The 244,816-nt window shown below is 40.6% G+C and overlaps 1 non-coding gene and 1 pseudogene across 1 annotated transcript; one reads left to right on the top strand and one right to left on the bottom strand.

The window, feature by feature from the left end:
• Nucleotides 1–45,736: 45,736 nt before the first annotated feature.
• On the bottom strand, nucleotides 45,737–243,002 carry LOC111526548 (annotated as a pseudogene).
• LOC111526549 lies at nucleotides 238,529–238,713 on the top strand. Its single transcript, XR_002726418.1, has one exon. It is a non-coding gene; the product is annotated as a U2 spliceosomal RNA (small nuclear RNA).
• Nucleotides 243,003–244,816: the final 1,814 nt, after the last annotated feature.

Consider the following 244,816-nt stretch of genomic DNA (forward strand, 5'->3'; position numbering starts at 1 on the left):
AAAAAAAAAAAAAGAATTTATTGGCTAATATAACTAGGAAGATTAGGCATGTGGTTAGGTAGGATGAGAAGCAGGAATAAAACCCACCCAGAAATGAGAAATTATTGTCTTTTTTTTTTTTTTTTTTTTGAGACAGTTTTGCTCTTGTTGCCCAGGCTGGCGCGATCTCGGCTCACTGAAACCTCCGCCTTCCAGGTTCAAGTGATTCTCCTGCCTCAGCCTCCCGAGCAGCTGGGATTACAGGCATGTGCCACCACCCCGGCTAATTTTGTATTTTTAGTAGAGATGGGGTTTCTCCATGTTGGTCAGGCTGGTCTTGAACTCCCACCTCAGGTGATCCACCTGCCTTGGCCTCTCAAAGTGCTGGGATTACAGGTGTGAGCCACTGCACCCGGCAGAAATTACTGTCTTTGTCCTATACCTATGTTTCCCCCATGTTTGCTTCATTCTCCCTTATTGTCAACAGGTATTGTGCATGAAGAGAGAGGGGGCATGGTTCCCTGCAGCTCCAACACTAAGAAAATCCTACGGTGGGCTCTAATTGGTCCTGCTTAGATCACCTAACCAACACTGGACTAATCAGTGTGTTCACTATGTACTGTGGTTGTCAGTCTTCAGTAGAACTACGTGGTTTGCAAGGGAGACAAATTTCCAAGAGAAAGAGAGTACACTTCCCCCAAAGAAGGGAGAGAAATTCTGGATAAGAGAATACTATTGATACCCACTCCAGTCATAATGGCAGAATGTTAAAGAAGGAATCAGTGAACACATACTTCGGAGCACATAAGCACTTAAGATTTGGTTGCATCATTAGAGCGGCTGCTGATCTCCTAGTGCTACAGTTTTTCATAGGTATTAGCCAGTTATTACTGTAATAAGCTCTATAACAACAACCCAAAGTCTCAGCTTATAATAACAAACATTTATTTCTTATTCATGGGCTGGGGGTCAGGAGGAATGATTCTGCTTTGCGTTATGTGTTGAATTCTGGTCCGCTTTGTGCATTTCCTCGGTCATGGACAAGTGGTATCTGGGGCATGGTCTTTTCATTATGAAGATCAAAAGCATAAGAGATCAAGCCAAAATGGGCAACAAAACTTTTAAATGCCTCTGCCTCTATTTGTATCATGTCCTCCAACATCCCAATATTCCATTATTCATGCCCCACATCAATGAGGCAGGAGAGGTATACAAGCCCCAAAAGAGGTGGGCAAGAAAAAGGGAATACTTGCTGAAAAATTTTAAAAACCTCTCATAATACCAAATGGCATTGAATGATCTTCTAGAGGGTCTGCTGAAATTGTTTCTTGTGTTTTCCTACATATTTACTTAGTGGATGCATATCTCAGTGCAGAAATTCAAGTGTTTGAAATTTAACTTTATTTTTCTAAAATGCAACTTAATTCTATTTTGAGCCTCCAATCAGCTGAGTGCCTGAAACTTCACCTCATTTAATTCAGAATTATCTGTCTCTGTTTCTTTCACGATTGTATCTAAATCCTAGGGGCTTATGTATTATCAAAACACATCTGGGTAGCATCTGATCTTTGAGTCATCTATCTGCACAGATATCCAATGAAGTGTTTTTGGTACTTTTGTCTCAGGAGTCAATCCATGCAAATAACCTCTGAGATGTTACTTCCATGGCTTGCTTTAGGAACTGTATTTTGGAGCATGAGAATCATTCAACTGCTTCTCCACTATAGTGAGCTCACTAAGGCCAGGGATGACCAAAGTTCTTCTTGCCTAGCTGCTTATGACTCTCCCTGGGTCTCTGCCTGGGTCATGGTCACCACAGATTATTGTGTATTCTGCGCCACATCCCTAGACAGTTCCATCCACATGAGAAGCAGAGATCAGGGAGCCATCCCTTGGCCCGACAAATCTATCTGAGGTTTTGCTGTCTCCTGGGGGCTCTAACCAGGAAAAAACCTACAAGGCCACACTCTACAGGACTGTTTTATAAATACTTAATTTGTATTCTAGATTTCTCCCTCTTATCCAGCCAAGATGAATCTTCTAACTGTGAGGGAAACCCCAGTCTACTTAATGGCCTTTCCCGACTCCTCCCTTATTCTCAGCCCTGGAATTTCTCTACCATATTTCTGCCTGTGCTGAAGATGGTCTCCAACTGTCATCTCTTCATCCCACAGTGTGGCTGAGGATTTTGGAAACCCAAGCCACAAAACATTGTTTCAGATGTCCATCAAGGCTAGTCCCTTTTCTGAAGCAGTAAGCTTAGAACTGCCATACTTCTTGGAGAGAAAAAGGTATAGGAAAAAAGTGATCTACTGGGGAAAAGAATCTCAAAAATGCTATCTTTATTACTTTTACAAATTGAGGTACACTGACCAGCCTTCAGTTCTTTGAAATTTGAAGGAAACAAAAATCTAACAACACACTTTCATAAGTCATGTCTATTAGGCTTTAAATGAATGTTGAGACTTATATTAAATTACGGGTTTGTTTTACACTGTGGAAAACTACAGTATTTCGAATCAAATAACAAATCTATTTACATTATGAAAATAAGGTCCAAGAAGAAATAGAAAACTGTCCCAAGTCCTCATTATTTCTCAATGACAAGCTGAAAATGGTGGTCATTCAGCTTTCAGAATGATGGGGAAAACTTGCTTAAAGCATTCCTTATTTTTCTCCCAAGTTACCAAGCTTGCTACTTTTCACCTTCAATGGGATTACAGAATGTTTGCATATTTTGGTGGTTTTTTTTTTTTAACATTTGAAGATGATGGATATGTTTACTATCTTGATTATGATGATGGTATCACCGATGTGCATGTCCAAACTCTAAATGTATTAATTAAACGTGTGCACAGGGTTTTTTTGTGTGTGTGTGTGTATATCAGTTACAGCCCTAATAAAGCTGTTAAAAATGGACAACATATTTTTAGTATTTGTTCCATTGTATGATACGACAAACTGCATTGGTAGTATTTTCTTTTCTTTTTTTTGTTTGAGACAGCATCCCACTGTGTCATCCAAGCTGGAGTGCAGTGGCGCAATTTCGTCTCACTGCAAATTTGCCTCCCAGGTTCAAACAATTCTTATGCCTCAGTCCCCCAAGTAGCTGGAATTACAGGCATGCACCACCACGCCCAGCTAATTTTCATATTTCAGTGGATATAGAGTTTCACCATGCTGGCCAGGCTGGTCTTGAACTCCTGGCTTCAAGTGACCTGTCCACCACAGGCATGAGCCCCCACACCTGGCTGGTAGTCTTTTCTTTTTAATTTTTTGTTTTTAATTATTTTGGATACAGAACAGTTATGCATATGTATGGAGTACCTGTGATATTTTGATACAACTCGCTTTTTTTTGTAGTGTTCTTTGTGGGACTCTTGGAGGTGTCTGATCAGCTAGTGAGACCATGACTCCGTATTTTCCCAGGAACGGCTTCCACCGTAAAACTTGGTCCTCTAGCCACCATGGTTATTTTGTGTGATACCGTCTCTGGCTCTGGCCAGCAGGACGCAAAGCTGGATATCAGACTCAAACTAGCCAATCTCCTGGGCATTTGAGATTGAAACGGAGAGTCTGTCTCTTGGCTGAGCCTGCAGGTTCTGAGAAACAGACAAGGCTGGTTTGTGGAGAGAGAAGGTAGAAGATGCCTTGCTGAATGTTTCCTTTTAGTTTTGTAATTCTCAGGCTCTTTCACTTCCTAAGGTCATGTGTCTTTCTACCTTCAGGTCCTCCAGGCCTTTGAGACTCTGCACAGGTCACACTAAAGTCCCCTCTCTTGTGAGCTTGAGTTGTTCTAGTTGTATTTTTGTTGTTTGCAACTGAAGAACTTTAACACACTTTTCCTTTTGCTGAGCTCAGTTAAACCAATACCTTACTTATATCAACAAATGATTTAATTAAGCTGAGTGGGTAACAACATCAAGAAGAACTTGGATAATCATGAGTAGCTGATAGTATTTACTTTAAAGAAAAAGAGAACAGTGGTGACTTCACATGGAGTTGTAAGTCCCAATCTATAATCTGTGCACATCAGACTGCCAGTGTGAAGTGCCGGTGGCTTATATGAGAGCAGAATCAGAAGCAGTTATGCCCTCAGTTAATGAACAGTGTGAACAAAGGAAGGGGGACTTCTACAGCTTGCATGGAGCAGCTGAGCATTTAGAGGCGAAGGGAGTACACGAGAGAAAAAGTTTTCACTTCAAACACGGGAGGTTTTTGTAGTGCTTATTATTTTAGGCTGACAGGCTGCCTGCTTTCATGTATTGATATATTGGCTTTGTAAAAAAAAATCATTAAAAAAAAAAATAAGTTTGATCACATGTTCACAGCCATCTGCTTCTGGTGACTAAGTTGGGGGTGCCAAGAAAGGATGTACTATCTTTTATCAACCAAGGCAAAAATAAAAATTGCAGATCAAAAATCAGAACTTGGGGGAAGAAGCATCCGGATTTCTCAAATAAATCAAGAAACATGCAAACTGCAGACCTCTTTTGAACTTGGGAAAAATAACTTTTTGGGGTGGGTTTTGTCTGCTTGGTAGATGTGTTCAGATCCATGGATATGAGTGCTACAGGAAGTGACTATGGTTTCAGGGCCTGGATCCAAGCTCTTGCTCATGTCACTTGAAGATAAATTCCCCTCCTCTGCATCCACTCTGCTAGCTAAAATAAAACTTAAAAATGAGCCTATTTGAGTACCCCTGAAATCTTGCCTAATTTAATTTCTAAGTACTCCATTTACAGGCCCCAGTTCCCTATGCAAGCCTCATGAAAACACTTGCCCAGAAAAGAACTGTGATCGCATCACACATTATTGGCCAACAAGAATATCTAGCAATTAGCTCTTATAGAATGGGGAGGCAATATCTCTTTTGAACTATGTTTCTGGTTCTTTAGATTAATGGAACATTTTTCTTGGGGATGTTCTTAGAGTGTACCGGTAGAGCATTTATTCTTCATCCTTCAAGATGAGAATTTATTTAATTTCTAATTCAACCAAGTCTGCCCCTGGCCCTTGACCTCACTTCTAGCTATTAAATTTAGCTTTGTGTGATTGCTGTGGACAAGATGAGCTTTAGACAAAATTGGAAGAAGGTAACATTTGCTGTTGGCTTCTTTTCATCTCCCCCATTAGCACAATCCCTTTCTTCCCTCAGCCCTCCCAAGCCACTTATGTTGCCTGGGTGACACATCTTAAACAGACTCAGCATTCTCTACAGTGCCCAGAAATCCCACTTCTGTACTTACCTATGAGCAAAAGAGCAAAATCATATTTATTTATTTTTGCTAACTTAAAACATGAAACTATTGAACATATATCGTGTGCCAGCCTATGTGTTAGGCATATTGATACAAAAGCAAATGCAGTGGATCTCTGTTTTCAAAGAATTCAGTCTAGGCCTGGAGACAGATGCATATAAATGTATATATCTACAAACGAAAAACCTAGCCACTGTAATTGCTGTAATAATAATGCTTAGGTAAATAATAGAAATGTGACATAAGGAAATTGATCAGGGCCCTTGGGAATGAGAGGGAGGCAGGCAGAATTGGGAGCAAGGGAAGATTTGGGAAGGGTTCAAGTTGTCCAAATCAAATCTATTCCAGGAAAAGTGTGAGATAGGTGATTTTCAGATTAAAGGAGTCTATATGTCATTATTTTAAATGGGAAAAACAAGAATGCAGTCTTGGACACAAGGCTGAATCATAGACCAGACCTAATGATGACAATTAAAAAGCATTTGAAATTGGGTTGGCCCTCGAAGATCTGGTGTATGTTGTCATTGCATCCATGTTTCTTAAGAGATTAGGGGATTAGATCATAAGCTAAAATGTAAAACGTTGACTGTTTCTTCTTATAAAAACAGGATACAATGAGATAGAATTGGAGAAAACTGGAGTTGAGATGAACCACACTGGCACATTTATTTATCTCCCTTGGCTTGGTAGCTCATCTTTTGCAATATAAGTTTTCATAAAGAAGGATAGTAATATGATATGTTTCTTCAAAAGTCTATTAGAAAAATCGAAATGACATTTTCTTCTCGGATGGATTTAGCCTGATCCCGCCAAATCTGTCAGGACATTTCTCTGTACATTGTATTTCCGAAAGAGCTTGACAGATGCCATTATTGGTGTTCGCGGGTAATGGAGGAATGCAGAGAAGCACCACGGTCCCAGCAGTGCTCACTCACATTTGTATTCACATGCAACACCATCAAAGAAAGCACTTGGAAAAATGGCATGAAACCTCCTAATGATGGTATGTAAATGCTGTATTTATCCCGGTAATTTTGGATATAGAATCTGGTTATATTAGTTAGGTTACAGATTTCAGTTACTGTCATAGAGAGACCCAAAATAATAGCAGCTTAAATGAGATAGATGTTTCAGTGGAAGCAGCACGGGGCTGATAGGGTAGCTCCCTGGGATCAGAAACCCAGACTCATTTTCTCTTGAATTTAAATTTTTTGAACTCCATGCCTTCATCACTAAAACGAGAGTGATGACACCTCATTATCTGTGTGAAAGTGATAGGAGGTAATACATGCAGGGTGCCAGTTACATAGTAGAATCTCAGTATTTCTTCCTTACATTCACTCCTAGTCATGCTGACTTCTATTGAAAACCCTGGGGGTTTCTTTTAAGTGAATGTATCATAAAACTACTCTACTCTCTGTCTCTCGAAACTTGGAGTTTCTCCCTTTCTATCTCTTCTGCTGGAACTATTATGTTTTTCATTTGATGTCTTACACCTGTTTTGAGGAAGTTACTGATGGGAAAGTATGACTCCTGTGAGGAATTGAGTGTCGAGAGGGAATTTCTGTTGAACACCAGGGAGGGAGGCCTCTGTGGATATTAACCTAGGAAGGTTCTCTCCAAACTTTCTTCCTCGGCATAAATCCTCCTCAAAAAGTGTATTCTACCTCGAAACTCCAAAACATCAGAAGTAGTTCCAGGTGGTAGATCTCCTGTGTCTGAGGAAATTTCTCATCTAAAAGAGAGCCCAGGGACAGAGTTCAGGCCTAAGTTCCACAGGGTGAAGAATTTTCTAACTCTGTGTTTCCAGAAAGATGTATGTGCTTTCTATGTGGGTTGACAATTGCTTTTTATTTAAAAGGCTCTCCCTGTACTCCAGCCTGGAGGGAGACCCAAACTTTCTTCTCTTCCAGTCTGCTAGGGGCCCAGCAGGCATCTGTCTTCGGTTAGTTACTGGGGGCTTGGGCTTATTTGGGCCTACCTAATGAACTAGGGGTGTCACCAGACAGCTGTTTATTTGCATGAGGTGATTTGCTGCGGGGAGGGAGCTTGTAATCAGGAAGACTACATACCTGTGGAATTGGCTTTATAGCTCCATGGATTAGGCCCAGCCCTAGTGAATAATTTCTCAATCTTACAAAGATAACGGCTATAGCAATGCAGTGTTAATTAAAATGTGGACTCTGAATACCTGGAAACTTGTTGTAAACATAGATGACTGGATCTCACTGAGACCCTCTGAATCAGCCTCTCTGGTGGAAGGGGCCTAGAAAGCTACACTCCAAGTGATTCTAATGTCTACTAAGACTTCGTTGCTTAAAGTGCAGCACAGAGCTAGCCTCACCTGGGAGCCTGTAAGAAATACTGAATCTCAGGCCCCACTTCAGAGCTATTGAATGAGAATCTGCCTTTTCGTAGGATCTCCCAGGTGACTCTGCTGCATGTTACATTTGAGAAGCACTTGGCCTACCTAAGGGATTGAGAACCATTGAGCCCAAATTATTCTCTTCTTGACACACTCTGTGAGCTGTGGGATGTGAGGGATGGCAGGGTACAAATAGTATTCTTTGGATGCCCAAGTGATACAGCATGGTGCACAGAGGCCCTCTTCAGGGGCCCAGAATGACTCCAGTGCAGTGAGGACCCCAAGGAAGGTGGCATCAGTCTGTAATCTCCAGGGATGGTGTCCTTGAATACTTTCGGAGGCAGCACAGATAACCTGAACTTCGAAGTTCAAGATACCTCCGGCAGCACTGACGTGGGGGGTATCCTCACATGGCTTCCTAGGTGGCAGACATCATGGAGGGAGCTTGGAGCAGGGGGAAGGAATGGCGTCTCATGTTAACAGTAGCTGAGATTTCAGGAATGTATGTGTAACAACCCCTGCTGATTCCCGGGGGAAGAGGGTGAAACTTTGGGGCTTCGACATTCACCCTGACGGTCTGTGTAATATCTGTGGAGTAAAGGACTGGTGAATACGTACTCATGGGCAAGTTACATTACAGTTAGGCATACTAAATAAATATAATTAGAGGAAGGGTTTATGTGGCCCAGTGGTTCTCAGTCAGGGCATTTGGCAATGTCTGGAGACATTGGCATCTAGTGAGTAGAGGCCAGAGCATACTGCTAAGCCTCCTATAATGCATAGCACAGCTCCTGTAACAAAGGATTATCTGGGCCAAAATGCCAATAGTGCCCAGATTGAGAAACTGAATCATATCCCAAAGTGAGATTTATATAAAAAAGCAGTATTCCCTATCGATCTTAACAACCACCACTGGGTGATATTTAAAGATCTACCATGGAGGGATAAGCCTGCAAACTGCACATACTTTTGGCTGGCCATCGAGTTAACTAGAGCATTACCTCAAATTGACTATCTGTCCCCATACCTTGGCAGACACTGAAGTTAAGCTGATAAATCTCTATATCCAGGAGAGTCTTCTGGGATTTTAAAAACAATGGGCACCATGTTTGTTGTTTTCTTTCAGGTATTTCTCTTCAGTGCTATCGGTTCTAAAAAGTAATGACAAGTAACTCAGCATTAATGTCAGCAGTTTCTGTTGTGCTCCAGGAACTGTGTTATCAGGACCCACCACTCAGAATACTCCAGTTTTATCATCCACTCCACCTCTGGACTGTAGTAGAGGCAGAAGTAATTATCCATCACATGCTTGCACCCAGCATTTGCTCTTCCTATCTGACCAACTTAGAGTTTAAGAAAAAAATTACATACATATATATATTTGTGTATATATATATATATATATATATATATATATATATAAATTTGGAATAACCAGTTATTAGTTTTTTTAATCCTATCACAAGTGGGTAATATTGAGAACTCACAGAATAAAGTAAAGACATGATTCCAGGAAGTCAAACTTCTTGGCAGGGTAAACAATACACTTTCTTGGGAGGACTATTGACCTCAGCAAAAACCAACCAAGAGACACACGAAAGTAAAAATCATATTTATTTTGTTTGTTTCATGGAAAGAGGAATATAAAGATTAAAGAGGAAACATACTGTAGATAAGACAGCACTGGAGTTTTGATCAGACAGACTTTGGTGTAGATCCTGTCTTTACGGCATTCTAGCTGTGTATCCGTGGGCTTCTTACTCTCAGTTTCCATTTTGGTTAAAAAAGGGGTAATACTACTACTTATCTTACAGGATTGTGCATTGGTTAGCTATTGCTATATAATGAAAGCCACAGAATCTCAGTGGCAAAGAACAACAAGCCTTTATTTAGGTTTTGCATTCGGAGAGCTGGGGTCAGCTAGGGGTTGGCTAATCTGGGTTGCAGTGGCTTTGTTCCCTGAGAGACTCATCCTTCTCCCCGAACCAGAGGCCTAGCCTGAGAGTTTTTCACATGGCATGGCAGAAGTGCAAGAGAGAAAGCTCAATCGTGAAAGCGTAATTCAAGTTTCTGCTTGTAACATGTCTATACTACCATCCCATTGGCCAAAGCTTGTCACATGATTGGACCAACGTCAAGGGCCAGGGAGGTACATCCTGCCCAGTATTGAAGCCACAGCAAATCATTTAGGCAAACCCAACATCACTGGAGCAAGAAGTATCCTCTCCCATGAAAGTGAAGGGGAGGGAGTGAATATTTCTGAACAATATCTAATTGACCACAGGCTATTAAGATGATTAAATGAATTTATGTCTGCAAAGCACCTTGCCTAATGTCTGGCACTAAAACATTTAATAAATGTTAGTTCCTTTCTCCTCCTCTAAACCCTGACTTCACGATAAAGAATGGGAAATATGAACTTCAGAGATACAGTAACTATTCTAAAATACACTTGAATTCTATATCCTGATCAGTTGTGAAAGAAGGAATAATAAGAGAGAGGAGATATTCAGGAAAATAATAAGACAGAAGAATGATGGGAGAAAGAAACAATACCTCCTTAAATTTTGAAGAGGTAAGGAAGTGGATAAATAAGTAATTCACCTATAAAGGAAAACAGAATACAAATAGAAATATACCCACAGAACAGTAGAACAGTAAAAAGAAAGTGGAAGGGAAAATGACTTATCAAGAGAAACACCAGGATATCAGGGGAGCTTTTTCAAAATACATGCACCTTTTTTCTCTCCTCTATCTCCCAAATTCTGAATTATACATGAAATTCTGTTATTCACATGGAGTAGGCTGGGAAAGAGAGAAGTGTTCATAGTTTTATCACTTCTTGCTAAAGTTCTATAAAAGACTAATTAGAGTTTTAACCACTGTCTATCAAATCATGGAGTGAACTTTATCCTTGGTGCTTCCAAAGGCTCTAATCTGTATGGGGTTATTATTGCAACCTACCAGATGAGCCATCATTTTCTGGGAATGTAGTATGAAGGACAGAGGAATAATACCAGAGGGATCAAGTGAAATTGAGTTGGGTTTTTTCATTGTTATGACTTGGTCTATACAGAGAAAGAATATTGTCAGCATAACACATTTGATCATACAGTATTTTGTATTATCTGACTTCTTGGTATTCTATGGTAGGAAAAAAATAGTGTAGAAATTACTTTCTAAAGGACAAGAAAGCCTTCGATATAAAAAGATGCCTGCAAATGTCTTCTAGAAAAAGAGAAGAAAAGCTTTGGTCAAATTTGGCTTGGTTAACAACTAATGAAAGGTCCCTTATTAAGATGAAAACCTTCATATTTAACCATGCTCTCCTTACGAAAAGGAATGGAAGTTGTCTTTGTGTCACCATTTGCCTAGAGAAGCAAAAATATCAAAAGTCCATCCTCTTAATTTTTCATATTGTTTGTTTCTTGCCAGAGCTCTTCTTGCTTTTTGGTCACATTGCCAATAATCAACACATAATAGTTGCTCAGAGATTGGAGCAAGGTCAGGAAAAGACCATTTCTGAAATTATAATGAGCAAAACTGTGACTTGCCTCAGATAGGCGTAGGCATATGGAAAAACAATCCTCTTCATACTCACATTCTTTTTTTTTTCTAAAAAAAGAAAGTTTGTATTTGTTGTTGAAAAGAGAATGTTTTCTAAATATCCAGAATTGCATACCAAAAAGATAGGCTTGCATTGTAAAGATGTTAAAAAAAAAAAAAGAAAGAAAGAAAATCTCTTGAATTGTGCTGTAAACTGGTAGCCTGAGGTAAGGAGTGACTTAAAAAGGAACAAAAAAGATTATTAACTGAATGTCTTTGTGTTATCTATGGAATCTAGAAAGAGGAGGCTGGAATGCAAAATTTTTTGGCATTTTTCTTCTCCCACTCCTCTTTGGCTTCCTCAGGCACACTAAGCTCATTCTTACCTTCTGGCCTTTCCACTTGCTCTGCTGGTGGCCTTGTAAGTTCTTCCCTGACCTAGGGCATTTCTCACTTCCTCACTTCATCGACTTAGGGCTGCTTAATCATGGCCTCCTCACAGAAGCGTGCTCTAACCACTCGTCTTAGTCTGTTCAGGCTGCTATAACAAAATTACCTTAGACCGGTTAATTTGTAAACAACAGAATTTATGGCTCTAAGTTCTGGAGATAAGGAAGTCCAATATCAGGGCACCAGCAGTGTTTGGTGAGGGCTCACTTCTCATAACCTCACTGCCTTCTCTCTTCTGTGGCAGAAGGGGTACACAGGCTACCTCAGGCCTCTTTTATGGGGCCGCACCCTTATGACCTGACCACCTCCGAAAGGCCTCATCTCTGATTACTCTCTTATTGGGAATTAAGTTTCAACATATGACTTGGGGAAAACATCATCTTATCTAAAAAGTATTCCCCCTGATTCCCTCTATTCCCCAAATCAGTACTAATTTTCTTCATATCACTTCCTACTATGTGTCTTCAGCATTCTATTACATACTTCTTTGGCTTATTTGTTTCCAGTGTTTTCTGCACTAGAGTATAAGTTCAATGAGGAGGCTTTGTTTTGCCCACTGCTCTATCTCAGTGTCCAGGACAGTGTCTATACCCGACACGTGAGTGAATATTTCAGTAATCTTTGTTGAATGGATGAATGCTTGATGGGAGGAAAATATTTTGACTATTTATTATAGTTCAAAGAATAAAAATATCCCTAATATGAAGAGGGCAATACTTTGGCTGCCACAACTTCACAAAAAAATTCACTTAAGTATATCCATTCATTTGTCTAATAGCCCGCTGAACCTACAGGGCATGAAGCACTGTGTGGGTGCTGTATGTGGACCTCAAAGGATTAAGACAGGGTGCATGCCCTCAAAGAACGACAACTGAGACATGGACTAGAATTCCCCTGGTGATCTCTGGGGGTGCCATTCACAGAGACATGACATAAATCACATTTCTCTAAAGCTAGGAAGTGTACAACCTGTCCCACGGTACACAGTAGCCCTAAGAGATAGGTATTTTTCTTCCTTTCATGTAACCGGTATTTCCTATCAATCCAGATGCCACTCAGACTTTCATTTATTCATTCAACAAACATTTATTAAACATCTACTATGTGTAAATAAGTGGCTAGAAGCTGGGATGCAAAAATGATCCCCAAAGATTCCCTGACTGTGGGCTGTTTCCAGTGGTGAGACAGACAAGTAAACAGGCAAATATAGCACCCATGGTAAACATGGAGTTGGGCCTTTATAAGAGGACATAGCAGGGCCTTTCAACACTGTCCCAGGAGATAGGGGAGAGTCAAGCAAGTTTTCTTGAAGGAGATAATCTCTAAGCAGAATTTCTGCAAAGAAGCATGTATACTTCTATAATTGTAGTGGTAACTGGATTTATTGTCAGGTAGTCTTTGGTTCAAGACTTTGCTTCTCACCTGTGGGATGAGTAGGAGTTCTCCAGATGTGGAAAAGAAAGGGTCTGATGGGCAAGGGGAGAGCAAGAGCAAAGGGCCAGCGTTTGGGAGTGCAGAGGACTGAGTTTAGATCTGGGCACAGACAGGGCCCAGCTCACACAGGCCTCTCTGAGGAGTTTGGGCTTTATCTTCTGAACTGTTCTGGGGATCCCACTGGAGTTGATATGAGCTTCCTGGAGGAGTGTGGAGATTGAGGACAGGGGTGGCGGGAAGCCTAGAAAGCGGCACCATGGAAAGGAAAGGAGAGAAAGAGGATAACAGGGCAGAGGGAGAGAAAGCAGGCCAAGACCATTCCCTCATCTCCGGCTTGGTCTCTGTTTGAACGGTTGCATCATTTACTGAGCCAGGACAAACAGGGGAAGAGCCAGGTTGGGGTCAGGGTGAGATAAGCAGTGAGTGGCCCCATATTACTAACTGGGAGGCTCATTTAGGCGCTCCTTCTGCGTGTCCTGTTGGCTTGTCGTTTGCTTCCCTGCTTACTCTTGCCCCTGCACAAATACCCCTTCACACAGTGCTGTGCTAAGCCACGTTGGAGCCTGAGGCAAAAGGAAAAGGACCCTGCCTTTGTTTGACATTTTAATATCTTGATCATCATGGATTTTTAGCATTAATTCTGATTTTAAAAATATTACATTAAAATATTATTTATCTTAATTACCGAGTTCTTGGGCACCCCCTTAAAATTTGCACCTGGGGTGAGTGCCTCCCTTGCCTCACCCTAGTCCAGCCCTGGACCCCTCCCCATCCTCTATCTGCAAGCTTCTTGACCACAGAGACTAGGCCTAATTATTTTGTAGAATCCATAGCACTTACTCTAGCATCTGACACATTTTAAAGGCACAGTAACTTCATCGAATTAACATAAATAACGAGTTATAGAACAAGGCACTTATTTGTTCTATGAATGAGCTAGGCATTGTTCCAGGAACAGGAGTGTGTAGTTTAACAGAGTTTATCTTCTGAGAAACTCAGACAGGTAGAGGGGACATGGGCAGGCAGCATGAGGGGAGCATAACAATAGAGACCTGGGCAGAGGCTGACGAAGTACAAGACCTGGGGCTCATTCATTCCCTCAGGGCCTTGGAGGAAGCTGGACTTATCCAAGGAAGTGGCGTTTTCTAGAGTCTGGAAAGAGAGGTAGGGCTTCCATGGTCAGTGACAGAGAAGAACAGTTCAGGAAGAGGAAACAGCTCGAAAGGCACGAAGGGATGATGATGAATGACTTTCTGGGGAAATGGAGCATGTTTGGGATGTTCAGTGGGTGATACGGCCACAGGGATGGGGATGCTGTGGTCTTTTTGGCTGTGTTGGGAGCAGAAGGGAAGCATGCTTGTGGAGACCCTGTGGGGTCAGGAAGCAGCTGCTCTGACTGGTGGTGGGAGGAGAACAGCTGTGGCTGTGAAGGGAGGCGAGGAAACAAGTATGGAGAGAAAAATCGCAGATAATGAGAGTGAGGGTGGAAGGGTCCTGGAATAGGGATGAATAGAAGGAAGTTTGTATAACACTTTGTGCATTAGGATGCACAGAAACAAAACAAGAATGCCATTTTTCTATTTTGATATGCCAACATATAAATAAATTTCTCTATTTACATAGTTATGCAAACAATTTATAGTGACATTAATATAAATCAAATACAGTAGAATTCAAAATGTAGGTGAAAAGAAGTTCACCTACGTTTTTACCACCCCAACAAATGAGTACTTTCATTTTTGTATCTTTCCAGGCCTTTTGGGAACACCTACGAAATGCTTCTCTCTCTGTACTCAGAGTGTTGATATGATTTTATGGTTGGGGAATCATGGACTCAAGCCTTTACTTAGATCCTAGGATTCAAGGCTTTACTTGTTACACCTGAGTCCAGTGGATGTTATGCAATGAACACCTGTACTTCTCTTTGCAATGCCTTTAGCAAATGCATGCTAGCTTTTACAACAGGACCTTGGTGAGGCAGCTTAAAGGGAAGTGGGGAAGTGAGTACAGCCAGCAATGTTAAAGCAAGCATAAGCAAGCATCGGTGTGTGTAATCACCTTGCCAGCTCTAAGACACTAGGCCAAAAACATGTACGGGGTACAAATAAAGGAGAAGCAAAGTAAGCAGGTTATATTGAAGTGATTTCTATTTTCCTCCTTCACTAAGGAGGCAGGATTCTTGCTTATGTAGTCCGTCCAGACTCTTCCTTTCTTATACAGAGTTTGGGTATTGGGAAAAATGAACAAATAAAAAAGAAAAACAAACAAAAACAACAACAAAAAACTCTCAGCCAAAGAGATACGTCGTAAATATCTGAGGTGAAAAAAGGGCAGGGGACACTAAGAAACGGAGTGGTTATCTGGCAAACAAACTTGATATAATAGTGATGTAGTGCTAGTAAATGTTTAATAACTGGCTTTCTGAAAACAAAACTGTGTATGTGTATACATATATATGTGTTTATTATACATTTTTCTGTGAAGCACATACTTTATAAATTAAATATGTAATATTCCTTTTTTTTGTTTTTGAGGCAGAGTTTCACTCTGTCGCCCAGGCTGGAGTGCAGTGGCACGAACCTCTGCCTCCCGGGTTCACGCAATTCTTGTGCCTCAGCCTCCTGAGTAGCAGGAAGTACAGGCACGCACCACCACGGCTATTTTTTTTTTTTTTTTTGTATTTTTAGTAGAGACAGGCTGGTCTCGAACTCCTAGTATCAAGTGATCTGCCCATCTTGGCTTCCCAAAGTGCAGGGATTACAAGCATGAGCCACCACACTTGGTCATAAAATGTAGTATTCTTTATTATAAATTCTATACAACCCATTGATCCTTCCAGAATGTTTTCATTGTTTTTTCCTGAATTCTTGTATTCATAGCCAACCTATGGCTGCAATTGACAAATGAATATAGTTCTAACATAAGCCTCAGTTAATATTTTTGTTAATGAGTTAGACATAAGGAAATAAAACAACAAAGAATATGCTGGAACTTTACACATTGGCCAATGATGTGAATGAGTGACTTCTATGCTGAATCAGATAATAGTTTTTAAATGCTGAAAAAAGTTTTTTTTTTTTTTTTTTTTTTTTTTTTTTCAGAGATAGGGTCTTACTATGTTGCCCAGGCTGGTCTCAAACTCCTGGGCTCAAATGGCTCTCCTGCCTCAGCGTCACTGGTAGCTGGGACTACAGGCATGTGCCACCATGCCTGACACTTTTTAAAAAGTGGATTTTCTTAATATGTTGTGCTGTTGACAGTGTAATGGTTATAGGCATGACATGCTTTAAAGTTTAATCTGCATTATTAGCATTTTCCCATGACTTTTTAAAGTCAGAAAATCAACAGAACAATAAATCAAGTTCTAATTTGTAGTGTTTGTTGATTTCCATAGTGTAAATCCTCCCACTGTGGCCAATTTCAAGGTACCAAAGCGACATTACTGGGCGTGGAGTTGGGAAGAGATGCCAAGCAGCACATTATATAATGTTTCTACCCTACAGATGTAATAGATGTAAAGAAACTTCAGGTGTATAGATAAAATGTACAGTAAAATATAATAAAATAGTAAAATACCTGGAAAGTGATGGATTTTGAGTTTTAAAATGTTGGCTGGGTGCAGTGGCCCACGCCTGTAATCCCAGCACTTTGGGAGGCTGAGGCGGACGGATCACTTGAGGTCAGGAGTTTGAGACCAACCTGGCCAACATGGCAAAACCCCGTCTCTCCTAAAAATACAAGAATTAGCTGGGTGTGGTGGCGCATGTCTGTAGTCCCAGCTACTTGGGAGGCTGAGGCAGGAGAATCACTTGAACCTGCAAGCTGGAGGTTGCAGTGAGCTGAGATAGTGCCGTTTTACTCCGATCTGGGTGACAGAGCAAGACTCCATCTCAAAAAAAAAGGGTTATTGAGGTATACTTGATATACAATAAGTTGCACATATTTGAAGTGTTCAGTTTGATAAGTTTTAACAAATGTACACACCTGTGATGTGTACATTTCAATCAAGATGATAAATATATTCATTACTCCCCTAAATTTTTTATGCCCTTTTGTAATCTCTTACTTTTACCACTTCTTACCCTTGCCCACTCAGACAACCACTCATCTACTTTTTATCACTATAGATTAGTTTTCTATAGTTTTACGTAAGTAGAATCATGTAGCATATACTCTTCTTTTGTCTGGCTTCAGCATAATTATTTTGCGATTCACCCATGTTGTTACATGTTTATTCATCTTCTCCCCCGAGTATTGTATATTTATTATCTCTGTTTGTAATTTATTTCATTGCAAGTTTATATAATTTAATCTTAAATAATGGCTATGTTTAACGACCTGATGGCAAAATTCCTAAAAATTTAACAATTGGCTTTTTCAAGCTGGTGCAAGCCTACTCTGGTATACCTCTAGTGGGCTGTGTGCATGTGTCTAGTTTTAGACAAAGAGCTCAGAGACTTTGGGGTAGCTGCAGGGTTTGGGAGTAATTGAAAATGAATGAAAAGGAAAAGAGAATTTCTAAGTTCTTCTGTGCTCCCTATTTGGCTTTTTTTCCCCCCAAGAAACTGCAGTAAAAATGCTAATTAAAAAAATTACTTCTGGGTTGCTGGCTTTTTGTTTTAATTAATGCATGACTGGACAACAATGCAGTTAGGCTTTGGGTACTTTACATGAAGGACTTTTATTACTGAAGTCTCGAAGAGAGAACTAGGAAGCCAGGGACAACTTGCTTATGATTCAAAGGGGTGAACTGTTAGAGAGGGATTTAGGAGTAATGGTTGGGCACAAGGATGCTGGAGTTTGGCTGCTCATATACTAGAAAGTCATGACCACCTATTAATTCTCTCCCAAACTCTACTGGACAGGCAGGAGTGTAGGAGAGGGCTTGGGCTGAGTCAGGGGTAGATTGAACTAGAGAGACATAATTTGAGATATAAAGCTCACTGTGGCCAGGCATGGTGGCTCACACCTGTAATCCCAGTGCTGTGAGAGGCCGAATGGGGAGCATTGCTTGAGGTCAGGGGCTTGAGACCAGCCTGGACAACATAGGTAGACCTCGTCTCTACCAAAAAAAAAAAAAAAAAAAAAAAAATTTAAAAAATTAGTTGGGCAGGGTGGTGCATGCATATAGTCCCGGTTACTCAGGAGGATGAGGTGAGAAGGTGGCTTGAGCTCAGGAGTTTGAGGTTACTGTGAGCTGTGATCACACCACTGCACTCTGGCCCAGGAGATAGAATGAGACTCTGTCTAAAAAAAAAAAAAAACAAAACAAAAAACCCAAAACCAAAAACACTCACTGTGCACTATCCTTGACATATCCTCAGGTAGAGGACAGGGTGTGTCTGTGTCGGGGAGGGGGTGGTGGCGGGGGGGTTATTCTATGCTTCTATGCTGTAACAAACTAAAAAAGCCAGGAGCGCTGCAATAATAATATTTTTTGAGTGTTTACTACATGGGTGGCACTCAGCCAAACACTTTATGTTATCTGATTTAACACTCAAAGCAATCCTGAGGTGAGCAATTGTACTTGTTTTACAGGAAAGTTAAGTCTTTTTTCAGAGGTCACACCAGGGAACGGTGGAGACCATATGTGAACTCAGGTCTGTCTGATTCATCTGGTCTTATTCCTCTACACTGTACCACCTTCTGGTTTGCAGAGCTCTAGGAAACTGAGTGTAAGACCCTAAAATAGGAATTACAACCCTAGTTGGAAATTACGGCCTTTCTCTAACTCAATGACAGTATCCCTGGCTGCCTAGAGAGTATGTCTGGGGGTAATGCTGAAGCCCAATCATTTGGAGTCTTTTAAACCTTTTTTTTTTAGAGAAGCGTGGATCCTCTCCTAAGGACAATTGGGGTGCCATTGACAGATTTTAGTGTGGAGGAATTGGCTCAAGTATGCATTTGAAAAATAGGTTGGAGAGTGACTGTATAAGTTGGGACAAAGACACCCCAAAATGCAAGACAGAGGTTATTTCTCTTTTGTGTAGCAGTCCAGTTGGAGGTGGAAGTCAACCTGAGATGCAATCCCAGTAAAGACCTTGGCTAATCCTGCTGAGAGTACTGAAATACAATGACTCTTCAGATTTTGAGTTGGGACAAAGGAGCTGAGCCTTAAATCCCTACTTCCACCAGTAATTTGATGTGGGAAGGGGATGTTGCCTTAGGGTGAGATGGCTATCTTCCTGGAGGAAGGCTGACTGCTAAGTGTTTCTGCCAGCAGTGCTCCCAGCAGCCAAAGTAAGAAGTCCTTTGTTTTTGCAGGGGATCTGGAAAGTGCATCACTGAATTCACCTCAAGTATACTGGTTGGTTGCAGCTCTCAAAATACAACCTGAAGAATACCAGCAATTAAGAAGTGGGAAGAAGTAAAGGACCACAGCAGAGACTGAGAAGGAATTCCTAAGAGGTCAAGTCCAGAGATGATCAAATCATGGAAGTAGGTGAGAAACGAATGTTCAGAAGGAGCTTGTGTCAGCAGTGTTTAACGCTTCAGAGTGGCTGACAAAGAGAATAATTTTGCAATCAGAAAGACACTAGCAACTTTACTGAGCCATGCCAGTGGAGTGGTGGGTGCTAAAGCCAGACTGAAGGAAGGGGGAGGTTGAGGAATGAGTGGGAAGTGAGAAAGTGGGCAACCCGTTATGGATTTTGGGTTGTGAAGAGGAGAAAGGGTGGTTGTTGATTTGACAGAATTCTTATTCTTAATTTTTAGGGTGGGAGAAATTTTAATCTGTTTATATGCCAATAGAAAGAACAAAAGAGATGGAAAGGTTACAGATATGGGAGAAGTCTGGGTAATTGGTGGCAACAGGGAGCTTTCAGAACACTGGCGGGATGATTAGATTTAAACCAGGAAAGAGAAAGACTGACGCTGACATTTATTTAATGCGTTCAAAATGCCAGGAACTGCAGGGTAGTTTGGCTTTATTTAATCCTTTTGACAAATTATTCCAACAATTATTTTGCAGATTAGGTTTAGAGAAGGCACAAAGGTTGCCCAAGTCTCACTTCTCCCAAGAAGCTGTGTCAGAATTTAAGGCTGTGCTTTACACAGTGAAGGAAGCATACCTCTCATCCTCTGAAATTCAAGGAATGACAAAAGATGACTGAAAATGGACAGAATGGGATTGGATAAGGGGAAGAAGGCTGCTATAACAAAGATATATAAAACTCTAGTGGCTTAAGTATGTTAAAATTGATTTATCCCCAAAGGAACCAGAATGAGCTGTCTTGGCTCTCCTCTATGAGGACAGTCAGAGACCCCAATTCCTTCCATCTTATTGCTCTGTAATCACCTTTTAACATCCATATGGCAGATGTTGGCTTATGTCTGTATTGGTGGTCTGGGGTAAGATGAAAAGAGTATTTGGATAGATCTTTTGGAAGACCCAGAAGTTGCACACATCATGTTTGTCCACATCACATTCATCCGAAGTAAGTCACATGGCCACACTTAGCTGCAAGGGAGACTGAGAAATAAAGTTTTTTTCCTCTGGCGGCCATATGCCCACCTAAAACTCAGGGTTCTAAGAAAGGGGAAAAGGAACACTGTGTGATCTTTCTAAGTCTTTTTATCAGAATTACTCCTGGGGAAGTCATGTGACAAAACCACAAAGGCTGTCCACATACTAGCTTCTTATAGAAAACAACTAATGAAAACAATATTCTGTAACAATTTTTGAAATGGGTCTTGTGGCAAGAAGTGTTTCCAGCAGACTGAGAGGATGCGTTCATTGTCCTTGCTCCTGCATCATTCCTCTGTGACTCTTGGGACTTCAGCATCTTTTGACAATGGTGACAGTGTCAGAGTGGACACATGGCCTTTTAAGGACCGGTCAGTCCATAAGTGACCATAATAGTCTGCCTGTTCTCATGAGTGAAGGGAGCCAACAGAGACTCATTTTAGAATGGAATGAGGATGCTGTCTGATGGAGACAGTAATAGCCATTGAGGATGGGCCTTGGGCAACTAGTCCTCATCTTTAGCTGGTGATTGCCATGAGGGAATGTGGCCAGTGTTTTCAGAAATTTGAAATTTTCTATAGAATCTGGTATCTGGAATTTTAGCATGTAATCTGGGTTTTCAAGCATGTAATCTTCTTATTTTTAAATGCTAGCTCAAATGTTTTAATGTAGACCAAAAAGAATATCCATATGATCTAGAAGCAGCTCTGGTCTCTCGGACTTAAACTCTCAGAACCGTATTTCCTCATTTGTAGCATGGTGTCAATATCCATCACTGTATCTGATTTTTTTTTTTCATGATAAATCTGCATTAGAATGAGGTAATTCTCAGATCTCCTCCTAGTGGATAGGAAGTTCAGGATAGAAGTTCCAAAGAAGGCCAAGAGGACGGAGTCTACAAGATTTACTGAAATTGATTCATTTGAAGACATTCTGATTCATGTCTTCAAAACTACCCTGATTTACATTCCCCAGCATTTTCTTTTGGAAGTGTCATGGTCAAAGGTTTGAGTCTAGCTAGTGTCTTCAGCTTGGATTACAGTGACAGATAATCCATCCTCTCTTTACCCCTTGTTAGTTGTGTGACTTTGGCTCAATTATTTAAAGCCTTAAATTTCTTATTTGAAAAGTGAGAATAATAACAACTTAGCTCATAAAATAATTGTCAGGACTTAGTAAGATGACACATATAAACCCTAGTGTATATTGCCAAGCATATAGTAAGTATTCAATAAATATTAATTGCCATAAACTGTTATTTCTTACCCAGGTGGATGATACATAAAATAGGTTTTTTATTGTTTTGATTTTTGATAATACTTATATTTTCAAGCAAACCATCTCACTTAGTCACTGGACTAAGTAATGGATAAAATCTTAGGAAATATTGCTTAAAATATTTTTTTTGCAACTTCTAAGAGTAAGAGGATAGTGTCAGGTGTAAAGAGCTCTAAAAGAACACAGTGACCTTAAAAGAAAAGCAATTTATTCATAAAATAAATCACCAAAGAAAAGAGGAGAAAGGTCTTCTTTTATATTGCTAGCAATGAATCTCTGGGCTAATGCATTGTTTTGCATGGCTTGTGCTGGTTACAGGCTGTGTATAACAGTTTCTTATATCAGAGCTGATGGATTTCTATGAAAAGGAATGTTGAAATTTACTACAGTAAGAGATACACAATCTGTTCTACAGAAAGCCCCACAGGCAAAAAACAGTGGATGCAAAATACAAGTTGTGAATGAATACTTCCCCTAAATTGTCAATTAAGTTTCTCTTCAAAAATAGACATTACCTAGGATGGTTAAAGCTATTGATCTTTCTTATCTTTGTTGCTATTAGTAGTAGTAGTAGCAATAATAATAATTACTGATGTTAATTGGGCTCTCCCTATGGGTCATATATTGAGTAAACTACATTGCATGCTTTATCTCACTGAATTCTCTCAACAATTGTGTGAGTTAGGGCTATTATTATTCCCAATTTTCAGATGAGGAAACTGATGCATTTAAATGTCATCTAACATGCCCAATTTCATTAGCTTGTAAGTGGCATGGCTTGGTTTGCAACTTAGCACTGCATGGCTTCAATGCTCATGATTCTATGAGGAAATGGAAATTTTGTTGGGTGAAATGGAAAGAGAGAAAGAAGACGTAATTTTGGAGCTTTAAGCTGTTCCCCAGAGGGTTAGGTCTAAATTGGGTGCCTCCTTGTCGGGCTTTCACAGACAAGGAATGGGGCTGCTAGGAGCTGAAGGGTGAGGGAGAAGGGAAGCCAGAAGGTGCCAGAAAAGCAGCAAACAAGCAGAGAAGACGTTGCAATTTTAGCAACAGTGTTGACATGTCATGCTCATCCTTTGACACCTTGACTTACTTGCTCTGACTACAAATGGCTTCTATTATTGATGTTGGTGATCACCCTTCTGGAATTTCTGGGAAGTCCTGCTTTCACATAGCCTGTCCAGTTGTCCTCATATGCACATTCACACTTGTCAGACTGTGTTTGGAATTATGATTTTGCAATTACAGGCACGGTTTCCGGAGCCCCTTGGTTACAGTTCATTGACTCCAGCTGGTGAGGTGGGTACTCTGAGTGCCATTGCCTCTGTCAGGAGACAGGAACATCTTGGTGACAGCTCTGACAATCTCCCAGTCTCTTATGGGGAGGGAATGTTGTTTAGGACTTTGTACTGTTGATTATGTTATTTATTTGCAGTGTCACCATTCTTTATTTATGTTGTTTAATCAAATAGTCTAAATCGCTTTAATGATAACAGTTTAACATATATCCTTAACTTGATCACCTTGAAACACAATTGGTAGTTTGAATACATTTATCTGTAACTACAGAATGTTGTCCTTGACCATCTGAAGGGGAATTTTTGACAAAGAAAATACTCGAGTATGAAGTTGTTGACCTTGAATTGGGTAAGATATAAACTAGACACACAGCCATAAAAATAAGAGACAGAAATATTTTTCTGTATAACAGGCTTAAAAAATCCCCCAAAGATTCTTGTCACAGTAAAACAAAAATATTATTTTCATTTTTTTCATGTTGTTTTTGGAGTCTACCAATCGCATCTTGTGTGTAAAGAAAAGTGGACACTGGAATATCTGGATTCTAGTTTTGTCTTGGTCATTGTATCATTCAGAATTCCTTGGGTTGTAAGTTGAAGAAAAGGCAACTCAAAATCACTTAAGCAAAAAGAGAGTTTATTGCTTAAGTAATCTAGATGTTTTGGCATAGATTGGACCTAGGTACCTTAGAGCTATAAGTTACATCATCAAGACTTAATTTCTTTCCATTTTCAACTCTACCTTCTGCTTTGGCCTCTTTATTCTCAGACTCCATTTGGCAGCTTACAGAATTCTGGTCTCATTTCCTTCCAGGCTCTAGACCAGCATGAAAGAGCAAGAATCTTTTCCAGTAGTCCTGTGGTTTGCTTGATCGGACAGGCCTAAGTATCATGGTATCCCGAAACCATTAACAGTGGTGTTTTGATTGACCATGTCTGGATGGAGCCTCACCCACAGCCTGTAAGAGTGGAGAGGACAGATCCCCAGACAAAAGTTGGGGCTGTTACCAGGAGAAAGGGGAATTAACCCTGGGGGGTATCAACACCACTCACCAATTATGTGATCATAGGAAGGTGACCTCTGTGAGAAGTAAAGTTATTAATGCCTACTGAAAAAATGGATTGAAACAACAATTTGTACACTACTTGTACCTATAATAGTGCTTAATAGACTAGAGTGCTGTATAATTTTGTGTTATCATTTTTAGAGGTTTTTCTAGAATTGATATGTGGGAGTGAAACGGATAAGTTTTACATAAAATATGTACATTTTCAACCAGGTAATGCCAAATCGTTTTCTACTATCAACATACTCTTCTAGCACTTGGTGCTAGACTTTTTAGTTATTTTCCAATCCAGTGGGGCTGCAGTTCTTGTTATTGCATTTTCCTGATAACTAATAAGGAACATTTAAAAAATATTTACTATATCAATGAATATTTTGATTATGTCATACTTGCTGGTTATATTCTGAGATGTACTTGTTCATATATTTTTGCCTATCTAACTATTGCATTGTCTGTTTGCTTTTGTAACCATTTACGGTTCCTGTATTTTTAGGACACTAATATTTTGTTGTTTATCTTATTGCAAATATACACTCTCAGTTAGTGCCTTGCCTTTTCACTTTCTTATGGTGTAATTTTATGAGTTTAAGATAACAATTTTAACGCCTAATTTAGCAATAAATCTCACCCTGTAAGATTTATGCTTCTTATGCTTTAAGAAATCGTTCTCCCCTAAAACCTTCAGGCCATAAATACATTGCCTCTATTTTGTTCTAAACGTTTGAATGTTTTGCCTTTTGCATTTGAATTCTTAAATTCTCAATAAGTTGGGAATGAATTTATTGTGCATGATGTAAGGTAGGTATTCAATTTCAAATTTCCCATGTAGATAACCAATTTTTCGAACACCATTTATTCAATGACTGTCTTTCTCTATTTCTGTGAAATGCCACGTCTACTGCACATCAAATGTCCACGCATCTGTTTCTTGGCTATCTGTTCTGTTCTATTTTTTTTTGGCCTAATTGTCCACCTCTAAGTCAGTAAATTTTTGTGCAAACCTAGGACTTGCACTTTGCTTGTGCTGGGATATGACAGGCCATGACATAGAGAATCAGTATGGGACGTGTGCAACTCTTCCATGTCCCATCATATACCCCAACAGTGCTGTGCTGACCTGGGTTCAATAAGTTTTATTAACTTCTACCTAATAGATACTATTGCTAGTCCCTGTTCTTGTCCACCTATTTAGGAACAAAGGCATTATTATTATTATTATTTTTTTAATCTTATGCTGTTTGAATTAAATAGATAGAGTTTTAAAACGTGAGAGATTTGAAAAGGTTATATATAATCTTTTTACCTGTAGAAAACCTGGAGAGTGAAACATTCTTTTGGAGGGGGGTTAAAAAAAATAACAGTCTCTCTAGGATCTATACCTAGAGGAAAGAGGGTTTGGTGATTCGCAAAGCTGGGTGAGAAGAAGTGAGAAACGGGTTGCTCATAACCTGGAGTTTCAGGGCATAAACAGATGCTCTGAATAAGCAAAGCCCAGAAGTCAAAGGAGCCTTATGGCTGTCTCAGCCTATGGCATACTATTTGTACTCAATGAAATATAATGAGAATAAAACAACGGAAGATAAAGTTAGCTAGATAGGATGTAGATTTTAAAAACATACAGCTTTTGTGAATAAGTCTTTTAGCCTCCACAGTTTTTTTTCTCTCTGTGAATAGGTTTAACTATCATTGTATGCACTATCTTAATGGGATTTTATATGAACAATATACAATAACATGATTCTTATCTCCATATTTTAATTTTCTGGCCCTTCTCCAGGGGAAATGACCACCTCTGTTGTTCTTCAAAGAAATTTCTCCATCTGCAGCACTCTTAAAGAACAGCCTTGAGCAAAACTTAGTGGAGAAGCAAATTTGAATGTCTACCCACTTTAAATAAGCTAACCCAATTAGAAAAAGGTGGGAGAGTAAGATTTTAGGACTGAATGATTCAAATAGTCAGAAATGAAATAGTTTCTCTTAGAGATCCCATCTAGGCTGTCCTGTCTGGCACACTGTGTATGGATGTGGCAGCCACTGATAATAATTACAAGTATGAATTGAAGACTGTGTAGGAAAGCAGCTGCCCTAAGATGAATTGGCTCAGAGCCACAGTGAATGGTGCCCGATTAATTAAAATCCCTGGTCCTTGTTAAAATCACCATTCTACTCAACAGCAGCCAGTCAAGGAAATATACAGCAAGGTTAAAGCCGGCATGTACAATTCAGATATCAGCTGTGCTCTTGGCCTTTGACTTCTGCATCTGAACATGTTGACTCTCTGCCAGCTTGGATGTAGAAGTTAATCAATCCTCTTCTACTTTCCCGACCAGAACCCCCCTCACAAGCATTAACAAGCAAGGAAAAATTAGAATAAACCTTTTGTAGAGAAGATGGAGGATTGAGATTTATATTGTACACACCACAGCAAACTAGTTTGAAAGTCACCTAAAATATTTCTGATTTCCCCAATCTTTTGGGCCACTTCCAAGGGAATAACTTTCTCTGGATCCTCCCATGCAGACTCCAGACATGCTGGGCCCTTCTCTTTACATCTTGCCTTCATTTTTCTTTTCTTCATTTTTTAGAGCATCTCAAGTTCTTCTCATTATCTTATGCACAGCAAGTTATCCACCATCTTTCATCATGGTGGGGGTATTGAAAGGGTTAGGATTAGGGTTATGCTGGAGGCTCTTACATCCACTCTATGGGGCTAATTAATTTATTTGGCAAGTGTTTATTGGGCGCATACCATGTGCCAAACACTGTTCTAAGACCTGAGGAGACGATGTGGGCAAAACAAATAAAAAATGCTTACCAACATGGAGTTTATATTCTAGTGGAAGGAGACTGTATTAGTCTGTTTTCACACTGCTGATAAAGACATATCCAAGACTGGGCGATTTACAAAGAAAAAGAGGTTTAATGGACTCAAAGTTCCATGTGGCTGGGGAGGCCTCACAATCATGGCGGAAGGTGAAAGGCACTTTTACATGGCAGCAGGCAAGACAGACTTGAGAGCCAAGTGAAAGGGGTTCCCCTTATAAAACCATCAGAGCTTATGACGCTTAGTCACTACCACAAGAACAATATGGAGGAAACCACTCCCATGATTCATTTATCTCCCACTGAGTCCCTCCCACAACACGTGGGAAGTATGGGAGCTATAATTCAAGATGAGATTTGAGTAAGGACACAGTCAGACCATATCAGAGAGAGATAAAATAAATAAATACAACAAATAAATAATTCAAATGTGTAATATATCAGATAATGATAACAGCTATGTACGAGAATAAGACAAACAAGGGCTAAGGGATTCTGGAGAGGGCGCTGCAATTTTTACAGGGTGGTCAGGGAAGATTTTGCTGACAAGGTAATATTTGAACAAATGACTAAAGGAGGTAAGGGAGTGAATCTTGGGTATATCTGAGGAAAGAGAATTCCAGACAAAAGGAACAGTAGGCACACAGTTTCTGAGGCAGAAGTGTGCCTGGCTTGTTTCTAGGACAGCAAGGAGGCCATGGTGGCTGAAACTGAGTGAGCAAGGGCCAGAATCAAGGGAGATGAGTTTGGAAAGATAATTAGGCAAGATCCTGAGGGGACTTATCCTATGAAGATTTTGGTATTTACACTGAGCAACATGTGGACACATTGGGGGATTTGGGGCAGGGAAATAACATGCTCTGATTTGTATGTTCAAATCTCTTTATGGCTACTGAGCTGGCAGTAGATTGTAGCAGGAAAAGCGTGGTTGTAAGGACTGGTTAGAGGCTTATACCATAATCCAGACTAGAAATAGCAGTGACTAGGAGAAGGGTGATTGAGATAGAGGTGGTAAGAAGTGTTGGGTTGTGGATACATTTTTCAAAGTGTGTTAATAGACTTTGCTGCTTTTTTTCGATGGGCATATAGAGGAAAAAAAGAGGAGGGTAAAGAAAGACTTAAAGGTTTTTGGCTTGAGTACTTGAAATAATGGATTTTTTTTACTTTCAGAGGTTGAGGGTGAGGTGAAGAAAGTCCAGAAATTTGATTTTAGACACAATAAGTTTGAGACGCCCATTAGACATTCTAGATGAGATGTTTTCTAGGCCCTTGGGTATGAGACACTGAAGTTCATGGAGAAGTCTAGACAGGAGATATGAATTTGGGAGTTGTAAACATACAAACAAGAGTTATTTGTCTGTTAATGAGAATTGTTGATATCATCAAGGTGGCCGATATGATCCAATGACATGAAAGTTAAAGCTTATCAGAATATTTCATCTAAACAAATAAGATGCTGTTCCCGAGTGAATGTTTCTTTATACATCATTGTGGTTGGGTTGCAGACGCCTGAGACTCTGTGTGCTCTGACCTTTTACCTCCCCTTTGACCAGTCTCCTGAGTTTCTTGTACTGGCTTATTCTGTGTCTGGCTCACTGTGTTCTTTGCTGTTCTTTGAATCTGCCACACATGCTCTAATTGTGTGGCTTTAATACTTTCTTTCTACTTGAAAGTCTTCCTTCCCAGATACATGCAGAGTTTACTAGCTTATTTCCTTTGGGTCTCTCAATGTGACTTTATGCATTACTTCTCTCTTGCTGCATAACAAATTGCTCCAAAACTTAGTGGCTTAAAATAACAACAAATATTTATTATCTCACCTTTTCTGTGGCCAAGAATTTGGAAGCAGTTCAGCAGAGTGGTTCTGGTTAAGGGCTTCCAGTGAGGTTGGAGTTCCAACTTCTACTGGAGCTGCAGTCATCTGAAGGTTTTACTGGGGCTGGAGGTTCCACTTGCAAGCTTGCTCATTCACACGTTTGACAAATTAGTACTCTTGTGAGAGGTCTGATTTCCTTCCCGCGTGGTCTTCTCCCAAGGGTGTTTGAGTATCCTTATGCCATCGAGACTGGCTTGCCCCAGAGAGAGTGGTCCAAAAAAACAGAGTGGAAGCTTTGGTGCCTTTTACGACCCAGCCTCAGAGGTGAAATACCTTAATCTCTGCTCTTCTCTATTGCACTGATACCAGCCCTCGACTCTATCGCACTGAGACCAGTCCTAATTTATTTGGGAAGAGACTATCCAAGGGTGTGAACACCAGAAGATGAGGCCCATTGAGGGTCATCCTGAAAGTGAACTACCACATCTTATCAGGGACGTCTTCTCTGAGTAACCTGTATGTTATGGACTGAATGCATGTACCCCTCCAAAATTCAAATGTTGAAATCCTAACACCCAGTGTGACTGTCTTTGAAATAGGGAAGTAATTAAGGTTAAATGAGGTCAGAAGGGTGGGGCCTTGATCTGACGGCTTAGTGTTCTTATAAGAAGAGAATCCAGAGAGCTCACTCTCTCCTCCTCCTCCAGCAAATACTGAAAAAAGGCCATGTGAAGATGTAGCAAGATCTTGGCCATCAGCCAGTCAGAGAGACCCCTCACCAGAAACGGAATCAGCTGGAACCCTGATCTTGGACTTCTAGCTTCCAGAGTGGGGAGAAAATAAATGTCTGTTGTTTATGCTAACCAGTTTGTGATATTTTGTTATGGCATTCTGAGCTAATACATAGCATAAAAGAGCAACTTCCTTCCTCAGCACTTTCCATCCCTTTATCATGATTTATTTTTTCTCCACAGTACTTATCACAACCTGATATTTTCTCAATTTATTTATTGTCAGTTTCTCCTTAGTGGAGTGTAAGCTCTCTGAAGGCAGGGAATTTGTCTATTTGTTTACTGTTTTATCCTTGGGTCCCAAAACAAAGTCTGGCCCATGACAGGTACTCAAAATTACTTGTTGAATGATAAATGAATGGATGAATATTGGATATTGGACTCTATTTTATTTCTATTGATTGTCTCTTTGGTGGCTGGGATTGTTTGTTCTTTAGGCAGACTTTGCATTCATTATACTCTAGCACCATTTCTGAAATCAGGTACAAAACAGAAATATTTTTAAATTTCAATTAATCTTGTGCACGTATTACCAAATTATAATGGGCTATCTGAAACTTAACACAGTGAAATATGAGCTCACCTGAGAAAATTTTGAGTTTGTTTTCACTTGATTAATAAACTGTTGGCAACCTGGAATTCTTGGGGCTGTTCTTCCTGCCTGAGGGTGAGAATTCTGTACCTTTGTAGAGAAGTGGAAAGAACAAGATATGACCGATCCTGATGAAATACTACATGTGTTTTTGTGTGTTCTGAAAGAAAGAGAGACTGAAAAGAAATATAAAATACATTTCTGCATATTCCAATTTTTCCATTATGCTTACGTACTTACTTTTGTAGTTAGAAATAAAAAAGTAATAAATGTGAAAATTTAAAAAGAATAATAATTTTGAAATAGGATAAACTCATTCATGTCTGTGCTCTGCTTTTTACTTATTTAATTGTTCAGAATTGTTATTTAATCTCTCTGAGTCTTAGCTTCCTGCTCTGTAGACAGGAGACAATAACATGGAAGTTCAGCCTTGACTCACGTAGAAAAATGTCACAGTCTTGGAGTGTGTTAGCTCATTCTTGTAGCCTTTGGCAAAGTTCTGAAAGAAAGGGAAGTGTTTAGTCCAAGCTGGCTCTTGTAAGAGGAAACAAGACATAACCTTCCTATATGAAGTCCTTTTCGTTAGCAGAACCAGGGGAAGCCAGATTGGCTGACCAAGAACATCCCTTCATTGCCAAGGATGGGAATTACTGCCAGCCTTCTCTGACTGGATATAGCATATGTTAAGGACCAATTGTTCTGAATTGTTCTCCCTATTTGCTTTTGTCCAAAAAGGAGTCTACTGTAGCTAGCTTATCTTCTTTCTACTATCATTCTGTTGAGTATGGTGTATTGGAAATATTTAAATTTATGTAGCCATATGTTGGTAGACTCTGAGAAGTTTATGCATGGGCCTGACTCAGAGAAATATACATTCCCCAGAGATGCTGGGCTTGGATCTAGATGTAGTAATGAGGTGAGACTTCTGATTGTCTCCCTCATAAAGCACCTTTGCCCATAATAAATGCTCAGGAGGGTAGCTACCACCAACCCTGTCCTTGTTATTAATGCCACTTCCTTCTCCCCCTCTACAGTAACACAGACACCACCATTAATTTCGCCTCTATCTGGGCTTGCTTAACTCTTACGGGCGTAAACTTCCATAGAAGCATGGACATGCTTGCAGCCAAGATTCTATAAAAGCTAGAGCAGCAAGAAATCAGCACACTTTCAGCCAACAGTTGCTGGGAGAATCTAAGTCAGTAGAGACAAATTAGTCACAATACTGATATTGATGGACTTGGACAATTCTAATCAAATTAGAATGGAAACATGGGGGATTCAGAAAGGCAGGTCAATAAACAAGAAAACCCATTGAAAAAAAATCACCAGTATAATGATTGGACTTCATGTCTTTGGCTTCGTTCCCACCCTCCTAGGGCGAATCAGTACTGTAATCCTCTCTTTTCCTTGCCCCTGCCAGGCTCCCTTCTCTGGATCCCTTCCTGTTGCCTTGCTACCGCTTTGTAGCTCTTTTCTGCACACACCCGCCCCTCACTTTTACATAGGCTTGACAGGCTTTTCATAGCTTTTAAGGAACAGGTTTCAGACTTAACTGACCTTATAAATATCATCATTTTATTTCATTGTCTTGGACTGGGGGAAAAATTATAAAATCCCTTTCCTTAGAACACTAAATCCAAATGCTTAACTCATCTAAACTCAGCTTAAAGCAAGGTCTTGTATTTCATGGATGGAAATGTGATGTCCTCTTTAAAAATATAAAGCTATAATGGGTTTTCTTTGGGTCCACATTATTTCATTGAAAGATTTGTATTAGTTGCTTACTTCAAAAAGGTGAAGAGATTTCACATACTATTTTGGATTTCTGAATTTTTTTGAAAAATCAAAAGATCTGGCAACACTGAGCCTACATTTCTGCAGAACAAGGGCTGCTGTAGCTGAGTCATGGCTCCTCTCAATTTGTGGCAGGAGCGCTTCAGTTCAGCACAGTCCCCACATGGACAACTTCATGCATTCATGGTGCCTCCTTGGCTCTTATGGGCCTTTCAGCATTTGACTTCACTGTTAGAGAAAGTGCGTTGTAGTTTTTCTTTGAACTCTGTCATCCTTTCCTTCAAGCAGATGTAAGAACAGAGTTGTGTACAGAGGTTGATGGAAGATGCATTAACTATGGTGAAAGAGCTATGGCCATTTTGTTTAGAGGGCTTACTCAGTCATTTGTGTATTCAGTCATTCATTTCCATTATCCTACTTTCTCTCCATTATTGCCTATCACTTTATTTAAATAGACATCACAGAAATTCAAACAGCACAAAAAGGCATGTAATGCCTTTTTTGTAAAACACAGTGTTCCTCTCACTCAAATCTCCTCATCCACCTTTCCAGAAACTACCTCTGTTACTTTTTGTGTCTTCCTTCCCCAAGATAGACTGTATTTGTAATATATGTTCCACTTCATGTTATACCAAATGGTGACAGAATACAGATTATTCTGCATTTTCCCTTTTTTTTTTGCTTGATGATATATCTTGTAAATTATTCCATATTGGTGTAGATTTGCCTCATTCTTTCTAAAGCCTGCATAGCACTTCATTTTATTGATGCACTATGATTTGCTTAAGCTTATTGACGGGTCTGTAGCTGGTTTTTAATCTTTTATGAATACAAACAATGCTGCAATGAACATCCTTGTACACATTTACAAAGGCAAATTGTGCCAGCATATTTGTTAGATGAATTTTGTGAAGTGGTGTTGCTTGGTCAAAAGGTATAAGCAATGGTGTGAGTATGCTACAGTTAACTCACACAGGCTTACAAGCAGCTGATTTCTCTGCATCTCTTCCCAACTCCATGATCAAAGACATCATATTGGTAACTTGCTATTGGCCACAGTGGGAGCATTTATATCATGAAAATATGCAAACACCACAAACTAGGGCTTAGGGCTTCCCCCCCTCCCTCCTGGAGAGCTGGTTGTCAAACACTGCAATATTTTAATTCAATTCTGATGCTAACTACCCAGAGTTAGCCCACTCCAAAGGTTAAGGGAACAGTCCCTAACAAGACTTACCTCACTTCAGATGTCAGCCACAAGTTCAGGAATCAATAGGTAACCCGCATTTTTGACAAATTGCTACAAATTTGGGAGTTCCCACAGTCCCCTCAGGTTTGATAATTCATTTGTTAGAATGATTCTTAGAACTCAGGAAAGCTGCATCTATAATTATAGCTTTATTATAAAGGATATGAATTAGGACCAACCAATGAAGATACCATAGGTGAGACCTGAGAGGGTCCCAAATGTGAAGCTTCTGTGTCCTCACCCTGTGGCTTCAAGATGCATCACCCTTTTGGCACATCATTGTGTTTAATCAATCAGGAAACTCACTGGAGCTTCAGGTGTCCAGAGGTACAATTTGGGTTTCATTATGTAGGCAGGATTGATTGAGTCATTTGCCATGTGATTGTACTTTATCTCTATCTCCCCCCCCAACCCCCCCCCCATCCCTCCCTTGGAAGTCAGGAGATTATAAACGAATCTCAGGTGTCCCAACATTCGACCCTTTAATCATATGATTGGTTTTTCTGGCATGGCCAACCCCTATTCTGAAACTATGTAGGAGCCCACCTTGAGTCACTTTATTGGCATAAACTCAGGTGTGGTCCCAGGAGCTCAGCAGGGATAAAAAAAGACACGCCTATTTGTCATTCAGAAAATTCCAAGGGCTTAGAGGCTTTGTCCCGGGAACCTGGGCCAAAGACCAATCAAATTATTTGTTATACAACAAACACAACAGCACATCACTGGATGTAAGTATTTAAAAGTGTTGACACATTTGTCCAAATTGTCCTCCAAAGAGGTTGTACCAAATATGTGTTCCCACCAGCAATGCATAAAGGTGTTTTTGGAGCAACAATTCTGACCACAGTGATTTGTCGGACCGGATCACTAGAGTGTGCCAGTTATTTCCTTGAGACTGAGCATGAGGGAACTCTGGGTTATTTATATGTCACTGGGAAGATAGATTTATATTCTTGCTGAGATCCTCAAATGCAACCCAATGCTTGTAAACTTTTCTTATGGCTCTCTGCTTCCATTACTTGAGCAAATAGTTGTTGGTAAAATTCACCAGCTAGTAATAGAAATGAACGGAATTCAGCTATCTCACTGTTGGTTTTAGCTTTTCTATAATCACTCTTCTTCATTAGGAAATGTCTCTAAAGACTGCTGCCTTACAAGAGTAAAGTCCATGCATGATAAAATCTCACAAACTTTGGGAAGGCCATTCTGAAATTGTGATAATAATAAGAACGTTTTGAAAATATCATTGTGCATTTTCATTGTTTCTTTCACTTGAGTAGTGGGAATTTGTTTCGAAGTATCATCAAATCCCATTGGGTAATGCCTTAGTAGAATAGATAAGAAAAATATATAATCGTTACATAAAGACTATTTCTAATTATTGAAGTTTAATTAATATGTTATTCATATACATTAATTCAAGTCTTCAAAAACAGCTTGGATAGTCAGTAGGTTAAACAGTCCTCTTGAAAATCTAGACCAACATTGTATAATAAAGTTTTCTGTGTGATATTGGAAATCTACATCTGAGCTGTCCAATATGGTAGCCACTAGCCACATGTGGCTAAGTGATTGAGTAACCAAATATTTAATTTTATTTAATTCTAGCTAATCTAAATTTAGATATGTAAATAGGTACATGTATCTACTGGTTACCTTATTAGACCAGTTCTAGGTTATAAAGACAGATTTAACCTTTGTTCTTTTCTTTTCTCTGATTTCTGATCCCTTCCCCTATCTAGTCATGGAAAATAAGGAAAATGAAAGTACCTAAACAGGCTCATTTCTAAGTGCTTGACACATATCAATTCCTTTAATCTTCTCAACAACTGTATAAGATAGGTACTAACACTATCCCTGTTTTATTAATGCAAATGAGAAAATTGATGGTTGAGGTCCCACAGCTGATAAGTAATGACCTAAGACTTGAATACAGAAAATGTGACTTTAGGAGACCATGGTCTTAACTGCAATACCACACTGCCTCTAAATCTATATGCAAAGAAAATAAAAATCACCAGTGAGAAGTAATTTTGTTTTCCAAATAAGCACTTGAGAATTGACATCAAAGGATCAAGGAAGCTGGGGATAAGGGTGCTAAGATGAGAGGACAGGAACAGGGTAGTGATGTGGAGAGGTGTGGAGTCAGCCTAGCACCTTCCAGGGCCAGAGCCAGTCTGTGCATGGATATTTATCCTCCACCTACAGACTGTCTGCTGACATTTGATTAAACACATCTTGGAGGCCCACACAGAGGAGCTGTGTCAACAGTTTTTCCTGGTGCTTGTGGGCCTTTCATCATCAGTGGCTGTGGATTTTCTGGCAAAAGGAGGCCCACTTCTAACCATGGACTTTGCGGAGATTGATTTAAAAGCCAGAACAAAATGTCCCGGATTGCTGTATTATCAAATTGTTTAAGCTGGGAATTAGTTTCCCAGAGTCCCCTTCCCTCTATGGTTCTAGGATAGAGTTGGCCAAAAGAAGAACTTGTATAAAACTTGGGAGGCAGAAATGAAGCATTGACCATAGCTCATCTTCCCACCTGCTGGTTCTTCTGACCAACAGATTCATTTTTGGCTCCAGGTCCACTTCCAGATGGCTGGCAGTGGGCCCACAAGGTGGTAGCTCCACAGGGGAAGAGCTGCTCATAGGCTTCTCTATGAGCTCCCCTACCAAGATCTGCCTCAGAGGCTGGAGACCCCTCTGCAAACTCTAACTTGGCTATTGGTATCAGTGCTTCAAGAAGACTGGTTGAAAACTTTTTTTCTGACCCTCCAACTCTTTCTGGAACTTTCTCTTCCAGCAACTTCCACAGTTGTGAGGTCTAATTCCTCTAGCACATTTCTGTCTTAGCCTGTTTTCTACTCCCCTAACAGAGTACCAAAGACTGGGTAATTTATAAAGAAAAGATATTTATTTTGGCTCACAGTTCTGGGGCTGAGAAGTCCAAGAGCATGGTGTTGGCTTCTGGTGAAGGCCTTCTTGCTGTATTATCCCTTGGCTGAAAGGTTGAAAGTGGAAGGGAGCCCATGAGACAGAGAGGAAAGGAGGGGGCTAAACTTCTGTGATAACTAACCCAATCCCACAGTAACAGCATTAATCCATCCATAAGAGTGGAGCCCTTATGACCTAATCACCTCTTAAAGGTCCCACCTCCCAACACCACTACATTGGCAATTAAGTTTCAACATGACTTTGTGGGGACGTTCAAACCATAGCACTTCCTTGTAACACCCCAGTGGCTCTGCTTCCCTGACTAAAACTGTAATTGTTATACTATACTCTTAATAAGATGCTCAAAACAGAAGCTGGACTCCATGATACTTAGAGGAACCATTTAGGAAAGTAAGTCTCAGCCCTAGCACTTGGGCAAGTCTAGAGTTGTGAGATCCTCCCTACTAAAACAGTTTATATAATTTGTCTTCTTGAAAGTTTCCTTCTGCCTGTACAAACTGCCAGGACAAACTCCAGCTGATTAAGATGCTTCAGCTAGATGTTCCCAAGGCACTGTGGACTGCCCTGCACCCCCCACTGCAGAGCTTGTCCCGTAATAGTATAATACTCTATGCAGTGATCTGCATTCTCTGCCTTGCTGCCAGATATGAGAGTCTGGCAACCATGCACTGGGCTCACCACTTAACCCCCAGGGCACTATGCCTGAGAGTGGTGGCTCATCTTGAATGAATGAAGTAGGAGAGACTGAACTTTGAATTAATGTGACTTCACTGTGGTGAGAAACAGGGATATAGAAGACCTTGTCAGTGCCCTGGCCAGAAGCCCTTGGGTTCCTTTCTTCTTTTCCGTGCAGTCTCTCCCAGCTTCAGTGTATTTTTGTTTCCAAAGACCTGTACCTGGGACTCTTCTTCAGAGGCCTGTTCTCAGGCTACTGGAACTAGTCAGAATTGCCTGGGAGTTTATGTGTCCTTCAGGCAGCTTGTAAACAATGACTGACCATGTGGTCAGGAAAGTTCTAAGGCATAGCTTATACTCCAAAGCTCCCCTGGGGATCAGCCTGGAGCAACCCTCTTTGAGACCTTACCTGCATCTCTCCCCTGCTTGGCTTCATCCTGCCTGGCTTACCTCATTCTTTTATAGGCGTCTGTTTGTTGCAGGAAGTCAGGGACCTCGAACGGAGGGACCGGCTGGAGCCATGGCAGAGGAACATAATTTGTGAAGAATTCATTTTAATATGGACACATATCAGTTCCCAAAATTAATATTTTATAATTTCTTATGCCTGTCTTTACTGCAATCTCTGAACATAAATTGTGAAGATTTCATGGACATTTATCAGTTCACAAATAATACTAATAATATCCTTACAATTTCTTATGCTTGTCTTACTTTAATCTCTTAATCCTGTTATCTTCATAAGTTGAGGATGTATGTCACCTCAGGACCACTATAGTTGTGTTAGCTATACAAATTGATTGTAAAACAAGTGTGTTTGAAGAATATGAAATCAGTGCACCTTGAAAAAGAACAGAATAACAGCAATTTTCAGGGAACAAGGGAAGACAACCATAAGGTCTGACTGCCTGTGGGGTCAGGCAGAATAGAGCCATATTTATCTTGAAGAGAGCCTATAAAAGGACGTGCAAGTAGGGAAGATATCGCTGAATTCTTTTCCTACCAAGGGATATTAATAATTAAGACCCTGGGAAAGGAATGCCTTCCTGGGGGGAGGTCTATAAACAGCTGCTCTGGGAGTGTCTGTCTTATGTGGCTGAGATAAGGACTGAAACACACCCAGGTCTCCTGCAGTACCCTTGGGCTTATTAGGGTGGGGAAGAAATCCCACCCTGGTACATTTGAGGTCAGACTGGTTCTCTGCTCTCGAACCCTGTTTTCTGTTGTTTAAGATGTTCATCAAGACAATACGTGCACAGCTGAACATAGACCCTTATCAGGAGTTTTTGATTTTTGCCCTTTGCCTTGTGATCTTTGCTTTTCCCTTTGCCTTGTGATCTTTACTGGCCTCAGAAGCATTTGATCTTTGTTTTCCTTTTTGCCCTTTGAAGCATGTGATCTTTGTGACCTACTCCCTGTTTGTACAACCCCTTCCCTTTTGAAGTCCTTAATAAAAACCTGCTGGTTTTGCAACTCAGGTGGGCATCATGGTCTAACTGATATGTAAGGTCACCCCCAGAGGCTCAGCTGTAAAATTCCTCTCTTTGTATTCTTTCTCTTTATTTCTCAGCCGGCTGACACTTAGGGAGAATAGAAAGAACCTACATTGAAATATTGGGGGTGGGTTCTCCTGATATCTCTTAATAGCACTCTTGTAATAAGTCACTAACTCCTGAATCCTCATCTCAGGGAGTATGTCCAGAGAAACTAACCTACGACCATGAGTATCTAAGGAAGAACACTGGCTTCCAATCTGGTTTGCCATGGGTCTGCCAAACTCAAGCCACCTCCCCTTTCTGGGAAAGCCCTGCTCTGATTCTGTTGATCCTAACGAAATGGCAGTTACCAAAACACAGATAATAAAGATAGGAAAAGCGTTTCACTTGCCCTTTGTCCCTTGCTAAAGTAGGTGAAAGATGCAATCTTATCAGTCTGCATCTGATCAGGAAACAGAATCTACTCTAGGTTTTTAAATAGGCAGTTGATTGTAAAGGTGTTAGAAGAGCCAGGGGAGAAAAAGGGGAAGGAAAGATTTTTCAAAGATCAGTAGCTGCAGGAAACAGATATTACCTCTAGGTCTAAAAGAGCAAAGAGAAAAAGGTGTTGCTCAGAGTACAGAATGTGGTGGTGTTAGAACAAAGTTGGCAGAAGCCCAGAAGTCACATTTGTCCATGGCTACCACCCTTTGCTGCTGGGACTCCTTCCTCATTTGTTGCTGCATCCTCTGCGAGAAGCACAAGAAGAAAAAATATTTCTTCCTTACTCTCACCTTCCAAACTCCTGCCAGAGACTCCCATTGGTAGCATCTGACAGGAAGCTAGGTGGAAAGTAGGTCTGACAAATGTAATTTGCAGGCTTTCTGCCCTGCTGGTGAGAAAAGGCCATAAAAGGGGAAGTGTAGGGCTGAAAGACAACAGACGCAATGTGGTACTTTGCCTCAAAGTTTCCATCCTTTTCCTGATGGTAAAGATCATCTAAAGTCTTCCAAAGCTTCAGAACTGGTGCAGGAAAACCTTATTGGGGTACATGAGTAGGAGAGAAGGAAAGGGCAAGAGACAGAACAGTGAATGCGACAGCAAAAGGCATTGCCTACAGTCTAAAAAGCATCCCTTTATGAACACTCAGGAATTCTTTTTTTTTTTTTTTGAGATGGAGTCTCACTCTGTTGCCCAGGCTGGAGTGCAGTGGTGTGATCTTGGCTCACTGCAAGCTCCACCTCCCGGGTTCACACCATTCTCCTGCCTCAGCCTCCTGAGTATCTGGGACTACAGGCACCCACCATCATGCCCGGCTAATTTTTTCTATTTTTTTTTAAGTAGAGAAGGGGTTACACCATGTTAGCCAGGATGGTCTTGATCTCCTGACCTCGTGATACGCCTGCCTCGGCCTCCCAAAGTGCTGGGAGCCACCGTGCCCGGCCAACACCCAGGAATTCTTACGGGTTATTTAGCACTTTCATTGTCTCATGTAGGAGAGAAACTAAGGGGCCGTGCTTCATTGTATCTTCTTTTGAATGCAGATGGGTACGCTTTCCACTAAATAGAAATCTATACATATCCCAGAAGCAAGCAAGCATGCTTTTTAAACACAAGTGAGTTTTACAGGAGACTTGTAGATTCTCCTGCTTGATTGCAAAATACAGCTCATCTCCTGGAATGGGCCCAGAGACTTTGGCATTTGTTAAGAATCAAAGTCATAGTTGGTTAATCCCATCTGCTTTCAAGAAATAAGAAAAATCAGTGTCAATGTGTCTCAGACTCCATGTAAATTATTCTCCCTTGGGTCTCCCAAAGGTTCCTGTTTGCTCAGAGAATTTTAAGCTATGTCATGAGAAACCTAATTTAAAACACCACTCTATTAATTTTCAATTGCTGCTATAACAAACTATTATGAATTTGGCTTAAAAACAACATAAATTTATAATCTTACTGTTCTGGGTGGGTATCATTGGTCTAAATACAAGATGTCAGCAGGCTTGCGTTCCTTCTGGAGGCCGTAAGGCAGAATTCCTTTCTTTTCCTTTTCTAATTTCTAGCAGCACTTCATATTCCTCAATTAAAGGCTCCTTCTTCTAGACTCAAAGCCAGTAGCATAGCGTTTCTCTCCTCTCTGATCTCTGCTTCCATCCTTAGATCTTCTCTCTCTCTGACTCTGATCCTCCTGCCTCCCTTTTGAAAGGATCCCTGTGACTACACTGGGCCAACCTGGATAATCCAGGCAAAATTCTCCTTCTCAAGACTCTTAACTTAGTCACATCTACAGTCTTTTTGATAATGTAAGGTAACATATTCACAAGTTCCAAAGATTAGAACATGGATATATGCTACAGAGAGAATGTTTGTGTTGAAACCTGATCTCCAATGTGATGGTATTAGGGAGTGGGGCTTTTGGAAGATGATTGGGTCATGAGGGTGGATCCCTCATACATGGGGTTAGTGCCCTTATAAAAGTGGTCCCAGAGAGCACCTTTGCCTTTCTGCCATGTGAGGACACAGTAAAAAGACAGGCATCTAAGAACCAGGAAGCAAGCCCTCACCAGTCACTGAATCTGCAGGCACCTTGACTTGAAACTTGCCAGTCTCCAGCACTGTAAGAAATAAATTTCTGTTGTCTATAAGGTACCCATTCCATGGTATTTTGTTGTGGCAGCCTGAACAGACTAGGGCAACATCTTTGCTGGGGGTGATTATTCAGTCTACCACACCCACGGTTTATAATATATATTAAATGGAGTGAAGGCAGAGGGTGTTAGGATTGATTATAATCCCACATCTAGCGAAAAAGGCAGCTTCTGTGTGGCTGTTTAAAATGAAAATTATTTGGCAAATAAATAAGTATTAATCCAAATTTTCTTGACCCCTTACTCTTTTTAACTAAAACACTTTAGGCTTTAGTTCCTTTTCATTGAATAGGTATTTTTTTTTTAGAGCATTTGACACACGTGTCCCAGGTTTTGGGATATCAGTAGTTCACACAGAGGGCAGAAAACAGACAGATCACCAGAAAAACAGAGTTGGCGTGAGAAGCTATGAGCTCAAGAGATGCCTACTGAGCAGTGTGAGCAGGCAGTCAGGTGAATCTGGACACGTGGGGATCAGCTCTCAACACATACTGGAGTAAGGATATCTCACCACCAATGAGCCAGTGTGCATGCCATACTGTGCCTAGAACTCTCAAACCACCACTGCCATGCAGTTCAGCATTGGTATGCATCTGAATCACCTGTAAAGCTTATTCATCACCCACCACTCTCAGAGCTTCTGAATCAAAAGATCTGGGGTGAGGACCTGGGATTAATATGTGTAACAAATGCTAAAGATTATTCTCAGTAAAGTTTAAAAATTTTCATACTCCTCTCTTGGATCCCTTATTGACATTTAAGTCCCAAAGGCAGTTCTTGTGAAACAGGGGAGTGCGTCATAGGAATCTAACCAAATGTCAGCTTGGTAATTGCCACATTTATGACCTTGAATCTATACTTTCTTTTTAAATTATTTGTATAATATGGGGTACAAGTGCAGTTTTTTTACGTGCATAGATTATACGTAGTGGTCAAGTCAGAGAATGTATCCATCACCTGAATACTATATATTGTACCCATTAAATAATTTCTCATCATCCTCCCCCTCTCATCCTCCCACCCTTTTGGGTCTCCATTATCTATCATTCCACTCTCTATATTCATGTGTATATATTTTTTTAGCACTCACTTATGCATGAGAGTATATCATATTTGACTTTCTGTGTTTGGCATGTTTCACTTAAGATAATGACCTGCAGTTCCATTCATGTTGCTGTAAAAGACGTAATTTCTTTTTTTTGGCTTAATAGTATTCCATTGTATAGATGTACCACATTTTTCTTTATTCATCCATCCATTCATGGACATTTAGGTTGATTCCATATGTTTGCTATTGTCAATAGTGCTGCAATAAACATACAAGTGCAGGTATCTCCTTGATAAAATGATTTCCTTTCCTTTGGCTAGATTCCTTTAACAGATTGAGAAATCTCCCTACTGTTCTCCATGTAGGTTGTACTAATTTAAATTCCCACCAAGAGTATATAAGAATTCCCTTTTCTTCAAATACTTCCCAACATCTGTTATTTGCTGTCTTTTTAATAATAGCTATTCTGACTGGGTAAGGTGATTACCTCATTGTGGTTTTAATTTGCAACTATTTGCAAACTATTCATCTGATGGGGGATGATGATTTGTGAAGTTGAGCATTTAAAAATACATGTTTTGGCCATTTGTATGTCTTCTTTTGAAAAAATATTTATTCATGCCCTTGGCCACTTTTTAAAAATTTTAATTATTTTTATTTAATTTAATTTTATAGTTATTATTTTCTGGAGATGGAGTCTTGCTCTTGTCCCCCAGGCTGGAGTGCAGTGGCGTGATCTTCCTCAGTCTGGAGTGCAGTGGCGTGATCTCGGCTCACTGTAGCCTCTGCCTCCCAGATTCAATAGATTCTCCTGCCTCAGCCTTTCAAGTCACTGGGATTACAGGCACTCACCACCACGCCCAGCTAAGTTTTGTATTTTTAGTAGAGACGTGGTGTCACCATGTTGGCCAGGTTGGTCTTGAACTCCTGACCTTAGGTGACCCGCCCTTCTCTGCCTCCCAAAGTGCTGGGATTACAGGCGTGAGCTGCCATGACCAGCCATTTTAAAAATTGTTTTAAATTATTATTACTACGGTTTTGAGACGGAGTCTCACTCTTTTGCCCAGGCTGGAGTGCAGTATTGTGATCTCAGCTCACTGCAACCTTTGCCCCCTGGTTCAAGTGATTCTGGTGCCTCGGCTTCCTCAGTATCTGGGATTACAGGTGTGCACCACCATGTCTGGCTAACCCTGTAGAGATAGGGTTTCACCATATTGGCCAGGCTGGTCTCGAACTCCTGACCTCAAGTGATCAGCCCACCTCGGCCTCCCAAAGTACACAAACATGAGCTATCTATCACGCCTGGCCTTATTTTTAATTTTTGCAGGTGCATAGTAGGTGTATATATTTATGGGGCACAGGCTTTGCCACTTTTTAACGGGAATATCTGTTGTTTTTGTTGTTGATGTTGAGTTGTTTGAATACCTTGTATATTCTGGCTACTGGTCCCTCATCAGATGAATAGTTGGCAAATATTTTCTCCTATTCCGTGGGTTGTCTTTTCGCTTTGTTGATTATTTCTTTTCCCATGAAGAAACTTGTTAGTTTAATTAAATTCCATTTTTCTACTTTTGTTTTTGTTTCCTGTGTTCTTGAGGCTTTAGTCATAAATTATTTGCCTAGACCAACGTATGAAAGAGTTTTCTCTAGGTTTTATTCTAGTATTTTTGTAGTTTTACGTCTTACATTTAAGTCTTTAATTCATTTTTTGATTAATTTTTGTATATAGTAAGAGAAAGGGATCCAGTTTCATTCTTCTACATATGGCAATCCAATTATCCTAGTACTATTTATTGAAAAGGGTGTCCTTTCCCCCAGTGTATGTTTTTGTCAGTTTTGTCAAAGATTAATTGGCTATAAATGTGTGGCTTTATTTCTGGGTACTCTTTCTGTTCCATCCATCTGTGTGTCTATTTTTTTTTTACCAGTACCATGTTTTTTTGGTTACCATATCCTGGTAATATAATTTGAAGTCAGGTAATGTGATGCCATCAGCTTTGTTCTTTTTGCTTAGGATTGCTTTGGCTATTCAGGTTCTTTTTTAGTTCCATATGAATTTTAGGATTATTTCTCTAATTATGTGAAAAATGGTGTTTGCATTTTGATAGAAATTGCGTTGAATCTATAGATTGCTTTGGGAAGTATGGTCATTTTAACAATATTAATTCTTTTACTCCATGAGCATGGGATGTATTTCATTTGTTTGTGTCATCCACAGTTTCTTTCATCAGTGTTTTATGGTTTTCCTCATAGAGATGTTTTGCCACCTCGGTTAAATTTATCTATTAAGGTATTTTATATATATATACACACACGCGCGCACACACGCGCACACACACACACACACACAAAACATCTGCTACTTCATTTATTTTATTTGCAGGAGGAGTTGAAACAAATTTTAAGGGAGATTTTCATTTCCCCCCTAAACATGAATCATTCAAGTAAAACTAACTTAACTATAGAAATGTAGCAAAATAAGGGGAAAGCAGCACAACAACCCAAGAGGCAAAGTCTCAGGAGAAGAGGTGGGTGCAGTCCGCATATAACATATGCATAAATGCACTGTGATTCACTGCCCAGGACCATCTCCCTTGAAGGCAAAAGCACAAGGACCCATTTTAAGAGGATGTTTTCCCTGCAAATATCTGAGAATGCTTCAACTTAAACACCTTAAAGTTAAAAAGACAAAAAAGAAAAAAAAAAAACTAACTAAAGACCCCAAAAAACCCCATGAACCACCCAGCCATAACCACTTTCCTTAATTGATCATGAGTTTCTTTTCATTTTATAAAAGGATTAATAAAAATATTGAAAAAATTATTTTTTCATCTTACATTTGTAAAGATAATAGAATTCAGAAGTTTCTTAGAAAACAGACCAGATACTGCCCTCCAGTTTCCACCCCGTTGCTGGAAGGATCAGCAGGACTAGAAAGTTTGGGATACTGGAGCTGCTGGTGGAGAATGGGAAGTCCAGCCCAGAAGAAATCGGGAAATAGGGCTCAGGGGCACGTGGGGTGTGGTTAGGAGCAACTCCACGTGATACATGGCTGTGCAGAAAAGGGGAATACAAGGCGGTCAGAAAGGCCTTAAACTCCTCCTTGACATACAAAACCGGTTTTTACAAAGATCCAAGCAATTTGATCTCAAACTGAGGTGAACACTTCAAAGTTTATTCACATGCTTTGTTTTCTCTTTTAAGAATCAAAGTTTCCCAAATTAAATGCTTCTAATATTACTACATATGCCTAAAAAAAAAAAAAAAAAAAAGAAAAGAAAGAAAAGAAAAGAAAGAAGGGCTTTTAAAATCAGGATGGGGAGAAGAGATTGAAAATCATCAAATTAGTCTTCTTAGCTCCAAATGAAATGAACTTCAGAACAAAACTGTTGGTTTCTAATAGGAAACAAAAATTCAAGCATTGCTCTCCTGCCCTAACCCCTACCCCCACCCTCACACACCAACGACAAATGAGAAAAACAGTTAAAGCCCAGTGAGTTGCGTTCTGCTCAAAAGCTGGGCCTGACCCTTGGGTTCCGCAGCCAGCCTCCTTTGTCCCGTGGGAGGCAGTGCCAGCGATGCCTTCCATGGTAATACAGTCTGCACAGCTGGTGAGGGGTGGGGTAGGATTTTCAGAATCTTCTTGAGGTTCCTCTGCTTAGCTCCTCACCAGCCATCTTCCCAGCGCCTCTCTCCCCTGGGCAAGGAATCCCGTCAAGAGTGGCCCCTACTCGGTTGTGGGCTGTAAATTGTCCTTCTCTTCTCAGTTCTATGTCTCACTCTCATCGTCTTCAATCTCCCCTTCCTCCCCAATGAACTTGTCACGGGCCAACTTGGGGCTGGTACTTGATTTCTGGAACATGAACAGGACCCGATCCCGAAGAAAGGCTCCTCCACCTGGCCCCGGCTCACCCACTTGTCACTGCCTTCACCTTCATGGTCATCATGCAACTAATACTTCTTGCTTTTGGGGGTATACTCTGGGTACCACTCCTCTTCTCGGTTTCTTTTTTGAAAATCGTTGCTGTTGTTATTGTTCCCAGAGTAGTTGCCTCTGCCCCGGCCTCTTCCTTTGGCTCGAAATGGAAAGGTTCCTCCAGTTCTGCCACCTCCTTTCACTTGGACCCACCAAGCCTTTGGTCCCCAGTCTTGATTTCTCAAAGCCTGCGGTGCTCTCCTCTCTTTCCTCTGTCTCTTCAGTGTAGTCTTCTGCTTTGTAGGAGTGAGATGACTGGGAAGAAGAGGATCTGGACCTGTCTCTCGCTCTCCGGTGCTTCTTCTGCTTCTTTGATCCTTTATGAGTTTTCTCTGTTTTCTCAGTTGAGCTTTCCCTTGAGGGGCTGGAGTCTTAGGAATCCACTGATTCTCTTGATTTACCTCATTTAAGGTCTCTCTCCTGGCTGAGCGCGGTGGGTCACGCCTGTAATCCCAGCAATTTGGGAGGCAGAGGTGGGTGGATCATGAGGTCAGGAGATCGAGACCATCCTGGCCAACATGGTGAAACCCCATCTCTACTAAAAATACAAAAATTAGCTGGGGGTGGTGGCACATGCCTGTAATCCCAGCTACTTGGGAGGCTGAGGCACAAGAATCACTTGAATCTGTGAGGCAGAGTTTGCAGTGAGCCAAGATCATGCCACAGCATTCCAGCCTGGATGACAGAGCGTGACTCCGTCTAAAAAAAAAAGAAAACAAAAATCTCTTATGACATTCAATGTCAAGGCTGAGATCAACAGGATCATCTTTGTATTTTCCCTCAGCCTTGTAGACAGGTACTGGGGGAAATATCTATTCTTCTGTGTATCTCTGGCCTATTCTTGCTTTTGGCTGCCTCCTGCTCAGTTCCTCTCCTTAGGTATTTAGTAAAGCGTTCATGTAATGTCATTCCTGAGGACCCAAAGTGATGCTCTTTAACATGGTGAACAATGGTCACTATATGTTGGGCAAACAGTTCTGAGGGGCTATGCTGAGACTGAGCTGACTGTATGTGCTGGAAAGTGGAACTCCTGTTCCTTTTTGTTGCTATAGAGTAGATCTCGGCAAAGCTTGCATTCCTGAGCCAATAAGCCACTGGGTTCTGCAAGGTCCTCATCAAAAGAGTCCATCTGGACACTGACCTGTGCCTCTCGAGTAATGGAAAAGGAAGACTTCCCTGTGGAAAAGTCTTTCACTTCCAGCTTGTCTTGGCTCTCAGAAGTCTTTCTTGGGGGAGGCAATGAGCTTTTCTCCTGCACAGCTTTGTAAGCAGTCACTCAGAAATTCTTCTCAGGTACAAGGACCCTGTGCCCACCTTCAGTTCTCTTGCCCCAATCCTCCTTTTTGGATCTTTCTGGGAAAGACTCATCATCCATCTCCTCTGTTTTCCTCTGCTTTTCCTTCCCTGGAGGTGCATATTCCAGGCCCTCCCATTTGCCTGACTTCTCCTCCTCCTGGTTTTTGTTTGCATCTATGACTTTAAACACATTTTGGGTTCATCATCAAACTCAGACTCCTTCCTTCCCTTAGCTTTGTCCTTACCTTCATCGTCCATCTCTTCCTTGTGGAAGTCAGCCATCTGCTTCTCAAAGTCATCTTGGTGCTTATACCTTTTGGGAGACTGGCTGCCCCCAAAAGGCTTCTCAGAATCAGTTTTGGGAGCAAAAGAATCAGATTTCATTTTTCCATCAACCAAGCCTGTATCAGAGAAACTCCCTTTCTCTTTAATTTTTTCTTTGTCTGTATTTGTTTGTTTCTGTTCCTTATCTTTTCTATTCTGTCTTCTGCTTTTCTAGATACCCTTTGTATAGGCTGCTCCTCCTGGAGCAGCACTCTCCTGCTTCTGAGATGAGACATATGTGGAGCCAATGGATGGTGAATTCTTACCCACAGGGCTCTTTCTGGATGGACTCAGGGACCCGAGAACTGTGGTCGAACTGACCTTGCTGTATCCCAGGCCGATACTCAGCACCGCTCAGCAGAGTTGAGCTCATCTGGGATGTGCTGGAAAGTGGAGGACTAGGTTTTGGCATGGGGTAGGAAGGAGTGACCGCTGCCTCACCACCACAGACTGGAGGGGGCTTTTGAAAGCTGGGCCTCACTCCCAAGGACTCAGCTCACAAACTGCTGAGGCCCCTGATGCAGAACCAGTGCCATAGGTGGCATCTGGCCATGGCTTCGAGCTCTCAGATGCTTTTGTATCTTGAGAGGTGCCTTCAGAGAATGTCTGCTCCTTGGTCTCATCTCCCTGGTTATCCCCGGCAGCCTGACATGGCCAGCTATCCTTGGAAGAGGACCTTTTCTCCCTTGCAGACTTGCACTTAGAAGATTCAACTTGGCTATGGTTGGAGGAAAGAACGGGAGGATGAGGAGCGCCTTGACTGGTCAGAAGATGACTTATCAGAGTTTCTAGAATGACTCCTGGACCTTGGTGAAGGGGACTATCTCACTGGGGTCTGGAATCTTCAATGGCCTGTATGCTTGCTGGTAATTCTGCCAATTTGAGTGGTAGTTTCCATAGCCTCTTTGGTTATACTGGCCCCATGGATAAAAGCCTTTGTTGCACCCACGGAAATAATAGGGCCTTCTATAGCTTCTGTTGTGACCTCAGAAATCCCGATTCCAATATACTCTTGAGTGGTTTCTTTCTCTGTTATTAGCTGGAGAATATGGTCTGGAACCAGACCTAGCACTCAGCCTGCACTTCCTTGAACCAGAGACAGATCGGCTTGGGGACTGAGACTTCGAACATGAATGAGAACGAGATCTTGATACAGATCCTGAATGAGAAGAGCGAGATCCAGACTCGGATTTACTTGTTTTTGACGGCTCTGTAGAGAGGATCACTTTTCAATTACACCTTATTTGAACAATGATTCAACTTGTACTGGATCCCAGACACTACCCCAAAAGAACACTTGCAGCACCACTGGCTTCTTCAATTTATGAGTCAAGATACACTTCTGGGCCTACTGCAGCGATCACAGCTGCAGCTCACAAGGGCACAACCAACCAGAACCTCGCCCCCCGTATTTTATATTCTTATAGCTATTTTTATACTATTTTTATAGTAAATGTGATTGCCTCTTGATTCTCAGCTAGATTGTTATTGGTGTATAGGAATGCTACTGGTTTTTGGGCATTGTTTTTGTATCTGGCAACTTTACTAAATTCGTTTATCAAACTAAGGGTTTTTGGTGGTGTTTTTAGGTTTTCCAAATTACACGGAGACAATTTGACTTCCTTTCTTCCCATATGGATGTCTTGCATTTCTTTCTCTTGCCTAATTACTCTGGCTAGTACTTCCAGTACTATGTTGAATAGGGTGGCATCCTTGACTTGTTCCAATTTTTATGGGAAAGGCTTTCAACTTTTCTTCATTCAGTATGATGTTGGCTGTGGGTTTGTTGTATATGGCCTTTGTTATTTTGAAGTTTCTTCTATGACTAATTTGTTGAGGGTTTTTTGTATCATAAAGGGATACTGAATTTTGTGAAATGGTTTTCCTGCATCTATTGAGATGATTATATGGATTTTGCCCTTAATTCTGTTTATGTAATGTATCACATTTATTGATTTGTGTATGTTGAGCCATCTTTGTATCCCTGGTATAAAACCTAGTTGATTGTGGTATACTATCTTTCTGATATGTCATTGGATTTAATTTGCTAGTATTTTGTTGATTTTTGTGTCTATGTAATTCTTGGATATTGGCCTGTAGTTTTCTTTCTTCTGTTGTGTGCTTGTCTGGTTTTCGTATCAGGGTTATACTGGCCTTGTGGAATGAGTTAGAAAGAATTCCCACCTCCTCAGATTTTTGGAACAGTTTCAGAAGGATTGAGATTAATTCTTTGTATGTTTGATAGAATTTGGCTATGAATATAGATCTGGTCCTGGGCTTTTCTTAGTTGAGAGATTTTTTTTTTGTTATGGATTTAATGTTTTTATGCATTATTGGACTGTTCAGGTCTTCTGTTGCTTCCTGGTTCAATCTTGGGAGGTTGCATGTTTCCAGGAATGTATCTGTTTCCTCTGTGTTTTCTAGTTGGTGAGTGTATAGTTGTTCATAATAGTCTCTGATGATCTTTTGTATTTCTGTGGTATCATTTATCATGTCTCCTTTCTCATTTCTGATTTTATTGGGTTTTCTCTCATTTTTTTCCTGGTTAGTATATCAAGTGGTTTATTGATTTTGTTTATCTTTTCAAAAAACCAACTTTTTGTTTCACTGATCCTTTGTGTGTGTGTGTGTGTGTATATATATTATATATATGTCTCTATTTAGTTTAGTTCTGCTCTGATTTTTCTTTTTGTCCTTCCACTAATATAGGATTTGGTTTGTTCTTATTTTCCAATTCCTTGAGATGCATCAATAGGTTGTTTATTTGGAGTCTTTTTTTTTTTTTTTTTTTGGTGTAGGCATTTATTGCTACAAATTTCCCTCTTAGCACTGCTTTTCCTGTAGGTTTTGGCATATTGGGTTTTCATTTTTGTTTGTTTCAAGAATTCTTTTATTTACTCCTTAATTTCTTTCATTCAGTCATTCAGGAGCATGTTGTTTAATTTTCATGTATTTGTATCATTTCCAGAGTTCTCCTTGCTATTGATATCTAGCTTTATTTCATTGTGGTCTGAGAAGATACTTGATATGATTTCAATTTTTTTGAAATTTGTTGAGACTTGTTTTGTGTTCTGACATATGGTCCAACCTGGAGAATGTTTCATGTGCTGATGAGAAAAATATGTATTATAAAGCCACTGGATGAAATGTTCTGTAAATGATTTTTAGGTCCTTCTGGTCTAATGTGCAGTTTAAATTCAATATTTCTCTGTTAATTTTCTGTCTAGATGAACTGTCTTATGCTGAGAACGGGGTGTTGAAATCCCTATCTATTGTTGTATTGGAGTCTGTCTTTTCTTTTAATTCTAATAATATTTGCTTTATAAATCTGGGTGCTTCAGTTTTGGGTACATATGTTTAGAATTTTTATATCCTCTTACTGAATGGATCCTTTTATGGATCCATAATGAGATATTGGATCCTATGAGATTCTTTGTCTCTTTTTACTGTTTTTGACTTAAAGTGTGTTTTATCTGCTATAACTACTCTGCTTAAGTTTGGTTTCTGTTTGCATATAGTTTCTTTTTCCATGCCTTTACTTTCAGTCTGTATGTGTTTTTACAGATGAGATGAATTTCTTGTAGGCAGCCTATACTTGAGTCATTAAAAAAATTCCACTGAGCAAGTCTATATTTTTTTAAATGGAAAGTTTAATTTGTTTACATTTAGGGTTATTACTGATATATCAGGGCTTATTCCTGTTATTTTGTTACTTGATTTCTGGTAATTTTATATGTTATTTTTTCCCTTTATTTCTCTCTTATTATTTACTATTTTAGTTTGTTGGTATTCTACAGTGGTAACATTTGAGTATTTCCTCTTCCTTGTTTGCTTGCTCTATCTATGGCTTTTATATTTTTGAGTGTTTTCCTGATAGCTATTAATAATCTTTTGCTTCTGAGTATAGAACTTTCTTAAGCATTTATTGGAGGACTGGTCTAGAGGTGATGAACTTCCTCACTTTTGCTTGTCTGGGAAATACTATTTTTCCCTTATTCATGAAAGATAATTTTTCTGGACATAGTATCCTTGGCTAAGAGTGTTTTTCTTTTAGCACTTTGAATATATCATCCCATTTTCTCCTGGTCTGTAAAGTTTCTGCTGGGAAGTTAGCTGTTAGTCTGATAGGGTTTCCTTTATAGGTGATAAAATGTTTTTCTCTTGCTGATTTTAGAATTTGTATTGTCACTTTGACTTTAGACAGCTTGAATTGCAATAGGCCATGGTGAAGTACTTTTTGCATTGTATTTTCTGAGGATCATTGAGCCTCCTATATCTGGATATCCAAATCTCTTACTAGAATTATGAAGTTTTCATTTACTACTTTGTTAAGTAGGTTTTCTAAGCCTTTCAATTTCTCTTTACCCTCAGGGATACTAACAATTAATACATTCAGTTGCTTTATGTAGTCCCGAGTATCTCAAAGGCTTTGTTCATTTTTTGAAAAATATTTTTTCTTTATTTTTTGTCTGACCAGATTATTTCAAAATATTTGCCTTCAAGTTCTGAAATTCTCTATTCTGCTTGGCCAAGTCTATTTTTGCAGCTTTCGATTGTATTTTGTTCTTGCTTTGATGACTTTTTCAGTTCCAGAATGTCTGTTTTTTTAAAAAGATATTTATCTCTTTGATACATTTTTCACTTATTTCCTGTACTGATTTTTGAGCTGTTTGTATTGCTTTTCATATTTCTCTTGCATCACTGAACTTTTAAAAATAAATATTTTGAATTCTTTATCTGGCATTTTGAGCACTGCTTTTTGGTTAGGATCTATTTCTGGAGAATTGTGATGTTCCTATGAGGGTGTCATATTGCTTTTTCATGTTTCTTATGTCTTTACAGCATTTGCTTCTCTTCATTTTTTGAATTTTCCTTCATTGAGGGGGCTTTTTCCTGAATATGTGACTATGATGTTGCTTGGGTAGGACCCTTTGGCTTTGCTTTTGGGTGCATGGAGTAGGGAAGACTACTGCAATTTCATTGGCTATAAATAGCGTCAGTGGTATCTGTGGTTTCCTTGGCGTGTTAGGGTGCGGTTATTGGTGGAGGCTGTGGTGAGCTTGTGCTAGGGTCTGAAACGCCAGATTGGTCTGTCTTTAGGTTTCAGTGGGGCTAAGCATGTCTATCCTTGTGCTCTGTGGCAGTGTATTCTGACACTTGTGTTGGTGGTTCCAAGCAGGCTGATTCTTGGGCCTCTGGGTGCCTTTCTCAATGCTGGTTGTGGTAGTGGTGGACTGGGTGGGTGAGCAGGCTCTTGAGTTCCTGAGCAGTTGTGTGATGTGGGCAATGGTGGCAGCAGTAGTGGCGAGATGCTCTTCTGATTCCCAAGTGCTGTGCTTTTGTGTTGGCAATTGTTGCAATGGGCCATGCGGGCTGGCTTCCAGGCTACTAGGTGGTGCTTGTAGGTAGAAGCAAGTACCTGCAGGTGCTTGAGGTGGTAGTGATATGTTCTTTGTCCCCAGCCTCTGTCCCCTAGGATAAGTGCTTAGGAGCCCCAGGTGATGGACTGGGTTATGGAACCCCCAGGACCATGGATCCTGCACTCTGTCTCAGATGGTGGAGTGGAGCCAAGCAGAGCCAGACCAGGCAAACTTGTCCATAGGTTCCCCAATGATGAGTGCATGGACTAGCTGTGTTGAGGAGTTGGGGGTGGGGTGGGGTGGGGTGGGGTGGGGTGATCCTTAGGCCCTGGAGAAATGCTTGGGTGAGGGGCAACCACCACTACAGTGAGGTCTTACCATGTTGTGGGGGTGGCCAGTTCTAGCAGTCTCAGCAGCCCCACCCTTGGCCAGCAGCTGGGGGACTTTCGTCCTTTACATGCCCCAGTGTTTGTGGGGCTCCCTCCCCCATCCTGGCTGTTGCAGCTGGGGGCTCCCTCCCCCATCCTGGCTGTTCAGTCAGACCTGGTAGTTCACGCCTAGCCCGGAACTCAGCCCTGGGCCATGGGGGCCCCCTGCCCAGTTCCATGTCCAAGCTTCTGCAGCAACTCTTGTCTGGCTCAGGGCAAGTGGAAGAGTTGCCCACATCTAACACCAGCAGCTGCAGCCCACAGCACACTTGCTTCTCAGTCCTGTTTGCAAAAGCCGGCCCCACCCTCCTACTTTGGCCCCATGCCCCGGCTCTGGAAGCAGCAGCCTGAGTTTCCCCAATGCCCGGGACTGGTGCCACTGGTTCCCAGGACTGAGCATAGTCTGCTAAAAGCAAGGATCAAGAATGGTGTTTTATTGTAGCTCCTCAGGTCCCAGGTGTGTTCCCTCCTTGGAGTTCCTTCCCACAGTCTCCTGGCTGCTCCCAAGTCAGAATCAGGGCTTGGGAGAGTCAAAGTGTTTCTCCTATGGCCTGGATAGTACAATTCCCAAGTGAGAAGGTAAATTGCAGGAGGACACTCACTCACCTTCCGCTGTACTAAGTAATTCACTACCAGTTCGGGGCCAATCATAGCCACACAAGCTGCACATTTTCCTTCTCCTTCCTAGACTTTAGTGTTTCCTATCATTTTTTTTTTTCTGTCAAACTCCCATGTTCCACCTAGGATAATATATTTAAAATGGGAATGTTGGCCGGGCATGGTGGCTCCTGCCTGTAATCCCAGCACTTTAGGAAGCAGAGGTGGGTGGATCACCAGGTCTGGAGATCAAGACCATCCTGGCCAACATGGTGAAACCCCATTTCTACTAAAAAACCAAAAATTAGCTGGGCATGGTGGCAGGTGCCTGTAACCCCAGCTACTCAGGAGGCTGAGGAAGGAGAATCGCTTGAGCCCGGGAAGTGGAGGTCGCAGTGAGCTGAGGTCGCGCCACTGCATTCCAACTTGGTGACAGAGGAAGACTCCATCTCAAAAAAAAAAAAAAAAAAAAAAAAAAGAAGAAAAGAAGAAAAGACTGTCTACACACTTTTTTGGTGCTTCTAAGTGGATGAGGCATGCTTACAATGCCTCTAATCAGCCATCTTAAAAAACAAAACCAAACAAAAAAACACATGTTGTTGAGATAGCTTCTTATAGATTATCCTAAATGTAGGCAATCTGCTCAAAATTGCAATAGATGAGAAAGAGGGTATATGTAGTGACCTGCATATAGCATTCCAAGCTTTGGTTATTGCTGTTTACTCCTGATAGGGTTCAAAAGGGGCTACATTAGACAGGAAAATCAATTTTTCTCTTTCACATATCTGCATTTTAATTTGAAATTTATACCATGCTTTCTTTAGCTGGGTGAATGCGGATTGCCATATTTCATCCAAACTAAGACATTGTCAGTTTTAAGGTACACTATTATTTTATTTACCACTATGAAGGAAAAAAACCTGCCAATTAAACGTTGACAATTATAAGACATATCACCATTTCGGAGACGTTACAAGGTTATAATTCCTGCAAGATGTGGAAGTACAGTGTTGAAATGCAACATTTTAAGATTGCTGCCTCCCATGAAAGAGAAGGCTGTTATTTCTGGGATGAGATCAAGTTTCCGTTGAACTGTTTTTGCAGGTTATCTTCTCTACACTTGGCATTCATGCATGGAAGAGCAAAACCTGGTTCTGTGTTAGCACATATTTTGTGTTACATTGATCTCTATCTTGCTAATTACAAAACAAAGTTTTATAGAACAAAAGCCAGTGATTATAGAAACCAAATTGAGAATTAGGACTAAGGATAAAGTTTAACAAGAAAATGTAATTACAGGAAGTTAGAATACGCTCTTCTCTGTATCATTTAAAGATTAAGAGACTCAGCAAGAAGAAAAGGGAAAATATTGTCCTATTGATTGTGGAATTAGCCAGGAAAAGTGTTTGCGCATTCTTTATACTCTGAAATGTTCTTCTACACTGTGGAACTTTAATAATCAGATTTCACTCTTGAAGTTTAATAAATGGCACCAAAAGTTGCTTTTTCCAACTCAGGTGCTAATATAACCAAGATTGTTCTTTGTCCCTGTAAAGAGAAGGCTAGATATTACTATTTCTATAAAACTCTAGTAGGATTTAGAAATAACATTTTATATACTGTAGGCCATAAGGCAAAGGGGACACAATGGCTAGAATTTATTTTTCCAAACTGAACTAGTAGAGTATATGTATGTGACTTTTATTCAGACAAGACATGTAAAAGAAGCCACTCTGCTCCTAGACCTACAGCAACTGGATTTGAAAACCAGATTTGCAACCCATGTTATGTGATGGCAGCTATAAGACTTTGGCCCCAGGGCAAGGGGTGATTTGGTTAAGGATTATTTATTTTTTGCCTTCACAGGATACCTTGTGGTATTTTCATCCTCCTTTTCCCACACACAGTCTTCATAGCTTGAACCACTTACAACAGTGGTTTGTTTCTGTTTTTGTTTTTGTTTTTGTTTTTTTTGAGATGGCATCTAGCTCTACCGCCAGGCTGGAGGGCAATCTTGGCTCACTGAAACCTCTGCCTCCTGGGTTCAAGTGATTCTCCTGCCTCCTGAGTAGGTGGGACTACAGGCATGTGCCGCCACGCCCAGCTAATTTTGGTATTTTTAGTATAGACGAGGTTTCACCATGTTGACCAGGATGGTCTCAATCTCTTGACCTCGTGATCCACCCAACTGGGCCTCCCAAAGTGCTGGGATTACTGGCGTGAGCCACTGTACCCAGCCAGAACAGTGGTTCCTAACCTGAACTGCACATTAGAATTACCAGAGGAACTTTAAAAAAATACCAAAAATATCCATGCATACATCTTATTCCAGCCCAATGGATTCAGAATCCCTGGAGTAGGTCCCAAACATTAAGGGTTTTTTTTTTTTTTTTTCCCCTCTTGAGCTCCCAAGTGTTTGTAATGAGCATCCCAAATTGGGGATCCCCTGATTTAGAGCTATAATGCTTGCTCCTGGGATTTTGCAGATGTCAGGATGGAGACTTGGATTTAGTTCATGTTAGTAACAAACCTTCCCAGAATAGGAGACTGAAATCTTTGGATTGAAATAACCTTTATCTTAGGGTCAGGTTTCCCAGAGGCAAGATTCTGAGACGAGAGTTTATGTATAGGTGATTTCATTTAGAAAGTGCTCCCAGGAGAAACCTGCTAAAGAGCAAGCAGGACAGGGAGCAGAGTGTAGTAGCTGGTTTTTAAAGGTGGCTGCCTCCCATTCCTTTCCTCCATGTTTGTACAAACCACTCCACCTACCAGGGAGGGGTCTATTTCCCAGGAGAGAAACCCAGGAGGCAGAGGTTTCAGTGAGCCAAGATCGTACCATTGCACTCCAGCCTGGGGACAGAGCGAGACGCCATCTCAAAAAAAAAAAAAAAAAACAAAAACGAAAACAGAAACAAACCACTGTTGTAAGTGGTTCAAGCTATGAAGACTGTGTGTGGGAAAAGGAGGATGAAAATACCAGTTGCCACATAAGTAACCCGACCACCTGAGACCACCAACGTGTGAAGTTTGAGCTGGCACCATGGGAAGGTGACATGGCGTAGAAAATTGAGGAATCCAGCTGGCAGTGAAAACCAAAGCCCCAGATGTATGACACCAGTCCAGCCAGTTCAGCCCCTACAGTCATTTCAGCCATCCCAACTGAGGTCCCAAACACCACAGACAGAGACGAGCAATCCCTACCATGCCTTGTTTGAATTCCCAACCAACAGAATTGAGCAAATACAATAATTGCAGTTTCAAACTTTGGAATAGTTTGTTATGAAGCAATGGAAAACTGAAACTTGGGGTAGTTTCACAGTGATAGAAGACTTAATGTTTGGGTGGCTTATTGTGTAACAATAGATACTGGAAATAGGAAGAACCCCCCCCCCCCCCGCAGGGATAAAATTTCAAGCAAAATCCTATGGAGGTTATCTCCAGCCTGATCCCATTGGGAAAATCTGAATTATGTCTCAGGATTATCCTGATATTAGGCTTTCATATTCCTAGCTATTGGATCAGGCCTACTGTGTGGTCAGAAACAGTGGCATAAACTCCCAGCCTCTTCTTGCTTTCTGAGGAGCAGCGGCAGAGTCAAGCATCCCTCAAAGGACACCTGGCCTGTGGCAGGTGCCACATCATCATATCGGAGCATGTGGTAGTAACTCTCTGCTGATATTATTTCTCATTGCTTTACAGAATATGCAACCCAAGCAAGAAAAAAAAAAAAAAAAAAAAAAACACCAGAAAAGTGGAAAAAAAAAAAAAAGTTCCAGTATCTTAGGCATAAAGTTCAAATTTGATCAATAAAAGGGAATAAAGACTTTATTTAACAATAAAAAATTATGGGAGGAATCTTTGTAGATAGGGAAACAGATAGGTGTGGTTCGTTTTTGCAAGATAGGAAAAATAAACCATGAAAAATACTGCAGGTAGAAGATGCTTGCGTAGCAAAGCAGAGGAAAGCAGCTTTGTGACAACGTTGAACATTTCCTGCTGTTCAGAGAAGCATGAAGTGGGAAGATGCGAAATTGTTGGCAGGTGTGTCTGATAGCAGTGTTGGCACACCTAACTTCATAATTTCTGACCTAGTTGAAGAAATGCCTATGGTCTTTTTGCTGGGTTTAATTATAGCATAAATATAATCTATTTCTTTAAAGAGAAAAAATTGGTTAGAATTCCATGATTGTTTCTGTGGAGAGAATTAATTTTCAACAAAGTGTTTTAGAGCATCTGTGTTGGCAGTTCTGGGAGGAAGGTCTCATTTTCTAAATGCAAATTTTGGCTCCTCCTGTATTCTTCCTTCTACCTCAATGCTTAGAAAACTACCAGAAACAGGTTTTTTTTTTTTTTTTTTTTTTTTTAAACTCATAACATAAAGTAGTAAGTTTTGTGATATTCTTTCCTAGGTAGATCTTACATTAGAAAGGAAAAAAAATTCTTCACTAGGCATGTGGTTTTACACTTGCAGATGTTTAGAATGGATCATCTTTATGTGCTCATTCATTAAGAGCTGATCTATTCCACTTGCTGACATAAATATATATTTTATATAATATATATATATACACACAGACACAATTTGGATTTCTGCTGCACACTACAAGCACTGCCTTTGGGGGTTATGCAGGGTAAGGTGACAGCTTTTGGCAGTGCCAAAAATGCTTAACTGCTGAGGTTAAGCTAGGAGCTCTGGGTAAATGTTGCCTCAAAACGGCTGCTGGCACCCAGGCCAAATTAGCCAAGGAATCAATTACCCTCAGATGGCCGCCACAGAGATATCACCACCGAAGCTGCTGGGAGAAAAACCTCTGGTCAAGCCAGCCTTCTGATGATGCAAAGGAACAGAATACACATTTATCTCCTGGGTCATTGTTTCTCTTCCTCAATTTTCAGCCTGCAGGACACAGGCAGTTTCAGCTGGCCCCAAGTTAGCAGCCCTTCCAGCAGCTGGGCATCATTTCCTCTATTCAGACAGCTCATCTGGAAATAGTGAAAGTTTAATAGGAGGCAATCAGACCCCAGGGATTTCCAAATGATACCTGATGGAGAGAGGTCTTCTGGGGTCACGGACACAATCACTACTTCCTTCAGACCTGTGATTGCTCACTGCTGGGGATGATTGGGATTTGCAAGTTGATTAAAGCTGGAGATTTAGTGTGTGAAACAGAATTTCTCAGATAATTGCTGGAAATTGTCTGATGCCTTTGTTGCACTGAGCTCCACATAGCAGATTATATGCTCTCGGACTTAAACCAGATCCATGCAAGGGATCTCAAGGAGGAAACTTCAGAACTGGCACTCTGTCTTCTGACATACAGAACAAGAAGGGAGAGGATGGGATGCTTCCTTGGGATGGGGTGCTGAAGAAAATGAAATCAAAGCAAAGATTTCCTTCGGAAACAATTTCAATGAGTATTCTATTTCTTTCTCCAGCTGAATTTTTCTTTGGTAATTTCATAGTTTTCTTCATGTAAATATTCATGTCTTTCCTGATTTTTCCTGCACAAAAACATGTCTGCCTCTTACAGTAGGCCAGGACCTGATTAAAACAGTATCCCAGAAAAGCTGTTTAGAGCTTATGCTTCTAAACCAAGACCCAAAACATCTTTGTGTAGTACCAAAGTTGAAAACATTGTTAAGTGATATGCTTGAAAGACTTTTAACAAATTTATACCACCCAAGATTGGTGACAGGACCTGGAAAAATGTACTCCCATGCTCTATAAAGTCTCTAAGAAAACATTTAGCCAACATTGACCAATGGCCTTAAAAATGTTCATGTCTTTTGACCCAACACTTCATCTAGGACAATCAAGGACTTAGTCTTTAGGAAATGATCAAGGGTGTGAACAAAGGTTTAGCTTGTTCCATCTTTGGTGGTGCCTGTCTAGCAAGAGCATGTCTAGCAAAAGGCTTGGCAATAGTGTTCAACTTTGGAGGACTAGAGTAGTGTATATCCAATAACAACAAAGGTGGAAATGTAAACAGTGGTTGTCTTCACATGGTGCAATTACAATTTTATTTTGCTTATCTGTATTTTCTAATTTTTCTTCAATGAATATGTTACTCATTTAAAAGTATTTTCAAAACCTCCCTTTGAAATGTAATAGTTTTGTTGCAGAAATTTGTCTACCGACATGAAAAAATGTTCGCAAAAATAATTAATGTAAATAAAATGGAGTTAAACTATATGTAGTATGATTCCACTTTTGAAAAAGAGAAATCAATGTATTCTCTCTCTTTGTCTTTCTCTCTGTTTGTCACACACACACCTGGAAGTGCACACACCAGTATATGTCAGTGGCTTTCTGTTGATGGAGAGAGGATGGTAACTTAATTTTTTCTCTTTGTTGTTTATATAATTTATAACTTCTCTTCGGTGAACATGTAATATTTGTATAATTGAGAAAAATAGAGTATAATTTTACATGCAATAGACAGGAGGCCTTATGTGTGTACAGATGCTCTCAACTAAGATATTTTAAGATTTTTTAACTTTACAATGGTGAGAAAGTACTACACATTCAGTAAAACCCTTACCACTCTGTTTTTTACTTCCAGTAAAGTATTCAATAAATTACATGAGATATTCAACACTTTATTATAAAACAGGCTTTGTGTTAGATAATTTTACACAGCTGTAGGCAAATGTAAGTGTTCTGAACATGTTAAGGTAGGCTTGGCTAAGCAGTAATGTTCAGTAGGTTAGGTGTACAGTATTAAATGCATCTTTGACTTAACAATGTTTTCAACTTAGTATGGGTGCGGATGTAACCCCACTGTAAGTCAAGAAACATCTGTACTGAAAGAGAAAAATAGAATGGTTGTACGGTTACTTGAAGTACATTCTATTGAATGTGCATCACTTTCTTCCCATGGTAATATCAAAAAAATCATAGGTTGAACCATCCTAAGCTGGAGACCACCTGTATATGAAGGGAAGTGTCAGCTGGCTCTGTTCTCTACCCCGGACCTTCTTCTGCTTACTGTATGCTTATGTAGGCTTGGGTCTTCCTTCTTGGCTTAGGGAAAATGGAACATCCTGTTAACTGAGAGGTGGTCTGGGGCAGAGGCCTCAGAGAGCATACGAGGTAGTTGGCTACTCAGTTGCTTTTGGGGTAATACGTGCATCTGATACTTGGAAACAGGTATAGGGAGGGAGGGGGCTTTGTCACCTGCCATTTCTAAAAATTTTTTTTTTTTTATTTCTTTTTTATTTTATTTTATTTTTTTATTATACTTTAAGTTCTAGGGTACATGTGCATAACGTGCAGGTTACATATGTATACATGTGCCATGTTGGTGTGCTGCACCCATCAACTCGTCAGCACCCATCAATTCATCATTTATATCAGGTATAACTCCCCAATGCAATCCCTCCCCCCTCCCCCCTCCCCATGATAGGCCCCAGTGTGTGATGTTCCCCTTCCCGAGTCCAAGTGAGCTCATTGTTCAGTTCCCACCTATGAGTGAGAACATGCGGTGTTTGGTTTTCTCTTCTTGTGATAGTTTGCTAAGAATGATGGTTTCCAGCTGCATCCATGTCCCTACAAAGGACGCAAACTCATCCTTTTTTATGGCTGCATAGTATTCCATGGTGTATATGTGCCACATTTTCTTAATCCAGTCTGTCACTGATGGACATTTGGGTTGATTCCAAGTCTTTGCTATTGTGAACAGTGCCGCAATAAACATACGTGTGCATGTGTCTTTGTAGTAGCATAATTTATAATCCTTTGGGTATATACCCAGTAGTGGGATGGCTGGGTCATATGGTACATCTAGTTCTAGATCCTTGAGGAATCGCCATACTGTTTTCCATAATGGTTGAACTAGTTTACAATCCCACCAACAGTGTAAAAGTGTTCCTATTTCTCCACATCCTCTCCAACACCTATTGTTTCCTGATTTTTTAATGATTGCCATTCTAACTGGTGTGAGATGGTATCTCATTGTGGTTTTGATTTGCATTTCTCTGATGGCCAGTGATGATGAGCATTTTTTCATGTGTCTGTTGGCTGTATGAATGTCTTCTTTTGAGAAATGTCTGTTCATATCCTTTCCCCACTTTTGGATGGGGTTGTTTGTTTTTTTCTTGTATATTTGTTTGAGTTCTTTGTAGATTCTGGAAATGAGCCCTTTGTCAGATGAGTAGATTGCAAAAATTTTCTCCCATTCTGTAGGTTGCCTGTTCACTCTGATGGTAGTTTCTTTTGCTGTGCAGAAGCTCTTTAGTTTAATGAGATCCCATTTGTCAATTTTGGCTTTTGCTGCCGTTGCTTTTGGTGTTTTAGACATGAAGTCCTTGCCCATGCCTATGTCCTGAATGGTACTACCTAGATTTTCTTCTAGGGTTTTGATGGTATTAGGTCTAACATTTAAGTCTCTAATCCATCTTGAATTAATCTTCGTATAAGGAGTAAGGAAAGGATCCAGTTTCAGCTTTCTACTTATGGCTAGCCAATTTTCCCAGCACCATTTATTAAATAGGGAATCCTTTCCCCATTTCTTGTTTTTCTCAGGTTTGTCAAATATCAGATGGTTGTAGATGTGTGGCATTATTTCTGAAGGCTCCGTTCTGTTCCATTGGTCTATATCTCTGTTTTGGTACCAGTACCATGCTGTTTTGGTTACTGTAGCCTTGTAGTATAGTTTGAAGTCAGGTAGCATGACGCCTCCGGCTTTGTCCTTTTGACTTAGGATTGTCTTGGCAATACGGGCTCTTTTTTGGTTCCATATGAACTTTAAAGCAGTTTTTTCCAATTCGGTGAAGAAACTCATTGGTAGCTTGATGGGGATGGCATTGAATCTATAAATAACCTTGGGCAGTATGGCCATTTTCACAATATTGATTCTGCCTATCCATGAGCATGGTATGTTCTTCCATTTGTTTGTGTCCTCTTTGATTTCACTGAGCAGTGGTTTGTAGTTCTCCTTGAAGAGGTCCTTGACATCCCTTGTAAGTTGGATTCCTAGGTATTTTATTCTCTTTGAAGCAATTGTGAATGGAAGTTCATTCCTGATTTGGCTCTCTGCTTGTCTGTTACTGGTGTATAAGAATGCTTGTGATTTTTGCACATTAATTTTGTATCCTGAGACTTTGCTGAAGTTGCTTATCAGCTTAAGAAGATTTTGGGCTGAGACGATGGGGTTTTCTAAATACACAATCATGTCATCTGCAAACAGGGACAATTTGACTTCCTCTTTTCCTAACTGAATACCCTTGATTTCTTTCTCTTGCCTGATTGCCCTAGCCAGAACTTCCAACACTATGTTGAATAGGAGTGGTGAGAGAGGGCATCCCTGTCTTGTGCCAGTTTTCAAAGGGAACTTTTCCAGTTTTTGCCCATTCAGTATGATATTAGCTGTGGGTTTGTCATAAATAGCTCTTATTATTTTGAGGTACGTTCCATCAATACCGAATTTGTTGAGCGTTTTTAGCATGAAGGGCTGTTGAATTTTGTCAAAAGCCTTTTCTGCATCTATTGAGATAATCATGTGGTTCTTGTCTTTGGTTCTGTTGATATGCTGGATTACGTTGATTGATTTGCGAATGTTGAACCAGCCTTGCATCCCAGGGATGAAGCCCACTTGATCATGGTGGATAAGCTTTTTGATGTGCTGCTGAATCCGGTTTGCCAGTATTTTATTGAGGATTTTTGCATCGATGTTCATCAGGGAGATTGGTCTAAAATTCTCTTTTTTTGTTGTGTCTCTGCCAGGCTTTGGTATCAGGATGATACCATTTCTAAAAATTACACCCAGTGCCTCATTCTCACTAGCCTGTACCTAACCCAAGCTACTGTACCTGGGGGTGGCCTCTGGCTTTCTCCCACCTGGGTTGGGCAGAGGGGAAATGGCATGAACAGGGAGCTAATCTGTTAGAACCAGAAAGCTTTCCCCAGGCTCTCTAAAGCGTGCTGCACTGAACGTTGCTTCCCTCAGCCATTGATTCCCCTAGAGAAATCTGTGCAAGAGGGAAAGAGGAAGAAGGAATTACGGCAGAGGTTTCCCTAAGCTGGGATTTGCCAAGCAGTGCTGCAGAGTGCTTAGAAGCAGGCCCTGGTGGTATAAGATACCTCTGGACATGCAAGACTCTACCACACACCAGCTGTGTGACTTTGGGCAAACACAACCCTTCTGGGCCTTGGCTTCCTCAGACCATAATGTGGTGATGAAAAAATTGGGTAATATGTACATACAGCACTTTGAACAGCACCTGGCACTTGGTTAGTGCTCAGCAAATGAACTACAATTTATGTAAATGTTACCCTATTGTTGTTCCATATGTCCTTTTTTATTATTTTAATACATTTTTGAATAGGTAATACTTACATAGGGTATAAATTCAAAATACAATGAAAAATATACGGTGATGTGGAAGGTAAAATTATGCCTCCCTCCCAAAGATGTCCACAGTCTAATCCCTGGATCCTGTGAATATGTTACATGGAAAAACAAACAAACAAAACAAAACAAAAAAAACCTTTCATATGTAATTAAGGTTATGGACTTTAAGATAGGGAGAATATCTGTGATTATGTAGGTGGACCCAACCTAATCAAATGACCCCTTTGAAACAGGAATTACTCAGGCTGGAGTCCAAGAGATGTAGCAGCAGAGGAAGGCAGAGAGATTCCAAATATGAGTGAGATTTGACCAGCTGTTGCTGGAGACACCATGTGAAATGCAGATGGCCTCAAAGACCAGTGACTGACTGACAGCCAGCAAGGAAACAGGGACTTCAGCCCTACAACCACAAGGCATTGAATTCTGCCAACAGCCCAAATGAGTTTAAAGCAGATCCTTCCCCAGAGCCTCTGGTAAGGAATACAGCACTGCTGATACCTTGATATCAGCCTTATGAAACCCAGGCCAGAGATATCAGTTAAGCCACCTGAGAGTTTTGATCATGAGCTGATACATTTGTTGATGTAGGTTGGGGAAGTTTTCATAACCAATAGAAAATGAAACACATGAAAAGTAAGTTTCACTCCCATCCTTGTACCCCAGCCCCACGTTTCTCTTTCCTGGAGACAAATTCGCTATGTTTAGAAGGAAAAAACAGAAAAAGGAAGGAAGCAAATAGGTCTATTTTTTTGGGGTGTTTGAAGCAGAGATTTTATTAGGGAAGAGAGTAGGAAGAATATTCTTCGGATTTTTTATTTTTTCAGGGAAAACAGGAATGCTGCATTGTGCCAAGTGTAATACTGTCCATGTGAAAATGATTAATAAAACTGTAAGAACATTTATGATCTTCTTAATTAACATTTAAAAACAGAAAACAAAACCACAGCTACTGAGGAAGTGTGTATAATTAAGAACATAATGTGGAACTTAAAAGATTTGTCTATAGCACAAAGGAAAGCTCCCTATGTGAAAATGTCAAAGGTTTTTTCCTTTAGAGCCATGAAAAAGCTTCTGAATAGTTCAGTCATGTCACTCTTAGAAGCCAAAACCTTTCACAGCGTGGGAGGAGAGAGAGAAGGGAGAAAAGGAAGAGACCATTAGTCAATTTAAAGAAGGGAATTATATGAACAGAAAGGGCTTGTGAATATTCCAAATAGAATCTGAGTTTGTATAATTTCCAACAGGTCTGGACCAGGTAGACAAAAGGCAGTCATTTAGACAGATTGAGGTCACTTTTTATGTCCTTGAGTCTACTGACAGTTAAACCAATAATCAGTGTGTGGCCTTTTATTTCTCTTATTGATATTTGGAACGTTGACAGTCTATCAGCTAATATTTATATCTTAAACCTTTTGTTTTGTTTGGATTTTTTTGGTGTTGGGGGCAGAGAGGAGAAGGAAGTTCAGGAAGGGAATGCAATAAATCATCCAATGGTTGTGCTGGCATATTGTTTTGAAGAAGGAATGAATCTACTACAAATCACAGAATACTGAAAACTGACCTGTGTGTTGAAAACTCCCTGCATTTTACTTCATCCAACTGATTCACAACTGAGAAATCAATTTTTTAAATGCTTCATGAATATTTGGAGGAAATCAAGTATATTGACTAGTTTGACGAATATTAGCCCTAGTGGGAAGATTGTAACCATCCTTATAACATATGAATGGTAAAATCATCATTGTTCAAGTCACATTGCAAATAAGGCAAAAGGCAACTTTTTCATGACAAAAATATCAAAATAGAAAATGATACTGTCAGTCGTTTTTATTTTTAAACAGAAAACAAAACATTCTATTGCTTTGCTATAATTTTCTCAAGAGATTCTTCCTGAGAAGAATAAGATGTTACTCACAGACTTTTATTTCCAAGTAGTGAATGTATCACAATGTATGAGATTACCCAGGAGTTCACTTAGGGACTTGTACGTCCCCAATCTCAAAGTTACAGTTACATTTATTTCAAAGAAAGGCCAGAAACAATTTCCTCTGAAGTCTTCCTGCCTGTTGACATACACCACAGAGTACCAGGACTGATGCACCCATGTGCCCTCTTTGCCCTAACAAAAGAATTTCTGGTAGGTGAGTGAGTGCTTTTGATAGTCAGGGCTCCTTGAGTCTCTGCTCTTGGCTGAAAAGAAAGCTGTCTTAGCTAACATAGTTTTTGATCCACCTTAGAATGCCTTCAAGGTTAGCAAAGGGAGCTTGGTTTAATTTGCTTTGGCAAAGGAATGAGGACAAGTAGGACCTATCATAGGTAAAAGGAGAAGGCAGCTGGAGGGTGTTTTGTAATGCCAATGTTGAGGGCAACACACCTTGGGCTTTCTGTTAAAGTTTCTCACAACCTTCTTTGGTTCATCTCAGGTTCTCTTTGTGTAGCTAATGAACAAGACGTCACATGTGGTTAGAATAACCCCAGAAGAAACTGGGATCCTAATTATGGGAATTAAATCAAAGAACATGTTTATTTGTTATGATCACACACTTTCAAAAGACAAAACATTAATACTCACGTAGTTGTCCTAATCAATTTGCTAAGAGGTCTCCACATCCAGCCCTGTTAGTTGGATCAAGCTGCACGCATCTTTTTGCCAACTAGATTATTGCTGGTTAAGGGGAATAGTTGCTTATTGTTGTTATGAGAAATATAGGATCAAATGCTACAGTTCTGACTGAAACATGGCATTTTAGAAAATCAATGTACATTTATCTTTACATTCCAGAGTCATATTGGCTGTTGATAACACTCGATGTTATTTTTCTTTTTCTACCAATCTAGAAGGAAAGTGTTGAAATACTTTTGTCAAAAGATTGACAAGAAGTTCCTCCTTCTTGTGTCATTTATAAAGGTGAGGTTTTGTATCTCATTATCTTTTAAAGACTGTATCAAAAAATGTGGAGCACTCTTCTTGACTGTGGGAAGTAGTGATCGTGATTTTGGCAGGAGTTTGTGATTATCTATTTTACAGAATTCAAATCAGCTCACTTCTGTGATGACCCATCTAATCAACTTTGGGTTTTTCCATTTAAGCTTTCTTAGACTGATAATAGTTTTCAACATATTTCTCCACTTATCTGTCTTGTTGTCTTCCTAATGGAATAAGGTGGGTGGCTTGCTGCTGAGCTTTGATGACTGTGATGCACTGTGCCTGGTGGGAGCTTCTCAGATGCAAAGGTGGGGAGCTGACAACAGTGAGAATTGCTGTGGGCAGCAGTATGAGCTGCCATGTGTTCTAATTAATAGACCACACAACATTTAGGTCTCAGCTTCCAAGCCACTTCCTCAAGGAAGCCTTTTCTTTCCTAAATTTTATTTTTAAAATGTTTAACAGTTAATATATAATAGTCATACATATTTTGGGGGTGCATATGTTATTTTGATACTTGCATACAATGTGTTATGATCAAACCAGGGTAATTGGGATATTTATCACCTCCAATATTGATCTTTTTTCTAAATTTTGGGAATAATACAGTTCTTCTCTTCCAGTTATTCAACCAATTTCTCCTCATTTCTCTCCCTTCTCTTCTCAGCCTCTCATAACCACCATTCTACTCTCTACCTCCAAGAGGTTCACTTTTTAGCCCCCACATATGAGTAAGAACATGCAATATTTGTCTTCCTCTGCCTGGCTTATTTCACTTCATTTAATGACCTCCAGTTCTATTCATATTGCTGCAAATGGCAGAATTTCATTCTTTTTAAGGCTGCATAATAGTCCATTGTTTATATATATCACATTGTCTATATTCATTCATTTGTTGGACACCTAGGTTGATTCTATATCTTGGCTATTGTGAATAATGCTGCACTAACATGGGAATGCAGACATCTCTTTGATATACTGATTAAGAAAGCCTTTTCTAACTGCCACAAATTAAATGCTCGTTCTATAATCCACAACTCCCTCCACCTCCTCTTTCACAATGCTTATCAAATTTCCAAGTATTTATCCACCTTTCCTCATAAACTATATGCTCCATGAGGGGCAGAAATTGTGTCTATCTTATTAATGTCTATATCTCTAGTACAAACCCAATACCTTACCACTCAATCACAACTATATGCACATCATTCTTTCTTCTTTGATTATATCTCTTGCATCTTAGAAGGCACCCACTTTTGCAGTGTATAATGCCATCTTTGCGGCTTGGCTTTGAGAAAATTTCCCACTATACTCCTCAGCTTCTCTATGGAAACTTTTCCAGGTTCCCTTATTAATAAACTGAAGCTAATGAAAATGCAAATCTGATGTTTTATGGGAAAGATTTCTCTAAGACTACATGGGTGCTTGTTTATTTGACCATTCTGTCTTGTATGTACACCTGCTGTACAAATGCTTGCTCAATACTTGCTGAGGTTAGAAATCAGTGGTAGAGGAAGTGGTAATATGGGCTCAGGAGCTTAAATTTGAAAGAGCACATTTGGCCTCCCATATTTAGATCTTTACAGAATGTAATGCCAGACAGTTTCTTCTTTCCCATTGCACAGATAAAGCTAATTACCTGAGACAACAGGGTTGCAGTAGAGAAAGAGTTTGATAATCACATGGCCAGCCAAGCTGAAGGATGGGAGTTATTAATCAAATCAACCTCCCTGAGGATTCAAAGGCTAGAGTTTTTCAAGGATAATTTAGTAGGCAGGAGAGTAGAGAATGTGTAATGCTGATTGGTTGGGTTGGGAATGAAATCACAGGAAGTTGAAGCTGTCTTCTTGAGTCACTTCCTGGGTAGGAGTCACAAGACCAGCTGAACCTGTTTCTTGGTATGGGTTACTGGTCTAGATGGTTCCAGCTAGTCTACAAAAATGCAAGCTGTGAAACACCAGTTAAGGTTTTACAATAGTGATGTCATATATAGTAGCAATTGGGGAGGTTACAAATCTTGTGACCTCTGGCCACATGGCTTCTGAACCATAATTCTAACCTTGAAGCCAATTTATTAGTTTTACAAAGGTAGTTTCAGTCCCTGAATAAAGAGGGGGTTCATTTTGAGAAGGGGCTGTTATCATCTTCATTTTAAAGTTCAACTATAAACTAAATTCCTCTCACAGTTAGCTTGGCCTATGCCCGGGAATGAGAAAAGACAGTTAGCTTTGTTTTTTTGCAAGGGCAGTTTCAAAAAGAGTTTTGGATTCATGATAAGAATATTTCTATTTTTTAATTATGTTTTATCCTGGAATCAACACTTGTAGCCTGTAGTAGAATAACTTGGGGAACTTCAATATATGCCTGTTTGAGGCTGAAAGTAACCTCAACAAATAAACTGCAACTCAGATGGTTTGCAGATATGGATAATTGTTTTAAAAGCCTCAGGATTCCTCTCCATCTTCTCCCTATTGAGGTTAAGGGCCTTCTTTTCTGGGGACAAGGAGGATTTCTTTCCTGTCTACTAGGCATTTGTGTATTACAGTCCTCTGATTCCTGTGCTAGATCTTTATGAATAACACAGCTGCCTTCTGCATCTGTATTTTATAATTTCTACTGGTAAATTTTGGGGGAGTAAAGGTAAGAGTTAGCTTGAGTGGGAAGTAATTACAGTTATCAATCTTTATGCCCAATTTTTGTCTTCTTCTAAAGGGGTGAAGAGAGAATAAAGGCCTTTGAATGGTTATAATTATAAACCTGTGGGTGCTCTTGGAGAGAGAAGCTATACAAATAGATGTGAGTTGCCCTCCCCTCTGTATGTAAGGACTGGAAGAAAACTGGAGAATAACAATTTTAGGAGCTTAAAGGGAGTTTGTTCAGTATTTGCATTTCCTAAGATTTCAGGTAAGCTGAGCAGATTTCACTCAGACATTATGTAATGAAATGCAGAGCTAATTTTAGAAGTTATTATTCATCCATCAATTAAATCAGGAAGTTATTTAATATCCCCCCCCCCAAAACAATTTTCTAGGCTTCCTATTTCAGGCTATGATGAGAAGGCAGGAGGAAACTTCACCTTAAATGGGGTCATGATACATAGCGAGCATTCATCTGCCTTGTGAGGAAAACATGTGGCTGGGGCTGTTTCAGTGAGGAACGAGGGAACACAAGTGACTCTGAGATTTTCTTCCTCGGCTATGTTATTTGGCTTTTTCATTAGAGACTATCAATTTGTTGCAGATATGATTTCTATGCCAACACTGTTTTTATTTTGATTTCTAGGAACCAGATGACCCTCATCATCTAGTGGCTGCTTGTATTGCTATTTGCGATAGATTGTGTTACTGTTGAAAATATTGTCTTTCACTGAAATGCCCTTCCTGTGGTATCTGTTCTGCTGGAGGGTTATATATCCCTGACCTGCTGAACTCAGGTATGGCCATGCGACTTGCTTTGCCCAAAGGAATGTAAGCGAAAGTGATGTATGAGACTTGCAAACAGAAGATCTAAGGGCTCTTGTGTGGTTTTACCATAGCTCTTTCTTTCTGCTACAAACCAGCCAGGTCACAAACAGCTCTATCAGTCTGAGCCCCAGGGTGAAGCTGACCTGGAGAAGCACTATAAGCTGATCTGTGATAGACCAAACTTGGGGTCATTTGTTACTGCAGCACAGCAGCTTAACCTGACTGATATAGTAGTGAAAATATTTGGGCCCCAGTTAGTGAAAATGATTTTTGTCCTTCTACCTCTTTGTCCAATTTCTTCTAATAGAAATAAAATCACCATATTCAAGAACACTTTTCCAGGCCAGTGTGCTGGCTTAGAAATAAGCTGTGAAGTCACTCACTGAAAAATGAGGCTCGTCCGTCATAATAAACTCCAGTTCATTTCTAGAAAAGCAGAGACTGGTTGCTCCACAAGGGATAGGATCTGTATCTCTGGTGCTTAGCAAAGTGCTTTGCCCATAATGCTCAGTAATTATTTGTTGAATGAATACTGAATAACTGAATAAAGAAGAAATCAGGTGTCTCCATTACCATGGGTCAGATAAGACCATAGGTCACATTTTGTATTTAAACAGAAGTTTAGAATTATATACGCAAGTTAAGTCAAATAAGGAACTAAGAGGCAAAAGTGGGTCTAAAGAAGTTGATGAGGGTCACACCAGGTATCACAGCCCCAAATGTGACTCAGACTTATGCAGAAAGCATAAATGAGTGAGACAGGCTGGATCACTTCAGCACAAAAATATACATCCTCTCCTTTCTCTTGAAACATGGTTCTCTTAGTCTAAATTTCATTGTATTTTGATAGAGATGTGTGTGAAAAATACTCATCTCTCTAACATAACTCTAAGAAAAACAATAGCAGGAATAAAATGATAATCAGTTACTCATGGTCAGCCTTGGCTTCTGGGGCACAAAAGTGGCGACCTGAACAGCACATATCCTATCAAAAGAAGTCAGGGATTTCTCAGCTCTTGTTGAGTGCTGCTGTGTTATGCTGTTGGATACGAGCCCAGTTTTCCTAGAGCATTCTAATTTTCAGGAGAATCTTGTACTTTGGATGTTGGTTTTGAATTTCCCAATGTTTAAATGCTGGCAATGAAAAAAAATGATGTTAAAGTTGATGTAGGTTAACAGAATGCAGCCCAATGAAATACTTTGCAGAGCAGATTTGATCCACGGGCTACCAGTTGCAACTTCTGACCTTGGTCAAGTTTTACAGGGCTGGTTTATGCGGTAAAAGCTCTAGACTTTAATATTAAATTTGCATGGTGTGTATGTGGTTTTTAGAAGACACCTGGAGGAGAAGCTGTTTTGAAAGTCTGCAGCTAAATTGGGGTTCCAGTACCAGAGTGGCTAGTGACTCTGCGCAGGGGCAGCTGCCTGTGGGTGTTTATGGTTTGCCTCTTTCAGTATACTATACTTCTTTACATGGCAGATGGCCTTAAGCCTAGTGGTTCAACCTGTGACTGGGGGGTCTCACACATGGGAACCTTGTTCATACTGGCAGACATCCTTACGGCTCTTGTCTGTCCCATGTCCACTGTATGCCTGCCTGACCATCACTCTGGCCCTGGAAGCCTGACCTCACATTCTTTCCAGTGTCCCAGGGAAATCCTGACTTGGGGAAGCCCCTAATTCTTCAGGTGGAATGTGCAAATTCAATACATCAACAAAGAGGAAACAAGTTCAAAGATTTTTACTTACAGATCCCGAGCAAGGAAGACATAATGAGTCAGGAGGGCAGTCTTCTGTTCCTGGATCACCTAAGGCAGTAAAGAAGGCTCAGGCAGATAGAGAGAGAGAGAGAGAGAGAGAAAGAGAGAGGAAGAGAGGGAGACAGTGAGAGAGCGAGAGCACGAGAGCGAGCATGTGGCACCTAGAGCATATATAAGAGAACAATGTGGATCACTTTAAGTTTGCAGGCAAATGACTGAATGGTCTGTTTGAAAGAAGTGGCAGGAAAACGGGGAGCCCAGTCTGCCAGGTGGGAGAGATACCTCTAAGTTCTTATCTCTGGCCACTGACTTGAGCCATTTCGGTGTGGTGTAGAACTGGAAACTGTGTCCAGGATGACTGGGCCCTGCTTGTGGTATGAGAAAGTTAAACTTGTATTCAAAATGAATGCCAAGGCAAGATAAAACCCTGAGAATTCACCGCATGGGCCGATGCCAGTTTCCATTGCCCCAAACCGCAGATGGGTGATTCATCACCTGAGCTGCCACAGGGACAGCAGGAGGCTGCTGTGTGTCCTTTCTGAATCTCTCCTTGATTCAGGCCAAGGTCCTTTGACTTTGAGTATTTCTAAGATTAAGTAGAAGATTTGGGCACTAAATTATATATTCAGAGTGTCCTTGCTGGAATGAAAACTTTTAATTTTGTGCAAGCATGTTCATTTGTTTCTTGTTTTTCTCTCAGATAATATTAGGAAATGTACAATCTCCTCCAAGAGAAAAGATACTGGCCTGGATGAAAATGCAAAGAGTTTGTGGTCCTAGGGGAAAGAAAATTCTAGAAGAGAAGAGAAAGGCCTGCGTGTGAGGAGGTGTCCTTGTTGTTTTCAGCTTTCTGAGACTGGAAAGGTGTGTACCACAGCAGTGGCTACTGCTTGAAGATGTCCATGATTTTGGGAGCAGTAACTGATAGAGTTTAAAGAAGACAGTTGTCCTGTTTGTAGCCACTGAGCATCACTGGAACGCCTTCCTTTTTTCTACTTTGGAATTTTCCATCATTTAAAATCCACCTCCTGAAGGTAGAAGGCAGAGCTCACCTTCCTGGACTCTCCAACAGCAGGTGCTTAGGCCTCTGTACTGGGCTTTGGGTGATATGGTTTCTTCTATTTGTCCCTCCAGATCCACTCTCCACCATTCTCGACCTATCCCATCCTCCAGGAGGCTGACTTGGATGGACTATATCACCAAGGTTTCCTTGTCTCTTGCTTCTGGTTGGGTTTGGCCAATGGCAGCAATAGCAGGCAGTTGGAGAGCGGGAGGAGAACACAGAGGGGACACGAATCCCCAGCTCCATCCATGCCGAGAAGTGTTCCTGCTGTTGTTACATTTCTATACCTAAGAGCCCAGCTTGGGAAGGGAAGCTCTCACCAGGTTCCAGAATAGCTCCTTTCCCTTGGCCCTTCAGATCTAGGTGCAGTAACAGTTTCCCCCTGTTGCTAGTTTTTGGGTGCTTTACCACCCTTTCCCACACCATTGCAAACAGCCCCCCTAATAAACTTTTGAAATTATCTTTCTGAGTGTGCCATCTTTTTCCTGCTTGAACGCTCACTGATTTACTTTGTTCATCAGATCTTTGCCAAACCTTTACCCAAAAGCTTGTGACAGAATAGAGCTGGAATAACGTGATGGTTAAGTGTACGTGTTGACTTGGCTGGGCCATGGCATCTAGACATTTGGTCCAACATTATTCTGGATGTTTTTGTGAAGGTGTTTTTGAATGTGATTAATATTTAAATTGGGACTTTGAGCAAATCAGATCGCCCTTCATCGTGTGGGTGGGCCTCATCCAATCAGTTGAAGGCCTGAATAGAACAAAAGTCTAGCCTCACCCCAAGCAAGAGGGAATTTTGCCAGCAGATGGTCTTTGGACTCCAGCCGTAACACTGGCTGTTCTCTGGGTTTCAAGCGACTGCCTTTGGACTTACTGCAATTTTTCCCCGCTGGTCTACCCTACCAGATTTTGTACTTGCCAAGCCTTTGCAGTCATGTGAGCCAAGTCCTTAAAATAAATCTCTCTCCTTTTGGGAGGTTAAGGCTGTGAGGTAGAATTTCTGGCATGGATGTGGTAGTGGTATGAACTCATAAATACTGCTTGGTGGCAGTGGTAGTGAAAACATTTTCGTCATCAGACTAGTTCTGCAGTGTGGGTTTAGAAATTGTTCCTGGGAGCTCATCTCAAGCCTGTTTCTCCAGGCTTCCAGAGGATTTTGTGAATTACCATTCTTTGAAAAATCTCTTTTGCTATTCAATCAAAGTCTAGCTTTAACTAACCATCACAGAAGCATGGATGAACTATAGTTTGAGTAAGGTCCTATTATAAACAAAGTTTTGTTTATGCTTATTGTCTTAAACAATATTTATCAAATATAGTTTTATGACCTTGAAATACTTCATTTTTTTCTTACAATAAGCAATAAATATGCTGTCATTCAGTTGTACTCTTATTTCTTTCTTTGGGGTGTCATATACTTTTCCAGACTGGCACAAATAAAACTACTCAAGCATACTGTTATCATTCCCTCATTTAATTTCACTTCTGAATGTCCCTGCAATCTTTATTTAGCATGAAGAAGCAAATGTGATTGTGTTTGCGAGACACTGCATTCTAAAATGGTATGTGTATATTGGTCTGTGTTCCTTTCTCTCCTTCTCTTTATATAAATATGAAGTTAAGCTTGCAGTTTCTGTGATGTTTGTGGAAGGATTAATTTCTACAAAACAGAAGGTTCAAAAACCTGCCTTAGGAACAGTCCTACTTATGGGGCAATTCAACCTATGGTTTTTATTTCTGATATAATAATGTCTTAACTTTTTGGCTCCCATGGGAATGTATGAAAGGATGAAATTTGTGAGAAAATATGATTCTCCTCTTGTTATATGGATTAACTAACGGCTCCATCTCTAAATTGAGCATCTTTTGTACAATATTCTTTTAAGTGTAACAATAGTTTTATTTTCAAATATAGAATTTTATTTATTTATTTTTTTGAGACAGAGTTTCGTTCTTTTCACATAGGCTGGGGTACAATGGCATCTTGGCTCACTGCAACCTCTGCCTCCCGGGTTCAAGCGATTCTCCTGCCTCAGCCTCCCGAGTAGCTGGGATTACAGGTTCCCACCACCATGCCCAGCTAATTTTTGTATTTTTAGTAGAGGCGGGTTTCACCATGTTGGCCAGGCTGGTCTCGAACTCCTGGCCTCAGGTGATCCACCTACCTGGATCTCCCAAAGTGCTGGGATTGCAGGTGTGAGCCATGATGCCTGGCCTCATCTCTACCTTTTTGTGGCTTGATAGTTTTTTTTTTTTTATGCTGAATAATATTTCATTGTACAGATGGACTACAGTTATTATTTATCTATTCACCTATTGAAGGACATCAATCATAGTTTTTCCCTTTAATTTTTAATAATTTTTTAAAATTAAAAAAGTTTAAGGCCGTGAGTTAGAATTTCTGGCATGGATGTGGCAGTGCCACAAACTGTATGATTATGGCCTGATGCCAGTGGTGGTGGTCACAGTTTCCTCATCACACTAGATGTCACAGGGTTCATATTTAATTTTAATAGCTGTGTATATCATGTTCAGGCTAAATAGCATACTTAAGAGCAGGACAAGAACACAAGCAAATTTATGAATTTAAGCTTCTGTTTTCTTTTATCATTTGTACTGCAGTGATAAACTTGATCTCTTTGCTGTTCCACAAGGCACAACTTAAAAATTTTATTTTTCTCCATTTGTATTAATAAGAACTCTTTTAGCTGCTTATGCATGGCACCCCCAGAGACCACATGTGAGGACCCTACTTCACCTATTGTCCTGTCATCATTGAATAGGAAAATTGAAACCTTTCCAGGTAGTTTAAACAGGGAGGGATTTAACATAGGTAACTGGTTGCAAAAGTCTTAGATCGACTGGAAAAGCAAGAGAAGGAAGATAATGTTGCCTAGAAGTCAAGAAGCTGCTTGTAGCAAAAAACACATTCCGAAAAGACAAAGGAAATGTCAGAACCAGATTCAGATGTGGCACAAATTTTGGAATTATCACATGAGGAATTTAAAGTAACTATGATTAATATGCTAAGGGTGCTAGAAGAAAAAAATGTATAACATGCAGGAATAGATGAATAATGTAAGAAGAAAGATGTAAACTCTAAAAAAGCATCAAAAGGAAATACTAGAAATAAAAAACATAGTAACAGAAATGAGGAATGCCTTTAAGGGACTCATCAGTAAATTGCACATGGCCGAGGAAAGAGTCAGTGGGCTTAAAGATGTGTTCATAGAAATGGGATGAACTGAAAGGCAAAGATAAATAAGAATGAAAAACTGGAACAGAATATCCAAGAACTCTAGGACAATTACAAAAGGTATAACATACATGTAGTGGGAATATCAGAGGCAAAAATGTGAAAGTGAAAGGAACAGAAGAAATACTTGGAGTAATAATGTCTGAGAATTTTCCAAAATTAATGACAGCCAACAAAACACAGATCCAGGAAGGTTAGAGAACATCAAGTAGGATACATAGTAAAACAAAAACAAAACAAAAATCCTGACACCAAAGCACATCATATTCAAACTACAGAAAACCAAAGACAGAAAATCTTCAAAGAAGCCAGGGGAAGAAAGCCACCTTACCTGTAAATAATGAGGATAAGAATTATACTAGACTTCTCTTCAGAAATGAAGCAAGCAAGAAGAATGTAAAGTACAACATTTAAAGTGTCAAAAGAAAAAAGCTATCCACTTAGAATTCTGTGTCTAGAAAAATTATCCTTTAAAAATGAAAAAGAAATAAGATATTTTACATAAAAGTGAGGGAACTTGTCCCAAGACATGCCTTGGAAGAAATGGTAAAATAATTTCTTTAGAATGAAGGAAATAATATAGGTCAGAAACTCAGATCTACATAAAGAAAGGAAGAGTGTTAGAGAAGAAATTATGAGGGTAAAATAAAATATTTTCTTATCCTTAATTGCTCTAACAATAGTTAACAGTTTGTTCAAAATAATAGCATATTGGATGATATACTTTATGGATAGTGACACAAAGGGCAGCAATTTTATAAGGGATGGAAGGGAGCAATTGGGCTTACTCTATTATAAGATAATTGTGCCTGGTGTGGTGGCTCACGCCTGTAATCCCAGCACTTTGGGAGGCTGAGGTGGGTGGATCATGAGGTCAGGAGATCAAGACCATCCTGGCTAACACAGTGAAACCCCATCTCTATAAAAAATACAAAAAATTAGTCAGTCTTGGTGGCAGGCGCCTGTAGTCCCAGCTACCAGGAGGCTGAGGCAGGAGAATGGTGTGAACCCAGGAGGTGGAGTTTGCTGGAGGTCCACTCCAGCCCTTGTTTGCCTGGGTATCAGCATCAGAGGCTGCAGAAGAGTGAATATTGCTGAACAGCAAATGTTGCTGCCTGATCATTCCTCTGGAAGCTTCATGTCAGAGGGGTACCCGGCCATGTGAGGTGTCAGTCAGTCTGCCCCTACAGTTGGAGCTGACAGTGAGCCAAGATTGTGCCACTGCACTCCAGCCTGGGTGACAGAACGAGACTCCATCTCAAAAAAAAAAAAAAAAAAAAAAAAATTGTGCTACCAATGACTTTCTTCACAAAATTGAAAAAACTACTTTAAAATTTATATGGAAACAAAAAAGAGCCTGCATTGCCAAGACAATCCTAAGCAGAAAGAACAAAGCTGGAGGCATCATGCTACCTGACTTCAAACTATGCTACAAGGCTACAGTAACCAAAACAGCATGTTACTGGTACCAAAACAGAGATACAGACCAATGGAACAGAACAGAGGCTTCAGAAATAACACCACACATCTACAACCATCTGATCTTTGATAAACCTGACAGAAACAAGAAATGGGGAAAGGATTCCCTATTTAATAAATGGTGCCAGGAAAACTGGCTAGCCATATGTAGAAAGCTGGAACTGATCCTTTCCTTACACCTTATACAAAAATTAATTCAAGATGGATTAAAGACTTAAATGTTAGTCCTAAAACCATGAAAACCCTAGAAGAAAACCTAGGCAATACCATTCAGGACATAGGCATGGGCAAGGACTTCATGACTAAAACACCAAAAGCAATGGCAACAAAAGCCAAAATTGACAAATGGGATCTCATTAAACTAAAGAGCTTCTGCACAGCAAAAGAAACTACCATCAGAGTGAACAGGCTACCTACAGAATGGGAGAAAATTTTTGCAATCTACTCATCTGACAAAGGGCTAATATCCAGAATGCACAAAGAACTTAAACAAATTTACAAGAAAAAAAAAAACAACCCCATAAAAAAGTGGGCAAAGGATATGAACAGATACTTGTCAAAAGAAGACATTTATGCAGCCAACAGACACATGAAAAAATGCTCATCATCACTGGCCATCAGAGAAATGCAAATCAAAACCACAATGAGATACCATCTCACACCAGTTAGAATGGCAATCATTAAAAAGTCAGGAAACAACAGGTGCTGGAGAGGATGTGGAGAAATAGGAACACTTTTACACTGTTGGTGGGACTGTAAACTAGTTCAACCATTGTGGAAGACAGTGTGGTGATTCCTCAAGGATCTAGAACTAGAAATACCATTTGACCCAGCCATCCCATTAGTGGGTATATACCCAAAGGATCATAAACCATGCTGCTATAAAGACACATGCACATGTATGTTTATTGTGGCACTATTCACAATAGCAAAGACTTGGAACCAACCCAAATGTCCATCAATGACAGACTGGATTAAGAAAATGTGGCACATATACACCATGGAATACTATGCAGCCATAAGAAAGGATGAGTTCATATCCTCTGTAGGGACATGGATGCAGCTAGAAACCGTAATTCTCAGCAAACTATTGCAAGAACAGAAAACCAAAAACACTGCATGTTCTCACTCATAGGTGGCAACTGAGCAATGAGAACACTTGGACACAGGAAGGAGAACATCACACACTGGGGCCTGTTGTGTGGTGGGGGGAGTGGGGAGGGATAGCATTAGGAGATATACCTAATGTGAATGACAAGTTAATGGGTGCAGCCCACCAACATGGCACATGTATACATATGTAACAAACCTGCACCTTGTGCACATGTACCCTAGAACTTAAAGTATAATAAAAAATTAAAAAGCAAACACCATTTCTACAAAATCTCTTATATAAAATAGACAAGGAGGGAATACTTCCAAACTGATAATATGACTCTCACATTACTTTGATACAAAAACCAAAGATAGTACAATAAAAGAAGATAGACCAGTGACATTGATACAAAAATCTTCAACAAAATATTAGTAAATTGAATCTAACAATATATAAAAAGAATAATGCAATACAACAAAGGATGGCTCAGTATTTGAAAATGAACCCATATAATCTACCATATTAACACACCAAAGAAGAAAAATCCTATGTATTGGCTAGGAAGTTCTTCTGACCTGGGATGAGCTGCTTCAAATGTTTGTAATCAGCTGTAGGTTAGGTAGGCAGGTCTGCTGATCTTCAGTGGGCTCTCTTATGTGCTTGAGGGTCAGCTGTTGTTGAAGGGGCTTGGATGACTTGGATGACTGGAATGACTGTGCTCTTTCACATGGTTTCTCTCATTCTTCAACGTTTGTTTTTGTGGCACTGGCAAGGATTCCAAAAAGAGGACAAAATCATGCACGTGTTAAGAACCAGACTTGGAACTGGTTCACTATCACTTCTATTGTATTTTATTGTCAAAAGAAGTGACAAGACCAGCCCAAATTCAAAGGGTGTGAAAATAGATATTTGATTAGAGGACCTACAAAATCACATTGCAAAGGGGTATTGATCAGGGAGATACAGGGGGAGATAAAGAATTTGGCCCATTTTTGGTAGTCAGTATACACAGAGATTCACTTAGGTGTTTTCAAGAAAAGGGCATTCATTACAAAATGCACATGGCTGTATCTTACAGCTTGTACCTAGACCTATTCCTAGAAGCTCTATTTTTCTCTGTGTGTCCTGCTAATTAGTGTCTCTCTTCCTTCCCTTCCCCTTCCTCCCTCCCTTTCTCTTTCTGTCTTTGTCTCCCTCCCTTCCCTTCCCTTCCTTTCCCTTCCTTTTCTTTTCTTTTCTTTTCTTTCTTCTTTTTTCTTCAGGGTCTTACTCTGTCACTCAAGCTGGAGTAGAGTGGCATGATCATGGCTCATTGCAGCCTCGACCTCCCAGGCTCAAGTGATCATCTCACCTCAGCCTCCCTCGTAGCTGGGACCACAGGAGCATGCCACCATGCCTGACTAATAATTAATTTCTTTTATAGAGACAGAGTCTCACTATATTGCCCAAGCTGGTCTCAAACTCCTGGGCTCAAATATTCCTCCTGCCTCCATCCCCCAATATACTGGGATTACAGGCATAAGCCACCATGCCTGGCTGTGTCTCTTTTTTTCTATCACAACTGTCTAGATCTTGGTACTAATTCCTGAATGAGAATCTGATGGGTCAGTTCTATCATGGACTATCCACCAAACTGTAGGTTGACTGCTAACTGCCCCCCATATCCCCTTGGCATCACCATTTCAGTAATTATCAGTATTGTGCTACTCTACGTATCTGCAACTCTCTGCTTGAGGGCTTTCTCTTGGCCCAAGCTTGTAGGCCGGTCTGGCAGTGCTGGGGATCTGATCTACATCAACGGCAGATGAGATTGGTGGATACGGCAGGTTATTTGCGTTGAAAAGACCAACTCTTAAACCCTCTCTGAATCCATGCCCCTCACCTTAAGACTGCAGTTTCTCTCACTAAAGAGAGGGCGTCTATTTTCCCATCACTTAAATAAGGGCTTCATGTGATTTTCATTGGTCTATAGGATATTATATTAGCAGACTTGCTGTAAGCAGAGGCTTGTGAAAGTCCTGTGCATTTCTGGTTTCTCAGCTATTCCTCTGTGACGGCCCTGAGAACATGGCCAGGCTAGCCTGCGCAGGAATGAGACATATGGAGCAGCCAAGGCCTTTGTAGAACAATTGATAGTCATATGACCCCTGGGCATGTGAGAGAGAGCCAAGCTAAGATCAGCAGACCCAACTAGCCAATCCACAGCTGGACTGCAGATGCATGAGTGAGCTTAGCTGAGATCAAAAGAAACTGCCCAGCTGACCTGCAGACTCATGAGCAGAATAAATGGTTGTTATTTTAAGCTACTAGATTCTCCTTGAACTCTAAGCCTGGAGGCTTTAGTGATTCAGGGAGGAGAGGTTAGGTTCCTGATTTCTTTAGCAAGAGATAGGTTTGAGCATTAGACATTGTTGAGAAGGGAGATTTTTCTAAATTTCTTTAGTTTTTTTTTTTTTTTTTTTTTTTTTTCCATAGCAAAAGCCAGTTTCCCTAGACTTTCTCTTATCTAGTAAAAAAAAGAAATACTTATCCCCATCTAGGCTTAGCCTCAAAGCTGGAATTGAGAAGGAGAATATGACACAGAGAAAGCCTGTCCCTTCTGGTGAGATGTTTGAGGGGATAAGAGAAGTCAGAGTGAGAGACTGAGGCAGAAAAAGAAGCCCTTTAGACATGTAGGTCCTAGATATTCCCTCTCATGAAGATGAGGAGCAGCATTAGAGGAGACTGTACAGATCTGAGGTAATCACTATGTCATTCACATGAAGACGCTTGGACCCCCTCCTTCGTATACCCAACTGCCATTTTGGAAAGAAATGTCTGTGCGCATGTGCATTAGATATGTATGTATGCGTGACTGGGGAGTGCTGAAAATAATAGAGACTGAGAAGGATAGTGGTTACTCCTGGGGGAAGATATCTTTCGCTCTCAGGCTCTCATGGTTGCAAAATGGCTGTGATATCTCCATGTAGCATGTCTGTGCTCCACACACGGTAAAACTGAATCTTTTAAAGAGCTTTCCTGGAGGTCACAGCCAGCAAATTCCATTTACATCTCATTGATCAGGACTGAGTCACATAACCAAATCCCACTGCAAGATAATCTAAGGAGATCAATATTTTTAAGTGGACACATTGTCAACCTAAACAAAAACAGGAGTCTGTTAGTCAAGAAGGAGTGAACAGATTTTAGGTAGGTATATATGTTAGGGTAATGCCAGCTGCCTTAACAACACAACTCTAAAATTTCAATGACTTAACACAACAGAATTTTATTTCTAGGCCATTAAAAGTTCAGTGTGGGTGTGGTCCGTGGTCAGCCTGGTAACATGTTGTGCTGCCATCCTCTAGGGCAAGGGAGCGTTCTTCATTTATCGGACAGATGGGAAGGGAGGGTAGAGAAAGTACACAGTGCTGTAGCCACCATGACCTAGAAATGGCACATATCACTTCTGCTCACATGTCATGGGTGAGAACTAGTCACAGGGCTCTATCTTGAAGCAAGCAATCCTGGGAAAGTTTCCTACCTAGATATCTGCTTCCAGTCACAACTGTATACCTAGAATGGAGCATAATATATTTTTCTCAGTTTATTCTTTTCATTTGGCTATATTGTATATATTGGATAACTGGTTTAAAAAAATTTTTTAATTAAAGCATAGACTATAATCAGAAAGATGCTTAGATAATAAATGTATAGTCCAATGCATTTTCATAAACTTAGCACACCTATGTGACCAGTATGTAGATCTAGAAACAGAAAATAATTAGTACTGCAGAATCTCTTCTGGGGAGGATAAGTTTCTTGATGCATAGTTAGCTATTGCCACAGAGATAATCAGCAGTGTCTGCCATAGTCACTAACAACAGGAAATTTATATTTCCAATTTATCTATGTTGCTTATTAAGTGCCACATCAATCACTGGTGCAATTTGGTGGCTGAGTTTGATGGGAGTTTAAGCAAACAACTCTGTGCATGACCAGTCATAGGCCAGGGTACTGCTGCATCCTGAGTTGGTTGAATTTCTTGTGGTCTGTTGCATATTCAAAGGGTGCAGGTAATGGAAACCCCCCTTGCTGATAAACACTGCTGAGAATGTTTTCAGTTTTGCCTGGTACATGAGAGTGCTTTTTTGGTTCTAAGTAACTAGTGGTGACGTTCAGTTTAATGGATCCTCCAAATGAAATGCCCAAAGCAAAACATTTCTCCTTAAAATAGAGCTGAAATTGTGAATACATTTGTATTGTGGAGTTTACATAAATGTGAACGAGGCACACAAGTACACAGGAGCTAGTTACGTGTTTCACATGCTTGTGTTTGTCTGGTAGGGCGTTTATTATGGCTTAGTTTGATAAGGCCTCATTTTAATAAGACCTTGAATATGCAAATATGCAAAGGGCTGGGTGGGCACCATTTTTGGGTTTGTTTGTGTGGCCTTCGGGCACTAAGTGCTGTTATAGCTGCTGTGGGGTAGAAACAGAGCATAGTAGTTGTGAGCATTGGCTTTGGCATCAGAAATATCTGCATTGAGTCACTGATTTTGATGCTTTTTGGCCACGTTTACTGGGCAAATGACCTAACCTATCTTAGCTTTCTCTTCTCTTCTAGAATTGTTCTAGACTTTTTTTATTTTTATTATTTTTTTTTGAGATGGAGTTTCACTCTTGTCACCCAGGCTGGAGTGTAGTGATACGATCTCAGCTCACTGCAACCTCCACCTCCTGGGTTCAAGTGATTCTCCTGCCTCAGCCTCCCGAGTAGCTGGGATTACAGGCGCCCGCCACCACGCCTGGCGACTTTGTACTTTTGTATTTTTAGTAGGGAAGGGGTTTTGCCATGTTGGCCAGGCTGGTCTTCAACTCCTGACCTCAGGTGATCCGCCCACCTTGGCCTCCCAAAGTGCTGGGATTACAGGCATGAGCCACTGTACCTGGCCTGAAGCTTGTTATTGTAGTTCAGACATTGGTTGGGGTCACTCTAGACACTGTTCCTTAATAATTGGATGAAATTAGCTTGAACTCTATTTCACAGTTGGTAGAAAGTCCAATGCCCCATCTTATGAACTCTGGTTCTCCCGTGCTTGCCATCTTTACCCCTACTATCCTATGCATGCTATCCCACGCACGTGCCCCAAGTGGATAATCCTATTTGTTTCATCCCAAAGCTTTTGTGTATGCTCTGTGTTAAAGGTTTGGGAGGCAGAGACATTTCCATTTCATTAACCGAAACAATTAAAAATTGAATATTAGACATCCCTGTACTTAAAACTTTGCTCATTTCCGCACCTCAGATTCCAGCTGCTATAAAAGTTGCTTTGTAAGGCCATCTGTATGGTTGTGTAGTTTGTGCAGTGCACAGAAGAATCTGGCCAAGGGAGGTGAGTGAGGGTAAAATCCAGCCTGTGATCTGCTTATCAAGCTGTGAGCCCTAGTGAAGGGCTGTGTTTACTCAGAGGTGGCCCTTTTCGCTAATTAATCCACCCAGATGGGCACTTTCAGCTAAGTCACACAAGGGCTATGTTGATTCATCATTTTTCTCTCTCCTATCCCCTTCTTTTCTCTGGTCTTTATATCCAAGGAGCAATTAAACAAATTCTTTCTATAAATCCATATTCTTTTAGCCTAAACTCGTCAGCCACACATTTGTTTTCTGAATTCAGAATTTTCAGAATATAGAAAGGTACACATACCTTGTGTTATGTAACAACTCCAGCGGGATCTGGAAAAGCACTTTGTAATTAAACACATTAATATTTACCTGGAAAAATGGATGAATATTCACACTGCGTTTGATGAATAAAAACTATAAATAGTCGGGTCTTAACACCAAGTGATTCAAGTCAGGTCAGGGTTTACTGCCTTTGAGGTTTGAAAAAACTTTCAGTTTTCAGAGCCTTTTGGGTTTCAGACTGAGGGATTTGGGCCTGTAGTTTCTTATGCAGAACTCTTGGGGTCCCTTCAGTTCCTACATACAAAGTCATCTTGGGGTCTCCTTTTGCCTATCCAAAACTGTGTTGTAAATGTGAAATGAACTCTTGTCAAAGTCTGATTGGCTGGATTAGATTTTTAGAAAAGTGGGTCCCAAACTGCACCCCTTATTAGAATTTCCCAAGGATCTCTTAAACATTCTGGTACCCAGATCTACCACAGATCAGTTAATCAGAATGCCTGCAGTGTGGGCATTCTGACTTCATTATCTCTAGGTGTTTCCAATGTGAAGCAAAATTTGGGAACTTCGGCTTCGGGGAAAGGGGAAATCATTTGGAAGGATGCTGAGGTCTGTCTCCTAATCATGGAGAGGGCTAAGCTGATGCTGAAACAAGGGACGTAAAAATTATCTTTTGCATCTGCTCTCTAGTGTGGAGGTGAGTGAAGGGATTCGGTAGGGCTACATGAGCTTGCTGTCCTGAGGCAGGATACCTGGACCTTGTGGTAGGGAAGTAGGTTGCTCTACCAAATGGCCTGGAACAGTATAATGTAAGACCTTGATGACCAGATGGAAACTAGCCAGGAAAACATTGACTCTCCCTGCCTGTCTGACCTTCATCCTGTTTCTGGGTCAATTCAGCTTCTTACCATTGAGGTTCATCTCTTACTATTGTCTCTGTTGGGTGCCTTTGGCCTGGAAGATGAAGTTGGGCTTCCTCATATTACTCTTGCCACTCCCTGACATTACGTCTTTTATCCACATTCTTTGGGTAAAAGACATGAGGTTAGGATTCTTTATGGTACTCATCTCACTTGATTAGATGTTGAGTCTTGGGTCTCCACTCCCGCATTGTCCTTCTGGCTGACATCCCAAATGACCCTATGAAAGTTAGAAAGCAGGCAGTGTCCAAGAGATCAAAACCATCCAGGTGCCTGTAAAGCCAGACCAGCAGTTAGGGGTAGGGGACCCCAAAATACATAGTGCAAGGAGAAGCAAGGGAGGAGATGAGTGATGTCGTTTGAATTATTGTTCAGCAAATATTCAGTCCCCTCTCCCTCAATTTCCCACCCTATTGATTTGGGGCTTGGCTGTACGATGTTTCTTGGCTGGTAGAATGTTAGCTGATATGACAGAAACAGCTATCTTACCTTTGCTTGGGTTACAGGGCAAGGTGTCTTATGCTCCAGTGATCCACTAAAAGGAAAGCATGCCTACGGATTTACTGTCTTTTCCGCCTGGGACTCAAAATTAAGAGACACATGGAGCACACATGAACACAACCTACAGCCTGGAGCCCAGCCAGCCAACCAGCAGTTGAAAGTGAACCATTCCAGCAGACCCAGGGGACTGTGAGTGAGAAAAATACACATTTGTTGTTGTAGCCACTGAGTTTTAAGGTACTTTGTTATGTGGCATTATTGTGGCAATAGCTGACTAACACAAATAAATTAAGGGAGGATCAAAGGCCATTCCTGTTTCAGCAGGGAAATCTTTTTGCATTTCAGCCTCGACTTAGGGCTGATCCTAGAGTATAAGTAGCTTAGAGCTGGTGGGTAGGCAAGTGAGCCACACTGAGCTGCTAATAAGAGAGCTGGCTCAAGATGAGGGTAGGAGGTGGAGAGGAGGTACTACAGTCTCTCTTGGTATCTGTGAGGGATTGGTTTCTGGACTCCCTCAGATACCAAACTCCACACATTCAAATCTCGAAGTTGGCCCTTGGGAACTCACATATTAAAAAAAGCCAGCCCTTTATATCCATGGATTTTGTATCTCGCAAATACTGTATTTTCCATCTGTGCTTGGTTTGGGATGCCAAACCCGCAGATACGGAGGACCGACTGTATTTATTGAAAACAAAATTTGTGTATAAGTGGACCCATGAAGTTCAAACTTGCGTTGCTCAAGGGTTAACTCTAATTCTGTTTCACATTGAGAATTTGCTTTTTTTACATTTTATTTTTACAAATTGACATACAATAATTATACATATTTATAGGGTACCCAATGATGTCATATGCATATAATGTAGGGTGATCATAGCACGGTAATTAGCATATCCATCATCTTCAACATTTATCATTTCTTTGTGCAGGGAACATTCAGTATCCTCCTCCTAGCTGTTTGAAACTGTATAATATATTATTGTTAACCAATCTTTCCCCATCACCACTTCTCCAGAATTTGTTTTAAATGGAAATGGATCCAGGTAAGTAACTCAGGAGCTCTACTTTATAAAAGAGTTAGATCTTGTCCTAAACTGTAACAAGCAGATAAGCTAGACCAGCAATCAATCAAAATCAGACACTTCTCAGAAATACTCCTAAGTCCCTGCCCACCTTAGACCCGTCGCATTTCTCCATTGTTGCTTTACAGGGTCAGAGAATGACTTGTAGTGTAGTCATGCCTTTTATGTTTGTTTTCATAGAAAAACAAGTGTGACCTTGGCCTCTGGGTACCAGAACAATAAATTAAAAAAAGATTTAAATCAAGCAGAACCTCATAGGCACTCTGATTCAGTTCTTCTTCTTTTTTTCTTTCTTAAAGGAAATTGTTTTATTGCCACACAGGAAAAGAAATGCACTGTTGTTTAATTCAACATTAAAATATGGAATAAGCAAATACAGCTTTTCCTAATTAAATTCCACTATGTTGGGTAGTGTGAAGGATAATTTGTACTATGTGAGATGTATGTACTGGCGAATAAAAGGATTCTTATGGCCAAAGAAGTCAGAGAGATGGGTCAAACAACATTTAGCAGCTTTCTTTACTATAGGACTTTTCAGAGCCTTTGTCTAGCCAGTGGACTTCCCCTGCCACCTGTGTACCCAGGATCATCTCTTGGGAATAGAGTGGAAAATGCTTTTGGAGACCTTGTATTAGATAAATGTCTGGACTTGTAATAATCTCTTCTATGATTGTCAAAGGGTGTCGTTGAAGCAGTAAAAATGATGGGTACTCTCCGGGAGTGGAGATTTGGTTTACTCTGCCTGATTTCCTAGATCTGTGTCCATCTCTTGATCAAGGGCCATGTCTTCCTCTTTCTTTCCTGGAACCACTCTTTAGAATGCACGGAATGAGTTTGGCAAGCTTGTTAATGCCTGGATATTTATAAATATGTAACTATTTCATTACTGCTGCTTTCCTCTGTGCAACACACGCTCCCTTGCGAAGGTATTTGCACTAACAGAGCTCAAATCCACTGGCACCCCCACATCTATCTGTCACTGTCTTTCTCCTTGAATTTAATTGGCAACAGTGACTCGAGGGACCTTATTTGGTAGCACTCTGGGAGGGACTCTTTCCCTAAGCGTTCACATTCCCAATGACAGATTTTTCCTTGTGGTTGACAAGAGGGGCTTGTAAGCTGAAGCCCCTCCCGCAGAGATTGCCATGCCTCACGTCTTACCCCAGTGGGGTAGCAGGGTTCTGCTTGCTCCTTGAGATAGCACATGAGAGCCTGGGTGCTTTTAATTTAGGTTCCCCACACCAGTGTTTCACCACTAGGACTGTGTTCTTCCTTCTATTCTAAAGATGGGAGAGCTTGCTGGGGCTTATTGGTGGGGGAGATAAAGAGCAAAATTGCAGTAAAAAAACTTTCTTATCAAAATTGGATTATTTTCTAAGGTAAAAGAAACACCATTTTTTTTTGTCTCCACATCTTTCTTCCATAGTCATGTGGAATCAGACTTGATGCTTCCAGGTACTTAGCACTTTTTTTTTTTTCCTTCCCGAGACGGAGTCTTGCTCTCTCACCCAGGTTGGAGTGCAGTGGTGCGATCTTGGTTCACTGCAACCTCTGCCTCCCGGGTTCAAGCAATTCTCCTGCCTCAGCCTCCCAAGTAGCTAGGACTACAGGCACCTGACACTACACCCAGCTAATTTTTGTATTTTTAGTAGAGACGGGGTTTCACCATGTTGGCCAGGCTGGTCTTGAACTCCTGACCTCATGATCCGCCCACCTCGACCTCCCAAAGTGTTGGGATTACAGGCGTGAGCCACCACACCTGGCCTACTTAGTACTTTTTAATACACATCAAGACTCAGGAGCTTAGAAATGAGAATTACTGGTAGCTTTGTGAGAAAATGATCAGGGGGAAAAAAAAATCACTTACCTGGAAAAGAGAGCTCTGAAGAATACACAAATGTTAAACTGTGATTTTTTACTGTAGGCTAGAGTTTTTCATGATTTTGGTTCCATCATCTGAAATAAGTTTGTACTGATGCAAATCCAACTTCCAGACCACATTTTGCATTTAGTTTTCTTTGCTAAAAACTGAAGGTAATTGTGTGGAATTTGACATTTTGAGCTTTGGTTTTATTAAGAACCCTCACTGAATCCCTATGACAATGGATTATTCGAAAAGGAATTGCCTGATGGCTTGGAATCATATGAGATCGCCTCACCTATTCACAAGCAACGGTCTTTTCCATGTTAATATTCTTTGTATTCTTTGAGATGTATGATATATATTAAATGGGTCTCCTGAGAGAAGCTTTGGCTTTTTTTTTTTTTTTTTTTTTAAAGATAGGGTCTCACTCTGTTACCCAGGCTGAAATGCAGTGGCACAATCATAGCTTGCTGCAGCCTTGAACTCCTGGGCTCAAGCAGTCCTCCTGCCTCAGCCTCCCTAGTTGCTGGGACTACAGGTGGCACTGCAGTGCCTGGAATTTTTTTTTTTTTTTGAGTTTTTGTAGAGACAGAGTCTTGTTATGTTGCCCAGGGTGGTCTTGAGCTCTGGGTTCAAATGATCTTCCCTCCTCAACTTCCCAAATTGCTGGGATTGCAGGCACCAGCCACAGTACCCAGCCAGATCTGGCTGTTGAAATCTATGCAAGAGACCCATTTTCTGCCTTTTACCATATTTAATTGTAGTAGGTGGTTTCCCTACCACAATTCTGAAAATGGTTGAACTTAACTTTGATTTGCATTATTCTCATTTTTCCATTTATTAGCAAGCATATTGGCTCTGCCAGAGTCATGTAATTATCTTTGTGTCTGCTAGATTAGGGCATATGGTGTATTATTTTGGGAAGGCAGATAATGCTGCCATTTAGAGTAGTATCCAGGCAGTCTGAACATGCCTTAGAAAAGGTTTCTCTATAGATTAATTTTCCCTCTCAACTGTGTAACGGCAGTATATTAATTTTTTGCTCTTTGAGGCATGCAGATTTAACTAGGAGAGGATTTTATAATGGTCTCCCATGATACTATTGGTCTGGCAATTTGAATATCTTAGCCTGGAGTTTTTTTATTTTTATTTTATTTTTTTTTAGTTTAAGAAAGCAAGCTGACGATCTGGTGTGCCTCTTAGAAAAAGGCCACTGAATGAACAGCATTGGGTCTGAAGAGAAATAAGAGGGCTGTCAGATGCTTTCCACCACTGTCAGAATATCAGATGCTGTATCTGAGAAGGGGAGACTGTCCACCAGAGGTAAGGACTTCAAAGCACCCGTCAGTGGCTCCAGCTCTCTCCTGTGGAGTCTAATTGGAGTCATGCAGCTAAATCCCTGCCTAGTGCTTTGGAAACTCAGGGATACATCCTGAAGACACTTCAACCTGAAAAAAAAGGTCATGGGTAACAGTTTTAAAGGAAAAAACAGTTTTCTTTTTTCCTTATTCTTTGTTCACTGAAGCGCTATGGTTAAAAGAAAAAAAAAAATGCTATATCTAAGGGTAACTGAAGCCAGGCATGATGGTGTGCACCAGTAGTCCCAGCTACTTGGGAGGCTGAGGTGGGAGGATCACTTGAGCCCAAGAGTTTGAGACTAGCCTGAGCAACCTAACGAGACCCCCATCTCTTAAAAAGAAAAGGGCCAGCTTGCAAAGTTGACCTACTTCTGCATGTTTCCTTTTTATGGCTTTTGTCTCTCTGCTGAAGGAATGCTTAGTTCTTTGGAGTAGATGAACTTTGAGGATGCCCTGACCATTGCACTATGCTTCCTGACTTTCATCACCACATCTTCTAAGGGTCACTAAACAGGAACTTGTGGAACAGTGGTTCTCAAACTCTGGCCTGCATCAGAATCACCTAGAGGGCTTGCAAACAGATGGCTAAGCTGCAGCTCCAGAGTTTCTGATTCTGTTGGTCTGGACTGGGGTCTGAAAGGCTGCATTTCTACCAAGTTCATGGATGATGATGTTTCTGTTCTGAGGACTACCCTTTGAGAACTATTGGTGTAGATAGAAGCTAAGCATGGAGACCCTGAATCTGAACTGCTTGAGTTCATGTACAGTGATTAGCTTTCAAGATATTGTACAAACAAAAATGTGTGCATATCAGATCAGTGCCCTTGCTTTGCATGATTTCAATATATGCAAGTTTCCGTCAACATGATATCATGTACAATGAAGACTGCCTGTGATCTTTAACCTCTCTGTGCTTCAGTTTTCTCATCTGAAAATAGGAATAATAGTACCTACTTTATACAATTGTTGTGAGGATTATATAAGACAATACTTGGAAACCATGTAAAACAAACAGTGTAATATGCGAATAGCTATTATAATTATTAGAGTAATAGCCTTAGAATTATAAGATTTTGGACCCTAATGGGATTTAGAGAGATAATGGAGTCTAATTCTTCACTGTACCCTTTTCTTTAGAAAAAGAAACAGAGTCACAAAGAAGTAGAATAACCTGTCTAAAGTTCTATGAGAATGAAGACACACTTGGCACCGGAATGCTCTTCTCTTAATTTCTAACTCAATACTTTCCCCAAAGCATCATGTTGATTATTCTGCTTTCAAAGATTTGTTCACAAATAATCATTCAGTTTATATTAAGCATGTATTGATCTTACTCAGCTAATTTTAAGATTAAAGAGACCTGGGAAATAAAGGAGCAATGTTGTAATAAGGAACTTAACAAGCTCCTTGCACTTATTCCATCGCCTTGACTCACAGGGACTCCAGGATGAGTGTGTTTGGTAAAGAGGCTCTGCAGTTCACTACTGGGTGTTGTCATTCCAAAGGCTCTTACTGCAGAATAGTTTCTTAATTTGCCATCAGACCCAGGCTCCTATCTAGTTATTCAGACAGGTATTTATGGGGAAGCCTTGATGTGTTTACTCATTCATTCAACAAATATTTAATTAAGCACCTACTGTATGCCATGTACCATTGGATTAAGAACTGTGGAAATTGGCATCCAGGTAGTTCCTGGCTTGATTTATTTCATTTCTGGTTCCATTTGCTTTTCTTCTGTTCTAGGTGTTCAAAAACCACCTTGTAATAGGTCACAGCTTTCAGGTTCATTGTAGGCACTCAACAAATAATTAATGAAAGAACAAATGAAAGATGGAGGGAAAGTAACTGCAAAAGAGTCTTAATTCTCATCCTCAGCCCCAGCCTCAGGGTCCAACTTCCTGATTTTAGACTCTTTGTGAGGGGAGGTGGGTGCGGTGGCTCCAGCCTGTAATCCCAGCGCTTTGGGAGGCTGGATCAGGAGTTTGAGACCAGCCTGGTCAACATAGTGATACCCTGTCTCTACTAAAAATACAAAAAATTAGTCAGCCGTGGTGGTATGCGCCAGTCCCAGCTACTTGAGAAGTTGCAGTGAGCTGAGATTGCACTGCTGCACTCCAGCCTGGGCGACAAAACAAGACTCTGTCTCAAAAAAAAAAGGAAAAAAAAAAAAAAAAAAAAAAAGAAAGAATTTAGTGAGGGGTTTCATATTATTAATAATCTTTACTTCCACCTCATCATCCCCACACCAAAAGGAAATTAGTTTCAGTTTATTTTGAATGATCCCAAGAACTGCTCTGACCATTTAGGAATGACTGGGTTATTTGCCAGTGGACCTTGTTCACAAATGATTTATAACATGGATTCATCTATTTTGAAGGGTGAGCAAATCACCAGGACTTGTCAAGAGGCTGAATTCACAAATATCAGCCTTCCTGAAAATGAGTCTGTGTTGGATATTTGAACTATTAAAATCTTAGTCAACCACTATACGTAATTTTTATTATATTTATATGTATTTATAAATATAAATACATATTTATTGTACATGGATTGTTGTCACATGCATTTGAGAGACCTGGGGGACAGTTACATGGAAACAATATTAGGCTTTTGGTACTTGAGTAGTGGCTTGGGAGAGGTGGCTGGATAATCATTATGCAGCTCAAGGCTTTTGGGTCTGGATGACATCAGACTTGCAGTGAGTAACTCTTAAAAAAAAAAAAAATAAGGAAAAAGTCCCTGTTTCTACAAGCATTGATTGCCCATAGTTAGGCTGATTTATTGCATATTTCTCTGTAGAGAGATTTTATGAAGTAACTCTTTGGTTGTAACTTGATGTTTGCTTGGTTTTTTTTTTTTTTTTTTTCAAATAATCTTTTTGTTTTAGAATAGCATAGATTCACAGAAAAGTTACAAAGATAGTCAAGAGAGATCCTGTATATTGCACAGCTTCCCCTAATGTTAACATCTTACATTACTATGGTGCTTTTGTCACAATTAAGAAATCAACATTGGCACATTACTATTAATTAAACTCTATGCTTTATTCAGATTTCATCAGTTTTTCTCCAAAAATCATCCTTTTTCTGTTCCAGGATTCTATCCAGGATACCATATTATATTTATTTATCATGTCTCCTTGGCCGCCTTTGGTCTGTGACAGTTTCTGTGATGTTCCTTGGTTTTGATAACCTTGACAGTTTCAAGGAGTACTGGTCAAGTATGTTGTAGAATGTCCCTCAGTTAGGGTTTATATGATGTTTTTCTAATGATTAGACTGTGGTTATGGGTTTTTGGAAGAAAACCATGAAAGTAAAATGCCATTCTCTCAACACATTAGTTGAGGGGTATCTGTTATCAACATAACTTATCACTGATGATGTTAACCTTGATTGCTTGGCCAATGCAATTTGCCAGATTTCTCCTTTGTGAAGCTTTGTTGTCCCTTTACATACTACTCTTCAGCAGTAAGTCACTAAATACAGCCACGCTCAAGAACTGGGGAGTTAAGTTCTACCTCCTTGAGGAAGGAATATCTACACAAATAACTTGGAATTCTTCTGTATTGGATATTACTTTCTCTTCCTACTTGTTTATTTATTCAATAATTTATTTATATCAGTAGGGACTCATGGATATTTATTTTACACTTTGGATTTTAATCCAGTACTGCATTATTTATGTTGCTTCTAAAAGTTTTTCTGATTTTGGCTGTTGGGAGATCTTTCAGGTTGGCTCCTGTGTCCCTTGACATACCCTCATCATCTTATTTTAAGTACTTCCTTACTTACTGGTACTGAAAAATGCTCCAGCCTCATCCTGTATATTTCCTGCCCCAGTCCTAGAATCAACTATTTTTCCAAGGAGCCTTGGTTTCTTTTATTGGAAAATGGCATTAGAAACCAAGATCTTTGTGTTGGTGGTGAGTTGATGGTGCTTTTAATAGAACTTCAGCTAGGGAGCAAGTTGATCATTTGTGGAATTAATTAACAGCCCCATGGGGTTGTTCCAAGTTTTGACAAAGTCAACAAAAAGAGCTTTAGAACATGCAAAAAAGGGCTTATCTTTAAGAGTAAGCTTTTGGGATATTAAGGGAGAGGTAGCTACTTGTTCTGTGTAACAAAAATAATCCTTTATTAAAACAATAGTTTTTGAAGAGATGCTCACTTTTTTCAATGTTCTAGTCCTCAAAATCTTGACTGCAATTGTCATGATGGTTCGCCTCATTCTCCTATCTCTTTATACCTGTACCTGGTGGGCATCTTTATCTTGGAACTTAGAAGCCAATTACAGAAATATTAGTTTGGGAATGACTAAAGACTTTGAAATGAGAACTCTAAATATATGGAATAGAGGGTCATGAAACTCCATTGCCTGCTTCTCAGGAAGTCTACCATGGGCAGTTCTTAGCGCCTAGTGTTGCCTTTCCTGGTCCCATGCGACTCTGCTGGCTCAGCCACACTGCTTGGACCTGTGATTGGTGACTTAGACAAAGGCTTGAAATCCACCTACCCTGCCTTCTTTTCTTATCTGCCGACTTCCCTGTAATTAAATTCCATTACCCAAGGCTCTATCTCTCACACCAATGAAGTCTAAAATGAGCTGAAGTAACAGTTAAATTCTTAACAATTTGAAGAAAACCATGTCATTTAAAACATCTGTATATTAAGGCCAACACAGACACATACAACACTTGAATAAATTTTAAAGGTAAACATTGAGGCTTCAATATTTTTTCAGATTTGCTAAACAATGAAAAAGGCTATGGTTCCATACAGTGAAAACAAGCTAGCAGTAAAAAAAATTGAGTACTGATATCTGCTACAGTATGGATAAACTTCAGAAAGATTACACTTAAGGAAAAAAGCCACATGAAAAAAGATCACATATTGTATGATTCCAATTATATAACATGTTCAAACTAGGCAAATCTACAGAGACAGAAACAGATTCGTGGTTGCTTGAGGCAGGTGGTGAAAATGGAGATAACTGTAAACAGGCATGAGGGATCATATTGGGATGACGGAAATGTTCTAAAACGGGATTATGGTGATGGTTGTACAGCTCAGTAAATTTATTAAAAATCATTGAGCTGTAAATTTAACAGGTGAATATGACAGTCTGAAAACTACACCTCAGCGAAGTCGTTTATGAAAAACAGATAAGGAAGAGAGAGAAAAAAAATGGCTACGGCTCCCAGAGGCACTGAAGGTGTGTGGGTGCAGCTGGTAGGGGTATTTGGTGGGAAAGTTTTAAAAGCATAATTGTAAAGTAACTTGGAGGTGCCTAGTCCCTGCAACCTGAAAGAACCTAACTAAACACTATTGTTACCAGCGGCAAATCCGCATCTGTACGGGTCTGCAGCAACCTCACTTTTTGCTTCTTCAGAGGAAAGAATTCAAGTGAGGGGCATGAGGCAGAAGGAGAGACTGAGGCAAGTTTTAGAACAGGAGTGAAAGCTTACTAGAAAGCTTTAGAGCAGAAACGAAAGGAAGATAATTATACTTGGAAGAGGGCTAAGCAGGTGACTTGAAAGACAAGTGTGCGGTGTGACCTTTTGACCCAGGGTTTTATACTTGGCATATTTCCAGGGTCTTGTGGGCCTTGTCCCCTGATTCTTCCCTTGCGGTGGGCTGATACTAAGGATGATATGCAGATAAAGTGCTTAGGAATAGTCCTTGCACACAGTGGGTGCCCAAGACAATTGTCACTATTACTATTATTGTTCTAATGCTGGACATCAACCTCTTTCCTTTGTTTTTGATATTCCGCTTGCTGGGTACCCTTTGCTCTGTCTTGGTTTAATGTTAGATTACCTTCTTTTTTTCTCTCTTTTTAGTAGTAAAGCATTTGTTTATTAAAGTTACAGAAAGTTGTTAAGAGTTTGTGTACGTGCTTTCAAAAGGGTCACTCTAAGTACCCACTTTTTGCTTAAGAGGTTTGCTTCCCTCCCCTTTGTCATCTGCAAAATGCCTGGCCCTAAATAATTCCTTACCCAAAAACGGCTTTTCTCTGGGTGGAGTCCAGACTCTTCCGGTCCCTCTATCTGAGCTAAGTCTTCTGTCCTGTTTGTGTTTTCTGGGCTGTGGAATAAGGAGGAGTTCTTTTTTTTTTTTTAAGCTGTTCCCTGTTTTTAGGAAGAATCATTTCCTGATTGGGGTTTGGCTGAAAATGGAATTTTCCCTGGGTTGGATAGAAAATTCCAGAACCCAGGACTATTTCTGCAAAACAAATCCCCAGCTCCACCTCTGCCACAGCACCTATAACAGTTGGAGGAAACTCTTAATGGTAAGAAGTTGATGGAGTCAAACACCCCCAACTCCACCTCCCCCAACCCACGTATAACAGTTCAGAGGATATTCTTGCTTAATATAATTCCATTTTTAATATTGTCTCATATGCAAGTACATTTTTATAAAGAGGCCCATAATTTTGCCTTGACCGAATTGTTCTACCAAGCTATATCTTGCACATGTCTCCAAGCTACATAAAGAGTTTATTACTAAATAATTTTGCTTTCAATAAGATATTCAGATAAACTACATTGTATACTCTTCGAAGGGTGTGTGTGTGTGTTATTCAAAAGTACCCACAGGAGGGCAGAAACAAATGAAGACATATTTCCACTTCACGGTGGTGGCCAGAATTGGAGGAAATCCAAACTTGGAAAAGAAAATCCTGGGCCGTGCTGCTGAAATCTCTGTGGCATTATTTTAGATTCCAAAAATACTAACTCGTGATTTAGTAAAAGTACTGCTAGGGGACATTTTAAAAAGTTGATTTCATTGAGGTACTTGTTATTAATATATTACTAAATGCACTCATTCTATGTGTACAATTCATGAAACTTGACAAATATGTGCACTCATGCAATCACCACGACAATCAAGATATAGAACATTATTCCCTTTGCTGGGGGATTCTTAATCCTAATAAAGTTCTCTAATAGAAGAAGGGCAAGACCGTGAGTAGGAAGTAAGTTCTCTTAAAGTGGAGAAAGAGCTCATATTCTGAAAGACTAATGGTGGTGGGTTTTATTGCCCAGAAGAGGATGTGGCACTATTTGACCATGAGAGTAAAAAGTAAGCCAGGAACTGGAGTTTTCCATGAGAGGACCCCAAGTGAAAGCTTTTCTTTTTTTTAAAAAACGTTACTCGAAGTCATGTTTATTATTCCGTGTTAAGTGTCACCAATCTTTTACAATGTCACAGACTGTAGGCCAGTGGCAGGTGCCTAAGCACAGGGCAGCCGAGGAAATACCACCGTCTCTGCATCACCCCTTGGCTGAGGCTAGCAAGGCAGAGGCTGCACCCTTTCCAGGATGAACAAGAACCTTGCAGTTCTAGTGACCAGGTTTAAAGAAATGATGGCTCAAGATGGACCTGGGAATGTTAGAGAGGGAACATGTGATGGAAAAAGGCAGTTGCAGTTTGGACTAACACAGAAGCAAATGTGCAGCGCATATCGACAGAGGTAATCCTTAAAATAGGGTTGTCAGATTTAGAAAATAAAAATACAGAATCCCATTAAATTTGAATTTCAGATAAGCAATAAATAAGTTTTAGTATAAGTATGTCTCATGTATTATTTGGGATGTACTAAAAAATTTTGTTGTTTATCTGAAACTGAAATTTAATTAACATCTTTTATTTTATTTGGCAATCTTACATTAAGAAAGACCAACAACTGGATTACAATGTTGATATTGAATCAAAGGAATCAAAAGTAAAACAAGAAACATAAGAATACACATCTTAGGGAGGTTTGAATAAAGAGTGGTGTGTGTGTGTGTGTGTGTGCACAAAAATGATCAAAGAGAATCAAAACTGAAAGGACAATATATATACTTTTTGACTTGAGCCTAAAGTAAGTTTGATATTTTATTTATTTGATTTGAATTTTTGCTTTCCGGTGAACTGAGTATGTTTTTGATGTTTAGTTTTGAACTGGCTTGTAATCTTTTAAAAAATTGGTACTAAAACATTTATTACATCAAAAGTGACCTTCTCTTTCACCCTTCTTCATCCCTTACTTTCAGTCTCCAGAAATAACCCATTTCAATTCTTTTTAGAAATTACATCTAATATTTACCTCCACATTTCAAATAACAATCTTATGATATTTCTTTATGTTATTTTTATGTTTCCTGCAAGATAGTTGAGAAATTCACTGCTTTATACACTTCTCTGATCCTTCTCTCTCCACCTCCTCTCTCCACCCTCTACCCAATCTATCACAATTTTGGATTCAAGCGAGTTGGTGTTTACATTGTTTCAATCTACAAATGCCATTCACTGCTGAGATAAGTAGTATATTATGATCACATCTTAATACGCTTTTGGTTGGTCTTGGGGTCAATAGTTACCTCTGTTTCATGAAGGAGATATTTTTCTTGGGGAATGCTACATGTCTCAAAAGGTCTTATATTTGTGCTGGTCAGCGTTTGCAGAGAAGAATCCAGCCTCCATAATGGGGTGGGATGAAGGGGAAGTAAGTTGTCTTGCTACTGTCATTTTGGGGCAGGTGGAAGAAGGAGGCTCAAGTTCCCACAGTTGAGAACGTGGATTTTTACTTAATTGCTGTGTTTTCAGTCCCACCTGTAACTCTATCCCTTTGCCGTCTCGTCTTCTGCTCTGTTTGTCCTTTTGGGTTAACACATTTAAAAAATTTCTTTACTGGAATTTCACTGGGGTTTGGCAAGGAAAGGGAGAAAACCATGGAGGATAATACATCTCAGCCAACCACTTTTCACAAACAATCTTTATCAGTCAAGGGCCCTGAAATTCCAGCTCAATAGACTGTACTGACTTTAAGGAGTGCAGTGTTATTACTCTCCTTTCCAACTAGACTCTGAGCTGAGTACTGTCTTGCTCTGTATAGGACTTGCACTTGCTGAGGTTAGTTTCTAATTCTTGTACTTAGGTCATCCCTTGCTTGTTGTGGGCTCATTTTAATGGATGGAAAGAAATAGGCCAACCTGGAAACAGCTCAAAATGTAGGTGCTGGGAAGTGGGATGATGAAAGGCAGGAACATGATTAAATGTTCAAATTCCTGTTGGGTGCTAAATAGAGATTCTCTGACATTGGGCCCTTTAATCAAGATTTTAAAAACATTTTGCTGAAGTGAACATGTACCTTAGCTGTTACGAGGTAGGATAGCATTTGAAATGCAATTGTGGAAGCTGTGAAATATCTCCAAGAATCCACGAAGCAGCCACATGTCTATTATCACTCATAATGAACTCCAATCTAAAGAATTTGGTTGAAAGTTTTTGGATATCTGTGATTTCTACATCTATTTATGGCAGCCAAGGACATTCCTTGGTTATTGTTAAGAATATTCCTAGTTCTCCACAGTGGGAAGAGAGATTCTTAAGGATGTCTTGATGTATAATTAGGTGGGAATGCAGTTATATTTCTCTTTGAAGGTTTTGAGGATAATCCTGTAGCTTGTTAACTGATCTTATTTTAAAGCTATTATGCTCATGGAAATCAGTGCAGCTTTATGATCTCATGTGAGTATGGAAAAAGCAGTAAGTGGGAAAATATTCCATTAGATTGTGTTTTTGGAATGCCTGATTAGGTGAAAAAAATAATAACATTTATTGAGTGGCTACCATATGCTAAGCATAGTGTTAAGAGTTTTAAAGGCATTATCATTATTTAAATCATTGAAATAATGCCATAAGATAGACACTATGATTATGTACATTTTATAGATAAGAAAACTGGGATCATGAAGATGGTAAATGGTGACACCATATTTTGAAGCTAAGCATTTCAGTTAGGACGTATAGTGGATAACAGCAGTGGTCTACCGGACCCTCTAGATCTGATTTTACTTGTGTGTGTGCATGTGTGCCTGTGTGCATGCACTTCAGTGTGCTTTTGCTTCCAACAGTTACCACCTCCAGTATTTTTTTTTTTTTTTTGAGAATTGTACCCAGGACATTGGAACTCACTTTTCCTGGGATAGCCTTTAGTCGATGACTCTCAAGTGTGAGGCCGTGAAAGCCCAGCTTTCTTATCTCAGATTGGGACAACCTGGAGATGTTGAGTTAAATATCTTTGCTTTGGAGTGTTTCCTCTATGGTTGCAGCTCTACCTGTGGGACTCTGCCTGATATTTCTCCCTTCCCTAGTTTCTACACCTTTTCTAACTTACTTCCCCACCCTCCCTTACTGTTTTTTTTGAGGGGCACACTTCCTTAATAAATTACTTATACAGGAATCCTTATTTTGGGGTATGCTCCTAGGAAATTTGATGTAGAACAGAATACTTTTCTTTTTTTTTTTTAACAAAACAAGATGTGAGATTTCCCCCATTCACCAGCTGCTACACAATGAGGCTGGGATAGAATGGACATACAGGAAGACAGACTCAATGCCCACTATCCTAACTCTGACTTGGGACAACCACGCTACACATGCCCTTAGACATTCAAGCATATTGGCGTTGGTCTTTAAGATTGTACATGACCTAGATTCAGCTGGTTGCTCCAACTCCATTTCCTATCATTCCCCTCCTCACTTCCCTAGGCACATGACCTTCCTTTAGTTCCTTGAACACACCAAACTCATTACTGCCTCAGGGGCTTTGTACTTATTGTTCCCTTTCTTATCATTTAGGTCTCAGTTCAAATGACACTGTCTTAGAAAATCTCACTTGACCTCTATCTAAAGTTACATCTAACTCTCATATCATTTAAAAATCACAATATTCTATGTTCTTCCTAGCATTTATTGTCACATGAAATGATCTTATTCATTTGTTTATTTGCTTATTGTCTGTTCTCCTGCATTAAAATGTTACTTGCCTGAGGTCAGGGACTGGGTCTGTGTTGGTCACAGCTATATTCCCAGTGCTTTTTAGTTGAGTGCCTCTCTCATATTGTCACCGATACACATGTGCATGATGATGAATATATTGCCTACATGGAAAGGGCAAAGAAAGATCCTTTTCCTACTATGCTATCTGCACTTTCTCTTCTCCATTATGTTGTTTGCCAAGAATATCAGATGAATCGAAATGGAAATAGAAATCTATGATCTCTCTGGAGCACATAGCAAGGAGTGACATGTTATAGGATACAGACAACCAAGATGGCCATCTGCTGTGTTAATGATGTTTGATTTGTGTTCAAAGCAAGTTTATGTTGCCCTTTCCAAGGCTTGGTTCTACAATTGCTGACTCAAAATTTTTCTGCTGACCTGGGAATCTCTTTTTCCTCTTCCTTTCCCCTAAAGGTATTAAAAAAAAAAAAAATGACTCCATTGCTCTGTAGAACATAAAGACTAACTCCCACTCCCTATATCCTCACTAGCCCTGGCCCTGTCTCAGGAGAGGTTTTAATATTTTAATATTCAAGTAGATATTTTGGTTTGAAAGTGACAAATCTCCACTTGGACACTTGAACTGCCTAAAATGGACAAATGACTGATTCTTGATCATAGTTCATTAATGCCACTTGCATCAAGAGTGCTTGGGCATCTAACCGTGTGGAGAAAGGAAAAATACTGTCTGCTATCACCCTGCTTCTTAACGCATTTTAAAATGAACTGGGCACGGTGGTTCACACTTGTAAATCCAGCAATTTGGGAGGCCAAGGCAGATGGATCACTTGAGGTCAGAAGTTTGAAACCAGACTGGGCAACATGGTGAAACCCTATCTCTACAAAAAATAGAAAAAATTAGCCAGGTGTGGTTGCATGTGCCTGTAGTCCCAGCTACTCAGGAGGCTGAGGTGGGAGGACTAACTGAACATGAGGAGGCTGAGGCTTTAGTGAGCTGTGATTGAACCATTGCACTCCCCCCACCTGGGTGACAGAGTGAGACCCTGTCTTAAAGAAAAGGAAAAAAAGAGAGAGAGAGAGAGAGAGAGAGAAACAACAAACTTAAAACAATTCTTGGCTTGGACCTGCAGGACTCTGTGCACATGTATCTGGCATTTCACAATAACCAGTTACTTTCTTTCTACTTATCAATGTCATTGTTTCATTGTTGGTGTGTTTATGTCACGAGATCCTTTCTTCTGGGGACTCTGGAAAGGGCTAACTTGAAGCTTAGATAGTCATAGGTCAATAGGGTACAGAACAATCTAAAGAAGGGGCCAATTTACAAGATCTTGACTGCAAATAGACAGGAAGGAAAGAGGAAGTGGAGTAATAAACACTGGTAATCCAAATCAAGTTGTCAAGCCAACGATGGGATCACCAGGAAACAGAGCTTGCTGTTTAGCTAAGACTGGAACATGGCAAGAAAGGAAGGAGAGCCCTGCTTGTCTAAATCAAGATAAATAAAATAGCAATAAAAGGAAAATGTATATTTGAGGACTTTGAAAAATGGGTGGCTCCTCCTATTCAGTATAGTGTTGGAAATCCTAGCCAGAGCAATCAGGCAAGAGAAACAAATAACAAATAAAGGGCATCCAAATAGGAAGAGAAGTCAAACTATCCCTGATCCGATACCTAGAAAATCCCATAGTGTCAGCTCAACACCTCCTTCAGCTGATAAACAATTTCAGCAAAATTTCAGGATACAAAATCAATGTAAAAAAAGTAGCATTCCTATACACCAACAACTGCCAAGCTGACAGCCAAATCAGGAAGGCAATCCTATTCAAAATTGCCACAATAAGAATAAAATACCTAGGAATACAGCTAGCCAGGAAAGTGAAAGAGCTGTACAATGAGAATTACAAAACATTGCTCAAAGAAATCAGAGACGACACAAACAAATGGAAAAACATCCCATGCTCACGGAGAGAAAGAATCGATATCATTAAGATGGCCATACTGCCCAAAACAATTTACGGATTCAACGCAATTGCTATCAAACTACCAACAACATTCTTCACAGAACTAGAAAAAACTATTTTAAAGTTCATATGGAACTGAAAAAGAGCCTGAATAGCCAAGGCAATCCTAAGCAAAAAGAACAAAACTAGAAGCATCACAATACCTTACTTCAAACTATATGACAGGGCTACAGTATCCAAAACAGCACGGTACTGGTACAAAAACAGGCACATAGACCAATGAAACAGAATAGAGAGCCCAGAAATAAGGTCACACACCTATGTCCATTTGATCTTCAACAAAGCTGTCAGAAACAAGCACTGGGGAAAGGATTCTCTATTCAATAAATGGTGCTGTGATAACTGCTAGCCATATGCAGAAGATTGAAACTGGACCCCTTTCTTACACAATATACAAAAATCAACTCAAGGTAGATTAAAGACTTAGGTGTAAAACCCAAAACTACCAAAACCCTGGAAGACAATCTAGGCAATACCATTCTGAACATAGGAACAGGCAAAGATTTCATGACAAAGACATCAAAAGCAATTGCATCAAAAGCAAAAATTAACAAATAGTATCTAATTAAACCTAAGAACTTCTGCACAGCAAAAGAAACTATCAACAGAGTAAACAAACAATCTACAGAATGTGAGAATGTTTGCAAACTATGCATATGACAAAGGTCTAATATTCAGCATCTATAAGGAACTTAAACCAATTTATAAGAGAAAAACAAACATCCCCATTAAAAAGTGGGCAAAGGGCTGGGCATGGTGGCCCATGCCTGTAAGCCCAGCACTTTGGGAGGCTGAGGCGTGTGGAGCACCTGAGGTCAGGAGTTTGAGACCAGCCTGATCAACATGGTGAAACCCTATTTCTACTAAAAATACAGAAAAAAACAAAAAGGTGGTTGTAGTGGTGGGCACCTGTAATCCCATCTACTTGGGAGGCTGAGGTAGGAGAGTCATTTGAACCTGGGAGGCAGAGGTTGCGGTGAGCTGAGACTGGCCATTGCACTTCAGCCTGGGCAACAAGAATTAAACTCTGTCTTAAAAAAATAGTGTGAGCAAAGGACATGAACAGACACTTTTCAAAAGAAGACATGCATGTGGCTAACAAGCATATGAAAAAAAGTTCAACATCACTGATCATTAGGGATATGCAAATCAAAGCTACAATGAGATACCATCTCTTGCCAGTCAGAATGGGTATTATTAAAATGTCAAAAAAAAATAACAGATGCTGGCAAGGTTGTGGAGAAAAGAGAACACTTATACATTGTTGATGGGAACGTAAATTAGTTCAATCATTGTGGAAAGCAGGAAGGCAATTCCTCAAAGAGTTAAAAGCACAACTACCATTCAACCCAGCAATCCCATTACTGGGTATATACCCAGAGGAGTATAAATCTTTCTACCATAAAGACACATGCATGTGAATATTCACTGCAGCACTAGTCACAATAGCAAAGACATGGTATCAACCTAAAGGCCCATCATTGACAGACTTACTAAAGAAAATGTGGTACATATACACCATGGAATACTACGCAGCCATAAAAAAGAATGAGCTCATGACTTTTGCTGGAACATGGATGGAGCTGGAGGCTATTATCCTTAGCAAACAAACACAGGAACAGAAAACCAAATGCTGCATGTTCTCACTTATAAGTGGGAGCTAAATTATAAGAACTCACGAACACGAAGATAAGAAGGGAACAACAGACACTGGGGTCTGCTTGAGGGTGGAGGTTGGGAGGAAGGAGAGGAGCAGGAAAGGTAACTATTAAGCACTGGGCTTAATACCTGGGTGATGAAATAATCTGTACAAGAAACCCTCATGACACGAGTTCACCTTTGTGACAAACCTGCACATATATCCCTGAACCTAAAAGTTAAAAAAAAAAAAAGAAAAGAAAAATGGATGGCACATCGTGCTTTTCATTCATTGATTTATCTAATCATACATTCATTTATCAATTTTTTGAGCCTCTACCTTATTTCACTTTGTCTAATGACCCTTGCTTCTGTGTTAAACAATTTGTATTTAGTTCATCTGCTTTCTTTAAAAGGTACCATTTCGCAATCTACAGAGTTTCTGTAACAGACAGTCTTCTTAGCCTTCTAACTTCCTTTTGCTGGTTTTTGATCTTTTCAACACTGGGCGAGTAGAAGTAGAAGTGATAGTGAGGAAACAGAGGATGTGGAGGGTTTGTGGCTACAATGTAGTTGGGGTATGAATGGACTGATCATTGGACAGGATGGTGGGGGAAGGGGAAGTGTCTCTGTTGATTAATTTTGGCAAGAACTCAGGTGAGCCTTGGACAAGGTAAGTTTCTGTCCTGTGGTCCTGAGAGCCTCTCTGTATATAGTACGAGCATATTGTCTTTGATTGGGAGGTCTGGCCAAAGGCAAGGTTGCTTTGAATCTTTGGTGCCTTTTGCTTAGTATTTCCTCCTGTTCTCCACCTGCTAGGTATACAATAGAATTGTATTTCTTGGACCTTATGTGGTTGCAAGGGCCATATGACTAATTTGGTCCAATGAGCTGAGAGGAAAAGTGACTTATGTCTCTTCTAGGCTGAAGCATTTAATTGCAGGTTTGAGAAATTCCAGAACACTCCTTTTCTCTCCTCCACTGGCAACTGGCAACACTGGAACTGGTAGTTGCCCTGTTAGCCTGAATCCTGTGGTGAGAAGATGTGGAAAGCAGCACCTACCCCATCTGATCTGTGATAAACAGAGGATGTGAATAAATAGTTTTGTTGTAACTAGCTACTAAAATTTCAGGATTGTACCGTTCAGGACATAAGCATAGGCAAAGACTTTATGACTGAAACACCAAAAGCAATTGCAACAAAAGCCAAAATTGACAAATGGGATCTAATTAAACTAAAGAGCTTCTGCACAGCAAAAGAAACTATCATCAGAATGAACATACAACCTACAGAATGGGAGAAAATTTTTGCCATCTATCCAGGTCTAATATCCAGAATCTACAAGTAAGTTAAACAAATTTACAAGAAAAAACAATCCCATCAAAAAGTGGGTGAAGGATATGAACAGACACTTCTCAAAAGAAGACATTTATGCAGCCAACAAACATATGAATAAAAGCTCATCATCACTCATCATTAGAGAAATGCAAATCAAAACCACAATGAGATATCATCTCACACCAGTTAGAATGGCGATCATTAAAAAGTTAGGAAACAACAAATGCTGGAGAGGATGTGGAGAAATAGAAAAGCCTTTATACTGTTGGTGGGAGTGTAAATTAGTTCAATCATTATGGAAGAAGTGTGGCGATTCCTCGAAAATCTAGAACCAGAAATACCATTTGACCCAGCAATCCCATTATTGGGTATATACCCAAAGAATTATAAATCATTCTGCTATAAAGACACATGCTCACGTATGTCTATTGCAGCACTGTTCACAATAGCAAAGACTTGGAACCAAACCAAATGCCCACCAATGATAGACTGGATAAAGAAAATGTGGCACATATACACCATGGAATACTATGCAGCCATAAAAAAGGATGAGTTCAGGTCTTTTGCAGGGACATGGATGAAGCTGGAAACCATCATTCTCAGCAAACTAACACAGGAACAGAAAACCAAACATCACATGTTCTCCCTCATAAGTGGGAGTTGAACAATGAGAACCCATGGACACAGGGAGGGGAACATCACACACTGGGGCCTGTCAGGGTTTGGGGGCCAAGGGGTGAGAGAACTTTAGGACAAATACTTAATGCATGCAGGGCTTAAAACCTAGATGACGGGTTGATGGGTGCCACAAACCACCATGGCACATGTATACCTATATAACAAACGTGCACATTCTGACACATGTATTCTAGAACTTAAAGTAATTTAAAAAATTGGAATTGTGTGTTACCAAGCAGTATCTAATCTTTGCATTCCGAACATGGATAATATGACTTCCAAGAGCATGAAAATCGGCTCTTGGGATAGGAGAAAAAAATATGGTGTGTAGATACTGTACATAAGCAGATACTTAGCATATTTGTGGTATTCAAATTTCATGGGGAAGTGAGTAGGAATGGAAAGATACTGGTCAGAGTATAAATTTTCATTTAGACAGGAGAAGTAAGTTCTATAAATTCACTGAAAAGCATGGAGATGAGACTATAGTTAATAATAATGTATATTTTAAAATTGCTAAGAGAGTAGATTTTAAATGCTCTCACCATAAAAAATGATAAAAATATGAGGTGATGGATACATTAATTAGCTTGACTTAATTTTCCCATGATATATGTGTGTTTGTGTGTGTGTGCACGTGTGTGTATCCAAACAGTACATTAATTTTTATTTAGCAACTAAAAATAAATAAATTTTACAAACTAAATATCTTGGGTTGGGGAATCAAGAAAAAATGTCTTTAAGGGTAGTGATAATGAAAAATCAGTTCAGAGACACCGGACTAGCTTACCCTGAATGATAGAATTATAAAGCACACAGTCTTTGTGTTTTCTCCGTGTTGATTTCTATATCCTTTTTTCCTCTTCTCTGTCTCCTTTAGAACACTTTTAGCTACCCAGTGCCAAGATGAATATATGCCTGAAACTTTTAGGATACACCTATTTTAAAATTTTCTGTTCCTTTATTCCAATTAGTACTTTCTAATTTTCCAAGCATATTCTTGAATTTTGGCTTAGAAAAAATTTGTTTAATTTGTCCACGGTGTACGGTAAATCAGACACAGCTTCTCGGTCATTGAGACCTGACTAAAAGAATAATTTTGAGTTGAGGGAAGAAACGCTGTACACTAGCTCTGTAAATACATAGAGGAGACGGTGTCCATGGGGGTACTCCTGGATGATCTATCTTCCCCAACTGGAAAACATTGTCTTTTGCAAGATAAAGAAATTGAGTCAGATACAAATGGGCCTCAAAGCTATTAAACAACCCAAAGAAAAGTGAGCCCCTACTTCCAAGGTAATAGTCTGGAGATGAGCCAGTGCTCAGACGGACAGAAGGAGTGATGGGGGCACTTCAAGGGGCTAAAGCCCAGTTAGGGCAAGGGACTTTGATGATGCCCTTCTGCTCATTCAGTTAATGCATTGAGACTTGAGTTGACCCCTTTGTCATGTAGTCATTGCTTAATAAATGTTTTTAAAATAAATGCATGCATGAGGGAAGGCCTGTCATCAACCATAATGATTCCCAGGGAAAACACCCAGACTGTGAAGATGTCTGGTCCTGAAAGCAAGGGTGGGACAATAGTCAGGGGAATGGGCAGCTTGTGCCCCACTTCCTTTTTATCCTCTTTGTCCACTACTCCCAGTAAATAGGTGTCTTTTTTTTCCTTTTTAAACATGCCTGGTGTTGAAAGCTTAAACAGTCACCGTGGGTGGTGACTTCATCAGCTAAATATGGGAGGCCTTCTGAAACAGCTCTTCTATTCTCTATCCTTTAATACTACAAATCCTTCTTATAGAGATTATGGTCTGTGGGCCAGCAGCATCAGCCTCACCTGAGAGCTTGTCAGAAATGCAGAATCTCAGGCCTGGTCCCAGACTCACCGAATCTGAATCTACAGTTTATCAAGATCCCCAGGTGATTCACAGACACATGAAAGTTTGAGAGACCCTGAGGTAATGATTATAAAGACAGTGTATTACCTCATATAAGTAATGAAACCTGAAGAGAAAGGCAAGAGTGTAGAAATAAGTAATTGTTCAGATTTATGAGCCAGAGAACAAAAGCATCGTGTAGAGGGATTCCTCAGAGACCCCTGCCTCCACCTATTGAGCTAGCGATTGGCATCCCTTCCCCTGGGGAAGGATGACCCCGCGTGACATGTTATTCATAATGCTGACTATATCCGAAAGAGAGCTAGCTGGTCCATGTCTTTACGATGACAACACAGTAAGAGAAGGACTTGCCTTTTGCTTGATTTTAAATCCACTTCTGTATAATTGTTTTTTTCACTACTCTGTTTTGCAGATGAAAAACTGTTGTTTTTCAAAAGGTTAAAGGCAAACCTAATAGAATCTTTCCTAAGAGGAATTAAAGACTCCTTGATATAAAAATATATATTTTTATTTGGAATTCATTTTATGACCAGAACATTTTCCTAACTGAACATTTCATTGCTTACCTGAGCCCAAGAGTTACTCGGGTAATCTGGTGTCTTATTGTAGGAATTAATAAGTGCTCATTATAAACCCATGAAGTGTGATACTTTACAGCGTGGTGGTTCTCATACTTGAACATGCATCAATATCACCTGGGTACCATCTCTGGAGTTTCTGATTCTGTAAGTCCAGGTGGGGCCCAATAATTTGCAATTCTAATATCCAGGTGACACTGATAGCTGATGTTCCTGGTGCCAAGTGTACTTTGAGAACCACTATGATAGACAATCTTCTTAGAAAATATTGGGCTTTGCTTATCAAAGTGGGTGACCTCTGTCCAACCCAGGAGCCAGCTTTGGCCTTTGGCTTGATTTCATTTAGATTGTGACCTTACAGTTTGTTACTGCAACTTCAGCCCAGAAGATAAGATTTCTCTGGGGAAGGGGTTCTGATAGAGAGAGTAAGTTGTTCCTCAATTTTTTTTTCTCACTTTATTCTATTGTAGTGAAAGCCCTGATCTTTATGTGCACGTGGCTTCCCATAATATTGACTACATTTTTTAGCCTTCCTTACACCTGGATGTGGCCATGTGACTAAGTTCTAGTCAATTAAACGTGGGCAGAAGGGATGAGGGCAATTCCTGTGTCATCCCTTAAAAGGAAAAGAACATCTTCCATTCTCCTGTCCCCATTTTTATGCCATGGTTGTGGATGTGGGCCAAGAGGAAAAGCCAACAAGATATGCTAGAGGAAGAAGAGAGGGGGAGACTGCCTGAAATTATGGCTACCATATCACTCTGACTGCCAATGCCTGGGCTGTTAGGTTAGAAATAATCACATTTCTATTGAGGCCACTGTTATTTTGGGTCTATGATACAGAAGTCCAGCTGATAGTCTAACTAAAACCAGGGGATGCTGTGACTATTCTATTTATTGGAGAGAGCCTCTGAAGAACTTGTCAGGATAAAGAACTATTACAGGGCTTGAATGAGCAGCAGGGAGAACTTATTCTCTTGTTTTGTTGCTTTTTTCATTTTTATGTGTTCAGAAGACTACCTATCCACTTCAAAAAATAATTATGAAAAAGAGGAGGATGAAGCTGATAGAAAGTAAGGTCTTAAGAAGCTTAATGTTAATTCAGACCAAATCTCACAGAAATAGGACCTGAGCACACTATGTCTTTTAATTACACTCTTTTCAGGCCAAGAGCAATGCTTATAGGGTAAACCTACAGAATTTTCAAAGGAGAGAAATCTCACAGTCTCAATGTACCTTGACTTGAATGAGGAATTTAAAATAAAGTCTCTCAAGATAGCTCTGTGAATAAGATAGAGAAATGATGACTGCTGTTCAATACAGGTAGACAGAGTTGTGTATGTATGATGAACTATACTTGGAATGTTGATCAATGGTCCCATTCTAACTAATTGTATTATTTAAGATATCTTTGCATGTAAATCCCAGGAAACCTATCTATTAGTGGCTTAAGCAATGAAGATACAGTCATTTCTCATAACAAGAACTCTGTGGATAGGCATAACAGGCTGGTTCAGAATCTCTTTCATTTTCATCATATTGACTCTTCCTTCATGCTTGTTACCTCATGATCATCAGATGGCTGCCATGGTTCCAGGCAGTACAACCACATCCAAGGGTAGAAGCAATTGAGCAATTGTGTTAAAGAAGTGTCTCTTGGGTTGATATTGCTTTTTTTTTTTTTATTTAAATGACAGCAAAATATGTTCCCACATTTCTTCTATAGATGTACCTTATTTCTCACTAGACAACACTAGCTGCAAGGAAAACTGGCAAAGTGGGTCTCTGGCATGTTTTAGACTTTATAACTAAAAAAGAAAGACTAAGAGGGTTGGGGAAAGGCTAGTGAATTAATTGACCAATTATTCCTGCCACATGGGGAAAGAGGCAGGTATGTCGTGGGGTTTTTGTGGTGCTAGCATAAGAGACAATTTATTAACAATTTGAAAAAGGCATGAAAGTCATGATTATAGTATTTTCAAATGACATCTGGTGAGGACAGTTAATATCTTGACTTGCAGAATTCCATTTCAAAAATACCTTTTTCTCAAATATAAAACTTTACATTTAAATGAAACAGAAATTGCTGAAGCATAGAGACATACCTGGCTTGACATCAGTTAATGTAAAAAAATCCAATGGGGTTTAAGTTGGTTGCTAATACAAAAAAAAGTAACTGAGAGAGATAGCATTTCACCAAATTCAAAGAAATAAAAACACACAAATTATGAGTAAGTTGGCTAGAAATGATCTTTCTCCTTTTTGGGGTGATTTTATCTCTTTATATTATTCATTCATTCATTCATTCATTCAAGATAGTCTTATTGAATATATCTTATGTGCAGGGCACAGTACTAGGCACTGGGAAAAGTAGCAGTGCAAAAGATAGAAAACAACTAAATATGTAGAGTCGCCATTTAATTAAAAATGTAATAAGTCCTACAAAAATGGAAAGCCAAAGACATTGGGACATTAGATAAGTAGAGGTTTTAACCTGGCTTTGTGGATGCAGGAAGCTTTCTGTGAGTAACTGAGATCTAAAAGATGAGAAGAAACTAGACAAGGAGGTTCATGAGGAGGAAGCATGAATAGCCAGAAAAGAACCAGCACTTTCTGGAGGTGCTGAGGTGGAGAGAAGTGGGGTGAGCTTGAGAAAATGAAAAACCTGTGTGGTTTTTAGAGTGGAACTGGGAGAGCACATGGGAGGCAGGGAAGGTATCTCGAGATGAGGTTGCAGAATTGTGCAGGTAAGTCTTTCACAGCTTTCTGGGCTGTGATAAGGATGTTGATCTTTATCCTAAAAGCATTACAATGCATTGAACAATTCTCAGCAGGAGCAAGGCACAATCAGCTTTGTCCTGTAGAATAATCCCCCTGGCTGGTGTGCACAGAATGGACTGAAGGGAGCCAAAGTAGATGCAGAGAAACTGGTTAATAAGCTGTTGCCATTTTGGATGTAGAGATGCTGGCAGCTTGGACTTTAGGAGTAGAGAGAAGGGGAGATATTTAGGATTTGGAGATGGATTAGATGCGGGGTGAGGGAAAGGGAGTTTCAAGACTGACTCTTAGTTTTCTAACTTTTGAAACTGAGCAGATGGATTTGCTTTCACCGAGAAAGAGACACTGGAGGAAGACTGGGATTGGAGGAAGGGGTGGATGTCAGTCTGCATCATGCTGAGTTGTGTGTGAGACATACAAGGGGCACAGTCAGCAGGCTGCTGGATGTGTGGGCCTGGAGCTGTGGCTGAAGATCAAACACATGATCATCTGCTTAGAGAAGGTGTGGAGCTATGGTGTGGGTGAGGTCCTGTAGGTGGGCAGTACATTGACAGAATAAAAGCAGGTCTAGGACCAAGCCTTAAAGAACCAACCTTGAAGGAGGCAGGTATATCACAGGGTTTCATAGTCAAGTTTGAGGAGTTCATGGTCAAGGGTATATCATAGGCAAGTTTGAGAAGAGGAGTAAGACCTGGCAAGTGACACTGAGGAGTGGGAAGTTGGGAGGAGGAGGAAAACCAGAAGTTTGGCATCACAGAAGCCAGAGGAAGAGAGTGTAGCTGGGGGGAATGGGCAATGCTGTATAATGCATTAGTTTTACCTGCATAAAGTTTGGTGGAGTGGAAGGAACGAAAGTCTTCCTTACTTGCTTCTCATCTGAAATCAAGATACATTCCCCTAAATGGAGTATATTTAATGAATAATGTTGAAAATTCCCTATTCTCAACATTTAAATGGTGTGAGTTTAACCTTTGATCTTTCTCACTTTGCAAATCACCCAACCTAAATTACTTTTCGGTGATTAATTTTTCCCCTTCTGTGAGCCAGTGGCTCAGAATGGAAAACAAGCTTCCCCCTCAGCTCTAGAGGTTTGCATTTCAAAAGACCCTCAGCCACCAGCTAAAAAACTCTGCAGTGGATTTGCAGTAGGTTCTGTCTTTTCACTTCCTCTACCAGAAGAGCGCAGCCAGCCAGCTCACTAAAAGAGGACAGGTGTTGACCTTGTGTTGGCCCCAATCCACTGTGCATTTCAAAGCAGATTAGGAGACACTTTGAACAAGCCTTTGCTACACGTCAGGTGTCCTTCCAAATGCCTTGGGTAGAACTAGAGATGAGTTCCATGAATTGTTAATGCTGATCTGAAACAGGGCTTTCAAGAATTCCTGCCCTCATTTCTCCCTGGGTGAAAATCACATTCCAAAGAAGCGCAAAAGGCAGTCCTCCAAAAGAACTCCCAGAATTGACCACTGACAAATTAGAGAGATGAGAAATTCAGGTGTAAAATAGAAGTTCGTTTGGTTACTTTTCATTCTGGCCGCTAATTTCAGGTCACTAATTTTTCATTCCGAATGGGTGCATATAAATCTTGCCTAAAACTTTTTGCCCTTTCTGACAGCTTGGGATGAATTCTTATGAAGGATTTAGAATGGCATCATTAATGTTTTTCATTGCTATGGTCAAATAACTTTGATTTGAATGGTATAGAATTTGGTGTCCTAAGACACTTGAAATACACATATGTGCACACACACAAACTATGCCTTAGTTGACTTCATTTTTAATCTCAAATACTAGTTTTGTGTCTCTGACTTTTAGCAAATTTTCCCCAGCCTCCTCCACTCTGTCTCAGGCCCACCCGCCAGTTTCTTTGGCATGCTGTTTCTTCCCGCTACAGCTCACTGCCTCCCCCTTCCTTGCTAAGTGAATTCTTTCCAGGTACAGTGACATCTGGTAGTGAAAGAAGAAATAATCAGCTGCAGCTGAGAAATATTCCCCAGTGATATTTGCAATACTAAAATTTCAGCCTTGTGTCAGGGAGAGATGCGAATGGACTATTTGCAGGAAGAAGGGTCCCTTTCCAGTCGAAAAAATACAAGTAGAGAGTAAATAAAAGAGGATTAGAGAAAAGTTAGGTATTAATGCTTTCTTAATATTATTAGCACAGGAATCACAAAGTCATAGGGTTTAAAAGGACCTTGAGGGGCCATTTAGTTCAATCCCCTGCCTCTAGGCATGATGGGACCTGAGTTATTTGGACAGGTGGTTGTTCATAACTGATTTTAAATGGCCTCCAGGGAAAAAATGCCAGAGCTTCCCTTAGTAACCAGTTCCAGTCCGTAATAACAGTGATAGAAATGAAGTTGGTTTACTCTGAGATGTCTGACAACATTATCATCAACTAATGTAGAACCTATGGGCAGGACTGAACTACCCAGCACCTGGGTTTTTCTAAGTCTATTCCTCTTATCTTACTCTGTCATGTTAGCCATCATTTTACAGCCCTGACGGTCCAAAAGCTCTTTCTTCTTTTCTCCTAATTCAGTCTTCCTGCTATATTTTAAACTAGTTTCCTTTTGTGTGGGCCTTAAGGGAGAAGAGGACAGCTGGCCTGTTTCTGCTCTGGATTATCTTTCATAGACTAGGATACTTTATTGTTATTTCTGACTTGTCTAAGATTTGCCCCAAATGGCTTAGGTTATCTTTTTAAGTACTTCATAGCATATATAATAAAACTGGCCATATCAATGGAAATCAAAATAAAAATTAAAGCAAAGCAGCTCATGATCCTGTGACATGAATGACTCAAACATTTTATTTTGAGGGGCTTCTTTTCAATACTCTTCTTTCTCTCTTTATGTATATACATATTTTTTGCCTAGTTTTTATTTGATATAGCTTAATGTTCTGTTCTTTAAATTCAACATTACATGTTAACGATTTTGCTTTTTCCTCAGAAGTATTTTATAAACCAGTGCATACATTTTCAGTACTAGTTTTTCTACAACTTACATAAGCATTCTCTTCTTGTACGGCATTTAAATAATTTCTAAGTTTAAAAAAAAAAAACAAAATAAATTGGTATCAGAGCAAATGGAACTCACCAGTAACCCAAAAAGTTGATAGCTGGACACAGACGTCCAAAGCACCCAGCAGTCTCCAGACTGTCACTGACGCTCAGATCCAAAGCCCTGCTGAAGAGGTCTGATCCTACCATCAGAATATTTGAATCAAATCTCACTAAATAAGATGCCAACAACGTCCAAATTCAGCTCAACTGCGGCTTAGACTGATTCACCACTGTCCCCTCCTCTTGCCACCCATCCATGTACTAGCAGCCTGAGAAAGGAAGGGGCATACTCTTTTTTCTGGGAGTGAATATTATTTACTTCAGTTCCTGTTGTACCTTCGTACAAAATTTCTGGCATATAATTTTTAAAAACAAACAAGTCAGGAGACAAAGGAAGAAAATGTGGCCTATAATCCAGAGGGGAAAATAAGAGTTAAAAGAATTAGACTCATGTGTGGCACAACAAATGTAGACCTTCAGAAAATAATTGGAAAATATTAAAAGGAGCCAAATGGAAATGATAGAATTGAAAAATATCTATCAGAATTAATTTTAATAATTGAATTGATAGGCTTAATAACGGGAAAAGATCAGTGAACATGGAGACAGGCTAAAAGAGATTATATAAACCGAATAAAAAAGGAAAATAAGAATGTAAAACTGAAAAACATCTGAGACCTTAGGGACAATATCAAATGATCAAATATAATAGGAGTTTTAAAAGAAGGGAAAGAGATAATGGGGCAGAAAAAAATATTTGAAGAGGCAATGGCCATGAATGTGTCCAAACTGATGAAACAGATCCATAAATCTCAGTGAACCTCAAGCAATATAAATTCAAAATAAACTACAAGCAAATTGTAGTCAACTTCCAAAAGAAAGATGAAAAAAAAAATAAAATTAGCTTGAAGAAAAAGGCATATTATTATACTTAAAGAATAATGGCAGATTCTTACTACAAATGATGTATAAATACATTATTTAGTTTAATATGTATATCTTATTTTAAATGGTCAATAACAAAGACTATATGCGTGTGTGTGTACATGGAGATATACATTATACACACATTATATACATCATAATTATAATGTATAATCATATAATTGCATATAATTATACATTATATATGTATAATATACATTGTATACAATTATACATTCTATACATAATTATATACATTATAATGTATGTATAATGTATATCTCTATGCACACATATGTATATTCTTTATTATTAACCATTTAAAACAAAGTACAGTAATAAAAATATATTATGGGATTGTAACATATATAGAAATATGACAAACAAGAGCAAAAAGGGTATGAAAGGGGTTAAATACAATTAGAATGTTGTGAGTTTCCTGAATTATTAATAAAATAGTTTAATATCATTTTACTTGATATCTAAAGATTTATATTTTAATCTCTAGACCAATCACTAAAAGATAACACAAAAGCCGGGCACAGTGGCTCACACCTGTAATCCCAGCACTTTGGGAGGCCAAGGTTGGGGGATCACGAGGTCCGGAGATTGAGACCATCCTGGCTAACATGGTGAAACCCCATCTCTACTAAAAATACAAAAAATTAGCCAGGCGTGGTAGTGGGTGCCTGTAGTCCCAGCTACTCAGGGGGCTGAGGTAGAAGAATGGCGTGAACCCAGGAAGTGGAGGTTGCAGTGGGCCGAGATTGCACCACTACACTCCAGCCTGGGTGACAGAGCGAGACTCTGTCTCAAAAAAGAAAAAAAAAGAAAAGATAACACAAAAAATAAAGTACTTAACAACAACAAAACATAATGAAACAAAACCTAATTAATCCAAAAGAAGGTAGGAAATTAGAAAAAGAGAAAAAAAATTCAGTAATAACATTGAATGTAAATAGACTAAACCTTCCATGTAAAAGCCAAGGAATCAGAGGTTAGATGAAAAACCAGATCCAATATTTGCTGTTTACATGAGACAAATTTTAAGGAAAAAAAATTTGATAGAGGGTGGGCAAAGATACACCATGCAAACATTAAGCATAAGAAAGCTGCTCTGGTTTTATTAACGTAAAAAATAATACCTCAAGAGGAAGTATTACCAGAGATAAAGATGGTTACTTCATAATAATGATGAAAGGGTCAGGTATCAGGAAGACATAATGATTCTAAGTGTGTATGCATCTAATGACAGGACACTAAAATACTTGAAGCAAAACTGACATAACTAAAGAGAGAAATAGACGAATCTGCCATTGTATTATTAATCATACATTTTCACACTGCTATAAAGAATTGCCTGAGACTGGATAATTTACGAAGAAAATAGGTTTAATTGACTCACAGTTCTGCATGGCTGAGAAGGCCTCAGGAAACTTACAATTAAAGCAGAAGGTGAAGAGGAAGCAAGGCATGTCTTACATGGCAGCAGGAGAGAGAGTGTACAGGGGAAACTGCCACTTTTAAACAAGCAGATCTTGTGAGAACTCCCTATCATGAGAACAGCATAGGGGAAACCACCCCTATGGTCCAACCACCTCTACCAGGTCCCTCCCCAGACATGTGGGGATTACAATTTGAGATGAGATGTGGGTGGGGACACAGAGCCAGACCATATCACCGTCATACACATTACTGAAATGTATTGTTGGCCCTTTGTATTCCTGACTCAGCCATGCACATGGATGCTCCCATACTGACAAAATAAACTTGAGTGGGGGTGTGTGGGGAGGGAGATCTCTGGGACCTTTGCAGATAGAATCACAACTCGAGGACTGTAGGACAAAAAGGAGGTAGCTGGGCCCATGAGATGAACATACAAGCCCTTTCCTGTGGAGAACATCTTGTTGGCCAGCAATCCTGGAAGGGCCCATAGGTGTGGAATGATGTGGACACTTCATCTCTCCCAGCTTCCAGATGGGGCCTGTACCCTAGGCCACAAAGAACCTCCCATTTATTTTGGTGACAATGATTTACTGGTGTGGCCATGATACAGAAAATGTTGCAAAGCTCCGTTTTGTCATTTTTGTTCCTTCCTGCTCCTCCCTGACTGCTCCCACTGCTGGTCTGTTCTGCTTGCCAGGTCCTTGTATGTTGAGCAGAACACTCTAACAGAGTACTTTTTTGGGCTTCACAAAACTCTGACAACCTGGGCTTTCTGTGGCACTAGGGCCTGGTGATGTCTACAAAGCTTTCCACCAGGCTGTTCTGAAAACACCCTTTAGGGGTGAGTACCATCTCTGAAGGTGTGAGCCTAGTTGCAGCCCTCAGGGGCATTGCCCAGGAGATGGTATAAGGTTTCTTGTAGATAAACATCAACTTTTAAAGGTGGGGAGAAGAAGCTTGGCATAACTTTTTATGCCTTAGATAAAGAAAAAGTAAAATTTTTGAGCTTGGGAATATTAAGGCATTATGAAGCACTGGAATCCTTTTTGATGGAGGCCAGCCTTCTGAAGAACAAGCTGTGTCTGGAGGCAAATAATTTTTAAAAACTCCAAAAACTGAAAAGGTCCTTCTTAAGGTTAAATAGACTTTTCAGTAAAAGAATCAAGAGAACAGAAAACTAGATGTCCAGAATAAGAGTTGGCGAGGACTCACATCACAAGAATACAGTTGCTAGAAGATAAATCAGAAGTCATTCAATTCCAAATGACTGAAGCCAAAACAACCTTAAAGTTATGTTAGAAGAGTGAAGAATAACTAATGACAGCATTAAAGAAAGGTGTGGATGAATATGTCCATGTTTAGGAAAGCATAAAACTACTTTCCTAAGAGGCTAGTGGATAGAAAGTGGGAGAAAGTCAATAAACAGGAAAAAAATGGTTGAGGTCTCTAAACTAGCAGTTCTACACGTTTTAGTATCAGGACCCCTTTACAGTCTTAAAAATGTACTTGGAAAAGGGAGGAGTATGTTAATAGGTTTTTTAGATAATTGTGGGTATTCTTTGTTACTACTAAAACCTGATAATTACTTATTAAAGGGTAGTTGCAATGAGGAATCTGACATCAGATTAATGAAAATTTCAAATTCTGTTACATTAAAACTAATTGGTCAATACAGCACTTTGAATGGATTTATTTTACCTATGCATAGTTTTGTAACATCATATATTGGCCACTTGAGAAATATTGGCTGAGTTATTAAAATTTTCCAAATATGGACATATTTTATTGTAAAATATCAAAATATTATATTTGTTAATAACTCCACTGATTTAATCAATTTTTTTAAGTATTGGGAAGGTGTAAAGCTCATGGTGACAGACATAATTTTTTCCTAAATTCCAGTATTCACTTGAAAAGTTGAATTTTATTTATCATTGGCAAAAAATACTGTCAGTTTTCTGTCAAGTGACAGGCTTACTTTGACTATTTTTATGAAAATGTCTGCCAATACTTATAGTTTGTCAGTTTTTCTTTCAGGTGAAAATAGTTTTTTATAAAAAAAAGTAGTCATTTAGCTTGCAACTCAATCAACTGCACATGCTTTCCATACACTTTGCCTCTAGACAGTCATCATAGCTCGGTATGAAGCAGAAATATTTCATGTGTACTTATAATTTTGTTGTTCAAGACACTAGAAAAATTTGTATCAAGGTGTCAGGCTTAGATATGTAAAACTTTATTTTATAAAATAAAATTAATAGTTGTTTTCTCCTGCTTCATCAAGGACACACTTAAGTGAAGCTGCTTTTTTTTTTTTTAACTAAGATTGCAAGGCAAAGAAGAATGCAATGACTGCTAGTACCATTTGGTGCTTCTGCCTTGATTCATACTACAGTGTCACCAGTTTTACCCAGCATTGTTTTGCATTATCAGTACAAAATGTCAATGGTGACAAAAATATGTAACTGCCTTAGCATTATTATGAAAATAGTTTCAGAGGATCTCACAATCTTCTGAAAGAGTCTTGGCACCCCCAACTCCTGTACTTTGAGAACCACTGCTCTAAAGCATGGGTAGAAAAATTCTACATGAGAAAGAACATCAGATCAAACTCTTACTAATCTGTCTGCTAAAGATAGTGGGTTTGGCTGCTGTCCTGGGAAAAGATGATATAGATGAAGATCACCAGGAAATGGAAATAATTAGATAAGGAATTGGATACCACTTAGATGACCAGTCAATATGAGCTTTGAGGAAACTGATAACAAGCTAAATGCTTCCTTATAAACTCTTGAAGCAGAAAGTAATTAAATATATAGTCAACTCGCTAGAGAAGATAAAAGAGTCACTAGCAAATTACATCAAAACTCTCAAAACAAAATAAGTGCGTTGTTGGAATCAGAAAATGAAAATATTAAAATGAGATTCAAAAGCTTTAGCATGAACTTGAAGACTGAGCTTTCTTATCAAGACAATGATAAGAAACCTCACAGAAAATTATTCTGTAGAGGGAGAGAATGATTTGTGATTGAGAAGAAAAGCTCCATAGCAAATAAAAATGTGAGCCATGCCCTGAAGATCTGGATTCCAAAACAACAAAAATTAAAAATAAGCCAAAGCTTTAGGATACGAAATGAAAGGACTTATGTGCTCTTTGGAAAACCAGGCCATTGGTCTTGATAACAGCTCTTGAATTGCAGATGATAATTAAGGCTAGCAAAAAACCCTGTACAATTTAGGAGGAAAGAATGCACATGGAAGACCAAGAACAGCTGAAGATGTTAAACTTGAGATTTTTAGAAAAGGGTCCTGAAGGCCTTGCCGATCCACATGCAGTGTTTGGCAGAGGCCCACAGGAGCCAGGCAATTTGCTGGAACATTAGATCCTCAACACAGGAGGTATGTCCAGCTGGGATGGTTTGGGGATTCGAGCTTCGATATTGCCTTACATCATCAGATGCTGTCTCATGGGATCTAGACCCTAGCATGATATGGTTCCCACCAGGCCAACAATATCCTCCTCTTTGTCCACATGTGCAAGACAAAGTTTGCCTTTCTGCTTCAGACACTGGTGATCTTTCTACATGGACAAGATTTGCAAGTTTGAATGGGACTGCTTTTGAAGAGCAATTGGTCCACATTTTTAAAAAATGGAGTCTGGTGGGATGCATTGTGAGGATGCTTTTGGTTGTTTAGGTCCTCCTGATCCATCTCTATTACCTCAATCACATCATCCAGTTGAGTTTCCATGTTATAAAATATTAGCCCAGTTGAGGATCCATTGGGATACAAGAGGAGGAACCTCTTGTATCTCCCTTTCCTCCAAGAAATCCCTATGAAGTCCTGAGATTACTTTCCACAGGGGATTTTCCTGGTCCTTTCAGCCTGCATTGGCATTGAGGGACATCTGTCCATCAAGGGAGTTTCCCTGTGACTCTTGCACAAGAGCTGGATTTTACCCCCATTATCAAGAAGTGAATTCCCTAGGGCTGAGCCAGCCTTTAAGAGAGTCTCCTTCTGAAGGTCTGAACCAGAGCCATAATGTCTCTGTCATTCTTCTAAATTCATTTTGCATTTTTTTTAGTTTAATAACTGTTGCTTAAGTGATTGTACATTTGTTCAAATTGAAGCTTGATAGAATTATAATTCTTGGGGTAATATTTTATAAGTGAAGTTGATTTACAAACTAGATTCTTATAAATGAACCATTTCCATATTATTGTACTCTCTAGGTAGTAGAAAATTTGTATTTTGATTTGATTAACCCATTCCCCATAAGTTATAATAGACATTTTGCATAAGTAACTACATACATTTAAAACTTTAAAAGTCATTTGTCTCTGTTATGAACTGTTTTCTACTGTAATATTGAGGAAATTGTGAAAGTTGTTCAAAGTTTAGTGAAATTTTTACTGGTTTTTAAAAATAGTAAATGAGTAAAGTGTTGTCACAGAGTGCCTTTCTACGTCAGAGCTGCAGCTGGGACAAAAGAGTAAGTACCATGCATCTGACGAGAGGGGCCAGATTATTCATGTGGTATGGTCCTTGCTAAATGGAACTTTGAACCAGCCAGTTCCACCTCCCGTCCCAAAGCCCATCACTCTATTCTGTATGCCTGTATTCTATGTATACGGGGAGACAGGAGGGATGGGGTATCTGAATCTCTTTGGGGAGAGATGAAGGAGTGCTGCGTCCCCCTCTCCTCACTTAAGCTAGGTGAAAGAGTTCTCAATAGAACTTCTGGAAGATGTGCCCTATGTTGGAGGACACAGAGGCTAGTTTCTGGTACACATCTAGAAATATTAAATGTGAGGGGCTGGTTATACTTCCCCAGGTCAGGGTGTTGGGAGTGCAGCAGCAGCAGGAATAAGAAGTACTTTTAGCTGTGGTGGGATAAGTGTGGTCCTTGGAAGACAGTTGGGGATATGTTGAATTTAAAGCACTGTGCCCCAAAGTTCTGCCTGTGCCAATGAGGTAAATCATGAGCAAGAGCCTGTCTTTCACTGGAACAATGTAGAGGGAGGCCCCTAAGTGGGGAGTTCCCCAAATGGACTAAAGAGAAAGGGCTAGTATTTAGGTATCTGCCTCTTACAGGGAGCTCTGACCCCAGATTAATATCAGTGAAATGACTTTTTATCTATCTCTCTTCTCTTCTGTTGGCCCCACTTCTCAGCAGGGAAGTGAGAAAGGAAGTAAAACAAAAACAGAAAAAGTTGCCTTTTGGCTCCCTTCTTCTACTGCCTCCCAATCAGGTTTCTAAGCTCAGATCAGATTAAGCATTTTAAATTAAATTAGATTGAAATTTTGACTTAGATTTAATTAAACATTTTAATACCCCAGAATGAGAGTGTTATTTATGTTTAATACTTTAAAGTTACTGAAAAGGCTACAAGATCTGCTTCAAATATCATCCAGCTGAGAGACAGAAATATTAAGAAAAAAAGATATTTCAATATTTTACCCCCACTTGGTTTGGATTGGTAAATATATTCATTATGGTAGCAATAAATATCTTTGTATACAGACCTTTATTATTCATTGGGGTAATTTTCTTACGATAAATGCCCAGATGTGAAAAAATTGATCAAAGTTTATGAACATCATTATGGCTTCAGATAAGAAGTGCTAAACTGACAACCGATGTTTACCAATATAACCTGCCCCTGGCAACACAAAAAAATTCATTTCATACCAAATGTCATTGTACCATTTGTCACCCTTATCATAAGACATCCCAAGTCAAGGTCACAACAATATAGTGTAGAAAGTAGAACAGGAATCAGAACTGCTAGTTTTCTCTTTGTACCAATGACTATATGATTACATATTTAGAAAAAACATACAAAAATTCATATGGATTTTGTTTTGCAAAAATAAAAATGTGATTATACAGTACATATTTGTATTCACTTTGTTGTGAGTGTCTTCCCATGCCAGTACACAAAGATCTCACTTCTTTTGCTAACAGACGTCACTTTTCTTAAAAAATAAATACATTAAGTTAAAAATTTAGGCTGGACGTGGTGGCTCATGCCTGTAATCCCAACACATTGGGAGGCCCAGGTGGGCAAATTGCTCAGAAGTTCATGACCAGCCTGAGCAGCATGGCAAAACTCCATCTCTACCAAAATATATAAAATATTAGCCAGTGTGGTGGCATGTACTTGTAGTCCCAGCTACTTGGGAGGTTGAGGCGGGAGGATCACTTGAGCCTGGGAGGTGGAGGCTGCATGGAGCTGAGATCATGCCACTGAACTCCAACCTAGGTGACAGAGTGAGACTCTGACACACACACACACAAACACACACACACACGCACACACACAAATTAGGGGAAAAGTCACATTAAATGTCTCATATTAATTAATTGCTTGGCCTTACAAGCACTGCAGTCTTTCTTCTTTCCGCTCTTTCCCTTCTCTCTTTATGGTTGTATCCTGTATTGTACATCACTTTCAGAATATGCACTGTGTTGTTTAGCACCCACACATTTAATATATAGGTGCTGCACATACAGGCATGAAGGAAACAAACATGGCACCTGCTCTTTGGAGTTTCCACCCTCATGGATCTCTCTGACTTTTTGCTCTGCCTTCTAAGCTTAATATTTAAATTCCAAACGCTTATCATATCCTATTTATTTGCTAAAAGTTGGCCAATAATTAATAATGATCTTTCTAGTAGTAACGCTGTCAGGCCTCTGAGCCCAAGCCAAGCCATCACATCCCCTGTGACTTGCACGTGTATGTATATGCCCAGATGGCCTGAAGTAACTGAAGAATCACAAAAGAAGTGCAAATGCCCTGCCCTGCTTTAACTGATGACATTCCACCACAAAAGAAGTGAAAATGACTGGTCCTTGCCTTAAGCCATGATATTATCTTGTGAAATTCCTCTTCCTGGCTCATCCTGGCTCATCCTGGCTCAAAAAGCTCCCCCACTGAGCACCTTGTGACCCCCCCACTCCTGCCCGCCAGACCACAACCCCCTTTGACAGTAATTTTCCTTTACCTACCAAAATCCTATAAAACGGCCCCACACTTATCTCCCTTTGCTGACTCTCTCTTCGGACTCAGCCCGCCTGCACCCAGGTGAAATAAACAGCCATGTTGCTCACACAAGGCCTGTTTGGTGGTCTCTTCACACGGACATGTATGACATTTTGGTGCTGTGAATCGGATCAGGAGACCTCCCTTGGGAGATCAATCCCTTGTCCTCCTGGCTGTTCCCTGAAAAAGATCCACCTATGACCTCGGGTCCTCAGACCAACCAGCCCTAGGAACATCTCACCAATTTTAAATCAGGTAAGCGGCCCCTTTTTTACTCTCTTCTCCAACCTCTCTCACTATCCCTCGACCTCTTTCTCCTTTCAATCTTGGCACCACCCTTCAATCTCTCCTTTCTCTTAATTTCAATTCCTTTCATTTTCTCGTAGAGACAAATGAGACACGTTTTATCCATGGACCCAAAATGCTGGCGTAGGTCACGGACTGGGGAAGGCAGCCTTCCCTTGGTGTTTAATCATTGCAGGGATGCCTCTCTGATTACTCACCCACATTTCAGGGGTGTCTGACCATGCTGCAGGGATGCCTGTCTTGGTCCTTCACCCTAAGCAGCAAGTCCCGCTTTTCTGGGTGAGGGGCAAGCACCCTGACTGCTTCTCTCCGTTTCTACCCCTTCCCTGCTTTTCTGGGGGAGGGGCAAGTACCCCGACCTCATTTTTTGCACCCCCTCTTTTTTGTGCCCCCTCTCATTTTTGCTCCCTGACCTCTTACTTTTGTTCCTCAATCCCTTAGTTCCACGCCCCGATCCCTTTCCTGCTTTTCTGGAGGACAAGAACCTCCAAACTCCTTCTCTCGGTGTCTCTACTCTTTCTTTTCTCTGGGCTTGCCTCCTTCACTATGGGCAACCTTCCACCCTCCATTCCTCCTTCTTCCCCCTTAGTCTGTGTTCTTAAGAACTTAAAACCTTTTCAACTCACACCTGACCTAAAACCTAAATGCCTTATTTTCTTTTTTTTTTTTTTTTTTTTTTTTTTTTTTTTTGAGACAGAGTCTCGCTCTGTCGCCCAGGCTGGAGTGCAGTGGCGGGACCTCAGCTCACTGCAAGCTCCGCCTCCCGGGTTTACGCCATTCTCCTGCCTCAGCCTCCCAAGTAGCTGGGACTACAGGCGCCCGCCATCTCGCCCGGCTAGATTTTTGTATTTTTTTTTTTTAGTAGAGATGGGGTTTCACCGCGTTAGCCAGGATGGTCTCGATCTCCTGACCTCGTGATCCGCCCGTCTCGGCCTCCCAAAGTGCTGGGATTACAGGCTTGAGCCACCGCGCCCGGCCCTAAATGCCTTATTTTCTTCTACAATGCCGCTTAATGCCAATACAAACTCTACAGTAGTTCCAAATAGCCAGAAAACGGCACTTTCGATTTTTCCATCCTACAAGATCTAAATAATTCTTGTTGTAAAATGGGCAAACGGTCTGAGATGCCTGACATCCAGGCATTCTTTTACACATCGGTCCCTCCCTAGTCTCTGTTCCCAATGCAACTCGTCCCAAATCTTCCTTCTTTCCCTCCCGCCTGTCCCCTCAGTCCCAACCCCAAGCGTCGCTGAATCTTTCTAAAAATCATCCTTTTCTACAGACCCATCTAATCTCTGTCCTCCTCGCCAGGCCAAGCTAAGTCCCAATTTTTCCTCAGCCTCCGCTCCCCCACCCTGTAATCCTTTTATCACCTCCCCTCCTCATACCCGGTCTGGCTTACAGTTTCGTTCGTGACTAGCCCTCCCCCACCTGTCCAGCAATTTCCTCTTAAAAAAGTGGCTAAAGCTAAAGGCACAGTCAAGGTTAATGTTCCTTTTTCTTTATCCGACCTCTCCTAAATCAGTTAGCATTTAGGCTCTTTTTCATTAAAAAAAAAAACCTTAGCCCAGTTCATGGCCTGTTTAGCAGCAACCCTGAGACGCTTTTCAGCCCTAGACCCTGAAAGGTCAGAAGGCTGTCTTATTCTTAATATGCATCGTATTTTATTACCCAATCTGCTCCCCACATTAAATAAAGCTCCAAAAATTAAATTCCGGCCCTCAAACCCCACAACAGGACTTAATGAGCCTCGCCTTCAAGGTGTACAATAATAGAGTAAAGGCAGCCAAGTAGCAACTTATTTCTCAGTTGGAGTTCCTTGCCTCCACTGTGAGACAAACCCCAGCCACATCTCCAGCACACAACTCTGAACACTTGAACCGCAGCTGCCAGGGGTTCCTCCAGAACCTCCTCCCCCAGGAGCTTGCTACAAGTGCCGGAAATCTGGCCACTGGGCCAGAGAATGCCCGCAGCCCGGGATTCCTCCTAAGCTGTGTCCCATCTGTGCAGGACCCAACTGGAAATTGAACTGTTTAACTCGCCCGGCAGCCACTCCCAGAGCCCCTGGAGCTCTGGCCCAAGGCTCTCTGACTCCTTCCCAGATCTTCTTGGCTTAGCGGCTGAAGACTGACGCTGTCCCATTGGCTCGGAAGCCTCCTGGACCATCACAGACGCTTTGGGTAACTCTTACAGCGGAGGGTAAGTCCGTCCCCTTCTTAATCAATACAGAGGCTGCCCACTCCACATTGCCTTCTTTTCAAGGGCCTGTTTCCTTTGCCTCCATAACTGTTGTGGATATTGACGGCCAGGCTTTTAAAACTCCCCAACTCTGGTGCCAACTTGGACAACATTCTTTTATACACTCCTTTTTAGTTATCCCTACCTGTCCAGTTCCCTTATTAGGTCAAGAAATTTTAACTAAATTATCTGCTTCCCTGACTATTCCTAGGCTACAGCCACACCTCATTGCCGCCGTTTCCCCCAGTTCAAAGCCTCCTTCGCATCCTCCCCTCGTATCCCCTCACCTTAGCCCCCAAGTATAAGATACTTCTACTCCCTCCTTGGCGACTGATCATGCACCCCTTACCATCTCATTAAAACCTAATCATCCCTACCCCGCTCAATGCCAATATCCCATCCCGCAGCACGCTTTAAAAGGATTAAAGCCTGTTATCACTTGCCTGCTACAGCATGGGCTTTTAAAGCCCGCAAACTCCCCCTTACAATTCCCCCATTTTACCTGTCCAAAAACCAAATAAGGCTTACAGGTTAGTTCAAGATCTGCACCTTACCAACCAAATTGTCTTCCTTATCCACCTGTAGTGCCAAACCTAAATACTCTCCTATCCTCAGTACCTCCCTCCACAACCCATTATTTTGTTCTGGATCTCAAACATACTTTGTTTTACTATTATTAATATAAGAAGGCAGGAATGTCAGGCCTCTGAGCCCAAGCCAAGCCATCGCATCCCCTGTGACTTGCACGTATATGCCCAGCTGGCCTGAAGTAACAGAAGAATCACAAAAGAAGTGCAAATGCCCTGCCCTGCCTTAACTGATGACATTCCACCACAAAAGAAGTGAAAATGGCCGGTCCTTGCCTTAAGCGATGATATTATCTTGTGAAATTCTTTTTCCTGGCTCATCTTGGCTCAAAAAGCTCCCCCACTGAGCACCTTGTGACCCCCACTCCTGCCAGAGAACCCCCCTTTGACTGTAATTTCCTTTACCTACTGAAATCCTATAAAACGGCCCCACACTTATCTCCCTTTGCTGACTCTCTTTTTCGGACTCAGTCCGCCTGCACCCAGGTGAAATAAACAGACATTTTGGTGCCGTGACTCGGATCAGGGGGACCTCCCTTGGGAGATCAATCCCCTGTCCTCCTGCTCTTTGTTCCATGAAAAAGATCCACCTATGACCTCGGGTCCTCAGACCCAACAGCCCAAGGAACATCTCACCAATTTTAAATCGGGTAAGCGGCCCCCTTTTTACTCTCTTCTCCAACCTCTCTCTCTGTCTCTCAACCGCTTTCTCCTTTGAATCTTGGCACCACCCTTCAATCTCTCCCTTCTCTTAATTTCAATTCCTTTGACTTTCTGGTAGAGACAAAGGAGACACGTTTTATCCATGGACCCAAAACTCAGCACCGGTCACAGACTGGGGAAGGCAGCCTTACCTTGGTGTTGAATCATTGCAGGGACGCCTCTCTGATTACTCACCCACGTTTCAGGGGTGTCTGACCATGCTGCAGGGACGCCTGCCTTGGTCCTTCACCCTTAGTGGCAAGTCCCGCTTTTCTGGGGGAGGGGCAAGCACCCCAACCCCTTCTCTGTCTCTACCCCTTCTCTGCTTTTCTGGGGGAGGGGCAAGAACCCTGACCTCTTATTATTGCGCCCTGACCTTATTTGTGCCCCCTCTTATTTTTGTGCCCCAATACCTTAGTTCCACGCCCCGACCCCTTTCCCGTTTTTCTGGAGGACAAGAACCCCCCGAACCCCTTCTCTCCATATCTCTACTCTCTCTTTTCTCTGGGCTTGCCTCCTTCACTATGGGCAACCTTCCACCCTCCATTCCTCCTTCTTCTCCCTTAGCCTGTGTTCTCAAGAACTTAAAACCTCTTCAACTCACACCTGACCTAAAACCTAAATGCCTTATTTTCTTCTACAATACTGCTTAACCCCAATACATACTCGACAGTAATTCCAAATAACCAGAAAACGGCACTTTCGATTTTTTCCATCCTACAAGAGCTAAATAGTTCTTGTCATAAAGTGGGCAAACGGTCTGAGGTGCCTGACGTCCAGGCATTCTTTTACACATCAGTCCCTCCCCAGTCTCTGTTCCCAATGAAACTCGTCCCAAATCTTCTTTCCCTCTTTCCTTCTTTCCCTCCCGCCTGTCCCCTCAGTCCCAACCCCAAGCGTCGCTGAGTCTTTCTAATCTTCCTTTTCTATAGACCCATCTGACCTCTTCCCTCCTCGCCAGGCTGAACTAAGTCCCAATTTTTCCTCAGCCTCTGCTCCCCTACCCTGTAATCCTTTTATTACCTCCACTTCTCACACCTGGTCTGGCTTACGGTTTCCTTTCACGACTAGCCCTCCCCCACCTGCCCAGCAATTTCCTCTTAAAAAAGTGGCTAGAGCTAAAGGCATAGTTAAGGTTAATGTTCCTTTTTCTTTATCCTACCTCTCCCACATCAGTTAGTGTTTAGGCTCTTTTTCATCAAATATGAAAAACTTAGCCCAGTTCATGGCCTATTTAGCAGCAACCCTGAGACGCTTTTCAGCCCTAGACCCTGAAAGGTCAGAAGGCTGTCTTATTCTTAATATGCATTTTATTTTATTACCCAATCTACTCCCCACATTAAATAAAGCTCCAAAAATTAAATTCCGGCCCTCAAACCCCACAACAGGACTTAATGAGCCTCGCCTTCAAGATGTACAATAATAGAGTAAAGGCAGCCAAGTAGCAACTTATTTCTCAGTTGGAGTTCCTTGCCTCCACTGTGAGACAAGCCGCAGCCACATCTCCAGCACACAACTCTGAACACCTGAACCACAGCTGCCAGGGGTTCCTCCAGAACCTCCTCCCCCAGGAGCTTGCTACAAGTGCTGGAAATCTGGCCACTGGGCCAGGGAATGCCCGCAGCCCGGGATTCCTGCTAAGCCGTGTCCCATCTGTGCGGGACCCCACTGGAAATCGGACGGTCCAACTCGCCTGGCAGCCACTCCCAGAGCCCCTGGAGCTCTGGCCCAAGGCTCTCTGACTGACTCCTTCCCAGATCTTCTTGGCTTAGCGGCTGAAGACTGAGGCTGTCCCATTGGCTCGGAAGCCTCCTGAACCATCACAGACGCTGTGGGTAACTCTTACAGCGGAGGGTAAGTCCGTCCCCTTAATCAATACGGAGGCTGCCCACTCCACATTACCTTCTTTTCAAGGGCCTGTTTCCTTTGCCTCCATAACTGTTGTGGATATTGACGGCCAGGCTGCTAAACCTCTTAACACTCCCCAACTCTGGTGCCAACTTGGGAAACATTCTTTTATGCATTCTTTTTTAGTTATCCCCACCTGCCCAGTTCCCTTATTAGGCCAAGACATTTTAACTAAATTATCTGCTTTCCTGTCTATTCCTAGGCTACAGCCACACCTCATTGCTGCCTTTTCCCCCAGTTCAAAGCTTCCTTCGCATCCTCCCCTCGAACCCCCCAACCTTAACCCACAAGTATAAGATACCTCTACTCCCTCCTTGGCGACTGATCACACGCCCCTCACCATCTCATTAAAACCTAATCACCCTTACCCCGCTCAATGCCAATATCCCATCCTGCAGCATGCTTTAAAAAGATTAAAGCCTGTTATCACTCGCCTGCTACAGCTTGGGCTTTTAAAACCTATAAACTCTCCTTTCAATTCCTCCATGTTACCTGTCCTAAAACCAGACAAGGCTTACAGGTTAGTTCAAGATCTGCACCTTACCAACCAAATTGTTTTGCCTATCCACCCTGTGGTGCCAAACCCATATACTCTCCTATCCTCAATACCTCCCTCCACAACCCATTATTCTATTCTAGATCTCAAACATACTTTCTTTACTATTCCTTTACACCCTTCATCCCAGCCTATCTTTTGCTTTCACTTAGACTGACCCTGACACCCACCAGGCTCAGCAAATTACCTGGGCTGTACTGCCACAAGGGTTCACAGACAGCCCCATTACTTCAGTCAAGCCCAAACTTCTTCCTCATTTGTTACCTATCTCGGCATAATTCTCATAAATACACACGTGCTCTCCCTGCTGATCGTGTCCGACTAATCTCCCAAACCCCAATCCCTTCTACAAAACAACTCCTTTCCTTCCCAGGCATGGTTAGTGTGGTCAGAATTCTTACACAAGAGCTGGGACCGCATCCTATAGCCTTTCTGTCCAAACGACGTGACTGTTTTAGCCTAGCCTTCATGTCTGCGCGCAGTGGCTGCCACTGCTTTAATACTGTTGGAGGCCCTAAAAATCACCAACTATGCTCAACTCTCTACAGTTCTCATAACTTCCAAAATCTATTTTTCTTCCCCCAACCTTTGCTCAAGGCAACGCTTATGCTGATAAGGTAGCTAAAAAAGCATCCATCAAAAGGCATCAGATCCCATCGCTCAGGACAATGCTTATGCTGATAAGGTAGCTAGAAAAGCAGCTAGCTTCCAACTTCTATCCCTCAGGGCAGTTTTCCTCCTTCACATCGGCCACTCCCACCTACTCCCCCACTGAAAGCTCCACCTATCAATCTCTTCCCACACAAGGCAAATAGTTCTTAGACCAAGGAAATTATCTCTTTTCAGCCTCACAGGCCCATTCTATTCTGTCATCATTTCATAACCTCTTCCATGTAGGTTACAAGCTGCTAACCCATCTCTTAGAACCTCTCATTTCCTTTCCATCATGGAAATCTATCCTAAAGGAGATCACTTCTCAGTGTTCCATCTGCAATTCTACTGCCCCTCAGGGATTGTTCAGGCCCCCTCCCTTTCCTACACATCAAGCTTGAGGATTTGCCCCTGCCCAGGACTGGCAAATTGACTTTACTCACATGCCCCAAGTCAGAAAACTAAAATATCTCTTAGTCTGGGTAGATACTTTCACTGGATGGGTAGAGGCCTTTCCCACAGGGTCTGAGAAGTTCACCGCGGTCATTCCTTCCCTTCTGTCAGACATAATTCCTCAGTTTGGCCTTCCTACCTCTATATAGTCTGATAACAGCCTTTAATAGTCAAATCACCCAAGCAGTTTCTCAGGCTCTTGGTATTCAGTAAAACCTTTATATCTTTTACCATCCTCAGTCTTCAGGAAAGGTAGAATGGACTAATGGTCCTTTAAAAACACACCTCACCAAGCTCAGTCACCAACTTAAAAAGGACTAGGCAACACTTTAATCACTTTCCTTTCTCAGAATTCAGGCCTGTCCTCAGAATGCTACAGGTTCCAGCCCATTTGAGCTACCGTGTGACCAACTTAGACTGCACCCCAAAAAACTTTCATCCCTACTGTCTTCTGTCTAGTCACACTCCTATTCACCGTTCTCAACTACTCATATATGCCCTGCTCATGTTTACACTGCTAGTTTACACTCTTTCTCCAAGCCATCACAGCTGATATCTCCTAGTTCTATCCCAAACCGCCACTCTAAATTCCCTCTCAAAGTAAATAAATAATCTTTGCTAGCAAGGCTATGCTGAGCCTCCTTAAGCACTCTCTAATTAGATGTCTTAGGTCCTCCCAATTCTTAGTCTTTTGATACCTGTTTTCTCTCCTTCTCTTATTCAGACCTTGTGTCTTCTGTTTAGTTTTTTAATTCATACAAAACCGCATCCAGGCCATCACCAATCATTCAATACGACAAATGTTTCTTCTAATGACCCCACAATATCACCCCTTACCACAAAATCTTCCTTCAGCTTAATCTCTCCCACTCTAGGTTCCCACGCTGCCCCTAATCCCACTTGAAGCAGCCCTGAGAAACATCGCCCATTCTTTCTCCATATCACCCCCCAAAAAGTTTTCGCCGCCCCAACACTCAACACTATTTTGTTTTATTTTTCATATTAATATAAGAAGACAGGAATGTCAGTCCTCTGAGCCCAAGCCAAGCCATCGCATGCCCTGTGACTTGCATGGATACACCCAGATGGCCTGAAATAACTGAAGAATCACAAAAGAAGTGCAAATGCCCTGCCTCGCCTTAACCAATGACATTCCACCACAAAAGAAGTGAAAATAGCCGGTCCTTGCCTTAAGCGATGATATTATCTTGTGGAATTCCTCTTTCTGGCTCATCCTGGCTCAGAAAGCTCCCCCACTGAGCACCTTGTGACCCCCCACTCCTGCCCGCCAGACCACAACCCCCCTTTGACTGTAATTTTCCTTTACCTACCCAAATCCTATAAAACGGCCCCACACTTGTCTCCCTTTGCTGACTCTCTTTTCGGACTCAGCCCGCCTGCACCCAGGTGAAATAAACAGCCATGTTGCTCACACAAAGCCTGTTGGGTGGTCTCTTCACACAGACACGCATGACAAACACAAAGTGGGAAATTTGACCAGATATGTAAGTTACAGTTGCTAAGGAAATGAACAGTTATTCACAGTTCTGGGGATGGAGAGAACTTTCCCCATGGGTTTTCATTAAGAAGATACTTTGGCTGGGCACAATGGCTCATGCCTATAATCCCAGCACTTTGGGAGGCTGAGCCAGGCGGATCACCTGAAGTCAGGAGTTTGAGACCAGCCTGGCCAATATGGTGAAACCCCATCTCTAATAAAAATACAAAAAGAAAATTAGCCAGGCATGGTTGCATGTGCCTGTAATCCCAGCTACTCGGGAGGCTGAGGCAGGAGAATGGCTTGAACCCAGGAGGCGACGGTTGCAGTGAGCCAAGGTCATGCTATTGCACTCCAGCCTGGGTGACAGAGTGAGACTCCATCTCAAAAAAAAAAAAAAAAAAAAAAAAGATATGATGTAGTGCACTATATTCTCAACATTATCTCAACAGTCAGCACAAACTGAATTTCACAACACTGTTTTCTAGGGTGTGCTTCAATACAGGCCAGTGACCTAATGCCAAACACAATTCAGAAAAATGAATTGTCCCAGGATGACAAAGCTTAATGACTAGGTATACAACTTTCTGATTAACCCAATGACATAATTTAGAGGGTCTGGAGTCTAGACTCCAGACACTAGAGAATATGTGGAATACATATGTTTTATGAAATAATTCATTAATAATACCTCATGCAACATAAGTCTCTATGAAGATAAGTTAGCAAGGAGTTTGAGAATATACTTCACGAGTCCAGGTATTTCATGCCACCTAGTTATAGCATCTTATAGCTTTAATGGGTTCTACAACATATCAAAGCTGATGCTAGGAATTTGATGTAGATAGCTGATTCCAAAATATCCCTACCCTACAATGCTCACCATTGCAAAGGAAACCAAGACTTGTACACAAATAGCTGTAAGAAAAAGTATTACATGTTAAGGGTCATAAAAGGAGTTTAGATAAAGTGCAATTCATTCATTCAACAAACATTTATTAAGTACCTAGGATTTGCCAAGTACTGTGCTAAATTTTAATGATACATCATGCCTAATAAAAAGTTCATTGCCAACAAAATTTTAAAAAATAAAAAGATGTCATTTCACATGCCTGTAATCCCAGCTAATTGGGAGGCTGAAGCAGGAGAATTGCTTGAACTTGGGAGGCAGAGGTTCAGTAAGCCGAGATGGAGCCATTGCACTCCAGCCTGGGAAACAAGAGTGAGACTCTGTCAAAAAAAAAAAAAAGAAAGAAAGAAAGAAAAGAAAAAGATTACATTTCCAAGGTACCAAGAAGTATTAAATATCCGTCAGCAAATAAAAAAAAAAAATGTGAAATATCTTTATAAGCATTTCAGAGATAAATTTTAAAAGACCTAAATAAGTGGAAGGATATACTACATTCATGGATCGGAAGACTCAATATTGTTAAGGTGTCAATTCTTACCAAATTAATCTGTAGGTTTAATGCAATTACAATCAAAATTACATTAGAAACTTTTTTGTGGCAATAGATAAGCTGATTATAAAATGTGTATGGAAATACAAGAGACCTAGAAGAGCTGCAGTAGGGAGAAATGATCCCTCCAAAATGTTCACATCTTAATTTATGGGACCTGTGAATAGTTATAATACATAGCAAAAGGACTTTGCAAGTGTAATTAAGGTTATGGACTTTAAAATAAGGAGATTATCCTGAATTATCTGGATAGTCCCAATCCAATCATGTGAGCCCTAAAAAGCAGGGCACTTTCTTTGACTGAATGCAGAAGAGATGCAGCAAGGGAGCCAGAGAAGTTTGAAGTATGTGAAGGACTCATCTTCAAACCATTGCTGGTGGTTTGAAGATAGAGAGGGCAGCATGACAAAGAGTGCAGGTGGGTTTATAGCTGTTAGAGGCTCCCAGATAACAGCCAGTAAGTAAGGGGAGAACTGAGTCTTACAGTTGCAAAGAACTGAATTCATTCAAAAACCTGAATGAGCTTGAAAGGAGAGTATCCCTAAGGGACTTCAAATAAATACCCAGACTGTCTGATATTTTAGTTTTGGCCTTGTGAGACCCTAAGTAGAGCAACTAGTTGAGCCCATCTAGACCTCTGATTTACAGAACTGTGAGACAATAAATTTGTGTTGTTTTAAGCTGTTAAGCTTTGTGGTACACTGCTACAGGATCAGTAGAAAACTAATACTACATCGAAGGCAATCTTGAGAACAAAACCGCAGGACTTAACGTTCTTTGTTTCTAAGAATTGTTCTCTCCACCACATACCTCCAGATGCAAGAATGGCTTTTGAGGCCATGTTTGTCTTATATGACTCTTTTCGTGTCTGGCTACAACTGATTGGACTGGGATGAACCTGATTGTCCAGGGAATTCGAACTAAGCCCCGCAGAGACAGGGTCTGTTACTCCAATGCATCTCACTCCCTAAATAAGTGGAGTAAATATTCATGTGCTTCCTTCGAACCTGGGTTTTAACCAAAAGAATGAAGCAGAAGTGAAGTGTCACTGTGTCAGTTTTACTCATGTGATCATGTGTTTACGTTTACAGTTAGGAAAGACATGAAAATGCAAAATGAAGCTCATGGCATGATAGGGTTGATATGATAATTAAATATGCTTGTGCTCATGCAATGCCATGTCTGATTCTTGCTATGTGCCTGATACTTAACAGGAGCCTAAGTAAATGTGAGTTGCATTTGCCAGGTAAATAATTGGAGACTGAGAGCGTTCTGAATTTCTCTTCTAGTAGTGATGGTTATTGACTCAATTTCCTTAGATTAAATATAGCTATGTGCACAGTAGCTTATAGGGAATTGGATACAGTCTGTATCTGTCTGACTCCAGAGAAGTGGCGGGGGAAAAAACTCATGAGAAGATCAGATCAGAGCCCAGGCTATATAAGTACAGCAAACCAACTGAGCTAACCAGTTTATAGCTCATGAGTGAGTCCATGGTAAACTTCAAAGGCTGCTCACAGAAGCCTCATTGCCTTCCCTGCCACCACTTGAGAGAGCAAGGTCTTGCCTTTCTTAACTGCCAACCCTAGAACCAAAGCACAGTTCTTTGATCCTGTTGTGTACTCTGCTACCTGGTGGAGTTATGTCACATGTGATGCTAATGTCTAATATGTAACTGAGCACTTCCCATGAGGCAGATGCCATTCTAAATACTTGATGTGTATTAATTCATTTTAACCTGCCAATATGCCTCATGAGATGGGTATTAATAATATTCTCATTTATAGATGATGAAACTGAATTAGCAGAGTTTAAATCACTTCACTTCAAACAACAAATTAGTAGCAGAACTCGAATTTATCTCAGGCAGTCTAATCCAGAATTTGTGTTTTTAACCACAATGTTATAGTGATTAGCTACAGGATGAGAAATGTCAGAGTTAAAATTATTTTGAAAATAAAATTGGTTTGGCTTCACAAATTGCAGGTACACAGAAAAATTGCAGGTACACAGAGTTCCGTTTTTTTGACCTCAAAGACGAGGTGTATTTCCCTTCTTGCTCCTTTCAGGACACTGAAAAGAACATGTCTACAAGCTTCTCCCCTGCTTCACTTTGTGGTGAGTCTCTGCTTTCTAGAACAGGAACATTTTCTTTTGGGTTCCTGCACTTGAATATCTCCTTCCCCTAATTTATCTTCCTGAATGGATGGTCATGGTGACATCTACAACCTGCTTTCAGTAATTTCTATTCTGATTAGCTAAAATATAGGTATTGTTTTGTATCTTGTTTAATTTATTTTTACACAAGTTTACCTATATAACGAGCCTGCATATGTACCCCTGAACTCAAAATAAAAGTTAAAAAAATTTCTTTCATTCACATTCTTTCCTCTGCAACCTTACTTCCTTATTTTTCTGTTTTCTATTAGTCATTTTCTGACATTTTGAAAATTAATATTTATACTACCCACATCTATGTTTGATTTTTATAAAATGGCCCTTGTCATGTGCAGTTGAAGAAGTGGGCTATTTGTTACACACCATTTACCAAGGCTTTATTTTTCTTACGATTGCTTGCTCTTGATGGGACATTTATTCATAACAGAATGTGGACCTCTTTTAAAACTTTAATATCTAAAGACTTGCACTGAATTTTCTCCACATTTACACTTTCTGGAGTCCTCTGAAATTTTCCATATCCTTTGGTACTTGAATTCCACACAGGTGAAATTTGGGGACCAAAAGAGATACCTTTTCCCATACATGAGGCAAATATCTATTTTCCTATCATGTTTGCCACAGAATGAAACCTAATCTCAAGATCCCTAAGCTCTGTTCTGAGATCGCTTATAAACTTTGATGGTGTTGGAAATCTATCAATTTTGGATCCAAGTTTTCTACTAATGCTTCTAGACCATGGGACCTCGTAGAAACTTCCAACTGATATGCAGCAACAACATGCAGGAAGACAAAGGCACCTCCAAAGGGACTGAGAGTAATCTTAAGGCAGTGAACAGCTAGAGATTCCAGATCTTGGTGTTGGCATTGGCATCCCTGTTCTTCCCTTCAGAAGAGGATATTCTTAAAATGGGCGATTTGTAGGTAAGTATCTAATTTGGCATCTCTAGATGCAGAACTTGAGGCAGAGATTTGGGTACATGTGACTTTCTACAACATGGACATTTCCTTTTGGGTTCCTGCACTTGAATATCTCCTTCCCCTAATTTATCTTCCTGAGCGAACAGCCATGTGATGTCTATAAACTACTTTCTCTACTTTCTTTTCTCTTCTGCTTCCCTATTTGAGGGAATACTCTTCAGGAATTACCTGTTTGGGAGTGAAGAAAGCAGGACTGGAAGGCAAAGAATCAAGCAAGGCAGTCATCCAAGTTGGCTTTTATCCATTCAGGCTCTGGAGCATGCATGGTGCCTTGGAGAAGGGGTTGGGCTCTTAATATATATATATATATATATATATATATATATATATATATATATTTTGAGACAGTCTTGCTTGTTGCCCAGGTTGGAGTGCAGTGGTGTAATCATAGCTCACTGCAGCCTTGATCTGCCCACCTCAAGCTATCCTTCCAGCTTAGCCTCTTGAGTAGGTGGTACTACAGGTGCCTACTACCATGCCTGGCTATTTTTTTATTTTTTTATTTTTAGTAGAAACAAGATCTTGCTATGTTGCTTAAGCTGGTCTTGAACTTCTAAACTCAAATAATTCTCCCACCTCAGCCTCCCAAAGTGCTGGGATTCCAAGCATGAGCCATTGTGCCCTGCTGGGCTTTTAAATTTATTTATTCTTGTATCACTTATTAGTTGTTTGCCACTATCTGCCTCCTCCCTTGGTCACGTAAACTTCTAGGCATCCCCTGGCCAGCTATTCTCTTTAGTCAAGTACAATTCTCTGGCAAAGTTTACTCAGGTAAACTGTTAATGGCACCATTTGCAGCACCTGGGAGAGGGGCACACCAGTTGTTAAAGAGTGTCCAGTGGATCTCATACAGAGTCTATTACAACAGGTAAGAGCAGAGTGATTATTTATAGCTCAAAAAAGACACATTTTTTTTTTTTTTCCAGTATGCAGGAAATGTTCTGTGTCGTGTGTTGATTGGAGTTTCATCCTACAAGTGTTCCTATTAGAGTTAGGAATGTGTTTGGCTGCAATAATAGGCAACCTAATTAATACTGGCTTAAACAAATAATGATTTATTTTCCCCATGCAGTTCCAGATTGAACAAATGCCATGAGGGACACAGGCTTCTCGAAATTTCTCTGCCATTCTTAGCATGTTGGTGTCATCCCATTCATGGTCACCTAATGCTGCAGTACCCCAGGCCTCCTCCATGTTGCAGGCAGAAAGAAGTAAGAAAGGGAAGTGCTGGCACTGACAGGCTTCCACTTCTGCTTCACACAATGTAACTGTGGTATATGGCTACTCCTGGCTGCAGGAGAGGCTGAGAAAACCAGCTTTTGGTTTTTATAGCCTCAACAGAATGGAGATAGGCATGGGATAGTGAGATTGGAAATGAAAATCGGTCTAGTTTTTCTGCAGTATCTGCTACAGAACCTTTATTTTTTAGTATTATTTTCTGGGGAGTTACTTATTGACTACTAAGGGCGTGATAGTTTCCTTTAGGCAGAACAAGACAAGCTAGGAGGCATTGGGGAGCTTGCCCTCTAGGGAGAAGAGTGTACCAATAAGTCAGCACCCATTAAATGTGACAAAGACTCTGAGAAAGGCATGGCTTTCCCATCTAAGTGAGAACACAGAGGATGGACTTGGCCAGTTAGGCTGAGAGAAAGCAGTTGATTGAGACATATTGGAACAATATGTCTGTGTGTCTAACATGATTGTGGATGAAGAATAGCCAGTAATTGAAGATAATTCTTACTTTGTAGTTTTAAAGAATGGATGAATGGTCAGCTGGTGAATATAATTGGATTCTGAAGTGCCTCTGTGGGGTATAGAAGAGAAGCTATCTAGTATGCAGTCAGAAGAATAATGGTTAAAACGGACTCAGCCCTCACTATGCACCAAGCTCTTCATATGGGTGAACTCTCTTAACTCTCACATCACAGCTTGTAATTATTACTATCATCCGCATTTTACGGAAGAGCACACTGAAGCTTACAAAGGTTAACTAACTTATCTAAGGTCACACAACTGGAAAGTGGTGGCACCCAGATTTGAGTCCAAATATTCTGACACCAGTCTCTGCTCTTAACCACTTATTCATTCAACAAATATTTAATGAGCATCTATGATGGGCCAGGCACTGTTCTGCATGCAGGGGATACAGTGGTACAAGAAAGACATACTTTCTATCCTCGTGGAGCTTTCATTTTATTGTAAATAAAACCCCACAATGTTATATAATAAGTAAATTTTATTTTAACATATATAATAACTGATTTTTAAAAATGTGTAACTATTTTATAAATAACATGTAATAACATAATTACATATAATAATGATAGTTTGATGTTAGTAGTGATACCACTATCACTGTACCACACTGTGTCATGACAGAAATGGAACTCAAAGTAGTAGAATCAGAGTGGCAAAGAGCTTGACCTGGAGTCCGTGCAGGGATAGGTAGATGACACTGCTGCAAATGGGACTACAGAGAGGAGACTTGCTAGAGCCAAGTTTCCAAAAGGGAAACCTGGCCCAACAGTGCTGGTTTATTTTTTTTTTTTTTTTTTTGAGGCAGAGTCTTGCTCTGTCGCCCGGACTGGAGTGCAGTGGCCGGATCTCGGCTCACTGCAAGCTCCGCCTCCCGGGTTTACGCCATTCTCCTGCTTCAGCCTCCCGAGTAGCTGGGACTACAGGCGCCCGCCACCTCGCCCGGCTAGTTTTTTTTGTATTTTTAGTAGAGACGGGGTTTCACCGTGTTAGCCAGGATGGTCTCGATCTCCTGACCTCGTGATCCACCCGTCTCGGCCTCCCAAAGTGCTGGGATTACAGGCTTGAGCCACCGCGCCCGGCCCAGTGCTGGTTTTGACCAGTGCTTTATCAAGAGCAGATCAGAGGTAAGTGTACGTGATACTGCCAAGGTGTGGTGGCTCCAGGACAGTGGCCTGGCCCAGACCCAATTCCAAGGTTCTATAGTACTGAGACAACTGGGACTAAGCTCTTTTTTTTGAAAATCTGACATGTAGTTGAAGATATGCAGTGAGGTTCTGAGTTGGCTTGAGCTATCTTTTTCTGTTTCCTTTCTACTCTCAGGGGTGTGGTCAGAGACAGGAATTTATATGGTGCTGTCTTTTGAGAGGCTTTTTGTTAATTACATGAGGTTAGATCTCAATATAGATTTTAGAGACCCAAGCCTTACAGTCTCACAGAGAAGGATCATGGGTTTTACCAAACATCACAAACTTGAATTGGGAGCTTTTGTTAAATAGGGATGGGACATTTTCTTGAGATGAAGAAAATAAATAATTATTGCCCATCAGAATAAAAGAAGAGAATACAAAGTCCTGTGTTCATAACACTTTGTGTTTAATAATCAGGTTTGCTCAGGGAATTAAGGAGGAACTGAATTTATTTAAATTATGTGTTGATCTTACTGTTAAAATAGGAGCAAGTGGAAGAATGAAAGAAAAATAAAGGAAGACATCTGATTAATGGGGAGAAGGGAGACGTTTCTTTAGGAGAGTGATTAAAGTCTTAGCACATAGTCTAGACAAATATGAAAGAGAAGAAGTTCTTGGAGGCTAAATTTGACATATCTGAAACTGGACAGGAGAAGTACATCTACCCAGCTGCTCCTGTCTAATGAAGGGATTGCTATACAACTGCTCTAAGATCAGAAAAGATAATTGATCTCAGGGAGGAGATGAGTGTGATTCTCTAGAGGGTTCCTGAAATTAGGAAAGTATTGAGGAATATCTCTATAAAATTGCAGATAGATATTCTCTCATAAGAACACATGGGTAGGCACCCCTTGAGGACCGAGACAGCTATGCACAATATTTGGACAAATGTGAATGAGGAAGCCTGAGAAACCAGGATAAAATACTGAAGGCACTGAGTCATAAATTGGAAAATTGTACAGTTATCATAGATGGGGAAGCAGGAACTGCCTGTGCCTGAGGAAACCTGCCAGGAAAATTTTATGGAATTATGATCCCCCCCAAGGGAACTCACAGGGCAAACAAGACGTACTACTAGAGAGCCAGGCAAGATAAAAATAAATTGAGGTCAGTCCTGAGTTGGATATTGATCTTATGAGATGATGCCTCCTGAGTAGATTATACAACTCAAGGAGGTGAAGATAAACAAGCTTTGTTTGGAAATTGCATGCTTTGAAAACTGTTTATTCCTTGACTTGGTATCAGACACTCTGGAGAAACCCAAAAGAAAAAAAATCTAGAGGAATAAGTTAGAAAGACACATGTCTGGGCCAGAAAAGCAATGTGAAAGCAAACAGAAGGAAAGCATCATTCCAGCAATCAGTTTTCAGACTATTCTCAATAGGGAATGATAAGGTCAATTAAGAAACAGGCCAGACTACTGAAATCTCAGCTAAGATTCAGATGGGAAAAGAAGGACACTGAATAGTGGAGGCCTATCACACCTGCTATGGTTGGAATGTTTCTCCCTTCCGAAACTCATATCGAAACTTAATCCCCAACGTAGCAGTAAAGGCAGGGCCTTTGAGAGCTAATTGGGTCATGAGGGTTCTGCCCTCATGAATGGATTAATCCATTCATGGACTAATGAATTAATTGGTTAATAGGTGAATGGGTTGTCATGGGAGTGGAACTGGTGGCTTTATGAGGAGAGGAAGAGAGATCTCAGTTAGCACACTCAGCCACCTTGTCGTGGGATACGCTGCACTGCCTTGGGACTCTGCAGTAAGTACCCACCAGCAAGTAGGCCCTCACCGGATTCAGCCCCTTGATGTTGAACTTTCCATTCTCCCGAACCATAATAATTTTTTTCTTTATAAATTATTTAGTTTTAGGCATTATGTCGCAAGCAACAGAAAATGAACTAAGACAACACCCATGCAGAAAATAGATGGAACTGAAGGAAATGTTAAAGGTCTGGTACTTTCAAAAGCAGAAGAAAAACAGGTTTTCCACGAGCATAAAACTTAGGTATGCTCTTGCTAGGGCCCTGGACACAGGCTTCAGAGCCATTCCTGAGTGTCATCATAAAATACTTGAAGATGAAACTGGCAGAAGCCATTGTGGTGATGAGGTTGTGGAAATAAACAGATCACCCAGTGAGAGCAAGCAGAGGCTACTTATTAAGTGTTTGCTATAGCAAGAAGTCAGCTACCATTACTTGCATTTTACAAAAACGCAAAGGCAAGCAGGGAACGGGAGAGCTTTATAGTGAGAAACGGAGGACTTCAGATGTGCTCTGATCGGAGGCTGCTGTCATAGGGAGTCTGGAGGCAGGCTAACCAGAGTGGAGCATCATCTGTGCTTGCTTTGGGGAACAAATTCGGCTTTCTATGGTTGGTTTTGAGTTGGAACCCAGGGCAAAAATACTGGAACATTAGCAGTCATTGACCAAGTCTTGATCATTCTAAACTGATTGCTGCAGAACTTGTGGGTTAGAATTCTGCTGTTTATTGTCTGGCCATTCTTCAATTGTATGCTCATTTTCTCAAGGGTCAAACTGCCCCACAGAGCAGATTTTATGGACCTGCACATTCCCATAGTAGGAAATCTGTGGCATGAATTGTAAATGGATGACCACACATGCAAAACGTAGAGGTGATATCCTTATTAGGAACCCATTCTCAATGCATCACTGGGGTGCCAGGGACAAAAGGTTCAGATGAAATGGAAAAGATGAAGTTTTGAATATGCAAGAAGAAAATATAAGTCACCTCTGATAAGACCTGGTGTTTGGGAGTGTCCCCATGACCGCTCTTCAAAAAGACAGTAAGCTTATCTGGATTCTTTCTCGTCCAGACAAAAATAGTGTGAATTAATCACTTGATGTGTACTTTTGCCCATTTGACTGTAGGTTCACATGTCATGGATTTTGGACAGCTATTATAGACTGGCATCCAAGCAACACTACAACCAAGAGAAATTCTTTTCCAAGTTACCTTATGTTTAGATGACACTGAGGCTCCCACTATGCATTTTTATTACAAGAGTAAAATTTAGAGGAAATAGCGACTTCTGGTAATGTAACTATGGGTAGCATTATTTCTCTTGGGTGGAGGGTTTTTTGTGGTTCCAGCATTCTGAGATATGTGACTGATGCTGAGATACTCTGGTACTAAATTAGTCCTTCCTTGAGATTCTTTAAAGTAAAGGTGCATAAAAAATTCAGGTGCTGAAGCCAGGTGCAGTAGTATATACTTGTGTACTTGTAGTTCCAGCTACTTGGGAGGCTGAGGCAGAGGATTGCTTGAGGCCAGGAGTTTGAGGCCAGCCTGGGCGACATAGTGAGGCCTTGTTAAAAAAAACAAAACAAAACAAAAAAAACTTGGTTTCTGTAATAGAGCTACTCCCATTCCAGTGGGTGACAGCCCAGAATGAAGCTGTTGATGAAACCCTGTCTTGAACTGAGTGAGACCCTCTGGTTAAGACTAAGCAGAAAAATAACCTTGGGCAAGTTGGTTTGGGGATTTTAATTTCAACTTTTACCAAATAATTTTGTATTTAACTTCTTTTGGGCTTTAGTTTCATTTTGAGAGTTTAGTAATGGGAAGATCTTCCAAATTTGGAACATTATTATATGATTGATTATATATAACATATTATTTCATTGTCATTTGATCTTATAACTTCTGGTGATCTATTTTGGAGAACATGGCTAGATGTAAAATAGGAAAATTAACAGGGAGAAAACTTTTAATCTAGAAAACTGTAGGGATTTGAAAAATTAATTTACTGTCCTCCCCCATGTCAAAGCCTTTTCAGATAAAAACTAAACTGTCCCCCAGTGGTCCTACAGGCATTGTTTGATGTTGAAGGAGTATTTCTGTGCAGGTGAGAGTGGAATGAATGTTAGATCACTTTAAGCATTGTTGTGGGAAAGATGGGAGAAGGGGTCAGCCTAACAGTACTTAGTCCGTAAATGTTTATCTTGGATCTAACAGGAAATGAGAAAACTATTTCCTAAAAGTCTTGGGGAATATTCTATATTGTAAATACACAATTTGTCCCCAAATCAGTCAATCAATCATCGTAGGTGGGGATCCTCGAAAAGCAGACCCCAAAACAAAGACCTGGGTGTAAGTAGTTTATTTGTGTGATGGCTCTAGGAATCAGGTGAGGAAGTAGGGAAGTGAGACAGGACAAGCAGAAAAGCTAATAAAAGAAATATTCATATAAGGGGATTGTATTGGGCAACTGGGGCTCAGGCCTGCTGGGGAACCTCTGAAAGGAGGTGTGGGACATGCCTCAGAACTGTCTAGAGTGGTAAAGATGCTGGGATCCAACCAGCCACCCACCCACTCACGTTCCTTCATTGTTGGGAGTTATACTTGGGGTCATTAGTTTCTCAGCAAACTGGCTAATCATGCTGCTGTGACCAGAGAATGCAGGGATTTGAGGTAGGAAGCCATCACTGTGTATGAGAACTCTCTTCAGAAGCTGATGGTGGCCTCCAGAGTGGGCCGAAGAAGTAGGACAAAACTGTATTAGAGCAGTGGGATTTTGGTGCAGAAATAGAAAAGTGTTTGATAGCATACAATAAAAACCCCAGAAACAAACTAGCACGTGTAACAAAACTTAGCATATGATAAAAAATATTTCAAATGTATAAGGGAAAATAGTCTATTCAATAAATGGTATTGGCACAATTTGCTATTCATTTGGGAAGAAAAATAAGCTATATTCCCATCTTACACTATAGCCAAAATAATTATGAATGAATCAATAAGCCAAATGTAAGTAAACATAAAACCCAATAAAAATCTAGAAGTACCAAAGGAAAATATGGGTAAATGTGACTATATTAAACATAGAAACTTCTCTATTTGAAAAGGAATGATAAAGTTTAAAAAGTGAGGTATAGATAGGGAGGAAATACTTAAAACATATAATAGAAAAGAGGATTAATATTCAGGATAGATAAAGAACTTTTCATCAATAAGAAGAAGATAACCCAAAGAAAAATGGGCAAGTTAATGAACAGGTAATTTATAAGATTAACAAATACAATTGTCAGATAAACATGCTTTGCTTCATGGGGAATCAGGAAAATGGGGGGAAAAAAAGAGAAAGAGAGAGAGAATGTCCTTTCTTCCTTCTCTCCTTACTCCCTCCCTTATTTCCTCTTTCTCCCCTCCCTCCTCCCTCCTTTCCTCCCTTCCTTCCTTTGAAGTTTTTAACTTTAGAATTTCTATTTGGTTATTTTTTATACTTTTTGTCTTTTTAGTGATATTCTCTGTTTGATGAGACATCGTTCTCATACTTTCCTTTAGTTCTTTACTCATGGTTTTCTCTAGTTCTTTGAATATATTTTAAAAAGTGGATTTAAAGTCTTTTTCTAGTAATTTCAATGTCCAGGCTTCCTCAGCAACAGTTTTTAGTGACTTTTAAAATTTCTTTCCATCATAGGATCACACTTTCTTGTTTCCTTGCTTGTCTTGTAATTTTTGTTGTTGTTGAAACTGGACATTTTAAATATTGTGTGTCAACTCTGGAAATCAGATCCCCCTCTTCCCCAGTGTTTGTAGCCATTGCTGTGGTTATGGAAGCAATTTGTTTGTTTAGTGACTTTCCTGAACTAATTTGGTAAAGTCTACATTCTTTGTTGTGTGTGGCTGCTGAAGTCTTTGCTCAGTGAGCTTAGAGATAAGTTAATGATTGCATAGAGACTTCCTTCAGTGCTTTGAACCAATAAATTTCCCAGCCTTTGCAGATGAACTCTGTGTGCATATCAGGACATGCTTTCAATGCTCAAGCAGTAGCCTTTACTTCAAACTTCATGGTAAGCCAGAGATGTGAGTTTGGAGTGTTCTCAAGGTTTTTTTTCTGGCTGTGTGTGCAGTCCTGGGCATGTGGACAGTCCTGAACCTATGAATGGGCTTCTAGATTTCCAGGATGTTGTCAGCACTTTTCAAAGCTCCTTATGGACTTTGCTTTTCCTTTTAAGTTTCTTGGTCAGTTTGTTGATTGCCTATTATTGCCACCTCAGGCAGCTGTGATAGGAAACAATTGCTGCTGATTGTTTTTGCTAAATGTCCTAAGAAAAAGGTTGTTCATGCTGAGTGAGCTCCAGTCAGGTCATATAAAGACCGGCTAGTGAGAGTTTCCAGGAAACTGCCAGAGAGGTCAAATAATGACAATTCTCTGAATTGGTGGTTTTGGAGAGCTTTGTGCCTGTCTGTTTCCTCCAGTGGCTGCTAGGCTTCTAGTTTTTGCTGTGATTACGGACTGTTTATTTTCAAGGCTTCTGGGTAGCTAGGAGAGGGGAATGGGAATAGGGCAAGTTAAAATATCACATAGCTTGCTGTTCTTACTGAGTCAGCTCTTTCTCCTGAATAAACACTCCTTGGATTGTTATGAGCCTTTGGTTAATTTCCAGAGTTCTGAAAAAGTTGATTTTTATGATTTGCTAGTGTTGTCATTGCTTTTATGGAGAAACAGATTTTCAGAGGTCCTTATTCCACCATTGCCACTGACATTCCTCTTACAGAGCTGTTTTTCCAGTTCCTGAACCATGTGGCTAAATCATTAGCCATTGCTCAAGAATCAAGGTGGATCCATTTCTTTTACCATATTTCTGTCTGGCAAAGTGGATAATCAAATGTGCTTCTTAAAGTTTTGCCCAGGAAAGGATTCTTCAATATTTTTCACACTTCAGAGTGAGTCAGCAACATTTCCTTCTGGCTCAGGCTAGAATACCGTATAGACCATCTATAAACCTGACCTAAGTTTTATTTTCTTTAGTCAAATAGTCACAGGAAACTTCCATGAGGTTGTAGTTATGAACTGAGGATAGCAGCAAGAGTGGTGACCATGGGAGTCTAAGCCAATCTATTTGCTACAGCACCTTGGATACCATTGTAACTGCTGGACCATGTGGCCCAAATGGCAAAACACTTTGCATTGCATCCTGTACTTATTGTATAGCTTTCTCTTGATCTAGGACCCAATAAATATTGGCATCCTTATGTGTTATTTTATAAATGCATCATGCTGTATGTTACCTCTAAAATTTAAAGAGGTCCAACAATTATTGTGGCTCCTTAGTGGTGGGTTGCACAAAGTATAGAAATTTGTCTTTCACTTTAAAGGGACTATGCCACCATGTCCCAGACCCCTGCATCCCTGAGAACATCACTTAAGAGATACCTGGCTCGATGGGATTTATCTTTCATCTCCGACATGCCTGTGTCTTACTTAGATTATTCCAGAGTAGAAAGTACTTTTTATTTTCCAGGTTCAGGCAAGACATCATCAATATGGGGACCAACGTGACACTCTAGAATGTCTGGATGGTCAAGTTCCCTCAGACTAGATAATGAGCAGGAGAGTTAATACAAACCCGAGAGTATATACTGTTGTACAGACTGCACATGTGTACCAATGCATGATCTTTTCTTAACCATTAAAAAAATTCAAACGAATGAATGATTTTAAAAAGGTAACACAGGTGTACGATGCAAAATTTAAAACATACAAAAGCGTTTGCAGATGAAAGTGGGTTTCTCTGCTACTCTACCCCTTTCTAGGGGTAAAACCAGTATTTTTAATTTTTTGTCTGTCTATCCATAAACAATGCCTTAAAGAAAAGAAAAAATATACACACAAATACATAGTTATATATGTGTACATAAACACAACTGTGTATATATACAAACAGACACATACACACATACATACATATCTTTATAATACAATGCCTTGGAGGTCATTCCACACAAGTTCTGGTAGAGTTCTTTATAATGGTTGAAAAGTATCCACTTGGTGGATATGCTTTAATTTATTTAATCATTTCCCAATTGAATTAGATAATTTTCAATTTTTTTTTGCCATTAAAAGCAGTGATGAAATGGATATCTTTTATATATATGTCTTTGTGCACATACATGCTTTTATCTGCAGGGTAAGTTACTATAAGTTCATCCATTTTTTTTTTTTTTTTTTTGAGACAGAGTCTCGGTCTGTCACCCAGGCTGGAGTGCAGTGGCGCAATCTCAGCTCACTGCAAGCTCCGCCTCGCAGGTTCATGCCATTCTCCTGCCTCAGCCTCCCAAGTAGCTGAGACTACAGGCGTCCGCCACCACGTCCGGCTAATTTTTTGTATTTTTAGTAGAGATGGGGTTTCACCATGTTAGTCAGGATGGTCTCGATCTCCTGACCTCATGATCCTCCTGCCTCGGCCTCCCAAAGTGCTGGGATTACGGGTGTGAGTCACCACGTCCTGCCCATCCATTTATTTTTAATTTAATTTGAACTCTTTTTGAATATGTAAAGTTCTATACACACAAATGATTATATCTACAGGGCAAATTCCTAAAAGTTCATTTATTTCATATTTAATTTCAACTTATAGTGTATATTTCAGCCTCCTTAAAATCTTTTTGTAACATTATGTGGTATAAACAAGCAAAATACAAAGAATAGGATCAGTAAAGTAAGTTCCTTATATATGTTTGATATATATGTATATGACACTACAGCTACTAGTTCTGTAATATTTGCTGAACTGTTTGCCCCTCTTTCCAATGAAGTTACTTTATCACAAGGTTAATAAAAATTTCAACAGTAAATATTTGTTAGACCAATAAAACACATTGCTGGGTATCTTTCATTAAGCTTTCTGGATCTATTCTCCATGTTTTCTACCTTGCTCTGTGTGAGGCTGAGAGGCTGACCCATATGGTCTATACCAGAGGTTGACAGACTTTAGTCTGTAGGTCAGATCTGATCCATGGTGTTAAATCCAGTTACATCCATTTAAGTATCATCTATAGCTGTTTTCATGCAGAGTTTAGTATTTGTGACAGAGACCATATGGCCTATAAGCCTAAACTATTTGTAATCTGGCCATTTACAGAAAAGGTTTGCCAGCCCCTGGTCTATGTCATTGGCTCCCTTGCCCTCTAGGTTCTGGTTAGGTTTATCACTTTGGAGCATGGCAGGGGTCTGGAGGGAGAGAGAAAGGTGAGTTGGGGACTTTATTCCAGTTGCCTTCCTGTGTGGTTGCCACAGGATGGCTCCATTTCTGGATTGTAAATCTCAGCTTCTCTCAGAAGCCTCTCTCCAATCAGCCCTCTCTGCCTTGGGATTCTGGTAATCTCACCCAACCTACCCCTTCAGGCCCAGGGATATGCCGTTTTGCTGTCATTAGTCTGTGCAGTCTGTGCAGAGCTTGTTTGACTCTTGTTTGAGCTTGGATCACCGGCTCAGAGTCTCAGACTCCCCGACTGTCCCTCCACTCCTGTCAAGTTGCCCTTTGGGGTACTGGTGGCAATCTGTACTTGCTGATCTTGGTCAAAACCACTCCGACCTATCCTGACAGGCTTCTTTAACTTTAAATTCCCAGGAGCAGTGGTTGGGATCTGTTTTTCTTTCTCTCCAGAAGATCAAGAGTTCATGCAAATTGGTTGTGGTGACCAGCTATGAATAAAAAGAGACCTGCATTTGTTAGGCCACAGAAAGTTCTATTGTGATCTTTTCCCAGGTCAATGATATTCATCAAGCATTGAGCTAGAAAGAACTCAGCTGACAGGTGTTGAGGTGGTCAATGAAAACAACAAGTCAAAACCAAAGCACCAGTAAAGGCTTTAGCCACTTACTGCAAAACTGTAGAGAGGACCTGAACATGAAAGAGCTCCAGAACCCATGCCCACGCCTTGTTCCATTTTTGAATAGTGTAGGTGGGAGGGTCAGGTTGGTTGGCATAGATGTGGGGATCATCTCACTGTCATGGGGAGCTGTGAAAAAAAAGCTCCTTTGGTTATGTGCATGTGAAGGCTAGGTGAAGAAGGAATGAGAGAAGGGCTATGAGTGGGATAAGTATGGAATATTGAGTCAAATGTCTTTGAGGCTCACCAGATAACGTGGTCTTAGCAGAGGTGCCTGAGAAAGGCATCAGTGGAGGTATCCCCTGATAAGGAGGCCTCAGAATGGAGATGCCTGGGCTAAGAATGTGGATTTTTTTGCATAGCCAGGCCTCTGAGTTCTTGACTATAAATCTCTCCAACTATGCCCAAAGTCTAGGGAGGGTAGATTTCCCCCATGAGGCCTATCAGGTAAAACCTTTGTAATTGTCTGTGGGCAATTGGGCTTAAAAAAATCACACATAGGATTTTGACCTGGATCCAACTCCTCAATATCTACTTGCCCTACACTGAAAAAACTAACAAAGAACATGCAAGTGACTGCTGTCTGAGCAAAGCTCTGCTTCAAGGTGTCTTGATAATGTCTGCCTCTCTTTACTCCAGAAACAGATTTAGAGACAAGAATTCAAGGACATATAGTTTCTTTTAGAAGTGAAGGAAAACAGTGTTAGGGGAGGAGGGACGTTGGAAATAGCAAGGCTCCAGGCTAAGTGCTTTTTCTTTGTTACCTCTTTTTTATTCCCATTCACAGAAGTGGAACCTAAAGCCTGAGAAGGTGAAATGGCTCCCTCAAGGTCCACAGAAAGGAAGTGGTGAAATTTTCTCTGATGACAAAGACCATTCTATAACTATTATACTCACTAATTTCTGCCCCAAATAGAAAATAAAAAAGAATATGCAAATGTAAGGTTAAAATAAGTACAATAGAGTTTTTTTCCTAATGTAATGCCTTGGTTAAAAATTGATTTTCATTTCATTTTATTTTTTAAACCGTATGCATTTATCCTTGTTACAGTAACTCTGGAAAGTTCATAAGCAATGACTGAGTCTGTTGAGTATGTAACCCCCTCCAGGAGAATGCATTTTGCTAAACACATGAAGATCATAGAGAAAGAATGGTAAAAAGGACCACGTTGAGGTGAAAAAATGCTGATGATGGAGGACCAGAGGCAGAAGGAAATTAAAAGAAAGTAAGAGAGAGAAATGAGGGAGAAATTAGGGCACTAAGAATGTTTATGTATATCCCTACAAAAAGCAAAATGTCATGGATTTCTAGGGTATAATATAGTCTCAAAAAAGTGCTGAGTCATAGCCATCTCTAGGAATAAGGATTAGTTAGCATAAACAGAAAGCATGGATGCCCCTGGAAACCAAGTGAGGTGCCATCATGGAGATTGCAATACATGGTTTGCTTACTCTATGAGCTTTTGTTGCACGTGGATAAAAGCTCAAATTTGGGTGAATGGGTGGGTTAGCTAAAATATCAACTAAGATTCATTTCAACTTTAATTCCAACAATGATTTCTTATAATTTAATATTTTCAAGAATTTGCTTAGAAGTTTCGTTATTCACCCCTTCCCTCTCCCAGTTATGTTTCAATTACTCCTTCCCATGACTCTCATTGTTGAATCCCCCTCTCCCCATGTAGTTTTTGAGGGTATGCACTGCTTCCTCCATTTAAAAATATTTTCCATTGTTTCAAGTTCTGTATTATATGTATATTTTGCTTTTAGTAATTTCCTGTTGAGTGATGAAGGTATGGCTGCCCAGAGCCAGCTATGTTTTTTAATTATTTGTGGAACTTCCTGATTGCATAGAAGACACATTTCTGTGAAGTGTCAAGAGGAAGAATTTAATTTAGCAAATATTTATTGAGCACTGGCTATGTGCAAGCTGAGACGGAGGCTTCAAGTAATCTCCAACCTAGTAAATGAGATAAAATGCAGCACTAGAAAATTATTACACATAGGAAACTAGTGAAACCAAGATTCAAAACAAGCTGGAAAGGCAAAGAAAAAGCAGAACTTGAGTTTTCAAAATGATAAAGCATTGAAATAGTCATCTTCCAACATTTTTCATGCTTATAACTTATGCTTAACTATTATTTTTATTTTTATAGTTTTGTCTTTTTACATTAGGGGAGCATCATAATCTTTTCAGAGATTTTAGGACATTTAAAAGTCCTTATCTGGCCATGATTATAGGACACAAGGGTACCTATAACAGCTCTCATCTTAATTGCAAAGCACCGTATAGGTTGTGCAGCTTCCACACGTATCACTCATCTTAGCAGCATTCTGAGAGAAGCAATGCAGATGGCATCCCTATTTCACAAATAATGAAGCTGAGTCTTCGAAAGATTAGTTGGCTTGCTCGTAGCTAAAATACACTAAGATTTTTAAGATCAGACCTTAAGGAAAGGGCCAACTGTGGTCCAAGGGAAGGACCAACTGCTCCTGAAAGGCCTCATGGTGGTAGAGGGTATGTTGGAGGCCGACTTTAAGAAACAGCCAAGGCTTCCAAAGAAAAAGAGGGTAAGAAGGGCTTGTCAGGGAGGGGTGATCACACTGGCAAAGAAAATTAGGTGGGAAGTTACAGGGCTTGTTAGAAAAAACAAATAAAGAGCAGGAACTATCAACAGACTGTCATCAGGTCTTTTAAAATTACACTCTAATTAGAGCCATCTTTGACCAGTTGACTTCCCTCTTGCCCTTGTTCACAAGTGTGGGTTAAGAAGGAGGAGGCGGCAGGAGTGATTGGTGGAAAGCAACCAGCTTTGTTTTGTCATGGAGTGAAGAGCTATCCCCCAAAGCAGACTCTGTGACTTTTCTCCATTCTATTTTCATTCTAGTATCCACCCCCTACTCCCTGGCCCTGTTAGTTCAGCATCTTCCCCATGGTTTTATAATTTTCTCTGCTTCTGTACGTCTCCATTAGTGACTTTAAAAACATTAAGAGAAAATCATACCACAGTTGAATAAAAGTGAAAGAAGTCCCTGAATCCACTGAAAGATTGTTTTCGTTTGATGGAATCTTATTGAATAAGGCAATAAGAACAGACCCTGAATCATATCAACTCCTTTGGCCTTTCCTAGTAAGTTAAAATCAGGTACAGCGATGATTCCTGTATATAGGTTTAGAGATAAACCAACTAAGGAAATACGCAATAGCTTCTGCTCTTCCATCTGGTTGCTTAAAATTAAGTCATCTGCCTAGATTTATCCAATGAGCTACTCATGTGAACAATCTTTGATTCAATGGAAAGTCACGGAGAAACTACAGCATATCAGAAACATTCCTCATTCAAGAACCATGCAGTCTAGTGTCCCATAAAGTCACAGCTGCCTTATAGATGCATTGGTGACAACCGGAGCTAGGGTCTGAGTCTCCCAGGGATGAGGCTTGAATGACATATGTTCTCTTAAGAGCTAGCTTTTCCATCCACTTTCCACGTCGACTAGTATATAAGGCATCTACCTTGGAGCCTATTGCCTCCCAACTCCCCACTTGTATTCACCATCTCCATCCAAGTCTGGGGCTTGTCCTGAACTCAGGCCACTTCCCTCAGTACCTGCCTTGCCCTCATGTGTAATTCAAGAGTCAGATCTTTCCCTCATCTGCTCTGTGCTTTTGTGGATATTCTCAGTGTGCCTTGTTCCTAAGTTGTGACAACCACTTGTCTGTCCATAAAACTTCACACCAAACAGTCCTAACCAACTACAGCCCTTATTAAATCATAACCACTAAGTCAAAATTTGAAATGTAGTAAAAGAATGAACTTAGTCTTCATTTTTCAAAGTCAGCTGATAAGCCAAAGGAATTCCTTTTTTAAGTCCCTGAAAGGAATCGTTAAGGAATGTGATGCTTAGCGTAGTCAGGGGTCCCTGTCTTCTCTGAATCAGAATTGATGAAGCCTTTTGTGGTTTGTCTTCTCTCCTTAACTCACAAACCTCAAACTTTTGAGTCACATGACAGTGTCTTTCTAGAGGAGAATATAATTCCTTTCTTCTGTGTGACCTATAAGGATCAGACATTAATGAACAAAGCCTGATGCTGTTGAAAAGGATTCATGAAAAAGAAACCAATGATAGGGGCTGGGAGCACTTCCAAGGTTTTGCTTCTTTAAAAGGCCTCACATATAGATTGCTCCGGTCAGCAAGGCTAACAAATCATTCCCAAGAATGGTTAGGGAAGACTAGAATCTGACAGCAGCTCTGGCTGTGAGATTTAACTTTCCTTAAAGTCACAGAGTCAAGTAACTTAATCCTCCCTCGTGCAAAAGAAACTACTGGATGGCTTACTGAAGCCAAGATGAAACAAACAGGAAATTTACCAACTTAATTTTTTGAAAGGCTTTTTATTAATATTTGCTTGCCAAGAGAATGAAAAGCAGTGTTATTTCCTTACTCACCTATCTACAGCACGTAAGAATCAGCTGGACAAAAATGGAGGGGGGAAGGAGCTAGAATTTTCCTGCTAGCATTGAAAGACTGTCTTCCTCTGTTGTTTCTGCATTTGCTTTTCATTCCTAAACAGTATGTTTTCCACACCACTGCCAGAGTTCTCCTTTAAAAATTTGAGTCTGATTGTATTACACCTTTTTCTCAAAACTCTCTGGGGGTATTTCATCTCTCTCAGAGTAAAATCTAACATCCTTATAATAGCCTATAGATCCCTACCTGGCCTTGTCTCTGGTTTCTCTGTTACCTGCTTCCATTTTTTTACCTCCAAAAGTCTATTTCCCACTCATTAGACATACAGTGTCTTTTGAAAACATGTATTAGAACATGCCACTGCTCTGCTCAAAATCTTCTAATGGCTGTCTGAACTCCCCCAGAGCAAAAGCCAAATAGGATAAATACAAAATCTTTATAGGACAAACAAGAGCTTGTTCTTCCGCCCCTCTAAGAATTCTCTTTCCTCTGTGCCCTGCTTAATTTTTTTCCATAGCACTTATCACCAGCTAATACACTGCATACTTACTTATTTATCAGACTTTTTGTCTATCTTCTCATACAAACATACAAGCTGCACCAGCTAAGAGATGTTTCTGATACACTGTTGTGTCTCTAGTGCTAAGAAATATACCAGGGAACTAGTAGGTGCTCAATAAATATTTCAATCAATAAATATATAAATACATGTGAATGATAAGTCAAGTTTACCTGGCTGGTAGGTAGTTCTTTATTGGGAAACAGAAATGGCAAGGTAATATTCTCTACTCATGCTATTTGTTTTCAGTTGAGTCTTTTAGTTTTAAATGTGTAATGATGTGTTCTGAAATGATAATTTTGTCTTCTTCTTGCCACTAATTCAATATCTTATTTATATTTTGTCCTTATTACTTGATTAGAACTCCCAAGAGAATGAAGTTCATTCCAAGAGAGCGAATCCTGTCTGGATTCTGATTTTAAAGGGGATGCCTCCAGTGCAGTTTCCCAACCTCAACACTGTTGACATTTTGTCATGGATAATTCTCTGCTGTGGGGGCCATCCTGTGCATTTCAGGATGTTTAGCAGCATCCTTGGCTTCTACCTACTAGACAGCAGTGGCATCTTACCAGTTACGACCACCAAAATTGTCTCCAGTTGTTGCCATGTGTCTCCTGGGGATAAAATCGTCCAGCATGAGAAGTACTGCCCGAGATGTCTCAGTGGTAAGTTTGTTGTTTTTAGGCCAGATTTTCTGTGGGAGAATAATATATCTTACACTTTGTTGGAGGAAAAAATAGTACAAAGTTTTTGGAAAGCATTTTGGCACTGAGAACCAAAGGCTTAAAAAATGTTTCTCCCCTTTCACCCAATTATTTATGCTCTAACAATTTATCCTAAAAAAATAATCAAAGGTGTGGACAGGGATTTATGTACAGGGATGTCTATTGCTGTTTTATTTATGACTGTGAGAGAATTGAAAACAATCTAACTGTCAAATGTTAGGAGTGGCTTAAGAAATTATAATATATCATAGAATGAGATATCTTTCCCCATCAAAAATTATGCTTTTAAAAATATTTCATGGCATAGAATAAGTCATATATCAACGACTATCTATTATATATGTGTACATATATAATATGTTCATACCATTTTTTCCTTCAATAAGGAGTAAGAGTATATTATGCTCTCACAGAAAATCTGGGCTGAAAACAATAAACTTAATACTGAAACATATATAAGGATATATATATAGCTGTCTTAGGATCAACAGATATATAATATTATATAGGTTATGATCTTAATCATAACATACATGCACATGTATATGTGCACACACACATACACGCACATGGTATGATCCCAAGTTGGTGAGAAGCAAACAGACAAAAATGCCAATGATGACTTTGCTAGGATTATATTCTTGTTTTCACTTCACTTGACCTGGGGAGATGAGGATTTGGGCCATCTATAGTGAAAACTATATGGCTTTCATGATGAATAAAAGTCATGAAGGAGCATGGCCCCATGGACTCTATGGCCTTTTACCAAGCTGAATCTGTTTAAACATCAATCCTTATCTGTTTGCGTAAACCTCCTTGAACTTGGAATGGGAAGAAGCAATTAGGAATTATTGGCCTTGTTGTTATATTGGTACTTTCCTGAAAACCGACTTGTTGGAGTTGAGGCATCATAAAAACAACAAGATAAAATCATCCTCTCTGGGAAATACATATACACAGATGTTCACATTTTTTGTCCTAACAACTTTTGCAATAACAAGATGAAGTAAAAAGTTAATTACAAATATATGCCACAAGATGTATGTTTGCACATATATGGCCTTTTTCTAAGAGATTTGTAATAGTAGCACTAGTATTCAGCTAGTGAATGCTTTTTTCTTGATATTTAATTACAGAAAAGGCACTTCAGATTGGACAGAGGTTAACAATGCAGTATCTTTTTCCAGGATAACTTTGTTTTGTAATGAGAGCCTTTGCCCATGATGTCTTTTTGACTTTTATCATGTGGGGTATAGCAAGATGCTGTTGGTTTTATTTCGTCCCCATTTATCTGTTATCTCAGTCATGCTATATAGTTGCACCCATTTGGAGTTAGGCATATACCAGATAACAGGAAGAGGCCTTTCACAGTGTAACTCAAGGATGAGAAGAGAGAAAGTTCCTCATAGCATAATAATGCACAAACGTTGATTGTCTTAAAGAGTACTTTCCAAAGCACTGTTTGTGTACACCAGAACCACTGGACAACTTGTGAAATCAGATTGCTATGCTTTATGTCCAGATTTTCTGAGCATTCAGTAGGTCTGCGTTGGTGGTCAAGATTTTGCAATTCTCATTTCTCAGGTGATGCTGATGCTCCTGCCCTTGAGCAGGATGATTCAAGACCAGTGGTTCTGAATGAAATAAAATATATATATATATATTTTTGAGACAGTGCCTCACTCTGCCGCCCAGACTGGAGTACAGTGGCATGATCTCAGCTCACTGCAGCCTCTGCCCCTACTGGGCTCAAGCAATTCTCCTGCCTCAGTCTCCCAAGTAGCTGGGACTACAGGTGTGTGCCACCATGCCCAGCTAATTTTTGTATTTTTAGTAGAGTGGGTGTTTTGCCATGTTGGCCAGGCTGGTCTCAAACTCCTAATCTCAAGTGATCCACTCTCCTCTGCCTCCCAAAGTGCTGGAATTACAGGCATGAACCACTGTGTCTGGCCTGAAGTAAAATCTTAATTACAAATATATGCCATAAGGTGCACGTTTGGGCATATATGGCTTTTTTCTAAGACATTTGTCATAGTTCTCATTTTGAGAACCACTGGTCTTGAATCAATGAATCAATCATTGATGGCCGCTATCCTTCATCCACTGCCCTCCCCTTTAGATCACTTGAGTGGATCAAAAATTTTCTCTGAGTCCTCAGGTGATGGAAATAAATGACTGACGACCTAAGCTGAAGACAGAGAAAAAGAGGAGGTGGGATACAAGTGAGATGGTGATGGAGAAAAGGGTTTAAGAGACAGGAAGCCATGGGAAGAACAAAGAGAGAGTGAGTTTATGGGGCTAGATTTCTTCTTCAGCCCCAAAGAGGTACGAGTACATGAGCTACACGAGAGTACGGAAGATTGGATGCCAAGCTCACTCTGCCTGTGTCTGTGGGTAGGATGAGCTGAATACAAAGCACTTGGAATTGACTATTACAGATTGACTCAATTTAGGCCACAACAGGTGTTTTGAACTTGAAGGAAAATCTGAATACTGTGGGTGTCACTGTTCTCAGTAGTAGAATTCATTATGATCATTCTAATGTTGTTTATGCTAAAAGAGCTTCAGGTGAACCTTGTTTCCTAGAAGGACAGGAACATTATAGCCAAGTTTATAATGAGTATAGGGTGAGTGTAACAGAATTTTCAAAATCAAATGATATCACTTCCTGTTTAAACTCTTCCCTTACAGTGGTTCTCAACCCTAGCTGCCCATAAAAATTCTCTCCTGGGGCATAAAAAAAAAAGAAAAAAAAAAAAAATTCCTAATGCTCTAGCCACATGCCATATCATTTCAGAATTTCTATGCTTGAGACACAAGTACCTTTTTCAAAAGTTCCAGGTGATTCCAGTGCAGCCAAGGAAGACAACCACTGCCCCAGTGGTTTCCTATTGTACCAGAAGAAAATCCAGATTATATTCCAGGGCTTACCAGCTTTCATCATCCTCTTGTATCTTCATCATCATTTTATGCTTCTTCCTCACTTGCTGGTTATACTCCCTGTAAGGGAGACCGCTGCACTTTAGTCTGGAGTAGGCCAAGGCGGCCTTCCAGCACAGCATGACTCAGCAGGTTTGGAGCACAGGCTTACAATCCCACCCATTATGTAACCACGCCCTGTGAGGCACATTAGGTGATCACTCACGTGAGCTCGTGCTTGGCTTGGCTGGAGCCACTATTGTCTGTAAAAGGTATAACTACCCCACTAATGCTAAACATATGTCTCACCCAGACTCGTGGTTGGGCTCATGCCCAGAGAGAGAACAAAGCCATGTCAAAACTGCCTGTGATTCCTTGAGTGTTTTTCTAGTTACCCTTTACCAGCACCGACTCCCCTTGGACCTCAGTTTGGCCTAGAACCCAACACTTCCCCAACACTGAACGCCTTTTAAAAATGTGTAATGTATTGTAATTATTTTGGGTACATAGTGATTGTATATATTTTTGGGGTATATGTGATATTTTGCTCCAGGTATACAATGTGTAATGATTAAATCAGGATAATTAGGGTATTATTACCCCATTTATCATTTATTTGTGTTAAGAACATTCTAATTCCACTTTTTTAGTAAATTTAAAATATCCAATATATTAACTATAGTCACCCTGTTGTGTTACTGAATACAAGGTCTTGTTAATTTTATCTAACTATATTTTTGTACACATTAACCATCCCCATTTTATCCTCCACTTTCTGCTACCCTTCCCAGCATCTGGTAACCATCATTCTATTTTGTATATCTATGAATTCAATATTTTTGGTTTTAGCTCCTACATATGGATGAAAAAAATGTAAAAAGCAGGCATATTTGTCTTTCTGTGTCAGGCTTATTTCCCTTAACATTATGATTTCTAGTTTCATCCATGTTGCAACTGACAGGATTTCATTCTTTTTTATGGCTTAATAGTATTCCATTGTGTATATGTACCATATTTTCTTTATTCATTTGTCCATTGATGGACACTTAGGTTGATTCCATATCTTGGCAATTTTGAATAGTGCTGCAATAAACATGGGAAGATATCCCTTTGAAATACTGATTTTCTTTCTTTCAGATAAATACCCGGGAGTGGGATTGCTGGACTGTATGGTAGTTGTATTTTTAGATTTTTGAGGAATCTTCATACTGTTCTTTGTACTGGTTGTACTAATTTATATTCCTACCAACATTGTACAAGTGTTCCTCTTTTTTCACATGCTTGCCAGCACTGGTCATTGGCTTACTTGTATAAAAGCCATTTTAAGTGGAATAACACCTTATCTCACAGTAGTTTTGATTTGCATTTCCCTGATGATTAGTAATGTTGAGAATTTTTTATATACCTGTTGGCCATTTGTTAATTTTATTTTGAGAAATGTCTATTCAGATCTTTTGCCCATTTTTAATTGGATTATTATTATTATTTTTATTTTCCCCATTGAGTTGTTTAAGTTCCCTATATATTCTGGTTATTAGTCCCTTGTCAGATGGGTAGTTTGCAAATATTTTATCCCTTTCTGTGGATTGTCTCTTCACTTTGTTGATTATTTTCTTTGTTGTGCAGAAGCTTTTTAGCTTGATGTGATCTCATTTGTCCATGTTAGTTAGCTCTTGTTGCCTGTGCTTTTGAGGTCTTACTCAAGACCTCTTGACCCAGACTAATATCCTAGAGTGTTTCTGCAAAGTTTTCTTCTAGCAGTCTCATAGTTTCAGGTCTTAGATTTAAGTCTTTAATCCATTTTGATTTGATTTTTATATATGGCAAGAGACATACTTCCATTTTTCTGCATAGGAATATCCAGTTTTCCCAGCACAATTTATTGAAAGGATTGTCCTTTCCCCAGTATATGATCTTGGCTCCTTTGTTGAAAATGAGTTGACTGTAGATGTATAGACTTATTTCTGGGCTCTTGATTCTGTTCCATTTGTCTGTGTCTCTGTTTCTATGCCAGTAGCTTGCTGTTTTGGTGACTATAGCTCTGTAGTATAATTTGAAGTCAGCTAATGTGATTCCTCCAGTTTTGCTTTTTCTTTTTTGCTCAGGATGGCTTTGGTTTTTCTGGATCTTTTGTGATTCTCTGTAAATTTTAGGATTGTTTCCTCTATTTGAAGAATGTCATTGGTCTTTTGATAGGGATTTTGCATTGAATCTGTATCTTGCTTTGGATAGTATGGACATTTTAATAATATTGATTATTTCATTTCATGAACATGGAATATTGTTTCATTTTTTTGTAGCCTCTTTTAATTTTTTAAGCTTTTCCCTGTCTCAGGGACTTTCTACATGCTATTCTTACTGCCAGAAAGGCTGTTCTTACAGCTCTTGAGCTGGTTAGCTCTTTAGGTCTTGGCTTAATATAATCTCTATCCCAGAATATCGATATAATATAATTTTCCCTTTGTTACTATCTCCTCTAGCATCTTTTTGTTATTGTTGTTTTTCCTGTTAACAGTATTTATCATGATTTTTAATTATATATCTACTTACATACTTATTTATTAAATACCTATGTTTTCTACTGTATGTAAGCTCCATGAGGCCATGTTCGTCGAGCTCACTACTTTAGTATCAGGGCTTAGTACACTGCCTGAACATGGAGTATGTTTATAGCTGTTTTAATGCCTTTGTAACTTCATTGTATCTTTTACTTCTTAGTCTATGTCTTCTGGCAGATTTTTTTCCTGGTTATGAATCACATTTTTCTACTTCTTCATATGTCTCATAATTTTTCCATTGAATGACAAACATTGCACATTTTATTTTCTTGAATACGGGACTTTTTGTGCTCTTTAAATAATGTCAGATGTTGTTATGATAATGTCTGGCAAGTGGTTAAGTTTCTTGCAGATTAGTTTGAACCTTTGGAGTATTCTTTTCAATTTCCTTTAGGGTGATTCTGAGTTTAGTCTAGGTAGAATTTTCTCAATCTCAACAGTATTTACAGTTTGGCCAGATAATTCTTTGTTTTGAGGGTCTGTGTGTGCATTGTAGATTGTTTAACAGCACCTCTGGCTTCTACATATTAGCTGCTAGTAGTAACCCTCTAGTTGTGACAGCCAAAAATATGGGCAAACATTGTGAACTTCCATCCAGTTGAGAACCACTGCTCTAGGGTTCAGTTAACCCCATTACTAAGGCATGGTAGTCCTCTGGGCTTTCTACTGAATCCTTGTATATTCAATGCATTGTAGGAACTCTAATGAGTCCTGGTACTGTGTGAATCTAAGGGTTACTCATCTTTTTGCTCCTCAGTTAGTGCTCTTTCCTAAAAAGTTTCTCTATATGGCCTCGTGAGGTTTTACACTATGTAAGCCTGATGTAAGTATCCAGTCAAACTCAAAGTAATACTCTATTTTTTATTTATTTATTTTTTCTGGAATGCTTTCTCTGTGTAGCTTTCTCTTTGGGCAGTCTTCACTGAAAATTCTAGCTTTTTTCACCTCCTCAAATTCTGATATCTGCCTTATCAACTCAGCAAGACTACCAGGCTCTGCTTCAGTTCTCTACCCTTGTACTGCAATTTGGAAATTGCCTCTGGGCAGAAAGATAGGTTATTCCTCATTTGTTTCCCTTCTCCCAGAGATTATAGTTCTGAACTGACTTTTGTCTAATATCTGAAAATACCAGTATCCTATATTTTTTTTTCCAGTTTTCTAGTTGTTTATTGCAGGAGGGTAATTCTGAGTTTTGTCACTTCCTCATCCTGAGTGGCATATACAAGTTTTAAATGAGTGACTGAATGAATGAGTAAAAGAATGATCAAAGGAGAAGTACATTATGATGGATGAGAGGGACTGAAAAGATCTGCACCTTGGGGTGTGACTAAGGTCAGCAGATGCAGGTAGGGAATCCTAGTCAAGAACTGAATGCCTGTGGTGAGACGTCTTTAAGCAAAAGCATCTATTCCTCTGAGAGGAAGTGGGAGCCCACTGTAGGCTTGACTATGACTTTGAGTGGTGGAAGAAGCTTCTGGATTGGACCAGAAGGGGTCTGCACTCTGGTCTTAGCTTTGCCACAGACTAACGCTTTGTGTACAAATTAGCTCCCCTTTGTGGGCCCCAGTTTCCACAAATGGCTTGCTTCAGAATAAGGGAACCAACACAAATGTCTGTGGATACCAGGTGGCCTAAATCAGTAATGGTGTGTATGTGCAGACTATAGTGAACCAGGGAACACATGCTTCCCTAAAGGGGTGGTTGTTGGGGGAACTTCGGGATCTTGAGTTACCAGATATCATAATTTTTAAGAGAAGACCAAAATCTAGATTTTTGTGCGAAATTTTCTGATATTAATTGATAACTAATACAACTTAGGGCTCAGCACATCACATCTTTGGGCAAAATTTAGTCTCAAGGCTGCCAGGTGTAGCCAGTTATTCTTTTCCACAATGTTCACCTCTTTTATTAAAAGTACTCAGTATATGGTGATATTTCTTTTAGACCTTTTTTATTTGTTTGTTTTTAATATATGTCTCCTTCTCTTGACTATGAGGTCTATGGGAGTGGAACTGTGCTTCTTTCATTAACTTCTGTATCTCTAATGCTTGGTGTGTACTAGACCCCTGAAATGAAATTCTAATACTAAGTACTTGAAATTAGCACAGACTTCCCAAGTTAAGGGCATAATCCCTAACAAGACTGCTTTCACTTCAACATCAGCCACAATTTGGGGGCTCCCTGGCCACCATGTTTCTGAACAGCTAGTTACAAATTTGGGGATTTTTACTATTTCCTCATGTTTGATAATTTGCTAGAATGACTAACAGAATTCAGGAAAGTGCTACACTTATAATTATAGCTTTATTATGAAGGATACAAATCAGGATCATCTAAAAGAAGAGACCCATAGGGCAAGATCTGGAAGAATCCCAGACATGGAGTTTGCATGTCATCTCCCTGTCAAATCAGAATCTGTTACCGTCACAACCTGTTGATGTGTTTAGCAACCAGGAACACTTACCTAAGCATTGGTGTCTAGAGTTTTTATTGGAGTTTCATTACACAAGCATGACTGAATTGTTGGCTATGGGGTTGAACTCAATCCTAGACCCTGTCTCCTCCATGGAGGTTGGGCTGATACCATGTGGGTCAAAGCTGCAAGTTGCTAATCACATGGTTGGTCTTTCTGGTATAATCAGTCCCTTTCCTGAAACGATCCAGGGGCCTACCGTATGTCACCTTGTTACACAAACTCAGGGGCAGTTCCAAGAGCCCACCACAAATAACAAACATACTCTATCACTCAAGGAATTGCAAAGGTTTAGAAGCTCCCTCCCAGATACCCAGGACAAAGACCAGACAAATTATTGTACAGTAGCCCTCAATAAATATTGAATAATTGTGAATATAAATATTGAGTGAATAAACAAATGGGATACAGTGGAACTCCTGTGATTTTTTTCTTGCTCTGACATGATGATGCACTTGATGATAATGATAACAACTACAACAAAATAGCTAACCTTTATGTTCTAATGCCTTGGTAACCATTAGGACTGTTAAAATATATGGTAGTTTTTCTACCCTTTCTGGGACATGATAGGATTCTATTTCTCTACTTCTCTCTAAAAGTAGGCATAGCTATGTGACTTGCTTTGGCCAACAAAATGTTAGTAAGTGAAACTGGTACAGGATACTTCTGGGTGGAATCTTTGAAAACTGACTTTTGCCATATTCTTTTCTTGTTATCTAAGCACGTATTGAGAAGCTAATGATCCAATTTGGACATATAGGATAAAAAGGAAATAGACTTTTGTTGGGTGAATTCATTGAGATTTGGGGGTTTATTACTACAGCATAACAGAATACATTTTAGCTAGCCTAAATGCTCTATATCCATTATTAAACTATTGTTATAATTTAATGCTTCCTAGAACCTGTGAGATATTCAGTATTAGCAGTCTCATTATTATAGGTGAGAAAACTGAAGCATAAAGGAGTTATATAACCTGTCCAAATTCACATCCTTGGTAAGTGGCAGGGCTAAGCCAAGGATTCAAATCCAACAAGTTGTCTCCAAATCTAAGTGCTAAAGAGTACAAATCAACAAGGGTGAGGCAATGGGAGAAAGGTACTTAAAATTTTGTGGTGATGTGGGTGGTACCTTGAGGAGCAGCACTGTGTGGGATGATTTTTTTACACTCTGCTGCTGTGTTTGGTTTAAGTTGCTTTGTCCTTTCAGTTACAGGCTTAGAGGAGGAGAGAGTCTAGAAGTGTCTCTGGATGTGCTTTTGACATTTTGTATTTCACGCCCATGAAATAGTGGAGATTCTTAATTGTTGGTTGCTTTTTCAGAACAAATACAGAAGTTATATTCAAAAGGATTTCTTCCTGCCACATGGAAAGTCTTTGATGCTGCCTTGGCATTTGAGGAAATAAGCATCCAACCGAATAAATAGCTGTTGCATGTGACTGGGCAGAATTTAAATGGCAACAAGGAAGGACCGAGGGACAAAGGAATAGCCATTTGGGTTTCTCCTGGCCCTTATAATCCTTTGAATACTTAATTGGATTTTCTTTCAAACATCGTTCATTGTCTTCTGCAGTTTAAATGGGAAGGAAACTCATCCTATATATTCATGAGTTATAACCAGTCATGCTTTGGTTTCAGTAAAGGGCCTGGAGAAGAGCTGAGGAAGTTATCTTGGGAGGCTGTGAGAGACAGAAGGTGTGAACAGGTTGTCTCAGCAGCTTGCCTGTTTCTCAGGCCTCAGGGACATCCATTGTCTGGGCCCTCCAGGCTCTAAGGTCTGTACCACTCATCCTGCACCAAACACGTACTGGCTGCTTGTGTTTGCTGGTTTCTCAGTCCTGTATCTCTCTCCAAGGCTACTCTGCAGTCTCAGAAGGACATGATCTATATTTGACACAATCTCTGATGCACAGCTATGTACATAGAAAATAGTAGCTATTTGTTAATTGTGATTGACCAGGAAATGAGGATATACTGGGAAGAAGGTTTGGAAATACTTTATGCAGCTCTGTGATCTATTCGGAGAGATTTTTCTGTAGGAAAGGATTGTTAGCTGTCAATACTCCAAAAGAAAAGCCTGTTGATTTAGCAAAACTAAGTTTATTAGACTTTCTACAATTAAGGAGAACACTACCCTGGCAGTGTTGGTAATAGCTCAGAAGGGGAGAGTCGGGGAGGATATTTATTGGGTTTAGGACCTGGGCTGGAAAATTTTAAGGTGAGTCTTTCGAGGCAGAAAACTAACTGGAATCAGGCAGAGTTTATGACATAGTATTTTATGTAATATAGAGGTGAAGGTTTTGGGGTGTGTATATTGGTGAGGCGGCTATTGGTGTCTGAAAGTAAACTGTTTTATTATTTTATGGTCTTATCTTCTAAGTGCAAGTATTTCCTGGATCAGGTAGCTAAATTATTTTTTGCCTGATTCCAGTATTGTTTAGCCCGGAGGGAAAAGAAGTATGCTTGTATATAAATATTCCTCAATTAAGTTGATAAGAAAATAGAAGGAATGTTTTGTTCAGTAATTGTTTAGCACAAGGACAGAGAGGTTTGTTGGTTTCAGTTCTCAGGATAGACAAAGAACCTGGCAGGTCTTTTGGAGGCTATATTTATGACTCCAGCCATTAGCAAATATCTTTTCTCTAAACCTCCTCACACTTTGGATCTGTACCATTCTGTACTAATCATGAAAGTCTGACATGAATTATTCTGAATTATTTCAATCTGCTGGAGCTAAACTAAGGTGATAATAGAATCCTCTGATAGAGAAGACTTCATTTCTCTGCTTTTTAAAGTCACTTAACTTTTCACAACCTAAATGAATCAAGTATCTTTCAATGGGTGAAGTGGTCTGTTAATTTTGTTTCACGTCAATCAGAAATAATTTATTTTTTTTGAGACCCAGTCTCTCTCTGTCATCCAGGAGGCTGGGGTGCAGTGGCACCTGGCTAATTAAAAAAATTTTTTTTTGTTGAGATAGCCTAGGTTGCCCAGGCTGGTCAGTAGTCTTTAGCCTCAAGCAATCCTCACTCCTTAGCCTCTTACAGTGTTGAGATTACAGGCATGAGCCACTGTGCCTAGCCCAATCAGAAATAATTTTATGTTTGCATTTGCTGTAGTCCTTTTCAAAAGGAGGTGACCCTGCAATGGTCCACAAATATTTTTACCAAAATGGGGATGCATTCCCAAAAAAGTAGTACATGTTATTGCTCTCTACTGTTGAGTAAAACATTCTCTGCTTCCTACATGCAGAGAAGCAAAGACCTCTGGTTTAGAGAGTACAGTGAGTGTAACGAATTATTTTACTTAGTTGAAGCATTGCATTCTAGCCCAAAGATGGCATGGAAGACAGAGTTAAAAATAATTTGTTTATTAAATGTTAATAATTGCATGCACCAGTGATTTGTGAAATACAGGCAAAGTAGAACTAAACAATAAGGAAACATACCTGTGCCCTTAGAAAAATAAATTGTACACTCGGCATCTGGAAGGTAAATGACATGTTTTCCTCCTTAGATGCAAATAACAGTTAATGGTGACAAGGGCATAGTAATCTTTATGTGATTTCCCCTCTGGAAATATGTCTTGAAAATAATGAAGCTATTTTCAGTTCAAAAGATGAGTTTAAAAAGATTAAGTTAAAGGGCTATCAAAAACAAAGCAAAACAGAACAGAACAAAACAAAACAACTTCAGAGATAATTAGTTTATTTATTTCTCTTTGAAAAAGCAGCCCCTTATTCCCTCTCTATTAGTTCTTAAGTTTTCTTAGGAATATCATTTTCTTTGCATAATAAATAAAATAATAACCATCACTATGATGTCATTTGTTGAGTAACTACAATGTGATAGCCACAGTTCTAGATCCTTCATTGCATTACCTCGATCAACCCTCCCAACAACTCAATGAGATAGGTATTCTTCTCTCATTTTATAGATGGTACATTTGAAGGTCAGAGAGATAATATTATCTGCATCTCACATTCTTGCTCTTAAAGACTTGTGAGTCATTGAATGTTAGATGCAGAATGAAACTTAGAAATCATCCATTTCGGCCCCTTGGTTGTTAGATAAGAAAACCGGGACAGAGAAAGGAAGTGATTTGAGGTAGAAGCTTACTGTGGGTTGCACATTGCGGAGGACGTTGCAGTTGGATCTTCACATCCATTCCAAGCCAACACTGGTAATTCCTTCACCTTTGCCCATTAATAATACAGGAATGGACAGTTGATTATGGAAGTGTGAAGGGATGTGTGTTAGAGGGCTTCCTGGAGCAATTCCATAATTTCACCGATCCTTAACAAGTTACAAGGAAAGAAGACAGCCATCTTTCTGTTTATCCAAAGAGGATGCCAACCTGAAGAATGACTGAGTGGAGAGAGGAAAGGCATCTGCATTCTTGATGACATTGCTGGACCTCTGATTTAACTAACTTTGAAGCTCATCTGACCTCTGGACTATAAAGTTTTATTAAAGTTCAATATGGTTACATAGTTATGATTAGCTATAATATAAAGTTACATGGTTATAATAAGTATATAGTTATATATAGTTATAACAAATTTTCTCATTATGTAATTCAGTTTAAATTGGGGTTTCCCCTTGCTGTGAAAAGGATAAAAAGATTTATTCAAGTTGCCTTTATCTGTCTCCTCTCTCTCTCTATCTAGGTGTGTATATACACGTACATTTAATGTAATGAACTCAATTAGGAGAAAAGCAAATTATACGCAAGTATGTAACAAAAGTATAAAACTGAGAACATGATATATAGATACAGAATAAAATATACCTAAACTCAGAGAGCGATGAGTAGAGTTAGATACAGTTCAATATATCTACATGCTATCTAGATTGGGGAAGATGGTTTATTGAAAATGAATTTTGAACAGAATCATGAAAATGGGAATGGATGAGTATCAGTAGAGTTTTAAAATAAAAAGCTAAGCTTCTAGGGCCATAATATTTTATTTTCATTTCCTGACAGAGAAACATACCCGGGTGGTAGCATAATAATTTTTATAACTTGACTAGACTAAATGAATAACATAAGTATGGATACTTGTGTATCTGCAATCAAGACATTTTTGAGATATTTAGCCTTGGCCCACTCATTTATATTTGGAAGTCTGAGAAATGTAGAGAAAATATATTCATTTGCTTTTTTCTCCTTCCCAAAATATGGTCAGTTCACAACAAAATAGAGCCTTTGTTTGAGTTTTGTCTGAAAAATTGAACTTTTCTGAAACATTTGCCACCCTTTCACCTTCTTCCCAAGAGGTCAGAAGTTTCCAGAGAGAGCAAATATCCTTACTTCCACCTGGTTGAAAATCCAAGAGCAAATGTGGTCCGGTCCCTGAGTTTACTCTTTTGTGGGCCACTTGGCAATGTTCTCTTGCAGAGCTCAGTCTGGCTTTTCATTTCACCATGGCCTTGGGAACGAAGGGGATTTTGGTAGACCGTATTACTGTGTGAAAACATCCAGTGCCTCTGTCTCAGGCAGAAGCATACATTCCCAGTCAGTTGTAATCAGGCATGCCACGTGATTTGCTCTGGCCGGTGGCAGGTGAGTGGACGTGATGTGTGTCACTCTGGGCAGAAGCTTTAGGAACAGTGTGTGAATTGCCACGTTCCCATTATCCTGCCTCTATGATAGTGGAAATGGGAGTTGTGGGTTACTAAGTAATTGCAATGAGCAAAGCCCTGGACAGCCTGCATTGTACATGTTCTATGTGTGAAAAAGAAACTCCATTATTTAAAACCAGGAAGATTTGACATTGTTTGTTACCACATCATAATCTAGCAAATCCTGACTGATACAGTGATAAGCAAGGATGTGGAGTTATGGACCATGGCAATAATCCCTCACTGGAAATAAGCAAACTACAGATGGCATTCTCTAGAGATGATCAATTTTTTAGATCCTGTTTTTAATTTTGTAAAGAAAGATAAAAGAGAAGGTGTACAAATATATGAGGCCTGAGGAAAAAAACTGAAAAATGCATAGAAATTTTTCAGTCATATTAAGTTATAGTTTATGTACAAATTGGCGCATGGGTTTTGAAATTTCAACATGAATGATTATTATTCTCTTGTTGACTATCTTATTAAAGTTTTGGCTGCGATTATAGTGCTTATTATTTGCAAAACTAATTAATACACATTGTTTCTTAAAGTGTTATAGCAATCCACAACTTGCAGTAGTTAAAAGGTGTGTGTGTGGGTACTTACAGTTGTCTGCTTCCCTCTCATCCTGCTCCCCATCTCTCAATCTCCTCCCAGCTCCCATCTACGGAGGAAAGTCTTTGCTGCTTAGCTGGCTTTGTACCTTCTGTTGTGTTCAGGGAGAATACTGGAAAGGAGAGAGTAGAATTTGAAAGCAGGTCAAATTACTTAAGTAGAAAAGGATGAGTCTGGGAGGGGTAGCCTGGGAAGATGAGAAAAGCCATCAGGTGTGTGGGGAGCGGGGTGAGACAGAGGGAAGAGAAAAGGAAGGGAAGCCAGGATGCTGTGATGAAGAGCGTTAGGAGAGATGAATAACAATTACTTGTTGGAAGGTCTGCTGTGTTGTGTTTCTCAAGAGACATTTCAAAATTCAGTTTTCTAGTTCCAAAAAGCGTATCCTGTTGGTATTTTTATTCTTCTCACATTACATACATAGATTACTTTTGGGAGAATTGACAGCCTTCCCATACAAGGTTGGAATATGCATATTAATTTCTTCAACTTTTCTTTTCCATATTTACCTCAGGTTAAGTTATCTTTGTACACCTTGTATATCTTGTTAATTTGAATCAATTCTATTTAAATTTATTTCTACATATTTTATATTTTTGTTTCTCTTGTCAAGGATATCTTTTCTTCTATGATATTTTGTAACAGCTTACCATTTATTTTGTAGGAATACTGTCTATTTTTTGTTTTATTATTATACACCCAACTGCCTTACCTGTTTTTCTTTGTTTGAAACTCTAGTTGATTCTCTTAGGCGTTACAGGTATACAATCATATTAACTGTAGATAGTGGTAATGTTATTTCCTCCTTCCTATTTTTTTATACTTTTAATTTTATTCTCCTACATAATTGCATTGGCTAGTACTTCCATAACAATCTTAAAATAATATGGTGTCAGTGGATGTCACTGACTTCTTCCTGACTTTACCGATGATATTTACAGTGTTTCTCTGATGCTTCTGTTTGGGTTGAGATGCATGCTTGTGCATAGCCATGCTTCTCTCTGTCTCTATTGATAAAGACGTGTTTATCTATTTCTATCAAAATGAGTGTAACCAACCTGTCCCTTTTGCCTGGGCCTTTCCCAGTGTTAGCATTGAAAGTCTTGTTCCTGGGAAACTTCTCAGTCCCACACAAATTGGGAAAACTGGTTATATGCACTAAAATCAAGAATGGATATGAATTGTATCTGATCATTTTTCAGCATCTCTGTAGATACCTTATAATGTTTCCATTTATGTGATTGAATGATTGGTTATATTCATATGTTCTATAATAACGAGCCATATTTTTTCTCTTGGCATAAACACCAATTAATCATGTTATGTTAGTTCTCTAGCTAACTGGTTGCTGCACTCTACTTGCTAGCATTTTTAAGTTATGTATTTTTTGTGAACATTCACAAGTGAGATCAGTCTGTAGTTTTCTTTTTTGTCTGTTATCTTTGTTGGATTTGGGTATCAGTGTTGTGGTGACTTCATAAAAATAATTTTGAATCTTTCTTTTTCTCTGTTCTGCAACAATTTTAAATAGCATCAGCTTTGCTATTCCTTATAGTTTTGGTAGGTTTTCCCTGTGAAACCATCTGGACTTGGTGTTTTTGTGATAAGTAGCTATTTGATGATTTTTTTCTAGTTTTTTTTTTTTTCCTTGACAGTAATTGGCTTGTTTAAATTGCCTGTATCTTGGGGTTCAATTTTGGTAATTTATGTCTTCTTGGAGAATTCTACATTCAGGTTTTCCAAATTATTGGACTATAAGTGATAAAAATAGTCTCTCTTATGATTCTTTTAATATACTCTATATTTGTACATTTTCACATTTTCATTTTTAATTTTTTATGCTTCACACCTTTATTCCTTACTTTAGCTTAGGATTTTCTATTTTATTGGATGCATTTTTCCCTGTCAAAGAACATATGTCTGTCTTCTCCTTTTCTTATCTATATGTCTTTTTATGTAGTTTTACTGTTTTTTAATTTTATAATTAATTGTTTTCTGGCTTTATTTATTATTTTCTTCTGCTTTAAGATTATTTATTATTTTCTTCTGCTTTATAACTCCTTGAGAATGTATATGTAATTCATCTCTCTTCATCTTTTCTTATTTATAATGTATGCTGAAGATTATGAATTTTTCTCTGAGAACTCTTTAGCTGCAGCCCATAGATTCTGACACGGTGTTTTAAAGCCTTTGTCATTCATTTTTAGTCCAATTGCATTGCAATCAGAGAATTATGTGTATTACCCACATGATTTCCACTTGAGGATATTTGGCCCATCACCTCTGCCATTCTGTAGAATCCAGGGAAGTCCCCCCGCTGGCTCACAAAACCCATCCAGATCCAAAGATAGAATTGTTAATTTCACCCCTCAGGATTTATCACTTATATTGCGCTTTTCCCATCTTCCAGAACTCTGTTTAATTTTCTCTGCATTTGGCAACTCTTCCTCATATATTGTGGCTCAGCTATACAGATGTCCCTAGTTCTGTCACAAGTGGAGTTTGTGTCCTGTGTCCTGTCTCTCCTTCTCCTTGTTGCTTTGAGGCATTTCAAAAGCAAAGGGTACCAGAAACTTCTTTACTCTGCCATTTTATAACAGGCAGTCTTGGGCATGATGTAATTCTAGATTGTCCTGAAAAAGATTTTGGGAAGCCAACTATTCTACACTCATGCCTCCTGGCATTTCATCAAACCAGTATTTGGGTAGTTTCTGCCAAGCCTGGTAGGAAGGACTCTCAGTGTGTTCATTTCCAGTGCACTCAAATCAGATTCAATGATCTCAGTTGCTTCTTCCCAACTGGTTGTTCTCCATTCCTCTCCTTACGTTTCTCCTCAGTCCTTTTTCTGTCTCACTTGTTACTGGACCAGCCCATGTTCCTAGTATCATGATTTTGAGTTTTTCTCATTTCAGCTACAAGTGTTCTTTAAAGCTGATCTGCTTCTGCAAAATTGTAACTGCTCTTTCAGTAAAAGGACCATTTCTTTCTTTTAAATTTCAAATCATCTGGTGTGTAGTCAGTAAGTTCAGTTCATGACCAACAGTAAAGAGACCACTATCTTGCTGGAAAACATCCTTCTGGAAACTCTCCCTTTGATACGTCTAATAGCCTCTGTCCTTACTCCCTTCCTATCTCCTCACCATTGTGACTTCTCTGTCCACCCCTTGCATATTGATGCTCTATAGGCCTCTGTCATCAGCTCTTTCCTTTGGCTCTGAGTTCTCCCTGGTGGTCCCATCCTTGTACATGGCAAGAATGAGCACCTGAGTTGTGAGGATGCCCATGTCTGTGATTCTCTGCTCACACCTCAGCTGGTACTCAGCCAGGCCAGGCCCCTGCTCCCCTGCTTTCCTGTGGATTGGTTCTGGAGTTGTTAAGGATGGACCTGGATAAAGCTGCTATTGTGGGAGGGGCACCACTTGCCATGTAGTCGCCCAAGACTGAAACTTGATGTTGCCCTCAACACCACCCTTCCTCTTACCCTGCATGTCACCAGTCACAAATTCCATAAACTCTGCCTTTCAAACTCCTCTCCATTCTTTTCCCTCCTCCCTACTTCTGTCACTATCAAATCCAGACCAAACTCATCATTCTTTCCCTGGACACTTAAAATAACCCTTGAATTCTTCTTCCTGCCTACAGTCTTTGCCTGCCCCCTAACTCCGTCTTCCACCCAATGTCAGAATTATCTTTCAGAAATGGTCTCATGCCCCCACTGCCACCCCCTCTTCAGTAGACCAAAGACAAGCCAGGCTGAGGGATGCCGTGCCCAGCACCCATTATTAGACAATAACCGAGACATCTCTGCCTTGACTACTAAACTCCTGGAAATGAGGCACGGCTCCAGGGAGAAGAGAGGGAACAAACCCCAGGTTGTGTATGTTTCTGTCACTGGGACAGAATGAAGGCTAGAAATAGAATAGACTTGAGTTACAAAACAATAAATCATAATTCAAATACACTTGAGATGTGAACAGCTGCACTAATTGTTTTTATGTCTTTGTTTTTACTAGATAGGGAGCCCTGGGGGTTCCTGTCTAACTCCTGTACATGACTCTTGGGTGCACAGTAGGTGCTTTAATATGCACTTGTAGAATTGTTGATATGCATCTAATACCTCACTGCTCAAGTGCTCCTAATCTGACTCCGTAAGAGAATCCGTGAGAAACTCGTTCTCTTTTAGACAGGGATAATTAAGTTAGTGCTAATATAGTCAGCTAGGAAAAGGGGTTTGCAAGGGAGAGAAGAAGGGAAAAAAGGAGAGAGAGAGCACACCAGTGAGCCCTGGGCTTCTCTGAGGGTAGGAATTACAGATTATTATTCAAGTACCTAGACAGGAGCACAAACTGGACACTTTTCAGTGGATTGGCTCTGGAGTTGGCAGGGATAAACCTGGACATAAATCTGAGAAGGACTCACTCAAACTGTTTATTTCTCCTCATTGTGTGGGAAGGAAATTATCCTTGGCTGAGCGTGTAACTGAACTGGAGCATATATCCCTGGCTAATACTCATTTAATGGGGTGGGCCTGAGATGGCCTTGCCAGCTACCAGTGAGCTGCCCCTTGGCTCTGGCAGCCACTCTCCTGCCTAGTCAAACCAGTGGCACCTGGGGATCCCAGCTTTCCTCCGTACCTCACACACTGCTGCTCCCCGTAGGTCATGAGCAGGGAGGTGGAAGGCAGCTATGACTCCTTCATTCACTGAGAACTTTCCTCAGTGGGTTCTGGGCTTCCTGGGGAGTCAGAGCTTTTTGCTCATAATCCAGAGATGAATGAGGAAAGCTGTCTCACTTTCCATATTCTATTTTTTTTTTTTGGTCTTTATAAACTGGCCAATTTGTTTAAAAGCTGTCACTTCCCCAAACCATAAAGTGGCATCACTTATATTTTCAATTTCTTGCTTTTCAATAGGCCTTTTATTGACTCCATAAAAGATTTGCAACACATATAGAATGCTTTTCTTTTTGAGATGGAGTCTCGCTCTGTCGCTCAGGCTGGAGTGCAGTGGCGTGATCTCTGCTCACTGCAACCTCTGCTTCCCGGGTTCAAGCAATGCTCCTGCCTCAGCCTCCTGAGTAGCTGGGACTACAGGCACATGTCACCACGCCCAGCTAATTTTCGTTTTTTTAGTAGAGATGGGGTTTCACCATGTTGGTCAGGCTGGTCTCGAACTCCTGACCTCATGATCTGCCCACCTCGGCCTCCCAAAGTGCTGGGATTACAGGTGTGAGCCACCACTTCCGACTAGAAAGCATTTTTGAAATATCAGGTTCCAGGCTGTGAGCAATGACCGTAAACTTGCATTTCAGTGAGGCAAGTTGCCAGAACTGTTTCCCCACAACAGTTTAACCAGCAAGTTATCTAATTACTCAATGACACCATAGGTGTGCGGCAGGCAAAGTTCCACAGATAACTGAGGAAATGTGATAATTACCATGCTGTGGAAGTTCTTGCCATTTTTCATACACCACTACATGAATCAGAATACCCAGCCTCTCTCCTCTTGCAGGGGACACTGCTGCTACCCTGCTCAGATCCGCTTTACCAGACTAGTTGTTCAGAATTGGCAGCTAGCTGATGGCTGACAGCTGCTTCCTGTTCAGGAGAATTGCCATCAAAAGGAGCCACTTCAACTTGGAAGTTATGCTTCCCCCATCCATCCTGCATCCCATGGTGACTGACACAGAGGTACAACAGAGCAGACCCCTAGCCTCAGGGGGGACCAACTCCATGGTGCACTTCTTGCTCCAGAGCTCCCCATGAGGTCAGGGTGAAGCAGGCTTTAGCTGAGATCCCAGTCCTGCCGAGCTCCTTCCCTGTACCTCATCCTTCTTCGTCATTCCCTTTCTTCTGAGAGCTCCCTCTCCATAAACCATGCACAGCTAAACCTCTGTCTCAGACTCTGTCTTTCAGAAACCTGACCCAAGACACCACTCACCTACTTCCAACAAGCAATTGTTTGCTTCCCACAAGATGGGAAACAGTGTCCCAAAGATTAAAGTGGAAGCGTAAACTTACCAAAAAGGAAGGAACAAAAGAAATAATGATGAGTTGGGGCAACACTTCATTTTCTCTCCTTTTTTCATTCGATTTATTTCAATTTCAATGTATTTGTTTTGGAGCAATCAGTCCCTTATTGTTAGACACGTTGGTTATTTTTAATCTTCGGCCATTACAAATAATGCTGCAGCGAATACTCTCAAACATGAACTTTCAATTGCATCTCAACTCTGATTTATTTTTGGTTAAATTTGAACAAGGGTTATTACCAAGACATGAAAGATATAGGTTGTTTCCAAACTCTTGATACACATCGTCAAGTTTTTTCAGAAAGTAGGAGGTAACAACCCACTCTTTTATTTGTCTCTTATGAAGATAGCCCATTTTACAATTCTGCTTTCACTGAGTATTAGTTTTTAGAAGAGTTTGCCATTTTTAGAGGGAGATGGTTTCTGGTTTTAATATGGTTTTTTGGTTTTCTTTAATTCCTTATGAATATTTTTCTTATGGTTATTAGAACTTTAATTACTTTCCATGTCGATTATCTGTACATGGCATTACTTATTGTTCTGAAGAACCCTTTTTCTTCTATTTGTCCTTAATGGTAATAGCTCCATTTACTACATTCTTGTAATGTACTGGACATGGATTTAAGTGCTTTACATCTATTGCTTGATATAATTTTTATTATGTAATTATAAAAATAATAAAATATAATCATTATTTTATGTAATTTTCTTGTATTTTGTGTAATTATCATCTGATCAGTACTAGTTCATATGGCTCCTTCATATAAATGAGAAAATGTGTCTACCACCTCAAGTGGGAAACTACAGTTCTGCTTCAAGGCCTGTGGCTTGGTGCGTGGAAAGTGAGTTGAATTTCAGCTCCTACTTGCTTCCTCAGCTGTGCTCCTCTGTGTAGTGTACAACCTCTGCACCTGTAGAGGATGTTCTTGATTCTCACAATGACCCTGTAAAATGGGTATTATTTTCTCCATCGTGAGATGAAGATATTGAGGCTCAGGCGGTTTTTATTTTTATTTATTTTTAAACTTGTTATTTTCATTTTTGTGGGTATCTAATAGCTGTATATATTTAGAGGGTACATGAGATGTTTTGATGTAGGCATACAGTACATAATAATCACGTAGAATGGGGTATCATGCCCTCAAGTATTTCTCCTTTGTGTTACAAACAATCCAACTCTACTATTTAGTTATTTTTAAATGTACAAATACATTGTTATTGACAAACCACATGACACAGTCCTTCCTACTTTTCCCTCCAATTTCCAAAGGCAAAGGAGCTTTACGCCATGGCCGCCACCACCACAGGCCCACAGGGATTACCGCAGATGTTTCTTTAAGGTCCACAGACTCTTCAGTCAGTCTGTGGTAGATGCTTGCTGGCTTGGGACTCACCTTTCAGGGCAGTGGAAGGAATCTTACCTCATAGTCACTATAGCTGGGAATGTGTTGAGTCTCATCTGAAGCCAGCAAGTCTCAGGGTCTCACCTGAGGTCCTCAACATAGTACCTGGATATCACTGCTCTTTATTCAGGGCCCAAGGGATCTTCAGTTAGCAGGTGATGAGTCCTCACAGGACTGGGTCCTTTCCTTCTGGCCCAGGATGTATCTAGAAATATCATCAGGGAGCTAGGGCCTGGAAATGGGGCCTCATGACTCTGACCAGTGCTCTATCGTGCTGTGGCTGAGCTGATGTCAAAGATGCAAGACGACATCTTCTCTACTCTTCTGTCTCCTCAAGGGAAGGGAAGGGGGCTCTCTTTTGAGGCTGTGAGCTGTTCAGCCTGGGTTGGGATGGGGGGTGATGCCAGTACTCCCTTAGCTACCTGGGCTGGTATCTCAGTGGGTCATGTTCTCCATCCCCCTCCCCAAGTCCACTGTCTCTGGGCCCAGTTCAGCACTAGGATTCTCTAGGAGTTGCAGTTCTTGTGGTCTAGACTGCCTTTCAGGTTTATTTGGGGCCCCAGAATCCTTTAGCCCACAGTAGCGAGACACTGGGATTGGTGACTCCCCTCTGGCTAAGGCTGGTTTCAATGCTCCCTTTGTGGGTCAGCTGAGTTTGGTCTGTTTCTTTTTTTTTTTTTTTTTTCCTATTAAAATAGGGCAGCACTGAGTTCAGCACCTCACAATTGCTGTGGTCTCTCTCTCCCCAGCACACAGAAATTCTCCTGGCACCATGCCACCACTGCTGGGGAATATGGGGGTGGGGGGTGGTGTCAGTGATTCAAGACTAACTTTATATCACTGAGAGAGGCATTGAAGAGGTTTTTCCTACCTCTTCAGTGCCTCTCTCAGTGATATGAAATTAAAACCAGGTACTGTGAGTGCTGACCTGATTTTTGGTTCTTATGAAGGTACTTTTTTTGTATAGATAGTTGCCTGTTAGTGTCCTTGCAGGGGGAATGATCAGTGGAGCCTTCTATTTCAGCATCTTGCTCCACTCCCCTCAGGCAGCTTTTAACGGACTTGTTCAGGTCATACACCTGTAAGTAAGTGATCCAGGTTTTGAACACAAGCTTGGGTGATTCCAAAGCCAGAAGTAATTGTGGTGCTATGTGGCTTTTATCTACTATGCCTAGCAATCCCCTGACTTAGGCAGAAATGCTTTTTTCTCATTATACCTCTTATTTTTTGACGTATGAAAGATTTGAATGTTTATGCAAACAAATTAAGCAATTGATCTTTTCTTTCATGTTTTAAAAATATTTTTGTTTTTATGCTTAGAAAATGTTGATAATTTTCATGGTGGATTAAAAAGCCCTTTCTTTGACTTGCTATTCCAAACTAGGAACTGCTTCAGCTGAAAATACTCAACATGATGTTTCAAAGTCAATGTAACATTGCTTAGTGTTTCTGCAGGATTCTTTTGGAGAGTTGTACAATTTTTGCCTAAACAAGTGGGCCCACATCTTTCTTAAAAGCCATGTTATCTTGAGTTCACTTGCAGTCTTACTTGCATTCTTCCATAACATGTTATGTTAGAGAATTAAGCAGCCTCCCTTAACAACCTAAATTCAGAATCAGCAATATTTAAAACGGGAAGAAGGAACTATGTGGAGAGAAGAGGGGCTGGATCAGTGTCCTTGAATTCTGATTTATTTTCAAGGATCTCTTTTTCTGCATTCCAGTCACACTTTCATGATGATTTGGGGAGTGAGCTCTTTTCCAATTCTGACTCAAACACATAGCTAACCTATTCTCTAGATTTTCCTAGAGATGGCTCCCACTTTGAAGATATTTTTACTGAATACTTTGAGGAAAACAAAAGAGTAATATTCAGGATATACAAAATATGAGGCAGTCCAATGCATGAATTTCAGGCTTTTGATCCTACCAACACTGGCTGTCCTAGCTAGTTTTGTATCTTATTTATGTGTTAGGTCCTGCAAAACAGACATTTCCTGCCTTCATGGAATGTACTTTTAAAGAGAAGACATTTACTCATTTATTAAACTAATATGTATTGAGCACTTTCTCTGTGCAAGGCTTTGGACCGGTAGCTGCATATATGGTTATAAACAACAGATATGGCCTTGACTTCATGATTCTTAGATCCAGTGAGAGAAAAATGCATTGAATAAGTAAGCACACAAATAAGCATGTAATTACAAATTATAATAAAATGTACTTAATATTATAAGAGCTTATGAGACCTATATAGTCAGGTGGATTAAAGATGACTGAACATTCTTTGCTATTCCTGCCATTGAGAGGTGGACTCTAATGCTCTTCCCTTTATCCTGGCTGGCTTCACCTTGTTGCTTGACTAGTGGAATAAAATGGCAGTGATGTTCTGGTACTTACAAGGCCAGCTCATAAGAAGCATTGCAATTTCTATCCAGACCTCTTAGAACACGCTTCCTCAGAGCTCTGAGCTAGCAGATAAGATGTCTGAATACTGAGTCCTCCATGTGGAGGCATTCTGGCCTATAGTTCCAGTAATCCTAGACTTTTATCTCTACCAAGGCACCAGACATGTGATCAAGCCATTTTGGTCACTCTAGACTAGCCTATCTTCCAGGTGAATACCACTGAGTGACCTTGGTTGATGCTACAAGGAGTTGAAGTATCACCTCCCTGAGCTCTGCCTGAATCCCTGACCGACAGAATCACATGATATAGTAAATGATGCTTGTTTCAAGCCACTAAGTGTTAGGATAGTTTGTTACACAGCAGTGGATAACAGGAACAGATAGGATGAGCATAAAGGGCACTCTGATTGACAATGTCAATTAAGTGGAGTTCTAAAGAATAAATCATAGTTAAGGGGACAAAGAACAGGTAGAAGAACATTCCAGGCCTAGTGGAGAATTTAAGTTCTGAAGGAAGTTGAAGAAATAAACTATCTGAAAGAAGATTTAAGCTGAAGCTGTAGAGGCAGGCATGGGGTATGATCACGGAGGGTCTTGTGGGATATAGTTTTAAGTTCTAGCTTAGGAACAACGGGGAATCATGGAAACTTTTTAAGAAAAGAAATTTCAGACTTTGGTTTGTAATTTTGAAAGATGGTTCTAGTTATCCCATGGGAGCATGAATTGGAAGGGAGCAAAAGTGGAATTAATGAGATTGTTTAGGAGGCTATTGTTGTGGTTTAGGGAAGATGATAGTGGTTTGGATGGGGAGGTGGCAGAGGGGGAGGATAAGACTGGACAGACTTGAGAGATATTTTTGAGTAAAACCGACAAGATGCCATTGGATTGGAGTGTGCGTGTGCTGAGGGCAGGAGTGGTGAGGGAAGAAACCAGTGCTGAGGGTGACCTCATAGGTGTCTAGTAACTGGTGCATTAATGTGCCATTTAGTGGACAGAGAATACCAGTTAAAGAAGCAGATTTTGGGAGGATGTTCGGGTATGTTTTAAATGTTAACTCTGAGTTGCTTTTAGACACCCAAGTGGTGATTTCTAGTAGTCAGTTGCACATACAGATATGGAGGGCATATAATAGGTCTGGGGCGGTGACACAGTTTGGAGAATCACTCGCATATGGATAATATTTACAGCTACAGGTATGGGTTAGGTGACCTATGATGAGCATTTAGAGACTGAAGAGCCAAGGATCTATCCCTCGGGAACTCTAACCTTTACATTTTGGAAGAGGAGGTGAGTAGCTGAGAAAGGACTCTGAGAAGGAGCACCTAGAACGATAGAAGAAAAATCACAAGAGTGTTATGTATTGGAAGCCAAGAGAAGAACAGTGTTGCAAGCAAGAAGAAATGGTATCATTAAGTATGTGGAATGCTTCTGAGAGTTCTGGTGAGATGAGGACTGAATTCTGAGCATTGAAGTTCAAGGTCAAGAATAGTTTTAGCAGCAGCCAAGTTGGGATGGGTTGAAGAGTAAATGGGTGGAATTTGTGTAGCAGGTATAGATAACTATGTGGAGCTGGGAGTTAGTGTAGAATTTTTCAAAACAGGAGATTCTAGAAGAGGTTTGAATGTTATCAGGAAGAATCCAATTAAGAGGGAGAAGGAAGGAAAGGATACTGCCTAATTCTCCCTTTATAATGCTGCCAGAGTGTGTTCTTTGTAGAAGAAATACATTTGAAGATATCACTTCCCAGTTTAAAATCCTTTGAAGATGCTCCTTAGCTTTCAGGTTCTGGTTCAAACACCTTATCTTGACTTTTCAGGCCTGTCTGACCTAGTCCTTACTCACTCTTTGAGCTTCATCTTCTGCCACTCACTCATGAGAATGCTTGAACTTGGACCCAAGTTATTTCATGACTTGCTACTTTTGCACACATGATTTCTTCTTCCTGGAATGTCCTCCCTCCTTTCTCCATCCAGCTTATTTCTACTTGCATCAGTTGTCTATTGCTGTGTAACAAATCATCCCATGACTAAGTGGCTTAAAATAACATTGGTTGTCTCATAGTTTTGAGAGTTAAGAATTCGAAAGCAGTTTAGCTGAGAAGTTCTCAGGGTCTCTCATGAGGTTGCAGTCAGATTGTCAGCTGAGACTACAGTCATCTCAAGGCTTGACTGCCAATAGAGAATTGCTTCCAAGCTCTCTCTCACATGATTTTAGGAAGCACTCAATTTCTTGCTGGCTATTGACAGGAGGACTGGGTTCTTACCACCTGGGCCTCTCTCCAGGGCTGTCTAATGTTCTCATGATATGACATCTGGCTTCCCCAGAGCAAGTTATCCAAGGCAATGAGTGAGAGGGGTCAAGTGAGAGCTCAAGATGGAAGCTGTATGCTTGTTGTCACATAGGCCAACCCTGGTACAGCATAGGAGGAGAGTACACAAGGATGGAAATATGAGGAGATGGGGCCATCTTTGAGGTTGACTTTACACAGCTTGTCCTTTAAATTTATTTCAAGACTCCTTTAACAGGAAAATTTTTCTGATACTCTCAGTTTGGTTGGATGCACTGTTTTCTGCTCCTGTAACCCCCACAGCATCTTCTCTCCTTTAGGATGAAGCACATTGAGCCATCATTGCAGAATTACTAGCGTAAGTAGCACTTCAGCTAGTTAACACAAATAACTTTGCACTCCAGGGATGACTCTTCTGTCTCTCTATGGGCACATTAATAACCAAAACATTTTATGATAACCAAAACATTATATGATAACCAAAACGTTATATGATAACCAAAACATTATATGATAATGACAACTTTATATTCATTTAGCAGGAATCACATAAAAGTGGTGATTTAGAAGCTAATATTTATGAAACGTTTATGGAATATTTATGAAACAAAAGCTAATATTTCTAGAATATTCACTATGTGTCAGTTACTATATCAAGGACTAAACATATTATCTCATTCAATACTTGTGATAGCCCTAGGAAGCTGGAACTGTTTGATCTTTATCTTCACTAATGAGGAAATTAAAACACAAAGAGGCCAAGGTAGTTACGCATGATTGTATCATTAGTAAGTGGCACAGCTGTGATCTGAACCCAGGAAGCTTACCTTTGCACCATGCCCTCAGCCAATATGCTCTACTATCCTACGGCCATTAGCTCACCCTACTCTAAATAGGATTTGACAAAATTTGGGGGATAGATTGGTTTTCCTTGAAACACAGTCTCAGCAAGATACAGACCAGAAATGTAGACGAGCAAAGGTCAGAAAATGGAATGAAGGACTCGTGTTCGGACTAAATCTTCATATGGAATTTGTCTTGACTTTTCACATTTCTCTATGGGGTTTAATTTGGTATTTTCCTAAATGACTGCAGATTCCCAACCTTGCTTGTGTTTTTACCAAATACGAAACCGTGCTAGGGACCCGAACCCTTTCTTCCCTGGATTTCCATTCATTTTTCTCCGCTTCACTGAGTGCTGATTCCTTCTCCTTCTCTTGACCACATTTCTGTCTCTCCTGCAGATTCCCACTGCCTCTTTTTCATGAACAGAAGTCAAATATAAAATCAAGTGGAAGTTCCCAGCCTCAGAAAAGAAAACACTGCTGCTGTCTACTACAGGAATGATGTTAAATATACATCCTCTAGAAGCAAGGCTGAAACAGTGCCTTTGTGCCAGCATACCTGAAGTACTCACAGTTACATTACTAGAGCTTTTAGGAGCAAGGTCTATTATGGGAACCATTCATTCAAGGCATTTATTAAACATTCGCAGGGATGGGTGCAGACTTCCAAGAGGCCTACTTGTCCTGACTTTATTTTTAGTTTCCACAGCACCTCAGGCTTATTCATATTGTATCTTCTACCTGGAACATTCTTCCTCCCCACCCTTATCTTTTTAGAACCTACATTACAGTCTTTGTGCAGCGCACTTTACATCCACTATCTATAATCTGTGGAAAGGCTTTTTGACAATGCTGATATCATACTTGTGTTTTGGAATGTTAACTCTGGTTGCTAAATGGAGACTTGCAAATCTGTTAATATCTTGCCATACCCACTGCCACCACCCAGTTTTAAGCCCCAATCATATCTTGCCTGGACTACTATAATAGCTTCCCAACATCTTCCCACTGTACTACTCTCCTCATTGTAGACAGAGTGATCTAAAACTTAACCAGATTATGTAACCTCAAAGGCCCTTAGTACACTCAGAATTAAATACAAACTTTTCCTGTGGTTTACAAGGCCCTATATCACCTAGTTCATTTTTACTTGCCAACCTCATTATTTCAGTAACTGAACCTGTGTAACAAATGACTCTAAATATGTAGTGGTTTAAAACAATGACAATAATTATTTTGTTGCAGTTTGGGTGGGATCCAAATTGCTAATTTCTGCTCCTTTTGGCATTAGTTGGGGAAACTCAAAGACCAGGGGCTGGAATCACCTGAAGTTTTATCGAGTCTCACATGTGGTGGTTAATGATGACTGACAGCTAAGACTTCAGCCAATTATGATGACCCAAACACCTACACGTGGTTTCTGCATGTGACCTGGGCTTTCTTAAGACATGCTGGCTGGATTCCAAGAGCAAATGTCCCCAGAGAGAGAGCAAGCCAGGTAGAAGTCATACTGCCTTTTCTAACTTAGCCTTGGAAATAAGGCACCATCACTTCCACTATATTCTACTAGGCAATCACAAATGCTTGCCCAGGTTCAAGAGAGGTAGGGGTAGGGTGAGGAGAGACTCCATGTCTTGATGGTGTGTGGCCAGGTTCTGGAAGAGTGTGTGTGATATGATTTGGATCTGTGTCCCTGCCCAAATTTCATGTTGAATTGTAATCCCCAATGTTGGATGGAGGTGGGGCATGGTGGGAGGTGATTGGATCATGGAAGCGGAGTTTTTCTTTTGTGCTGTTCTTGTGATAGTAAGTGAATTCTCATGAGATCTGGTTGTTTAAAAGTGTATAGCATGGCCAGGTGTGGTGGCTCACGCCTGTAATCTCAGCACTTTGGGAGGCTGAGGCAGGAGGATCACAAGGTCAGGAGTTCAAGACCAGCCTGGTCAATATGGTGAAACCCTGTCTCTACTAAAAATACAAATAAATTAGCCGGGTGTGGCGGTTCATTCCTGTAATCTCAGCTGCTTGGGAGGCTGAGGCAGGAGAATTGCTTGAACCCAGGAGGCAGAGGTTTCAGTGAGCTGAGATCATGCCACTATACTCCAGCCTGGGTGACAGAGGCAGACTCCGTCTCAAAAAAAAAAAAAAAAAAAAAAAAAAGTGTCTAACACCTGCCCCCTCCCCTTTCTCCTGCTCTGGCTTGTAAGACATGCCTGCTTCCCCTTCACCTTCTGCCATGATTGAAAATTTCCTGAGGCCTCCCCAGAAGCATCATGCTTCTTGTACAGCCTGTGGAACCATAAGCCAATTAAACCTCTTTTCTTTATAAATTACCAAGTCTCAGGTATATTTTTTTAAGGCAGTGTGAGAATGAACTAATACAGAAAACTGGTACCAGGACTGGGGTATTGTTATAAAGATATCTGAAAATGTTGAGGTACCTTTGGAATTGGGTAACCAGCAGAGGTTGGAAGAGCATGGAGGGCTCAGAAAACAGGAAGATGAGGGAAAGTTTGGAACTTCCTAGAGACTTGTTGAATGATTTTAACCAAAATGTTGATGGTGATATAAACAGATGGCCAGGCTGATGAGGTCTCAGAGGGAGATCAGGGCCTTATTGAGAACTGGAGTAAAGGTCACTTTTGTTATGTATTAGCAAAGAACCTGGCAACATTGTGCTCCTGCTCTAGGGATCTGTGAAACTTTGAAATTGAGAGTGATGATTTAGGGTACCTGGCAGAAGAAATTTCTAAGCAGCAACACATTCAAGAGGTGGCCTGGCTGCTTCCTACGTGTGAGCAAAGAAATGACCTGAAACTGGAACTTGTATTTAAAAGGGTAGCAGAGCCTAAAAGTTTGGAAAATTTGCAGCCTGGCCATGTGGAAGAAAAGAAAAGCCCATTTTCTGGGGAGAAATACAGGCCTGCTGCAGAAATTTGCATAAGTTAGGAGGAGTCATGTGCTGATGGCCAAAACAATGGGAAAAAGGCGTTCAAGACATTTCAGAGACCTTCATGGCAGCCCCTCCCATCACTGACTCAGAGGCCTAAGAGGGAGGAATGGTTCTGTGGGCCAGGTCCAGGGCCCCTGCCACCCAGTGCAGCCTCAAGACACTACTCCCTGCATCCCAGCCACTGCAGCTCCAGCCTTGGTTCAAGGGGCCCAGGTACAGCTGAGGCTGCTGCTTTAGAGGGTGCAAGCTGTAAGTCTTGGTGGCTTTCATGTGGTGTTAACCCTGCAGGTGCACAGAATACAAGAGTTGAGGCTCGGAAGCCTCCAGCTAAATTTCAGAGGATATATGGAAAAGCCTGGATGTCCAGGCAGAAGCCTGCTGCAGGGGCAGAGCCCTTACGGATAGCTTCTACTAGGGCAGTGTGGTGGGGCAATGTGGGGTTGGAGCTCCCACATGGAGTCCCCACTGGAGCACTACCTAGTGAAGCTGTGAGAAAAGAGTCAACATTCTCCAGCTCCCAGGATGATAGATCCACAAACAGCTTGCACCATTTGCCTGGAAAAGCTGCAGGCACGCAGTGCCAGTCCTTGACGGCAGTCACGGAGACTATACCCTGCAAAGCCTGAGGGTTGGAGCTGCCCAAAGTCTTGGGAGCTCGGCCCTTGCATCAATGTGTCCTGGATGTGAGACATGGAGTCAAAGAAAATTATTTTGGAGTTTAAGATTTATCAACTGGCCTGCTGGGTTTCGGACTTGCATGGGGCCTGTAGCCCCTTTCCTTTGGCCAATTTCTCCCTTTTAAAACAGGTACATTTACCCAGTACATGCACCTCAATTTTATCTTGGAAGTAACTAACTTATTTTTGTTTTTACAGGCCCATAGGCAGAAGGGATTTGCCTTGTCTCAGATGAAACTTTGGACATAGACTTTTGAGTTAATGCTGGAATGAGTTAAGACTTTAGGGGACTGTTGGAAAGGCATGATTGGCTTTGAAATGTGAGAAGGACCTGAGATTTGGGAAGGACAATGGGTAGAATGATACGGTTTGGCTCTGTGTCCCCACCCAAATCTCATGTTGAATTGCAATCTCCAAAGTTGGAAGTGGGGCCTGGTGGGAGGTGATTGGATCATGGGGGCAGATTTTCCCTTTGTGGCTGTTCTCATGATGGTGGGTGAGTTCTCATGAGATCTGGTTGTTTATAAGTGTGTAGCACTCCCTACTGCTCTCTCTTCCTCCTGCTCTGGCCGTGTAAGATGTGCCTGCTTCCCCTTCCCCTTCCACCATGATTGAGTTTCCTGAGGCCAGCCCTGAAGCTGTCACATTTCTTGCATAGCCTGAGGAATTGTGAGCCAATTAAAACTCTTTTCTTTATAAATGACCCAGTGTCAGGTTTTTTTTTTTTTTTGTTTTTTTTTTGTTTTTTTTTTTTCAGGGTGAGAATGGACTAATACAATGTGGGACTAAATAATAATGCTTTGGTCATTTTTGGAAAATATAATATGCATTACCCATGTTCAACAATTTCCCACCAAGTTCACTAAACTCCATACACAATGCTCTTTGAACATGTTAAATATCTTTTGAAGGCATGCGTAGTCCTTAAAAATAGTCTTGCAAGTTATGTGTCATTATCCCCATTTTAGAAAGTTAGCATGTGGCAGAACCAGGATTTGAGTTTCTTCTGATCACTGTCCCCAACTGTGCTAGTTCAAATATTTGAACTAGCTTTCCCCTTTCCTACCAATATCCTGAACAGATTCCATATTTTTACAGCCAATTTTACATAATTTTACAGCCAATGATGATTAGTAAAGCAGTCTACTTCATCATTTATCACTCCATCCTATTTGTATTTAAAACTTCAATCTTATATTCTTATTAAGATCTCTTCTCTCCTATCACCTCAGCTTAGGTTAACCTGTGGTGTGAGGGATATGAGTCAGAGAGGGGGCGTTGGCCACTGACTCACCCCACATCCCCTCCCTTTCAGGCTTTAGAATGCTTTGTGCTTGACACTGGGAAGAGGGCTGGGAAAAGTGGCAGGGGGGTCGTTATTAGGTGGCTGCCATTGGTGAGGAGAGTTGCTTCTGGTCTTCCTCTGCTCCACCTACTCCAGTAACCTCTGTTAGTGTGGTGATGTATGTTAGTGGTGAACAGGTTTTCTTGGGATGCTCTTCACCTCTATTGGACTCCTCTGCTGATGAAGGTCCCTCAGAGAAGGAAGTTGTGTCTTCTTTTCATCACCCCTAGTAGTCCATGCTCTAGATGGGCTGTAACCTTGGCTGGCTGGCAGCTGTCTGCACAGCTTCATGGCTTCTCTTTCCTCTTCTAACTTACATACTGTACATATGAAAGTCACGGAAACTTCTGTGGTTTCTTTCATGCCCTGCAATGGTCTGGAGGAACTGGGCTGGGATAGGCATTGCTACTGCCTTGTCTCTAGGTTCACTTCACTAATTCCCCACTTTCTACACTGTCTTCCTAAAGTGTAAACTCTTCAGGAAAGAAGGCTCCATCACTATGTTCACTTCTGGGGGAGATTGCCAATGTTACCTAGGAACTCCCTCCCCATACCCTGGTTAGCCGGGGTACTTGGCTGGATGTGTGAGCTTCAGTGAACATCCAGCCGTAGAGTGAGGTATGGACCTGCTGTCCCACTTGAGGGCACTCCAGTCTCAATGAAGGGTCTTCAGAAGTCATCCTTACTTGACTTGGGGTGCAAAGGAGAACCCATTCAGCTCCCTTTAACGAGCCCTGATGAATTTCCTGCTGTCTTTAGAATTTTGATGGTGGATGCAGTTTTTATTATCTTTCTTTTTGGCTTTGATCTTAGTCTTCATTTCTAGAGCAACAGGAAATTTCCCACTCAGCCCCCAGGGGCAGTCATAAAATGGCTGTGGCAGCTCCTGGCCTCACATTTACCCTCCACAGATAGACAGCCTCTCTTTCCCAATCATTGAAGACAGTGGACTTCACTTTGAGTGGACAAACGTAGGTCATATGGCCACTTGGAACCAATTACACTGATGGGCTTAGGCCTATGCAGGCCCACCTCTGGACCTGGGGGTTGGCCCAGTACCCCACAAACTGCTGGGCTTTTAGTTCATGAAGGCAGCATGAAATGAATGTGGAAGAGGCATTCACAGATTCCCTTTCTTTGTGCTTCCAGAGCATCTTGGGTGAGCCTTAGCATAGTACCTAAAACATTCATTGAAGTATCCCTCTTCTAGTCTGTCTTTCCCATAAAACCATAAGCCCCTTGATGGCAGAGGCCATGGATGTTTAGTACACCACCATATGTCTACCTATGTCTAATTGCATGCCTGGAACATAGCAGATGTTCCAGTAAATGTTTGCTGAGCTGAATTCAAATAAAAGAAAACAGAACTTGGAGCACCAAGGATTTCTGATCTCCCTATCTCAAAGACTAATGGGCTCCATTTACATGCAGAAGCAGTGTCTGCTTCTTATCCTGCTACATTTTCTTTGTTCTTTATTTGATATTTCCTAATGGATCCCTAGGCTTTACTTTTTGCCTTCTTGGTCCCTTCATTCTACAATGTTTAGTTTGTTTGATGATTTCTGCCCATGCTACCCACGTTTGACGGAGCCTTGCTTGGTCTGCCTTAGGATGATCAACTATATAACATCTGTTTCCAGGAATGTACTGCATTTTAATTGCATCTTAAAAGCAGAGGCATCCTGTTCTTAGTTACCTTTGGGGAATTTGGTGTGGAGTATTATTGATTTATTTATAATTCATACTCTACTCACTTCTGAAAAAAAAAATGCCTTGAAGCTGCTGATGAATAGTGAGATAGTGTCCTGAAGAAGAAAGAGTTCTGGCCCTGGATTTTAATTCTAGTTGTTTGTAACTCACTGTGTGACCTCAGGCAATTCATATGACCTTTTTGGGCCTTGATTTTCCTCATCTATAAAATGGAGGTCTAAGTATGTCAAATTGGAAGGTGGATGAGTGGACAGATATTTACGAGGTAGTGCCAGGTTTCCCTCTTGCACCACATTCTATGTTACTATGAGTATGAATGTATCAGAAAGCTTGGTTGATATGCACAATGACAAGATAGTACTCTACAGAAATGGCCTGTGGAAACCCAGTAGGAGAACTCGCTCATGAAAAGTAATCTTTTTAAGTATTCTGCACTGTGGCGTGTTTGCATTGATTGACAGGATTCTTCAGGAACCCACCTATAAATACTTGCCTTAATAGTATTGCTAGCACATGTCAGGCTTGGAACCCCTTGAATATGATCCAACTTTATTATTTTCCCTCTGCTTTTGTTTTTAATAATGGCAACACACCCCAGATAAAGACATTTTAATAACTCTCTTTAGCAAAAATGTGTTCTGGCACCTGCCTCATTGCTGATAGCCGAGAGCATCCATACCATTTTCAGAGATCATGCAGACAGAAAGCTGACTTAGTTCCTAAAGCAAAGTTATGACTATAATTTTCCTCAATTGCAGTCGAGTCTCATTTGATTTGTGCTCAAGGGTACTTCAATTGGATTCATTTCCACCAGTTGCTACAGCTGGAAGCCTCAAATGGAACTTACTCCGCTGATTCTATTAAAAATCAAATGTATTTGGTACCTAGAGTGGCCAAGGAATCTGTCTCCGGATTTGAGGAGAGTCAGGCAATAGAGTGGCTGGACATCAACCTGATATTGTATAGCACATTGCCCCATGGACAAAAAATCTCCAGATGCATTCACAGCTTTTCCCTTCTGACGGTCATTCCCAGGCATCACATGGGTAATTATCTTAGTTCTTCTGACTGAAAACCAGCAATGACCATTATGATGACAAAAAAGTTGACATGATCATTTGTCTGTAAAATATCCCTATAATTAGGTGTGTTAATTAGTCAGTATTCTGTCTTGTTTCTATTTTTAGCCAAAGACCAGCATCCCCACAAACATCATTTCCACAAATTTCTGTGTGCTCTTTCTTGCCAATAATTTGCAAAGCCCATTTTAATTCATGAGTAAATCAAAAGTAATCTCCCACACTGTTCCCAAGCCCCTTGCATCTCTGGCAAGCAAAGAAGGTCATATATCAAATCCAGACAGTCCCTTAGCACCAGGCTGCTGGCATCGTTCATCAAGAAAGTGGGTGACCAATTGAGCTGCTCTAAGCCAGCATCTGCTGGATGCTTTCTTTTTTTCTTCTTATTTTATAATAGAGAAAACAGATGCCAAAATGGATTTGTACTTATGAATCTTTTGTCGCTTGTCGGGATTATTTTCCTGTTCATCTAAAGTTGTATAAATTCATCCAGGATATTAAGTTCTTAAATGTAGTTTTATTCATTTGAATCCACAGTAAAAAGATTTCCAAAAAAGGAAAAAGAAAAAGAATTATGGCACATAATGGAAAATGATTGATGAAAACCTAGAGCAATGCAGGATATATATTTTAAGAAAAGCTTTCCAAAGAGGAATCCATCATGGCGGTGCTGTAAAGTATACACTCTATCATAGAAACTCTAGATTGTAAAATCAAGGTGCCTATTTTTTTCTTTAAAAAATATTCTATTCAGGATATAAAACCACAAAGACTTTTATTAATAGTGCTAGCTGATGAGAAAACTAACAATGAAAAAGCCCAACTGATTTCCTGTGGCAGTGAGAAAGACAGAGGAAGGAAGGTGGAGAAAGCAATTATTTTCTCAAATCCCAGGTCAGGACAATCTAACTTTTTGCAAATGGATAGGGAAGGGGATGAGGAGAGATGGCAGAAGTTATGTATTAGTCAGCATAGGCTAGGTTATACTGTGATAACAAAGGACCCAACATTTCGTTGGCTAACAACAACCAAGATTTCTTTCTTGTTAGCACTATTTGACCATTGTGGGTTGGCCATGGCTCTGTGCCATGTCATCCTTGCCTCAGGACTCAGGCCGCTGGAGTAGCTTCTGTCTGGAACATTACTGAGTGTTGAGGAAAAGGAAAAAAGGAACATGGCAAATCACATGCTGGTGTTTAAAGCTAGAAGGGACACCTTCAACTTCTGCTCAAATTTCATTAGCTAAAACAAATCATTTGGCCATGCCAAAGAAAATAAGATGCAAGGCCCTCCAGCAGGGAGGGTCTCAAATAAGGGGGCAATTATATAGTCCATCAGTGACTATGAGAATGGCTTCTTGGAACGTGGAGTAAGGGGAGTGTAATTGACTGAGGCTTCAGTCACTGGCTTTGTGTTTGTGCTAGGCTGTACTTCCTGTGGGCTGCTCCCTACCAATGACTCTCTGTGTGTGGTGTGGATACTAAGGCAAACCTATTCCTGAGGAGTGGAGGACTCCTTTGTTAGCTACCTCTGGCTCAAAGACTCCTCAACAGCTTTACCAAGCCCTCCTTTGACTGCATAGTCATTTAGGATGCTTTCATACAATTTCTCTTCTTCTCTCCTTCACTTGGGGTCATATTTGCATCATGATCTGATGGCTCTCCCAGTCTTCTCTATCTGCCTCCCTATTTCCTTTCAAAAAAAATCTCCCCTAATCAAGTCTCTGTATGTATAATCTTTTCTTGGCAGAGTTCACCACAGAACAGCCTATTGGAAGATGAAACAAAATTGAGTAGCTTATGAGTCTCTGGAGTTGTTTGAATCACTTGTACTTATAAATAAATGTGGTGTCTGGAACGATATGTATGTCCTATACATATTGGGGGGATATGCCATACCTACTAACAGGATATGTCTAGAGATAGATATAGATATTCAGATTCCTACTGAAGCAGGTCGTCGGAGTGCCTGTCCTGCTCAAAGCCCTCCTTAGGAAGATATCTCCACTCATGGCCTCCTGCTAGAGAAGCGGCTCTTAGCTGCCATGTTTTATACCCACCTCTGCCTACAGAGGTGTTTGGAACACAGGTCTGGACCCAAGGGCAGTCATTGATAGTGGCCAATGCCTGTGTAATGATGTTGTGTGAAAAGTTCTCTCTATATACAGGCAGCAGTGATTAAAGGAGAATCAGTCAAATTCTCTTGGGATTTGAACTGGGACTTATTGTAATTGAGTTTCCCCCAGAAGCAGACCCTGAGACAAGAACTTGGGTGTAGTTAGTTCATTCAGGATGCGATTTCCAGGAAGTACAAGTAGGAAGTAGGAAAAGTGAGACATGGAGGAGAGAAAACTAATGAAGAGTAAAGGAGTGGTTATCACTGCAGGCAACTGGAGCTCAACCTTACTGGGGATGCTTTGAGAAACTATGTCAGACTCATGCTGAAATTGTCCCCCGGGAGGACATGGAGGCCAGAGAATTCACTCACTGAGTTTTATGCTCCATTAGTTGAGGGTTACCACTTCTAAGGCGTTACCTCCTTTAGTCTTCCGGGTTGCACTTGGTGTAGCTGAACAAGCTCCCATGGACCTTCAGGTGCAGAAGTTGAAAGGTGCTTGAATTGAGAAGCTTATCTACTAGAAACTCTACTAAAGCTGCAGATAGATTCAGAGCTGGGCAGAAAGGATAAGGGGTGGGTTCTTGACAGCATCAGCAAAGAATTTTAAGGAGAGAGATAGGACCAGGGCTTGAAAAGACAGGAAAGAATGTGAACAGAAAGAGTCATAACTGAGCAGAAAATATCAAGAAGCTGACACTATGAGCAAGAAATTGTGAGGTAGAAGACAAAGTAGAGAAAGCACAGATAATGAATAGCTGGTTAGGTCACTGGTTAATTATGGAAAGGCTGTTTAATCAGAGATGAGAGGGGCTATTTCTTCCTAGGGGCATTGACCCTTATTGTCCTCTTCATCCTGTACCTTGTGAGGCAACGGCCAAGACTTCTCAATAGTTTCTTTGTGACCTTTGTATTACTTGGATTAGGGATTAAGTCCTTAGTCTCAGGCATGGGATAAAAACCAGAAGTAGGTTTCCCCACAAAATGAATGGGTACTTATGCAAATTCTCAGGATATCTCAGGGGTGAAACGTAAGCAAGTACTAATGATGCCTTCTGAGTTTCTGATACCCAACGGAAAAGAAAGGAGAGGAACCCTTTCCAAAAAGCGGGGTGCAAAAGTTTCCATTTGTTCTTAGGTCTGGGTTTCGTGCTGTGGTGTGAGGCTGACTGATGCATGGGTGGAGTTCTTTCACAGCTTAGGGGTCTGCCTTGGCCAATGAAGATGAGCAGTTGTTCTTCAATGGATCTTAGCAGGGGCAACAGCAACACGACAGCCTTGGTATGTGTCCCTTTGCTTAGCTGACTGGGAGACTGCTTTCAGATCCTTGTTAGCTTTGGAACCAGTTCAGTGCAGGTCTCACTCTTATCAAGGATAACTGGGCATTCAGGACCCAAACAGCCCAGGGTTAACTAAGCCACTGATCCTTTTAAAATATCTAACTAAAACGTAATATGTAAAATTAGTACCTAAATATGAGTATTTATATTATAGTCAAGGTGTATCATTCAGTTTTATATTTAAGGTCTACCAACTTCAAGTACTTTAGGGGAAAGTTTGGGGACCAAAGAAAGTCTTGTTCCAAAGTGCTATTTATTAACTTAGGACTCCACAAACCTCCAAACAAGATTGTCCTGAAGATCAGTACATTTCTTAAAACTTTGTCTACTATCCCCTTCTTTTCTGGCCAGTAATGCAACCTTGCATCATGAAAATATTCTGAGCTTCCCAAATCTATTCTCTTTCTCTGTTTAAATGTACCTGTGCAGTGTCTTATGCACCATTGCTTTTCCAAGGTGCTCAAGGCTAGGAGTGGCTTACTGCGTGCTACTATACTAGGATATTGGCCTCTTTATGGAGAACCTTTGAGGATGCTGCCTGTTGCAGGTTGAGTTCTCAGGGAAGCAGATGCTAAGATGAAGTTAAGAGTGCAAAAAATTTATAGGGGAGTCATACCTGTGAAAGCAAAAGAGCATGAAGCAGGATTGGGCAGTGGGAGCTGTCAGACCATGACACAGACTTACTAAGCCTCTGCCAGCTCAATAGGGGGACTCCAGAGCACAGATTGCCCATTGTAGGAGCCACATGTTGTGTGGAAATGAAGAGGCTCTGTACCACTGCCTTCCTCAGTTATTGACTGAGGCTGCCCTTTGAAGAGCATGACCTTGGCCTGAAAATGGAAGAAAACTAAAGACATCAAAAGTTGAGGCTGCCAGCTACTCACACTCCTTGAAGTCGGGTGGGGTGTCCTTTCTTGGAGAAGGATCTGAGTGGTTCATGTTCATGTCTGCCACACTAACTTAACCAAAGGGAAGACTCTCTAATGGTGGAAATTTTAAGGCCTGTGGTGGGCCTTAAAATGTTTATAAACATTTTCCAGATCCTACTTTGTGCTGGTTGCTTTCATATAGCATTTCTTGAGCAAAACAAGAAAAAAGGAAAATGAGATTGCTTTTTTGTTGCTCCCTTTCCCATTCCTCATTGCCTATTGTTTGGTTGTCTTGCTTTGCAGAATATTTAAATCCTACTTATCTTTCAAGGCTCAGTTCAGGATTGTCATGGTGACCAAATATTTGAAATTGGGACTCTCCCAGAAAATCAGGGACTTATTTGAAAGCCTGTGCCTTCAAATCACCACTGCTGGCCAGCCTTGTGTTCTGTAGGTGGAAGAACTGTATTTGTTTTTATTTTAGTTATATCTTCCCAGTACCCTAACCTATTATGTATGTTACTGGACACACTTACTTTTTTTTATTTGCTTGTTTTTTGAGATGGAGTGTTGCTCTGTCACCAGGCTGGAGGGCAGTGGCATGATCTTGGCTCACTGCAACCTCCGCCTCCTGGGTTCAAGCGATTCTCCTGCCTCAGCCTCCTAAGTAGCTGGGACTATAGGTGCACACCACCACGCCCAGCTAATTTTTGTATTTTTAGTAGAGACAGGTTTTCACCATGTTGACCAGGATGGTCTTGATCTCTTGACCTCATGGATGCACTATTTAACGTTCATCAGATCTACAGCTCACTGGGTCAAGGTGTGTTCTCAATGCTCCCATTAGACCTATTTGGTTTTTTTCTTGGTTAAGTCTCCACATACTGGGGAGCAAATTTCTTACCCAACTTTGACACATATTGATGAATATCCTTCTCCCTCTATAATAAAGGAAGATTCAGAGGGGAATTTTTTTTAAGGCACAATTTTTAGCAAGTAGCAAGTTGTGCCTTGAAGAAATACTCGACATCTTGTCGTCTGTGGCAGATTCCATTTTTCAAAGATGGCTCCAATATCTTCCATTCTCCATGTTCCTCTAGAATTTAGCCATTCTCTCATTAAGAAGTGGGGTCTAAGTCCCTTCCCTTTGAATCTGGGTAGGCTTGTGACTACGTGCATGGATAGAAGGCAGTGGAAGTGATGCTTTATGACTTCTGAGGCCAGATGAGCTAAGGATATGCAGCTTTATGGTTCTCTAGGACACTCACACTTGGAACCCAGCTAGCATGCTGTCAGGGAGGCCAAATATCCTATGAACAGACTCATGTGGAGAGGAACTGAGGCCCCAGGTCCATAGCCCTGGCAGAACTCCCAGCACAACTTGAACTTGCCCATCCTAGAAGTGAGCTATCTTGAAAGGATCCTCCAGGCCACACTCAGATTTCTCAGGCTGAAGACACACGAAGCAGCAATGAGCCTTCCTCATTGAGTCCTGTACAAACTGCTGATCTATGAACAAAATATAATTGTTGTTGTTTTAAGCCACTCCATTTTGGGTTGGTTTGTGTATTAGTCCATTCTCACACTGCTATAAAGAACTACTTGAGACTGGGCGATTTATGAAGAAAAAAGGTTTAATTGACTCACAGTTCTGCAGACTTAACAGGAAGCATGACTGGGAGGCCTTATGAAACTTACAATCATGGTAGAAGGTGAAGGGGAAGCAAGGACCTTCTTCACATGGTGGCAGGAGAAAAGGCAAGTGAAGGGGAAGTGCCATATACTTTTAAACCATCAGATCTCATGAGAAGTCACTCACTATCATCAGAGCAGCAAGGGGGAAATCCACCCCCGTGATTCAATCACCTCCCCCCAGGCCCCTCCCCTGGCATGTGGGGATTACAATTTGACATGAGATTTGGGTGGGGACCCAGAACCAAAACATGATCCCCTCCCAAATATCATGTCCTTCTTACACTTCAAAACACAATCATGCCTTTCCAGCAGTTCCCTAAAGTCTTAACTCATTCCAGTATTAACTCAAAAGTCCAAGTCTGAAGTCTCATCTGAGTCACTTCTGCCTATGAGCATGTAAAGTCAAAAACAAGTTAGCTGCTTCCAAGATTCAATGGGGGTACCAGCATTGGCTAATTGCTCCTGTTCCCAAGAAGTTCCTCCTCATCATCACTTGTTCCAAAACAGAAATTGGCCAACACAGAGGGGCTACAGACACGCTGCAAGCCTGAAACCCAGTAGGGCAATCATTAAATCTTAAAGCTCCAAAATAATCTCCTTTGACTCCATGTCTCACATTCAGGCCACACTGATGCAAGGGGTGGGCTTCCATGGACTTGGGCAGCTTAACCCCTGTGGCTCTACAGGGTTTAGTCGATGAGGCTACAGGCTGGCATTGAATGTCTGTGGCTTTTTCAGGTGCACAGTGCAAGCTATTGGTAGATCTACCATTCTGGGGTCTGGCAGATGGTGGCCCTCTTCTCACAGCTGCACTAGGTCGTACCCCAGTGGGGACTCTGTGTGAGGGCTCCAACCCCATATTTCCCCTCACATTGCCTTAGTAGAAGTACTCCATGAGGGCTCTGTCCCTGTAGTAAACTTCTGCCTGGACATCCAGGTGTTTCCATACATCCTCTGAAATCTAGGGAGAGGTTCCCAAACCTCAATTCTTGACTTCTATGCACCTGCAGGCCCAACACCACATGGAAGCCACCAAGGCTTTGGGCTTGCACCCTCTGAAGCAATGGCCTGAGCTGTACCTTAGCCCCTTTTAGCCATGGGTGGAGCTGGAGTGGTTGGGACTCAGGGTGCCATGTCCTGGGGCTACACAGAGCAGTGGGGCCCTGGGCCCAGCCCACGAAATCATTTTTCCCTCTTAGACCTCTGGGCCTGTGATGAGAGAGGCTGCCTTAAAGATCTCTGACATGCCCTGGAGACATTTTCCCCATTGTCTTGGCTATTAACATTCAACTACTCCTTATTTATGCAAATTCCTGCAGCAGGCTTGAATTTCTCCCCAGAAAATGGGTTTTTCTTTTTTACCACATGGTCAGGCTGAAAATTTTCCAAATTTTTATAGCTCTTCTTCCCTTTTAAACGTAAGTTCTGATTTCAGAGCATCTCTTTCTTCATGTATATAAGTGTATACTTTTAGAAACAGCCGAGACATATCTTGAATGATTTGCTGCTTAAACATTTCTCCCACCAGATATCCTACATCATCTTTCTCAGGTTCAAAGTTCCACAGATCTCTAGGGCAGGGGCAAAATGCTGCCAGTCTGTTTGCTAAAGCATAGCAAGAATGACCTTTATTCCAGTTCCCAATATGTTTCTCATCTTCATCTGAGACCACCTCAGCCTGGCCATATCTGTCCATATCGCCATCAGCATTTTGGTCAAAACCCATTTGACAAGTCTTTGGGAAGTTCCAAACTTTCCCACAGCTTCCTGTCTTTTTCTGAGCCCTCCAAACTGTTCTATCCTCTGCCTGTTACCCAGTTCCAAAGTCGCTTCCCCATTTTCAGGTATTTTTGTATTAATAGCAGTGCTGTACTCTCCTGGTACCAATTTTCTGTATTAGTCTGTTCTGACACTGTCATAAAGAACTATCTGAGATGGGTAATTTATGAAGAAAAAGGCTTAACTGACTCACAGTTCTTCAGGATTAACAGGAAGCATGACTGGAAGGCCTCAGGAAACTTATAATCATGGCAGAAGGTGGAGGGGAGGCAAGGACCTACTTCTCATGGTGGCAGGAGAAAGAGAGAGCTAAGGGGGAAGTGCCACACACTTTTAAACCATCGGATCTCGTGAGAACTCACTCACTATCATGAGAACAGCAAGGGGAAAATCCATCCCTGTGATCCAGTCACTTCCCATGAGGCCCCTCCTCTGGCATGTGGGGATTACAATTTGACATGAGATTTTGGGTGGGGATACAGAGCCAAACTATATCAGTTTGTTACCCAATAACAGTAACCAGAACACCTTCATTTTGTGTTCTTTTCAAATATAATTTATTTCTGCCCTTTTAGTGACTGACATGACATATTTGTACTGTGTGGTAATCCCAGGGAAAGATGACTCAGCAAATTAATTTCAAAGTGATTATAATGTAACTCTTCTAAAAATATTGCTTTTTTTTTTATTTTTTTATTTTTTTATTTTTTTACAGTGATAGTAGCTGGGAATTCAGGTCTTCTTCTATCCTTCCATTGATGGCTCTGGAGTCTGTAATGCTCCTCTGGTTGTCTTCACTGATGGATGGATCTTCACACCAAGATTTGGGAGATATACACAATGTGATGAGAACACAGTATAATCTTTATAGTGCTTCTCTTCTAAGGACTTCTAAAAGTAAGTACTCATATATATATTTTTATCTTCCCTAGATTTCTGTGATGCTCTGACTTTTAGAAACACTCCCTTCTCTCACCTTTACTTACCCCAGGATTTTCCAAACTGTGTTCTGTAGAACCCTATTCCCTAGAACATTAATAGGTTTTCTGCAGAGACAAATTAGTTTGAGAAATACTGAACACTTTAGTATTCTCTTGGAGATCGATGAGGCTTATTAGCATCAGAGAGTCTTGCAGGAAAGAAACTGGTTTCAATTATTTATTCATTTGAACAGTATTTATTGAGTCCTTATTCTGATTCAGGCTTTGTGCAGATGCCAGGTATACAGCAGTGAAGAAACATACATGGTTCCACCCTGAACAATCTAGGGGGTGGGGTAGATAGCTAATTTGTAATTACAAATTGTAATGACTATTCTGAAGGAAAAGAACTGTGGACCACAAGAGAGAACGATGGGGCACCTACATTAGAGTGAGTGAGAGGAGGAAGTGATGTTTAAGTTGAGACTTGATGGAAGAGTTGGGTTGGCCAGTTGAAGAATGTTCTAGGCAGAAGAAACAGCAGAGGTAAAGGCCATGAGGCAAGAAAGATGTTGGCAATGAGAATAATGCTGGCCATTTTGGCAATGGAGCCAATGAGGAAAGACCAGTGAGGGTAAAGGAGAGTGGAGGGTGGGTTAGAACAGTCCCCTCCAAATGGTAGTTGGCAGGTGCTAGGGAAGCCTGCCTGAAAGGGGAGAAACCAAGAGGGCACTGATCATGTGTTTGTAGCTGCTAAAGTGGTAGCGAGGCTGGTAAGAACACATCAAACTTTAATGTGTAAACAAATAAAATTCTAATTCAGTAGGCATGGGGTGGGACCCGAGACTGAATTCTGCTAAACTCCCAGGTGATGCTAACGCTGCTGGACTACAATGTGAGAGGTAGGAGTGAAAACTGCCTTCCCTGCCAGCCCCTTTCCCTCTCCCACCACTCCCAACTCCTGGGCTCCTCATTCCTGCTTTAAGTGGTTTGGAACATAAAGTATGCGTCTGTCCTGCCCTGCTCTTTGGTAATTGCACCTCTTCAGGCTCAAAAAAAATTGTCTTGTTTATCTCAGTCTTACCTCTATCTCCAAGTCCAATTAATGATCAAGGTTCTAAAATTTCTTTTGCTAAAGTTTAGCGAATTTTAAGTGTCATAATTCAATTCCACACGTCGCAGCTCACATAATGATTTGTAGTGGTGGTGGCGGTAGGAAAATCCGGAGGAAACCTTCTTAAAAATGTAATCTGAGGCCAGGTGCGGTGGCTCAGACCTGTAATCCCAGCACTTTGGGAGGCCGAGGTGGGCGGATCATGAGGTTAGGAGATCGAGACCATCTTGGCTAACACGGTGAAACCCCATCTCTACTAAAAACACAAAGAATTAGCCGTGCGTGGTGGCGGGTGCCTGTAGTCCCAGCTACTCGGGAGGCTGAGGCAGGAGAACGGCGTGAACCCGGGAGGCGGAGCCTGCAGTGAGCAGAGATCGCGCCACTGCACTCCAGCCTGGGCGACAGAGTGAGACTCTGACTCAAAAAAAAAAAAAAAAAACAAAACGTAATCTGAGATGCCCTTTTATTCCCTTGGGATGGATGGCAAATACCAGCATGTGTGGTCACCTTAGAGTAATGGAAAGACAGCTCATAGTGTGCCTATGCTGAACATCCCTAATATGAAGGTGGAGTGGGGGCCTGTGACCCTTCTCATTTAGGATTTAAGGCTTGTTGCATTTAGAGATGACAGGATCTGGGTTGATGGATATCTTAGGTTAGGTTCGTTGAAGGCAGTCCCTGAGCTGCCTTCGTTTGTGTGCCAAGTGATATATTCACGAAATGCTCCCAGGGGAACCCAGTAAGGGAGTGAGGCAGCAGAACAGGAAAAGAGAGAAAGCCAAGCAGTTGCACAATCTCAGAGTTCTACAGAGAAGAGCTTCAGGCTGGGTCTGCAGGTGAGCTCTGGAGGGGAAGATCTGCCGCAGCACTGTCCCTAGTTAAGGCGCCCACACCCATGCATCACTGGTGAAGGGTCAAGGGTGGAGGCAGAAAAAGTATCAGGCACTTTACGCTTTCTGTCCGTGGGGGCAAAGTGGGCCTCAGTAGCCTGAGGGCAGCCATCCAAGAAAGATCATCAGGTGCTGTCCGCTGGAAACACACACACACACACACACACACACACACACACACAAACACACACAAACACACACACATACAACACACACACAAAACACACACACAACACACACACACAAACACACACACAACACACACACAAACACACACACAACACACACAAACACACACACAACACACACAACACACACACACACCGCACACACACACACACACACTGAAGGCAGGAACATAAACACAATAAAATGGATCTGATCTGAAGAGATCTGAGGGGCACTGATGTTATCTCCTATAATGAGAACAGGAAAAGGCATTTTTCTGGAAAGGTCATGTTGAGGACAAGGGGCCTTTGATGCCTTTGTCAGAGGTGGTTGAACCAGAGTGACTCCATCTTGAATAGGGTCTAGATAAAATAAGGCTGAGACCTGTTGGGCTGCACTCCCAGGAGGTTAGGCATTCTTAGTCACAGGATGAGATGGGAGCGTGGCACAAGGTCACAAAGACTCTGCAAGGACCCTGTAAAAACTCTTTACAACAAGGTGAGGTAAAGAAGCTAGCCAAAACCCACCAAAACCAAGATGGCCACGAAATGACCTCTGTTCTCCTTGCTGCTCATTATATGCTAATTATAATATATTAGCATGCCAAGAGATGCTCCCACCAGTGCCATGAGAGTTTACAAATGCCATGGCAACATCCAGAAGTTACCCTGTATGGTCTAAAAGGCGGAGGAGCCCTCGGTTCTGGAAATTGCCCCTTTCTTGGAAAACTTATGAATAATTCACCCCTTGTTTAGCATATAACTAAGAAGTAACTATAAGTATACTCAGTTGAGCAGCCCATACTGTTGCTCTGCTTGTGCCATGCTTTCATTTCCTTACTTCTCTAATCAACGTGATTTCACTTTACTTATGAACTTGCCCCGAGTTCTTTCTTGGGTGAGATCCAAGAACCCTCTGTCAGGGTCTGGACTGAGGCCCCTTTCTGGTAGCAGCTTCATTCTACTGGTGTGGCTAACCCAACTGTCACTGAACATCCTTTCTAGGTAGAATTTATACTTTTCCTACCAATGGCCTTCGATTGTGTACTTCCTCTCAAAATAATATTCTCTACTTTGTACTTAAGAAGTTGAAAACTTTTTATAAATTCATCTTAATTTTTACAGAAAGTTGGCAGACAAAAAATCTATTATTGTGTCATTTATTAAAACCATAATGAAAAATGTGAAGAACAGAATGATTACAGAGGTGGTTCAGCAACACATGGTTAAAGTTGTCTTATCACTTGTTTCATCTATTTAGTATTTTTTCAATTTCTTATTTTTCTCCAGGGGATGTATTTAGTGCATTTTCTTAGCTAGGAACTCTTTATTTGCTTGTTGAAAACTAGAATAATAAAGATGCAAGGTGTGTTCTTTAGGATGAGAAAATTGGCATTTGGCAACCATCCAACCTGTCTCCAGGTTCTCCTTGTTGCATGTATTATTCTGTGTACCTTATAGTTAAACAATGGGACAATGCGGTGAGGGGCTGGTCTGTAGTTTAGATCCCACTCCCTTCACTTCAAATGATACAGTCTGTTGGAGCCAATCATCTAGGTCTTTCCTCTTCTTCTTGTATGTATGTTAGTTGCGTGTTTTAAATTTTTCACAATAATATGTTGGGATGAAGATAATTTCTACATATTTGAATAAAATTTGTGACATACAGAAAAAAAGAAATTAGGCAGGGTCCAGTGGCTCATGCCTGCAATCTCAGCACTTTGGGAGGCTGAGGTTGGAGGATCACTTGAGTCCAGGATTTTGACTAGCCTGGGCAATATAGCAAGTTCCCATGTCTACGGAAAGTAAAAACAAACAAAAAACAAACAAAAACGAGTTAAAATTTTAAAAATTAGATGCAGTTCTGTTGAACACACAAAGTTCAGACTTGAAGATCAATAGAACATTTTGTGATGCATAAATACTGTGGATTCTGGGACTTGACCATTCTGAAGTCATTTGTAAAATAAAACAGATCAGGGGATCCTGCATTATCAGCTTAAATATACAAGAGAGTTTGAACCAATTCTTTCTTAAATCTGGTAGAATTGTTGAAGAAAATAAACAGTTTTAAAATAATTTTATCAAGTTTAATACTTGTTAGCAATTCACTTTCAGTCTAACATAATTTTGAACTAAATGTAGGTCCTTTGTCAAGGCCAGTACTGTCCAATAGAAGTCTGATAGGAACCACGTGTAATTTTAAATTTGCTAGTAGCCATATTAAAACAAAGTAAGAAGAAATCGGCTGGAAGCGTTGGCTCATGTCTGTAATCCGGGCACATTTGGAGGCTAAGGCAGGCAGATCACTTGAGGTCAGGAGTTCAAACAACATAGTGAAATCCTGTCTCTACTAAAAATAAAAAAATTAGCTGCACATTAGGTGGGTGCCTGTGATCTCAGCTACTCAGGAGGCTGAGGCAGGAGAATCACTTGAACCTGGAAGGCAGAGGTTGCAGTGAGCCAAGATCCTACCACTGCACTCCAGCCTGGGTGACAGAGCGCTACTCTGTCTCAAAAATAAATAAATAAATAAATAAAAATAAAACGTAAGAATAAACAGGTGAAAATAATTTTAATAAGATTTAATTTAAACCAATACAACTAAAATATTATAATTTCAAGATGTCAATATAAAAATTTTTGTTAAGATATTTCACATTTTTGTGTACAAAGTCTTTGGAATTCAGTGTGTTATTTTGTACTTAACAGCACATCCCAATTTGGAGTGGCTACTGTATTAGAAAGTACAGGCCTAGGCAAAATTGAACAGCATAGTTCAATTACATCATATTCCAATTTAATTTATACAAATTCAAATATACAGATCTCACTCCTCCCTCCAAATAAAGGAAAAAGTCATTTAAATAGTGTGGGCTATTTTGTCTATATTCAGCTTTATAAATTCCTCTCTTGGACTAGGTGTGCTGTCACAAAGGTAAATCTGCTTTTTGCTACTTGGCCTGAGTCCCACATGCCTCTTATAATATACACCTCTTGCTACATTAACTATGTTGTTGGTGTTTAAATATGTGTATTATTTTTTACAACATGGCCTCTAACACAAGCCAGCTACTTCATGTGGTACTTATTCAAAAAATAGTCAGGGAATCCAGCACTGGAGGAAAACCTGCCTGCAACGGGCTCAGTGAAGGGTACCAATATTTTGGTTTCCAATACGGAGCAAGTAAATATGGCTGTAACAAATCTAGCTACGAGATTCAAGAGAGAAAAATGCCTGTACTTTATGGGCAATTTGATGGATTTTCCAGGGTAATTTTGACTTTGCGATTTTAACTTTGGATGGAATAACTGTAGCCAAAGATGTTATTGCCCTGTAGTAAAATGGGTCATTCATTGAAGTCATTTACTGAGTAGACATGGTCTCCTTCTCGCCCCCTCCCCCAGCCCTGCCCCAGAGACACTCAGAATCCTCCTGCTACATGTCACCAGCTGATCACCTTCCCTGCCTGCTCAGCTGTGCCTGGGTTCAGTCTTTCCTCAGAACTTTGCCTTCATCCAAACTTAGCTTTTCCTGTCTCGTTTCCTCAGAACCCCACTTCCTGCTGCACAGTAGCTGGCCATCCTGTGATGCTAATACCTGGATCATCTAAGGTAAGGTTTGTATTGGGAGCTCATGCCTGGACAGACAAAACTTCAAAGAAATGACTTTGAAAGCAACAATAAAGTTGGACGACTCTTCAAATGGTTTCAGAATAACCCCTGGAATGAGATGATAGGGATCATACAACTGGGTCTTACTGTGAAATGCTGGTTGGTGCATGCTTGCAATAAAGTTAAAGTCTTCTTGGCAATTCAACTTTGTTATTATAGCGACTCTTTCTCTAGATTTCGCCTTGTTATGTTTTCCTTGAACTTTCTGCCAATTTTCCTCAAAATATGGCATTGCAGACAGGAGTTGCCTGGAAAAAGACCCTTTACTTTTAATGTTATTTATCTTCAAAAGTGCTAAAATAATAATTGGTGGTGTCATTAACAGAGTTTAAATAAATGAATAAATTTAGCTTTTATTTTAAAGTTTATATTTTCAACTGTAAAATGGCATTTTTATGGCTTTGTGAGCTTAGGCAAATGTAGATATGTGTCGAAGCTAATATAGATTTCAACTTTTATGCATTAAAAATTGAAAATTAACAATATTTCAACACTGCAGGAAATTAAAATGGTATCTTTTTCTTTATAAAAACTTAAAATCAATGATTATATCTTTTAATAGAGATTAATTGAAGAAAATCACCTTTTAACATAACATAAATTTATTTTATTTTCCCCAAATGTGGTATTGTGATAGCTCAGTTGGCACTATGGTGACGTTACCTTAATTGGGGTAGTAATTAAATCTGGGTCTGAAAACTTGCGTTTGCCACTAGATTCTAAAGTGCTACGGTTCTCAAGGTCGGCTCTAGGTCTCTGTGTTCTTGGCATCAAGTGCAGTGTGTTGAACCAACACATAACTTTGGGTTTGTCAGGTCCTAAGAGCTGTGATTTGCAGAAATAAAATGGCTTGGTGTTATGATTTCTTAAATATGCAGTATGAGTGGACGAGGGAGGGGCCCAGTGTCTAGTGTATACCTGCAGTGTGCCAGGCATTCTGATAGTTGTTACAATACACTGCATCTACAGTACTAGCTTAGGTCCTGTGGAGTTATCTGCATTCCTTAAACATTCTTAGCCCTTTAAGAGCAGGAGACAGACCAAATCCTATCACAGCTAAGCCAGTTACAACGAGAAACCACAAACAATTGAAGGATTTCTAGGTCCTTGTTGGCAGTTCTCTTATCTCAAGAACTTTCCAGGACAGGGAATGACCTTGCACTGTTCCAAGGTTTCGCTGTAGTAGGATTAGCCTTGGAATAGTTTCTTGGTTATTGTCCAAGTCTTCCTGGATTATTTCGGAGTCACTTCTGGCCCAGGGAAGAAATGTTTTGTCCCAGAGGCTCAGGTCAGGGTTGTGAACTCCTTTCTAACCACGCTCCAGGGCAGAGTTATCTGGAGCATGACTTTGTTGTACACAGACCACTGTCAAATCTTGCCTAGACTTAAAGTAGTTTACATATTATCTCTGTGTCAATGAAAATTCTAATATCTAACTTCCAGGTTGAGAATGAAATGCACTTATGTATATGCAAACTGCTGACTGACTGTATCAGTTATTCATTTGTCACAATAATGCTATGTAGTAATGAACAACTACAAAACCTCAAGGACATATAATGATAAGTATTTATTGCTTATGGGTTTGAGTCCGCTAAAATTTGGCTAGGTGGTTCCACTAGTCTGCAATGGACTTGTCACATGTCTGTAGCTTGTCTAGTGGTCAGCTGGCTGATCTAGGTGAGATAATCAGCATACCTTGGCTCTGGTCTATGTGTCTCTCATTCTTTCAGGCTAGCTTGGGAATAGTCCCATAGTGGCAGAGATGCAGAACAAGTTCTAATGTGCAAGTCCATTGTAAGCTTCTGCTGATTAAACTTCTGCTGACATCCCATAGGCCAACATAAGCAAATGGTTGATTTGAGTGCAGTGTCAAAGAGTGAGGCAGATCACCCTGCCCATGGAGGGAGGCCATGGCAAAGCTATATGGCAAAAGACATGGATATGAAGGAAGGATGAAGATTGAGGACAGGCTGCAATATATCAGAACAGACATAGGTGGTTTAGAGGAACAACTGTCAGAGCTTTGGCTATTTAGCATCTGAACTCCATTTCTATTTGAGATATTCCCTACTTCATGGGTCTTGATGAGAGATAGAGCTTATCTCCTATTAATAAAGTAAAACAAGCTGACATACTTGCTTTCTTGGTGCCTCTGTGCCTAAAGGATGCAATCCCATGATGTGCACCCAACTATTCTGACATACTTGCCTGGAACCCTGGATCTGGAGCTGGCATACAAAGAGGCATGGAGAACCCATACAGGTGACGTCAGCGGTGATGAGTCGAGGTGTAGTTTCAGGGCAGGAGGGGCAGTGGTGCTATTGGTGGCTTCCTGTGTGTGATGGATTGATTGCATCAGTGGCCTCAATTTGTTACCGCCTGTATTAGGCCTTTTGTTGAGTAAGGTTTTACAGGTCCTCTCACCAAAGAACATCCATTTCCCCACTCCTTAAACTTAGGCTGGTCTTGTGATTTGCCTTGAACTGTAAAGTGATGGTGCCACCAGTTCTGAGCCTAGGCCTCAAGAGGTATTTTTGGGCACCTTTGTGATTCCTTTGCCATCACGATGAGAACAGAACTGTGGGAGAATGAGACATGTGAAGCAGAGCTAAGTTGTCCCAGTCACCCCACGTGAGGCCAGCCTAGAAAATCCAATCGCTCACCAACCTGGAGCCTCCTGAGTGGCCTAGGTAAGAGGTCAGAGCTGCTCACTAGCCTCTAAGGGACCCCAAGCCCATGAGCCACACTTATTACATGTCATATTGTTTGCTATGCAGCATTACTGTAGAAGTAGCTAACTCGTACACTATGTCCAGTGCTAGACTAGTTGTGTGGCGGGATTTTCAGTAGTTGTGGCTGCCTCCCAACTCTTTCTTTCTGTCCATTTTCAGAGCCTGGGCCTCCAGAATTGTTAACAATGATGAAAGTTACTCAGTATCTTTTCAACAAATTCCCTTTGCACTTACATCAGAGCCAATTTCTGTTTCCCACACTTAAGACCCTGTCTAGTACAGTGCAAATATATTGCTAGCTCTTACGAGTTTCCCATTTCTACCTGTGTCTGAACTGCCACTTATCTTCCTGAACTTGTTTCATGCCCGAATTAAACAGCATCTGACACTCTCTCTTCTCCAAGAAGCCTCTCCTGACTAATTGGGAAGTGCCAATTTCTTTTCATATCTTCTCTTCTTTGTGCGCCAGCATCCTCTCAGCTTCACTTGTCACTGTCTTCCGCCAAACTCACAGCAGCAGTGAAACGACTGCCATTGTTCTCACAAGCGATTCATCTGTGGGATGTTTACAGAAGGCTCAGTGCTTGTTCATGTCAGCATTGCCTATGGAAGAGAGTAAATGTGCAATGGACACAGATGGTGTTGATTTAACTGATTTTTAACAACATGTAGCCATTCACTTGTTTCAGGTGGCTAAATCAGCCTTTTGATGATGATGAGTAGTTCAGAGGTTGGATAGACACAGGCGGTTGGTGGTCAAATTTGCAACGAAGGACTGAACCCTGTCTCAGGCTTTTCTCAATAGAGAAAAAACTTCTCTAAGAAGTTTTTTGAAGCACTTTCATATTGGCAAGAATGAAGTCAAGTGGCTGAGTGTGCATCCTGGCTCTGGCTTTGGGCAAATGCCTTAGTTTCCCCAAGGTATTGTTTCCTTATCTCTGAAATGGGGATACAAACCACCACCATCCCTGTTCGGTGGTCAAAATTGTTGTTAACAATTAAAAGCAATATTAGTCATGAATGTGTTTTGTAAACTATAAATAACTGTATAAACAAGGGAGTAATAATAGCTGCTGACTGTATTGGGTTCTCTTGACCCCAGATTCACTGTTCAGGGAGGCCACAAGAGGATGAGGAGCCATTACAAGCCAGGATTCTGGAGCCAGTGTCCAGGTAGTCATTGGGTAATTGTCATAAATATATATTTGTTCTTTGTTTTCAGTTTCTGTCATATAGCTTCTAAATCCCTTGGAATTTCCTAGGTGATAAGACAATCTTTTGTCCTAATGAGGTCACTCTTACTGGAGCCCTAGACAGTTTCAAGGATGGGGGTTGGTTGCCAGAGGAACCAACCAAATGATTAGAGGTTGAAACTTTCACCCCCAGGGAGGGGAGAGGGGCTGGAGATTGAGTTAATCACCAGCAGTCAGTGAACTAGGCAATCATGCCTTTGTAATGGAACCTCCATAACAACCCTAACTGATGGGGTTCAGAGCGCTTCCAGGTTGATGAACACATTGAGGTGCTGGGGAGGGTGACGTGTCTAGAGAGGGCATGGAAGCTCCGTGTCCGTTTGCCTATACCTTATCCTATATAGCTCTTCCATTTGGCTGTCCCTGAGTTGCATCCTTTATAAAAACAAAAACAAAAACAAAAACAAAACCTGGTAATGGTAAAATGCCTTCCTGAGTTGTAGGAGCCATTTTAGTGAGTTATCAAACCTAAGGAGGGGGGCCATGGGAATCTCCTATTTACAGCCATTCAGCAGAACTATGGGAGGCCTGGAACTTCCTATTGGTGTCTAAAATGCGGGCAGCCTTGTGGGACTGAGCCCTTACTCTCTGGGGTCTTTGCTAACTCTGCGTAGTTAGTGTCAGAATTGAACTGAATTTGAAGATACCCTGTTGGTGTTGGAGAATTGGTTGGTGTGAGGGGAAAAGTCACACATTTGGTGTCTGAGGTATTGCAAGCAAAAATAGTTTAGAATAAGAAATTCTCAGTCCTAGTCAGGCACCAGTAGCCACAGGCTTGACCATCCCAGGCTAACAGCCAGGGATGAGGAGTCCATCTCATGTCTCGTATCAGGGCGTAGCTCAGGGCAATGCCAGCTGACATGGCTCACAAACTCTTCTTAACAAGAAGACCAGTTGGGAGTGACACCAAAGAGGGAGTCTTCCAAGTGTGGTGTGAGTGTCACGGAAGGCTAAGATAAGACAGGAATTGTTTTTGGCCATGAATAACAGAGGCCTGACATGTAGTGGCTTAAACAATTATTAAAGGTTTTATTTTTTCACTTGGAGAGAAATCCTAAGGTAAGTAGTTGAGGGCTGATATGGAAGCTCCATGATCAGAGGCTCAGGCTTCTGGAAAACCATCCTGTCCATTCTTAGGTGTTATCCGTTTTCCTCAAGAGCTCAAGATAGTGGCTGAGACAATAGCCATCATTTTTGTGTCTCAGGCTGGAAGAATGGGAGAGGGTGCTTACTAACTTATTCCCCTTTAAAGAACTTCTCAGAAGACACCTTCCAATGACTTCTGCTTCCATCTCATTGGTCAAGGGAGGCTAGTAAATGTGCCTTTCTGGCTGGGCTTATTGTCATCCCAAAAGAGGAGTGGGGTTCTTTTAGTAAGAAAGAAGGGGAGCATGGATAATGAAGGGGTACTTTGCTGTCTCTGCCACAAGATTCATACTGCTGTGACAACCCAATATCATGATTCATAGTTCCTAGAGGGGAAATGAACTCTTGGAAATTGTGTAGCATTATCAGTTAAGAGTCTGGATTGGGAGACCTGGTTTTAAATCTGCATCCATCACTTACTGGCTGTGCAATGTTGAGATATTTACTCAGCTTAATTTAACCCAAGTTTTTTTTTTTGCGTGCGAAATGGAGTTAATAATAATATTTATCTCATGGGGTTCCTGTGCAAATTGAATGGTTCTGCAGGGCTGCTTAGCACAGTGCTTGGCACCCAGAAAATGCTTGAGAAAGGTCTCTCTAAAAGCACATGAAATGAGTTATTTAATCGTGAAATGTGAGTCTTGTTTGCTCTGCAACAGTAAGACAAAGACTTTTTAATCAAGATGGGATATCGCCCTAAATAATTTATTATCTAACAGCTGGCACCAGAATATCTAGTAGGGAGGAAACTGTCTTCGTGCTAGAAATTATCATGATGAGCCTGGTGGGGAACAGGGTAAGTTCTGAGAGTATGGTAATGCGGGAGATGTCAAAGGAGAGCGGTGTGGTGTGACAGAGAAGAGGAAAGGGCAGGGGCCATCCAACCATAGCCCACTGGCCAAAAAAAATCTGGCTCATCACCAGTTTTCATGGGGCCATGAGCAAAGAATGGTTTTTACATTGTTAAATGGTTGAAAAAATCTAAATAATAATAATATTTCATGATATAAAAAATTATGCAAAATTCAAATTTCGGTGTCCATAAATAAAGTTTTGCTGGAACATAGCTGCACTGCCCATTTACATATTTTCTCCGGCTTCTTTCTTGCTGCCATGGAAGAGTTGAGTAGTTGGGACAGAGCGCATATGGTCTGCAAAGCTTAAAATATTTACCGTCTAGCCCTTCACAGGCAAAGTTTGCCAACCTGAAGTAGAGAGAGGTGTGGTTAGGCTGGAGAAGTGTGCGGGGATGCGGCCACCTCCTGGTGGGGAAGACACTGGAGGACACTTAACAATGGATAGGCTGAGGGTTTGTTATGAGCTGAATTATCTCCCCGCAAATTCATATGTTGAAGCCCTAACATCTAGCAGCTCAGAATGCAATCGTATTTGGAGATAGGGCCTTTAAAGGGGTGATTAAGTTAAAATGTGGTTGTTGGGGGCCCTAATCCAATATGGCTGGTGTCCTTAAAAGAAGAGGAGATTGGGATGCAGACACAGACAGAGAGGGAAGACCACATGAAGACACAGGGAGAAGGTGAGGGAGAGAGGCCAGGTTGAGTACAGTGGCTCATGCTTGTAATCCTAGTGCTTTGGGAGGCCAGAGTGGAAAGATTGCTTGAGGCTAGGAGTTTGAGACTAGCTTGGGCAGCATAGTGAGACCCTGTTTCTACAAAAATAAAAATAAAAAAATTAGCCAGGGATGACTGTGCATGCCCATAGTCCTAGCTACTCAGGTGGCTCAGATGGGAGGATCCCTTTAGCCCAGGAGTTTGAGGTTACAGTGAGCTGTGATCGCACAACTGCACTCCTGCCTAAATGACAGAGTGATACCTCAACTCTTAAAAAAAAGAAAAATAAATACAGGAGAGAGGCCTCAGAAGAAACCAACCCAGCCAGCACCTTGACCTTGGACTTCTGGCCTCCAGAAGGCTGAGAAAATAAATTTCTGTTGTTCAAGCCAACTAGCTTGTGGTATTTTGTTATGACCACCCTAGAAAACATATGCAGGGTTCAACTCAAATAGTTTGGGTATCTGCAATATAATTTCTTCCTTCATCTTCCTCCCAGATCTTCAGTCATGTTTATAAGAAGCCATAGTGCCTTGGTGAGATTTTAAAATTACGGACATTGAGGAGGAGGGTAAGTTACAAGCCTGGGTCAGTGTGGTCAAGAACTGTGAGATAATCTATAAGAGGAGGATAGAGTTAACTGTGCATTTAAACACTTAAAACTCGGGGGTTTTAAGCAAAACTTATCTAGATTTTAAAGCTCCAATTCACATTTTGGTTACAACAACAGTAACAACAACAAAAGCAAAACAAAACAATTTTGAAAGTCACCCTGTGGCAAGAGCTACTAGTTTCAAGTTCAAATTGATTGGGGCTGCACTCTCTCAGTCATTTTTCCCTCCACACTTCTGTGGTAGAGTTCTTTTGTGCTCAGACATCACATCTAGCCCAGAATCAAGGCTGGTAGCCTGATTGTATGGGAAGTTTTGTTTTAGGAATGGTCAGCTTTCAGAGGGCCGTGGGACACTCATTCCCACTCTTAGAACCCTATGATGGGGAGAGATCCTGTCTATGTGGGTCAATTCCTACATAGCCATATTATTTGTTTATTTATTTATGTGCTTTGGCATGGTTCCGTCTTTGCTTTGGCATGGTTCCCCCTTAAAGAAGCAGCTGCAGATTGGGCCTGAACCCAGACTTGATATCCTACAGTTTACCCACTGCTTTCAATGGCTAACCACTTTGCTGTCCAGTTGTGCAATAGAAGCAGATACAATGGTCTCCCTGGTGCCTAGAGGATGTGTGAGGAGGGCATGCAGCACTTTTCACTGTAGGGTTAACATTTCAAACTAATGGAAAATAGGAAAATAGGTCTGCCATTAATGGAAAATAGGAAAGCTGATGGGTAGCCTCTGGCAAGTCCTGGGAAGAAAACTTGCCTCTTATTTCAGGAAAAACTCAACAGATGACCAGGATCCCCTATTAGGTGCTTTCCCTCAGCTGCAGGAGTGCTGTTGGCAGACGACCTCCAGCTGTCAGTTTCTTCCAGGAATTGCCTTGGCTGACGAGGGCTGCCTCATCCAAGAGTATTCCCCTTTCTAGGGTCTGCACATGCCTAATAATTGATCAACATGGGGGTCTAAAAGCCTGGCTCCTTTGTCCCTACTTGGGACAGCTCTCAAAGGCCATCCCAGATCCAGAACTCTCCACAGAGGTGCATGAGGCTTTCCTTGAGACTGCATTGCAGCCCAGCCTCTCCCTCTGCCCACTTTTGTTTCCTTCCCTTTCCTTCTATAGGCAGTCATCCCACGCACATACCCTGGTAAATGTCCTTTAAGCTCATTGAGTCTCCAAGAGTCTGGTTCCTGGAAAACCTAGCCTGTGAAAAAGTCAGTCTACAGATGGAGCATACTATGGTCCTGCTGCCTCTGGAAACAGGCACTCAGCCCTTAGGCCAGGGCATATTGGCAGAGGAAGTTGGTTTTCAAGTGCTGGATAATGGGTTGAGATGGCCTTGGCTGTGTGTGTGTGTGTGTGTGTGTGTATAAGGAGGAAGAGAAGAAGGAAAAAGAGGAGGAGAGAAAGAAGGAGAAATGAAGAAGAAAGGAGAAGAAGAAGAAAAAGAGAGATGTAGATTGAGGTTTACTGGATACATGTATGTGATTTTATTTTCTGCTCTAAGAAGGGAGTAATCACCAGATATTTGAAATTAGATACTCATGAAAGAGAACATTTCAATGTCCTGACTCTCCAATAACAATGGGCAGTAGAGCAAGAGAGATGGAATAAATTTTCTTTCTCCAAGAATTTGTAAAGCTTTCAGAGTATGTGTTCAAGTGGATCACACTTAAATAAAATAAAATGCAGCATATCCAAACTCAAACAATGGAAAAATGAGGGCCATGGTTTCAAATTTTGATTTTAAAAACCCTAACATTCATTAATTCATGTATTTATAAAATATTTATTGAAAATATATTGTGTATCAGATATCATGCTAGGTTCTGAAAAACTCTGAAAAGCTCACATTCCAATGAAGGAGTAGGGCCAGAGAGGGTAAGTAAATAATTACAGCAAAAGTCAAGAAATTTGATAACTGTATTAGTCCATTCTCACACTGCTTTAAATAACTACTTAAAACTGGGTAATTTATGAAGAAAAGAGGTTTAATTGACTCACAGTTCCACAGCCAGGCTGTAGGGGAAGCACGGCTGGGAGGCCTCAGGAAACTTACATTCATGGTGGAAGGTGAAGAGGGAAGCAAGCACATCTTACCATGATGGAGCGGGAGACAGAGAGAGTCTAGGGGGGAAGAGCTACACACTTTCAAATGACCAGATCTCATGAGAACCCTATTACGAGAACAGCAAAGGGGATGTTCAGCCCCATAATTCAACCACCTCCCACCAGGCTCTTCCTTCAACATGTGTGGATTACAATTTGACATGAGATTTGGGTGGGGACACATAACCCAACCGTAACAATAGCATACTGTTAGTGAAGCTGTTGGGAAAACAGCACTGTGTGGATGCTGTTGCTGAGAGTAGAAACTAGTATAGGAAATTTGGCAATATTAATAACAATTGCAAATGCACTTACCTCTTGACCCAGAAATTCCACTTCAGGGAATTTGTCCCAAGGAAATAATGGTGCAAAACGTCATAAGCATAAAATTATTCATTGTAAAACTGTATGTAATGGAAAAGATTGGAAGCACCCAAAATATCCCCAAATATGGTACATCCATACAATGGAATACCATGAATGGTCTAAAAGAATGAAGTTTGATGAAGAAAAACATCCAACATATATTAAAGTGCAGGTACAGACCAGCATACAAACACTTGTATAAAAAAGAGAGAAGAAAGTAATATATTCTGAACATAGAATATCTCAGAATGAATACTTAAGAAATTGTTAACATTAATTCCATCTTGGGTGGGGACCTAGGTGGCTATAGGATATACTCTTTTTTACCTTTCTCATTGCCAATTATGTGAAAATATTCCTTTTTCAAAAATATGTCAAATTTTAAACTTTTTATTAAAAAATAATTGCATAAATAAGCAAAGTATATATACTTTATATATATATGTATATATATACCTCCATTTTTATATATATAAAATACTGTTGTGGTGCAAAGTGATCTGTATATGAATTATGACATTTAGTGGGAAGAATTAGAGTCAGACTAGATAACTTTTAATATCCTTAGAATCTGGTGAGCCCATGAAAATAAGGAGTTATTTCAAAATAAGGAGGGTGCCTGAATTCTTTTCAAACTCCAAAATTCTGTGATTCAATAATTTAAAGAAATTAAAGCAGGATTGGGAGCAGGGTTTGTGTGTGAGGGGCTTTAAAAATTAAATGCTAGGTGTGCTTTCAGTAATGTTCCAATAAACAAGGAAAGACAGTTTATTCATGCTTGTCTTTACCATGCAAAGGGAGGCAGGCCTGCATTCATGCAAAGATGAGTGCAGTTGTAGCTTGCTCACTGGTATTGTTCAGGTTTGTTTTGCTTCTTTAAATCAAATCAAAGTGAGTAAATTTAGTACCAGGAGTGGGAGGTTCTGAATAATTAAAGATTTTGTTTTCTTGATCTATACATTTATATGAACACACCAGCTATGTTGTTAGCCTCCTGCTGTGGGAAAGATACAACTTTATAACTTTGGCAATTATTGAAGAGGTTTGAAGGAAAATGTAACAAAGATTTATTAGGTGATTTATCTCAGTTTTTAATAAACTATGGAAGAAATGTTATGAGTCAAGAAATGGCACTAAGAAAAACAAGCTAAGGCCAGCGACAGAAATAACCCTTGGGAAAGATACTTGCCTGCAGCAAACAGGATGCCACAGTGATCCACCAGCCCGAACTCCTTTTTGAGTCTGGGCCTCCCTCAATGGTGGTTTCCAAGCTAAGTTTGGAAAGGTTCCCCTTGTGAATGATGTGAGAACTGGGGCAGGCTTAGCCACCCCACTGAGCACACTCTGCCTAGCCACATTCACCAGAGCTCATCTGCAGCTGCAGTTCTGGGCACCACAGTCTATCTTGATTTCTTGCTCAGGGTTTGATGATATCCATGGGATCAGATTGGCTAAATATTGCATTCCCAATGTGAAAGTCTAACTTTATCCACAATTAACCCTTAATGCTTTTCCATTTTTCTTCCCCAGCTCTCCTGGACAGGCTTTGGAGCTCTAGGAAAGTTTAACCCAATTTGTTACCATGTCCCTGGCCACCTCCTGGGTAAGCAGGAATTAAGGGTGCCTGCTGTGTACTTAGGAGAGTTACCAACAAAGGACTCATCCTTCCTTCAGTTAAGTGGAAAGATTCCAGGTTCCCAAGTTCGGATACCATTGAGAGGGCATTTCTTGGAGAGGCCTGGTGATCCAGCTGCACCCCCTACCCCCACCTGCAGCTCCTAAATTTTTCACAGTGACATTGAATCTGCTACTTGCCAAACTAGATCTTCTACACAATTAAACTATCCTTCCCACACCTCCCTTTTTTTTTTTTTTTAAATTCTTTGTTTTTATTGTGGTAAGATGTACGTAATACAAAACTTACTATTTTAATCATTTTTGAATACATTGTTCAGTAGTGTTAAGTATATTCATATTATTTTCCAATCATAACCACCAACTGTGTCTAGAACTTTTTCATCATCCTAAACTGAAACTCTTTACCTGTAGGGGTAAAGGGAAAACCTCTCCTTGGCCCTTGGAAGATTCATTGAAAAATTTACTGATAAAGGCAGATTAATAGAAGAAAACACACACAGTTATTAACAAATACACAGGGGAGAATCACAGAGTGACTACCCAGTATACCAGTGGAGGCCAAATACTTTTATAGCCTTATTGCAGAGAGGAAGGGAGGCAAGGGGGAATGCAAGTAAATTCTATCAAAGGACAGTAGATGGTTATTAGTGAATGGATACTTGGGAGAATGAATGGATGGAGGAACAGAGATCAACTTGTAAATGGTTTTATTTGGATACTGAATGAGCCTGAGGGATAGACATTATTCAGTGAAAGGGTCTGATCATGTCTGGTTACATTCTTGGTTTTCTTTCTTTTCTTTTCTTTTTATTTTTGAGACAGGTTCTCACTCTGTCACCCAGCCTGGAGTACAGTGGTGTGATCATGGCTCACTGCAGCCTCGACTTCCTGGACTCAAGAGATCCTCCTACCTCAGCCTCCTGGGTAGCTGGGACCACAGGAATGTGCCACCACCTAATTTCTGTATTTTTTGTGGAGGCTTAGTTTCACCATGTTGCCCAGGTTGGTGTTGAGCTCCTGGACTCAAGCAATCCTCCACCTGCCACCCAAAGTGCTGGGATTACAGGTATGAACCACTGCACCCAGCCTTGATTTTTTTCTGCAACAGGTACTGAGATAATAGGGAGGGAAAGGAAAAATAATTATTCTTCTTGGTGGGCCCATCCTGTCTTTATGTAGACAGGGGAGAGGTCTCTTGATCTCTAAGGGCTTTTAATTCACAATACTCACGGTACTGGGGAGCTATGTTTCGGGATGATGTTCCTTGTGCTCTTTCGTATCGTTTAAAGATTTACTCCCATTCTCCACTTCCCCCAGCCCCTGGCAACCATCCTTCTACTTGCCGCCTCTGCTAACTGACTACTCCAGGTATCTCACATGAGTGGAATTATTCAGTGCGGAATTTTTGAGGCAGTTTCCAGAATATGCCAAACACCAAAGCCAATTTAGACCACCAATTATTTCTTCCTTCTTGGCTTCCTAACCTTACCTAGACCACCCTGGAGCCTGCCCTTTTGCAGGCTTAATCTGTGATGGCGGATTAAAAAGTGGAATTATTCCTTTTGTGTCTGGCTTATTTCACATAACATAATATCCTTAAAGTTCACCCAGGTTGTGACATGTCCTGCACTGCCTACTTTGATCTTTACTCTGTTCCCACAGCCTCATCCTTGTGCTCAGGTTCTGCCTTCTCCTCCTCTCACTGCTTTGTTCCATGTACTCTCTGTGACCCTCATTCTGTGGTAAACAAAATCCTTTAACTAGTCCCAAATGTGGCCTCCTTCTATGAGACACTCAGCCTGGAGTCGGGGCCCAGATCACATTCTTTAAAGGTGGCGTCTTCTTAAGAATTGATTTTAAGGTCACATCTTGACAGGAGTTATGATAAGATTATCAAGAAAGAGGAGAGGAAGCAGTAAAACAATGAGACCAGGAGACACGAGGAAAAGGGAATGAAAGGGCCTCCTGCTTTAATTGGAGCCCAGAGCCCTTGGAGCCTGGAGCCCCTGCAGCCTCTTCCAGGGAATTGCCCTTTATTTTCCCACCTGCCACACACTGCAGGTTCCTTTCCACCTTTGTGGATTGTCTGTGGTTTCCTGCACAGGAAACAACAGAGCCAGAGCCATGAGGGTGGTGGGGGCTCCACCAATATCAATGCATTTTCTGAGGTCTTTCTGCGAAAACAGCACAAGGGATGGAGAAGCAGCAGACACCAACTGCATGCTGAGGCTGTGTCTGTGTGAAGGGGAAGCATTACAAAACCCTGTTAAAAATATTACCTCTTTAATCTCTTAATTTTCTTCCTGTTGATAACGTAAGGGCTGACATACCTAGAAAACCACTGGTGAAAGCTCAGTGGAATTTTTACCAGCCCCTCCAGGTTGTTAATCAGGTCCGTGCCAATCACCAGGTGAAGCGAGGTGGGCAGGGAGATAACTGTCCCTGCGCAGGTTGAGTGACCCAGTTTTAAAGGGAGAGCTCAGATTTCGTGGTTTTTCTATTATTGCACTTAATATGGTTGCCTGTTATTTCTAAGAAAAGGGAACTGCTGGCGGTCCATGTGGAATTTCTCTGGAGGGGCTATCTGAAGCTTAACTTCAGCCATTCCTTTCGTTGGCTACTTCTCAGGTCATTTGTGATGGGCTGAATCAGACATTTATAAACAAATAAGTTCGTTTCATATTTGACTCATCAAAACACTTTGTTGGGTGTTGTTTGTTGTTGTTGTTTGTTTGTTTTTTGAGACACTGTCTCACTCTGTTGCCCAGGCTGGAGTGCAGTGGCATAATCTCAGCTCACTGCAATCTCTGCCTCTCAGGTTCAAGCAATTCTCCTACCTCAGCCTCCCAAGTAGCTAGGATTACAGGCGCATGCCACCGCACCTGGCTAATTTTTGTATTTTTAGGAGAGACAGGGTTTCACCATGTTGACCAGGCTGGTCTCAAACTCCTGACCTCAAGTGATCTGCCTGCCTCGGCCTCCCAAGGTTGTTGGTTTTTAGGCACACTTTCAGTCTTAGCTACTGAGTAATGGATACTATAATTGAATCTGAAATGGTAGAGTTTGATGCGTTTATAAGGGCTCACATGTTCTGATATTTTGTTTTGGGTTTTGGTGGGTGGGCGGTTAGCCTCTTTTTTAACTGCCGTCACAGATTAAGCCTGCAAAAGAACAGGCTCCAGGGTGGTCTAGGCAGGGTTAGGAAGCCAAGAAGGAAGAAATAATTCGTGGTCTATATCGGCTTTGGTGTTTCACTCAACCTCTGCTCTTTGGCATATTCTGGAAGCTGCTTCAAAAAAAAATGAGGCAGCAAAATAACTTGAGTAGAATAAACATTATTGTAGGGTGTCCTGAGAAGCTATCTCATTCATCTGCACCCTGCTGGACCTACTTGGCTACCCTGCTTCTGTGAAAGGAATCAGTGGGACTCCTCTTGGTAGTCTCTTTTCATGCCAACAGTCCTTACCATGTTATCTGGAATGTTCACTTTTGCCTCATGTAGTTCCCTGATGCTGTCGTGCAAGGCTCTTATTTTTACTGTTTCCATCTGAGATGGAGAAAAGCTAGTTATCACCCTGATAGTGGATTTACTCAGCCTCTATAAATTTAGAAAATGAGTATTGTTGAGTTTTCCTTCATTCTTCTCTTCTCTAGAATCTTACTAGAGATTCTGTTTCTTCACTGAAGCCTAGCATCCTTTGCCCACGCCTGCCTATAATATCTAATCTGTTAACTATAGATTTGAAAGAGGTTTTGTGTTTGCAACATTTTTCAGAGAAGGCATACTTTGTGTTAATGACCCTTTAATTCAGGGACAGAGAGAGGGTTTTGTACTGAAGGAATGGAGGTGGGATGGGTTCAGGGAATATGTCTGAAGGTGGGGTGGGGCAGTGAAGTGCTCAAGAGTGCAGGTCCGAAGCTGGACTGCTTGGTTGGAATTCTAGCTCTGCTGAATCTAGCTATGTGACCTTGCATAAATCTTTACCTCTTTGTACCTCAGTTTCTTTTTAAAAAAATTTTATTGCAATTTTGTGGGGATTATATGAGATTATGCAAATGGATTAACACAGCACCCGGGATATTGCACACTGAATACATGTTGTCTATCATTCTCATCATCATCATCATCATCATCATTGTTGTTGTTGTCCTCATCATTATCATTATCACTTACTGGCTAGACTGTGAGCTGCTTCAGGACAGGGAACTGTGATTTACCTGGAACATGTAGGGGGCGCTTAGCAACTGTTTGCTGAATGAATGAGCAAATGTTGCTTAGTGTTAGTCTTTCCTTTCAGCCTTTTCTTTTAGGATTGATTTATTCTTGAGGTTTCCCTTTGTTTTCCTCCCTTGCTCTTAAAGACAAAATAATAAGTGTAATTTTGGAAAGAAAGGAATATAAAATACTCATTCATGATCTCACAAGTTAATTACTCATCCTTCTTAGTTTATTTCTAGTTGGTTCTTCTTATGGTAGATTACCATTCAAAAATACTTTCTTCCTCACCTCCACTTCCATGGGAGAAGTATACTTCCCTTCTCAGTTGGTGTTGGGCTTTACCATGTGACTTGTTTTGGCCTTAGAAAGGGGTACTTTCTCATACTTTGACTCTACACTCAGCCACGCCATTTGCTTTGGCTAATGGGATGTTAGTAAACATGATATAAGTAGGGGCTTGAAGTTCATTTGTGCAGTTGGTTTGCCCTCTTGAACCACTGCCATTGCCATGAGAAGAGCTTACCCTAGCTGGCTACCCCCCCTTCATCCAGAATGAATAAGCAAGGAACAACCTCAACAATCTCCTTGAGTCCAACCTGCATCAAGGGGATAAGCCCAGCTGGACTTCAGCTTAAAGCTTAAAGCAAAAATGCCCAGCCAAGCCAAGCCCCATCCATATTTGTAGATCCATGGCTGAGTAGCAGACATATGAGAAATAAGTGCATATTGTTTGTTATGCAACAATAATGGATTGACCCACTTATCAGAGCATACATTTAATTTGCACATTGATATAACCAAACCATAATACTATTTCATATTTTACTTTAAATTCACATGCATTGAATCATGGCTGGGTTTTTCTATGTTGCTGCACAGTTTTAAAATTTTCAACTAGCACTACAATACTTTATCAAATTAATCTAGAAAATAATAATGTAGTAATATTGACTCTGATGTATTGAGGACGTAGTATGTGTCAGGTACTATGCTTTGCATGCATTCAATCCTTTCAACAATCCCATGAGGTAAACCTAACTCATCATTCCATATTTTCAAAGTCAGAGGTAATGTGGCACAGATTTAAGAATATGGACTCTGGAGCCAAAGGGTCTGGGTTTGAACGTTAGCTCTGCTGCTTCTTAGCTGTGTGACCTTGGAAAACCCACTTTACCTCTTTTGTCCAGTTTCTTCACCTGTAAAAGTGATAATAATAGTACCTACCTTATACATTTGCAGTTTTTAACTTGAAATGAGTTAATATACCTAAACATTTAGAACAGTGCCTGTTCTATCTAATCTGTGTTGGTAATTATTATGAATGAGGAAAGTGAATTGCAGAGGCTAAACAGCTTGCTCAAAGTCATACAATTAGTAGATTATAGTATTTGTATAGTTTTCATGTGTTTTCCCATGACAATTATAAAATAAAAATGCACAGAAAAAATAAGGTACCCTGGCAAATATTGGTAGTGAGCTTTTAAGCACCATCTGGAGAAGCAGGGCCTCTTGACTAGTGAACTTTGGGTATTAATGGTCCAGGAGCAAGTCCAGTTTTAAGAAGAGAGAGAAATTGAGTTTCAGAGAGTTTGAACACTTTGCCCTAGGTCACATGGATGATTAATGGTAGAAAAAGAAAACCTTGGTTTCTCTGACCGCAAACTTGGGGATTTTTTAGGGTATAAGATTATTTATTTAAAAACAGTCAGTAATTGCTTATTTAAAAATAAAAGGAGTGGTCTCTTGAAGATTAATTTTTGTTATATAGCAAGGCAACCCACTTAACATTTAGCAAGGATTTTGTTTTTTACTTCTTTAGCAAGAAACATTAAGCTATTTCCTTGCTTGTGTTTTGAGAGTATAAGTTGAAGTAGAGGAATGATTTCTGCCTTGTCATGAGTTAAGATCCTTTTTTTCCCCAGACTGACTCTTGGAGAGTCTGGTCTCTCCTTAGATGTCAGCATTCTTGATTGTTTAGAAAGCAGGAAGCCAGTAACTGTTCATATTTCAGGGTCAAAGAGGCAAAGCTGCCTGTGGCGTTCTTTGTTTTGAGGGTCTGAATCCTTCCATTACTCCCCAGGTGTCCTTACTGAACAGAAAAGGGATGGAGTAAATCTTTTGTACTTCTGTGCTGAAATGGAGTTGATGAATTCCAGGTGTGTGGCTATGAATGCTTGGGGGAGGAAAATGGAATAAATAATGATTCTAGTCAACAAGTGATGGGCTCCTGAACCCATTGCTGACTTGGTTCCCCTGGCTGGCGCCATGGAAGAAATGGTTTTATATAGGAGTGGAGGGGCTGAGGACCTGGGCAACAAGCCAAGGGCAGCTGGAGCTGGGGTGGCAGTGGAGAGAGTGCAGGCAGTGTTCTCCACAGGATGGTGGCGCGGTGCTGGGAGCTGGACCATGCCTGGGCTGCGCATCACCACCAAGAGGTCAGCAGTGTCTTGTTCAGACTCAGAAAACAATACTCCAAATGACGGACTCAGAAGCAACCTCAGAAGCAAAAGTTTTCCTCTGACTTTCTCTTGCCTCTCAGTCCCATTCTCCCCTGAGGCTGCCGTAGAAACTAGAATCCCTCTTCCCCAAGGTGGGTCATAGAACCAGAACCTCTTTTCTCCAAGTCCAGCCATAAAACCTAAAAATATCTATCTAACTTTCCCTTTGCCTTTCTGTGTAAAAACTGGTCATAAAAAAATGATCTGACCTGTCTTGTTTGACTGTAGGCCATAAGACCTCCATTCTAGAAGGTCCCGCTCCATATCCAGATTGGAAAAAACAAAACAAAACAAAAAAACCCCACATGCTCAGAGAGGCCGAGAAGAATCTAGACAGACAGGCCTTGCTGGGTTTCCTTCTCGGGTTCTTAGCATTAGATCACACCCTTTTTGTCCAATCATATTTTGACACGGCTGTCCATACTCTGTTAAACCTCGGTGTAAAAATGAACCATTTCTTCTGTATCTTCGGGTCTTCATTCTGAAGGCTTCCGTGTCATGTGAAACTATCATCAATAAATTTGTATGCCTTTACTCCTATTAATCTTCCTCTTTTCAGTAAACCTTCAAAGGGAGAAGGAGAAGTTTTCCCTTGTTCTTTACAATCTGTTGGTCCTGAAACACCAAAAGCCCACTGTGAGAAGCAGAGACAGCAGAGGCAGGAGTTGGCAGGGAAGACTCCAGTGCTCTCCGTGTCAGTGGGGGAGGTGGGCTGACCCTTTTCTTCTAAGGTTTGTGACCTCAAGCCTTATGTTTTGTAGAGTTCACAGAGAGGCAGTTTCCCAAGAGGGATGATAATGGACTTCATTTCCTATATGGTAGTGGGGGTAGGCAGGGCGCCTGGCAACAAGGGCTTGGGCCTCTTCTAATTTGACTTGAAGACATAAGAGAGACGGGAACATATTTGTATTGGAGTGTTAAGAAGCTCTCCGAACCAGTTACAGTCATAACTCTTAGGAGCTGTTTAAAGAAAACGTTAGCCATGTCCCTGGTTTTCAAACGGAAAGAATCAAGCGTGCACTCTTCTGATTGACCCGTGGTATTCCTGCAAGACTTCCAGAAGAACAATGGCTGGAGCAAAGGGTATAATATTTTAAGGGAAAATTGCTTTTATATTTGGGCAAAACTACCAAATTTTGTTCATATTACAAAATAGAAAAAAAAAATCTTGTCGATATTTAATGACATAGAAAATTGTTCTCAACATAGTGGCAAATGAAAAAAGCAAGTTTATTACCAGGATGTTCAGTGTGATCTCCTTTTGCAACCCTAAATGGATAGATCTCTGCAGAGAAAAACGTCTAGAAAGATGTATTCCAACATGCTCACCGTGCTTACTCTTTGTTTGTTGTAATAAAGGGCACTTTTTATTTTTCCATTCTGCTTCTCTGTGCTGTTTGAATATTTTTATGGCAAACATGTATTGCTTTTATAGTAAGAACAATGTGCCACATAGGTTTTTATTTTTAAACACGGGAAGCAAATCTAAACAACAACAAAAATCCCTGCTGCCTTTGTGTTCAGGATGGTGGAAGACAGTAAGGCCGTTTCATCTAATGGGAGTGTAGATATCAGGGCTAGAGGATAATGACTCAGAGCCGGTGGAAATGCGGCCGGTGGAACAAGTTTCAAACAGGAAAGTGCTTGTGGGGCGACCTCTGGGGTCAGCCACAGAGCTTACTGCAGATTCCACCAAAAGAGTAAGAAGATCCAAAAGGGCAAGGGGTAGGGTCTGTTGGGCGGGCGTGTCCCAGTTTAAACAAAGCCGCTTTGATGTGCTTCCCAGCCGGCAGGCACAGGAATGCAAGGCCCTGCTCTCTCTTGCAGCCAAGAGGGAGTTATAAACATCCATCTTCAAGGGAAGATCCATCGGCTCCTCTCAACCACAAAGGAAAGATTTACAGGTAATGTTTTCCTCCCATACAGAAGTGTGATTAAGCAAATGCTTGGGAGGGTTTTGTTTTTTTTTCTTTCCTCTTTCCTACACTGCAAATAGACATGCTTTGTTTTTCTCTCATGCCTCGTGATGTTTAGAATGACTTTTATAGACACGTACTGACGTTCAGTGCTTACAGTATGCTTTCCTCGTATCTATCAGGAGAACCAGTCGTGTAGAATATGTCATTCCCTGTTCTGAGATAAGCAGGGACCACTTAGGCCTTAGGGCGTCTGGTCTGTGCTGGAGATTGGCTGGCCCAGGGCCCCACCTAGCCCATCCACAAGTCCCCAAGTCGGGATTGCCTATGTGGTAAGGAAGAGAATACACCATGACTATTGTACACTTTGGAACAATGAGCTAAGGGAATGCCTTGGGAGGGAATGGGGGTCTGTTTTAAGGCAATTCTCTTTAAAAGTCTTTTTTATTTAGACAGCTGTAATAGGATGCCAAGAGCTTGAGCTGGAGAGGGACAGTTCTGCCATAGACTGGTGGTGTGATCTTAAAAATTTAGTTAATTTTTCTGAGACTTAACTTCTGACACCTGTAAAACTTAGATTACCTTCTTGTGTCTGGAGGCTGTACCAAAGGATATAAAAATAAGGTAGTAAGGTGCCGCCTACGCTGGCATTCCAGAGTGGAGGGCTACCTAAGCAGGACCTGCAAAGGAGGTGCAAGCCCTGTCTGAGAACCACCCAAGAGACAGTGCCTAGAAATACGTGTCCTTCCTTCAGAACCTCAACTGCAGAAACCCAAAGGGGAGAGGCCAACACTGGTTCACGCTCTAAGGGAATGAATCAGCTCTGTCTTCTGCTTATTCAGGACACATGGGAGAGAGAAACAAACTAAAGGTTACCAGGGAAGAGGGCTGGTGGGAAGAGAAAGAGAGTCTGTGGAGTGGCCTGCTGGAAGCCAGGGGAACTGTAGGAGGCTGGGAGGAGGGGACATTGTCCCTATTAAGGAAAAACAGGTAAAAAAAAAAAAAAAAAAAAATCCCAGTGATGGTCTGGCGTGGGGGTAGTGGTGTCTCTGAAGAATCCATGAACTTACCTGACGAGAAAAATCGTCTTACAGAGCCGCCATGAAGTAGAAACTGAGGCCCCTATCATGTCAGGGCCTGTCAGGTAAGGTTTTTCCTGCACCTGACCTCTCCTTGCTCTCCCCGCCATACCACATCTAGAGGAGCAGGGGGCACCCCCAGGAGTGGGGGAGGAGGTTAGAGGAGCTAGACCAGGAAGACAGAGACAAGGCTACCCACAGCCCCCACACACTGCAGCAGGCCTGGAAGGAGGAGAGGAACTGGAGTTTTAGGTGACATCTGGAGTTTCTTTTTACATGAGAGTCAACACAAAATGGAAGTGAGCCTGTTTTGTGATTGGAAGTAATCAGAGAATTTTTTATTATGTGAAAATAAATATTTGCACAAATATCCAGGGGTTCACCCAAGTTTTCTCCAAGGTAACTTGGAGGATGAATCAGACCCTTGGAGTGGTTTGAATATGCAAGGTTGAGGAAAAGAATATAGCTATTTTCTAATTGCCCATTTTATTAGTTAGGGTTCTCCAGAGAAACAGAACCAATAGGATGTATATGTGTGTATGTGTTTGTGTATTTATGTGTATGTCTGTCTGTCTATCTATCTATCTATCTATCTATCTATCTATCTATCTATCATCTATCTATGAATGACAGAGTATAAGGAATTGGCTCACCTGATTACAGACTGGCAACTCCAAAAGCTCCAGGGTGAGCTAGCAGGCTGGAGACTCAGGAAAGAGCTGAAGTTGCAGTTCAAGTCTAAAGGCAATCTACTGGCAGAATTTCTACCTGCCCTGGGGATGTCAGTTTCTTGTTCTGTTCAAGCCTTCAACTGATTGGATGAGACCCGCCCACGTTATAGAGGACAGTCTGCTTTATTCAAAGTCCACTGATTTAAATGTTCATCTCAGGCAAAAACACAGTCACAGTAACATCTAAAATAACATTTGACCAAATTTCTGGGCATCCTGGCCTAGCCAAGTTGACACATCAAATTAACTACCACATCTATGATTAGTCCTGCACATTCATATTATCTTCTTAGTCTATATTTATAGAAGTGAAACCCCATAAGATATAGTGTAAAAAGATCATGTGAAATTAAAAGATTTTCAAATATATTGACTAATTACCTCTCACAAAGTTGTGTTTTGAAAACAATTTTAAATTTTACTGTACTGTATGAGTATAGTATGAGTACAATATATATTGTTTGAGTACTGTATGCAATTATAATTCCACAATTCTCCACACCACATGAACCATTGATAATATCTATGAATGTTAGGTATTAGCTTTAAAAAACTGTTAATGTGATAGGCAACAATAGAGTCTCCTTGCTTGAATTTGCATTTGCAATTTTGATTATTATGAAATTTAACATATATTAACATGTTTATTGACCACTTGTATTTCTCCCTTGGCTCTTGGCTTCTTCATGGTTTGCCAATTTTTCCATTAGCCTCTTTCAGACCAGTTAAATTTAAATATGTACTTTAACCTTTGCCAGTCTTCAAAAGAAGAGGCAAAATTCCAAACCACACCGACTTACAGCTCAGTGAAAGGACAACCTGTGAGCTTTGCATTTGCTCTTCCCACACTGAATCAGAACCTCTGAGCAGTTCCTCCCTTTCAAGTTTAACAAAGCAACAGTAAGTATGAGAAATAAACAATCTAAGTATGGAAAACTCTTGAGAAAAAAGCAAAACCCATGGCAGAAAAATACTACCATTGCCCCCAGCTCTTCAATACAGAGAAATGAGCTGCCTGGGGGACAGATCGTCTTATTGCAATGTGGCCTTAGAAGCAGAACGGGGGCTGATGGTCATTCTGCGGACGGGGCAGGACCCCAGAGACAATTGTGCTTGCCTTTGAAGGTGAATTATTTCTATCATTCCAAGGCATCAAGAAACAATTCCGGCATTGTCAACAGCGTTTTCAGGTCTTGGCCCAACATTTTTAGAGAAAGGTCTTAAATTATTTTGTCATCAAATCAAGCTCAACTGCAAAACTCAACTGAAGGTTAAAAAATAAAAACAACAAAAACTGGCTACAGAGCATTTCACAAAAGACTCAGGGTTTGGGGAACATTGTACAACAAAATGTTTGTCTCTCCCACCATTTCTTACCTTCAGATAATTTCTGGGGCTTTGGTATGGAAAGCTGAGAGACAAATAGGTGTTTCTCTGTCTCCCGTTGGGACAATAAATGAGATGTGTGTGTTTGGGAAAACTACAAACTGTTCTTATTTTACCTTGCTTTTCCCAAAGTCTAGGGCAGCTCTTCGAATTGTTGAAAGTTTCAAATCAAAGTCCTCTCCACCCAGAAGATTTGACAACTTAGATGTCACTAGTCTCATGACCAATTCAGAATTCTCCAGTAAGCTAAGGTTGCAAAAAAAAAAAAAAAAAGGTCCAGAATCTTTGAAGTTTTGGACCTTGGCTATTTTAGAAGCTTTTTAGAGCCCATTTTAAGGGCTTTGATTCCAGAAAATAATCAGCAGCAAATGGAAGCACTGAAGGAAAGCCTGGGGATGTCGAATGATGTCCATGGACCATTAACCAGAAAGAATTCTTGGAAAACTGCAACCAGCATCTTGTACCAGTTCCCATTTTCCTGGTTGACTCCTAGGTGGGTACTTGGAAGAAATAAAATTGAAATTTGGCCTTCCTGGAGATAGGGAAAGGAGAGTACTAGTCATATAGTAGAGGAGGGAACGTGGTATTTCTATACTTTCTCAGCAGCCGTGACTACTTCATTGCTTCCAGAGTCACACTCTAATAATTGGGCTAAAATGTTTGATGAATGTTTTAGCTCAGGCTGCCATAACGAATACAATTGACTGTGTAGATTGAAAAAACAGAAATTTATTTTTCTCACAGTTCTGGAGGTTAGAAATCTGAGATGAGGGAGCCAATATGGTCAGGTTCCACTGAGGGCTCTTTTCCTGGCTTGCTGATGGCTGCCTTCTTGGTGTGTCCTCACATGGTGAAGAAAGAAAGAGAGAAATCTTCCTAGAAGGGTGCTAATCGCATTATGAGGGCCCCACTCTGGTGACCTTATCTAAACCTAATTACCTCCCCAAGGGCCCCATTTTTGAATACCATCACACTGGAGGGCAGGACTTCAACACATGAATTTTAGGGTGACATGATTCAGTACCTAGCAGTGAACTTGATGAAAATAGTGTTGAGGTCCTGGTTCAGTTCTCCATTGCTCCTCCTCTTGTCTCTTTCATGTTTTCCATGGTTTCTTTGCTCTTCTGTGTGTAATGTTAAGTCCTGATGCATAGGCACTGTCTGATACCTTGGCAGGCAAGGTAAGGAACTGGGGCTATGGTTGTAGGGCTTGTTGCCTTCTTCATAATGAAAGTGATGCTGGCTACATCTCTGAAACTTGTTGGTATTTCTGTAGCATTCCTCATGCTCCACCATAGTAAACTAGGCTGTATACTCTGGTGAGCAGGAAATAGCAACCAGAGTTTGTCCTCCAGTCCATTTGGGAACAGCTAGACTGAGAGTGGGCAATTTTTTCTTTTTCTTTTTGTAAATGACCAAGTAGTAAATATTCAGGATTTTGTGGATAACGTGGTCTCTGTCATAACTACTCAACTCTGCCATTGTACCACGAAAGTAGTCATAGATGACATGCAGATTAATGAGTGTAGCTGTTTTCCACTAAAACATTTACAAAAAACAGCAGGCCAATTTGACCAATGGATAATAGTCTGCTGGCCCTTGAATTACCCTTTTACTCTGTTTCTTGCTTACATTTTTTTCCTTCTTTATTCTAGCATTGATCTTTCAGATACCTATGGATCACCTTCATTTCCTTTGTTCTCATAACCAGTTTCTTTGATTCTGCCTTTAGAACTTATACCCATCCTTCAAAACTTTCTGTCACTAATGAATTTGGGTAGTCCCTTATCTAAGGTGTGACCTGTATAGCCTGAATCTGGTTGGGACAGTGAGTTGGGCTCTATATGGGTGAAGCAAAAGCCAATCAGACAGAAAGAAATGATGACTGAATGTTTTCTCCTCTGTTTGGACTATTTTAGGAATATGGATGCCCATTACATCCCTAGAAGGAATCAGGAGCCCATAGATTAGAGGCCATCAGTCTAATTCTGGTTGCCAGACACCTGCCGCTGTGGTAGTTCACCAGACATCTTGATTTATATATTGAGTGCATGAATTTATTTGGATAGGAAGAACATGGCACATTGCTAACAAGCTGCAGGTTGACTTACCTACTGAACAAAAATCAACTATGGCTTGAAACATTTTCAACCCTAGAAGGACAGGTTTCCTTCACACATCAGCCCTCCTTGCAGGGGAATGTCGAATGGTGAGAAGCCAGATGTTACACTTTTGTAATGAATCTTCATTTCGGGAGCCTCCTCCATTGCTGCCTCTTATGTCAATGCCACTGTGGTCATTTGTGCCTGGATTCTGTCCCCTGCTCCCACTATTTTCTTGGTCACAATGTCCAATCTCAACCCATCAGGCAGTGCGATCCTTTAAAAAAAAATCAGATTGCTTTGTACCTCTGCTCAAAACCCTGCAGTGGCTCCCCAGAGTAAAAGCCAAAGTGCTTACGGTTACTATAAGGCCCCAAATGATCTGATTCCTTCTCCCACCCCATTACTCTTCTAACATCTTCTATAACTCTCCCTGCTGCTGGCTCCACCCAGCTACCCTCTTCTCGCCTTTATTCGAATGCTGTAATCCAGTTTCCCATGCCGCACCATTTGTCTTTTGCTACTTTCAGTTCTCTGCTCAAACATGTCCTTGTTAGTGAAGCTTTCTTGACTTCTTTACTTAATCTCCCCACTCCCACACCACCTTGGAACTCCCTAATTCCCTTGCTGTAATTTACTTTTTTCCAGGGTACTTATGCTGACCTACTGTATTTACTTATCTTCCTGTGTGTTCTTTCTTCCCCACTAGAATGTAAAACTCCATGAGGGCAGGAGCTTAGTCTACTTGATTCATTGTTTTATCCCCAGTGCTTAGAATGGCATTTGATACATAGGGCCTTCTACCGATATATCTATTTGTGTGTATATTTTAGTGAATCAATGCTTGAATGAATGACTACATGAATATGACTTGTGGGTTTTCTCTATGTCCTAAAAGTTCTTCCCTTGACACATGATCCACATGCGTGGAGGTGCCAATTTCTTAGATAGATATTCAGTAATTAAGACCATATAAAACCATTAGGGTCATTAGCTCTGGTGAGGAAGGTAGAATAAATGATGTCCTGCCTAAATGGGAACTTGTCTTGTTTCTAGACTGTAAATGCTTCCAAAATCAGGAATAAAATTCTTCTGTATTTTGTGTACTCACACATGCTGTCACTTTTTACCTTATTTCTTTGCTCATAGAAATGAGAAACATGCTTATTAAATATTAACAGGAAGGATGAGTAGATTCGCCTTTCCCAAAGTATGTTTCATGGAACATGAAATCTAGGGAATTGTTCTATGGAAGAAGGGGATTTTTAACATATCAGTTTGAGATAGCCTTAAATTATGATAGCTAATAATTATAAACGCTAACATTGATTAATTGTCACTATGTACCAACTTCTGTGCCATACATTTTACAAACTTATCTCTTTAGTCCTATTCATCTCTCTGACTCATACCACACATTAGCATATTGAAGGCTCTGAGAAGTCCTGTAGTAATTAAATCTTTCAAATTTCCTTTAGCCCAGCATTTCCCAAACTTATTCGCTTATAGAAACACTTACTCTTCACCACCCCAAGGATACTTATTAACACCTCTTGGATCTATTGTTCTGCAAAACACAAATTGGAAAATGCTGCTCTAGATAAGGGAATTAAATAGAAGAGCAGAATTATGGCAAAACAGATTATTGCAAGGAACTAAATAAGCATTGACCTTTGGGGTCTTTTAAATTAAGACAGCTATCTGCTGAACACCAGGTGATAAGAAGTGATAGCATCTTCTTAGGCCCAGTGGCATAATCTCCGTTTAATTGTCTGAGAAAATAAAAGTGTATTTCTAAGGATCAATACCTACCTAAGAAAAATTTTTTCGTGCTCCTGGGATAGATTCTATGGTTTTACTCATCTAAATCCTGTCCATTTAAAAAATGTTGGTTTGGGTAACCAGCATTACCCAAAAATTTTTATTGAAGGTAAAAATTTTGTCAATAAAAATTTTGTCATTTTAGAATGAAAACTGCATAATTACAAAGTAACAAAGTTGAAGATGTGTGTGAAAGTGTGTATGAGTTTGTGTGAAAGTGTGTATATGTGTGTGTGCTGTTAGAGCTTTTTCTGGCCATGGAATATGGTCTTATATTTTGTGCTACTGGATGGGACCCAAAACGACTCCTTGTCCAGCTCTATAGCCAGCGGGCGCTTCTACCGAAGACATTGGGGTCTATGGAAAGTGGAGTAAGGTGGGCCTCCCTCCTCTTCAAAGAAATAAAAGTCTTTTCTTTGAGTCAAATGGTGGGGATGAGTAGGGGAGTGGGAATGGAACTGAAAAAGAAAAGAAATTGTTCTCCAAGAGATGAAAAGCCCCTGAGATTGGGATGGGTCTTACAATTCTCTTACCCAGAAAAGGCTCTTATGTCTGGCCAAGCCTGCATTTCTGTGTAAAACTATTCTTCCCAAACTAAGTTTCCCTTAATGGATTTTTACACCAAGACTTAATGATTCTTGCCATGATGATTCTCACAGTGATAATATGTTATTTGAGTTTCCTTGAGAAAGCACTTGCTGTCTTGTTATGACTGGGATGTGAAACATTCAAAGGCAGCGAATAAAAAAATGTGAGGAATAGGAACAAATTGTGAATCTAACATCATTTACCTCTTCCAACAAGCCAGTGGAGTGGGACAATGATTCTGTGCTTCTGTTTCTTCAAATAATCCTGTTCTTACTTTAGAAAGAAAATGAAGTGACTTACAGATCAGCAGAGAAAAGCCTGAGCAGAAATATCAAGTCTGACACCCTGGAGACCTTATCCCTCATTGTATGTGACATAGCAAAGAGCAGCTGTGGGGGTGGGGCTTGTGCTTCATGCAGACTCAGGGGATGTTGGGACAGGAAATAAAGGGATGAATAAGTGTCTAATTATTCAGGACATGGGCTTTTATTTCTGAGAAACTTGTGTGTTACACAAAAGAGTTTGAGATAGGAGTGAAAAAAGGGTATAAAATGGGAAACATTTATATTGAACCTACCGAGTGCTAATCAACATCCCAAATGCTTTCTGTATTTTAATTCCTTCAATCCTCTTAATGACCACGTGGGCAGGTTTTGTTGTTATCCTTATTTTACATAGAAGGAAATCACAGCATAGATAACTGATGACTTGCCCAGTGTCACAGAGTTGGAAAGTGGTAGGGCCAGGATTGGAACCCAAATGGGTAGACCCTCGAGTCTATGCTCTTCATGACTCTGCTATGCTGCTTCAAATAACAGGTCTAAGGGCAAGGCTTGGAAGCCAGACCAGCTCTTCATGCACTTAACCTCCTTGAGCCTAAGTTTTCTCATCTGTAAAATGAGAACATTAATTGTTCCTATCTCATAGAGCCATATATGATTATTTAATGAAATAACATGTCAAAAATGCTTAGTAGTCTGGCACCCAGAAAGCCCCTAATAAACATAAGCAGCTTAAAAATGGTGAGCCCCAGAAGATAATCTGAACCATGTTTATCTAGAACTGTGAAAGGGGAAAGGAGCTAATACCCAGAGTGACCCTGTCCAGTAGAACTTGCTGCAATGATAGTAATGTTCTCCGTCTGCACTGTCTAATGTGGTAACCTGATGTACAGCTATCAGACCTTTTAAACGTGGCTAGTGCCACTGAATCATTGATTTTTCATTTTTTAAAATTGTCATTAGTTTATATTTAAATAGCCAAAAAAATGAGGCCATGCACAGTGGCTCATGCCTGTAATCCCAGCACCTCAGGAGGCCGAGGTGGGCAGATCACAAGGTCAGGAGTTCGAGACCAGCCTGGCCAACATGGTGAAACCCATCTCTATTAAAAATATGAAAACTAGCAGGGTGTGGTGATGGGTGCCTGTAATCCCAGCTACTCCAGAGGCTGAAGCAGGAGAATCACCTGAACCTAGGAGGTGGAGGTTGCAGTGAGCCAAGAAAGCACCACTGTACTCCAGCCTGGGCGACAGAGCAAGACTCCGTCTTGGAAAAAGAAAATAAAATTAAGTAAGTAAGAAAGTAAGTAAGTAAATGAATAAATAGCCAAAAAATGTTTTCCTGGAATTAGGGAGCTACAGGGGTTGCAGGTGGAGGGGTGAGGGGTAGAAGGGTTGTGGGTAGGGGCAGAGAAAGACAGGGATTACCAAGTGGTGTGAGGAAACTTCTCGGTGTGGAGGATGTTCATTCTCCTGATCGTGGTAATAGTCCCATAGGCTATACGTGGGTTAAAATGTATCAAATTGTCCACTTTATGAGCAGTTTCTTATACTTCATTCATAGCTCCATAAATCTGTGAACAAAATAGACTCTAGGGTAAATGCAGCTTATACACAGTTTCCTATAGTGGTTTTCAAACTGAGTTTTGAGGGAAACCTTGGTGTTCTCAGGGCTTCTGGGACTGGTGTCTGAGGGAAGTGGTCGGGGGAAGCAGGCTGGCTGAGCTCAGCCTCCAACTCTGCTGCTTCTACCAGAGGAGCTGTTCTCTGGCCTATAATACATCCTCGAGCCTTCAGGTCACTGGTGAAGCCACTCAGGGTCCACTGGTGGAGTGGGCTTCAGAGGCTGGGACTAAGCTGTGGGGAAGTTACAGCTGGGAGGAAGGATGGGGAGGGCCTGGTGGGGGTGGGTCACTCTACAACCTGCCTGGGAACCCAAGGTAAGCGTCAGGTCCTGCTGCAGATCAGCTTCTCCAGGGAAAAGCGGGTACCCCCGGGGAGGGAGACTCTGCACACAGGGCTCCCACATCCCCTGAGATGAGGCATTAAAAGGACTAGGACTTGGGATAGGAACTGTAGTAGGAGTCTGTGTGGTATAGTGAAGAGGTTCTTGTGATGCATCCAGGGAGTTTGTAAATATGCAGAATCCCAAGCCCCTTCCTCTGGGACTCTGATTGAGATGTTCTGGGGAAAGGACCTGGGGATCCTGAGTCCAAGGACCAGGCCAGGAAAAAGCTAGTGGAGTGGACAGAGCACTGGTTCTGGACTCAAAGTGCCCTGGCTCCAACTCTCAGCTCCCTTGGCCATGTGAGCTTAGGCAAGTTACTTAATCTATCAGAGCCATGGGATCTTCATCTTCAATAACTCCCTGTGGCTTAGATAATGTTATGGGCTGAACTATGTCTCACATCAGACTCATGTGTTGAAGCCCTAAACTCCAGTACCTCAGAATGTAATCATATTTGGAAATAAGGTCTTTAAAGAGGTAACTAAATAAAAATAAGGTTGTTGGCAGTAGGTCCCAATCCAATATGACTGGCTTCCTTATAATAGGAGATTAGACATAGACAGGCATAGAGGGAAGACCATGTGATGACACAGGGAGAAGGCAGTTATCTACAAGCAGGGAGAGGGGCCTCGGAAGAAACCAAACCTGCAGACAACTTGATCTTGGACTTCTAGGTTCCAGAACCATGAGAATATAAATTCCTGTTGTCTAAGCTGCCCAGACCGTGGTGTTTTGTTATGGCAACCCTAGCAGATTAATACAAGTAGGAAGTAGAGTATGCAGTGCCTGGCATGCAGTGAAGTCCAGTAAATGGGAGCTATCTTTGTTACTGACACTAATCACCCAACAGAAATATCCAGGAATCTCTAAATAGCTGGTCCTGAAGCCAAGAGGAAATAGTGATGATGTTCGTGTCTGGGTCAGGGCTGCTTTCCTGCAGTAATTGTTTGCTGACCGTGCCCTGGAGGCTGGACCATCTCTGTGCCCAAGAAGACTGGGGCAGTGCTGTGGTGTCGTTCTGCCATTTCCTGGGTTGCAGGGAGAAAGGTATTCCTTTAGTCCTGGTAAGGTGTTGGCATTGACACAAACCTGTCAGGCAGTTATGGTATTGTGGAAGGCCAGCATCCAGTGGAGCGGAGAATAGGTGGGAATAACTCTAATAAAATAGAAAAATGCTACCAAGGAGCCTGGGCATTGAATTTTAAAAGGCATGCTGAGCTTTTGGGGGAATTGAAGTAAGAAATCAGCAGAAGCCACAACAAGGAGGAAATGGGATGCATTTGCCTATGTTGAAATGATTTGGGGAGGTGTTTGATGAGCATTTTGCAAAGCTTTTTTCTCTTTTCCTACTCAGCCGGGAGTTTCTTCCTCTGGATTCCCACAGTGCCTGCCTACCTTCTGAGACTTAGTTCATCATTTCAGTTTACTTGCTTGCTATGTCTCCCATTGAACCCATGGACTCGATGAGAACGGGGATCTTGCAATATTTATCTCAGTTTCCTAGATGGGCATTGAATAGATAGATGGTGGTTTGAGTTTCTGAATGTAGTACTCACATTTTCTACTATAACGTATTCACTCTGACCAAGGCACTACTCTGTGCATCTTAAAAACAGTAACTGATTAAATCTTTTAACCACTCCTATGTATTACATGATGTTAAGCCACAGGGAGAGTAAGCATTTGTCCACGGTCTCACACCTAAGCAGGAAGGAGGATTCAGACCCAGGCAGTCTGGCTCCAGCATTCAGTCACTGAGCATACCGTCACTACCATGGGAGAGTGGCTACTTCTGGTAGCCCTTTCTTCTACACCAAGTGTTTTTAACCTTTTCTGTGCCATGCCCTCCTGGAATTTGCGTGATACCTGAGAACTCTTTCCAAGAATAAACCTTTTAAATGCATAAAAATTAAAACATATAGGATTACAAAAAACCTCAATTATAATAAAATACAGCTATCAAAATAAGATATCAAATTTGTGAAATAGTAGTAGTACACACCTCTTTATTCACACATTAATTTGTGAAATAGTAACGTACACATCTCTTTATTAACAGATTAAATAACAAGAGCTGGCAGTGGATCTAATCACTATTGTAATCCCCCATCAGTCATAATGTTTAATTGCTTCTCGGCCTTTTGGCTAAGATCAAGTGTAGTCATAATGTTTAGAGATTATTATAAACATATCATAAAGTAATATTTGGTGATATCTGCAACAACTGTAAAGTGAGAGGAAGAGGTATGAGATTTTGATTGGTGATAAAGTCACAGTTACTGCACATACTACTGTTGTCTGTTCCTACTTCATAATTGAAAGAAATAAGCAATTCAGTTAGAGATGGTGAAAAAAAAATAGAGGTGTGTGTTTTTGTCATCTAAGGACGCAGACCCCCTGAAGTCGAGGGTTGGATGTGGACCCTTGTTTGGGACCTCTGTTCCAGATGCGCCAGCTTTCATTTCTCCTCAAGTGTGATCTGTCAGCCAGCAGCGTCGGCATCACCTGCAAGGTCGTTGAAATATAGAACACAACCCCCTCCCTAGGTGTATGGATTGGAATCTGCATTTCAATGAGATCTTCAGGTGATTTGTATGCACGTAAACACTTGAGAAGCACTGCAAAATATATGCTTGCTTAGGTTAGACCAGCAAAGAGCTTGAACAGTATAGAAAGGTGTGACTGTACCTGTGTTTCTACCCTTCTTTCTGCCTTTTTACAAGCAACTTCCTGAAGTGAGGTACAACTTAACAGATGGTGATGTTGTAACAATAGCCACTGTCTGTCTGTCTGTCCCACCTTGGGACCACTAACCTTCAGGGCAAGGGTATTAGTATTCTCGATTTTGTCTCCCACAGGTGATGGGTGGACCGACCAGCAGATTCTGCTTTTTGGAGAGTGGAGTCAGCAGCAGTCTACCCATTCTGCCTGTGGCTGGGGGTAAATCAATGCCCTTCACGGAGGAAAGATATTTTGTGTCTCAGATCCAAGTCCAGTTATCCAATCCAGCTTTTCCAACGCTAGAACATAAAGAGCATTTTAATTTTCTTCTCAGCTCTATTTCTCAATTGGTTCTGAACCTTTTGAGGAGGGATCTGATTAATTAGTCCCCTCAAATCCCAGCAATATTGACTGCTGGAAAAGTTAAAGCCAAGTGTACAAAACATCAGGAATGCATTTACGTAATAACCTCATTCCTGAATCATTTGTAAGGCTCTACCCTTGTTTTCCCTTGTATTTCCCTCTTCCCTTGAATTTTTGTTTTCTTTCTGTTATCTTGTTCTATTTGCTCTGTCACTGTAAGCCTTCTTAAATCATTTTTAGAATAAGTTAAGAGCACAGACTCATAAATCAACAAAAGTAGCAATATACAAATATAAAAATACAAATACAAATCTTAGTAGACAGAGGCTGAACCTATATGCAGGGCCACTGCCTTGCTCAACAGCAGGAGGCACCATTCTTGCTGTTTATGTAAATAGTGCTCTTTTTGAGTACAATAGACTACAAGGTGAAAAGTGGAATTATGCAACTGGTGGCTGTGATCCAGAACTTTTGATAAATTTAGTCTCTGTATACTAGTTGGCAATATGTTATTGAAAAGACTAATGAAGTTTTTGGTAACTAAGGGCATTTGGGGTAGGCTGTTCTTTTGTGAAAATGTTCTTAAAGTATTCTAAAAATGTTCTATACTCTTGGGATACATGAATGAATGGAGGTGGCTTCCTCCTTCACTTAGCTTAGAGTATTCAGCGATTTGAAAGCCAGGAATTGAAGCATTGCATGGAGATAGAATTATGCCATTCCCCTGCTAAATGAGTCCAAACACTTTCCATTGCACTTAGAATAATAACTGAACTCCTTATTTGGGTGACAGGCCCTGTAAGATCTAGCTGGCTCCCTGTCTCTTTTATCAGCCTTGCATAGCACCACTCTCCAAAGATCCTTTCATCCTCAGGGTCTCTACATACACCGTTCTTTCTGCCCGGAACACCCTTCCCTTCCCTACCCCTTCACCAGTGCAATGCTGATCATCATCCTTTAGAAGTTAACTCAAACTCCATCAAGTCCCCTGTTACATTCTTTACAATCCTTATAATGTTAATAATCATTGCTCATGCCATCTTTCCTTAGCCTCCCCTTTCCTCTGGCACTGTACACTCCTGAGAACATGGGCTGTACTTGTCTTGTTTTCTATACTTTATTGCCAGCTAGGCTAGCAGTGCCTGGCAACTAGCAGGGGCTCATTGAATGATGTAATGAAGGAATGAATGCAAAATGGGAAACAGATCCACAGACACAACTAAAGCGTTGGAGAACACATGGAGTGAGGACAAATGTAAATGTGAAAAGGAGTGTATTTACCATTTTAAAAAGAAAAGGGAGAGGACTGGTTCTGCTCACATCCTGAACATGCAAAGAGGCCATTGTAAGGGAGGAGGGTCAGCTATGGTCTTCACTGTGGTAGATGAGCAGCTCTACTATTGTCAGGAATTGTGGGACAATAGAAAATTAGTTACAGTGGCAGCAGCAGAAAAAGAGTTAGACATTAAGAATTTTTCTGAATCTCAAGAATAATGAAAATTGAACCAGAAAGGCAGAATAGCCTAGCGTTGATGAGATAGACTCTAGGTTCAAATTCTCACATTACTACTTACTGGCTCCAAGATCTTGGGCAAATTACCTAAACTCTCTGTGCATTATTCACTTACAAAGTGATAATAATGATGGTTCCCACCGCATAGGCAGGGTGAGCATGCTTCAAACTCAGGCACTTTTGAGAGTAAAAGGAGCACTGGGTGCCATAAGCTTTGCTGGGATCGTAGGCATAAATTGGTACTCTACCCAGCACACGAAGAATGGTTAGTCTATTCCTAAAATGTCATAAGGATTAAATAAATTAATATATGTTATCCACTTAGAGGCATGCCTGACACAGTGCTCAGTTAAGGCTCGCTACTATCATTAAGAAATGATAGAATCTTTCTGGAGACTTTAGGAGAAGATGGACAGTTGATTATATGGTTTGGAGTTTCTATCTTGGGGAGCATCAGATTTTAATTGCTTATTTAAAAATTCTCCCTTCATGTTTAATCTTTTTTAAACATTAAACATATGCAGAAACTACCCAGTAACTCCTACCCAGCTCAATAAATAGAATATTGCAGAACTCCAGAGGTCCCTCTTATGTCCCTTCCTAATCAGCAACCCATTGCCTCTACCCCAGGAGTAACCACTTTTCTGACTACCAACCCTGTTGGTGAGTTTTGCCTGTTTTTGAAATGCACACAAATGGATGCATACTGGATGCACTCCTTCATGTCTGACTTCTTCTACTCAATTCTTGGTTAATGTGGTTTACCCCTGCTGTTGAATGGAGTAGAAATCTGTTTAATCTCATTGTTGTGTAATATTCCATTGTGTGAATACACCACAATTTATTTATTGATTCTACTATTGATGGACATTTCCAATTTCAGGCTATTATGAAAAACGTTGCTATGGCTATTCTTATTTTTGGGGATGTACAAGTATCTTCTGTCAGGTTTATGTTAGATCTAGGAGTGGAATTACTGGCTTGTATGGGTGCATATGTTCAGCTTCAATTCACCTCTCCACCAGCATCTATGGGAATTCTGATTGCTCCACATTCTCACCACCCTTAGGCGTTGTAGGTCTTTTTGATTTTAGGTATTCTGAAAGTTATCTCATTGTGAGATTTTAAAAAGTGCTTATGAATTCCACCTAATTATAACAATAACACACACTCTGATTTCCTGAGTACCTACTAATGACGGGTGCTTCACAGAAATTACTTCATTTAATGTATGCACGAACCCTCTGAGTGAGATGTTATTGTTCTCATTTTATAGGTAAGGACCAGTGGGACTCAATCATTTACACACGGTCATGGAGATTATAAGTGTCAAAGCCAGGACCGGGGTCCAGTTCAGTTTAATGCAAGCCCTCTTTCCACAACACCGTGGTGTTGACCCTGCAGCAGTCAAGACCAAAGAGAGAAAATGGCAGCCTTAGGAGAGCAGCAAGGACACCGTGAACCTAGCGGCTGCTCTGATGCTTTCTGTGTGATAAATTCCTGGAAGAGGTGGGTTGTTGGGGTTTACAGATGCTCTTTTGGTCTCACTGCAGGGCATTGTGTATACTCCCTTCTCCAACTCTAATTAGAGATCGGCCCTTTGTTCCCAGGGCACAAGTATTTCAAACGTGCTGAGCCAGAAAACTTGAGTGGACACCTTGTCCCAGCAACAAATGAATCTCACATAGCGTTGGCCCATTATTTTTCCTACTTCTCCTCTTCCTCCATCCTCCTCCTCCTCCTCCTCCTCTTCCTCTTTGAAAGAGCATCAGTCCGTTGTTTGAAGATGACCCCCGAGTCACCCCTGTGGGGAGGCCTCAGTTTTCTCCCTTGCCAAGGATGATGTTGCTCTCATTACCTTACCTATGAGTAAGTGGTACCCGCTGTTGTCACCCAGAGCTTCGTGAGACAGTGATAACCACTCCTGGATGGAAGTCGTGGAAATAAGGGCCACATTTGGGAGGAGCCCCACTTCCCCTAGGATCTTTCTGGGGTTCCCCATTTGCCCTCCTCTCTCTGTCGCAAGTCTGGATCTCCTTAGAGCAACCTGCCCCTCTCTCCACCACAGGGACCTTCAGGATGCTCCCCAGTACACTGTGCTCTTTCATGTATAACTGGAGCTACCTGGAAACTTACCTCCAACCTCCACATGTCCACCATCCATCCTTGAAAAAGAAGACACATCTGTAACTCAGATATTGGTAAATATTTACATTGTAAAATAAACAAAAATGCCAAACTACAGAACACACAAAACCAAAACAACTTAATGAATTATTTATGTAGCAAACACTTTTGTAACTACTGCCTGCAACAAGAAACAGAACATTGCTGACCATCTCTGAGGCCTTCACGTGCCCTGACCCATCACCACCCGTCTCTCCTTAAGAAGGATACTTCTTTCAAAAGTATCTACCTTCCCACTTCTGCAGCCATCATGTCCTTGAGTTATTTTGTATAATTTGATTACCTAAGTGTGCATCCCTAGACACTCTAGCAGAGTTTTCTTTTTGAGACTGGTACAGGTGTTTATCCAAATCATCAGGCAGAAAAATGTCTTAGAGTTCCTCTCATTCTTTCTGTCTCCTTAGTCCCCTCCCACACATCGATTCCTCCTTCCCTTTCTGCCTCTGCTTGCAGCCTCTACGCTGCCCTGTGGCTCCCTGCCTCCCACAGCTGCCTGGCTTGTGTTTTCTGGTTTCCCATTTTGACTGCCTTTTTCCTTCTGAGGAGCAGCCCTTGAAAATCCTGATGAATACAATTCTCTATCTCATTCTTTATAGCTCACATACATACTTAGGATAACTTTGTCCCTCTTTGACTGCTAGAAAACTTCATTTCAGCCTTCAAGACAGGTCAAATATCTCTTCTTCTATAAACACTTCCTTAACTCCCTTCACAGGGTTATTTTTTTGTGTCCTCAAAACATATCTTGAATGCCTTAATTATGCATTCCCCTCACTGTATAGTTACATTTTGCTCACATGTCTGTCTTCCTGGTTGGTAGGGTTATGAGGTGTCTGGCATGTAGGAGGTGATCAATAAATGTCTCTTGAGTGAACAAGGGCCTATGCAAATTCTTCATAATATAGATATTGTGTGGAGTGAGTGCATACAAAAATAATAAGTTGGGAGTGGGCAGAAGCTAGCATATTTTTAGCTGCAATTGTCACGTAACAAACCCACAGGACATATGAAAAATATAGTCAGAGAATATGGGGTGAAGGGACACTGGGGATGTTCCAAAGAAGATAATACAATGCCCTAAAGGGAGCACACATTTTGAGCTAGGAGAATTTTGTGTTTTTTTGTGTGTGTGTTCTTTTTAATTAAATGACATTTTAGAGTTCAGGAAAATCCTCAAAATATGTCAACCACTTTTTAAAAAACAATTAAAGTAATATGCATAATGGTTAACAAATATCAAGCAGTAAAAAAGGTGTGAAACAAAAAGAAAAAGGCTTTCTTTTCCACCTCCCTCTTAACTTGTCTAATTTTCTAGAATCTTTTAAAGAAAATTTCCAGGTACTTTCTCAGGACATCATAAGGCACTTCAAATATTTGCTTACCAGTAGAGAGGGGTCATCTAGAATGTTGACTTTAGCATCAGTCAGATATGGGTTTTAGTCTACTGCTTATTACCTGTGTGACCTACCAGAGGCAAAAGTTTCTCCAAAATCTTGAGCTAAACATTGGTTTAACCATCTTGGATTCTTCAGGATAATAGTTCACCTTTTCTTCCTCATGCTCCTTTTGCTTTCTTTCTCTGTTCCTTCCTTCCTTCCTTCCTTCCTTCCTTCCTTCCTTCCTTCCTTC

The sequence above is a fragment of the Piliocolobus tephrosceles genome, chromosome 2 (assembly GCF_002776525.5).
Source record: "Piliocolobus tephrosceles isolate RC106 chromosome 2, ASM277652v3, whole genome shotgun sequence".
Lineage (NCBI taxonomy): Eukaryota > Metazoa > Chordata > Mammalia > Primates > Cercopithecidae > Piliocolobus > Piliocolobus tephrosceles.